This window comes from Peromyscus californicus, unplaced genomic scaffold (assembly GCF_007827085.1).
Source record: "Peromyscus californicus insignis strain IS unplaced genomic scaffold, ASM782708v3 Scaffold_24__1_contigs__length_46423439, whole genome shotgun sequence".
Taxonomy (NCBI): domain Eukaryota; kingdom Metazoa; phylum Chordata; class Mammalia; order Rodentia; family Cricetidae; genus Peromyscus; species Peromyscus californicus.
The window spans coordinates 5,585,255-5,873,612 of record NW_026294535.1 but is presented as its reverse complement, the minus strand read 5'-3'; the positions used below and the strand labels follow the sequence as shown (position 1 = coordinate 5,873,612).

Genomic DNA, 288,358 nt, shown 5'->3' with positions numbered 1-288,358 from the left:
CTGGGGTCTCATCCTGGTAATGCCATGGTTGTTTACTTGAGTGAAGTGTCTGGGTATCTTCTTTTATGAAATGGAGTGATAGTATCCCTGTGAAGTGTTTAAGGAAAATAATAGCAAAGTACACTGAACAGAGTAAGCTCAAATCTAGGGACTCTAGATACTTAAAAGACTGAAATGACTCTTTGTTACTTTAAAGTGTTGACCTGAGTGAGAAGGTGGCTGGTATATGAACACATCAACATCGCTCTGTAGGAGAGGAGGTCCTCCAGGCAACCTACCTACATTAAAATGGGGCATCCCCACTCCTGCCTGATGCAAGAATCAATGGCTATGGTAGAAGGAGACCATGAACACTCCCAAGGGATCAACTGCTAGCTCCTTTGCATGACTCATTTTCATGCCACAACCAGAACCTGAGCCCAGTGCTCTGACTTCTCTATTGTATCTCTCGGACCAAATCTGTCAAGAAAACAGTCTCTCCTCTGCATATGGCTGCACCATGTCTTCCCAGAATTAATCTACCAATCCGCATTCTTCTTAACCAAAACTCTTCCTAAAATACCAAAGGCTTAATTTAATTCAGCAAGATGAGTCTTAATAAGGATTTATTGTGTGGAACAAATAGTACTAACTTTTCCCCAAATGAAAGACAAAATTTCAGTGAAAGGAAATAAATATTTCTTGGGCCCTGATTGTGTCAAAACACTGCTGTAGATTTTTTCCTTTCCACACACTAACACAAATATTGATACTAGCACTAGAATTGACACTTATACAATAACATAGATATCAAGACTATTGCAGACACTCACACTAATATCACAGCTAATGTATGATATTCCAGATGCAAATACATGTATACTGAGGTTGTAACTGTTGCTATAATTTTTTTTCAGAATTTATTCCACTTGGAGAGCCTGCTGATAAACTATCACTATTATATCTTACCCATCCTCTCTGAGTCCATGGAGAACGCACTCTTTTCCATGGAGGATGAATATATAACTTACTGGTGGAAAGGCAATAGCCACTGACCACTTAAAGGATTATTTTACTCAAATATATCCCTCCAGATGTATTTCTCTTCTCAGACACCATGCATGAAAGGCAGTAATCCTGGATAAACATGTCTGTCCTGCAGTATCAGGTACCCTAAAGCTCTGGGTCTGAGGGTTGGTAATACAGACAGCAACCAGCCCATTGTACTAACCAGCTAATTAATACACTTCAAGTGCCTTTCTCCATACATGACACCAATGGTGTTACAATGTTCCTTCTTGGTCAGGGTAAAAATTCCTAACTTCTGGAACACAGAATAGCAAAAGGAAATAGGAGATTCTGAACATTCATTATTTGAAAGAAGGCTTGCTACAAATGTCTACATTGTGTAAGAAGGCAGCGGTGTTGAAATGGCTCCTGCTCACTTCCCCTACCACCTCTCCCACACCTAACGGGAAATGCTGGTGAATTGGCTCCTTGATGGAGAGCTCTCCTACTTCTATTGAAGCCACAGATGGGCCCTGTGTGATAAGCACGGAGTCACCAGATGCTGGCCAAACAACAGTAGTGACAGCAAAGAGAGGCAGTCGGCCTCTTCTTCCCTCTCATAGGAGCCTTTGCTCTGGCTACACTAAAATTCAATTCTGAGAACGTGAATCTGGCTCTCTATTTGATCCTGGCAAGTTCCCCAAAGACCAAATGATTCTTCTTCTACCCTTGTAGCTGGAGAATTTTTCTCCAGCTCCCACCACCAAGTCCCGCCAGACCCGGAGCCCACTTATAAAATAAACACACAGACTCTTACATTATTTAAACTGCTTGGCCACAGCTCAGGCCTATCATTGTCTAGCTCTCACTCTTATATTCAGCCCATTTCTATTAATCTTTACTTTGCCACGTGGCTCATGGCTTACCGGTACTTTACATCTTCCTTGTCTTGGTGGTGGCTCCAGCTGGTCTCCCTTTCCTTCCTCCTTCCTCAATTCTCCTCTCTCCTTGTCCCGCCTATACTTCCTGCCTGGTCACTGGCCAATCAGTGCTTTATTTATATCGAGTGATATCCACAGCACTTCCCCTTTTTTTTCTTTTTCAAAAAGGAAGGTTTTAACTTCAACATAGTAATATTACATATAACAAAATAATTATCGAGTAAGAATTATAGTTACAATATAAAAGAAGATATCTATCTTCTATTTGTGAGTTTAAGGTTTTATATCGAACTTATCTTTTATCATAACTAAGGAAAATTGTAAGTATCTAGTCTTTAACCACATCAAAGACCTCAGAAGGATATAATACTACCTGAGAAATGGGAGAAGGATGGAAGCAACTTTCGGGAGTCTTGTAGGGTAGACAGAGACAGCTGACAGCCTGGCCAGTCATTCAAAGTTCTCTTGTAAAGTTGGGGCATCTGTCTTCAGCCCACAGGCCTAGAGTCTCTTATTCACTTTTCTCTGTGTCCTGCATAATGTCTGGCAGTTTCCTCTGCGAAGCAGGAACCTGAAGGACCATTTTGTCAAGCAAAGTTCAGTGGTCACCTTTCTATGGGTCCTGCATGTCCAGTTGATCAAGCAGTCCAGGCAAGAACAGTTTCTTGCCCAAATGGCTATTTTTGTCAAGGTGAAGATAAACTCCATATGGAGTGTCTTCGATGCCCATACTCCTCTCTGAAGTAAATCGGTGCTGTCAGGAGCAGACATGTCTCACTGTCCAGAAAGTCTAAATTTTTAAAACATTTTAAATGCCATATTCTGTGGGTCTTTGAAGTGTTTGAAGACTACCTATCTATCTGAAATATATCTATGTATACCTAGAAGACTTAACTAACATGGCTACAAATATGATTATCATAGATGACTAACTATTAATCTATTTTTTAATTATCCGTTACAATTTTAAATGAGTTACATAAACATAATACCTCAAACAAGAATAGAAATATGTATACAGTATAACAAAATTAAGTTTAAATTTGTATCAATAAACTAAAATCTATAGCAATGTAAAACATTTTAAACAAGTTGTTACTCTTTAAAAGTAGGTTCCTTAATCTACCCTTTCATCCTATCATATCTAAACTATCCCCTTTTTTTCTTTAGAAAGGGATTGTATTTATAATCAACCTGCTTTAAATAAAAATATTGGTTTTTCTCTGTCCCACATCAGAGGGCTCTTCTGATTTGGGACACAAGAATCTTTTAACCATTTTTTTTTAAGCAATATGTCTGGGTTTAGAGGGGGAGTGAGCCAATTCCATCTCTAAAGCCAGCTTGGTATATTTGGGAATTTGGGCGTAGCTTTTCTTACTACTTCCTGCTGGAGGGGGGCGCTGTATCTTATGGGGACACAAAGAAAATTTTAGGATTATGGAGTAGTCCATGAGGGTGTATCATCTGAGCCAGTTACCTGAAACCATTTTGGATGTTGGATCATCTGGGCCATGGTGTCATTGGAGACCTTTCAGGGGGTCTTGGCTGGTCAAACCTGATGTATCTTAATCTGGAACAAATCCATAGCCTCTGGCTTTCTGTGGAAAGAAAAGCAGAGACTCTTTTCCAAAGCAACATATCCTTATATCCAAATTTTCAAGTCAAGGTACCTTTAAAATTTATATTTTGGCATAACTCAACAGCTTTTACAATCAAATGTTTTTCTTCAGTTACGAATATCAAAGACAACATAATCCAGATTTTCTGTGTGATAGCCATCTTTACGTGGCTTATTACCTTTAATGTTTCTTTAAAGACTTTATTTTTAAAAACTATCTATTTGTTTATATAACTGTATATATTTCTTTTTTTCTCTCTTTTAAGCCTACGTACATTTTACACACATTGCAAACTATTCCATCTGAATCAGTTTTATTGTGAACCTATTGCTTTGAACTGCAGCATTCTAAGACTGAAACAGTGCTGTGGCTGCTGGCTCCGCCCACTTTAGCTTCCCAACATGGTGGTGGTCTGTTTTCCGCCAGCTCTGGGAGCCGTAACTCTCAGAAATAATGGGTCTAAGCTTTTATCAAAGTAGCGTGTAGTCCAGAAACCTCTTTTTATATATATATATATATATATATATATATGTATGTATATATACTAGTAAAGACTACATCTACCACACAGCGTAATGTGCCGCTGGCAGACGCCTTATTTCCGCCATACTGCCGGTCAGGAACCTGCCAGTAGTTCAAACCCGCGTTTTGCGGCATCAAGCTGCCGCATGAGACATGAAGCAGGAACCTGGTTTTGGCTCTGTTTAGAATTGGTTATTAAATATTCTCAGGTTTAAGGTGGAAACTCGAGCCGTTGGGCGCCATTTGTAGCTGGAGAATTTTTCTCCAGCTCCCACCACCAAGTCCTGCCAGACCCGGAGCCCACTTATAAAATAAACACACAGACTCTTACATTATTTAAACTGCTTGGCCATAGCTCAGGCCTATCATTGTCTAGCTCTCACTCTTATATTCAGCCCATTTCTATTAATCTTTACTTTGCCACGTGGCTCATGGCTTACCAGTACTTTACATCTTCCTTGTCTTGGCGGTGGCTCCAGCTGGTCTCCCTTTCCTTCCTCCTTCCTCAATTCTCCTCTCTCCTTGTCCCGCCTATACTTCCTGCCTGGTCACTGGCCAATCAGTGCTTTATTTATATAGAGTGATATCCACAGCATACCCTCACCCCGGACCTTTTCTAAGTTAACAAATTTTAAACCTCTCAACCCAGAGACATACTAAAAGTACTCCGTATTTGATAAACTGCTTTCCCTAAATTGGATATAACTGTCTTTCTGCATCAATGCCCACTCCAGAATATGCCACACATCCCTAGACATCACTTCATGTGTGAACGTGGTCAGCCTTCTTTAGCTGTTCATTGCCTGTGGAACACCAACCAGAGGTACGTATACCGGGAAATTGTTCTCCTCTGTCTCTCTCTGTGCGTCTCTCATGTGTCTCTCTCCTCTCTCTCTCTCTCTCTCTCTCTCTCTCTCTCTCTCTCTCTCTCTCTCTCTCTCTCTCTCTGTGTGTGTGTGTATGCATGCAGGCATCTGTCTGTCTGAATCTCTCTTTCCCTTCTCTCTCCTCTCTTTCTCCTCTCTGTCCCTATGTGTCTGTCTGTCTGTCTGTCTGTCTCTTCCCTTTCTCTCCTCTTTCTCCTCTCTCTCTCTCTCTCTCTCTCTCTCTCTCTCTCTCTCGTCTCTGTCCTGTCTTTTCTGTCTCTCCCTGTCTCTCTCTTCGTCTTTCATCACAGCCTTTACTTTTCCAGGAAGACAGGCTTTTTCTTGTCCTAGATAAGGAGTTCATAGCCCTCATCTTCTATTCTGAAAGCCCCTACAGTCTCCCCTGAAGTTCTGGCACACTTGTCTACCACACCACTCAACATATTGAATTACCTTGAAATGGAGTTTTAAAAATCTTTATTCTCTCCCCTAGAACACACTGTTTCTGAGGCGAGGGAAAATTCTGATCTGCTTTTGGCCACAGAAAGTTAGTGGCCATACAATGCTGGGCACTCAAAAGAACTGTTTGGCCCTGCCAGTGTTGGCTTCTGTGTATGTACATCATGGGTGTTCTTCAGTCGCCAAACGTTGACTACAGGGAGTGGAACTGGAATCCACAAAATTTTAAATTTCAAGGCTTCTGTATTTTACAAAGTGCTTTCATGGACTCCTGAGTCTGTCTTAGCTATTCTGCTGCTACCCAGCAACAGAAGGCTCAGGCAGAGGTGCCCACCTTTCATTCGGGTCAGGCTGTGGATGATGACAGGTGTTTCAGGTGTTTGGCTCAAAGCAGCCAAAGCTGAACTACTTCTGTTATACGTGCAAACGCAGGACTGTCATGGAGGCAGAAAATGAACAAACATTATTTTTATTTTCTGGTCATTTCTACAGCAGTCTGAATGATAATTTACACACACACACACACACACACACACACACACACACACACACACACACACACAATCTTAGAGATCAAGTGGAATATTTGTTTCAGTGTGGTGATGCAGTCTCAGGACTCTGGACAGAGGCAGCTCCTTTTGCTCTTTGAAAGTGCTGGCAGGCAAGGCAAAACTCAGATCCTGTAAGGTTATGAACAAAGGCAACCATCATCAATGCTATGAAAGGTGCCTGCTTTATTGAAGTGATATAATTTCCTCCTACAGGAGTCTCATTACAACTCTAGGAGGTACACTCTATTATCATCAGCAATTTTTAGGTGAAAAAGTTGAGGATGAGGTCAGTTAATATTAAGTGCCTTACTGTGTGCAAATTGTTTGGAAGGGCTCCTGATTCAGCCACTGAGGAGATTTCAATACCATCTGCATTGGTATGGTTTCTACACCAATTACATGACTTGACTGTGATCACGCAAGTAGAGAGTGACGGAGCAGATATTTTAGCACCGGAACTCTGATTCCAGGTAGAAAAATTAACACAGATAACTAAAAGCATTGACTGTGCTGTTGCTGTTGGTTCTCATGGTCTCTAATTATCCTTGGGTATTTAAAAATAATGTTAGGTTTTTACACATGGATTGACTTCTCAATAACAATAGAGCATTCTAAATTTTTTTACCATCCAAGCTTGGTTGTTAAACTATAAGAGTTTTATTACCCACTTTAGCTTCCCCGGAGTTTGTCAAGGTGGCACATCAACTCCCTGTTGCTGTACTTAATACTGAAGGAACATGTCTGTCACGCATACTTCTGAAACTGAAGAATTCAGTAGGAAACCCTATTAACCAGCCAATGATGTTATCACAGATGGATTTTCTTGATGAGACAGACATGGAAACAAATCCCATATTTTGTCAGTACCTACCTCTTGTTCTTACATTGGAGATACTATTTTTCAGCACCCAGTTTTCTCAGATCACATGTCACTTCCTCAGGATGCTGCTCTAACCCCCAACACAGAGTTAGTATTTCTGTTAAATATTCTCATTGGAACATACGTTTTCCTAATGGGCCATATGATAGTAAGAATTAAGTCATTCCCAAGTGTGAATGCATTTTAAGTGTCTCTTTCCTTCTTGCTAGACCATAAAGTACACAAGGACATGGACTTTATGTTACCCAGCTTCCAGAATATGGTTGGCTTCAACACTTATTTCTTTAAATGGGTTTAAATAAACATATTTTCCAAGATCATTTTATGTGCAGAATTTTCTCATGGATTCGATTTTACTCAAGGCTAATAAAACCCTGGCAAGAGCAGAGCTGTCGAACATCTGAAAGAGGAGCTGAAGAGTTTTTAAGAATTGTCAGATAAAGTGCGGAATGCCCAGATTAATAGTAAATAAACATTTACTGTGAATATATCCCAGATACCACACAATCATAATTCATTGTTTTAATTGCATATTTCTTGGGCATTCTGTATTTTTATTTATTAAACCTGGGAACAAAACTTTTCAGAACATTTTACTAAGAGGATATAGGAAAGGACAACATGAAACTCAGGTACTTTGTACGCATTAAATAGAATAGTCCACAAGAAGAGTGGTTCTGTTTTAGCATTCCGTAACTATATTATTTATCCTTTATCTCGAAAACTAAACAGCCTCTGTGCTCTGTTGATTTTATTGGTAGTTTTGAGCAGATCTTTCTCTCTGCTGAAATTGAAAAGCCTGCTATTTTTGGAAACAAAAAATGGGGTTGACATATGCAGATAAAATATATAAAACTCTAGAAGAAGTAAAACAACAGAAGCAAAAGACTGAATTCTCCGAGAATAAGCATCAGGAAGCTTATCTTATATCCCCGTCTCTTCCACCCACATGGTCCCTCATCCCACCTCAGTGTCACCAAGCACTAGCCTGCTGCCAGGGCACAAACAAGCTCTTAGTGAAGTGTCATCATCCACGAAGGTAAAATTCTACTAACAAGAATAGTGTTAAAACAACCCAACAGCTCTAAATTCTGAGGAAGATGATGCATGTTTTCTGTCATGCTTGCCAGAGGGGGAAAATATATACCCTAGGTTTGTGCTGTGACTGTTTCAAGATCCCACAGCTAAGAATGAGGTTTCTGGGCTAGAATTAGGACATAACAAACACCAGGCCAAGGTTCCCTACATATCCCACATGCAAGGTATTCCTAACAATTTTCCTACCTAGAAAATTCCATATTTTCTTCTCTGCCAGCTGCCTCAGCCTCAAAACCATCCAGCAACACCTATCTGCCATCAATACTCTCTAAAGAGATTCACATAAGAGCATTTCCTTTCTTTGGTTAATAAAGATCACTCTTAGATGGATCGGACAAAACAGTAAGTCAAAAATGAATATAATTGATCAAACTATTTTAAGCCTTTTGAATGTAACTGTCTTTCATTTGTAGACAGATCAGATTATAGTAAAGATCTCTCTTTCTACATTTTTAAAAGGATAGCAGCTTTGGCTCAATGGTGCTAGTGGGACAATCCCTTAAGCTGTGTCAAAATGCCACTTATCCAAGATGCCACCCAGATTTGAATAATTTTTAGAGAGACAAAACACAGGCAGAAAGACTGAATCATCTTTTGACTCCCGAGGCTTTTGAGGGGGATGCCTCCCCCAACCCCTCCCTCCGCCCTGAAGCTTCTACCTCTCTGTGGTAGTGACAAGTGCCAATCAAGCCTTTGGTGGTAAAGGGAGGGGGCGGATGGGCAGTGGAGAAGCATGGGTTGGGGAGGGGGGAGAAACATGAACCGCTCAGGAACAATTGCTGAAGGGAGATTCCCTACCAGTGTGTGGTCTTGGGGAAAGGAGTCTTTTCCTTTTTACGGCTTCTAATCTCTAACTGACTATTTACCTCTTTTGATAAACTCCAATCTCTCCGCTGCACCAAAGGCTGCAAAACAAATCGCCAGTCAGCCAGGATTAAGCCGCTTTGTTGGCAATGATGAGCAGGTTTGCTTGTATTTTTTAACATCTTCAGCAACAGCTGAACGTCAAACAACTCGGGAAATGCTAGTCTTACTTGGGCTAAAGCTGAGTGAGTGCTGCGCTAACTCAGGAAAAAGACAGCCCGCGAGGGAGATTAGAGAGCATCGCAGAGAGGCAGAAGTAAGCAGGACAAGTGACTCCGTCAAAATATTTACACTCCGTTGTGTTTTATGCCATCATTTAAAATCATGTACTATCCCAGACAACTGCCCCCAGAAATATCCTGCAAAATGTCCATTTTAAGTCCCAAACTCTAGGGAATGTTTTTGCCAATGGCCCTAAAATTTTAGGGTCTGAAAATTCTCCTAGTGGTCAATTTTTGCCGACCCTGGAGTGGGGACTATGCTAGAATGAAACATCCCAGGCCCAGTTTTCAGTAGTTTTCTGTTGCATTCTCTTATTATGCCAATTTTAGCATTTAATTATAAAGATTGACATGGTGTTATTGCCTAGGAATTCTCTTACACTCCTTGAAGAACCTGATGGGAAGGAGCCTGGCTTCATCCCCTACCATCCCTGGGATCATGAAGGCCCAGAAAAGGTGCACACGATGTATTCTTTCTTCAATATGGTTGGTTCATTGCTTCATATCTTTGTTTTTTCTGTTTAACCTGAAGCATATGTGGAAACCTAGAAATAGAAATGGGCTACTGGGGATGAATGCCTTAAGGAAAAGAGAATAGTAAAATACAGATAAAATGACAACTTTGTGTGTGTGTGTGTGTGTGTGTGTGTGTGTGTGTGTGTGTGTGTGTGTGTGTTACCATAGTAATCAAAGAAAAGAAAGTTATTGATTTGAGAGGAAGTGAAGTGGGGAAATGAGACGGGTTGGAGAGTGGAAAGGGAAAGGGGAAAATAATGTAAATATATTTTAATTAAAATTTTTTCTTTAGAAAAAAGCAGAAGTTACTGGGTATAGAAAAGTTCAAGCATGGGTAGGGAAATGAGGTGTAGGTAAAAGACTTAACCAAAATTAAGTCTGCATGAAAAAGCTTTATGGCATCATACCATTTTCCAACCAAGGGAAAAACTTCTCTTGGAGGAAATGTGTTGGAGGTTAACGGTTTAAGTGATGGTAGTGGGACTGGCTGTGTTACACACACGGTCCTTAGTTCATTAATAGGCTCACTACACTATCCCCTTTATGACTGTTACACATTTAGTTTGTTAACAGCTGATGTGACTTTTGCCAGGTACAAGCTTTCAAGGCTATACATGTCTCCGCATTCATTGCATTCTCATGTTCTTATAAACACTGTGTTTCATTGTTCAGATAGTACCCATAATCACCACTCTAGTTTCTTCTATTGTTCATGAAGTATTTAGATATGTTTTAAATTAGAAACTATATAGGATTTTTAGATTATACTTATTTTTTGTTACCAATCCCTAATTTAATTATGGCCTGGTACATATTATTTTTAATGGTTTTACGTTTCAAAGACATTTTCTTTTGACATCAAAGCTGAGCAGAAAAGACAGCGATCTTACCATGTATCCTCTACCCTGAAACATGCATAATTTTACCAGGGTCTGAACAGCACACAGAGTAGTACATCCACTATAATTGATGAATCTTCACTGATACATCATTATCACTGAAAGTCAAGTTTACAAGAGGGTTCATTTGTGATGTTGTACATTCTGTGAGTTTGTACAACTTTGTGGTACATGTATCCACAATGTAGTAAGAGTGATCCGTAGACTCATCCAATGTAGTAAGAGTGATTCATAGATGCCTCCCCCTAACACAGATAATATATTTTTACTGACTCCAAATCTTTCTGTTCCAAGAATGTGGAATCATTATAGCGATACAGTAATCTGTAGCTGCCCCCTTTGCAGTACAGCCAGAGTGTGCCATCTGTGCCCATTGGCACAATCCTATCAACTTGAGTCTTTCATTCGTCTACATTGTATCACTATCCTGTATGACACTGCTCTACAGAGCTCTGGCATGCTAATGATTGCTGGTTTGTGAGCTGAGGAATCAAGAGGACTGTCAAAAGGATTCATATGTTGGTCACATTTTCTTTGAAAATGGTTAACAATGCCAAATCGCCCAGCACATCGCACCTACTTCTTTGTGGACCCAACGATCACAGGTCACAGGTCTCAGTACAGCTTATCCTTAGTTTAGTTTCTGAAATCTCCTCCACACAACATTCCTCATGCCTTACTTAGACCTGCTTTGCTCTCCTGGCCTTGGCTTGCCTTTGTTTTCTTTGTTTGCCTTCTCTCGGACGTATTTCTACATCCCATAGAGGAAAACTCTGCTCTCCTTTTTAGGCGCTCTCCCAGATTCCTCCTTCCTCTGAACATTGATAGCACTTATTTTATTTCTCAGTTGCAAATGGTCCTGGTTTGCATTTCATGTGATTTTTTGTGAATATACATCTCCTACTGAATCACTAAGTTCCTTGACGTTCAGATGTTAATCTCGGTCATTCTGCAGTGCTGCCATAGGAAGAACTCAATGTACAAATGCTCAAAGAATACTTAAATTCCTGTGTTCAAATGCAGGACCGTTCAGGCTATAACTTCACTAAGAGTCACTTTGAGCATACCTGTCTGTGGGTATATAACGCATGTTCTAGGTTAGAAGAAGCTGATTATGGAGCAAGACGGTATTTCCATAAATACGAAGACATCACTGCACTAACGGTTATTTAACCGAAGACACGGATGTTGTAGGGTTGTTATACTAAATCCACTTGAATCAATTTGATGAGTCAGTTCACTCCCATGGCAGGCTTTGCAACAAGTCACCTCTCATTTCCCATGTTGCTAGTTTTGTCCCCAATACGGTAATTTAAACTGGTTAAAGGTAAAAACATCAAGAGAGGCATCTGAGTCGGGATGACAAGTTACTGATCAGCATGCCAACTCTAGTGCTGCCTTACATTGACAAAATAGTTTAGAAACACCACTGTAAGTTGGATAAAGAACTATTTCCAGTCAAATGCAAAACCACTTTTTTCCTGCCAGCATTGACTTCCTAGGATCAATCATTGAAATGCTCCACACTCCTGTTTCCCAAGCACTTTATCATTTTCCTTTGCTTATAAACAAATGCATTTAACTATTCTAATTAGCTGTCAGTCTTTAGAATCTGTTACGTTGATGGAGGGTCTGGTACATAGTCTAAGTATACAGCTGGTTTTGACTTTACATGTCAAAATATTATTTTATTATCGAGGTTCTAAGCATACATTGAGATAATAAATTCCTGCCTCAGATTTTTTCCAGGTGAATAAATTCTTTCAACTGGAAATCTTTTTCTCCCAATAGCTTAAAAGAAACCAAACACACCCTTAAATACACACATCCTGAACTCAATACATTGTTGATTTGCCCCCAGCGGCTCTATTCCCTTTTATCACCTGCAAATGTCTTCTTTAATGACCGAAATGCAGATTTGCAGTTGGATGGTATTTGTGATTATCTCAGTTCACTAAACTGCAAACCCAATCATTCTCTAAATTAGAGCAGCAGTGGGTGCCTATTTCTCAGCAAGAATCACAGAGGGTCCTGAATGACCAAGATTTCATTTCTTTCTCAGAATATTTTATATGATTCAGTAATCAGTGAAATTGGCTCCTCTACAAAGGACCTCTGTCATTAGTGAGAATTAGTAAAGTCCAATTGTTTTTCTTTTTAAAGAATAAAGTGGTCTATTACTCTGAATGAACCTTCCTTTTTCTTCTTTTTTTCTCTCTTTTTCTTCTCTGTGTGTGAAGACTTAATTTGAAGAGTGCTTTCATGCTGCTTTTGTTTTGTGAATCAAGTCACCATCTCATGAAGTTTGTCCTTGTCCAGGAAGGGAGGAAATCAACCCCTCACTAAATCTGTAAGACCAAAACATATGGTTCAGAAAAAGATTGTAGACCTGCCAGACCCGGGCCATAGGTTGGGAGTCTGGTGAGAAGCGCAGTAGCCCTCTCTAGTGCCTGCCTGCTACAGAGGTCATGCTAGCCTCTCTTTCAAGGAGGTACCAGACTCTCAAAGGTCTAAGCCAGTGGACAGGCAGCACTGCTCCTTAAGGAGCTCCTCAGCTTGTGAATCAGGGTACTGAAGGTTAGATTGTGCATGGTTTAAAATGTCGCCCATGTCATCTGACCCGAGAGAAACACACTTGGGACGTTAGTCTTCACAAAACTCTTTAAGCCACAGTGGTAGTTGTTTTTCTACTCTAGAACTATCTAGAATGGCAACTGTCAAATGCTTAGTGTGTGTGTGTGTGTGTGTGTGTGTGTGTGTGTGTGTGTGTGTGTGTGTTTCTGTGTGTGTGTGTGTGTGTGTGTGTGTGTGTGTGTGTGTGTGTGTGTGTGTGTGTGTAGGTTGAGAACAAGAAAAGAAAAGAAAATCAAACCAGAATGATAACGTCAGAACAGTGGTAAGAGCCCAACCTGCGAAGTGACTTAGACTTCCAGCTGTCCCCTCCCTCCTGTGCTGCTCTGTGGAAGTTTCCAGGCTGCACCTTAGTTGCTTGTCTGTAAATTAGACACAATACGGAATCCCTGGGTTAGTTCGGAGGATGCTTCATAATGATTCTTGATAACAACTAAGAGTAGGTGTATCAGTTAGCTTTTACTGCTTAACAAACCAACCTAAATTCTGCAGCACAAAATAAAAGTCATTCCATCCTCTCATGATCCTGATATTTGGCGGTTGAGATGAGGTCCAGCTTGGCAATGCTGGTCTTGGCTGGACTCCTCTTTGCGCCTGCCAACAGCTCCTCCTACAGTTGCAGGGATATCTTGGTTTCCCTTCATTGCCTTTCTCCTTCCTTCACTGATAAAGGCAGGCTTGTTCCTCTGGAGGAGACAGCTAAGAGAGCAGATGGGAGGAAAGCTTCTTGAAGACTGGGCCTCATAACTGGCATGAGATTACTTCTGCTGTGTTTTAGTAGCCAAATCAATTTAGAAGGAAAGCCCATAGACTGAAGCAAAGCATAAGTCAATGCCGCAATCAAAAGAGAATAATATGCAAACTCACATGCAAAGAAGGTAGACATAGGGAAACTGTTTATTGGGTCTCTCAAAACCATCAATATACTGCAGGAGGCATGCGGTAGACTGTGGCCCTAGCTATAGGAAGAGCAGACAAAGGCATGAGCCAAATGTGACCACTGCTTGTTTTCATAAATAAAATTCTATAGGAACACCCTTGGATCCATTTGTTTTTGTACATCTGCTTGCTTTCCCATCACAACAGTTCAGGTCAGTGGTTAAAACTTGGATGAAATGGCCTTCAAAGCTTCAGATGCCATCTGGTTGTTTTAGATGCAAAGATCTGCTTTAGAGCTTTGCTGTCCCCCATGTTGTCTATGGATCAACAGCTTTGGCATCACCTGCAAGCTTCTGAGAAACGCAGAAGCTAAGAACCGTGCCGTCAGAATCTCCATGGCAACATGATTCCCTCAGGGTAGCTCATGGAGTTTGAGTAATGCTAGACTAGACAGCAGTTAGATGGTTTTCACATGATCTGGAGAGTGTGGGAGCTCAATGATAAGTATTGATGAGCTAGACCCCAGTAAGTGTTATTTATTGTAACAGTCATGGATGCTAGGCTGGTTCAGGTGCTCTGTCCATCCCCAGCAAGGCACATGCCATTGCTCCAGGGCTACAGCATCAGTGAAGGCCCCTAAGTTCAGATTGGTCAGGATGAGGCTAAAGGACATACAATAGCCAGAAGTGTGCTCTGAATTAAGGTTGTAGGAGTCAGTTCTAAAAGCTCACTGGGATCCAAAAATATAAGAGATCCTCACTCAAGGTCACTCCTAATATAACAGATGGCTATGACTGGTAGCCAAGGAGGCTTGTGAGATAATGAGAATAGACCACTAACCTTGTGCCTGAGAATGTAGCTGAGTTGGTCCATATCTTCATTGTCTTCCTGTGAATTTATTTTTTTCCTCAAGTATTTTGGGTGAGAATGGGTGCATATGGTGGAGGATGGGGTCTTTGAAGCTATGAACAGGCTCTCCACAAAACTGGATGAAGGAAAACCATCCTTGTGGATTTCTTGGGAGAACTGATTTAGTCATAAAGAGTTACATTAGTGTCTAGAACACATAACATTGTAACAAAATATTATCCACTGTTATAATCACTGTTTCTAGCATAAACATCACTGGGAATTTTTGCCATTGTCCTTACAGAGAGAATCTAAAGCTATCTTGGAATTAACCATGACTTCTTACCTTTTTCCAATCTCCCTCTTCTCATCTCTCGACATTCTCAAGATGCCTTTCTCTTCCTACTAGTTATCCTTTGCATCTTCTCTATGTGTGTTCCAGCAGCTCAGATTTTGGTTTTCAGATGCCTTGGGCTTGCCTTTCTAAAAGACATCCCGTAGCCTCTGCTCTGTTATTAGCTGACAAATTCCCTTCATGATTCCCACCATAAGAATTTATTTGTCCATATTTATCCTTCCTCATCTCCTCATCTACTTTCTTCTGTTTTTTTCTTTGTTTTTGTTTTGTTTTGTTTTGTTTTTTGTTTGTTTGTTGTTGGTTTTTAGTTTTTTGGTTTTCCTTACTGTTGTTTTGGTTTTTTTTTTTTTTTTGAGACAAGATTTCTCTGTGTAGCCCTGGATATCCTGGAACTCACTCTGTAGACCAGGCTGGCTTTGAACTCACAGGTATCTGGCTGCCTCTGCCTCCCAAGTGCTGGGATTAAAGGAGTGCGCCACCACTGCCCAGTCAAACTTATCCTTTTATGCCAGGCTTTGCTATGCAGTATATGATGGTCTCCTATTTACATTTAGTTCAACTAGCTGTGAATAGGCAAAGCTAGGCAGTCTTCTTGGAAAAGGAAACACAAGGAATACATATTAAAACACAGTCTCCATCTTCTAAGCCATGTTGGCCTAAGGGAAAGGGAGGAGGCATTGGCAACACAGCTGGCTGAGACTTGCTTTATAATCAGGGTTGAGAAAGGAACTGGAGACAGAGTTCCCAAACTTCCAACTGGAGATGAGATGGTCTCCACTTGAGAGAACTGTAGAAATCAGGAAGCAAGAAGGAGGCTCTAATTCTAGTTACTGCAACTCTATTAAGACATTCAACTACAAACCGTTATGGCATTTCCACCATGTGAAAAATACACTTATGGAAATTCTTCATATCCACAGTTACCTAATACCACTGTGTAACACGTTACTTATAATAACAGTACCAACCATTACTGTTGTTTCTGCTACAAAAGTCAACATTTCCTGAGTGTTTTATGTCTTAGGCACAAAGTCCTTAGTATGCAAACCTTCTTTAGAACTGATAGCCACCTGGTGAGTAGGGCAGAAGATGGTTAAAATGTCCACAGACTCCCTGGCTCAGGCACAAAGCAATCTGAACAAACACCACCCAGAAACAATTGAGAAGACCATGCTGGGCACATGAACGCAATATAAGCTCTAAACAAAGCCCATAATAGCACCACTGATATACAAGGAAACCAAGACAAGAAGGGAGATATGTGCTACCAAGTCAGGGTGATGGGAATTAGCATTCAGGTTGTTCAGTTTGAGACTTTACATACCCTTACCTACAAGCTTCTCAGGCTAGAATAGCTACAGTTACTCTAGAGTAACTAGCACCGGAGTAACGATGCACCCACAAGACACAACAGTAATTGGATTGGGTCTGCAGTGGTGTTTATATTTAATGTCATGATCATTGTTTCCCTGCCTCAGGTAAGCAGGAGCACTAATTAGCTGCTACTCCAAGACTCACTGCAGTGCTACACCTTGGCAACATTTACCAAAGTATTCCAGACCCTGTACCATTACCATGCCATTGTTGCATGCCCTTTGATGCAAGAAATGCTTTAAACAAAATGGGAATGCTTTATATCCCCTCCCCTGACTATGAGACTAGGGCTCTACATTCTAAATCATTAATATTTAAAACATTGTAGATGCCATGCACACACTGCTGAGGGGATTTCAGAAGGAATGAATGGCTGACGTAACAAACACCTCCTGGCTATTAGCAATGCTCTTACATCCTTCGATTGTTGTGAAAAGACACTCAGACAAACTGTCAGTAAAAGAAATGCACATATCTAATATATCTTCTGCTAACCTACACTCTCAAAACACAGCATGCTTATCGATACTATAAAAATACTTTGTCTTAAGAGTCACAATGGCATTAGGACCTACAAAATGATAACTGTTGTTTCAGAAAAGCATTTCACTTGGTCACTCTTCAGAGTCCTCCCTGCCTCATCCCTGGCTTCCTCTTCCTCCAGGACAGCACGCAGCATTAAGATACCACTTCACTTATTTAGATTCCACTTTCGTGGGCTAGGCACTCACCTAATGGAGCTGGCCCCTCTTGTTCGGAGAGCAAACAGATTGAAAGGTAAATACAACTGAACTGAGCCAGCATCCATGTCTGATGGCTGCACCTGCCCTTCAGACCACTCTCCATGGGTAATTTGAAAAGTATCTGGCAGGTTTCTCTGTTTACCTTCTGAAGGTAGAATGGAAAAAGCTCTGTATCACGTGTGAGGAAATCTGGGTCAGAGCCAAGGCTTTGATCTTGAGGCTAGAGTGACCATTGACTGGTGTTTTTCTTCTTTGAGGATCTTTTTTTTTCCCTGCCTTTAAAATCATCAGGTAAGACCAAATCACCACTAAAGGCCTTCCCAGCCTTAAAATTATATACTGATTTATTTAATGTGTATTTGCCAAAGACTCCATCGGAGTAAGGCATGGGGCTGCAGACACTGTACTTCTGCCCTCACGAGGTTCAAGGTCAACAGAGCCAACTCAGAATTAAAAACATGGGTGCTGAACTCTTTCATTTTAAGACTATTTAGCTTCCTTTTTAAGTCCTTTTCAGAAAATGTTCCCCATCCTTGTGTCCTACAGGTTGAGTGCATGCACTTTTACTTAACAGAATCCTAAATAATTTAGAAAGCTCTTCAAAGGACAACTGAAAATGAGAGTCGTAAGAGGGCAGACTTTTTCCACACTAGGTGCATCTCTTTTTCTCTTACAGCGTCTTCGTTTGGCTCCAGCTGGTTTGCAGAGCCCACGAATCACAGACTCTCCAGCCTCTAGCTTCAAGCAGCTAACAAAGGAACTAATTGTTGACCTTCTCATGGCGCTACAAATTCAACACTGGAACCAGGCTCTGAGACCCACTTGCTCTACGCACGGAGATGCTGAGGACACACTGGACTGCATTTATGCTTGGCCTGAATCTATTTCCTTTCAGATGTGATACTAAAACGTTATTCCTGACTCCAAGGTAGTCTTAACTTTTAAAACAGAAACTCTTAGAATAATGGCTCACTTGTGGTTTTCACATTGCTAAAACCATGCAATATCTTTAAAAAAAAATTAGTAGTAAAGTACATGGAAAATGTTTAGTCTGTGAAACACTGTTTTTCATAGATTCTGATGCTTCATGCTCTCTAAAAATGTTATTTATTACAATTTCAAGATTATGTCTTTCTTTTTGCTCAAAAAAATGTTTCAGGTTATTAATTACTAAAAGTCTAGTCCTTGAGAAGTCATTTTATCCTATTAATCATCTGAAAAAAATAGGCATCAGCTGTGTGTTCACAAGACATGGTCACCCTAACATTAGCAATAGAAACAGAACTCTGTCAAGTTGAGCTGTATGATTAAATATATGTTTAAAAGAAACAAAATTTCATGCTGTCATTGTTTTTCTCTGCTTAGTAGTACTCCATTGTGTATATGTACCACATTTTCTTAATCCATTCTTCAGTTGACGGGCATCTAGGTTGTTTCCAGGTTCTTCTGGCTATTACGAATACTGCTGCTATGAACATAGTTGAGCATGTATCTTTGTGGTATGATTGAGCATTCCTTGGGTATATGCCCAAGAGTGGTATGGCTGGGTCTTGAGGTAGATCGATTCCCAATTTTCTGAGAAACTGCCATACTTATTTCCACAGTGGTTGTACAAGTTTGCATTCCCACCAAGAGTGGAGGAGTGTTTCCTTTGCTCTGCATCCTCTCCAACATAGACTACTCAGTAAAAAAAAAAAAAAAAAAAAAAATGACAGCATGAAATTTGCAGGCAAATGGATGGAACTAGAAAATATCATCCTTAGTGAGTTAACTCAGACTCAGAAGGACAAACATGGTATGTACTCACTCATAAGTGGACACTAGATATAAAGCAAAGAACAATCAGACTGCAAACCACAGAACCAGGGAGGCTACATAGCAGGGGGGACCCTAGGACGACTGTGGTTTATAATAAGTTTTGGTTTTACTCAATCACAGGGCAAGCCTCAGTGAAACATTTCACTATTAGGATAAGAATTTGTACTGTATCAAGCTGATAATAGAATAAATTAATTAATTAATTTAAAAAAGAAACAAAAATATATTATAATGGCTACTGGTAAAATGTGTAACTATTCAAATTTATATAAATAATATATGCATGGTGGATTTATTTTTCAAAATGACTTACAATGATACTACCTACATTAGGTTTTACTAATATAATGAAAGGAAGTTTATTAATAAAAACTCTATCTAAACCAGTTTGGGTGGCACTTATCTATTACAGAAATCATGATTCCCATCATAGTCACTGTCTTGATGACTCTTACTCTGATTGTCTTGCACAAAATCTCAATTAAACTCTCCGGGCTTCTATGGGAGAGTCATTGAATATTATGGTAAATCATAGTAGTCAGTGTATTTGAAAGTAAGTAAAATTTAGAAAACAAATAATCCGAAAGATAAGAAGCTGACAAATGTCTCTGTGTTGTATACACCCCACTATTCACAAAACATTCACAATATTCCCATTGTAATCACCGATATAATTTATATTAGCTATAAGTGTGTGGGGTTTTACTCACTGCCTTACCATATGAATTGTTCAAATCTTCTCGAAAACATTAAACTGTTTTAATGTTTATTGTATATGGTTAATATTACATCAACAAATTAAATGATTTCACAAGTATAAAATATATCTTTTTGTTAGCAAAATTTATAATCAATTTAACAACATACAAGTAATTATTCTTAGTCACTAGATTTACTTTTATAAAAATGCTTCTGTTCTCTCCTTACAGCTATAGAGGACAAAGTGAGTCACCTGTGTTTTGTTAGAAAAGTGGCTATTACTCATTGTCTGAAAGTGAGGAAAAGAAAATGAATGTGTGTTATATCAGGAAGAAAGAGGTACTTTAGGGCAGTGGCTCTCATCATCAGCTGCCCATTGGAATTACTTGGGGGATATTCTAAAACTCCCATCCCACAGGTAATACCCATTTTCCATTAAATTAGACTCTTGTGAGATATGGCCAGACACTGCTTAAAGCTCCCAGGATCAATTTTAATGTATACACAAGGATAATATCTAGAAAAATAGGATAAGCAAGGTGAAAATAGGAATCAGGACTTCTATCTTTGTATTTCATATCTCCAGTGGATCATATCACCAAGGGAAGCATTCAGCCACCAGGACCGTTTGGACTTGAATTAATATTCTAATCCCAGAACAGGTACAACCCCCAATTCCTGGCCTGCGAGAGAAATTAGCTAAGGTCAACCTAAAAGGACTCTCCATTGAGGACCTGATGCTCCGAGAAGATGAGAGTTACCCACTCCAGGCATCTCTGAGGTCAGCTGCTCAGTAGGCTTCCAATCCGTGTGTCTGTTGTTTCACCAATGAATGCTCAGACAGGAGAAAGGATGCTCCTCACTCCATGCACTCCAGAAAACTTCGACACAGTCCATCTCAACCTCTGAAGACAACCGTCACCTAAGAATGCCCAGAATTGTTTGAAAAAAGAAAATAGAGGCAAAACCCCTCTAATCTGTGTCAAGGTAAAATGCGGATCGGTAATACTACCCAGGTTTATAACAACAGCAGTTAAAACGGTCTGCCTTTGGTGTCTTGGTCTAGAGCCTTGAATATAATGTATCTTTTACTTGGACATGATGTATTTTTAACTTTCTTTCTCAGGTTCACTTTGCACTCTTTCCCTGTCATTAATGTTTTCGCCATTTCCTTCTAGAAATCTACCCAGTATGCCGTAAATGCAACATCTTTAAACAAGTATTTCCACCCAGTAACCAAAGATGATTCCAAAATTTACAAACCCCACCATAGCTCTTTAGTTGAGGTACTTTCAGAAGAAAATATGCCACTTCATTTCTTGGAAGAACGCATAGTATGGGATAAACAGAAAAAAAATGTTTTTTAAGAGATTATATTCTGTTATATTCTATTTTTACCAAGGACTGGGGACAAGTGTAATCAATAAATGCATCAAATGAGCAAACTGTTTATGTAATCCCAGAGCATAGATTGTAACCCAAGCCCTAACCCAAAAGTATAAAATATATTACTGTGACTTTGAGATAAGGTAAATTAATTGGAAACAGGATTTAAAAGTCTCACCTAGCAAGGAAGTGTAAACCTAGGCTTTGGTTGTGTTTGGTTTCATTTTGGTTTGATTTGGTTTGCTTTGATTTGGTTTAAACCATGCAGCTTTAGGCAAAACTGTTAGGTTAGGCTCTCAAGTTTTCTTGCATGTTCCATGAAATATTTCTTGAAGGACATTTTTGTTTCATAGAAACACAAGTTATGTACCCAGAAAGATATGCTGAGTTCTACTAGCTCCGCAATCACAAGCAAGTTATTTCACTGCTCTGAGCACCCCATTTGTGTGTGAAAAGGAGTCAACATCTTACCCAGTTTAAAGAGTTAGTTTTAAAAATTAATGAGATAACAAATACAATGCCTACTATTTAACCAACAGAAGCAGACTAAGTAGTTTATCCTTGATAGTCATTCTCACTTCCCATAAAATTGAGAGGTACTAAAAAGAGTAGCCATTGTAGGAGCCAAATACTGAACTCTTAAATTATAAATGTGTTCCTAAAATATGTATTTAGCCCTGATGAATAGAAACCATTGAAGAAAAATAACAAATTATGTATACATTACTTTTCCCTAAGCCAGTTTATTTAGAGGAGATATGGAATATATATGAATTATGGAATATATATGAATATATATCTATTGAACTATACAGAACTATTGAACTAACACAAAAGTATTAATGACTGAATGACTTATCCCTGCCTGAAGTGAGAAAAAAGACCCACAGGAATTTCCACCCAGAGCAGTACAGAGGCTAGATGAAGAGATACCTGTTGAACAGAACATCGCTGACCAGAGGACTAAAATGTGAATGGAAGACATTCATGTGGCATAAACATAAATTAATCAGTAATGTCCCCAAGGCAGTGGACAAGGTTCACCTAATTGGGCTGTATCTTTGACCAAAGTAAAAGTGATCCTAAAATTGCCAATTTGGCCACAGATTCAGTCAAAACCAACCAAAATAAACTACTATACTAAAAGCCAAAACATGGGAGAAATTCATACAGGAATAGCAAGGTACAAGTGACTTAGAGGGAAAATGGTAAAATGGGGGTGGGGAGGGTCTTTAATTAGGGAGGGGAATAGGTCAATACAGGAAAGGGAAGGAAGAAAGTAAACAACAGTAAAAGTCACAACGAATCATATTATTATTGATTTACTTAAAATTACATATAAATCTGTATGTATAATATACATGTATAGTTTAAATGAAAATTTCCCTCCCAGGCTGACATTTCTTCTCACAAGAGCCATAGGCAATACAACAAAAATCCCAATGCCAGGCATGGGAAGCCTCCTTTTGAGTTGTTGGTCAGGGTTGCTCAAGCGACTCCCAAATCATTATAGGTTGTCATCAATGTCCTTGGTCACCTCTCAGGTGGAAGATAAGTCTCTGTAGCGGAAGACAACATGCCCTTTGTACACAGAGCCCAGGGCATCTGGTATGAAAACCTCCTCCCTGATGACTAACTTTCATGGTACCAGAAATTGCCATTCAATCTTCCAAGGGAAGGAAGCAACCAATAGTCCTGCCCACCTATGAAGCCTATGAACTATAATTACCACCATGGGGTAATTACCCTAAGAGTATGACAGTGGCATGCGTATCTTGGAGGCAACCAACGCTTCTCTGATTGGACTTAATGCTTTCCCAACACGAGGGAAATCAGGCTTGGTACTGAAACTAGCCAACTACCGGGGCTCTAAAAGATCGTGAGTCTTGGGGAACCTACCGCTGCCTCATGACTAAGTCCTCATAATTCCTGACTTAATTCTAAATATTTATTCTTATACTCATAGAGAAGTGCAGCTCTCACCCTCCTCAAAGGAACTTCTCTTTGCAACAGACAGAGACCATTACAAAAAACCACGACTGGTCAAAAATGCAGTTATCAAGCCATCATGTGGTGCTCAAGCCCAAATGATACCTCTCCAACACGACTCCCGAGCAAGCTTTGGAAACACTGTGGAAGAGGAGAGAGAAAAAAGTGACAAGAGTCAGAGAAACAGAAAGTTCTTCATGAGATTGTGTCTCTTAGAAATGGCAAAAAAAGCTATACCCACGAAGTCTCAAAAACATGTCTACTTAAACAAGAACTGAACAAAGAGAAGATCAACAGCCATGCTAACGTGAAAGGGGGAAATCTCCCAGGACCCCACCCCTAGGCAAAGAACTAAGGAATGCTAAGAGCTCTCCAATATGTTATCTAATATCAATAGCTGAAATCCTACATACATACAAGTAACATTATAGGGACTGAGCAGATTGTATTTATAGATTTAAAAATACATGTAATAAACAAATATACCAACAATTTCTATAAAATATATGTATATAAACAATTAAAGAAAAAGAGGCTAAGAATTTGAATAAGAGCAAAGGGTGTACACAGGAGGGGTTAGAGGGAGAAAGGGGAAGGGGGAATTGTATAAATACATTTTAATTAAACAAATAAACACTTAAGCATAAAAATAAACAATAACAAGAAAAATGAGGTAAAGAGAAAAGATGCCACGTGGCTGATTATATCAGCCAGCCCTCCCAACATCAATTAAAATTTACTAGTCCATTTCTTTTAAGACAGCAGCCTGGAAGCCAAGGACATTTTTATGAAGGGAAGTTCTACTGGATAAACATTTACCATACATGAGTATATTTCTTTTGCAATTAATTCTTCGATAAGAGGGATGAATTTAAAGGATTTGGAAGAATACCAAGATGTATTCAAATGATCTTATACCATATGACTCGGTACCATATGTGATTGAACTTAATTAAACAGATTTCTTTTTTAAAGGATGCCACTGTTTGCCTCCAGGGTGGATATAACCCTCAGAGCCTAGACATTCAAATACTGGAAATGAAGTCATAAAAGTAGTTCAGCCATACGCAAATGTAATATCGTTTTAAAGACATAGACCTGAGAGAAGGGATTATCTGTTCATACAGTGAGGGTAAACAGTCCCCTCTGCGCCCAACAGATGGAGGCTTTGAGTCTAGGGGAGAGAAAGCAAAGAAAACTAAAGATGCAGAGCTTAATGTGACCATGTGGACCATGTCTTAAAAGTCTCCCATAGTTATTGTGGGCCTGGAGCTCTTTATTACAGGTATGGGAAAACGCAGAATTGTCTGAGGATACAATTTCTTAGCCCATATTATTTATTAATAAGTGTCTTTTATTTTTAATATGTGGGGCTAACTTTATAAGAAGGGAATTAATAATATTTGTTCTCCCTGTTCTCAATAATTTATTCTTATCCTCTTAATATTTTATCTTTGTAAAGGTATGCTTTATTTTAAAAAGTTTTTTGCTTTAAAAAAACAACTATAAAATCTAGATTTGTTAAGAATTTTCAAGCCTCAAATGAATACTAGATTCTCAGTGGGGGCCAGGCACTGTGCCTCACCTGTTACATGGATTGTCAGTCTGTCTTCCCAACTATCCCTTCACCTGCCACTATATATATATATATATATGTAAAACTTCCGTCTGTACGGAAGAGGATACTGAAGCTTAGAAAGGATTAGCAATGGAAGCAAGCAGGAATGAGCAGAGGAGGAAGCAAGGCTGTCTCGGGTCCTTCTGTCTTTCTTCTGTCCCCTTCGTCACTGTGGTGCACTTCCTTAGCATGTATCCATGCTTCTGACCTAAAATTCTGATGCAATGTAAATTAGGAATGTGTAAGGATTTGGTGCCAGGGAGATGGCTCAGATGGTGAAGGCACTTGCCACCAAGCCTGATGACCTGAGTTAGAACCCAGGGATTCCGTAGTGGAAAAAGAGAACAGACTCCCACAAAAATGCCCTCTGAATTCTACATATGCACCATGACATATGTATGCACACACACACATACACATACACACACACACACACACACACACATTCAACAAAATTTTCTTTAAGAAAGAAGGGTTTATAGGGAAACAGTTTCTCTTCAAAGCAATGAATCATATTTTTCTCCTTAAATGTCTAGCTATCAAGCAAATAAATTGTTAGCATATGTCATCAATATCCACAATATCCGTTTACAACTGTAGGCATCAATATGGTGCTTAATACTCCCGACTCAAACAACATGGTCTGATATTACATCGAGTCAGCAAGGAAGTATTCTGAAGAGTGTGGTTTAACTTCTCCCCAACAGGCTTCAGGGCTAGACTGTAATTCAGACATCCACTCCAGGCAATCACTCACAGAAAGTTTCTATGGGACCAGTGCATTCTCCATTGGAAAACCAGGTTGTCTTTCTTTTGAATGGTGTGTGTGTGTGTGTGTGTGTGTGTGTGTGTGTGTGTGTGTAGTCTGCATGATAGTTGCATATATATAATATATATGTATTATGTATGTATTATGTATATATGGAGAGAGATATATACATATATATGAAAGCAATTTTCTGATCCTTTTGAAAAACACAGATATGGTGGTGATGGAGAAAATTCCAAAGATGGAGGACGCCATCTTTGAGTGAGTTATCAGTTGCTTCGTAGAAGCATCTTTTGAACCCAGCAAAGCTGGAATAGGATCTTGGTCTTTTGTCCCCTAACTGTGGGGTTGTACAAGCCATTTAATCTCTGTTTAGTTTCTCCATTGTTAAAAAGCATATCACAAAAAAGGTATGAGCAAGTATTTCCAATGTGTTTGTGAAATAGTTGTCTTTTCCAAAAAAAAAAAAAGTTAGTGTTTTAGTTTCTTTTAACATTTTCCATACGACTTTTGACAACCTCACTCCAACTAATGCTGTATACATGTTTCATCCCCTTGGAAGACAGAGACTAAAGAAAATTCAACTTCTAATGCAGTCACAGTTGAGTGGATAAAAACAATCAGAAAACTAAGAAACAAGAAATAATGTGCTGGCATCGAGATAAGCAGTGAGTGGAAAGAGGAGTGGGCTAGAGCCAAGACCTCAAGAGAAGCATACAGAGGCAGAAGGTTTATGGTGGGTCCTAGTGGGTCAGAGGACTGGAGTGTACATGCCAGGAGTAAGGATTGAAGTGGGCCTGTGGGTGCTTAGGTAGATAGATAGATAGATAGATAGATAGATAGATAGATAGATAGATAGATCAATAACAAGTTGGGTTTCTTAAAAATACACATTTACAATATTAGGAATCAAACTGCAGTCCACGAGCATGTTAAGCACGGCTCTATTCTTTTCTTACACTTTCTCAGCTACCTCTAACAACCCCATAAGCAAAGTGTAAAAGTCGTTCCTGCTTTTCCAGTCACGGACCAGCAGGAGTAGAGAGTGGTTATCAGTGTTTTATAAGTATAAATATCAAAAAGCAGGGGTGGTGATACGGTAATACCGCGATGAGAGAAGCTGGTGATTGGCTAAGACCCTGTCTGTCAGAGTCTTGTGAGTAGTGGAAAGTGGAGGGGGGCTCATTTAACCGGAAAGTCTTCTGTTCTCGCACTCTTCCCATCTCTTTTTCCTGGTCCAGTGCAATCCAGGAGGGAAGCAGACACTCACAAGAGGCCGCTGGACAAACAGGGCCTGCCCAGTTTCAGTGCAGACCATATTAAATAGGAGAACAAATTCAAACACACGGGGCCGACAATACTAAGGGATGCAAATCAGCCTGCTTTATGTTATCACGCAGAAAGACTAATATGACCTATTCATCAGGAAACAAAAGCTAGGGTGAGTGAGCAAACCAGTCAACCCTTAGAAATTCTAACCTTCCAGGAAAGAGTTACATATGTCAACATTGACTCAGGAGGGCTGCTTGCTAGTCAAAGAAAGACTCACTTTACTCTCACTAACGTAGAACATCAGTTTCTGTATGTTTGGAATCATGATCTTGCTTGATATAAATGAAAATTTTTGCCACTTTTGAAAAATGAAGGGTATCTGTGCATATGTACACTTACAAAAATGAATAAGGAATATTCATATTTTGGCATGCCAGATAAGACTCTTTAGGTTGAGATAAAAATGCAAAGAGGTTTACTAGCTCATATGACTGAGATAGGGCTGGATCCAGCAGTGACCTAATCAGGAGCTCACATTAGGTTACCAGGCCATGCTTTTCTTCCATGCCGCCCATCTCCCACCTTGCGTTGCTCAAAATGACTTTGACAGGACTGGCGAGGTGATCCAAAGTGTTTGTCTGCAAGCATGAGAAACTGAGTTTAGTCAGATCAGTGAGCTCCAGATTCAGTGAATGACACTGTCTCAAAAAGCATATATATATATATATATATATATATATATATATATATATATATATATATATATATATATATGGTGGAGAAGTGAGGAGTGGTTAAGAAGGACATTCATTGTCAGCCTCTGAAAACACACATACACAAACCTGCGTGCATACTCACATGCACACAACACCTCCACCCTCACACACACACACACACACACACACACAAGATGACTTCAGTCCCTTCCACCCTCACATCTCTACCTTTTATGTAATGAAAAGAGTAAGCTTTTCTCCAACTGCATAAACTCGAAGTTCCAATATACAGTTCAAGTGGGACATCTTTGAACTCTGCCTCCCTGTAGAAGCCAGCCATCATGGACAGAAAAGCGCAAGGTGGTGTGCACTCAGGGAAGGGAAAGGCAAACAAAGAGTGTGCAGCATTCTTGCCTATAAACTATTGCTCAAGAGGTCTCCAAACAGCAAAATGAAGTCAGGCTGGTCTCAAAGCAGTATTAGACAAGAGAGACACTGATTTATGGAAACTCCTTACTTTAGCAGAAAGCTGTGTTTTAAAATGTCATTGTTCTTGTTTGGCTCAAATTTCACCTTTTCTTAATTTCCTTCCTCCAATTATATGTTTTAAGAATCTGCTGTGGTTGGGGTATGAAATGACCCAAAGGCTCATACATTGGGGCTTTGGTTCCCAATGTGATGCTCAGGGAGGGAAGCTATTAGAATTGATTGGATTATGAGAGCTCAAAGCTAATCAATGGATTAATTGATGGAGTCGTGATTTGATGGCATGATTAAGAGATGTCGGGAACTAGAAGGTGGGGCCTTGGTGGAGGAAGTTCCTCACTGAGGCTGCGCCCTTATCCCTGGCCGGTCTCTAGTTTTGTTTCTTGTCCACCGTGAAGAAAACCGACTTTCCTGGCACACGCTCCCTATGCCGTGATGTTCTGCTCCACCTTCCAGCTGTCCATGCACTGAAACCTGGGAGCCAGAATAAATCTTACACATTTGAAAAAATACATAAACTTAAGCTGCACACGGGTAGCACATGCACTTAATCCCAGCACTCGGGAGACAGAGGCAGGAGGATCTCTGTGAGTTTGAGGCCAGCCTGGCCTATAGAGCAAGTCCCAGCACAGCTAGGGCTACACAGAGAAACCCTGTCTCAAAAAACAAAACGAAAAAATACATAGACTTTAAAAGCATATATTGTTCACCAGGGGGAACACATTGTTTCTGAGCATTTACCTTGTGCCCGTAGTCTTTTGCAATCTTTGTTGATTGGAACAGCTTGCAGCATTTCTTGGCCCCTCATGTCTTGGACTATCACTTGTATATATGAAGATACAGAGCACTGGTATAACGTTGACTTGATGATGAAGACTCCTTGACTTACTGTGATTTTAAACAGAATGACCACACATACACATTACACAGCTTGCTTCAGATTTGTGATATATGGCATACCTCTTCCAGTTCTGACTGCATTAGAACACCCAGCTTGCAATGTCCCTGCTCAGAGCCATCCTCTGTTACACACTATTGCCCCACCCTACCCATCCTGCCACGGATTTAGTCTTAATCCCTTATTCACTTAGCTTTTCCAGAATGTCCTCTCCCCAGGAGGGGCTCATTGTAACAGTATTGCATGAGTTCTTGATATTGATATTGTTGCAGATGTTCTTGCCATCTGCAAAGTCAGTTTTAGTGGATATGAAAACCTCAGCTCAGACATTCTTCTAAATATCTTCATGATGCTGCTCAATTTTATTCTGGAATAACATGTTGCTGTTGGAGGTTTTGAAGGAATATAATTTTAATTTCCATATGAACCAGATTATTGCTTTTAGATGCCCAAAATGTTTTTTTAAAAATGGTATCAAGATGTAAAGGAAAAAATAGGCAATGGGTGTCAGGCATTGGATGGTATAGAAAATAAGGGACTGCAGAGTGCTCTTCTCCAAATGAGACATTTCTATCACACCCGCTCCTCCCAAGGGTCGTAGGTCATCTCAGGAGAGGGGGGTAGAAAGATTGAAAGAGCCAGAGGCATGGAAGACTACAAAAAACCCATGGTGCTACAGAAAACAAGAAGGCAGTTGCACATACAAACTCCCAGAGGCTATAAAAACATGCACAAGATGTGTACAAGATCAAGCCAGAGAAAATCCAAGCATGGAAAGGGGACACAGACATGACACATTACCACAAGATGAGTTGCTGTTGGTGACTGATGGTTGTTTGGATAAGGAGAGTCTGTTTCTCCAGGGATGTGATCTTTGAGAGGCTACCCATGTTTCAGTAGACAGCCTTATACACAAGCACATACTGACCGCACTAAGTGGACTTGTTATATTTAAAAAAAAAAAAAACATGAAATTGGTAGAGAATAAAAGTTGAAGTTACAGGGGAGGAATTGGAGGGGAGGGAATATGGGTGGCGTTTATTAAATTTCATGTATACTTGAAATTCTTAAATAGTAAATGTTTGAAAATAGAGAGATCAAAGAACCAAGGAAATTTTTAAATAGTGAGAAGCAGAGAAAGGAAATTTATTCAATGTGTCCATATTGGTAAGGGAGACACAGACCACAAGTCTAACCTTTGGGTCCTAACATAATTGTAAGGTTTATGGGGCTGGAGAGATGGCTCAGCGGTGAAGAGCACTGGCTGTTCTCCCAGAGGACCTGGGTTCAATTCCCAGCACCCACATGGCAGCTCACAACTGTCTCGAACTCCAGTTCCAGGGGATCTGACACCTTCATACCAACACGCATGAAATAAAGTTAAATAAATTTTTTTAAAAAGTAAGGTTTACATAGAAGCTAAGACATATGTGCAACTCAGCAGTCCATAAAAGGTGTGGTCCCAGCCCGCCATGAACTGAGCTCCAAGTCTCTTCTTCTGCAAGGTCATCTGACCATTGTTAATCTTTCTCCATGAGACGAGGTCTTCGTCTGGCTGTAGATTCCTCCTCTGGCTGCCCTCGAATCTTAGCTTCTTTCAACCAAAGATTCCCAAGGAAATTCTAGTTTCTTGGGTTCCATTTTTGCCATGATCTGACAGTCAAAGAAAGCAGAACAAGTGTCTCTAGAATATACCCAGTCCTGCCAAGCAAGCCAGTTACCTTTAAGCCTCCGTTTTATGGTATAATATGCCTGTGTCTGAAACCAATAGCATAAACAGAAAACAAGTAGAGTCTAGGGTTACCATGTCCAAGAACATTCTCTCCATAACTTCTTGGCTTAGAGTTACTTTAGGAAGGGCTGTCACAAGCAACTCCATCCTTTTAGTCTGAAATGGTCTCAGAAGCCTAGGCTAACCACAAACTTAGTTCTCCTCAATTCATCTACAAGCTCTACATAATTTCTATTCAAACCCTACCGATAAGCTGATCCCAAAACTTACATAAAAAATCAACAGACCAAGAAATTTTATTTTTAGCTAGGTGGCATCCTCACCATACAAGACTCATTATTGTAATAATTAAGAATGTGGCCTTGATACAGGAGCAGATAAATAGATCAACTGACTAGTTGGTACACACAACCCAGAAACAGTACCACATGCCTGAACGTTTGAACCCTAGGTTATAATTGTTTCCTGGAACTTTGTTTTAGAGTCTGAAATCAGTATTTTTTCAGGGCTCGGGTTTCACTGTTCTTAGACTCTGAGCTGGGACTGGATCATAACAGCTGTTCTCATGGAGTTAGTTTGTGGTCTTGTCTTCATACATATAAAATAACATAAATTTGGGGGGTTCAATTTTTATACAGGCTTTTCTTTAACTATATAGTATGATAGAGTGGGTAATGACAAAGCAGATAGGAAGTGTCAATTGTAGAGTTATCTTTTGCCAACAATGCCTCATTTTGAGAGATGTCTCTGTTGTCACATAAGTACAAAATGTGCATGGAAACAAAAACACGGCAAAAATTCACATATACCCGGCATCTTAAAAATAGATTAATAATAATAATAATAATAATAATAATAGCTGCTGGAATCTGTGCTGTGATTCAGAATCATGTAATTTATAGCAGCTAAATCTAAATACATTTACATAGGCAGGTGCAATTGCCACCCTTGTTTTATGGTCAGGCAGTGAGGTGTAGAGAAGACGAAGATGCGTTGAATGGTAAGACGGAGCTCAGACATGCATCTATGTCTATCAAACAGCAAGACCTGGGGTCAGTTACTTACCGCTCTCACTAGCTCTCTATGAAGTGTTTCTCTTGCCCTGAACTGACACCTTGTCAGCCTTCAGAGTAAAGAGAACATCATGAATTCATGAAAAGCAACCAGTCATGGCTTTTTGAAAACAACTTTTTGGATGAAATCAGCTTTACTTTTAGTGGAAATCAGGAAATCAGTTGATTAGCAAGAAATGTGCAGGGGAGAAGCAGGCACGTTCAGGAAACAAACCGATTTTAAAAGTTTAAAAGCAAACTTGGAGAGCCTTGTCTCCTGAAACAGGAATAACGGCACCCTGTGTATGGACTCGGGCCCTGCATTGTTGACACACGAAGAAGCTCTTTTTAATTAACTGGCTAGGAACTTAATATCTTCACATATGCAAGGCAAGTCGACTAGCCCAGGCAACCAGATACAGCAAGCTTTGTCTATTAGTTCTGCTGCAGGGCTTGCCAGGGAGCCTCCTAAGTCAAGGGCTTTAAGGCTAGGTCTTAAGTAATGGTTTTGTACTCAAGTGTTCCCTGGGAAAATTAGGATATGCTGAGCATTGGCAAAAAGTACAAAGTGACCTGACAAATTAAAGATCCACAATAAGAAGAATAAACCTAAGAAAGACAGATTAAAATATTCAAAAGATTAATTTGTGGAACAGCATGTGACCCTCACTGAATGAGAGATCTTTGGAGCTTTGGCAAAGTATGAAACTAGAATTAAACATACCATCCATAAGCATTATCTGCTTTTGCATAGCTTGTTTCTAAGCAGTGGCTAATAATCAGAAATGTGTTTTTTGTATCTTGGGTCATATTTTAAAGGCATATTTTCCATCTTAAGGTGAGTACCACATTCTGGTTATATATATTGTGAGCTTCTTAATGGTCCCCTGAACAGTCACCTTCACAAAATTAAGAAGAGTTATCCTGAAAATACAATATTATTTCTTCTTTTATCTTTATTTTGATATTTTACATTTCAGATAAGTATAAAACTGCCCTTCTAATATTTTTAGATGTATTATACACATCTTTACATTTTTTTGCCCCTTTATTGTGCCCTTTCATCTGGGTTCACTTATGTCTGCTTATGAGATTATAAGTATCTTAAAGTCAATTACTATAATTCCTATGTATTTAAAAACTCCCACCACCAGAATTCATGTACAGATTTTCATGAAAAAGTTCTGAAGGCAGGCGTTATTCCCTGTTTATATTGCTGTGATCCATTTAACTTGTTCTTTTTATTTTTATTTATTTATTTATTTATTTAGGTTTTTTGAGACAAGATTTCTCTGTGTAGCCTTGGCTGTCCTGGAACTCACTCTGTAGACCAGGCTGGCCTCGAACTCACAGAGATTCACCTGTCTCTGCCTCCCGAGTGCTGGGATTAAAGGCGTGAGCCACCACTGCCTGGCTATTCAACTTGTTATTACCCAAAAAAAGGTGCTCAGTAGATTATCCTTTGAGTGACATATACTTTGTATACGAAATATTATAACATCCATTTCTTGTCACTTAAGAAATATTTATTAAGTCACAATAGGACTAAGTCTCTCAGAGAGACCAGAATGGAGGACAGGGAGGACAATAAAGGCTGTCTACCTGAACCTCAGCTAAGAGTAACCATTGTGGATCCCTGATAGAAAGTGGTTCTTCAGGTCAGTGGGAGTCACAAAGGAATGGGGATAGACTAGAAGGAAAGGCTAAAGGGGGGCAACAGGAAAAATCTAGAAAAAGCCCCGACCAGACATCGGATGCCACCAAGTAAAACCTTCAGTGCCAGGAATAGGTTATAGCTTGTTGACTTGTGACCACAGGGGTCCCTTAGACCATACCCAAACATCACCGGCTATTCTCAAGGCTATTGGCTCTCTACAACCCGTTGCTGAAGACACCACTTACTTATGTCATCAAACAAGGGTAATTTGAGCTGGTGCCTAATTAGAAGCTTCGCCCCTACTGACAAGCATTCACAGGACCAGAAAGCACTCTGCATACTACTAGAGGAAAAGATAACCATCAATATTTCCCACATACAAATACTACTACCTACAATAGTGAACTGGCTGAAAGACACACTAGTTCAACAGTGGCATAAATGTATGGCAACAGCCAAATATTTTCGGTTATTAGATTTAAGGTCCACTCCATGAGATGTAACCCATACCTAATACCAATAAGTGGCCAAGATAGGACATGTTCCCAGGGAAACTTAATACCATTAATCTGCTAAAGGAACATATCAATAAAATGATTCCTAATGACATACTGCTATTCCTGTAGATCAGTGTGTTGCTCTACCCTCATCAAAGAAGCTTCTTGCAGAAGATGAGAATTAACACAGAGTTAATTGGACTATTGGACAAGTGCCGGGAATGAGAGTTTGGAGCACTCTGTATAAATGGGACGTAGTCCTCGAACTCCACCCCTAAAGGCTCAGGGATATATGCAGAAGAAGGGACAGAAAGATTGTAAGAGCCAGAGGTGATGGATGAGTCCAAGGAAACAGTGTCTTCTAGAAACAACAGGACTGATGTACACATGAACTCATACAGACTGTGGCAGCATGCACAGGATGTGTGCAGGGTCAGGCCAGGTGAATCCAAGCACTGAAAAGGGAAGAAGACACAGGGTCCCACCTCTAACCAAGGAGCTATTTGCAATAGATGCCTGCTGAGAAAGGGAAAATCAAGTTTCCCCAGAGCAGTGTCACTGGGTCTACCACACCACCCCAGGGCAGGCCCCACAGCAAGTAGTAATTGGCCAACACAACCTGGACTCCATAGGTTTGGGCTTTTATTTTTGTGAGCTTTTCACTTTGTTTTGTTTTGACTTGGATTTTTTTTCATTTTTTTGTTCATTTTACTTTATTTTTGTTTTTGTTTTGAGAAAGAAGGGGAAATTGGATGGATAAGGAGGTGGGGAGGACCTGGGAGGAGTTGAGGGAGAAGAAAATCTATGATCAAAATATAGTATGAAAAAAAATTAAAAAAGAAATGTTGCCGGGGCAGCAGTGGCGCACGCCTTTAACCCCAGCACTCAGGAGGCAGAGGCAGGTGGATCTCTGTGAGTTCAAGGCCAGCCTGGTCTATAGAGCGAGATCCAGGATAGGCACCAAAGCTACACAAAGAAACTGTCTTGAAAAAAATTATATGAAAAAGAAATATTTGTTAAGCTATACAATTCCAAAGAAATATATTTCTTATGAAACAATTTTTCATAAAATTATGAAGAATAAGAACACAGAATTTTAAAGCAAAAAGGAGATTTGGAGGACTCTAGTTTAACACATCTACTTTAGAGACGAGGAGGTTTTGCAAGGACCTTCCAAAGTGAAAGAAAAGTAGCTAGCTAGTGGTAGAGTTAGAATTAATACCCAGATCTAATGACTTTGCTGCCAAAGCATTCATACTTAGGAGTTCATCGAAAGTGTTTTCAAAATATGTTGATGAATAAGAAAATCTTATGAGTTTGTCATTTACTGTACCAGGGAGCTGTGCTTGGTCACTGTCTGTCACAATAAAGTTACTTTAATAAATGTGCACTTAAAAGGTTTACAACCACAGTCAAGAAACCTAGCATTTGTACCCTTTAATTCAACAACTTTACTGTGGGGGATTTCTAGAAACAGTAAGAGATGCATACCAAGATCTGTGAATGAGACTGCTTATTGAAGGTTTGTTATCCAAATATTCAATCAGAGATTATGATACAGCTACATGATAGAAGACCAGGCCCTTTCAAAGGATGTGTAATCAGACATCAAAATATACATGGCATGATATTAAAGATCACAAGGTATATTTGATGCAATCCAACTCAACTTTTGAAAAGTGAAATTGCAGGAATGTGTTCTTAGGAAAATAAAACTTTAACTCATTCTTTCTGAATAATGCAAATGCTAGATATCATGATTTTTGCTCTTTAATATTTTTATATTTTCTGCTACCCAGTCACAAAAAAGCATGAATGAATATGTAGTAGAAGAACGTTGTCTTGAAACTATACCTTTTGTTTAAAGTACACCTAGCGAATAGCCAAGCTAAACAGCCACCCAGTGGGTTTAATTAACGTTGGTTGTATGAGCATGAGTAGGTTATCTGCTAGAGCCTGGACAACTTGCCAGTGGCTACACCACTAAAGAAAATTATACTCCCTCCACAGTCTGGCACACAGTCGTTCCTCTGTAAACATTCACTAGATAATTGACTAGTGATTTTTATTAATAACTTAATTCTATTATTCATACTGGGACTGCAAAGGCAGTCAAATTTAACATGATTTCCTTTGATAACTTCATTCTTATATATGATCTATGCACATATAGCATAATACATTATATATATGTAAAATGGATTGTGACCATGGTCACCCACCATTACTGTACCTTAGTCCTCTTCCACCCCTGATGACCCCTTTCTACTTTCTAACTGGTTTCCCTCCGACTTTCTTGTCTTTTGTTGTTGTTTCCGACCCACTGAATTTAATTAAATTGCTTGCGTGAGCATGGGTAGGTTATTACTAAAGCAGAGACAACTTACCAAGGGCTACACTGCTGGAGAAAATCACACCTCCCTCCACTGGCAATGATTAAGTGCCAACAGCTCCTCGGGAAGGGTAGAGCCTCTGAGCCCCTCTGTGATCCATGATGGAACAGTAAAGGGCCCAATCATGCACAGCTATCCACAGCTGCTGTGTATCCATGATTTCCACAACCATGCTACATCCAGAAGGCAGAGTGTAGTAGTACTCCTCTGCATTCTCCAGTTCTTACACCCTTTTCTGGCCCCTCTTCCACAATATTCCCTGGGCTTTGGGGTGGGAGGACCATTGGTGTAGATTTCCTATTTAGGGCTGAACACTTAACAGTTATTTTTTTCCTCAGCACTTTGACCAATTACGAATCTCTGCATTCACCACTGCCCATTGTAAAAAGGTGTGTTTCTGCCTAAGGCTAAGAGAAGCACTGGTCTGTGGATATAAACATGAATATTTATTTATAGGTAGTTTAACTATATCTTGCTAATGAATTTTAAATGATATTTTAATTATTTAGTTAATTGAGAATTCATACAGTGTATTTTGATTATATTTCATTCTCTCATCCCCTAACTCCTTCCAGATCTACCCCTACTTCCCCCATCTACCTAACTTCAAGTCCTATTTTTTCTTTTGTTTAATACCCATAAAGTTCAATTTGTGTTAATCACCTACTCCCAAGTGTAGCTCCTTGCCTGTTCTGGAGTGTGATCAGCCTCCCAGGGCCCACACTCAAAGAGAACTGACTACCTCTCCCAGCAGCTAACAAATGCTAATAGCTCCTTAGCTAGGGTGGGATTCATGACCACCTCCTCACCTCCACACTAGGATTTTTTCAGGTCTTTTAGATGTTGTCACAACCACCATGGCTTCATATGTGCAAGTAAGTGCCTTGCTGTGTCCAGAAAACACTGTTTTCTTAAAGTCACCCATCACATCTGGCTCTCACAGTCTTTCTGCCCCCTTCCCACAATGATTCCTGAACCTTGGGAGGAAGGATTTTGGTATAGAAGTTCATTTAAGGATGAGAACTCCCCAGTCTCTTAACCCCTGCACATTCACAAGTTGTGGAACTCTGTGTTAATTGTTATCTTCTTTGATAAGGGTTGGGAAGTACAATGATCTATGGGGATAGTAACAAATCATTAGGAATTTTTAATAGCATGCTACATATTCAAATCAGCTTTGATAATAAATTCCCTCGGCCCATATTTCCCCACCAACAAGCCTCAACTTTTCAGGTTATTTTATCTTTTAGCTTGAGTGATTGATGAAAGACCCAAACTTATAGGTAAGGTTAATATTGTGGGTCAGCACTACTGGGTTAATAGGTAGATAGGCAGCTGGTAAAGCATTGTTTCTGGGTATACCCATGAAGATGTTTCCAAAGAGGGTTAAGTCAGTGGACTGGATGGGAAGATGGCTCTCAGCATGATGGACTCATCCAGTGGCTAGAACCCCAGAGAGGATCAAAAAGACAGAAGGCAAATCTGCATCTCTAACGGAGCTAATCATATTTTTTCTCCTGCCTGTGAAGAGAACTCTGGGCTCTCGGGCTCTTGATTCTAAAACTTACACCAGTGTGCCCTTTTCGGGGAATCTTAGGCCTTTAGCCTTGGACTGAGAGTCACACCACTGGCCTCCATGGTTCTGAGGCTTTAAGACTTGGGCAGGCACTGTGTGGGTTTCTGTGGTTCCCTAACTTGCAGATGACGTATTGTGGTACTTCCAGGGGCTGGCTTCCACAATAAATACACCTTCCTTTCTCATCTATCTATCTATCTATCTATCTGTCTGTCTATCTATCTATCTATCTGTCTGTCTGTCTGTCTGTCTGTCTATCTATCTATCTATCTATCTTGGTAGATAGATAGATAGATAGATAGATAGATAGATAGATAGATAGATAGATAGATATAGATATAGATATATAGGTTCTGTCTTTCTGGAGGACTCAAATAAATAGAAAACTAATAAAAGAAAAAATAAAAATAGTTATGTTGAACTTCAAAATTAGAGTCTAAACCTAAATCATTCCCTTCACATGACACTTGTATTTGGGTGGACAATCTTTTCATCTCTTCTGATTTGCCCTTCTCTGTCTTTATTATCTATGATTCTTAGTTATCTATGCTCTCAGAGTATATGGTCTTCAGTAACATTGTCACTATCATATTTGATGTTACTATAGTAAATCACTATAGACTGATAGCTTATAAGTGATGGGGTTTTCTTCTTACAGTTCTAGAAGCTGGAAGTTCAAGATCATGGTAAGAGTGCATTCACATCCTGATGAGTGCCCCTCTGAGATATAGACCACCACATTCTCACTGTATCCTCCTATGATGGGAAAAGATCAAGGGTGTGTTTGGGGTCTCTTTTATAAAGGCAGGTTTCTCACTAATGAGGGTTACTCCCTCAGACCAAATTACATGAAAAAGTCCACACTTCTTAATACTGTCTTATTATGAATTCAACATATAATTTTCAACACTTCTCACACCATATGCATTCTTTACTAAGTTTGGTTTCTTTCCTCAAGTGCCCTGTATGTGTCCAGCCAAAACACATTAATAACCTTTACTAATCATATTCCTTAGCTGATAACCTTCTGTTGAAATGGTGAGTTGGTAACTTCATGTGTTCAATTCTATTTCATTGTAATAGAATAAGGATTGTATAATAAAAGAAAATATTTCAATAGTGATTTAAAAATAATAAAATAGTTTCACAACCAATATCTTATTTGATGTTCAAAAAAAAAAAGAAAAACCATGGGGTAAGAGGAGTTAGCACTAATGTCATGGTAAAATGACAAAGCCAAGATGAAAACCTCATGACATTATCAGATTTGTTCCAAGGGTATGTAGAAACTGAGACTTGCCAGGGAGTGGACCCAAGAAATAACAAGGAGAGAGAAAACCAGGCACAAGCATGTGGTGCAGGAAAACCTGTCCGCACCCAGAGCCATGCACCTTTGCTGTGGAAAATTCTTCAGTTTGCTTGGTTTTCTTAGGCCTACATAGACTATAAAGAGCTACGACAACCCTGCCTGGACATTTCTCCTTCCCACTCGGTCAGTCAAGATCACCTTTCACATTCGTCTTCAAAACACACCTTTTTTCAAAACATGGCCTGTTGTGGAAAAACAATCCTCACAGTATAACTAACGAGGAGGACTGGACAGTCTTAAAAAGCAAAGACTGTGATCTCTGCTCAAACAGGTTTCTGATGTCATCTGATGTGGGACCTGTACCCCTTCGAAACAGGCAGTATGCCTTCTCTTTATTAACCGTGGCAAATGTTTCCAAAAACATTAAATAAGTGTGTGTACCAATGATCCCTTTAATATCAAATCTTGATAACGTATCAGAAAAAAAAATACATCTTTATTTGTAAATGCCACCAACATTCTGAAAGTTGGTTAACTAAACTGGAAGAGGAAGTCACAAAGAAGCAAACTCTGCAAGATTGGTTGCAGCCATGTGTGTCTTCATACACGTGGCCATTGTGGACTGTCTGGCTAGTGGCTATCACTGTGGGAAAGTGTGCTGAGCACTGTGTTACCAGAGACACCATGACTGGAGACCATCTATGGGGTTACCTGGTCTGATCAGCACATTCTCGGGGTTTTTCTTTTGTTGGTTAAATTAGCAATCTTTGTATCCCCCGTGGCTTTCAAAGTCTGAAGACATGGGATGGGGTGGGAGGTGGGTGGGAAGTAAATCAAAGGAGCGCCAATTTGGTCATCTCCAAAAGCGAGCACTGCTCATCTACGTCCATCCAAGATCTGAAGATGAACAAAAGCTAAAAACCAGGCAGATGGTGACCAGGCTAACCTTGGATGTTTCTTGCTTAATTTGACTATTTAAACTTTTTAATTGGGTTCTTTTCTGTTCTACACCTTTAAAAAAAAAACCATAGATTATTTTTAGACAAAATAAATAACATATTTTGTGAGCAGGTGGAGAGCTAAAAAATTCCAGTCGCCAGGTGTCATTACTATCAAACAGCACACTAGGTGTAAAAGTAGAAAAATAACCTTGGAGGGTACATGGGGAGAATTCCAAGAAAGGTCAGACCGTCGTTGCCCTAACCCTGACAACTATTTTGCTTCACAACTTAACTGCAAAGAAATCATAACTGCTAGAAAGGTGTATGCTAATTATGAACACCTCCAAACGCAGAAGAATACTCAGAAGTGGGAGCCTGGTTTCAGAGACACCTGCTCAGGGCCATTTTACTCCTCAGCCTCAGCGTTAGCCCAGGCTTCACCCACCTGTGGAAGACCTGCCTGCTCTCTAGTCTTGTCTACGAAGCCATCAATCCCAGAAAGCTGTCTCTCCCGCTCAAGTCAATTAGACAAACATTTGTCATTCACTAATGTTGTGCTGGGTTCGAGGTATTAGAGCTATGAAAACAGGCATTGACCTTAAGAGGGCTACTAAAAAGAAACATCCTGCCGGGCGGTGGTGGTGCACACCTTTAATCCCAGCACTCGGGAGGCAGAGCCAGGCGGATCTTTGTGAGTTCAAGGCCAGCCTGGTCTACAGATTGAGATCCAGGAAAGGCCCCAAAGCTACAGAGAAACCCTGTCTCGAAAAGTCCAAAAAAAAAAAAAAGAAAAGAAAAAAAGAAACATCCTAACCCTCAAAAAGTGTCGATGGAGCCAGGCATGGTGATGCATGTATTTAATCCCCAGTACTCAGGAAACAGAGGCAGGCAGAGCTCTGAGAGTTTGAGGCCAGCCTGATCTACATAATGAAACCTTGCCAAAAAAGAAAAAAAAATATGGATTGAACTGATAGAGTACTTAGTGAAGGCCACACTCTTCTATGGACACAAACTATTGTGAATGGATGTCATAGCAAAATACTGAGAAAAAAGTCAGAGGTAGCACATATGTATGAATGCATTCATGTGCACACATACATACATACCTATATACTTACGTACATGTATATGGTCCCCCCTCTGTATTATCAGGAAACATATTCCAGGACCCCCAAGGAGATAATAAAAACCATACATTCTCAAGCCTCTTTTGTGAAATAATGCAATACTTGCACATAACATATGGAGAGCTTACCACATGCTTTACATCATGTCTAATTTTTTTCCGAGGTGAGTAAAAGCTCATTTTTCTGTTGTCTTCATAACAAAGCCAGCTTAAAGCTGAATCATTTGGCCTTTTCTCTTCCTGTCTCCTCCAGTTCAAATGCTCACATCTCTTACTAGCCAGCATTCCCTTAGGGCTGCAGCTGGGTTCAGCACACTCAAGCCTCAGCTTGACCTTCTCTGTAGTTTTAGCCTTTTGGCAGAAAATAAGCATAGTGTGCCCGCCAACTGTAGCCACACTGTTTCCTGTGATAGCCCTTCTTTCCCTGTGCACACAAACTCCTCTCTGCTCTTGTACTTGGTCACTTTGCAGAGCGGCTGCTTGCCACATCTCTTGCACAAAGTCCAGCAAGTCTTAGAAACATTTACCATGTTTTCAGGAACCATATGAGCACAGAAAGAATGAGACAGGGCCACCAATGGAAGTTTATAGGAGGTCACATTTAAATTATGCCTAATGCCCAATGCAAAAGCTATGTAAATAGTTGTTGTATTGTTTAGGGAATAATGACAAGAGAAAGTATGTCTACATGTTTGGCACCAATATTATGTTTTACCAAAATACCGCTTGGTTCAATCCACAGTATGGAGTCCATGCATATAAAAGACTCATTGTGTGTATCTGTGTATAAGTACATCTATCTATCTATCTATCTGTCTATCTATCTATCTATCTACACATAAACTTTGTGTATATGTGTGAATTATGTTTATGTACATGGATCTAGGTAAACCATAAATACATACAAAGTACCATAACTGCTTATAAATATAATCAAAATTATTAATAAAATAATAATAGATAACATCTCCATAGTAATTTACAAGCTGAAAAGATTTTGCCATCAGTATTTTAGTTGATGCTTTGAAAAATCTCATGGAATAGAAAGGATGGCTAATTTTAATGGCAAAATTTTATACTTGATAAAACAAATGAGTAAATTGATGTGTTAAGCTTAAAGACAAATGGGTTAAATCAGTAAGCACATGGTCCAGGACAGAGGTTCCCCCCAGGGAGAGAGAGGGGGGCCAGGGGAGAAGAGAGGATGAAGTGATGCCAAATCTATCCAAGTATCCCCATCCCTTTATTTAAATAACACACAGAGCAGAGAGAACAAAGGCTAAATGTCAATTAATGATAATTGTTAATTATAATAATTAATAATAACATAATAAATACACAGTTGTCCTTCCAGCGGAATCTGCTTTGATGTATTTCAACACATTCTTTTCAAAATAACCAAGAAATCAACATGACAGAGAGGGGAACTGAACCCCTCCTGGACTCACACCTCTTCCCATCCTCTCTTTGTAACAGACATTACCAGGGACCACAGAGGCAAAGGCACTGCTCTGTTTCTAACAGGCATCTGACAAGCTCTTCTCTCGTGCCTCTTCTCTAACACTTTTCTTTCCTTCCTTTTTGCTCTGACTCCTTTGACTTAGAATGAAAGGATCCTGTTTCTATAATTGTTAGAACATGTTACTAGAAGCTGTTCTTCCATCATGGGGTTGTGACCATCCTGAAGTCAGGGACCCTGTCTCAGCCACCCTGCATCTCCACAGACAAGTGCCTGGTTAATAGGTGACAAATTGCTGTGGGATGTCTTTCTGTATGCTGTGAATATGTGTTGCTATGGTTGGTTGATAAACAAAGCAGCACTGGCCTATGGCAAGGCAGCTTAGAGGCAGGTGGAAATCCAAGCAAAAAGGCAGGAAGAGACAGGAGAGGCAGAGAGACATGCCACCCAAGGAGCAACATGCCAGCAGACCGGTAAGCCACGGAACACGTGGCAAAACATAGATTAATAGAAATGCATTAATTTAAGTTATAAGAGCTAGCTAGCAAGAAGCCTGCCACATGCCGTGCAATCGGTAATTAATATAAGCCTCTGAGTAATTATTTTATAAGTGGCCCTGAGAAACCTTCTGACTACAAATGGCACCCAGATGTGGTGGCAAGAATTTCCTCCAAAAACCTAAGAAACCTTTAAAAAAAAAAGACACTAAAATGGAGCTAAAAACATTTTCCTAAATGTGTTTCTCAGGCCAGCCATGAGCTTCACTATGGCAGGTTCACAGAGTGCAGGCTTGAGAATGCACAGCATGGCAGACTCCTACCAAGGTACACAGAGGTTGCTCCAAGCCACACAGCGCTCTGTGGAGTGGATTTAGCTTTTGCTAGTACAGAAAAATAAAAATAAAAAAAGTTTCTGGGCTCCACGCTGCTAGATGGAGGTATAGACCTACTGCCTCCCAGAGTCAGCAGAGAGCATGGCTCCCAGAGCTGGCGTTGAATTACCTCTGCCATGTTGGGAAGCTGAGGTGGGCGGAGCCAGCAGCCAGGCCTGCCGATTGAGTCCTGGCCATGCTGCAGTTTAAAGCAATGATCAGAAAATGATTACAGAAACAGAGTAAGAGCAGATTCAGATGGAATAAAACTCTAAACAGCTTACAGTGTGTGTAAAAATGTAGCTAGGCTTGGAAGAGAGAGGAAAAGGAGTATATGTAGTTATATAAAGAAATAGGTTTTGGTTTTTTTTAAATAAAGTCTTTAAAAAGACAGTAAAAGATAAGCCACATAAAGGTGAAAATCACACAGAGAGTCTGGATTATATTGTCTTTGGGATTTTTAACTACAGAAAGACATTTGATTGTAAATGCTGCTGAGTTAAACCAATATATATATTTTAAAGATATCTTGACTTCAAAATGTGTGTCTAAGGACACATTGCTTTGGAAAAGAGGTTCTGCTTTTGTTTCCACAGATGAGAACCTGTGGATTGCTTCCAGGCTAACATGGTTTGATCAGCCAAGACCCCCTGAAAAGTCTCCAGTGACACCAGATGTTCCAACATCCAGATCAGCTTTAAGACAACTGGCTCAGACAATGCAGCCTCACAGACTCCTCCAGTCAGGACTTGACCATAATTCTTAATTTTCTCGGGATCCCCATAAGATTGCCAGCACCCCCATCCAGCAGGAAGTAGTATGAGAAGCTATGCCCAGATTCCCAAAATATTGTTCATAAATGTTTATTTTTATTTAAAGATTATAATAAATGCAATCTCTTTTAAAAAGAGATTTTTTTCTTCTTTAAAAGAAGAAAAAGGGATATAGTTATGATAGGATAAAAGGGTAGATTATTGAATCTACTTTTAAAGAGCAACAACTTATTTGAAATGTTTTACATTGCTATGGATTTTTAGTTTATTGATACAAATTTAAAGTTAATTTTGTTATACTGTATGTATATTTCTACTCTTGCTTAAAGTATTTTGTTTGTGTAATTCATTTGAAATTGTAGTTTATATTATATTGAGAAATATTGACTAACAATTAGTCATCTATGATAATCAAACTTATATTCATGTTAGTTAAGTTTTCTAGGTATACATAAATATATTTCAATGAGTTAAGTAATCTTCAAACACTTCAAAGACCTACAGAATATGGCATTTAAAATGTTTTAAGAACTTAGACTTTTCTGGACAGTGAGACAGTCTGCTCCTGGCAGTACCAGTTACTTCAAGGAGGATGATGGGCCTTGAAGAAACTCCATATGGAGTTAGCTTTTCTTATGGCAAAACTTAGTCATTTGGGCAAGACACTGTTCTTGCCTGGACTGCTTGACAAAATGTTTTATTGACTGGACATGCAGGACTAGGAAAAATGACCATTGAATTTGCCAAAACAAGGCGAAATGGTCCTTCAGGTTCTTGCCTTGCAGAGGAGACTGCCAGATATTCTACAGGACACAGAGAGAAGTGACTGAGAGACTCTAAGTCTATAGGCTGAAGATGGATGCCCAAATGTTGCAGAGGAACTTTGAGCAAAAGTTGTAGACAAACTTTGAACTTTGTCCAGACAGCCAGCTGTCTCTGTCATTCTAGATTTTTGGAAGTTGCTTACAATGCTCTTCCTGTTTACTTAGATAATATTGTATCCTTCTGGGGTCTTTGATGTAGCTGAAAACTAAATAGTTATATTTCTCCTTGATTATGATAAAATATAAATTAGATATGAAATTTTAGACTCACAAATATTAGATAGGTGATAGAATATTTTTTTAATTTTGCCAAATACAAATAGACTAGATATTGTAACTGTAATTCTTGCTTGATAACTGTTCTATTATATTATATATTTTAATATGTTAAAGTTAAAACCTTCCTTTTTCATTAGATACAAAAGGGGAAGTACTGTGGGGTGTCTTTCTGTATGCTGTGAATATGTGTTGCTATGGTTAGTTGGTAAATAAAGCTGCATGGGTCTATGGCAAGGTAGCTTAGAGGCAGGTGGAAATCCAAGCAAAAAGACAGGAAGAGATAGGAGAGGCAGAGAGACGGCAGCCTGCCACCCAAGGAGCAACATGCCAGCAGACCAGTAAGCCACCATAGAGGCAAAACATAGATTAATAGAAATGGGTTAATTTAAGTTATAAGAGCTAGCTAGCAAGAAGCCTCCCATGTGCCATGCAATTGGTAATTAATATAAGCCTCTGAGTAATTATTTTATAAGTGGCCCTAAGAAACCTTCCGACTACAACAAATGTTTGTGTTGTGAACCCAGAATGAACATCCATCCTGCAAGACTCCCACAACTTGTAGGGATTTAATCCGAAGCAGTGCCAGCAAACTCTGCTTTGTTCTGCCCTGCTTTCTTTGGCAGCCTGCTCTTTTATTTAGCATCAAGGGAAAAGAAGAGAAAGAATAAATTTTTCTTGAAAACTTCAAGATGAAGTTTACAATCTCTTCAAGCATAGCTCCTTGAATTACAAGTTCCCCTAAACTTGTAAGCCATGCTTGGTTGCATTCTGCCTCAAGAAAAATGGGCACAGGTATTGATTTTTCCCTCTGAGTCAAAGAAAGTGCAGGTGTTTAAGCATTTATGAAATTGATTGACTTCCCTCCAGCAACCGATTGATAATACGTTTAAGCTTTGGAGTGAGGCTATAAAGGTTTGATTATATTAACAATACCGATAGTTATAGGTTCATAAATCTTAAGAGAAAGGATGCATATGTCACACGGAAAGCATGAAAACGTTGTTCTTTTAGCACGGATAGCTCTCTATTGTGTGGATACCCGGTTGATCAGCTAGTCCATTATTTGAATAAGTATCTGATGTCTTGTTTTCTTTCAAGGAGGCAGGTGCAGGATGAAACAGGAAGCCTGCCAGGAAAGATGATAAATTACCATTTGGTGCTGGCGACCAGGGGTGTGGAAATGCAGGGCTGCTGGGGATAAAGAGGGAGAATAACCAGAAATAAAGAAGTAAGACTCGTAACTTTAACTTCAGAGGTATTTACTCTGGCTCTTCATTATCCTTGTGGTACTTTAAGGGTCTGAGTTCATTGTGTAACCTGCAAAATAAAGTACTGTTGAAAACAACTACGCACTAACTACAGATCATATTACAGCTGATGAGGTCAGAAGAAGATTCAGAGTTGAGGGAGAGCTTGCCAGAGGAATCAAACTGACCTAAGTAGACAAATGACGCAAAGCCTATCGAAGTGTGGTGCACTGTTCATGATGGAGCCCCTGGGCTGCATTCACAGGAGGCACTTGGTCTGCATCAATTGCATTGAACAGGGGAGCATCTCTACATATTGTGTTTCCTACCCTAAAGCTTTGACGAACAAAATGTACTAGTAATAATCACATTGATGACCATCACAAGTCAATTTTGGAATCTGCCTTTCCTGTTACTATCTCCTGCTTACAGGCCACGTTTTTGCATTACCTTATTACAAGATTAGGAACTACTATTTCATGATCATGCCAAGATGCAATGATGCTGATAGAATCACCATTGGCAACGGCTGCTCTTACCATTAAATTCAACAAGAATTTGCTGAGGACCTAAATTGTACTTCATACTCAGCTAGATGCTGAGGACAAAACCTAGTCTCAAGTTCATGGGCGAATGAAGGAGAGGTGAGGTAGTCTGCTGACCCATGAGAAAGCTCCATCTACAGCATGGAGAGTGTGGAAGGTGCAGCTGAGGTGCCAGCAGCCCAGGCTCCTGGGAGTGGTGACATCTGAGCTGACCAAGGGCAGAGAGCTGACACATTCAAGGAACTCAGAGAAAGAGACCTAGAGATGTGGATACTAAGAGCAGCTCTTCCCAACACCCAGGCTGTGTTTCTGGAACTCAGCACGGACAGGTAAGTGGTAGAATATGAAACTAGGAAAGCTCTTGGGGTTTACAGCATCAAGGATACTGGACTCCAGACTAAAAAGTTTGCAAGTTATTCTATTGTTCATGAGAAGTCCCTGAAGTATTGCGAGCAGGAAAGTCATGCAGGGCATTTGAATCTATCACTAAATATTTATAATACAACATGGTTGGCACTGCGAAGAAATACGAGTCAAGGGACAGGAGAACACTGCAAAGGAAAAGGCTGAGTTTATGCTTTCCAGAAAAGATCACTCTGAGATGGGTTCTGGAGGATTTTTAGGACTTCATCAGTCACAAAGGAAAGGATGGAAGGAATAGAGAAGAGGTTGGGAAGAAAGGAGAGGAAGGAATTGGGGAGACAAAGAGAAAAGATGGGAAGGGAAGAGGCAGAACGGAAGGAACAGGAAGAGAAAGGAGGGCAAAGTTCACCAGGAACGCAGAGGTAAGGGAAACCTTAATTAGATTTTAATGCTGTTTTTAATTTGGTTTTTGACCCTTTAGAAACATCTAGGCATTTAAAATGAGGAGAGAAATAAAAAATGTGTCAGAATGATAAACAAGGAGATGTAATCAGTTCAAAATGGAGTGTGCTCCCTAGCTTTGGCTACAGCATTAGAGTTGCATGGCTTTGGCCATTTCCCAAAGCAAGGTCAGGAAGAATACTGAAACACAGGACACGGAGAAGAGTCCAGAAATTAAATTTGATTAGTTACTTTGCCAGTAACAGCACAGTAATTCTGGAAAGGTTCACGAAGTGTTCCCACAGCTCCAAAATGGGAAGATAGCATCTTGGTATGTTCTGAGACTGCTGTGTGGCTTCTATTCCAGAGAGGCCCCTATTAAAGGTGGGACCCTGGGAGTCATGCAGCTGACCTCTATAGGAACTCCAGCAGGAATCTTTTCTAACCTTAGTTTATTCTGCTGTAAAATGGGACGACAGAGCTCATCTCACAGGAAGCACCTGGTATTGTGATCAGAGCTTAGAAAGTGCTAAGGAAACAGAAGTTCTAGAACAATGACAAGTTTGGAATACTTGAAGAATACATAAGCACGTGCAGACATGGGCACAAACACACACACGCTCACACAGTCACACACCCATATACAACACAAAAGCAGAAGGGAGACTGATTAGAAAGAGAGTGGATCAATGGGAGTGGGGACAAAAGAATGTAATGTGGGGTGAATATGATCAAAATTACATTCTGTACAATGAATGAAATGCCGTGATGAAATCCACTTTCTCTCTCTCTCTCTCTCTCTCTCTCTCTCTCTCTCTCTCTCTCTCTCTCTCTGTGTGTGTGTGTGTGTGTGTGTGTGTATGCTTGTGTGTGCGTGCTAATAAAGTTAACAATACCAAGGACACCTGCTATTGGAGGATTTGGTTGCATGGGGTCTGATGATGGTTGTCACTCAACTGCTAAGACTGGTACTTACTTCCAGGACGTGCACTTCAATAGTCTGTTTTGCTCACCATGCCCATTGCCCTTAATAATAATCTCAAAAGTAAATATGCTATGAAACAGTGGCCATGCTCAACTATGATGGGAAATTTATGCCCTTAGTTGCTAGAGGCCACATCCAGGCCATGTGATTGTATTTCTTCCCCTAACTCTGCCACCTTGGGCACTTTATTTCTTTGTCATATTTTCTCATCTATAATGTGAGAGATAAATACTCTTTCATTTCATGGCTAGACGTCTGCCAAGTGTATTAATATTCAAGATCCTGTATGTGAAGATCTAAGAGGTGAGACTATGGAGGTAGAATGGAAATACGGTGACTAAATTAGTTTTTACAAGTACCACTTGGGCTATGATGACTCAGCAGTTAAGAGCACTGGCTGCTCTTCCAGAGGACCTGGGCTTTTCCCCAGCACCCAAATGGTAGCTCACAACTGTCTGTAACTCCAGTCTTAGGGGATCTCTCTTCCAGCCTCTGTGGGCACTGCATGTGTGTGGTGCAAAGGTACATGCCAGCAGAACATCTATACACATAAATGAAAATAAATGTTGAAATATTTTGTAAAGTACTACTTAGAGGAATATTATTGAATGAATGTATGGTGGGAGAGGAAACAGTATCCGTGGCAACACATTAGACATGGTGATGCTACTTCTAGGTCTTTAGTGTTCTAAGAGTGTGTCATTAAAGGACACATTTAGTCACCTTGCCTAAGTGATGAGGGTTAGAACAATGACAATACTATATGTGGTGATTTGAAAGAAAATGGCTTGAAAAGGCTCAGGGAGTGGCACTATTAGGAGGTGTGGATTGCTGGCATAGGTGTGACTCTGTTGGAGGAAGTGTGTCACTGGGAGTGGGCCTTAATGTCTCAGATACTCAAGCCTGACCAGTGTGACATTCTCTTCCTGCTGCCTGCAGATCTAAATGTAGAGCCCTCAGCTACCTCTCCAGCACTGTGTCTGTCTGCATGCCACCATGCTTCCCACTGTACTGGGTGGTTTTGTGCATCAACTTGACACAAGCTATACAGTCATCAGAGGAAGGAGGCATCCTTCCTAGGCATCCTTGCATGGAAGCCTAGAGAGGCCATTAGTGAAGCTGTGAAGGTGAAGCCTGGATTGCCTTGGAGACCCCAAAATTTTGACGATGCCAGAGCCATGGGATACCTCCCTGCTTTCCTTTCTTTATAAGAGTTACCAGGTCGTGGTGTCTCTTCAAAGCGATAAAACCCTAAGATACTATACTAGCCAGCTTTCTGCAACTACAACAAATATCAACTCTAACCAGCACATAAAGATAAAAGGTTCCTTTTGTTTTGTGGCTTCTAGGGTTTTGGCCCATGGCCAGTTAGCTCATTTGCTTTTGAGCTTGTGGTGAGGCAGTACACTGTGGGAATGGGGCATATGAGGAGGAAAGTCCTTCACTTCAGAACAAGAAACTGAAAGAATCAGGTAATGGGGAAGGACAATACTAGGGCCCCACAATACCTTTTGAAGGCTTCCCTCCCCCCCAAAAAAAATCCTAAAGGCCTAGCACCAGCTTGTGCTTCTTAAATGATCTACCAGCTCCCCCAAACTGTACAAATTAGGGAGGAAGACCTCACGCACACGCCTTTAGAAACACTCCAGATCCAGTGACAGCATTGACTGCTTATAACAAGCCAGGCACTTGCTAAATCTTTTAACTTCTACAGTAGCTCCACCGAGCAAACCATCCCAAAGCAATTTTGCACCCCAATAAAGATCATTTGGCCCATTTGGGAGATAACAGTTATCCATACCCAAAACCCGAGACTATGACAACTATGAGGGCGTTACCCTGATGAGAAGCGGTTTTGAAGACTTATCTTCTGTTAATACATTGCAAGTAAGAATGAGTCTGGTTTCTGATGTACCACCACAGACAAACAGTTATGGTGGCCTTCTGCTTACCATAAAATATGAGCTCACAGAAAACAGTGCAAGATCAAGACCAGGAGGAATGCTAGCTTTGAATCTAAAGAAAGCTTGGAGAGCAGGGAGTTCAACAGCTCTCCCCAATCTAGGAGAAAAGTAGGTCCTAGGAAGGACAGGTGACCCAAGCTCATGGACACACAGCTAGTTAAATGTCAATGTGATCTGGGACACTCAGGCTTCCTGACTAGCATAGAACCTGCATCTCTCCCAGCTTGCCACCCAAGCGTGTGTTCGCAGGATTTGGCCAGGTTCTCTACTTCCCATAAATCACACGCTCCTTTTACTTCACACATCAAGTCAAGCTCCCTCACTTGTTCTAGTCTATTTTTATAGTAGCTGTGTGTTCCCGTCAGACGTAGATAGAGCATTTTCACACAGATTATTTCCTCCTACTTCTTCATGATGATGTGTACCTGTTAGGATATTAGTCATTCCCTCTATGCTGGGATGACTAAGAGTGAGACCATCTGGGACAGCCTCGATCCTCCAGTGACCCATAGGGACATGACTGGGAGCCTGCCCAAGCCCATTTGATAAGGGAAAGAGGGAACACTCTCTTCCACTTGGGGTCAGCACATTTATTTTTTTGGTTTTTTTCTTAATGTCGATAAAACCATGAAGTAATGTAAATAGTAAAAATTGCATACAGTATTGAATATTAGGCATATTCTATCCATTATAACATAAAGTATATTTCCTGACTGCTGGAGGACATGGTCTAAGCAACTCTACCACCAGCTGTCATCTGGAGGCATCACTTCAGTCCCACAGCCTGCTTGCTCATCTATGAAAGGAAAAGTTCTGGCTTCTTGAACTTCCAATTTTGTGACTTAAAGGTTGTCAAGTTATATACACAGCAGGTCACTTGTCACTGGTCATTTCAGCTATAAAAAATCCAAAGCCGAGAAAGGAAGCAGAAAGGACATTTTAGTAGCCCCAAGTCCAAGGTCAAGAAACATCCTCCTAAGAGTGGTCTTCTGGGCTTTCAGTGATGGGATTAGGATGCCAACCCAGCCACAAAACCTTCAACCTACAATTTGTCCTGCCTGCAAGGTGTGCTGGGACAATGGTGGTGCAGAACTTGTGGGAGTGGCCAACCAGTGACTGGTCTAATATAAGGCCCACACCTCGGAGAGGGAGCTCATGCCTGGATGATCAGGAACCAGAGACTGGATAACCCAGAGACCTAGGGTAGAACCAAACACAACTGGTCCAAAACAAACAAACAAGCAAACAAATAGAGATTTCTAATGATTTCTGCTATATTCATAGGTCAGTGCCTAGTCCAGGCATCATCAGAGAGGCTGCCTCAGGCAGCTGCTGAAGCAGATGCAGAGATCCACAGCCAAACATCAGGCAGAGAGAAACCTAGATTTGAGATCTCCCCAGGAAGAGGAGGAGGAGGAATTGTGGGAGCCAGAGGAGTCAAAGACACAGAGAGAACATAGGACTGGAGAATCAATGAAGTGGGGCTCATGAGGGTTCACAGAGCCCACCTGGGTCTGCACTCAGTCCTCTCCATATATGTTATGGTTGTTGGCTTGGTGTTTTATAGGACTCCTGACAGTGGGAGTGGGAGTGGGGGTGTCTCTGATTCTTTCGCCTGCTCTTGGGACCCTTTTCCTCCTACTGGGTTCCCTCGCCGAACCTTGATATGAGGGTTTGTGCCTGGTCTTACTGTATCTTGTAGCACTGTGTTCAGTTGATGTCCCAGAGAGGTCTGCTCTTTTCTGGGGAGAGATGGGGCTGAGGTGTGGACCTGGGGGAGAGGGGGAAACTGGGAGGAGTGAATGGAGGGGAAGCTGTAGTCAGGATGCATTGTATGAGGGAAGAATAATTAAAAACAAAAAAAGTGACCTTTTGGCCTTGGCTGCTTCTACAGCAGTAGTTCTCAACCTGTGGGTCAAGATTCACCAGATATACTGTGTATCAGATATTCATATTACTTTTCGTAACAGTAGCAAAATTGCAGTTGTGAAGTAGCAAAGAAATAAATTTATGGTTGGGGGTCACCACCCCATGAGAAACTGTGTTAAAGGGTTGCAGAAATAGGAAGGTTGAGAACCGCTGGTCTCCTTCTTAGAATGGCAGTATGAGCTTAAGGAGGGCCTACTGGGCCTGAAACCACATGAAGTGTTTTATTGTATACCCATTTATTTAATCCTCACAACAGGCCAAAAGGAGACACTCTCAGTAACATTATTTTTCAGATAGGGGTTTGGAGGTGCTAAATAGTATACCCAAGATCACACAGCAGCCAAGCTGACAGAGTGAGACTACTCAGGTCTGTCTGCAGCTTGTGCTCTTGAACATATGCCCAGCACTCCTGCCCCTCCCAGATGAGATGTGGACCTCTGCTCATCTTAAAAGAAACCTACCTTCCCAGGTTGTAATGAGGATTAAATGCATGTGATACTTGATTTGTTCTGAAGGCTGAATCATCTTTCCTCTATCACTTAGAAGTCTCTCGCCTCAGTTGACACCCCTGTACCTCTTCTCCTGGATAATTTGTCCCTCACTGGTGACCCATTCTCACTGCAGCTCATTTGGGAAGCTGCTTTAGAATTCGCCGGTGTATCTGGAAATAGAAGGTGTTTTGTTTCTCTGGTGGATAGAACACCTATGTGCATGTGTGCATGCACGTGTGCATGCGTGCGTGTACACATGCATATGCATGCAATGCACTTCTTCATTTTAACCTACGTTTTCATAGCTACAGAACAACTAAATCCATCTTAATACTTGGCATTTGTTGCCCTATGGAGAGAAAGAAACTTGGCTTGTCAAATTTGCTGAGTCGACATTTTCAACTATTACTCTTTTAACCTGGCTGGGCATGCATGCTCAGCCTGAAGCTGGTTTCCCTTAGTTTCTAAGCTCCTACATGAGATGCTAGGAGCAAATTCTTTGCCCTCCTGATGTCCTAAACACTCTATTCAAGCACATTTGGCACCTTTGTTTTCTTTTATGATCAAAAAAATTATCTTGGAGGAGAAAAAAAAACCACAACTCTCTCTTCTCACCTCAATTCCATTTAAAAATCTTTCTACTAAATGTGCTGTCTAATTTCCATTGGATTTACCCCTTAAATACTGTTTTGTCTGCTTGCTTGTTTTTTGGTTTGTTTGTTTCTTTGTTTGGTGTGTGTGTGTGTGTGTGTGTCTGTCTGTCTGTCTGTCTGTCTGTCTGTCTGTGTCTGTGTGTGTATATGTGTGTCCTTTGGCCAGTCCTTACAGGCTGTGATTGAAAGGTCTGTACAAAGTGGAAGGAAACAAGTTGATAGCGTCATGTAAAAACAAAAGCTATAACAATGTGAACTTCATCGGTGCCCATGTTTTAAAGCCGTAAGTCGCTGCTGTTGAGAACTGTACACCTTAATTTTGAAGCGTATATTAAATGTGTTTCATCTTGGAGGGAAAACGTGAACAGCCAACCTTGACACAGAAGACATGGGAAGTTGAACTGGCACCAGCTGATGACACTGAATTCGCAAGATCCTTCTCCACTCTCCTTAAAGTAAGCCATAGACCCAGACAACCTTATGGCAGACCTCGGAAGACACAGTAATTCTGATCTTAGTTGCAGTACTCCAGAATCTAGAAAAATAAAGCACCCCAGTCCACCTGATAGGACTATCAATTTATACGCAAGCGAGGTAAAGACATACAAAAAAGAAAGTGTAATTCAGTCTCATTTAACTAAAGAAAAGCAAAAATCTCAAGATATTAGCTAGCTGAATATTTAAATATAATGGTCCAGTAGGAAAACAAGACAGTCAGTTTTTAAATTCCATTTAATTCCTGTTAGTAGACTAAAGAAAAATGACAAGTCACCTAAGCACAGAGTCATCATGTTGCCACACGCAACAGGACTTCCTTCTCTGCAGAGTCGGGATAATATTCCATTATCAAGAGATACCGAATTTCAGTTAGGTGAGATGACCAGGCACTAGGTATCTGCTGCACATGATGATCATAGCTAACAATATTGTACTGTCATTAAATCTTTGTCAAGAGGGGGGATGTCAAGTTAAGGGTTCTTAACACACCCAGACACACAAACAGGAGAAAGCTTTTAGAGGTGATGGATGAAGGTCAATAACATTGATGGTGATGACAGATTCACACACGTTTACTATGTCTAAACCCACCAAATTCTATATATGAAATATGAAGTTTTCTGTATTGTTGGCCTGACCTACAGGTAGGGTTGAGGTAGGATTGGTCCAGCTGGTCTCTCCCTGGGGCTGAGCGGGATGGTGAGTGTCGATGGCCCAGACCTCCCCTGTCCACCGGAGGGAAGCACACTGAGCCAGGAGCCTTGTCAAAGCAGGAGCTCACTTTATTGCATCAGGAGTGGACTTATATAGTTTGGGGTGACAGGGCACGGGGTGAGGATAGCGGGCCAATGAGATGATGCCATCTTAGCAGTTACTAGGCAGAGGCAATTCTAGGTCGAGTTGAGCTGAGTCACTCATATGCAGAAGTCATGTCCAAAGACAGGTCGCCAAACTCGGGAAGGCTTGGGAAGTTACACTGGGCCTCAGGCCCGGGCCTTATGAGGCCCAACACTGTATGAGAACTGTACCTTGATAAGCCTATTAGCTATACACATGTTCTTATTATACTTATTTATTTACATATTTATTATATCACACATAACAAAATATATAAATAATAAATGGTAACCAATGGCTAATAGGCAGGGAAATAGCTAACACACTAATTTCTATCCATGGTGGCTTCTACCTGAAGCCATCAATATAGAAACCCCCTGTCATCAGATGTTGGCACAAGGACAAGTGTTTGGCTGAAGGTGGAGTTATTCTTTTAGAAATGTTAGCTTTGAAGCATCTGAGAGAAGAGGTGCCAGTTTCTTTATGAGCACAGACCCTCGTCTGTTTACCCTGCTCCAGTGGAAGTCTCCACATCCAAGACAATATGGACAGTACAAACTGGACTTGAAAGGTTTGAAAACGAGGACACAAACTGGACAGGTAAGGAAGCAGGGAGGTGGATCTGGGAGGAGTTGGGGTGAGAAATGAGCGTGATCAAAACATTGTAGCTAGAGTTTTCCTGCCTTGTCCACAGTCAGGACAAATCTTTGTCACCCGCCAGTCCCACAGCCGTCAGACCCAACCAAGTAAACAACAGAGACTTATATTGTTTACAAACTGTATGGCTGTAGCAGGCTTCTTGCTAACTGTTCTTACAGCTTAAATTAATCCATTTCCATTAATCTATACCCTGCCACGCGGCTTGTGGCTTCCCGGCATCTTCACATGCTGCTTGTCCTGGTGGCGGCTGGCAGTGACTCCTTCTGCCTTCCTGTTCTTTCTTTTTTCCTCTCTGTTAGTCCCGCCTATACTTCCTGCCTAGCCACTGGCCAATCAGTGTTTTATTTATTGACCAATCAGAGCAACACATTTGCCATACAGAACATCCCACAGCAAAACATATTATATGAAATTCTCACAGAACAAAATTTTAAAATTATTAAGCTTTTTGTGCGTGTGCAGATATGAGCACATGCAGGGGTAGAACAGCACTGTGCCAAAGAAAAGGTAAGCAGGCAGAGGACTAGTCCCAAGAGGACTGGTGAAGACAGTTTAAGCATGATAACTGCCACTCCAAACGGTGTCCCATTGTACCAAATGAGTGCTGACAAGTCCTAGGGACAAGCAACGTTATCCCTGGAGACCAGACTTCCTATTGTCATGGTACCTGTTGAGCTAATGAAAAAGAAGGGAGGCAGAAAACAAAGACAAGAAGAAAAAGTACATTATAGGGAAAGTATAAAAAAGAATTGATTAGAAATTATTCATTGCCCGCCAACTGTTTGCTAGTTGTTGATAAAGGCATTAAACCTTTAACATCAACACCACTAATAAGCATAATAAGCTTTTAATTTTTATATCCCAGATAATGTGCTGATCCCTTGACAAATGCTACCTCACTCGGTCCTTAAATCATCTTTACGAAGCTACTAGGATTCAATGCATTCTCTGGGAAAGGACATGGAGGCTGGAGTGAGTTAGGTCCTTTGATTGAGTCACACAGACAGTCAACCGTAGAGCCGGAATCCACATCCAGCTTGATCAGAGAGTCTGTGCTCTGAGACAATAAGAAGACAAATGCCACTCTCTCATAGGTCAGGGAAAGGCATGCAATGAATTCACATGGCCTCATTAAGGCTACTTGTCATTCAGCCTTTATGCTAAGTCATTAGTGTGGGTCTAAGAGCTTTGCCAATGTTATCATATTTAGTTCATCAAACAAACCGACAGACAGGGATTACTCTCCTCACTTCATGGTGTGAACAAAAATGACACCCAGGAGGGAGAAAAATAACTTGCAGTTCACCTGCAAGTAAGAGGAAAGCCTAGAATTTCACTCTGAATAAATATCCAATCCTCCAAATCACCTTTCTATGCAGGAAGACCATTGACCAGGCCTTGCAGTGGCTCAGGGAGGCATTCTAGGGAAACTGACAATCTGAGACTAGATATCTACATAGTCCAAAATCACTAGCATGTCATACCTGGGGTGGCTCTGTATAGCTCCCCTATCAGGTGTCCTTTTGAAAAATAATTCTGTATTGATGATATCCTTGGCACAGAATTTCAAGATTCTCAATGGCTTAGAGGAGAGTTGAGTTTATATGTAGGTCAAAGGAGGCAAAACAAGGACTGTAGATGACTAGCCCACCCACCTTGCCTTCCTATGGGAAGTGCATTTATATGAGGACGATCATTAATCCTCTTTGCTACTTCTGTAACAATCAAGTGTCTTGTTGTGTCCCACTTCAGTGTAATTAAAAAAACCACATAGATCCTTCACTCCACTGAGGACAGGCAGAATAGAAGGGAGGAGAAGACTGTGAAATCTGAGCTCCCGGACTCAGCCTGAGCCTCTCACAAACCTTCATTTATGTCCATGATCCTCAAACACGTGGGTCGCAACCCCTTTGGCAAACCTCCATCTTCAAAAATATTTACATCATGATCCATAACAGTAGCAAAATTACAGTTATGAAGTAGCAACAAAAAAATTATGGTTGCAGGTCATCACAACATGAGGAACTGTATTATAGGGTCACAGCATTAGGAATGTTGAGAATCACAGACTTATGTGAACCAAAACATAGTCTTTTTTATTATATTAATTCGAAAGCAGTTTCTGGTTGCTGAAAAATCAAGATTCTTAAAAGTTATAATGACCATTAGGAATTCTGCAAATGAGCCAGAGAGGTTAAGAGCACTGGCTGCTCTTCTGTTAGACTGGAATTCAATTCCCAGCACTCAAATGAGAACTTACAGCCATCTGTGATTGTGGTCCCAGGGTACCTGATGCCTTTTTCTGGCCTCCATAGGCACTAGGCACACACATGATGCACAGACATACATGCAGGCAAAACACCCATACACATAAATAAAATAATAAAATTTAAAGAATTATGTGATTCCATAACTTGAATAAACTCACCTGTAACCTACATTAAACATCAGCTTCAAAGCAAATCCTCCAACATGAAATGGCTCAGCAGTTAAGAGCACTGGCTGTTCCTCCAGAGGACCTGGGTTCCATTCCTAACACCCACAACAGTGGCTCAAAACCTTCTGTTACTGCAGCTCCAGGGGATCCAACACGCTCTTCTGGCCTCCTCGAGCACTGCATACGTATTATGAGCAGACATACATACAGGCAGGCAAAACACTCATACACATAAAATCAACTTTAAAAAGAATACATTGAAATATGAGAACAAAATATAAAGATCTTATTGTCTTAAAAGCAGAAAGTGTGGGAGAAGAGGGTGAGAACAGAAACATATGGATGCATTGTTATGCCAATGTCAAGTGCACACAGGCCAGCTTTGTCTTTAGCACAGAAATCAGCCATTGCAAAGTGACCGGAGTGACATCCTCAAGGACCCCGTTCCAGTGTTGGGTACTATCCCATTAAAGGAGTATTTTCAGCTGAGAAAACCTTTGGATCTTCCCAAACTCATTTCTTAAAAGATAGGAACCATGGGGACCAGGTAAGTGAAGGGGACACACATGTTTGCCTGAGGCCACTTGTCCTGGGTGGGTAGAAGAAACTACATCCTGTCCAGCACCTTGCAGGGCCACATGGTCAGGCGCCATTATGGTGAGCAAATATGGTGGGATATGGGAGTGAGCGGGAGGCAGAATGGTTCACGCCATGTGGAGAGAGGCAGTTCGGAAGAGGTAAAGGCAGTGAGGAGCACTTGAGGTGGATGGCCTGCTTGCCACTCGGCGCCACTGTGATGTCCAGACCTGGGCTGCTGCCAGGGGCCATGTCTGGGTCCGTGGCCTTGCCCACAGCCTCGGTCTGTGTTGCTGTCTGTAGGGTCGCACACAGTTGTCGGGCCCCTCGCTAGCTGCAGCACTTGGGAGAACAGGCCCAGAGACTGCACAGTAGAGCTGGCGATGGTAGTGTGGGTGCAGGTGAGCCTGCGGGAGGGGGTGAGAGCAGAACTGGCCCCACCCTTTGCTGCCTGATGCACTAGGGGGAGTTAGCTGGGGCAGTGCTAGAGAGCTCGACCTAGTGATAAGAATGAGGGAGAGCTGGCAGGATGACTAACCCAGCTACCACCTGGGCTCAAACCAGGGCTGTGAGTTGGCCCACCCCAACATCCACCCCATCCGTGGAAAACTGCTGGAGCATGTGAAGGGGCTGATCCTTCAGATCCAACGCTACAGGATGTCCATGACACAGGCAACAACAGGATATCCAGGAGGAGTCCCACTGAGAACTCAGTATTGATGGGGTAGCAGAAGCCAGAGGCCTAGAGCCAGACCAATAACTCATACAATGAACTCTTGCAAGGAAAGATGTGTGGACTAAAGGACATACAGCTTTGTGACTCACTGTGTCACACTACAGCTTCCACGATGAGATTTTTTTATTTAAATTTTATTTTATTTTATTTTATTTAGGAGGCGGTTGCAAGAGCAGAGAGCAAAGGGATGGGACATGAACGCAATCAGGATGCAAGATGTGAAATCCACAAAGAATCAATAAAAAGTTTAAAAAAAAAAAAGGATAGGAACCATTTAGGGTGGGGGCAAGAAATACCTTAACAGTATTTTTGAAACTACTCCACACAAATGCAAGGCAAATGACATGTATATATGCACAAACACACACACACACACACACACACACACACACACACAGAGAGAGAGAGAGAGAGAGAGAGAGAGAGAGAGAGAGAGAGAGAGAGAGAGAGAGAGAGAAATCAAAAGATGTTGTTCAGAGGATTCCAGGCCAAAACGAAATGTCTCTGAAATCTTGTTTGGGCTTTAGAGTGACATATGGTGTTTCATTCTATCCTATATTCTGTTTTAATTGATGTAGAAAGATGCTTCACGCCGCCTTATGGAACTGAAATGGTTCCCTAATATTTTGTCCTGTGTCTTTTCACGCCATGAGCGGACCACACAGACAGCACTCTCAAGCACTACAGAAACACTGCCTACAGTTCTCATAACAGGGCGATGGTGCCTTTGCCCCATCCCACAAATGATGTCCTCCTTCAAGTGGCACGTTACTCCGCTGGGCCACAGCTGACTGGCTTCTGAGGCAGCCAGCCCCCGCTTCTGTCCCAATCTGCCCTGTTTTCTGAAGTCAGGGTACAAGTCCAGTGACTTAAAATCCTTCATGCTTCCCATCACAGTCAGGAGGAAATAAAAATCTTTAGTAAGGTCTCACGGTCCTCACACCTGACCTCCACTAGGTTGTCCAGCTTCATCTCTGCATAGGCTCACACAGCCTGGGCTGGGTCTGAACACATCACCACAGGCATAGCAAATTGCTTCCTCTCCAGTGTCTTGGACTAACCGGGGCTCACACTGACATATTCTTCCTCTTGCCCTTCGTTTTCTTTAGACCCTCTGAATAAGTCTATCTTTCCCTGTTATTCTTTCTGTGTTGTGTGTCTCCCATTCACTAGCACGAATCATAAGGCAATAGGTAATGCCCTGGCTCACCAGCCTGCTCCCTGCTTCCTTGACACATTCCAGCTGCCCCGATTCTACATCACTGCATCAATGGTGGATCTCAGGAGTAGCTCACTTTCTCTCAGATCTAGAGCTCAGAGAGATGGAGTGACTCGAAAGAATGGTCAGAATCCAAATAAAATGTGGTTTTGGGAAAGACCCTTCTAATTACTGAGAGTGAGAAAACAGCATGAATACTTGGTAGCCGCTTGCAGGAAGAATCCATTTTGGTGAGGCTGGGGAGAGAGAGTACTCAGAAGGGCAGGCTCTGGCCAAGGACATGGTGTGATAGAAGTGATCTCCCCTGAATATTGCTCACCTCCCCAGTGCACCCAATAAGCTTCCCAGAAGAATAACAAACAAAAGGGCGGGCCCTCCTGCATTGCTCAACCTGCCAAACAACTGCAGACAGAAACTGTGTGAGTGCATCCTTAAGATTAGGCTTCTGCTTGGAAACAAAGAAACCAGATGCTTCATTAGCAAGCACAGTCCCTTGATGCTAATCTTCATACTGAGGCTGAAGTGGTGGAAAAGGAGCACTGATGGGCAAGCACGCTCACTCACTGATCATCCCACTTTCAGGAGGCTGTTCCTGATGCGAAGAGGCAAAATGAGGTGAACGGCAGGCATCCCCAGCTCTGCCACAGGTACAGTTCTGTTGATATCCCACAGGTACAGCTCTGTTGCTATCCCACAGGCAGAGTTCTGTTGATAACCCACAGGCAGAGTTCTGTTGATATCCCACAGGCAGAGTTCTGTTGATATCCCACAGGTAGAGTTCTGTTGATATCCCACAGGTACAGTTCTGTTGATATCCCACAGGTAATGTAGAGATGAAAGTATTTCTTAGACCCACACACTGCTACTCCAAATAAAACAGGGGTCTCCCCATCACAGAGGACAGCAAACAGCAGAGAGACACCAGACACTGTCACAAACCCAGACATCATGAGATGCTAAACCTCAAAACCTGGTGAGACGTTGGAAAGTCTAAACTTCTCCCTTCCCCCGACACCTCACAGTTGTGGGGGGGGGGGGGTGAGGCAACCTGTCACTCAAGTGTGAGCCTTTGTTAGGTGGCTTCTTCTGGAAACCCAGGCCTAGGTAGGAAGCCTGAGCCACAGCCCAGCTCTTCAATCACCGCTTGCCCCCTCCCCTTTCTCAATGCAGCAAATGACCATCAAACCTTCTGCTCCCTGATGACCAAAGAGCGAAAATAATTTTCTTTGAGAAGACTTTGTTCAACCTAATTTGTGAGTAAAATTTCCTAAGGGCAGCCCTGAAAGGCCCAAGATAATGAGGAAGTCTTCAAACTCAGGGGAGCTGACGGGCTCTGCTCTCCAAGTTACCACACACCATTAATCAATTGTTACTAAGCAAGCTCATGAAGCCCAAATAGAAGTCACCCGATTATGTGACCCATAGTGGCCTCCCCACAGTGTCTCCCAGCTTGCACCACAGTAAATGTGTCTTTGTAACTTAGGAGAAGTCATAATCTACATTGTTTCTTCTTATTAGGGCTTCCCTTAAGCCTATGGAGACTTTCCGAATAAAACAGAGTGGACACCTAAAGGCAGACCAGAGGTCTGCGGAGGGTATGAAGGCTGATACCGGAAAACAGGACACGCTGAGGATGTACCTCTCAGAAAGCATTCTGGACACAAATGGGAATTATTCTCTTGTCTGGTCCCATGTGTCCTCATTTGAGAACTGGATCTTTTTTTTTTTTTTTTTTTTTTTTTTTGGTTTTTCGAGACAGGGTTTCTCTGTGTAGCTTTGCGCCTTTCCTGGAACTCACTTGGTAGCCCAGGCTGGCCTCGAACTCACAGAGATCCGCCGGCCTCTGCCTCCCGAGTGCTGGGATTAAAGGCGTGCGCCACCACCGCCCGGCGAGAACTGGATCTTTTTACCCATAGTTTTCAGGAAGCATTCAAATTTAATCTTCTTTTTCGGTGTGAGTCACAGATAGTTCGTTGTTTCCCACCTCACAGAAATTTGTCTTTTCAGATTCCCTACAAACCAGAGATCAGTGTGTCAGGCTCATAAAAGGTCCTGCCCCACCTTGGTATCGCTTCTCTTTAACACTAAGTCTGAGCAGTGGAGTTACACAGCTCTCAAAGACAGATGTCTTAACATCTCCTCTGCCATTTTCTTCCATCAGCCCCCAATCCCAAATTCCCTATTAGTTCGTTCTTTCGCAGACTCTAGATTTTTCATAGTACTAAGGACAAGCAGAAAGTACAGCCAAAAAGAGGAATAGCTTCACCTGCCAGAAGACCAGAGTTGTTTGTACTTATTTTACTTCATAAACATGACCTTTGTGTTTATTCTAACTAGTCCTTCCAGTGGCTCTTGGAACAACATGTTGGACAATAACCACATTTAGTAGAAATATGCAAACCACTAACCAGAAAAATTAATTAAACAGTATTAAAGTATTATTGCTGTGTCATCTCAGACATGGAACAGTAGAACTATCCTGTTATCCATAGGTACCAGGGTGGCCCCAGTTCTAATTCCTAAAGAGTAGTCCTCTAGTTTTCCACTTGAAAAACTTGCCCACATTTAAACCAATGCAGAAAAAGTCTGTAGATCAAACTCACTGAAATCAAAATGAAGATGATTTAATTTAGAATCTCTGTGTAGACCTGTGGGTTGAACTAAATCTTTTCTAAGTAACATCACCATTTCTTAATTTCTACCAATCAGAAAGCACATTAGATAAAGCACTTAGAAACTGATCCGGACCAGGACAAAAGTTACCAAATGTGTTTTAACCAACCAATTCCATAATTAAGAATTTGCATTGTAAGTGTAAAGAATACAAAACAAAGATAAATAAAGTGTATTTAACACAGTATATTTGATGGAGGGAAATGAGTTCATAGAACAATACTTATAGCAGGAGTTCATTTTTTATAAAACAGTTCTGTGTCTGGATGTGCCAAGGAAAATATCGGAAAGGATATGCTCCAATAGGCAAATAATGGTTGTGACCATCAAGTGACTGGGTCATATACAATTTTTGCCTTTTTCTTACCTTCAGGTAATTTCTCTTTCTTTTATTCCATTTTTAAAAGGGTAATGAGGAAACCATGAAGGAAATGATTTACATTTTCTAAAAGAGGAGATGGGCTGGGCTGTGGGGGGAGTATGCCTTGCACTAACGCTGGCCTTGCCATCTGGGTTAGTGACATGCGTGCAAAGGGCCTAAAGAGAGAGGTGGAGAAAAGACAAGAAGGAAGGCTTCACCACACTAAATGAAAAGCAAACAATATGCATATCAGCATCCTAAGATGTACCATTCTGCTGGGGCAAGCCAAGACAAAAGACTTATCGGACACAACAGTTCAAAGCATACTGCACCTGTCAAAACGTCTGTCATCGTCTATAGAAATGCCCCCATTCTAAGAGAGAAAGGGGGAACTTTAGAAAAGTCACTCAGGAACAACAGCTTACTTTGTCTCCTTCCTCTTGCCAACCCCCTGATCTGAAAGCCATTGAGATCCACGCTAAAGATTGCCTGGAAGGACCAGACAATAGGAAGGTCTCTTTCATTGTCAAGGACAGTTACACTTTGAAGATGACGCTCAAAAGAGGTTAAAATAGGTCAACAAGCAATTGTTGAGTCTATGCATGGACATGTGAAGAGAACATTGTTAAAGTCACACACACACACACACACACACACACACACACACACACACACACACGTCTCGATCTCAAAGAATTCAACTTTAACACAGAGGTGTGGGAAGGAGGCAACTAGCATGCTATGCCAATTTCTGATTTCACCCTGAAGAAGAATTAAGGGGCGGAGGATCAGTTAATTGACAGTTTAGGGATAGCTTTTGCCATTCCAAACACCCAGACGCACTCTGTGTTGAGATAAGCACAAGTTAGGGCAAAATGAGAAAATGCGGATTTTTAAAAACATGTAAGAAATAGTTGCTCCATGTGCATTTTTATTGTCAAGTTTTATATTTTCTGGCCAGACACTGTGGTAATTTCAGCACTTGGGAGGTTGACACAGAGGGATGGCCACAAATTCAAAATCACCATGGGCTACACTGTGAGTTTCAGGCTAGCCTGAGCTACAATGAGACCTTGACTCGAAAAACTATATTTTCTGGATGTGCTTTAGGAAATGTGTATAATATTTAATCAAATCATTTATGAGCAGCTGGAGGAGAGAGTGCACGTGAACAGTAGTTATTATTTTTGTTATTATTATCTAGAAGACGTAGAGAGCCGAGGAAAGCTGGCATGGGGAGAAGCCGCATGGCAGATGTGAGTCAGCCCGAAGGTGTGACCTGGATCTGCCTTGTGCTCACATGTGACTTTGGACAAGTAACCAAACTTCTCTATTTTCAGTTTCTTCCAGTGTGAAAAGGGAGGGGGTGTGTCGGTAACCCTGGCCTTCAAAATGAACTTCCCTCAAACTAAAACCAAAATGATGGAATTTTCGAATTGGTGAAATAATTTATCATGCCTTCATGCTTTCAAATTTTACATTCTCGTACCACCACCTGCCTTCAGAAGTTTCCTTTTAGCCATGAAAATAAGTGGGAAGGGGCTGGGGAGTTGACTCCACAGTTAAGATCACCAGCTGCGCCGGGCAGTGGTGATGCACGCCTTCAATCCCAGCAGAGGTAGGTGGAACTCTATGAGTTGGAGGCCAGCCTGGGCTACAGAGTGAGCTCCAGGACAGGCTTCCAAGATACACAGAGAAACCTTGTCAAAAAAAAAAAAAAAAACAGAAAAAACAGATCACTGGCTGCTCCACACATGTGATGCACAGACATGCAGGCAGGCAAACACCCATACACACAAAAACAATTAAGGATTATAAAAAAATAAAACTGGGAGGGAGTAGTGGTATTACAATAAAAATTAGAAGTCACTGGTACAGCTTTAAGGGCATGATGTATGACTATCAAAATTATTTTCACCAGTTTATAAAATATTTTGAAAAACTTTCTAAAAGAATACTGAAAAATATGCTATTGTAGTCAGACTGAAGTTGATACCTTAATTGCAATGTTTTCACCTTAGTATTTTTAAACTCAAGTTCATCCCTGAACTCTAAAGACAGTGTACCCCTAAGCTATTCAGGTAAAGTTCACAATAAAATGCATTTTTTTCTTCTTCATTGAAGAGTTTTTCATTTAAGCATTTATTACTGCCAAAGCTTTAAGCTTTAGCAATTGACTGTAGAAGCATGAGACGACTAGGTCATTCCTTCCAAAGGACATTCACAGTTGGATGCACTGTTGTTACGTTTTCAGTGATATGGGTTAAACCCACGGCTAGATTCATTCTTTAAAGATATATTTGGACTATATACCAAAGACTATCCATACTGTGCCTACATTTACTTTTAAAGATGGCTTGCTTTGGTTATCAGTTTTCAAATTTACAAACAGTAAAGCACATAAGCATCTCCACAAGACCCCAGATCCTCCCTTCTTTTCCTCTCCCATGTGCCAACGCATTTATTTCTACATCTTTGGGTACATTTCATTTCGTTTTTTAAAAAATTAGCTATACCCTTGTTCTTGCTCAGGAATGGATTTACAAAGCATCCAATGAGATCTAAGCTTCAGGTCCTTTGCAAATGTTCTCCAAACTTTTGCATTCTTTTCCTTAAAGGTGTCTATTCAAAATGTATACACCTCTGTATCCACAAACATCGGTTGGTCCCTGGCTGGTACCTCCTACTCTTTAGAGTTCATGTCCCCCAAATCTTTTACTCTCCAAAATTCAGTTCAAACTCTACCATGGGAAGCCTTGTGTAATTATTCCAACTCAAATGGCCTGAGTCACAACTGCATTTAATTCACCATAAAGCTTCAAAACCCTCCCTCAAAAATCTTCTAGGTAAACTGAGTTTGGAGTTTGGGATTTGGGGTGATACTATGCCCATAAACTATACCTTGTGTCATGGTGACTAATCAGTTTTGTTTAACACTATACAGCAGAGTTCAAGATAATACTACAATAAAATGAATTGAGATATCTTCATCAGTATGTATTACTGAGATAAACAGGCTGTTTGGTTTGGTTCATAATTGACAGCAAGTGAACTTTAAATTTTTGAAAATTAAGATTTCAAAACAATTCCTAAAGGACTATCAACCTGAATGTAATTGAGTCATTCTACATGACTCATTATCAAGGCTTACTTGGCCAAAATGGATTTTCACTGCTATATTAACTAATAAATAAATAAATAAATAGCACATAGTAGGCATTCAATCAATTTTATAGAATGAATGAAAGAACTAATCCTCATACTTGGTCTAGCTTGTCAAGGGAAAGGATTGTTTTTCTTTTAGTCAAAATTGCCAGACCAAGCCCTAGAACATGATGAGAACAATTAATGTTGATTGGGTTGACTCAGCTCTCAAAGCTGTAATCACGACTCCCTAAAATGTGAGTGCCCAACCAGGACTTCACCAACTCTTCAGGGTTGACACCCGACTTACTAAGTTACAAAATCAGACTGATGGCTGAGAGGGAAAATATTGGATGGGGGATTGAGAGAGAAAGGAATGGGGGCCTAGTCACGGGCAAAAAGGAACTTGGAACATGTAAAAGAGTTGAAGATGATCGTATTTCACAAAGACCTGGGACTGTGAAAAAGAGAAGGCACACATCCAAAGAATTCTGAAGTAGTTTTCCTAATGCCATCTTTCCCTGACAACAACCTCATTTTTGGGCCCTTCATTACTTTAGATCTTCAACATACACTTGTAGTTACAAATAACATTGCCCTAGAGCTGAAGAGATGGATTCACCATTAAGAGGACTGACTAACTGTTCTTCCAGAGGACCCAGGTTCAATTCTCAGTGCACCCATGGTAGTTAGCAACTGTGTGTAACTCCAGTTCCCCATGATCCAGTTCTCTCTTCTGGCCTCTGCATGAAGAGCACAGACATGTGTGTAGTTAAAACACCCAAACACATAAAAAAATAAAAATAAAATTGCCTTATTCTTTCTCCTCTGTGTAGATGTAACGGTCTTATTAAATAAGAAACACAGAGCCAATACAGAGATGAAAGCCAAGAGGTCAGAGCAATAGCTAAGAGCTGAGATTAAAAACCTTACCCTTCACTGACGCTGTTGTCCTACCTCTCCAAAAGAGACCTACTTCCTGTGTATTTGTGCTTTTTATTGACTTTCTCTTCTGCCTTCTCATTGGTTGTAAACCCAACCACATGACCGCCTCGTCACTGCCTGTCTATACAGACCTCCGGGTCTTCTATGGTTGGTATTGAGATTAAAGGCGTGTGTCTCCATGCTGGCTGTATCCTTGAACTCACTGAGATCCGCCTAGCTCTGCCTCCCAAGAACTGGGATTAAAGGCGTGCACCACTACCGCCCAGCTTCTTCTATGGCTTGCTATTAGCTCTGACCCCCAGGCAACTTTATTTATTAACATACAAATAAAATCACATTTCAGTACAAATAAAATACCTCCCTACCTCTGTGTGAAATCTCATGATCTTTTATAAAGAGTCAGCTAAGAGATCACACCTGGAGAATGCCAACTGCCATTCTTGAAGCTGACCTTTTCTATACTGAAGGTTCAGCCAAACAGGACTATCTGCAAAGCCAGCAATCAAGAGTTGGACGCAGAAGAACCAGGATTCCGGGTAATTTGGGCTACATAGCAGGACCCCTTCTCAAAAGAAATAAAAATAAATAAATGCATTGAAGAGTCTACATGAACAGTTAACTTCTCAGTTTTATGAAATACAGAACTTACTCTATGTAAGCTATTGTGGTGCAGTGTTTGTGAACTTGGGTGAGGGAAGCAATCAGAGGCCACACATGAGTTTCAGTTCCTGGTTGGTAAATGGTATCAGGGAGCAGTAGGGTGCGCCCCTCCTGGTTCTGTGATGAAGGTGAACAATATCATTTCTAAAAACTTCTGAGAGGAGCATATGGCGGTATGATCACCAGAAGCAATGCACAATATAAAGCAGATGGAACCATAAGCACCATACATTGGTCCAGCACAACCAGTGATAACAGGAATGCTAATTATTATTGACTTTACTCATGTGTCAATACAGAGTAATAACTGACATTTGCACACCACTCTTGCTTTTCAAGATGCGATGGCTTGATATCAAGTTTCATCTTCTTTACAGCAAACCAAATAGGCCAGCCTAGCTTAACAGTGAAGAAACATGGGTCAGAGAAAGCAGTGCCAAGCTCCAGTCACAACCACAGCACACTTTCTTGCCTTCTATAATGTTTCCTTCTGTCACCTTCAAGAGTTTGATGTTGGACAACTCCACTAATCTTGAAATGCTGAATCTCACATAAACTCCAGACTCACCTTCCCTTATCCTCTGAGCCTTCATTCACAGGGTCATCGTCATTTCAAACAAAGAGCTGGGTGCTAAGAACCCCGATCCTGCTTCGCTCTGAAACATACTGTATTGTCAGCCCACAGTTATGATCTCCTTCTCTCCACTATGTTCTCGGGCAAGGACTTAGGTAAAATTCCTATATTTACCTCATCTATAGATAAACAGCATGGTATGCAATTACAATTATAGGTACTAATAGAATTTACACACACACCATATATGCAAATATATTAGCTATATATATACATATATGATAGAATTTTATACTATAGTTTGAGCTTATTTTTGTATGTATATGTAGTTATTATTATTAGAAATAAATCTTTATCTGCAAAATGGAGACAACAGAAACTGCTTCATAAAATCATTGTAAGAAATAAATGAATTATTAGGGAATATCAAGTACTTAGAATAACCACTAGTATGCAATAAACATTGACTCTATGAATAGTTTCCTTTTCAATTATTTATTTTATGTTACAAAAATGTTCCTGATTTATGAACATCCTTCGTCAAAGTCTCTCTCAAATATCCACTTCCTCTAATGTACCAGTATTTTATGTCCACCAATATCATACTTTTTTTAAAGGTTTTATTTTGACCTTTTTAATATGACAGTCATGAATTGGTAACAATAAAAGACAACAAAAAATAATGAAATACAGACATGGAAGTGGGCACAAAGTCCCATCCCCCAACTAAGAAGTTATTTGCAACTGATACCTGCTGGCAAAGGGGAAAATCTCTTTTTCCCCAATGGAGTGCCACCGGCTATACCAACTACACTCCATGGCAGACTTGATGCCCGGGAGTAGTTGGCCAACACAAAATGGATTCCATATTTTTGTTTTGTTTTGTTTGGGTATTTTTTTATAATTCAATTTAATTTTACATATCAGCCATGGATTCCCCTGTCCTCCCTCCTCCCGCCCCCCCTACTTCCCCCCAACCCACCCCCCATTCCCACCTCCTCCAAGGCAAGGACTCACATGGGGATTCAGCTCAGCCTGGTAGATTCAGTTGAGGCAGGTCCGGTTCCCTCCTCCCTTCACCCAGGCTGAGCAAAGTGTCCCTGAATAGGCCCCAGGTTCCAAACAGCCAGCTCATGCACTAAGAACAGGTCCCGGTCCCACTGCCTGGGTGCCTCCCAAGCAGTTCAAACTATCTCATTTATCCAGAGGGCCTGATCCAGTTGGGGGCTCCTCAGCTATTGGTTCATTGTTCATGTGTTTCCACTAGTTTGGCTATTTGTCCCTGTGCTTTTTCCAATCATGGTCTGAACAATTCTCGCTCATATAATCCCTCCTCTTTCTCACCGATTGGACTCCAGAGCTCCACCTGGGTCCTGGCCATGGATCTCTGTATCTGCTTCCATTAGTTATTGGATGAGAGTTCTACCACAACAGTTAGGGTGTTTAGCCATCCAATCACCAGAGTAGGTCAATTAGGGCTTTCTCTCGACCATTGCCAGTAGTCTGTTGTAGAGGTATCGTTGTGGATTTCTGTGGGCCTCTCTAGCACTTTGCTTCTTCCTATTCTCATGTGATCTTCATTTATCATGGTCTCTTTTTCCTTGTTCTCCCTCTCTGTTCTTGATCCAGCTGGGATCTCCCGCTCCCCTAAGCTCTCTTTCCCTCGACCCTTGCTCTTCATTAACCCCCCTCATGTCCAGTTTGCTCATGTAGATCTCATCCCTTTCTCTATCATTGGGCATTCCCTGTGTCTTTCTTAGGGTCCTGTTTTCTAGGTAGCCTCCCTGGAGTTGTGAGTAGCAGTCTAGTCATCTTTGTTTTACATCTAGTGTCCACCTATGAGTGAGTACATACCATGTTTGTCTTTCTGAGTCTGGGTTACCTCACTCAGGATGATTTTTTTCTAGATCCATCCATTTGCCTGCAAACTTCATGATGTCATTGTTTTTCTCTGCTGAGTAGTACTCCATTGTGTATATGTACCACATTTTATTTATCCACACTTCAGTTGAAGGGCATCTAGGTTGTTTCCAGGTTCTGGCTATTACAAATAATGCTACTATGAACAAAGTTGAGCATGTGCCCTTGTGGTATGATTGAGTATTCCTTGGGAATATGCCCAAGAGTGGTATAGCTGGGTCTTGGAGGAGATTGATTCCCAATTTTCTAAGAAAGGGCCATATTGATTTCCAAAGTGGCTATACAAGCTTGCATTCCCATCAACAGTGGAGGAGAGTTCCCCTTGCTCCACATCCTCTCCAGCATAAGCTGTCTTCAGTGTTTTTTATCTTAGCCATTCTGACAGGTGTAAGGTGGTATCTCAGAGTCATTTTGATTTGCATTTCCCTGATGATTAGGGATGTTGAGCAATTCCTTAAATGTCTTTCAGCCATTTGAACTTCCTCTGTTGAGAATTCTCTGTTTAGCTCTATAGCCCATATCTTAATTGGACTGTTGGGCATTTTGATGTCTAATCTCTTGAGTTCTTTGTATATTCTGGATATCAGCCCTCTGTCAGATGTGGGATTGGTAAAGATCTTTTCCTATTCTGTAGGCTGCTTTGTCTTGTCGACTGTGTCCTTTGCTCTACAAAAGCTTCTCAGTTTCAAGAGGTCCCATTGATTGATTGTTTCTCTCAGTGTCTATGCTTCTGGTGTTTTATTTAGGAAGGGATCTCCTGTGCCGATGCATTCAAGACTGCTTCCTACTTTCTCTTCTATCAGGTTCAGAGTAACTGGATTTATGTTGAGGTCTTTGATCCACTTGGACTTAAGTTTTGTCCATGGTGACAGATATGGATCTATTTGGAGCCTTCTACATGTTGACATCCAGTTATGCCAGCACTATTTGTTGAAGATGCTTTCTTTTTTCCATTGTACACTTTTGGCTTCTTTGTCAAAAATTATATGTTTATAGGTGTGCAGATTAATGTCAGGGTCTTCAATTTGATTCCATTGGTCCACATGTCGATTTTTATGCCAGTACCAAGCTGTTTTTATTACTGTAGCTCTATAGTAGAGATTGAGGTCAGGGATCATGATGCCTCCAAAGGTTGTTTTATTGCACAGGAATCTTTTGGCTATCTTTTGTTTTTCCATATGAAGTTGAGTATTATTCTTTCCAGGTCTGTGAAGAATTGTGTTTCTATTTTTATGGAGATTGCATTGAATCTGTATATTGCTTTTGGTAAGATTGCAATTTTTACTATGTTAATCCTGCCTATCCATGAGCATGGGAGATCTTTCCATTTTCTGACATCTTCTTCAATTTCTTTTTTCAGGGACTTAAAGTTCTTGTCATATAGGTCCTTCACTTGCTTAGTTAGGGTTACCCCAAGGTATTTTGTATCATTTGTAGCTATTGTAAAGGGTGATGTGTCTCTGATTTCCTTCTCAGCCTGTTTGTCAATTGTATATAGGAGGGCTACTGATTTTTTTGAGTTAATCTTGTATCCTGCTATGTTTTTGAAGGTGTTTATAAGCTGTATGAGTTCCTTGGTTGAATTTTTGGGGTCACTCATGTATACTATCATGTCATCTGCAAATAGCAAAAGCTTGACTTCTTCCTTTCCAATTTGTATCCCCTTAATCTCCTTATGTTGTCTTATTGCTCTGGCTAGAACTTCAAGTACTATATTGAATAAGTATGGGGAGAGCAGACAGCCTTGCCTTGTTCCTGATTTTAGTGGAATTGCTTTGAGTTTCTCTCCATTTAATTTGATGTTGGTTGTTGGCTTGCTGTAAATTGCCTTTATTATGTTTAGGTATGTTCCCTGTATTCCTGTTCTCTCCAAGACCTTTATCATGAAGGGGTGTTGGATTTTGTCAAATGTCTTTTCTGCATCTAGTGAGATGATCATGTGGTTTTTTTCTTTGAGTTTGTTTATATGGTGTATTACATTGACGGACTTTCATATGTTGAACCACCCTTGCATCCCTGGAATGAAGCTTCCTTGATCATGATGGATAATTGTTTTGACGTTTTCTTGGAGTCTGTTTGCCAGTATTTTATTGAGTATTTTTGCATCAATGTTCATGAGGGAGATAGGTCTGTAGTTCTCTTTCTTTGTTGCATCTTTGTTTGGCTTGGGAATCAGGGTAATTGTAGCCTCATAGAAGGAGTTTGGCAATGTTCCTTCTGTTTCTATTGTGTAGAACAATTTAAAGAGTATTGTTATTAACTCTATTTTGAAGATCTGGTAGAATTCTGCTGAAACCATCTGGTCCTGGTCTTTTTTTTGGTTGGGAGACTTTTAATGACTGTCTCTATTTCCTTAAGGGTTACTGGACTATTTAAATAGTTTATCTGGTCTTGATTTAACTTAGGTATGTGGCACCTATCCAGAAAATTATCCATTTCTTTCAGATTTTCCAGTTTTGTGGAGTAGAGGTTTTTGAAGTATGACCTGATGATTTTCTGGATTTCCTCGGTGTTAGTTGTTATGTCTCCCTTTTCATTTCTGATTTTGTTAATTTGGATGCTCTCTCTCTCTGCCTTTTGGTTAGTTTGGATAAGGGCTTGTCTATCTTGTTGATTTTCTCAAAGAACCAACCCTTTGTTTCATTGATTTTTTGTATTGTTCTCTTTGTTTCTATTTTATTGATTCCTGGCATCCATTTTTCCTGGGTGAGTTTGCTTCTTCTTGTTCTAGAGCTTTCAGGCGTGCTGTTAAGTCACTAGTGTGAGTTTTCTCCAACTTTTTTATGTGGGCATTTAGTGCTATGAATTTCCCTCTTAGCACTGCTTTCATAATGTCCCATAAGTTTGGGTATGTGGTGTCTTCATTTTCATTGATCTCTAGGAAGTCTTTAATTTCTCTCTTTATTTCTTCCTTAATCCATTGGTGATTCAGTTGAGCGTTATTCAGTTTCCATGAGATTTTAGTCTTTCTGTAGTTTTTGTTGTTGTTGCAATCTAACTTTAAACCATGGTGGTCTGATAGAACGCAGGAGGTTAATATCATACTTTCAAATGTGGTTTGCAGACAATTATTTTTCCACAAAGAGGAAATTTTATATTGTTTCTAAGACACCTAGAGTATGTGGTAATAAATGCTGTGAATGAAATCACAGATCCCTGTAGAAAGAATAAGCTGTAATTCTGAACCTATAAAATAATTTTCCATAGTATATGAGATTTTATTCCTCCCTGCCTGGGTAATATGTGAGTGCATGTTATGTATTTTCTAACATTGAATTGTGAATGTATAATCCAGCACTTTTTTCCAAAGTACAAATAGAAATAGAAATAGCTCAGTACACTTATCTTCATATCTAAGTTCTGGAACCAGGTTCAGCATAAAAGCTCATGTCTGTACTAGTCAGGATTAGAAGCACTTTCTCATCCATCACTAAGTATGTTCTGAGTTGGACCAACTAAGTCCCCCCCCCCCAAAATGTATGTACTCAAAGACAGAGGAAATAGCCAGAGGAGACACCTCATTCACTAGTCAAGTTAAAATGGATTCTTGAAGGATTCCTTGGTGGTCTCTGATTCTTACCCCAATTATTTGAAAGGAAACCCTTACCATAAACCTTACCAGTGGATTTGGCATGCTTAGAGAAATATTTTCCAAAATGTCGTTTCATATGTATTCCACAGAACACTAGTGTTAGCAGATATTAATATATACTGTTTTAAAAACACATGTACATGCTAGGCATGATGGTGTATGCCTTTAATACTAGCACTTAGAAGGCAGAGGCAGGGGGATCTTTGTGAGTTCAAGGTCATCCTGGTCTACATAGTTAGTTCCGGACAGTCAAGGCTATGTAGAGAAACCCTGTCTCAAAACAAAAATACATGTACACAATCCAAAGGTCTCTGATAAATAAAGTAAATACAAACTTAGTTAAACAGTTTATTGAATTTTTATTGTGAAATTTATCTAGGGCCTAATATGTTAGTGTGGCCCCCCAGAGAGAGATCACAGTGAGCCACCCTCATAGACTTGGCTACAGATCCCCCATCCCATACCACATCTTTCTAGTTCTAGTATTCCACGGAATGGATTTGGAAAGTTGCCTCTAGCTGTAATATACTCAGATTTGCATCTTTTGCCTGTCTCCCTTCTGTCTCTTCTGGACAGAATTGCCTTTTCTGCACTGAATCTTCAGATAAATTCACTTATTTACACCTCAATAGGTAGGGTGTCCCTCTACCATGTCAAGTCCAGTTTCTAGTTTAGCATCAGCTACTATGATTTCTGGTTCATTGTTTTTTAATCTCCTTGGGCATTGTTCTCCTGCTTTGAAAACACTGTGTGCTAACTCATAATTAAAACACATGTTAAAATATCCCAGAATCTCTATATAAGCCCATCAGTTTATCTATGCACTGCTCTCCAATCAAAGGACATGAGGTTGAACTTGCAGTTGTCACATGAACTTTGGTGACCTGATGCCTGGGATACGATCTGCATGTTCTCTCATAATAAACCACGCTAATAACAAATAATAATAAAAGCATTGCACCTTAAAAACCGCATTAACCAGAAAAGTTTTGGAGTTTGGGTATGTCACTTTTTTCTAAAGATTTTTACTCATAGAAAAATACTATTTTTGTAAATTGAATGATTTTCAGGAGACTAAACGGATTCCTAAATTCAGTGCCCTTTTCCTACAGCAGCATTTCTCACTCCCGATGAAATTCTGAGGCTTACGGTGCTGAAGAGGTGGCTCAGCAGCTAAGAGCATCTGCTGCTCCTGCAGAGGACCTGAGTTCAATTCTCACATAGCAACTCAGAACACCAGCAAGCCCAGTTCCAAGGGATCCCATGCCTTCTTCTGACCTCTTTGGGTAACAGGCCCACATGTGGTGCAGATACATACGTGTAGGCAAGCACTCATACACATGATTTATAAAAATAATAATAAATCTTAAAAAAAGACAATTCTGAGCATTGAATTTGAACATGAGGTATGATGTCTCAAATGTAGGCTTATTTTTACCTGCATATATGCATACATATTTATTGAACTAAAGGGAAAATATTAATACAGTTAATCTTTAAAATCTCCATGCATCTGATTTCCCAAAGCCAAACCTATGGGGAAACTGCAAGACAGTGGATGGATATCGATCACACTGGTTCCTATTTCTCTATGAACATTCATTAAAAGGAACAAATGTCATCCCATTAAATCACTGATAAAGTATCAAACACTATATTGTGATGGAAAGTAGCCATGCAAGTCTGTTAAGTTACTCCAAAACATTTTAAATGTGTTATTTAGAATGGCCAGTTTGATAGTACATTCCCTAAGCTGTCAGACTTTTCTATTACAAATCAGAAACTTTGGAATCTTCTCCTTTAAAAAAAAAATTAAACTTACTTCCAAGTGTTTCAAAGCCTCCAGCTAGGATCTGGCTTCAGGTTTCTGACACAAAATCCTTCATAGAGCCTGAAGAATTTCCCTAGGCCCTTCTGGTGTAATCAAATTTCATGTTAACTATTAAATTACAGGCATTTGATTATGTTTTCCAAATGTCTGTGTAGACAACCTGAAGGCCCTTAGAAACTATCCTTAGCCCTTAAGTGGAGGCTGGCAAATAAAACCTTTTACCTGTATCAGCAAAACAAAAGCCCGACCTTCCGATCCCGGCAGGCCAAGCTGCAAAGTGGCACATGGTGCACCCGATCCTTATTGTACAGCGCAGATTCTTTGTAACAGTGGGAGACAGGGCAGAGCAAAAATACTATGACAAATGCTTCAAAAAGAACATTTTTGGGCTTCGATAGAGACTTTTGACATTATTTATTAGGTTCAAAAATGCTTCACAAAGCTTAACAATGGTTCTATGGAATCCAATCCATCTGAGGCCCTTTCTGTTGTTCTGAGCAGGCATTGATTGGAAGATGGGCCACACTGGCAGAACAATTCTTTCTCAGCAGTCAGTGTAAGTGAGCGTTCACCACCGGCCTCGAAAGAGTCTGCGAACAAGCCGTAAGGGAGCGCCGGGGTGGGCGCGGGGCAGCTGAGGAGCAAACCTTCATCAACTTCCTGGAAAATAAATGGGTAGAAGAGCCCACGAGCATAGGCAGGGGCTCCTTAGCTGCACGGCCACGGAAGGCGAGAGCTGTCTCTGACCTATGTTCTTTGGCGGTATGAGGATGTTTTGGGGTCATCTCTGGTGTTACTGCAGCCAAGCCCCTTCCGATTGCACTTCCGCGTACGCTTAGGGAGTCTGTGTTTGTCCAGGATCTCGAGGCTGCCACTTGATTCTGCTGCTCAGGTTCCACGGAAGTCCTATAGGTGATCTGTGGGGAAAAGGAGTTCTGGCTGGTACTTCTGCAGAGGCCGATGGCGGTGAAAGGTCTCAACACAGGACCTGGAAGTCAAAGCAGAGTGATAATAGAACCCGAGCCTAGACAAGGATCGCGGGACTGCAGCTGGGATGGAGAGAGAAAACAAAATCCCCTAACCACGCTGTCACACAGTCCAAACGCTGACTAGTCCTTTGCTGGCAAGAACAGTTTCAAAGGAACCGGCTCAAACCCTCCGAGAGAAAGAGAAGGGCTTGGTGACTAACACGGCACACGAGCTTCTAACTCAGGGAAGTTGGTAAAGAGAAAGTTATTGAATCACGCTAGATATGCTCGCGAGGATCAGTGGCCCGCTCAGACTGACAGCTGGTGATCTGAAAGAAAACCCCGAAGTTAGCTATGCCATGGATTTTATTAGAAACTTTAAAACCAGCTGAAACGAAACAAAGTACATGGCCCCGAAGCTGAGTCTACCCAACCCCACACCCTCATGCTGACATTAACATCAAGTTTAATTTTTATTCTTTCCCCAATCACACTTCCAGTGTTATATACTCTATCTGCATTTTATGTATCTAGTCTTCCATTTTAGTTTGAGAAATTCTACACATTGACCTACCCACATTAGAAGTCTAGTCCTTCACTAATAAATTAAGATAATTTACACACTTTAAATCATTTCCTGCAGCTCTCTAATGGGCTTTTTAGTAACAGGGAAATTCTTAAAATATTTGACACAACCCACAGAATTATTTTCCAGTTCAAAATTGCATAAAATTAGAATGCACAGCATCACCTAACAGCCAGTATATCGCTAAGGAGTTAAATTGAATTCCCACCACATTGCTTTGTGCCCAGCAGGTACTGATCGTCCACTGTGCCCTCAATGTACCTGTCAAACACACAAAACAAAACAGCAGCTTACTGGATCTGACTGATCCAAAGTAAGAATTCTTCCTGGACATAAAAATGGAACACTTCCAAAGGTCTAAGTAAGTGAAGGCTTTCAAACTCGGTGCTTTGCAAGCTCCTAATAATACCTATTATTATGGACTTCCAGCCCTAGTATATAAATAGTATATATTTAATTATTGTCCATATTCAGCGCATAAAGAATCTACTGAAATTCTGGAATTCGGCATAATAGAACATGACCTAGGCAGAGCATGTTTTCCTATCTCCTAAGCTGAAAAACGGACATCCTTTCCTTTGAAGGACTCCAGTAATCATGATGATGCATTGGACCAGCAGGAGGTTTAGTGTGACAGTGGGGTCTAACAAAATCCAGGCCATCAGAGTCCAATCCTGAAACATCAGCCGCCCTAAATATCTTTGTTTTCATGGGGAACGTGGAGCTTCCGTTATCCATGACACTTGATTGCTGATGAAATTAAATTTGTTCTTTCCTTTCTTCATTGGCTAACATGCGTGCACCTGGTAGGGGCCCAACAGCATTCAAGACATCAGGGACACAGAAGAGAATAAGGTGAACATTATCTCTGCACTTACACAGCCTACAGTCTCTTTGTGGGGAGAGGAGGGAGAAGGAGAAGGAAGCTGACTCATGAATAAGAAATAAGAAAGCTCAGAAGTCTTAGTTTGGTGCTAAATCCTAAGAGAAAAATAAAGCAAGAAGGATTATGAAAGACCAAGCATGTCATACTTCACTAAAGACTTGACTATGGAGAAATAAACTAGTTGAATGTCTGAGGAGAGACCACACAAAGTGTTAAGCACTGAAAACATAGAAAGTGCTTAAGGCTGAAGAACCACCATTTCTCTGTTAACTTGTTAGTACAAGGATGTTCCAACCCAGAGTCAGGGTGGGAGGCTTGAATCCTGACTTCAGCACTACAGAAACAGAACCCCAACAGGCCTCCAAATCTGCTTCTATAGCATGCGAAAGTCACACTTTCTATCTCAGTGGGAGGATCATATAGAGGAGAGCTGAAGGTGCATGTTCACATTGGAACATTGCCTTATCCAGAGCAAGACTCAAAAAGTTAACCAGGCTGGAGAGATGGTTCAGTTGAAAGGCTGCTTGTCTCATAGGCATGAGGACCTGGGTTAGATCCCCAGAGCCCATGGGACAATGCCTGCTGGGGGAACAGGTGTTTGCAGTCCTAGAGTTGGGATGGGTGGAGTTGGGAGGGTCCCCGGAACTCTCTAGCCAGCCAGTCTTAACCTAATTAGAAAGATGCGGACCAATGAACCCTGTCTCAAAAGGAGACAGACTCCTAAGAATGAGATATGAGGTTTTCCTCTGACCTTCACACACATATACACAGACACAGACACAGACACAGACACACACACACACACACACACACACACACACGCACGCGTACACACGCATGCATGCATGCACGCATGCACACGTGCCTGTATGCACACAAACATATACACACATACATTTTTTTTTAAAAGTTTTAGCCAACTCGCATAATCTGCTTCCCATCATTGGGTCCAACATCTCAGAAATAAAAGGTTCTCTGACTCAGTGTCAGCAGACCATCTTACAGAACCTGTGTTAACATTTGGAATGACATCTCTCTCCTCTCCCCAGAAAAAAAAAAATCTCCATTACAAGATGGCTACATAACACCAATCGAATCCTTCTACGTGACAGTTCCTAGATATAAACACCACCAACATCATATAGTCTCTATTGCATTTAGGAAGTTTTTAAAATGAACCCTCCAATTACAAGTAGTCTTCATAGCACTAATTATTCTTAATTTACAGATGAAAAGACCAAGCTCAAAAAACACCCATGGAACTGTATCATGGCTACAGAATTGATGTGGGAGAGAACTGAGACTTGAGTGAAGATCTTCAATTCCAAAACCCTTTTCTTATGTTCCATTTAAAAACATTGTGTGTGTGTGTGTGTGTGTGTGTGCGCCCAGGTATATGCCTGTGTACCTGTGTGCCTACCATGTGTGTGCATGTGTAAACACACGTGGGTGCACACAGATTTATGCATGCAACAGCATGTGTGTGAGGGTCAGAGGACAACCTCATCTGTTGGAGACACCCTCCCCATTTGTCTTTCACCACTGTCCAGGCTGGTTGCTGGACTGTGAGCTTCCAAGGATTCCCGTGTCTCCTCCACCTCTGATTCTCACACTTGAAGCACAGAGATCACAGACAGACATGTGCCCATATGCCCGCCTCACACGGGCTCTAGAGATTCAAACTCAGGTCTTCCAAATACCTTAGCCCCTGAACTATTTCCCCATCTTCTGTTTCTTTACTTTTAATAATCTTTCCTACTATGGTAGCTGAAGTTGAAACATTTAATTATCACACATATTACCCTACCCTATTAATTCACAGCTTCTTTATTTGTAAAGTAGGAAGTCAGCTGCCTAAATGTTGTATGTTGGTTTTATAAATAAAATGCTCATCATAAGAGTCTATACATATACGGGGGCTATAATGATGTCACTGCTACTGTTCGGTGCAACGCCTGACTTATCAATAACTTGTCATCAATACTCACCTGATTGTATCTCCTCAAATGTAATGCTTGTCAACAAGCAGTCTAAGGTCTCACCAATAAAGCTCTTGTCACACTTCTAGAATATGGCTCACCATTGATTCAATAACCAGTGGTTTCGTTTATAGTGTAGTTAAAACCAGAAAGTTGAGACAAGAAACGTTAGAAACCATGATGTGATACGTACCAGAATCTCCCTTGGGTTTGCCCAAGGGATGGTTCTGACACGGTATGTGTCTACCTGCAGCTTCCGAGGAAATGGTATTCACTGAGTGTGGTCTCTCAAGAGGTTTATTTGCAGCTTGCTTTTCCAGAAGGGGGCTGGTCCAGGCCTGCTTGGGTGGCCCTCTAGGTGGCTTCTGCATTCCCTTTTTGGCAGTAAAGACCAAATCACCTTCATCCATTTCCTTGGATGGTGACAGCGAAGAACAGGCTTCTCCATGAATTTCTTCTTTCAAAGAAACTGTGCTCATGGGAGACTTGGGGATTGTGTTCTGGTGAGTGTAAAGTGGTCTTTTACCTGTCATTGGACTATGAGTCCCTTCTACACATCCTGTAAAAGGGAAATACATTAGTTTGAAAGAATCACTTCAAAATCATCTTCTAGCTCTGAGTCAGAGGTATGGAGCAGGTACTGTAGGGTGCCCTGGACATAGCTGCCACTTAACCCTTGCAAAAGCTACAGCTAGCTGAAACTGTTATTATCTCCACTTTATAGTCCAGAAACTGGCTTGAATAAGTTCCTGCCACCAAAAAAAAAAGCTGTATTGAAGTTCTAATTTGCAATACCTGTACACCTGTGCATGTGACCTTCAATATCTGCACATGTGACCTTGTTTGGGAATAAAGTTTCTAAAAATATAATTAAATATGAAGTTCATCTTGTTGTCCTTATTATAAAGGAGAGACACACACAAGCATGCCTCATGGAGACACAGGTACAGGTGAAGCCCAGTGAAGATGGAGACAGGGATTAGGAGTTAAGGAACACGAAGAGCTTCTAGAGTGAAGAATCAAATAACCCTTCTCTAGCGCTTTCAGAGGAAGCGTACCCAGGCAGGCACCTTGATTTGGGACTTCTAGTCTCCAGAATGGAATGAATAAATTTCTGTTATTTTAAGCCACCCATTTTGTGACCATTTCTTACAATACCCCAAGAAGCCAAAATACGCTTAGAACAGGTAACAGGTCCACGGTCACATAAACACTACTTAACAGAGTTAGAACTTTAGCCAGAATCTCAACCCCAAAGCACAAGTCCAGTGGGCCAGACTCTTCTTTAGATGCACTAGCAAGGGGAAAAACATACTGTCGAATGCTGCTTTAGAGGGCTAGGGGGGTGGCTCAGCCAGGAAAGGGTTTGCCTTGCAAGCATGAGGATCTGAGTTGGATATCCCAGAACTCATGTAAAAAAATATGTAGGGGCACATTTGTAATCCTAATGTTATAGAATCAGAGATAGGCAGGTCTCTGGGGCTCAGTAGACAGTCATCCTAAGCAGCTAGGCTAGTCCCAGGCCAAGGAGAGAGTAAATGTGAGAGAGCCTTCAGTAGTCAAGGATAGCCATGGACACAGCCAGGGCAATGCCAATTTTCCCTGCTACAGACAATGGTGGCTTGGGGGAAATAGAGAGAAGAAGGCTTAAAAAGATAGCTAAGAATCAACTCTGACCTCTCAACCAGAAGTAATGGGTGAGTTCCAAAGGGAAGAAACAGGAGAAGAGAAAAATAGGTTTCTGTGGATGGACAATATAGGAGAGAGAGAGAGAGAGAGAGAGAGAGAGAGAGAGAGAGAGAGAGAGAGAGAGAGAGAGAGATTTAGGATTATATTTGAAAGCAATTGAGATCTTTTGGGGGATGAGAAATGTTGGGAGGGGTATGAGAATGGACAAAGCTCATATTTATCTAATTACCAAATTCAGTCTTCCTGCAATTCTGTGTTTTGCATAAATAAAAACATAAATTTTGACTTATTTCTAAGATATGTTATTCTCATCTCAGAACAGTAGTGAAAGTCAGTGGAAGTACTACAACTTGAAGCTGGCTGTGAATCATGGTTTTCTGCAATTCACAGCTCAATAGCCTGGGAAATTTCTCTTTAATTTACACAATCTCAGTTTCTCATTCATAAAATTACAACTACTTGAGAATATTATAAAGAGCAGATTAGATGGTGTGCATAATGTATTTAGAGTATAGTTAGCATATAGAAAATAAATATTAAATATTGACATAATTACATAATAAAGGCAAACATATATGAAAGAATCATTCTTAAACATAAAGATGTAAAGCACACAATGAAGACAGCAAAATTTCAAGAAAATAAACTAAAATTAGCAGTTCAAATGCTGGAATTTCTATGAATCATTAATTAGACAAAAATAAAATTTAGAGAGCTAAAATAGTTTAGCATTCATGGTGCAGATGTATTTAATGACATGTCTTTTCACATAACAGTGACATAAGATGAGATCTTCAATGGGGGAAGTAGTGTAGGGAAAGAGAAATTTCTAGGGCTTAAGAATCTCCCTGGGTTGAGTGTTAAGCAGGCTAGTTTTAAGAACTGAAGGGGAACTTGCAGAAAGATATTGAGTCTGTGACAGTATGACCAAATGAATTATGTAGAAAATAGATTCAAGCCCTGAACTTCAATAGCTATGAATCTGCCTTTAGCTGGAAATTGATTCTTTACACAGAAGAGTCAAGCAGAGCTCACTGGGGTAGTCCTCAATCCAGTAGGACTAGTGTCCTTATAAGAGGAGAACAGAGATACAGGTCTAAAGAATGCCACTGGGTGGTAGAGACGGATTGAAGAGGTGTTTCTAATAGTAAAGGAATGCCAAAAATTGCTACCAAAAGCTAAACATGCATTGAATAAATCCTCCTTCAGAACCTGCAGTTAAAGTTTTGACTCTTGCTCTCCAAACTGAGGAAATAAGGTCTCTTGTTTTAATCTGCCTACTTTGTGGTAATTTGCCACAACAGCCACAGAACTATTACATAAATTATAGCTCTAATTTGTGCACATTATCCTAGAGTAATCACCAATAAAACTCTTTCACCCAAAACATAGGTTTCTTTCTCTTTCTTTCTTTTTGTATTTTGGAGATCAAAAAGAGAAAGACCCCAAATCTGATAGATGTGGGATGAGAAGGGGAAGGGGTGGTTTGGATAACTTGAGTTCTAACATGTAGAAGAATTGGGCTAAAGCACCAGGAAATAGATTGTGCATGTTGAGTCACAGGTAGCCAAGAGGATACTGGCCATGCTAACTACCACAGTCTACCAAAAACCACAACCTTGTACACTGAGGGATAATCATAGAAAATGCTCTGGTATACCAGTAAAGTAGGGGTGATCCTGAAAGTATCTGTCCCATTTGAAGGGATCAGACACATTCTGATCCTTTTATTGCCAAGAAGAAATGGAGATTCCAGGCAAAACAGACATTTTATAGAGAGAACAAGAATGCTTAAGAATGTAAAATCTTCTGATTTGTAAATAGTGTATCTTTTTAGTCTTCTAATTATGTAGTGTATAATACATAACACAACTGCTCTCTGAATAAGCACAAGCTACCAGTTTCTGTTGTTGGGCACATAGTCAGACCTATGAGTGGCACAACCATTTACTTCTTTCTACAACATCTTTACCTTAGAACATAATTTTATATGTATTCATCTTAGATCAATGGGAATGCATTTGTAATCTCTGTTCACAAGCAAATCTTAGATCTAGATATCTGGTCTACCTCCATCATATTAACTTGAATGTCTGATTTCCATTTAATTTAATTCCATCTGATTTGTTATTTCATCTTAAACCCCACAATTTGACATGGTAGACAAAAATTATCAAGCTTTCCAAAATGCAGAGAAACATATAGGATTTTTCAAATTTATAGCTTAGGTTTCTTAGTTCAAAAGGAAAATGAATACCACTATAATCAGTGATACTCAGTCCATTCTTGTTTGGTTGTTCAAATATTGTGGATATGATGTAAGATCTGAAGCACTTATATACATCCAATTTCCCTTCATGTCCAGGAAGTTAGGGATTAAGAGAATTTAAATGTTATCTGAGACTAACTACTTTCAACATCCAACTCTGTGGAAATATTCTGAGGGACTAAATTTTTACACCTTTGTATCAAATATCCCACCCCTTCCCAGAAGGGCAAGTAACATTGCACTTATGACATATTAGGCATTCTGTGTACAGGAAACAATAAAACCACTACATATTACGTATGAAGTATTAAGATGGGTGGTTATTGTGGTTATTTATTTAATTATTCAACCAATATTTTTAAGACTCTGCCACAGGTTAGATACTACTCAATACAAGCAATCATTTTTAAGACAAAATGTATCAGTTGATTTACAGGAAAATGAACTGGATCCTATCAAACCACATTCTGCTGATTTCACAGATTCGTGAATCGGTTTCTGGTGTCTCCTATGATAGGTGACCTAGATGAACAGAACAACCAGTTGGTCTTAAATAGAGAGAGAAAGTGTTCAAAGTCCCTTTGCAGTCTTCAATGGCTTTTTTTTTAATTAATTTTCCTTCCTAGATAGTGACAAAATTTAAGCCAAATTCCACAGCCTGTGGCTTGAAGTCCAGCACTTCTTGGCAGGTTACACACCTAAGTCTAATTCATTGTTTCCTAACCCTGGCTGCACATTAGATAATATATGTTAGACAACAACAGATTGGACATTTTTTTTAAATACAGATCATGTCTCTGGCAAACCCAGTGAGAGAGACCCAAGCATCTGTGCTGTGAGGGCCGTTTGTAATGTAAAGTATATCATCGGTGTAGAGAGTCCTTGACCTGTGTAAATTATATGGGTTTCCAAGGCTCTTGTCAGTTTTATTCACAGAAATAATCATGAACATGAGCTGAAAAATCAATACCGTCTTTCTCTTCAGACATCTTCTGCACCCAGACACTATCTCAGAATCCAGCATACATACTCTGTATACCTTGAGTATTCCTTTACATTTTATTTGTTTTCATATTAATCCTCTCACTTGAGCTCAATAAACCTCTCTGGCTTACAAATTTTACTGAGAAATTGAGGCTGAGAAAAAAAATCATCTTGACTATATCACTAGCTGAGCTGAAAGCAGGGTCCAGGTCTTTGAATTTGGGGTAAGTTTTGTTTTGCTCCTTCATAATACATGCTGGTGGTACCTACCCAAGGATACACATGAGTGCAATATCCTGGGCTTGATGAAGTACCTCTGATGACATCAGCTAACAAATTCTGGGCTACCACAGGTGAGGACTGCTCTACTACCCAGGCCCTAGCTATAAAAAAAAAATGGTGCCAGCAGTATGTCTAACACAGAAAAGTAGATATCCTCATTTTCAAAAGGTGGAATAAAACCAGTGGTGAATAAAACTGGCAGAACCAGGATTTGAACCTATGCATACTTCATATGAGATCCCTCATTCGAACCATGCTTTCAGGCTCCTGGTACAGGGATCTATATTTCATCAATTATAGACAGTTGTGTTTTGGTGGTGGTGGTGGTAGTGGTGATATGCTGAAAATGTACCAGTCATCTTACTCCACAAGTAACTCAGCCTCTTATTTGCATCATAGATCTTCTACCAGCTACTAACTTCATTTTAAATAATATTGTGTCAGACAGGAGATTTAAAGACACAATAAAATAAACCTAAGAGCTGAAAGCATTTTACCAAAGCAACTTCTTATCCTCTTTGAATTGCAGAGTCATTTTGATAAATCATGATAGATGCTGGAGTGGGAACAGGCCTAGAGGGCCTGTAACTCACTATCGAGACCAAGCTTGTATGTTCATTTTCAATTCAATACAAAGGCGAACGTGTTAACTTCCATGTCTTTGGGCCTTCTTAGATACAGAGAGTAAGGTTTCCACCCCTTCACACGGCCGTTCTTCTCAGCTTCCGTGTGTCTTCGCTTCCCAGACTTCAGCTCTTTACTCAACAGTCATTCTAACCCTGTCATGTTTGTGCTATGAAAGACTGACAGAAACACCAACCTAAGACCTAAAGGCAATTAATTCCCCTAAGTCCCTTAGAGCATTCAGGTGTGACTAAAGGCTACACCTACTTGCTTTTGTTTTCTCACATCTAAAATCAAACATTGATCATAAATACACTCTCCATTCTATTAAGACAAACACAAAGCCTCCTGCAGTATACCTCTTAAAGGTATTCCTAGACCATAATAATGTCTGTCGCCTCTCACTCCCCTTTTCTCCCAGTGGAGGACTAAGACTCATGATTGAGCTAATGAGTTTGAGTACAAGAGACATATCAGGATGCATCAGGCCCTGAGAGATAATGGAGGTTTGAGGTCAAGCACACACAAGCCCTGAGTCTAGACTATTGGAGTCAAATCTATACTTTGGCCCTTACGTAAGTGCTCCCATAAACTGGAAATTATGTACCTTGGAATAAGATAAATTACTTAATAAAATAAGGCTTGGAGCAATGCCAGGCAATAGGAAGTACATATCTTAGCTGTTCTTATTGTTGTTGGTTAAAAACAACTGTCCTTTCTCAAAGGCTGTGGAGAGGGCTCAGTCCATTGGTTGCCACGTAAGCATGAGGACCTGAGTTCTCATCCCCTGAAAGCCAGGTATAGCAGTTGTCACCTGTAATCACAGTAGTGAAGAGGCAGAGACAGGAGGATCCCTGGGGCTTGCTGTCCCACCAGCATGCCCAATCTGGTGACATCCAGGTTCAATAGAGACCCTTTCTGAAAAAATAGTGTAAAGCATAGAAGAAGACATCTGATGTCAAGCTATCACTTCCACATGTATGCACACACATGTGTATATGTACACATACATACATGCAAATGAACATGTAGACAGAACACACATATCACACACACACACACACACACACACACACACACACACACACCTCCCTCTCTACACCTCCTGAAAAAATATACATTCAACAGTCCAGAGACTCATCTTATATACTCCTTCATTCAAAAATGTTTGTTGAAAACCTACTATGTGCCTTACCTCATACTTGATCTTGAGATGCAAGAGAATAATATAAATGAGGTCCTTACCCTCATGAAGCACAGTAACTACACTGCCAAATGGTTATAAATAGTGAATAGTATCAAGGAAAAGCCAAAAGGTTGAGACAGAGATTCCTGGATCGTGACATGGGGCAGTGACATTTCGTCTCAGAAGACCTGGAGTCTGAAAGGGTCTGCTCACTTCAGGGATAAAGAAAAATGCCACCCTGACCATTGAAAGCAGCCCCAGTGGCTGAAACAAAGTAAGCCGGAAGGAACTGGGGAGGAATCTAGAGGTCGCATGTGACTCACAAAGGACTGGAAGATGATCAGGATGAGACACCAGTGGCAGACAGGTAGAAGGCTGCTGGCAGCCTTGCAGGTAAGAGGAAATGGGAACCTGGATGGATGTAGTAGTTTGGGCTGGGCAAACTTGGCCAGCTTGGGAAGGTATTGACAGTCTTTCACCTGAAAGGTGGGGGTTATAATAACAAAAGCGTTGGGGAAGGTAAACGACACGGTCTTGTAGTTTCAACTCCATCACATAAACAGCTTAAAAACTAACATGCTGATCCTTACAGTGGCGATGACTTTCTTTAAACCCATCAGAGAACTGAGTTTTCAGGGGAAACTTCCACCCCCAAACTCTGGAGAGACAGCTGAATCCAACAGGTCAATCTTGGATTTGCTTGCCTGGAGAAGTTACCAGTGCAGCCATGCACTGGTGGGAACATTGAAATAGTCAACTTGATCAGTCACTGGCAGCTGGCTACGGATGAACTTGAGAGTTCAGGCCTGGAGATCTGTTTCAGGTGGTTCCTACATTTTAGTGGATTTTACCTCAAAAAAAAACTCTACCACATTCTCAAGGTGAACTTGTGAGGTTGTGACAGGGAGATGGGATGAAGGAGCTTTGCAAAGCATAAGCAGAATGTTCTCCACGATGAAAGCATGGCAACACTTTATTCTAACTGAGGGAGGGAATTTTCCCATGCTACTCCCCTTTCATGCTCCCTGTCTAACCTAAAAAGGAAACAAACAACCTAAGCAGTACTTGCACATCTCAGGGCCTGAGCCTGGGACTTCATCACAAGGTGAGATTACAGAAGCTTCCCACACATCCCAAGCCTTACCATTGGCTCCCTCCAGTACACGGGTTCTCAACCTGTGGGTCGTGACCCTCGCTTTCAAGGGCTTATCTAAGACCATTGGAAAACACAGATGTTTATATTACACTTATTACAGCTGCAAAATTACAGTCACGAAGTAGCAACAAAAATAATTTTATGTTTGAGGGTCATGACAACATGAGGAACTGTATTAAAGTGTCATAGTGTTAGGAAGTTTGAGAACCACTGCCCTAGTAGAATGAAGTTGGATGAGAACTCAGAAATTTCAGGATGTAGGTTCTCTCTGAGGAAGAAGAGTGAGGGTGGCTCAAAGTCCAAACAAGGGGGAAAAAGAACATGAGAAACTTGAAGCCTCTGGGACCACAGCTAAAACACCCAGCTAAGCAGGACACAATACCTAGTTGGGTTAACAGAAAACACACGCTAAAAATGAACTGATTTCACTCCTACTACTCAGTTCCTCTCTCTTGTATTCGCATGAAGGGTTGTGAAACATCAAAAGGCAAATAAAAGCCTAGTCTGAAGAGAGAAAGCAAGTGGAAGAAACGTGTTCGGATACGACACCAACATTGGCATTATCGGATCATTTAAAACAGGCTCATTAGCATAAACTCTGATGCGGAAAGAAAAGAGCATGAAAGAGCAGCTGGGTGAGGTAAAAAGAGAGGTGAGAACTCTAAGAAAAACTGAAAATGAAATGTCTGAAATTTAAAACAAAACACTGTAACAGAAAAGAAAACTGTCTTTGATGGACTCATCCACAGAGTGCATCTGGCCAAGGGAATGAGGGAGAATCGAGAAAAGAGAACGTTTTAAAAAGAGCAGACTGTACAAGAAGTGAGACAACTGAACAACTATACACACATAGCTGGAATACCAGCAGGCGAGAAAAGAGACTGAGGCAGAAAAGCTGTTTGAAGATGTGACTTTCAAAAGTCAACGACAGACAGCAGAGGCCAGCATCCAAAAGAATATCAAGCAAGAGTAATGCAAAACGAAGACTGAAATCCTCCACCCGAGACCATCATTCGTAAACTGCAAAAGTCAAACACAAAGGGAAAAAAAGTGTAAAGGTGTGTGTGTGTGTGTGTGTGCATGTGTGCACGTGTGCATGTGTACGTGTGTGTGTGTCATTCATGCAGGTGCATGTGTGCATGTGTATGTGTTTGTGTGTATGGACAACTTTCAGTGTCATTCCTAAGTTATCATCTACCTTGGTTTTTTTTTTTAGAGTGTCTCTCGCTGGCTTGGAAAGCTTGCTGAATCAGCTCAACTGGCCAGAGAGTCCCAGGGGTCTGTCTGTCTCTACCTTCCCAGGGCTGGAATTACAAGAGCATGGATTCGGAGGATCAAACTCAGGACTTTGGGCTTGTGCTCCGGACAGGTTATGCACAGAGCCATTCTCCCAGCACTGAAGAGAAAGACTCTTGAAATAAGCCAAGGAAGAAAGAACGCTATCTTAAATGAAAGCCAGAAAAAAAATCACAGGGAGGGATCTATGATACACAATAGTGAGAATATTAATAACAATCTGTTTCAAAAGTCACCACAAGAATAGATTTAAGTGTTCACATCACAAAAATACAAAGTAACATATAAGGTGATTAGTATAATTGAGCCAGTTGATAATTATACATATTTCAAAGCATCATTTATATACAATATATATGGTGTTGTCATTTGTTAATTAAAATTATATATTAAATTCACAACAGAAATCAGAAGTCACATAATGGGAAGGTGAAATAAAATATTCAAAGTGTTGAAGTGTTGAAAGACAAAAATAAAAACATAGTCTATATGCCAAAAAATTATCATTTAACATTAAAGGATAAATTTAAAATTTCTGAGAACGGCAATGGCCACAAAGCAATGGAAGGATTCTTTCCTAGTAGCACTGCCCAGCTAGAGATGGTAAAGGAAATTATTTAGAGAGAAGAATTATATATATATAATTCAAATCTCATGAAGAAAGACAGAACTTGAAGAAAAGATGAATACAATAGTCTCTTTTTCCCTAACTGTTAGTTGACCCAACAGTTAACTTCTGAAACAAAATATGGTCTCAACTTCATTCCAAAATGGCCTCCTCTGCCACATGACTCCTTTCTCTGATGTATTCAATAGTATAATATGCAATATACATGGTTGCTCCTCAATTTGATCCCCTCACCAGAATGCAAGTTTGGTGAAGGTAAATGCGAATTCTTAATTCTATCCCTGGTATTTACTAGACACTCAAAAATTTATTGTAGGTAGGACAAGTGAGGGAATGAGTCACTTGCCCTCCCTGATGGATACTCCTCCGTATGAAGGCTACCATCCTCCAGGCTCACCTCATCAGGCTTCTCTTCCTGCGTATCACCTAGGGACTGGCCCACATCTGTCAGCTTACCACACTCACCATCCCAGCTCTAGTAACCATGGTGCCTGTCCCCAAGCCAGGAAGGCAAGCAAGGTTTGTCTCAAACAACAGTTCATAAAAAAAAAAAAAAAAAAAAAAAAAAGTGATACCAGTTTTTTAAAAGAATTTGAGAGCTGTGTTGAGGTTCACTGATGTCTGCCATGAATGTGAGAAAATGAAGTAGTCACAAGGTGGCCATTTGTCATGACTCAGGCCCCCTGCTGTATGCCAGGGAGCCAGTCCCTGCCTTTGAGGGGGAAGGATATACCTTCTCTTAAACGTCATTGGACCACATGGTTCTCCAGCAGAAGGTCATGAAGGCGTGTTCTCTGCTTCTCCAGGAGTAAAGTAGCCAAGCCATAGACAGGCTGACCTTATTACAGACTGCTTACTTCATCCAAAATGTCCCTACCCACTTACACTCCCAGCACAAGTCTACTCAACTTCCTACTGTTCCACACCTTGTCGATGCTTGCAGCTGCTTGTAGTCAACATTTGTTGTTCTTTGTGGCTGTCTTGGTGAACATAAGACAATACTTCCACTGTGCTTTTACTTTGTGTTTTCCTAATAAAGAACAAATTCAACCATCGCTCCTCCTACTAAATCTTTCCCTGGAATGGTCTGCACTTGTATAATTATGGACGGAGTTTCCACCCCTTCTCTCTCTCTCTCTCTCTCTCTCTCTCTCTCTCTCTCTCTCTCTCTCTCTCTCTCTCTCTCTCTCCTGTTCTGTTTTCTAACCAGCGGGAGCATAGGGACAGAGCCCAGCAGAACAAAGTGGGGAAATACGGAATACATAGGTGATCCAAAGCGTTGATAGTCTGCCTTGAAATGAATAACCAGGAGCTGACCTTCACCCAATCCCAGTCTGGTCTAGCACTATTTTGCATGCAAGGATGTACTTGGACGATTCCTTCATCTTAACAATTGACTTAACTTCAGCCACAACTGGCATGACGTACAAAAGGCTTCCTGCTTCCTGCTTGTTACCACCTAGAAGAGTGCTCAGCCTTCTATGAAATTGTTTTCACAGCTCTCATTTTGCCCACTTGAACACATGCACTGTTGCAAATCCATCTTTTAAAACATGAAACTATACAGGAAAACAGGGAGGGACATTTATAAACACTGAAAATCACAGAATTTAATGGTCCAGAAAAACATATTCTTCCTTGCATTTACTGTATAAGAAAAGCCTGGAGTGTCTTTTACTAAAGTCACAGAAACTCATCTGAGATGGTGCATAATTGGCTGCGTGAATAAATGATTCTGGTGAATAAAGGAAAGATGGGAAGGAAAACATTACACATGGAATCTGAAACCATTGAAAAAGGAATTCAGGCTACCTCCAACCCAGCCTTTGTTGATGGCATTACCAGAGATCTGTGTCGATATTATTTTGAAATTTAGAGCTTCAACTTGTATGAACATGAATCTGCATGCTGAGTTCTTGCACGGCTCCATGAAACGGTAAAAAGAACCCAACCGACCCTATTCTTGCATTAAAGCAACACGCCGTGGAAGGCCTGAAAATAAACCATCTATGTTTGATTAATTAGGTTTGTAAGTATTGTTTCAGAACCAAACAATATTTCTAAAGATTTCAATAGTTCAAAGATTGCCCTATGGCCGTCTGGCCAATACATCTTCTAACACATGCAGTTTACAAGCATTTTTCTTCCCAATACGTTGTCTTTGGTTGGTGCGACATTGTTTGAGTGCAGGGCTATTTGGGTCATGGTGGTTTTCTCCTCTGCACAGCAGTGGTGCTGAGCACAGCACTTTGACCATACATCTTCCATGTCATTTCCATCAAAGGCACATGACACTTCCTGGTGACCAATCAGGAGTGGTCCAGCATCCTAACAGAGGGCATATTGGCAAGCCAAGCTTTCTTAATGACAGCCATTGTTCAGGTCCAACAAAAGGGAGGTCCTGAATATTAACATGTGGCCTTGTGTAAAGGTCATCAGTATGGCACATCCATCATATTTCACAGCTGAGAAAGAGAACTTTATGTGTTCTGTCCGAACCTACTGTTGTCTAAATAAATGTAGTGGGCTGACAGCTGAGGCCAATGAGGCAAATGGTCTTGAGTGATGAGCACCACTTTATGTATCTTTTTGCTCCTTTGAAGAAGCAGCAGACATTATGGTGAGAGATAGTATTTGAGGACTATACCTTGGGGACACAGGGGATTTCAATAACCAGGCAATCCAATTAAAATACCAGTTTAAGAACATGTAATCATTAAGCCAAATGGCATCTGCTTCCAACAGGCAGAACTTTCTGCTCTAAAAAGAGAAAGCACATCCCAGCATCTTGAATATTCTTCTTAGTAAATACTATGGGGTCGATGTAAAACCTATCAGGAAGGTTTGGACTATGAATACAATTGGAAGAAGAGACTCAGGGTCTAGCCTCATTGGCAACACTGTATCTTTTAGTTAAAGGTTAAACAAAGTGTAGCCAAAGGCAGAATTGAATGGAGCTCAGTGGTGTCCCGTGCATTTAACAGCACATGAAAGACCACAAGATAAACTCTCTTTCTTGTCAATCTTGGTTGGAGAAAGTTCTCTGTTCAATGGGGGGGAATGAGGCGATGGCTACTGCATATTATTGTTTAAAGATAAAAGTGTATTGTCTCTTAAAAAGTCTGGAGTAAAACATACAAGAAGCAGAAAGATTAGTGAATAAGAATGGACGTCTCCTCTCTCCCTCTGGCTGCACTGTCATGGGCGGGGGCAGGCGGGTAGAGGAAATCAGGAGAGGACAGCGCCCTCAGTTCCATGGGGGATGGATACTGTGCCTTGATTGGCAGGCAGCCCTTTCCAACTGGAATGTTCTCCCTAGTCCCTTCCTACTCGAACCATCCAAGTAGTCTTTGGACTCTTTTTCCATGTGGATCCTTCTGCTGCATGTTCTCACGGTTCCCTGAGTTTGTTTTATTATAACTCTCAACATTTGAAAGTGCTTGTTGATAATCTTGACTTTCACGATCACTCCATCCTCCAAGAGGAGAGAGGCAGAATGTTTATTTTATCACTGTGGATGCTCTAGAAACACGTATGTATAAATAACAAGTTGCAAAATTAAAATAAGATCCAAGTCTGATTTGAGCACTTGTTGACTGAAAATAAGTTTCTTCTTCTCGTCCTTTCCTTGCCTATTTTATTTTTAGGCAGGGTCTCTATATATAGCCTCAAGTTTTCCATTCCCCTGCCTCAACCTCCTGAGTGCTGGGATTACAGGTGTATACCCTCATACTTGGCTCGACATGCAATATGTTTCTGTAAAATGACAGAAATTCTCAGGCACATGAATCACAGCAGTTTGCATTTATTATCCTGCAAAGAAGGAATTAAAGCCTCTCTGATTTGTACTCCACTCTTTCAGAACAAGGCCTTGCGTAGAGGACAGCGATAAGGCAATTTTCTGGCCGGCAAGTTAACACAACAAGTAAAGGCACTGGCTTACACACCTGAGCTCGGTCCCCAGGACCCACGTGGTGGAACGAAAAAACTGACTCTAAAAAAGTTGTCTTCTCACCTATAGAGAGGGAAGAGGGAGGGAGAAAAGGAGAAAGGGAGGGAGGGAAGGAGAAGCAGAAACCATAAGGGACACTTTCTAAGAAAATTAGTCATATATTTTGAGAAGTACTTTGTGAAAGTCTGTCCCTGACATATATGTGTATATATGTGTGTCTACACATATATATGTGTGTCTATGTATATGTGTGTATGTTGATGTGTTTATATGCATGTGTGTGTGTGTGTGTCCAAACACTGATCCACTTGTCACAGCATAGAGCCTTTTCTCCACTCAAAAAATCCCCCACATAAAAAAACTTTGCTCTTCAAGGCCGGAAGTAAGCCCCCAGTCTTTTGTGGGGCTCTAGCCTGCTCACAGGCTCACACCAAACTCCTTGTCTTCCAAACATCTTTTTGGGAAAACTTCATTGGACACACTGTAACCAAAAGTCTCGAACAAATATTCCTTTTGTTCAAAAAAAAAAAAGGCAAGTCTCTAAAGAAAGAATACTCATTTTTATTCTTTTCTGAATCTAACAGGGTGCCTAGTGTGCTCCACTCTGAGTTCTTAATAAACAGTTGCTAAATAAATACATGAATATACAAAACAATCATTCTAAGATTTCAAACAATTATCTTAAATACACACACACACACACACACACACACACACACACACACACATATATAGTGCTGCATTAAACTACACTATGATAATGTTTCACTCTTTCTGCTTCCCCACTCCACCCAAGATTTGTGATTCTACAATTCTAAATGTTTGAAATGGAAGCCTTCATGTTCTTAGATCTTTCTCTTAACTAGATACACAGGGGGAAAGGCTCCAAGATGGTATCCCACTCATGGGCCACAGTTAATAGGTCTAGGTTCATGTAACTGAGCCACACTTGTCCCTCAGATTTCCTCAGTGGGCTTCTGTTCTTAGGGCCACAAAGGCCATAGCTTAGTCCTTTATAAAGTTGGGTGCTGGAAATATACTCAGGGAGCTATTGGAAGCCAGATTTTAGGTCTATATTGAAAAGACTACAATGAGGAAATATGGCATGTAATAAGAACAAGACCAGAAGACTCTGGGTCAGATATTTCCCCGAGGTCCGCTTTCTTCCAAATTCCATGTATTTTAGATACATGCACCACCCTCTCCCTTTCACTAATGCCATTCAGATTGACTCTGTGATGTCAAATCAAAAATAGTTTTAATAAAACCAGTCCTTATTACTACATCTGAGTTGCCATAACTGTGCCTATAAGGTTAATCTCCCTTCTACAAATGTCTGCTCAGGCAGATGCCTTGGGGCCATCTGTGCACTTGCATGAATGGAGTGCTATGAGAAACATACTTGATAAACTGTGAAGACCTCCTCATAAATGTGACTCTGTGTTTCACTGTCTCTTGCTGAATTCAAAAGGCAGCATGGCAATGGCAAGGCCCCAGGTGAAGATAACAGGTAGTTACATATTTGCTATTGATTTGTAAAAATAATGCTCAGTTCAGCTCTATCTGCCCCCTTCTACAGATAGTGAAGAAGTAGGCTTTGAGAAATTCAGTTACTTGTTAAAGGCTGCCCAATGCAATGGTAGGAGGAGTCTTGTAAGATCAGCTTAAAATATACAAAATGTTGCTTCACAGTCCACAGGCACAAATTCATTAATTCCCCAAGCCTCCCCCAAATTCTGACCCTTTTCTGTTCCACCCTTCACCCTGTAGCCGAATCCTGTAATCCCCCCTTCTCATTTAGAGTGGCCCCCATCCTCCCTGCCTCTGTTTCTCATCAAAAAGAAAGACAGAAACAGTTATTCTGTTCATCCAGCAAAAAGGAAATTAATGGTTGATTAGATGCCTGTTCAACACAATGAGAATAAAAACCAGTCTTCATGGTGAATTATTGAATTAGGGGGCAACTTCCAGTGCCACTATGTCTACACAAAGCTGAACACCCCATAGATGCAGCCAAAAAAAGTACAGTTTAGCAACAGAGAAAAATGAAGTCAATTGATCAGACAAGGGATGGAGAAACAGATGTCACGACAGTAGCTCGGTGGCAGCCTGGCAGAGCTTACAGACTTCAAGATGGGAGTAATGAAAAGATGACCCCTGATGCTCACACACAGAAAAACAGAAACCCAACTGAATATGAAAAACAAAAAAAAGAGAGATCCATTGAACTGTTGGTGTCGAGGTGTATGTTCCTTTTTCCACCAATATTTTTATTTCATTTTCAATACCCAAGTTGAAGATCAAAATCAAGAAGAGACGAAGACAGTGACCAACGATATCAAGATACATCCCAGGCCAGGATATTAAAAAGGCACCATTCTTTCGATAAGTCCGGCACATAGCGTATTACGATGTAGTCATTCAACCGGCCTTAGATTCATATTTAGTGAGTTAAATATTACCCTCATTTTCTATGACACACAAAAGTATATTGAGATGCATTTTATCTGTAAAAGTTCTAAATCACAAAACTCATTTGGTGTCTGCACTGATGGCAAAAGTCAGACAGTTTTCTGCTTGACTCTTCAGACATGGCTATTGTGTTTAATTCAAGGCATAAACATGTGAACTGAGCTTTTAGACAATGGCATTTAATATCCGGTATCATTTCTTTGATTTGTGTTTCAGCTATGAGCAATACTGTTAAGCCTAAACACTAAATGAAACTATATCTTCATGTGGACCAAATTGGGTAGGTAAGATGCTGACTTATGAGACTCCATTATGACTTATGCCAACTCCATTAAGAATGAGATATAATTTATGAAAATCATAAGTCTTAATTGGTAACTCATTAATTTAACTCACATACTCCATCCCCACAAATCTAAAAGAACCAGACCCAGGAGGTAGACAAAGGAAATACTCAAGACAAAGTGAAAAGTACCATTTTGTAAACTGAGTCTAAGCTCCAGGAATAAATAGGCAGCTGCCACTGGTTTCTGTTACCTTAAATACTGCTGGGCCATATGGAACAGTGCTGAGGACTGTCTATTTTAAAATGTTCCGTTCATATTTTATTCTTTTCCATATGCCTCATCCTCACTTCAGAGTTACTATTCATTTCCATAAAAATAAGATCTTCTTTGCTTTACAAGTGTTCTTTTCCCAAGTTCCCTCTTTTCTATTACAGCCACAAATTGCCCCAGCCATTCTAAGAGCAAATAATTATAGTAAGAAAAAAATAGAGAATTACATGGAAGAAAAAACAGCCATATAAGATGAGCTGTGGACTACATGGCTCCCATTTATTTGCTTTTTCCAAATGACACAATCAATGTAGGCAAATAACGAACCTGACATTGGTGTCAAACTGTTTCAAAATAAACTAAATGTTTACAGAAATTATCCTGGAAAGTGTGAAGGAAATGCTAGAGAAAACCATAATCTGGTTAACCAAAAATTAACCAAAATGTGTTTTTGGGGAAAAGGGGGCTCCCTGTAGTTCAGGGTTGACTTGGAGCAATTATCCAAACAAAACAGTTGGCGCCTGTATTGGCCACAAAGTAGATTTTGCATAAAGTAGAAGAAGGAGACAAATATGCATGAAAATTAAATTTAGGCTCTGGGACTACCCTTTGGGGGCCATAGAAGAGCTGATTACATGTTCACAGCTGGAACTGGTGTTGGCAGAGAAGGCCTTATTCATTGGCAGAGGGAGGGACTCCCTTTTTGAGTGACATCATGGTGGCAAAGAAGGGTGACAGCATGCAAAGCATCTGATGCTGACCGAGCTGGAGCCCCTGGCCCCACGCTGCTTGGATCTGACAACTAACTGGAATTTTCTCTACTGAGAAATCAGTGCTATTTACAGGGCATGTGTAACTGCTCCGGTACAGGGTCCTTCCCACATTCCTTATTACATGCTCATCACACACAATGCATTAAGCAACTTTTCCCCTTGGAAGGCAACAGGTTTGAGCCAAGAGGTCAGCCAGTATTCTGAACAACAGGAAGAGTGAGCCTTGAAAAACCAAAGTCGAAGGCTGAAGCTGTGGCTCAGTGATATAGCACTGGCCTCACATTCACAAAACTGTGGGTTCAATCCTTAGCACTGGAAACACACACACACACACACACACAGAGAGAGAGGGGGGGTGAAAGGAGCAGTGAGGTCTATGATAAAAGACTGAAACTGTCTTGGAACAAAGTCTTTGTGGACTTCAGTAATAGGAAGTGTGTGCTCTAATGGGCATTTTGACAATTGTGTTCTAGTTTTCTGATGGCAGATTGCAAAATTGGTCCCAATCCTTCACATTACCCCGTTTTCAGGTAAAATGTTTCCCCCTCTTTAACCTGAGTTGGACCTATCATTTGTTTATTCCAATAGAATGACAGAAATGGTAAGTACTTTCTACAGTGATGTAGATGAACAAACACTGGCCCAATGAACAGACAACAGTGTCCCATGGCAGGAAACAACATACGCTGAGTGAAGATAATAACCAAATTCTTCTAGCACTTTGATGTGCTAGGACATAATCAAAGCACTGTACTTGTATTAGCTGGTTTAGGTCTCCAAACAATCTGATGAGGTGGCGCCTCCCCCTCTTCTTCATCTTCCTCTTCCTCTTTGTTCTTTTCTTCTTCCTTCTTTCTCTTCTTCTTCATCTTCTTCCTCTTCTTCATCATTTTCTTTCTTTTCCTCTTCCTCTTCCTCTTTGTTCTTCTCTTCTTCCTCCTTTCTCCCCCTCCTCTTCTACTTTCTCTCTACATCCCTCCCTCCCCACCCCACCTACTCTCTCTCAACAGTTAGGAAATTGGTCCAATGTCCCACAGATTATTATTGACAAAATTCTGATTCAAACCTAAGGCTGCTTGGTTTCAGGGACCACACTCCTTCTCCAGGATACTGTGATGCCTTTAAAAGGACTGGAAGCAGCTTGGCAGGATACACGTGGGGTATTGAGGGATAGCCCAGATGTCTGCAAATGTCTGACTGCTCGGCCTCTTGCCTATTCCTTCACTTCTCTGTCTCTTCTCCATGGCACCACCAGAGTATATGTTTTCAAAAGTTGAATCAAGTCCTGTTATTCCCTCATTCATCTCCTTCACCAGCTTCCCTTTGCCCTTATAGGAAAAACTAATCCAAACCTTCTTTTACATTTATCATGTGTGAGAGTGTGCATGTGTGCTATGGTGTGCACATGCTAATGTCAGAGGACATCTCATAGGAGCTGGCTCTCTCCTTTCATCGGGTGGGTTCCAGATTCAGCGAATTAGGATTTGCAGCAAGCATCCTTACCCACTGAGCCATCTCACCCACACTCAAATTTCTTTTCATGGCCAAAAGGTTGTCTATTTTCTGGTTCCCTCCATTTTATTCCCCTGCCTTACCATTCTCACTTTAACTGTTGCGGCCTTCTTCCTGCCTCTTAACTGCTCCAAACAGCTTGTTCCCTCCCACTCACGTCCCATACCTTCGCTGTTACTTCTGCTTGGAATGTTTCTTCTCCAGACCTTGACATTGATTGGCTCTGCCTCTTTTCTCCCTCAAGATTTGCACACTCATAACCTCCTATAAGAGACCTTTCTTGTCACCTTCTCTAAATTGACACTTCTCAGTCACATTGATCTGTCCTTACCTTAATTTTATTCACATGACCTTCCACTGAATCACATGATTGTGTGTGTGTGTGTGTGTGTGTCTGTGTCTGTGTGTGTGTGTGTGTGTGTCTGTGTCTGTGTGTGTGTGTTTTGTGGGGGAAACTCTGAATATAGTTGGCCCCCATAAGCTAATAGGAAGTGGCACTATTAGGAGGTGTGGCTTTGTTGGAGTAGGTATGACCTTGGAGGAAGTGTGTCACTGTGGGGGTGGGCTTTGAGGTCTCATATGTGCTCAAGCTACACCCAGTGTCTCAGTTCACTTCCTGTTGCCTGCCGATCAAGATGTAGGACTCTCAGCTCCAGCATCATGTCTGCTTGTATGCCACACATCCCTCCATGATGATAATGGACTGAACCTCTAAAACTGTAAGCTGCCACCCCATTAAATGTTTTCTTTTATAAGAGTTGCCATGGTAATGGTGTCTCTTCACAGCAACAGAAATCCTAACTAAGACAATACTTTTTTCATATCCTGCTACCCTAATAGGCAGTGCCTTTGACATGCCTGTTGGACCTTAGAGACATGCCTGACATAGCAAAAACAAGCAAACTAGAATTAAACCAGAATTTCAGATGAACACTGACTATCCTGTGTGGACCATGCTTATACTAAAACATCTGAAAAACAAATTGAGCTTCCTATATTATATCTGAAAGCTTGATGCTTCTCAAAAAGTGAAGGCATCATTTACCTCAAGTCATGCCACAGTGCTCTGAACGTCTCTCTACCAGTGGGTTAAACCATGGGCCACACATAGAGAAGACTTCATTTAAGGAGGTGGTGTCAATCTGGAGAAAGTGACTTTGTTTGAGGAAGGGACATGAGGCCCACCAATATTCAAATACTCAGTTGAAAAAGGACCCCTGACCTCTGTATCCCTAAATAGAAAACTAAGAAGGGATACTGGACCTGTTAGATGCCATGTTCTGATTCTCTTCAGAAAGAGCATTTCCAGTAAGCATGGATGGGCAATGGTGGAATAGGTTACCTCTCACTTACCATTTAGGAGCTGAAAGCAATTATGGATCACCACATTCCAGGCATTATTACAAATGTCAGTGATACAAAAATAACTGTGGTTCTTTTCCTGCACAATATTTTGTCCTGATAAAGGGGGAGATCAGACGCAAGGGACACACTCAGAGCTGTGGTAATGCAGGAAGGTGGCACAGCCCGAGTAAACAGAGCCACTGTTCTCTACAGAACACACAGGCTTCTGCTGTTCTGGTATCTAAAGCCTACATACCCACCGTGCAATATAAGGTAAATAAAGAACAGATGCAAGCATGGCCCCCCGGGGAAGGACAAGGAAGCCATAAGCCTACCGTCACCATTATTCCCAAATCCTTAGGTTTTTCTTCCTAACGGTTCTTGCTTTTTGTTTCTCTTTCTGTCCTAACTCCACACTGGCTTTATCTGTGTCATCGTGAATTACAGTTATCTAGTCTTTACTTGACTTTGGCACCTACGTCTTCCTTATCCCTTTCACTCTGTGTCTAACTGTAGGCACATGTCAAAGTCTCAACTGTCCTAGTCTTTTATCCCCAGCTTTGCTCCTCTTTACAGGCTGGTTGACAGCCAGCCAGTCACCACTACATGGGCAGACAGTCTTTGTGCATGGTGACACTTCTGCTTTCTCACCTGCCTGCACTCCAGACGAACGCTGCACTCTCTCCCTCAGTGTTCCCAGTGGTTGAGAACACTAAGGCTTTGGCCTTGTTCTAGATCCTTGTATCTACTCTCAATCGGATGGATGGCAGATTTAGTGACTCCAGCACCATCACCCTACAGAATGCGCCAAGCACAAACTGCTGAGTGTGCCCAGTGAGATACGGTCAGCTTCCTGTCACCAGTGTGCCCATTCCATCTCAAAAAGGCCTTTGCTCCATGCATCATCCACTCTCAAACAGGACTTGCAACTTACCAAGTTCATGCAACAATTCATTGCAATCGCTGTTCTATGCAAGGCATTATGATGTGGGACTAATGAATTAATGAAACTCAGTCTCTAGAATTGTTAAAAGGCTTCAGTTTAGAGAGATGAGGGTAAGTGGACAGTCACCCACAGTTGTGACAGCCATGTTTATAAGGAGGTAGCACCTCAAAATAGTTTTGTGATATACAGTGACACTAACATTACCACCTTGCAGATGGGAGAACTAAGGCTCAGAAGAGCTCAGGCACTCAGGGGTTCCATGGCTAAAGATAGGTGGGCAGGCATGGAGAAAGCTATGCTAACTTGTATTTCCATGGCAACATGACACCTCATTTGTCCTAGAGGAGAAAGAGTTAGGATAACCGAGGGAGCCATCTATCATTACCTTAAGTTCTTGCCAGACTGCTCTAGCACATATAGATTCAACAGTGTCCCAGTTCATTCCAAAATCTGACTGCAGATAGTAAATGACGTAGCATCTGATTTTAAGCCATCTTCTTCAGTCAGTTTAAGGATGGGCTATGCTGCTATGACAACTGAAATTGTAAGTTAACTGAAGCCTGGAATGACTACTATCATGCTCATCAGTGAGCTGTCCCATATGCTCTTCATTCTGTGGCTCACGTAGAAGAAGCCCCTTTGTGAGACATCACTTGTTTGTAGCAGAAGGGAAAGCAGTGTGCCCCTCACAGTTGCTGCTCAGAAGTGACTCACTTCTGTTCATATTTCAGTAGCCAATGTTTGTCTCATAGACAAGCATAATATCAATGCAATATAGACATATAATTCTCCCACTTGAGAGGAGCACAGTTTTAAAAACAGCTTTCCATCCCATTCATGACCAGACACAGAACTAAAGATGGAAAGAGAAGACCTTTAGATGGACCAAAGCTCCTCCATTGCAGATGAGCTAATATGAAATTCTCTGTGTTCTAGTATTGCCACTTGTAAACAAAACAACTGCCCATCTAGCTTCACTGAGGACACTCAGTGGCCATGTCCAAGAGAGCTTCCTGCAAAAGTGACACATCACTCCCATTCTCATGTTCAAGTAGCTTGTCTCAGCCTGCAGATGAAGAGGAGTGAATTCAAATATCCATGGGCCATGCGTATAAAACAGCACACACATGTTTCAGGATAAACCAGGCATATCTGAGGACTAGATCTGACTGTAGAACCACTAAACCATCACAAAGAGACTAGAACTAAAACACCTAGCTCCACTGACTCTTTTGTTAAACAAGCCAATTCTCTCATGTAGAAGGTAAGAACTTAGGCTTGGAAGATGCTCAGCCCACACAAGTGTTTGCTGCACACACCTAATATGCAATATACTTTGATACCTGAACCCACGTAGTGGAAGGAGAGAACCTCCTCCACAGAGTTGTCTTCTGTCTTCCTCATGTGCCATGGTGCGCGGGTGCGCATGCATACACACACACACACACACATACAAACACACACTTACGCACTATACAAAGACATAATTAAACATTATTGACAGTTAACACTAATCCAGTTGTAACTACTTGAACTGAGCTTATCCATTTGTTCCTACATCAAATGAGTGACTGCTGGGTGGCAAGGCTGAGCCAGGCTATGCTCTCACTGAGCTTACAGTATGGTGGGAAACCAGCCACCCACACATACTGTAGAATGGTGAAAACAAGGCAAGCCTAAGATCCCAAAAAGCGATGCAGGAGAAACAGATAAGGGCATCAGGTGCTGTGGGATGTTCTGTATGGCAAATGTGTTGTTGATTGGTTAATAAATAAAACACTGATTGGCCATTGGCTAGGCAGGAAGTATAGGCGTGACAAGGAAAAGAATTTTGGGAAGTTAAAGGCTGAGTGGGAGACACTGCCAGCCACCACAATGACAAACAGCATATGAAGATGCCAGTAAGCCACGAGCCACATGGCAAGGTATAGATTTATAGAAATGGATTAATTTAAGTTGTAAGAACAGTTAACAAGAAGCCTGTCATGGCCATACAGTTTGTAAGCAATATAAGTCTCTGTGTTTACTTGATTGGGTCTGAGCAGCTGTTGGACTGGCAGGTGAGAGAGATTTGTCCTGACCGTGGGCCAGGCAGGAAAACTTTAGCTACAAATGGCGCCCAACGTGGGGCCAAGAGTTTCCACCTAAAACCTAAAAAAAAATTCTAAAACAGAACTAAAAACAACTTCCTAATTGTCTCTCTCAAATGAGCGACAGCTGCTGGTTTGAACTACTGGCGGGTTCCTAACATGCATGCTCCACCTGCCGTATGACAAAAATGAGGCCTCTACAAATGACACATTAAACTATGTGGTAGATTTAGCCTTTGCTAATACAAAACAAAAAAAAGAGATTTCTGGGCTACATGCTACTTAAATAAAAACATAGACCCACGATAGCTCCCAGAGCCAATAGTAAAGTACTACCGCCATGTTAAAAAGCTAAGATGGGCGGAGCCAACAGCCATAGCACCGTTTCAGTCTTACAAATACTACAATTTAAAACAATAGATTCACAATAAGACAAATTCAGATATAATAGTTTACAATATGTATAAAATATACATAGACTTAAAAAAATCAAAAAAGATAATATATACAGTTATAAAAACAAATACATAGTTTTAAAAAAATAAAGTCTTTAAAAAAACAATGAAATTAATTTAAAAAAAGCCACATAAAGATAAATATTACACAAAAAAATCTAGATTATGTTGTCTTTGAGATTTTTAACTACAAAAAAACATTTGATTATAAAAGCTGTTAAGTTATGCCAAAATATATATTTTAAAGGTACCTTAACTTCAAAATTTAAATATAAAGATATGTTACTTTAAAAAGGAGACTCTGCTTTTGTTCCCACAAAAAGCCAAAGGCTATAGATTTGTTCCAGATTAAGATACATCAGGTTTGACCAGCCAAGACCCCCTAAAAGATCTCTGATAACACCATGGCCCAGATGATCCAACATCCAAAATGGTTTCAAGACAACTGGCTCAGACGATACAGCCTCACACACTACTCCATGATCCTAAAATTTTCTTTATGTCCCCATAAGATACAGTGCCCCCCTCCAACAAAAAATAATAAAAAAGCTACGCCCAAATTCCCGAATTATATGTAATTTTACTTTGTTAAGGTTAAAACCTTCCTTTTTTTAAAAAAAAGGGGGGGAAGTGCTGTGGGATGTTCTGTATGGCAAATGTGTTGCTGATTGGTCAATAAATAAAACACTGATTGGCCATTGGCTAGGCAGGAAGTATAGGCGTGACAAGGAAAAGAATTCTGGGAAGTTAAAGGCTGAGTGGGAGACACTGCCAGCCACCACAATGACAAACAGCATATGAAGATGCCAGTAAGCCACGAGCCACGTGGCAAGGTATAGATTTATAGAAATGGATTAATTTAAGCTGTAAGAACAGTTAACAAGAAGCCTGCCACGGCCATACAGTTTGTAAGCAATATAAGTCTCTGTGTTTACTTGGTCAGGTCTGAGCGGCTGTGGGACTGGCGGGTGTCAGAGATTTGTCCTGACCGTGGGCCTGGCAGGAAAACTTTAGCTACAATCAGGGGTCACAGGACAGCTCCTTCTGAAAACTAGCTATAAGTAGTACAAGATTGAAAACCAATGTAAGAGAACAGCCTGGGATGTCCACCCCATCGGCAATCGTGATACTGTGGGGAGGTCCTCACCAGATGTTGCCACCATGCTCTTGAACTTTCAACTCTCTAGGACCATACCTTAGAATAAGCTCCTATTCTTCATAAATCACCTGGTTTCAATTATTTTATTGTAGCATCTGACAACACACAGAGACAGTTTCAACAGAAATGGGGAGGACAGAAATCCAGGAGTTCCATGAAAGTGAAATTAAGAGCATGACAATTAAACTGTTCACACAAAAAGAAACCAAAGGAAAGTGCTGGAAGGTGCTATGCAAGCTGCCAAGGGGGCAAAGCAGTTTCAGGAATATTGAACCCTACTGGGCTGTGCTGGGTGCCAATCACAACAATGGTCAGCATGGCAGGAGAGTGGCACTTATATCTTGGAGGTAACCGCCGATAGCTGTCTAATTGAACCCAAGGCATGCCAACATGGGTGAGGGAAATCTCCCAGGACCCCAACCCATAGATGAAGACCTACAGTCATTACTGACTGTGAAGAGAGAGGTACTCAGTGTCCCATAGTGATGAGCTCTCTAATTGGGTATCCAATACCAAGAGGTCAGCCCTTAAAAGCATATACATCTGAGCAATATGAAATGGACTCAGCAGGCAGGCTGTATTTATATATTTAAATGCAGGTATACAAGCAACAATAGTAGTGGAAGAAAAGCAATAAAACAACAAAGAGGAAACAATAAAGATAATACACCGAGCAGAGGTGGCCTTGGAGATAAAGGAAGGATGATGATGGGAAGGGATAGCAGGGTATTATAAAGGGGGATTAAAGATGATCTAGGTATATTATACACATACATGAAACGTCATAGAAAACAATCGTTTTATATAATTATTGAGAAAAAGAAATGAGGAATAAAAGAAGACAATGTAAATGTAAGATGTGCCATGTTCCTGCTATAGATTAGTCATTTATGGAAGCTGGAGTACAGGATGCGGGTCTTAGCACTTGACACACCGATGAACTATTCCACTAACAAAAGAGATGCCTTCTTAAAAGCAATTGCTCCAAGGTCTAAATTTTATTTAAATTTAATGCAATTCTCTAAGTCTCTTTAAATTTCCCCAAAGAAAATTTAATCTCAATGTAAACCTAAATATGATCTACAAGGAGAGCCCTTTATACACACAGAGTAAAACATTGTTTTCATGATTGTCTTAAAAATGGCAATCAACTAAGGAAACACTTGAGCCCTATAATTCTAATATCTCAGTCCCAGATGACTTCTGCAAACTCCCATCACTTTATTGGACTGATGCTTTATAAACAGAAGTACCATTAATATGAGAAACCAGAACCCAGTCATCCTTATACAGGTAAGGGGTGGGCTGTCTGGATAACTGGCTATGCCAACTGATTTCTAAAGACATCACAGGGCAGGTCGATAAAATCATTGCTAGGAGACACTCCCTTGACAGTGAAGTTCAGGGTGACTTTGAAATGGGAGTCTGGGAACAATGCAGGGAAACTGCTGATTTAGCATGTTTGAATCCTCAGCAGCAGAATCTTGTGGCAGTTCCACAAACTCCAGCCAGCAGGCATGCTGAAGCAGGCGTTCAAGTCCAGCCAGGGCTACAATTGGGATTAGCCTGCAATCCCAACTCTTTCTCAAATCAAAACATATAGCTCAGTTGGTAAAGTGCATGAGATTCTAGGTTCAGGCTCCAGAACAGACACACACACATACACACACACACACACACACACACACACACACACACACACACACACACACATCCTCAAGAGACCACACAAGTGCCAAAGGCATGTGAGTCTCTATGTTACGACCCTGCATGATTTTTCTACTAGCACTCACCAGCGTTGGAAAACCCGTATCAGACTCTAACAGCACAGTCTACCTACTGTATCTTCAGTAATGCCTGTACCCCTGCAAGGCAGTACTGTGGGTTCAGCTGTGGCGAGCCTCATGAACATGTTAACTTTCAACAGCCTATTCCCGTGAATGTGCACTTACCTGTGAAAGGCCCTTGCAGGTATAATTGACATATAAGTACTATACACTCTACAAACCAAATCTATCCCACTTACATCCTGAAAACCCCAAAATAATTACAGCTACAGTTTTGACTTTGGCTAATCAACTTTGCGGAGCCAGGTTGCTGATGGGACTCCCTCACTGTTCTGAGAGTCAAACAAATGTTCAGAAAAGACATTCGATCCAAAAGCCTGGTGCACAGAGAGGAATTGGGAGGGGGCGAGGAACAGATCAGTACAATGCCAATTATGGCTTAGGATCCCATAGAGTGATCAAGGAAAACCACACAGTGTGAGGCCAGAGTGATAGACAGAGGTGTATAATAATCTGAGCAGGCTCCCCTGCCTCTCCACTACAACCCCTGATGTCACCATGTTTCTTCAGAGAGGAAACCATAGAATACCATGATTTCAATGACAGAGCTGAAATCAAATGAAGTGCTTGCTGAGTACCAAGGTAATATTCATTAGACTCTCACAGAGTGCCCGTCACGTAACAGAGGCCCAGGACCAGTCATCATTATATTCCCAGAAGCCAGGATTCCAAAGTGCTAGTTCACATAAAAAGGAAATATAAACCCATACTGTAAAGAACATAGCTTCATTTTTCAAAACACTAAAGTTACAGCAGATGTCCCAAAAGTCCAAACTCAACTGTGGAAACAGGAAATAAACAAAGAACGCAAATAATCGTCCCTCTTTCAGGCAAAGAACATAAACTTGTTTCAAGATCATCTTATTAACTAAAAGCAAATTCTCAGAGATGGCAGTACAAAATGTAAAAAAGAATAAAATCAAGCATAAAACTCTTCTTCTATTGTGGATGCCAAGCCTCTGAGCTTTTGTGAGCCTACAAATTGTGAGCCACTGTAGCCTGGGTCGGGGAGGCTGTCTGTAAGGTCAGGCCTGGAGACCAATTTAACTGTAAGTCAGGCGGTCGCCAGCAATGTCTGGACCTGTCTGGACTGTGACTTCAGAGCCCTAACGTCAAGTGCCACTTCTTAGTTATAATCCGAGTTGCTGAGTGTGAACAACTTCAGCTTGATGGACAACTTGTACTCTTGATGCCCCAAACTGCCCAGCTCCTCTCTGATTGACAACTGGCCTCCCTCCATCCTGCTTTCTTCCAACAATGTAAAAATCCCCCAAGTCCCAGCCGGTACCTCCGCAATGTTCATATTCCTTTCCGCTCCACTGCCTCAGACCCACTGGTGAAGGGAAAAAAATAAATAAAAGAATTCCCAGGAGCTCTCTGTAGGAGCTTTTAGGATCCTGAATCGAACCCAGCGCTTATCTTAACTTGCCTATGAGAGATTTACAAGCAAGAATAGAACAAACAAGAAGTAATTTAAATTTTAATTTAAAACCCTGTCTATTTTCTTATCCCTTATCAAACTGCCAGCATTTTGCCTCCTGACAATGAGCAAGTGTCACTGGCATAGGCCAGACCCTACCCACAACCCAGGAATCTCTTTCATCTAAACCCCTGATCCCTTTAATAAACAAAATACGAAAAGGCAGTCAAAATTACGCTGTGCCTTTATAAAAGGAGGCAGGGAAATCCTCAGAATACAATCCCCTCCTTGTTATTCTCCAATGCCATGTGACTTGGAGTCATTCTGAAGGATAAAGAGACACGGGCTGCCACTAGGTCCCAGCCATGACTTCCCCAGTGTTCCCAGCCTGGCCCATCTGTTCTCCAAGGGCCACATGAATGGCATATGTCAAGATAGTCAGAGCTGTGCAAACTGCCCAAAGAAATCGCTCAGCCAACTTCCCTTTGCTTCCACAGCTTCAGAGATTGCTGCCGAGCCAACCACCATATGGCGAATAATTAGTTTTTCGACCCCACTCAAGAAAAATGTCCACTTCATTGCCAAGCCTTAGCAATATGTGCGTTAACAAGCAGTGGGTACTGAATGCCTATACATTCACAGAGGTGAGAATGCTCTTCCCTTTTTTTTTTTTTTCTTTTTTTCCTTTTTCGCCTTCAAGCTCTGGCCTCTTTTGCTTTAGTCCCCTTTAACAAGGTGACGATATGCATAGCATTCAGGAGTAAACTGTATTTTCTTTCTTTCTATTTTTCTCTTACTTACTTTTTAAATTCTGCAACCCAACAGGAAATGGATTGTCACAACCAAGTGTCTTCCTTTTATCTGCCTTTCTAAAAATGATCAATTCAACCCATATGAAAAATCAGAATCCTTGAGCTAGGTAATGGGATGCATATACAATATCGAACCGCAATATACTCTGTGACCAAGCAGAATGTATTTATTTGGCCTCCTTAAATAAACTCTTAACCTCCTCTCTATACATTGGAAACATATCAAAGACTTTAAGTGTGAAAATCAGAGAGTGTTCAGTGTCCCACTGCCTTAAGGATAGTGTTCCCAGGAGGTCATCCATAAAATGTGACTATCTTTGAATCATGATCAATTAATGAAAGTTCAACATGTAACTTTAAAAATCATGTATGTCCCTTCCATGATTCAAGATAAACATGTATGTGTTTGTAACCACTTTGGATTTCTCTGTTTATGGAGCGCTGACTGCCCAGGCCCCGCCCCCTCCGTTTGGATGATGACTGTTTTCTGACTTTGGCCTGGACGCTCTTGCATGCAGACCTAGGACTCCTGGGAAAACACAAGACAGAATTCAAATGCTCCCCAGGGCAGGTCTCAGAGAGCCCAGCCATAGATCACTGGTTCTCAAGTACCTTTAGCTTGCAGACCATCATACCTTAGCAGAGGAAGCCTCTAAAGGCCCTCCCCCAACGGTTTGTAGCTGAAAAGGAAATGGTTTTCCAGAATAAATCAAAGGAGAAGTGCTAACTTGATGAGACAGATAAAAATCTTACAAGAAAATGGAAACTGGAGCCAGACACAATAACTCTTTTCTTTCTTCTTTCTTTCTTTCTTCTTTTTTTCTTTCTTTCTTTCTCTCTTTTTCCTTCTCCCTTCCTTCTTTCCTTTCTCCCTCCCTCCCCCTTCCTTCCTTTCTTTTTGTATTTCTGGCAATCAGAGCAACACCCCTAGTACTTAAAGCCCCCAGGAGGGAACAGAGCACATGTGCTCCCAGCACTCTCTTCTCAGTACCTGGAGCTCAGTACCAGCTGCAAGTGTTCACTGAGCAAATACTTCAAACAATATGGAATATTGTAAGCAGCAGCCTGGGAATTAGGGTTTTTTTTTTCTAGATTTGTTTGATAACCTTAGCTGGAAGGAATTATAAGTTGATATTGAACATAGCACTCAACGGCACCTTCAATTCCATCTAATCATTATCATACTCACATCTGTTTATCTTTCTGCTCTAAAATCATGGGGCAAGCATGTTCCATTCATGGTCAAAAAGTACCTGATCAAGTGTTTTCCACATGTTTATATTCAGAACACTTGGAGACATTGCACAATTATGAAATCACACCCCCTTCTGCGTTCTAAAATTCACCATCAACCAAACTCTCTCTCCTTTCCCTCTTCCTCCCCATCTCTCTCTCTATTCCTGACCTTCTGTTACCTCTTGTTCGCCGAGAGCAGGAGAATGGAGAAATACTCCCTCCTTTGCAGCATTTGGTGGGTTAAAATCAAGTTGTACAAACCGCCCAATGAAATGCACAGTAGATTATCCACAAAAGGTGACTGCTTGGAATCATGATCAACTAATGTATTCTCAAATCATCAAATCCGTTTAGTCCCAGGGATGACAGGAGCTTTAGCGTTTAAGAAATTGTTAATAAACACTGATTTGGAACTGGGCATAATGGTTCAGACCTGTAATCTCAGCACTCCAGAGGCTGAGGTAAGAGGGTCACTATGAGCCATCCTGGGCTACAAAGTAAATTTCAGGTCAACATGGGCTGATAAAATTGCTCTTAACAGAAGTCCTTCTGTGGCACAGCTAAAAATAGCATTCTCCACATTAGCCCTAAATTGTGTTAGGCTGGTTGGAAACTGGTCAAAGCTATAGACAAGAAATGTACTCAAGGAGAAGCCCAAGAAAAAGTGTAAAGTCAACTAGAAATTAAAAGTAACCACCTGCAAAAGTGATCTTTCCTCGGTGCTATCTGGGTAGGAGTCCCTTTGCACACAGCGGAAGCTTATCCTTGTCTGACAGCTTAGCAAGCCCATTTGGAGGAATAAGGACAAGAAATAAGGACCCTGGTCAGGAGCACTGTAGAAAGTCTGGTGGACAGAAGATTTGAATATGAGATATGGCTTATCACATATCTCTCTAGCTGGACAAGCTCAGAATCTCCACATACTCTAACATCTTCACACCAGTCACTCCCACAATCTGCACACATCCTTCACACCAGTCACTCTTATGATGTGCACACACTCTAACATCTTCACACCAGTCACTCCCACAATCCACACATACCCTTCACACCAGTCACTCTCATAATATGCACACACTCTAGCACCTTCATGCCATTCTGAATTAATATTCTTCCCTTTCTTCTCCGTGCTCACTAATGGATGGCTAAGTGGCTGCTTGTCTACACCATTCTCTCCACGTTCCTCTGCAAAGCTCTATTCTGTTGAGGGGATAGTCAGGGTCAAGTCTATGGAGGATGGCCAGGGCCCTCCTACCCATGGGAGATAAGCTGGGGTAAGGTCTCCCTCAACAAGTTATATCTTTACTTGGAATTACTGACTTGCCCTGAAATTCTCCTTTATAAAATAGCCATGGTCAGGGTTAAAATATTACCTCCTACAGGTCTCCATTGAGAAGCATACATTTTAGATGGAAGGAGATGTATTTTTATTCCTTAGCCAACACTGCATACCTTCTCTACTCCCAGCCTCATCCTCACACTCATGGAGACCGGGTCTTCCAGAGTGAACCCCTTCACTTCCCAAGTCTCTCTGTACCATCCGTCCACTCCTTTTCTGTCCTCTTACCATTTCTAAGACTCAACTAACCTCACATGACCTCCCTGGACATTTGTCACGGGACAATGTGTGTGTTCATGTCCATCTTTCCTTGGAAATGTTGGCCTCTTTTGCCATACCTATAAATAACTCCTCTTTAAGCTGTAACACGGTTATCTCATCTTTTTCTTTCCCTTTACCATGAAACATGCAGAAGGATGGGACAGTAATCCAATACAGTGGCCGCCAGCTTGTGGTAGGAAATGAACATATGAAATATGTGGCCAGGACAGGGAACTACCGTAGTAACAATTCCACTATGGCCTTTTGTCCTGAAGATGCTCTCTTGCCCGATTTTACTCTCTCTTTCTTTCTGGTATATCTGTCTTTCTGTCATCATAATGACATACAGAAAAGCACATTTTCATGAAAAACAACCTAGAATATTTCTAGGAAATATTATTTCTAGCAAGTAATTGTCTATATTTCATCATTTTACTCATTTTAACACCACAAATAGATTAGACTTGGAAGATTTTCTGTTACTTAACTTTCACAATTGAAACAACTCGAGACAATTATATTTGTATTTTAGTTCTTTAAGGCAGGACAGCACACTAATAAACATACATTATTGAGCAAATTCAAATGTACATTTGAATTTATAATTCAAGAATGTGCCTAAAGTAACTCTAAAAAGATTATAAGATATAAAAGACTATGACTTTAGAGTTTCAAGAGATAAACCAAAAGTGTCTTTTGCATTTAACAAATCAAATCATTGGTGTGCAATAAAATTCACTTGGTGGTGATTCAGAGAAAGCAGGGCAGGTGCCTTAAAAGCTGGTAGGAACTATCTAGCATGCAATGGAGAAAGCAAATGGACCTAGAAAGATGACGGAAGTTGAGATCTTGAAGACTGTCTGACTTACAGCCTTGGGAGAGTTTCCAGCCACAGGACAGCTCAGAAGAACCTTGGCAGACTCTCAAGGCTCCTGGAGTTGAGGAGAAAGCGGGCGTGCCTGTGGAGATTAGCATGTGCATGGTTCTCAGGGAAGGATGCTGGGGACAGACAGCTGAGGAAAACTGCAAAGCCTCCCAGACTAGAAAGCCTCAGAGAAACTAAGACTCAAGTAGGTAAAGACGTAAACAATGATAATGGGAGCCATGCTAGGGAGATGGCTCCTTCGGGGGAAATGCCTGAGGCATGATCATGAGGACCCAAGCTAGAGCCCCACAACCCATGGAGAAAAGGCAGGTGTGGTGGTATCTACTTGTAAATTCAGCACTGAGGAGGTTGAGACAGTCAGATCCCTGGAACTCACTGGCCAATTAGCTTAGCCTCCTTGGTGGTTCCAGACCAATTAGAAACCCTGTCTCAAAAAAATGGATCCTAAGGAATAAACGCTTAGAGTTGTTCCCTGGTCTCCACACACATACTCATGTATCTGTACATATGTGCGCACGCACGCGCATGCGCGCGTGCACACCCACACACCCACACACATACACACACACACACACACACACACACACACACACACACACACACACACAAAGTCATATACATACAAGATAAAAACCAAAATTCTATGAAATATGTAACAGCAAGACAACTCTATCCAGGATTGTCAGGGAAAGTGCAAATGAAGAGAAGACAGGAAAGAGGTGACAATTTAGATATCCTTCAGTCAATGGCTAAGCACAAAATAAAGTGTAACTCAGCAATACAAAGGATGAACTATTAATTTGAGTAAGAAGTTGGATGATTCTCGGCCGGGCGGTGGTGGCGCACGCCTTTAATCCCAGCACTCGGGAGGCAGAGGCAGGCGGATTTCTGTGAGTTCGAGGCCAGCCTGGTCTCCAAAGCGAGTACCAGGAAAGGCGCAAAGCTACACTGAGAAACCCTGTCTCAAAAAACCAAAAAAAAAAAAAAAAAAAAAGAAGTTGGATGATTCTCAATACACAAGATGAAATAAGCCATTCACAGAAGGTCACAGACTGTGTGTTTCTATTTGTTCAACATTCTTTTTTTTTTTTTTTTTTTTTTTGGTTTTTCGAGACAGGGTTTCTCTGTGTAGCTTTGCGCCTTTCCTGGAACTCACTTGGTAGTCCAGGCTGGCCTCGAACTCACAGAGATCCGCCTGGCTCTGCCTCCCGAGTGCTGGGATTAAAGGCGTGCGCCACCACCGCCCGGCTCAACATTCTTAAAAAGATTAAAACCACAATGACAAAAACCTGATCAAAGAGGTGAGTAGAAAATGGAGGACATGTGGGAGGTTTTACCAGGAGCCGCTCTGTACTTTGATTATAGGGATGATTCCACAGATCTGCCTGGGTGTTAAGCTCAGAACTGTATGCCAACAAAGTCTATGTTATTAGTTGACAGTTAAAAACAAAATTAAAAGATGGTGTCAGGAAAAAAAAAATATAAAACAAAATCAAGAGAAGGAGACAGTAATTGCAAATATGCAGTACTTGATAAAGAATTCATTTCCACAATGAAGAACTGTCAAAACTCAACAATAAGAAAAAAAATAAACATTCACGAAAGAAGATATGTGGATATCAAATTAGCATGTGAAAAGATTCTGTACATACTGTCATCAATATGCAAATTAAAACCACCTGCTCTGACTATGGCACTCTTCAATAGAAGGAAAATGAAAACATATATCCACATAAAGACTTGGAAAACAAATGACAACCTCAGCTTCATTTGTCATAGCCCAAATGGAGACATTGCAAGTGCCCCTAAACAAGGGAATTAATAAACACATTGTGGATGCCATTCAGTGGAATGGTGAGTAGTTCAAGAAGTAATGAACTTTGGATACAAAAACCAAAAAAGCAGCAAGTACCTCTCACCCCCTGACAAAGGAGAACATATTATATCATTCTACTGTTCTAAAGTTCTGGAAAATGGGAACTGATCTGTGACATAAAACAGAGTCACCAGTGAATGCTTAGAAAGCTTTTCTAATTGCTGTGATAAAACACCATGACCAAAAGCAACTTGTAGGAAAAAGCATTTGTTTGGTCGTATGGTTCCAGAGGGATAAGTGTCCATCACAGCTTAGAGGCATGACAGCAGGCAGGTAATGGTAACTGATGCAGCAAGCTGGGAGCTCATATTTTTTTTTTTTTTTTTTTTTTTGGTTTTTCGAGACAGGGTTTCTCTGTGTAGCTTTGTGCCTTTCCTGGAACTCACTTGGTAGTCCAGGCTGGCCTCGAACTCACAGAGATCCGCCTGGCTCTGCCTCCCGAGTGCTGGGATTAAAGGCGTGTGCCACCACCGCCCGGCAGCTCATATTTTTAATAACAAACACGAAGCAGAGATAGCATACTGGAGATGGCACAAGCCTTTGAAACCTTAATGCCAACTACGAGTGGCATACTTCCTCTGGCAAGGCCACACATGCTAAACCTACCAAAACAGTGTCACTAACCAAAGACCAAGTATTCAAACATCCAAGCCTATGGGGAAGATTCTAATTCAAGCCACCATGTATTCTGTTCTCTGGTTCTCATAGGCTTGTGACCATATCATAATGCAAAGTACATTTAGTCCAACTCTCAAATTCTCCACAGTCTTCCAGTAGTCGCACTGTTTAAAAGTCCAAAGTCTCGCCGGGCGGTGGTGGCGCACGCCTTTAATCCCAGCACTCGAGAGGCAGAGGCAGGTGGATCTTTGGGAGTTCGGGGCCAGCCTGGTCTACAGAGCGAGATCCAGGAACGGCGCAAAGCTACACAGAGAAACCCTGTCTCGAAAAACAAAAAACAACAACAACAAAAAAAACAAAACAAAACAAAAAGTCCAAAATCTCTTCTGCGATCCAAGACAATCTCTAAATTGTATACATTACTGTTTTAAAAGAGAGGGATAAAAACATAACAAGAAAATACTGCATTAAGGCAAGACATAAATCCAGAAGGGAAAATATCAAATTCTGTGGTGTCAAAGAGCTTAGATAGCTCCACTCTGCCATCTTTGCTGACTGAATCATGCATCTCTTTCTTAGGCTGGTTCATCTTCCTGCATGCAGGTCTCCCTGGCAGATATATCATGACTCTCCAATATCCTGACGTCTCCAACACAACCAGGTTTTACTTTCACAGTTTTCATGCAACTTCCTCTCGAAGCTTCTTGCCCTTCATGTAGGGATTACCCTGCCACACAGTGCATGGCCACAGAGGCTCTCTGAAACGACACAGGAGGATTCTGTAGCCCCTTTATTCTTATACCCTTCAGGAATCTAAAATGAGCACCATGTGGAAAGCACTGCCAAGTTCAGCTACCAGCTTGGGGTGAGCCTTGGCTTCCTTGAATCACATTTACAACAGCTTTTGTTCATTGTTGTGTTATAGGGGCAGAAAAGTCCTTAGGCCTCTTAACATGGAGTGGTTTTTCTCTAAAGGGGATCCTTCTCTTATGCCAGTGCAGATTGGGCCTCACAGGTCTTGGCCACAGTGTTAAGTTCTTGGTGATCTTTTCTCTTTAACCTCTATATTTGTATTTCTTTCTGCTTCACTCATTTTTTCCATTATAAACCTCCACACCAGTCATTAATAATAATCATACCATGGATTTAATATTATGCCTTACTGAAATTACCTCCATCAAAGAAATTAGTTCATTACTTTTCAATTTAACTCAGGCAAGTGCCTAGGACAAGGGCAGAAAGCAGTCAGAGTGTTTGTTGTAGAATATTTTAAAGTGTATCACTTTTGTTTATGCTACATTTGTTTAACTCTGTGAAGCTGTGTTACTGAGCCTGTCTAAAACACCTGATGGTCTAATAAAGAACTGAACAGCCAAAAGCAAGGCAGGAGACAGGATAGGTGGGAATGGCAGGCAGAGAGTATATATAGAAGGAGAAAACTGGGATGAGAGATCTAGGAGCAGCCAGAGAAGGAGGAGGACTTCAGGAGCCAGCCACGCAGACACACAGCAAGCCACAGAGTAAGAGTAAGATACAGAAGTACGAGAAGAGGAAAAGTCCAGAGGTAAAAAGTAGACGGGATAAGTCAAATTAAGGAAAGCTGACTAGAAACAAAGCAAGCTAAGGCTGGGCATTCATAATTAAGAATAAGCTTTCATGGATGATTTATTTGGGAGCTAGGTGGTGGGCCCCCAAAAAAAGCAAAAACAACAAGTGTTTGTCAAAATATCACAGGAATGGCCTCTAGACCAGTTACTAATGTTGTTCCCCTGTAAAATCTCTTAATCTGAGCTTCAACATTACACATGACTTTCAGCACTGTCTTTCTGTCTGCTACTGGAATTGACCAATTAAACTTTATTTATATTGTTCAACCACTTTTCTTGTCCAATGTTTCAAAGTCTCACATTCCTCCAGAAAGCATGGTTAGGCTTGTCACAGCAATATCCCACTCCTTGGTCCCAACTTATATACTACTTTTCTATTGCTACAATAAAATACCATGACCAGAAGCAACTTATAGAAAGAAGAGTTCATTTGGGATTATGGAAACATGAGAGCTGGAAGAGCAAGCTGAGAGCACACATCTTCAACAGCAAGTATGAAGCAAAGAGAGTATACGAGGAATGGCACGAGGCTTTCAAAACCTCAAAGCCTACCTCCAGTGACATACTTCCTCCACCAAGGCCAAGGCCACACCTCCTTAACCTACCCAACTTTCCACCAACTGGGTACCCAATATTCCAACATCTGAGCCCATGGGAGCCATTCTCATTCAAACTACCATAGACATGTAATCAATATTACATATAATAGCATCAACTTTACTTGTCTACTTCCCTGTCTATGGGATGCTCATCTAGTTAACAACATATTGTTCTTGACTGTATTTTGAGAGCATTTACAGAAAATAGTGTTAGCATCAATAGATTAAAGAAACCATAGATGGAATCATCCTATTCCTAATTTGTTGAGGACAAAACAAGAAAAATATGAAAAGGGGGAGGGAAAAGGCCAATTTGCTCTCTCTGCTTAAGCTGGGCCAGTTACCATCTCCTGCCTTAGGACATTGAAGTCCCTGGTTCTTTGGCTGTCTGTGACTTATACCAGTGGCTTCTTCCACTCTGTGGGCTTCAGTCATCAACTGGGAGCTACATCACTGGATTCTTTGGCTCTCATGCTTTCAGACTCTGAAATCACACCATTGGCTTTCCTGCTTCTACAGCTTTAAAGTGGCTTATTTGGGGGGCACCCTGCTCTCTATAACCATGGAAGCCATCCCCATAACAAATCTCCTGGAATTCATTGGTAGGTAGTTAGGTAAATAAATAACAGACAGTGGGGACACGCCTACATCAAGGTGACTGATTTGCAGTCACACCTGTATGTCCAGAGATCTTCCAGGTACTAAGAGTACTAAGTTGGAAACCACCGACACATGAAGAACCAGAAGGACCATCAGACACTCAACATACTTGAAAGACTCCTCAATCTAATATAATTCTCTAACATATAAAGGTTGTTCAGATTTTGAGTGATTTTTCTTTTAGACCTTATCTCTCATCACATTCAATCTGGAATAAGTTATTTCAAGAGACATAGACAGAGATCAATACGTTATTGAATCTCAAGATAGAATATACTCATAGAAATGAATAGATAAGTCAACTATCTGTTGAGTACCTATACTGTGGACCAGGCACTATACTGATTATTCTATTTATAAATTCTCACCCAATCTGCCCTAATGTGATATTATTGCTCCATGATATAAAGGAAGAAGCTTATGCTATGTTAATCAGAAAGATTGTAAATTTTACATACAACAACTCTTTTCCATTTCAAAAAAATCCAGACTGAAAGATTATACGCTTTTTCCATGTCTGTGTAGAAACAAGCCCACACTTAAATTCCATAATGGACACTACAAAATGGAGATATGCCTGGACAGCATTAGATTAGAATGATGACATCAGTTTCTGAGGTTCCACACTGATAGGAAAGCCTCATTGTCTTGTCACCATGGTTTCTGCTCTTCTTCCAGATGTCAAAGAGAAAATAACCAGACAAGAGCTGGGGCAGATTTGAATGAGTTGAGAATTCTGCATCCTCCCACTGTCCGCAACTTATACCATGCAGTTCTAAGGAATTGTCAGGCACATCTCACCATTCAGAACACAAAATTAGAATGTATAAATGAACAAGAATGGTAACCTAAATCCAAATGGAATCATCATTCTCAAAATATCAGTGTGTTATGCTAATGCAATTTCACAAAACGAACTCCAGAGTTCACACACAAAAAAAACAAATCTCTTCTTCACCAAGAACCCTATCAATGACCCCCAAAATGCCGTCTTCCTATAAGAAATGGGGATTTTAATATCTCCTTTTCATTTGTAATACATGCATTTAAATCACAAAATTAATTCCTTTTGATTGACTTCTCTATACTCTGATAAAAATAACTCAGTGTAGCAAAACTAAAACAATGCTGTAAAAGGGAAAACAAGTTAAACGTTTTCCATGTCAAACAGAATATTTATGAAAGTCATCATGTGATCGAGTATTCTGAAAAGATGCCATGCACTTAGCCAAGGTTCACTTTCTGACATGTATTTGAAAGGTATTTCAGAAGCCCAAGTTTTTGGTAATGCTAAAATTGAAATGTGGGGGGAAAGCTCATCCTCCTCCAAGGCTATTAGTTTTAACAACACAAATTTTTTAAATTGACACCATCATAAATGCTAACAATTACTAATATTCATAAACTCTGAATGTCTGCACCCAGAAGGAAAGATTTTTGTTTTTTTGTTGTTTGTTCGTTTGTTTGGTTTTTGGTTTTTCGAGACAGGGTTTCTCTGCATAGTTTTGGTGCCTGTCCTGAATCTTGCTCTGTAGACCAGGCTGGCCTCGAACTCACAGAGATCCTCCTGACTCTTCCTCCCAAGTGCTGGGATTAAAGACATACGCCACCACCACCCTGCCTGGAAGGAAAGATTTTCATCCTTTTCATCTTTAAATAAAATTAAGAAACAGTAGATAATCTCAAGCATGTTATCCAGCATCACTTTATGTGACAACATCAGGGGAAAGCAGAGTGCCCTCCAATATTTGTACAAATTGGGTCATTTCCAGCTGTTTTCATCTTCATTCAAAAGCGAGAGTAAAAGCGGATACTTGGATCAAGACAGAGAATTCCAGACAGGTGTGGCGGCTCACACCTTCTTTGCCAGCAGCACTTGAAAACCCAAGGCAGGGAGAGGTCAAGGTCGAAGCCCGTTTGAGCCTCATAATGAGACCCTAAAAGAACTCAAGGGCTGAGACACAGGTCAGTGGCGCAGCACTTACATAGCATGAATAAGGCCCTGGGCTCAGTCCCCAGCACCATCTCCAGAACCTCAAGCACAGAGGTAAAGAAGAGTGCCGTTCACGCTTCCCAAAGACACATTATAGTACAAAGGTAGCAGATGAGATGGCCGTGGTGGTGGCCAAAGAAAGATGTTTACTGAACTCTGAACATCTTCATGCACAATTAAATATGGAAGTTCTACACAAAGGCTGAGAAGGGAGGGCACAAGTAGCTAAGAAGGCCTATACGGTCCCTTCCCCCGCTTCCGAAGCTTTCATGCTTTAGTCTTCTAATCTGTAACTATATTCTATCACTGCTTTTCTACCTGAACATTCCTCTTAGAGAGTGTAATCCACCTACAACCTGTATGTACTATTCAGCCCACACACCTCCCTGATCCAGATGGTGGAATAAGCCCTCAGCCTCATTGGCTCCATCAAACTGTTGGTTTGCAGGAATCTGAACTGGAGGCATGGGGACTAAATCAACTCTAAAGCTCTGGTAAGCCTCAAGGACACTGCACTTCGTGGGCTGTGCATGGCAGACCATGCAAATGGGAAAGAGGAAGGTCTACAGAAAGCTAAGAGTGAGGTAGGTGTAGAAAGGGGCAGAGAACAACCTTAGACAGAAAGAATGAAAAGGACAATAAAAATCACAACAGCTTATGGGGAAGGAGATGAACCTGGGAGAACAGATTTAGGCTCTACTTTAGGACTGGTAAATCATCTAACTTCACCACACTGAGTTAGTGTGACCTCAATCACTAGCCTTGCTCTCCTTGACCTCCACTTCACATGTACAAGGAGAATTCATGGTGCTCCTCCCAAGGATTTTAGGAGAATTACATAAAACATGCTTGTGAAGCAGTTTAATACAACTATCAATATGAAGGATGTAAGAACTATTAGTGCACAATAGTTAGAAATGTAACACTTCTATAGATGTTCTATGCTATAAAATGGGGATAACTATGGACCTTCCTTCATAGGGACTAAATGAGTTAATACACACAGAGTCTTCAAGGAGTATCTGGCACATAGTGAAATCTCAGTAAACCTTCCAGCAATACCACCACTATTGATGATGTCATCATCACTTACCACTATCTCCATCATCATTAGCCCAGCACCATCCAGGACCCAGCAGCACTTTTAATAATTACCACTTTCAAAGATTAAACCATTATTCATAAAATGATGGAATGATATTTCCCTCTGTGCAGGAGTTTGTGACTTTTGCATTCTATATTAGGGCCATTTTTGCTGATGAACCTATTCATTGTGAAGCAGGGGCAATACTTTATTTCAATATAGCTTTTTGGTTCTATAGAGGCAAATCATCCATGAAAGGAATAAGTAAATGAAAGCAATCTAAATGTTCCCCAAGGGGGAAACACATAATTCAATGATAGTAAAGTCAAGTAGGTATAAAATTGTTGAGCTATTAATATAATGTATATAAAGATTTATTGAACTGCATTGTGAAGCTGTATAGAAAGATAATGTGATGCTAAATCAAAACATTAAGATTGTACACATTGTGGGGCTGGAGAGTTGGCCCAGTTGTTAAGAGCACTTATTGATCTTGCAGAGGACTCAGGTTCAATTCCTAGCAACCACATGATAGCTAACAACTGTCTGTAACACCAGTCACGGGGCAGGGGTGTAGTGGGTAGACATTCCAGCTTTGACCTGGAAGTTCCAATCCCCATTGAGGCTTCGGTAACGGTCACACCTACAAGGCGGGGCCGAGAGAGGACGCTGAAGACCTGAGAACCGGATGCGTGGGCTCTCTTGGTTCCTTGACCCTGGACGCTGGAAGTAGAATGAGCAGAGTTCTCCAGAGAACACCGCTGGACTGCGCCACATCTTTCCCAGACCCTGCAACCTACCTATCCCTTCACTTGTAAGTTACCCCACAAAATAAACTTCCCTTTTAACTACGTGGAGTGGTCGTAATAATTTTACCAATACAGGGGCTGGGAGGGGGTTGTCTAACACCCTCTTCTGGCCTCCATCAGTACTGCATGCATGTGGTTTGCAGACATGCATGCAGGCAAAACAACTATACACACACAACAGTTGAAAATCTTAAGAAATATTGTATATACTTTAGGACTGCGACTCTATAATAGCTGAGTATATATGGAGTCTTAAAAAACATCGATGAGTTCTATTTTGTGTTATATTTATTTGTTCGTGTGTGTGTGTGCGTGCGCGCGTGCACATGTGTATGCATGTATGACAAAGCACGCATGTGGAGGTCAGAGGTCACAACTTTGTGAAGTGGGTTCTCTCTTTCTACCATGTGTGTCCCAGGGACAAAATTCAGGCCACTAGACTCAGTGACGAGTGCCTTCACCTACTAAGCCATCTCCCTGGCTCACAGTGATGAGTTTCATCAAGTTAGGCAGATGGCAGGATCTCTGATTCCATTGACCATGCTTTCTATAGTTAACTGAATAGAAATAACTGCCTGGTGCACTATTAATTTGAATCTCCCAATGTTAAGTACTAGAAAGTACACACACACACACACACACACACACACACACACACACAAAACCACATAATTTTTCTTTCCAGACAGAGTAAACCAATAATAATCCTTTCACAGTTTTAACTATAAATAACCTCCCTTGACTATATGTCATTGAATATTATGTTAGGATTGGTGAAAGCCTAAATCTTCAAATAAAAAATGTCCACATTAGTCTTTTTCTGGCTCATATCTATGCCAGGCTATAGCATCTTGAAATAAAGCAAGTCATAGGCAATTAAGAAGACATTTGGTTCTGCTCTGGAATACTCAGTGTGGCTTCCTGGCACTGCTCCAGAAAGCATATGCTTCCAGTGACCTAGTGATCCCAGGATGAACTCCCCGGTAGGCTCCCTCTCTATGCCCAGGCTCTCAAAGCTAACGGTCTTGTCAAGTCTATTAGAACACTAGATTTTTATCTTAACACAGCTAGAGGTTAAAGCAAAAACTAGTTCGTGTGGCATCGGTAAATAAAGATAAGTTTCAAACAGTAGAAAACAGAAAATGCATTTTGCTAATGTGCACCGTCGTATCCTGTCTTACTGATGCAGAAGGGGGAGAATGAATCATCGTTACAGAATCAACTGATGAGAAACACAGAGCAACTTGATGGGCAGCCCCTCCCAGAGCCGGCCTCACAGCTCCACTAAGGGTCTTTTTAATAGTCCGCAGTAAAGCGTCAATGTGGCAAAAATTCCTGAAATCTGGCAGGATGCAGAGAAAGTTTACTGTTGGAAAAGCGGCATGAATGTCTAGCCGTCATTTCTGGGTTTAACCTCTTCCTTCTTCCTAAAATCAAAGTCTGAGAGAAACCCTAGACCATGCTTGATAAGGCATTTATTAAAAATGAGTTCTGTCTTGGTCTGTTTCCTATTGTTACAACTGACTAGCAGAAATTGGATAATTCATTTAAAATGTTTACTCAAGATTATGACAAATGAGATAGATATATGCAAAAAGTGGAGCAGAGTCAGTGATACTATTTAATTTTCAGTTAATATCATTTAACATTATTATTGCTTTTTCTTAACCTTCAACATTCAAAGAAATTGCAGTCCACCAGATATAGTGTAAAGATACTGCTTTGTGTGAACAGTTTTCAGTAGTGTGCATTGGCCAACCATGTAGTAACAGTGTTTTGCTATTAATATCACATAGAATAACAAATTCATTTCATCCTGAAAAGCATACTCTAGGAGCAGCTGAACCATGGTAAATATTTAAATATCACTTGATTTTTTTTCAAATACTACCTGTTACAATATACATTCTGTTAAGCAAACTAGTTCATCTGACATTGGTAAATATGAGATGATTTTAGTATAATGTGATAGTTTGAAAACTGGTTTTTTCATATGTAATTTTTCTCACTATCTTAATGTCTAAACCACCTCTAAGAGAAGTGTGTCAAGAAACAGGCACAGGCAAGGCTTATTCTGAAGGATTCTGGTGGTTCACGAAGTAATACCAAGAATTCACCAAAACTTCTGCACTACAAAACAAACAAGTTTTTCTCCAGCCTACAGAATAGGAGAAAATACTTTATAGCTATATGCCTCACTGAGGATTAACATCCAGAACATACAAAGAACTCAAAAAAATAAAGAATAAATGGGCTAATGAAACAAATAGAAAATTTTCAGAAGTACAAATGACCAATAAAATTATGAAAATGTCCACCATCCTTAGAAATCAGGGAAACACGAATTAAAACTACATTGAGATTCCACTCTGCCCCTGTGAGAATGGCTATAACTAAGAAAATAAGTGACAATAAATGCAGGTAAGGATGTGGAGAAGAGAGAGATTTGTACAATAATGGTAGGAGTATAAATTGGCCCAGAAAGTATAGAGATCAGTCTGGCAGTCCCTCAAAACAATTTAAAACAGAACTGCCATGTGACCCAACTCTACCACTCCTGGGTATATACTGAAGGACTCGAAGGTAACATATCACAGATACCACCCACCATGCAAAACTATTCACACTAGCCAAGTCATGGGATCAAACTAAAACTCAATCAGAAAGTGAATGGAGAAGGAAAATGCATACATGCCCAATAGAGTTTTATTCAGCCATTAAAAAAAAGAATGAAATTATGTCATTTGCTGGAAAATGGATATAGACATCCCATTAACTGAAATAAGTAAGATACTCGCATTTTATATTATAATACCAAAATTAACATGAGATCTTGGAGGATAAGAAAGAGGAGGTTATGGTTTAACAATAATCTGTTTTTATGCCAAGTTGGACAAAAATCAAAGTGTCTGGGTTAACTACTTGCTAGCTCAACACAACCCTGGATAATTTGAAGGCATCTCAACTAAGGAATGACTCAGATCAGACTGTCTTGTGGCCACGCCTTGAGGAATGATTGATGTGGGAGGGTCCCTCCTACTGTGGGTGGTGCCACCTCTGGAGGGTCTCCTGCTTTGGCTGGTGGACTATAACCTCAAGGATGAAAAAATAATAATAAAATAAAGGAAACCCTTTGCTCCCCAAGCTGGTTTTGGTCAGTGTCCTTTTACAGCAAACTAGAGCAGATACCTTGGAGCCGGAGAGAGAAGCGGTTTTAAGCCACCCAATGTGGGTGATGAGAATTGAACTCTGGTCTTCTGCAAAAGCAGTGAGGGCCCTTGGCCACTGAGCCATTTCTCCAGACCCCTGGATGTTTCTTAAGTCTTAAAACTTGCAATTTCGTACATAGGAGTAGACGTTTAAGAGAAATTACATTAGATATAGAGACTATTATAGTGGATAAATGGATTGATGTTATTCACTGTTCTTAAACAAAGCATGTCAACATATGGGCCGCTCTTTAGATCTACACTGGTAGATACCTAGCAGGGCGTATAAATCCTATACTAGATATCCCTTTGCTGACAAACCATGCACTGTGATTGCTCTATTGCTACGGAAGTTCAAGAGAAGTGTGTCTGCCTGTCTCCACAAGAAGGCAAAAGAATCTTGTGTTTAGATGTCACTGTGGGCCCAAATGTCATGCCCTGGATGAGGCTGCACTATGTCACACAATTGATCCTGGCATGTGTGGCTGTCACATTGTGCTTACGGAACTTGACTCGTCACTATTGTTTTGATCTCTCAGACAGCTCTGAGGAACCACACTTTTAGATAGAGGGCAAGAACAATGTGACGAATGCATGGTATTAACTGTCACTATAATTGATGGGGGAAAGACAATCGAACCTTACAAAAGGCCAAAAAAAAAGGTCAGATGCAAAATAGTGCATATTCTACCTTGCTTGTTGTTCTAGAATCTTATTGATCCACAAGTATACATACATGCATATATGTGTATTCCTATATGTACACTTATTATTTGAAAGTAGACGGGAAAGTGGCGGAAGGGAGGGGACACAGAGCAGGAGGATGAAAGGAAGAGGTATTAATGACAGAAAAGAGGGAGGGCTGATTACGGCCAAAGCACATGCTACATGTTAGGATTCAAACTTGGGACAAATGGCTGAGGTGCCTACTTAACATGTCAACGCAGTCCTGGCCACCAGTTCTTCCTGCACCCCTTAATCCCTACCCTGCTACAGGGTCCTCCTGGCTGGCATACTCCACCTGCTCCCCTAAACTTCTCCAGTCCCGGGGCTCAGCCGCTCTTCTCTATACAATCCAAGCATTCTGGGCACCCGCCCTCTCTGCTCCTTTGGCCTCCTGTCTGCTGCACCTGGTTCCCCTCTCTTCCCTCTCCCTTCTCCCCCTCTTCCACGTGGCCCAGCTCAGTCCACTCATGTCCCCTCTGGACCCTCCCAGACGTCCCTGTCTCTGACTATGCTCTCCCATGTCTATGTACAATAAAGCTCCTCCTCCACCACACCTAGGAGCAGTTTTGTCCTTTCATTTATTTCTTTTTTTTTTTTCATCCAATATACTTGAAAGAACTTTTCTTTCTTTATGTGTATAAAGAGAAAGTAAATAGGACTTATTCAGAAGAACACATCAGCTTACAAGGAACAGAATTGTGGAACATGCCCACTCAACATCATATCCTTTTCTACTCAGGCCCAACTGTATGTCTTCCAAAGATAACTGGAAATCTCCCAGATATTTATGCCTCCAAACTCTGGGTGCCTGAATCCTCCAAGTGTTTCCTTACATTTCACCTCTCTGAGATTTTTTGAGTATGTACTGTACTGATTTTTAATAGCAATTCACCTTCCTTTTTAAGACTATCCGTCCTTTTGTTAAGACTGTCACTATTTTTGTAGTATTTCAGGGTTGCCCGTGTCATGAGTGATCAGCCCCCCCCCAACGTGGTTTTTCTCATGGAGGAATGTGATTTTTTCAAAAAGCCCTGGTTGTATAATCATAGACATATGTGATTACTGAACCTAGCGAGAACCCTGTCCCTGTCATTTCTAATACCTCCTAAAAGCCAATTTACAAACAAGTATAAGGAAACTAATCCTGGAACCCATGAAGTATTAGTCCCTGGAGAATAGAGCAGAGGATGTTCAGTGTTTGAACCGTGACTGAGTAAGTAATATGGCGCAGCAATGCTCATCAGTACCTCTCCAAGCCCAGGACTTTCCTCCCCAGAACTTGGATTTTGCTCCCCTTGGATAGCTGTTGTCTGGTTCTCTAACCATTTCTCTGAACTGGAATAGGAAATCATCATGGTTTCTGTTCTCTGGCCATGGGACCTCATTTCTCTAAAGAAAGGACAATGTATTCGGAAACATTAAAACACAGGCTCGGAGCTTTACACAATTCGCAAGGACACAGTGAGCCAAGCTTAAACAAACGAGCTGTAGGCCAGAAGGATCACCAACTGGCGAAGCACCCATCTACATTGTCTCAACTCTGACCCAGTGAGATACTGACTGCCCCGACTCATTATTTTATCAAAAAAAAAAAAAAAATGGAGGGGATAATAGTACGACTTCCCCATAGGGTTTCTATGACAATTAAAATGATAGTTAGCACCTAATTATGTTCAGTGAGTGTTGCTTGCTGCTTATTGTTTAAACAAACACTGTCTTGGTGATCCTACCCCAGAGAATACAGAGGTGTTGAGTTTATGAAAGTGAAACATTAAACATAGTCAAGGCCAGCACACTAGCCAAGCCCTTCCCTACCTCTCCTCAGGGCAGATGCCTTTCATTAGGCCTGGCCTCGGTTCTTATTTGCAATGTAAAGAGCTACAATGTGCTACTTTTCACTCAGCAAAACGACACAGAACATAAGCCCCCAAAGATATCCTAAATAATCCACAAGTCGTAGCGGTTAGTTACCATGCAGCACAAGCAAAGTTCTGCACTCTAGGAAATGCGGAGTCCATCTTCCGGAGGAGTGGACCACCAGGCCAACTGCCATGTTGCTCACAAAGTACTGTTCTTTTTGTTCCCCCAGCTTCACAGAATTCAAAAACAGAGTTGTGGGGAGGAGTGAGCACAAAGGCCAGGAGGCAGCAGTGAGTGAAGGCGACTGTGTGTTATTAATCCATGTGATTAATCCAGCAGGCTGAGGAAGACCGCAGAATCAAACCCTGCGTGGTTTTGATCCACATGGATTAGAAAACGTTGCTGCTCTCCCCTGCCGGTGCCTCCTTCGCTTTGCGCTTGAGTTTCATTCTTCAGAGTCTGGCAGGCACAAAAAGCAGAGAGCATTCACAAGGGGACCCAGCGGCACAAGCACTTTGACAAATGTCCTTCTCCCCTCCCTTTCTGGGACACACTTCCTGAATTTCCCAAGAACTAAGCCCTGGGTTTGTATTTGCATCATTTCCTCCCCAAAGCTGAGCAACTGGAAGCAGTCCCCCAGATGCAGATGTCTGCCAACCCATGAAAAGTAGTTTTATACCAAGAGGTGAGCTGTCAAAGCCAACCCCAAGCTCTTTAGCAAGAAAGTGGTGAGAAGGATACAGACATATTCCAGATCCTGGTGGGAACCACCCCTTTGGAGTGAGCACTCCCATGAGCCCCCACCAGAATCTGAGCATGTTCTCACAAGCTCGTGGGGGTGGAATGGAAGCTCTCAGTTGTGCCAAAGAAAGAGCAAGAAATCTTCAAGAAAGAGACAAGGGCAGCAAGAGAGGCAGGGCCAGGTGGTAACCTCTTCTGTTGGTTACAAAGTGATTCTGACGTATGTGTCAAGATATGTGACAAGCTAAGATAGGAAGCAAAATGGCAGAACAAAACTGGGCCTTCTCTAGGAAATCAATGTGATCTTAGCAGAGGGATCACCAAGATTTATAAGACTTGTAGAGAATGAATTCCGCTAAGACCGTTCTGAGTGCTATGTCGACAGAATGGCGACTCTGGCAGGAAACACAAAAATCTTCCCCAAACCTGTAGATACATGGGTCATGCCTGGCTATGAGCTCTAGGAAAAATTAGGGTTCCAGGTTAACAAGGTCCCAGCTCTCCTTCTCCCTTTTCTGTCCCTGTCTTCCCATTTTCTCCACACCCTGCTTCCTCACCCTACTGCACAGACAGAGGTCAACAGCTGGGACAGTGCCTCTCAAGTGACATTCTGTGGTCACCAGGTCAACATCCGTTGATAGAGTTCATCAGAAAGCTGCGTGCTTTGGTGATCTCCTTTTGGGATAACTTTATACTTTCCTGAACCTATAAGACTTTATCCATATAGTTTTCTTAGGGCTGCCCCAAGGGTCCTATATGGAGCTTGATATAGAGCAAGCACTTACTGTGTGCTATTGAACTGTGTCATAGGAATTCGTCTCAGCCAGAAACCATGGCCTTTAGATGAATTCCCCATCTCCCTACTGAAGATGTGTTTATCTGTGTAACTCCCACTGGAATTCTGAATGTTGGAGAACACATGGTCTGTGGCAGAGAGAGCTTATCAATGTGACATTGATCTCTACGAGTGTGGTTTGTGCTCATGTCTGTGTATGTCTCTGTGTGCATGTGTGCACACACTTGAGTGTATCATTATCAGCATCTATATCTATTTGTATCTCCTTCTCCACCTCCACCCACTCACATCCTCACAGCCATTGCAACCCTCTGGCTCAGCTCCTGCTCCAGGTAGGTACACAAACCACAAGGTGATGGTCTCTAAAAGTAGATGGGAAGAGGAGCATCTTTGGCTGTGACTTCAGTGCCGCCATGTAATTGAGGACAAAATCCAAAACTCTTCCATGTGACTGACAAAGCTCCCAAACCCTCAGCACCATTTACTTTTCATTTCAATTCACACAACACCTTCCCTTCTCCAGAATGAATATCAATTTTCTTAACCACCATATATTAAGTAGCTCCAAGTCTGCTGTATTCCCTCCAGTGCACTAATTAATCTGTTTTTCATTTTTCTTGAATTTATCTTTCAAGTTTTTGAAAAATTGTATAGAAGTTTCTTTACTATAAGATTTACTGAAATAAAATTTGCATAGTGTAGAATTCACTGATTAGTGTCCCGCTATATGCCTCATCAAACATACAGGTCTATAATCATTTTCACAATTAATATTTAAACTAACATTCCAGTCAACTCAACAAAGCCTCTCATTTAAAAAAAAAAAAAAACATTATTCAACCGATAGCTGGATAAACCGTGGTAAATCCATGCATCACAACTAACACCATAGGTCTGAAATGCATTATACTGAATGAAGGAAGTTAGATTTAGGAAACTGCATGTCAAATAATTCTATTGATATGAAAGTCTAGAAATGAGAGAACTATGAAGATATTAAATAGCCTGTCTGTCATCGGAGTCTGCGGTTGGGCAGGGACTGGTTACAAAGATACATAAGAAAATTCCCTACTATTTTTCTTCATAGCTTTTATTGTTATCTACTGTAACCTTGGTAATTTATTTGTTTACTTATCAATTTTTACCTTACTTAAAAGCACATTTCAAGAGGACGGGGACCGTACCTGTCTTTTTCCTGTATATATTTCCAAAAAGTAGCCTGATGCCAGTTACCTGAAGGGTGTTCAGTCATCCCTTATTGGGTAAATTGATGGTAGTGTAAACGTTCTCCCACATCAGCCTTTGATCTCAGCCCTCATCTTTAATCCATGCTCATGTCCTGTGAACATGTCGCCTCTGGTTGTTCCTTCCCTCTAATTTCATAAACACACCATTTCCTGTCATCTTTTTACCTGGCGACTATAATAGCTTCAAGAGTAGATTTCTTGCCTTCAGACTTGTCTTTAAATCTATCTTTAACTGCTACTACAGACAACTGAATCACATCACATCCCTGTCTTAAAGAAAAAGGCGGTGATTCCCCCTTCCCTATCAGCCAGCCTTACTATGGATCTTCCCTCTTTCAAGTGTCCAGTTCAGATCCCCATCCTGATACAGAACCCAGAACTCAAACGCTGTTCATTTGTCCTAAGGGTTACATAAAACCAAGTATGTGTCTCAGCCCTAGAGAGTCCCTGATGACTAACTATCCCCACCCACTGGTGTCTCTAGTCATAGCTTACATGAAGATGTCAGGTCATCTAATTTAAGAAGAATATTAAAGCACTTAGAGCTATCAGCAGAAGTCACATGACTTTAAAGCAGGGCAATTCTCCAACAGTTACAGTCATAGCCTCAGCTCTAAAGATTCTCATGCACTGGATTTTGAAATCCTACATGTTTCAGACAGATATAGTCGCCATTTCTGATCATCCTTGATATTTTGAAAAGAATAAAGATGTTGGTATTTACTTTTATTGACTTACACCAATTGCCTGAAACTGAGTAAATTCCTTAACAGGGTCTTTGTATAATACTAACAAGAGTGGGATACATCAAAATCCACTTTAATATATGCTACCAAACCCCTGAAATATGAAATCCATACTACCATTGTCTTTTAGTGTCCAAAGGGGACTAGTTCCTGTACTCCTTGTTCATTGACACCAAAACTTGAGGTTGTCCATGTCCCTTATATAGGAAGGCATGGTACTTGTAAATAACCTACAGGGCTTCCCATGCAGTTTAAATCATCTCTGGATTACTACCAATACCTGATAACAATGTATGTGCTATGTAAATACTTGTTATATCATATCATTTAGAATATGTTTAGAATAGAGGTACTTTATCATAGCCATAAATACATTTGGTTCAACCTATAGATACAAAGCCTTGGAAAAAGATCTCATCAAAATTATACAATTCAGGACATTGAAACCATCATAAAACCCTAATATCCAAGCATATGTAAGAAACTAATGAAGAACCAGATTAACCCCATGTTAGGCTTAAAAGTCATCTTATACTAAAGACAAACTAGGTTCATTCCTGTTTATGAAAAACCTCTGTTTTTCAAGGAGTGCCACTCCCCACCTGTAACCTTAACTACAAATGGTTCTGTACTGCCTGTTCTTTGTTTGTACTGTTCAGTGTCTTTGTTGCCATTGTTGACCACCTATGACTAACTTGTTATGACCACCTGTTACTTATATTACCTGTTACTTATGACTACTTTGTCGTGACCACCTACGACTACCTTGTCATGACCACCTATGACTACCTTGTCATGACCACCTATGACTACCTTGTCATGACCACCTGCTGTGATTGCCTTGCTTTGAACCCCTGTTATGTTCTGCTCCTGTTACCCCACCTATTTTCCCCCATTTGGAAACCCTTTACCCCTGAGCTCTATGAAATCCTTGTCTTCCTCGTATCCAGTGCTGACCTCCTGAACCCCATCTTGAGTGGAGGCAGCCCATGTACACAAATTAAAAGGCTTGCTTTAATTAATTGCTGGTTTTAATTAATTTAGCCATCTTTGGGATTAACACTATATGGGTATATTGCATAAGTAAGTATAACTTAACATAACATATGAAATGAAAACATAACAGAACAAATGAAAACTTTCTAACATTCAAATTGATAAAATAGCAGAACACAAATCAAAGCACAACCACCACCTGCTTTATCGATCATTATAAAATTATTGCTTTTTCTTAGATAATAAATTGGTTATATGACTCATTTCCCTTTCAAGTCATGGAAATACTCCTCAAAACGGACTTTATCGATAGTCCCCAGTGGCATAAAAGTCTGCAGTGGAAGAACACAGTAGATGGGAACACAACTACACATCTCATTGGCCTCGTCAAAAAATTATATTCTTGTAAAAAACTGGTCCCCCATAAATTTAGTTTGGAAAACCATCCCCGGCCCTGCCTCTCTTTCTCTCTTTCTCTTTACCTCTCTGTCCCTACTCTAATCACACACATTTGGTACAATTTAGGTACAGTTTCCACTGTGGCCCACCTAACATGCTTCATTTTACCAGGCACTTGAGACCCAAATTTGGCCAAAGTCATCAGACAAAATGTAAAGATTATATATATATATATATATATATATATATATATATATATATATATATATATATATGTAAAGGAAGAAATAGGGTCTTACTTTGGTTTACTTCCTTTTGGATTTTGAAACAGGGTCTCACTATGTAGCCCTGGGTGGTCTAGAACTCACTATATAGAACAGATTGGCCTCAAACTCAAAGAGATCCACCTGCCTGTGCCTCAAGCTTTTCCTTTTGAGATCATCAACTGTAAGAATAATGCATACCTCTGGCTACAATTTTCTAACCTTTCTGAAAATGAAAGCAACAATTAAATAAAGCCAGTAATATCAGTGGGATAAAACCCTAGTAATGTCCGTGGATCCATGGATCCAGCAAAGCCTTGAGCCAACCTCCCCCTGGATTTTCAGACCACAAACCAACGAAGGGCCTCTTTCATCACCAGGTTGGAAGGCACTAAAGGGTGAAAGCTTATGATTTTTGCCTGTATACTCTATAGCTTCTTTGGAAACCATGAATTTCTGTGGGCTCATTTACCTGGAAATGGTAGAAAATTTAATCTATCCGTTTTATGTGATGCAGAAAAATTCTTCATGTGAGTCACAAACCTGGAGCAGGGCAAGGGTGTTTTTTCACCACGAGGGCTAGACTGTGAGGCAAAAGAGAAAAAAAAACCAAACAATGTTAGGTCTGCGACTCCACAGACAGGGCCCCCCACCTACAGCCCTTACCTCACTAAATGAGTGACCTTGGAATAGCACGTTTGTCTCTTTATTCTTGAAAAGTTATAATCCTGAAAACAACTACAATCAACTCCCACTGCCCACAGCACACACACACACACATTGTGTGTTTCATTGAAGGAATTAGTGAACATTTCCTGGGCATGCAGGAATTGTTTTTTTACTCAGTTTCACCATGTGCCACAAACGGTTCATGAAACTGACATTTTAGTGAAGGGTGACATACATTGAACAATAGATATCAAATGGAGATTTTTTTTTTATGTTGACACCAAGATAAAAACTAGGTAAGGTTAAAAGTAATGGGGAAACGTTAAGAGCAATACTCTTAATTTTTAAATATTTTTAATTATCTACATGTTTGGAGGGGTGTGTGTACATCAGTGCAGTGCCTTCAGAGGGCATCAAATCCACCGGAGTTGGAGTTACTGACAGTTGTGAGCCACTCGGTGTGGGTGCTGGGAACCGAACTCCTGTCCTTTGTAACAACGGTAAGTGCTTTTAACTGTTGATCCATCTCCCCATCCCCTCCCCCACTCTAATTTATATACAGAAATAAGATACGGCTTCTCAGATGGGAGTACTTTAGAATTAGACTCACGGGCAAAGGTGGTAGGTAGTATGTGGTGACCTAGAAGAGGGTCACTACAAACACAGGGAGTGTCTAGCAGACCAGAAGGTAGAGCTGTGGAAAGGAGGAAGCAGTCAGGAGACAGGAGAGGGGATGCTCAAGTCAGCTGCTGTGACCTTGAAGTACTCAACAAAATTTGAGAGGGGAAATAGCAACAGATATTGAATAAATAACAATGAATTAAGTAACCAAAAGGACGATTTCACTTGATTATAGTGAGAAGCAGTTTATTAAATGTTTTGTCAGTACCAATTGTCCATCAATGTTTATATGCCATTTTTATTGTTTGGATATGACTGAACATTATATCATTGCTTAGATATTGAATACATGGTACGTATAACACTTTCAATATTGAAGATAGTATCTATTTCAAAGTCGAACTCATAACAGTGGGAGCAAGGGCTGTCCCTAACGCTTTGGCTGGCTTTTGGGAATCTATTCCTCATACTGGTTGTCTTGCCCAGCCTCAATACAAGAGATGGTGCTTAGTCTTACTGCAACTTGATATGCCATGCTTTGCTGATACCCATGGGAGGCCTGCCCCTTTCTGAACAGAAACTGAGGAGGAGTGGATGGCGGCGCTGTGGGGCCATGGGGGTGGAGAGGGGAGATGGGGGAGAAAATAAGAGGAGAGGAGGGAGGGGAAACTATGGTCAGGATGTGAAATAAATAAATAAATTTAATTAATAAAAAAGAAAGGAAAAAATATAAATCTTTTCTTCCCCTTAAGTCATTTTTGACCAGAGTGTTCTGTACCAGCAACAGAAATGAAGCTAGAACAATGTCCAGTTAGATCCCTCCATTCCTCTTTGCAGGAACTCGAACGAGCTGTCGTCTCTGCTCCTCGGTTTCTATTTTTTCCTAGGGCTTCCTTCCCAGCAGTCGTTATCCTTACTTTAAAATGGAATGCTAAGTAACCCTCCAAGGCTGCAGAAGTAGCTGTTGTAAGGCAGTCCCAAATCTATTCTTCCCAAACCCACAGTCTTAACCTCAAATCATATAGCCTCCTTTCCTTAGTGCGGACACATCCAGCCACACAAACGCACAAAGCCGGGCAGGTGACCCTGACCTGTTTCTCTCTTGCTCTCCTGATCTGCTCAACTTTGAATCTCACCTCTCAAGATCCTCAGACCCACTCACTCCCCCACAGTCCTTTGGTACCCATGAGCTTAGCTACGTATAGCCTTGTTTACCTTTCTAGAATTCTCCTTTTCATATTCTTTTTTCTGAAAGAAAAACCCAAATAAGGTACACTCTTCACTGTGTTTTAAACAGCTGTCCATAACTGCCGGGCGGTGGTGGCGCACGCCTTTAATCCCAGCACTCGGGAGGCAGAGCCAGGCGGATCTCTGTGAGTTCGAGGCCAGCCTGGTCTCCAAAGCGAGTTCCAGGAAAGGCGCAAAGCTACACAGAGAAACCCTGTCTCGAAAAAAACCAAAAATAAAAAATAAAAAAATAAAAATAAAAATAAAAATCATCTGGGGAATATGTATTTTACAATACAAATTCTGATGCAAAATGCCTGTGGCAGAGTCCAGGAGTATACAGTGGTTAAAAAAGAAATCTCCCCAAGCAATTGATGCAGATAACAAATAACTTCTATTAGAACACCACACCGGGCTGGTTCAATAGCACCACCCAGAAGCCTATTACACCAGGAGGTTCTCTCACTCCACCTACATCTACTCAATCAGGATCTGCATCATCACAGTATCCAGCTGATTAAAGACCTAGACAACATTTTGATGTAAAGGATTTAATGCTTTCTGTAGGCAAGGAAGCTGGTCATGAACCAGGCTCCCTCCTCTTCCTCTACCTGCAGACCAGAGGACTCACTCCTCTGCAATCTAAATATGACAAACTATGGAAGTCGAGGCATCAAAAGCGAATGCAGTCCATGCCCCTCACCTTATTCACCTGGTGCCTTAGCATAGTTCCTGCTACATGAGACATGAGGCTTTATTGGTCCATGTTGGATTGAACTGAATAGAACTGATGTTTCAGAACATACATTGAAGTGTGTGTTTCATGGAGTTGCGATTGAACTGGAAAGATGGAGAAGAGGCTGCCAGTGTCGGGAGACAAATGAACCTGACTCCTTAAAGAAGAGACAACTCACTGTCGGGAGGGGATGGCGCTCTATGAAGACCTGTTGCAATCACTTGATTCAGTACCTGAACTGGGCACGTGCTCTATATTTTAAAGCCCCCACCTTTTTTTTTTCTTTTTTTTTTTTTTTAGGGAAGCGCAAACTTTCACCACAAAGATACAAGAACAGTCAATATTGATCTTCTTGACAAACGGCGCACCTCATGCCACAGGCCGCCCGGGCGTCTGCTCAGCACAGCAGCCTTCCCCTTTGTCAGGAAATAATGCCAAGTGGCCTCGTGCACTATCAGCTGCAGATCACAAATATTGAAAAGAAATAAATTTCTCTGAATGAAAAGCACCTTCCTTTGTTTTCCAACCCTCTCTCCTCCCAAGTCATGTTGATTTTGGGGCTGCGCACACTCCCAGCACCTGTACTTTTCAATTGTTTGTTTGCCAAGCCTATTGTGGCTTTCTTTCTTGGCTTGAGGATCCATTCTAAGTACAGTAGCCAATGAAATCCTGTTTTCTTTCTCCCTTGGCATTATGTAAGGGACACAGCAGCTTTGGGCCACCTACAGCAACTGTAATTAGAGGACACAGGAGGACAGAATAAGAAATCCGAGCTCCTGTACCTGGACTTCTCCCTTAGGATCATGGGAAATGCATCACCCCTGCAGACCAAAGGCAAAAACAGGGATTTCTGCAACAGCCTTATTGTTTGGTGGAGGTTTTAACATCCTTAAAGGTGATGCTTTTTAACTTGTATTGCGGAAATCTGCAATCATTCTTTAACTGAGAATTGAGACCTAAGCAGTAACAACATAAGAAATAATCTTGCAATGTGTGTGCTACAATCTGAATAACCACAGAGGTCGAGTACTTACTATGGGAGTGGGGAGCGGAGGGAATCTCTAAAGCAAAGGGCAATAGGCTACATAATGCTTTGGGGAGATAAAAGGGAAACTAGGAGGAGTAAATGGGGAGAAGCGGGGAGAGGGGTAAAGGAGGGGACAGGAGCCAACACAACTAGCATGGACGCCTACTACTGCAGAAGTTTCCGAAATATGTATACATATGTAAAGGGAATTTCAATGAAGTCACCATGTAATGGGGGAGAGAATGCTCCAATCAGACATCCCATGCCACCAAGTAAAACCACCAATGCCAGAAATGGGTTACATCACGTTGAGTTGTTGGCCAAAGGGGTCCCCAGCATCACAAACTATTGCTCTGGTTATCGGTTGTCCTCCACGCCCTGATGGTAAAGTCTTCCTGCTGAGGAAAACACTTAGGTCATGAGCACAGAGGCACAGAGTTCATGCTGACTAGACGCTTCACCCCTGTGCTATCTAGTGTTCACTGTGCTGGAAGGCACTCTGGACACTGCCAGAGGAGAACAGGAGTCATTCCTATCACCCGGCGACCTACAACATTGACCCACCTACGAGGCTACTCCGACCACACAGAAGGGCTTCTGTCATTTTTCTTTCCCCTTTTAGTTTACTTTCATGAATTTTCGAGTCCAGATTACAGTTGTGGATCCCCATGGCTTGTGTAAAGCAAATACTTATTTTTGAGCACATCACTGCATACTCCATCCTATTGGTTGTGGAAACTTTAGTTGAGGACCAATGGCAAAAGGATATCCTGACAACGCTCCTTGAGTGGAGGTTTCATGGTGAGAGATGGCAGAGGCCAGGGCTGTGGCAGTTCTCCGACTACAGCAAGGCTTCCTGTCACTCTTTGGCTGAGACGGGCTGAGCTGGGTGGCCTGTATTCCTGTGCTATTCTTCCTGGGACCCGGGGTGCTGTGTTTGTAAGATGCGGAGTCAAAAAGCAAACTGTGTTCCCGGAAGTTAATTCTACTCTAGGTAAAACTGATTGTTTCTGATAAGGGTTAGTACACATGAAGCTGCTACTCACTGACCTACACTCACTCTGCCTTGGGAAGAAATCCCTAGGTAATCTACTTCTCCCCCAAATTAAAGGGATAATACGTACTACCAACCCTTAGGCCTACAATCAAGAGGTATGTTTTATTGTTGTCAATACCTGGAGTAAGCCCTAGAGTAAAAAGCTGAAACTGTACTCCTTAGGTACATGCTGATTGCAGCTGCTTTCGGCTTCTTACAACATTCAAAAGTTACAGGACATTTCAGAGGAAACATGGAAATACCATGGCTCTTGTATAGCAGGAAATCCAGATCCATGCAAAATGGATTTGTAGAAAGAGTCGTTTCTTTCTTTTTTTTTTTTTTTTTAAATAATGGGAAGAAAAATATACCTAAAAGCGAAGCTTCTGGAAAAACCATTTGTTCTTCCCTGTCTTGCATCTTTCCTCAAACTTGACCTTGGCCTCCCGCCTGACCTTGAGTTTCAGGGCTGGCTCTCTAAAGACAGCCTTGTTGACAACTGTTTTGTCCAAGGGGATGTCCACAGAGTACCTTGTGGGCATGAGGTGATTGTAGTTATAAACTTTCACACAGGACTTGATCTTTGACCTCTTGGCGATTTTCTTCTTGCCCATGGCAGCTGTCACCTTTCGGGGATAGCGGTCAATTCCAGCCACCAGGGCATGGCTGTAAGGGCGGTCTGAGGTGCCATCATCAATGTTCTTCACGATGACCGCTTTGCGTCCGGAGTAGCGTCCAGCCAGGACCAGCACCACTTTCCTGGGTTTCATGAACTTGCCCATTTCGACAGCAAGGAGCCGGTACCCAGCAGAAAGGAAAGAAGGCCACTTCCGCCCGAAAGAGTTGTTTCTTAAAAAAAGCTATCCTGTAAGCTAGAGAGGTTGTTCGGTGGTTAAAAGTATTGGATACTCTTCCAGAGGACTCTGATTCTATTCCCATCACCTACATGGCAGCTCACAACCATCTGTAACTCTGGATGGAAAGGATTCAATATCTTCTTAGGATCTCCAAGGAAACTAGGCATGCACAAACATACTACATGCAGGCAAAAAAATCACACAGAAGATAAAAAATAAATAAACTTAACAATTTTAAATTATTGTGTAAGAATAATCACCTCTAGACATACTAAAATTTATATTTCAAAATAATTCCTCATAAATCTAGCCCAATAGGATCTATAAAATACACTAAACAACATCAGTAACGCTGAAAGAGAAGAAGGGTCCTTCTGAAAATAAAATAATTGTCAGAAATTGTTTACAATATTGAAAATGAAATTGCTAAAAGGAAAGGATTTCAATAATGTTCTCATAAGTAGGTTTATAGAAAATAAGCCAGAAAAAATCCTTATGATCACTTAAGACATAACATTAATGAAATATTATTCATCATAGTGCACAAAATTGATGCCAAAATAACATTTTTTTAATTTTGTGGGTCCTGACTAATAATCATATGTTGCTATTATTTACGGCACTCGTATTAATAATAAAGTATTTTAAAACTAAAAGCTTTATTGTTTTATTACCATTAACAGGTGACATTTACATTTTGCTCTGCGACCCAGGTCTTGACAGTATCTGAAGAATTTTTTCAGAAAAAATCTTAAATTCCCACAGGCAATTGGACAAGGGTAAAAATCCTGAGCTGAGTGAACAAATTCTGCATCTCTTCCCTGTGTCATTTAGAGGTGGCCTTTCTGTCTTGGGAGATCACTTCCTACCACAGCTTAAAGCGTCTAAGACCAGTCTCTGGCCACATGACTAGAAAATCTAACATCTGCCATCTACTGGAAGTGCATGTTTTCTGGACTAAAAGACCGCACAGCACAGATGCACTTTGGTGACTTTCTCTGATCTTTGGCATCTCAGGCTGATGCCATTCTGATTTACATTCTTTTGTGATCTGTCCGGGTGATATTTGTTTTATTTATATCCTTTGTCATGCATCTCTGAGAACGTTAAGATCTCTTTGTCACTATTGAAATAAGTTTCACAATAAAGTGCCATAGTATGGGTTTTCTTTCACTGTCTGGGCGTTCCAACCACTCTTCTCGACCTGGAAATTCCTGTTTTGCAGTTTTACAAACCTTTTTCCCTTTTTCTTTTCTTTTCTTTCCTTTTTTTTTTTTTTGTGTGTGTGTGTGTGTGTGTGCGTGTGTGAAAATGATTCATAGACTCTCTTTGTGTGTGTCTGCTCTCTTCCTCTCCTCTCTCCTCTCCTTCCTCCCTCCATCCTACCCCCTTCTCTCTTGTTTTCCATTTTCATTTAAGTTTTCCTTTCTACTTTCTAGGGACTTCCTTTTCTCACATGGCATATCACACAGTTCCTCTCCAGTGACTTTCTTGATCATGCGACCTCTTCTTTTTTAAACGATGGCATCGCAACCACGTGTTTGGGATATTTCTTCTCTTCTCTCATTTGGGTGTGGTGTAAAGATTCGGTCCTTAATTACGTCATCAGCCTGCGATGGCGTCCCAGCCTAAAAAGCAGGTGGGCCCTCTGTGCCCCCCTCTCTTTCTTTTCCGCTCCTTCCTTCCATCTGTCGTCTCTCTCCCTCTCTCTCTCTCCCTCTCTCTCTCCCCTCTCTCTCCCAATAAAGCTCTAAAAAGGTAACCATGGCTGTGATTCTTCCAATCAGCACTCTCCACCGGCATGGCCACTGCGCGGTGGCCAGCCAGGAGCAGAGCGGCCGTTTAACCAACATGTGGGGTCTGCAGGGTCAGGTATGGATGAGTTTTGTCTGTTTGCTTCTCTAAACTCCCCTCCTCTGTGTATTTCAGTCTATCTCATGTTAAAGACTTCCCTCAGGGACCTGAAGAGGTTTGACTACCCATTCACTTTTTCCTTTAACTTTTTCCCTTCTGAAAGTATTTATTTTTTTAGCCAGGTGGCGGTGGCGCACACCTTTAATCCCAGCACTTGGGAGGCAGAGCCAGGCAGATCTCTATGAGGTCGAGGCCAGCCTGGTCTACAGAGCGAGATCCAGGAAAGGCACCAAAACTACACAGAGAAACCCTGTCTCAAAAAACAAAAACAAAAAAAGTATTTATTTTTGAGAAATTGTTTTATGGACACAATGTATTTCCATCATATCTATCCCTCTATTTCCACTCCCACTCTCTACACACTATTTCTCTCTCTCTCTGTCTCTCTCTCCTCTCACAAATTCATGGCCATTTCCTTTATGATTATTGTTGAGATATATTTAGAAAAATAGCTAAATATAAACTACTATTACTAAGCCCAATTCATGTGCCCATATGTATTGGGCACAGACAACCTATCAGGGGACTTGTCCTTGAAGAAAGCTGACCACCCCCCCTCAGCAGCCATCAGCTTCCTGTAGCTCTTCAACCAGAGGTGGAGCGTTGAATGAGTTCTTCCCCATCCATGCTGGAATGTTGATTAGTATGGTCTTGTGCATAGAACCTCACTGTTGGGAATTCGTGGGCACAACATCCCGGTGATGGCCAGGAGACATTACAACAGTCCCTTCACTTTTCATAGTAAAGCACTAAACACTAAAAGTCCAGCTCCAAGCTTTAGACTCAGGTGTGCCGGCCACAGAGTAAGCGTCCAAACACCAAGGGACAGCAAGCCTGTCTTTCCTATGACAGGTTCCTGGGGGTTCAAGGAAAAAACATTTCTTAAGCCTATTTGTTTGTTTTCTCAAATCCAAGGCTGGGATTCATATTCTGGAAGAAGAAATCCAGGGCAACAGAACAGGAGGAAATGGTCTGAAGGTCCTTATAAAAGGCAACTAAATAAAATTGCAAGATATTACTGTGTAATCTCCATGTCATCCTCGAGTTGAGAACTTTTTATCTTTGTTTCCAGGAAGTCAATCCTTGTCTTGACTCTGCGGGGTGAGCCAAGGGTGGTGGAGCTCAGAAGCCAGCCTCTTACCAGCCTCCTTTAGAGCCTTCCCCCGCCCCCCACTAGCTGGTTGGTAAATAAAGGAGCCATTGGGATCCGGGTTTTCTGTGGGTATAGCATGAGACAACGCCTCTCCTTTCAGGCCCCTGGATAGACGTCTGCTGGAAGCCACTGCTTCCCGTGGAAATTGTCATTTTTTTAAGCATCTTTACTTTCAAAGAATTATTGAAGTGACTCGCTTGATAAACAGTCCCCTCTGTGATCTTATGCTTAAACATAGGTACATTCCATCAAAGTGGCACTTGTCAATCATTTCCAGAATCAAATGAGACAAAAATAAAAATATACAGTCTTTATAAAAAACATTGAGCTACCCCAGGGAAGCTCTGAAAGCCAAGAGCTACTGGCCTGACGTGACCAGGCTATGCCAGGTTCCACAGGGCTCTGAGAGAGCTACACATACCAATCCCTTAGCTACCTGCAAGCAATGTGCAATATGCAAATTAGAAGTCTCTGTTCCATCGTGAACTCACTGGCATTTGAGGGGAGGAGATGTGTGAAGTATGGGAAGCGCACAGTGTCTGACAATGCAGCCCTCCCTTGTCTTCGCTAGCTAAGGTAGGCCACTTTTTCCAGAAGACTATCCATACCGTCATTCCCAGCCAACTCCTTCAAAGTCGTCTTCTGACCATAGGCAATTGATCCCTATGGAAGAAGCAAAGGCTGTGCTCCTGACCCAACCAGTCCCACCCAAGGCAAACACCTGGACCCATGAGGAATCCCTCCAATCGCAGGAGTCTGGACCCCAGACACATTCACCCTGGTGACTGGAAAGAGAAAGGCTTCCACCCCCAAGCAGTGAGACAGAGCTGTGGAGACAAAGAGACTAATTTGGAGGAAGCTGCAGCACGGCTTGGCAGAGAACAGCAGTGCTCAGACCCCGGGCCTCGGATTAATCCCTGCTGTTCTCCAACTGCCTCTGATAGTCACCCGGTACACGGTCCTCCCTAAGCTTTGGGTCCTCAGTCAGGTACTGGGCTTTCTCCAGAGTGATTCCTGTCAGTGGGAATGTTTTCTATTGGAACGAAGTGCCAAACACAGAGGTGGTAAGGGACTGGATGAACTGAGCAGAAAATATCAATGAACATTGAAAAGGAGAAGACAAGGATTGCAAAGTCTTTTTTTTTTTTTTGAAGTCTCTTTTAGAGCATTAAAATGGAGAACAAAAGAGATCTAGACCTCAGTTTAGACATACAGAGACACCTGGGTCCTCCTACCCACAGAGAAACTGGAGAAACATCTGTGATACATTTGGTCACATTTCTCAGCAGTGTTTGAGGTCCTTATATGTTCTATTTGTCCTAGGAGTTTGTCCTGGTATCTTCTAGATGATCAAAATTACTACCTGTATTTCATTATTAATTGGCCTGTCAAATGGGGTCAGTTTTCCTTATCTATTATTAGCTTTCTTTTTATTAGACCATAAATAAAATGCAACTGATCTCCTATCTATGCCAGCCCGTCCATCATTATATATTATACACACACATACATACACATACAAGCATGTGCGCGCGCACACACACACATTGTGAATATTTGAGACCCAAACATTGAGGAGGCATATGCATACAGAGACAAACCATCACAAAGGTATAATCATCACCTCAATATTCAGAAGGAACAAAAATGAACAAAGTGAAAAAATGTAAAATAGGTCACTATCTCCTTGATAGCTGTTGAAATGTATATAACTAAACTTAAAGATGGTGCTTTTCAATAACATATAAATTCCATATCCTTCCAGGTCCTCCTGGTGACTTGAACAAAGGAACCATAATTCAATTATCCAATGATTTATTATAAAACACTTTGCCTACACTGGATATTTGGATGTGTAAACATCAGAGTACTACACCCCCACCATCCCAGGCTTCACATTTCAGATTTCATTAGCCAATAAAACCAGGTTTATTTATAATAAAGTTAAGCCTTTCAAACCACTGACCATGGAAACCAGATTTTGAAATAATTCAGATTTGTGTTTCTGTTCTTTCTAATTAAGGGTAATATCGGGAAGCGCAGACAGTGGGTAGTATTGTTCAAGCACCATGGATTTAAGCAAGAAAATCTGATTATCAGCTCATGTCAGAAGCCAAGCGATAATGCAGCTTAGCATTCGTTCGGGCTTTTTCTTTGGCCAAAAGATAATTACCGTTCATGAGGCCTTACGTAAGTGTATCTAATATCTGAGGCCCTAAAACTTTATGAATAGCAAAAGCATACAATGAGCAAAGAAGAATTATCATACTTACTATTTCTATGCCTTGTTCCAGCATGATAATTTCATTACCTAGCAAAGTCGAACCTCTAAAATCAAAGTATCATTTCTTAAAGGACAAGAAGTTGAACACACTGGCAAGGTTTTCTGCCCAATTTCCTCTGGGGAAAGTTATTTCTATCAAATAAGAAGCAGATGAGGCAGAATTTTAATAGGAAATGTACCAAGGGGACTTGGAGTTACCTAACGAGGTCATTGCACAAACAGACATTAAGCTGGAGTAAGACGTTGTTTTCTTCCACATGCGATTATTTCTCAGGCTTATGCCATTGCTGAGTGTGAAGCTTCCTACTGTCAAGGAGATGCACAGCGAGAGCAGAAAAGCTCTGACAGAAATGAGTGTCTGAGGGGACACTGCTGAACACAATCAATGTGGATCCGTGTCTCAAAGAAGAAAGGCCAGAGACCCAGAGCACAAAAATGGTTTGAAAGAGTCGCTTGACATTTGGCACATGAAACCAAATCTAATGGTGAAGATGATGAAATCAGGTTGTGAAAGTTCAAGGTAATATGCAAAGAAGCCTTTTTAGCAACTGCTTTGGTGGGTATACATGTCTTTGGCTATAATTTTTTTATTTTTAGCAATATATTTTGCTTTCTTGTCACTATATAGCAGGAGCACTAATACTTTATTGAGTGCTTGCTATAGATCATTGTTATAAACACTCTGGACCAGTGGTTCTCAACCTGTGGGTCATGACCCCCTCAGGGGTCACGACCCTTTCACAGGGGTCCCATATCAGATATCCATCATCTCAGATATTTGCATTATGATTCATAACAGTATCAAAATTATAGTTATGAAGTAGCAAGGAAAATAATTTTATGGTTGGGAGTGAGCACAACATAAGGAACTGTATTAAAGGGTCACAGCATTAGCAAGGCTGAGAACCACTGCTCTAGACATTTCAACTCCTCATAACAACTTTGCAGAATCAGGATTTTGTTTACCACATTTTACAAACGATGAAAATGATACAGAGAAGCTTCCACCACCCCAGATTTCATAGGGTTCTTTGTTTTATTTACCTTCACAATTAGAGCAAGTTTTATCATTCACATTTCTGATAGGTAGCTGAAATCATTCATAGTTCCCCAGCATTGATGCTGCATGATCTATACTCAGAATGTTTGTGCTACACTGACATTCACCCAAAAGGCATCCTGAAGCAAAGAGAAGGTGCTGGGGCTCAGAAGGAGAATTAGACTGCTGACCCAGGCATGAGCAATCAATCCGAAGAGCTACATCCCAAGCCAGGCCTGAGCAATCAGCAGATCACCACATCCTCCACCAAGCAGAAGCCAAATGGAATCAATGTCCTGAGTTCCCTCCTTCCCGTGGTCCTTGAGGCAGAATGGGGAGAGTGAAAGCACTTTAGGAAGGATCAAGTGTCCTGCTGCATAGGGGCAGACACTCTGCGTTTTAACACCGGAAGCGCATGGCTGACAAAAGTGATGAACACCGACCCTGTATGGATCTGACCTATACATTACGGTTGTGTAGCTTGGTGTTCTTAAGGGACTCCCAACAACAGGAGTGGGTGTGTCTCTGACTCTTCTGCCTAAGACTGGGACCCTTTTCCTCCGACCGCGGTTGCCACATTCAACCATGATATGAGGGTGTGTGCCCGGTCTTATTGTATCTTGTTAGGCCACGTGCTGTGGATATTCCTGGGAGACCTGCTCTTTTTGTCTTTGAAGGCAAACAGAGGAGATGATCCTGGAAGAGAGGGGAAGTGGGGGAGGGACTTGGAGGAAGGGAGGGAGGGGAGACTACAGTCAGGGTGTAATGTAGGAGAGAAGAATAAAGGTTAAAAAAAAAAATGCCCATGGCCCTACTGCAGCCAGGGCCTGTGTTGACGTCTGTTGCTCCTGTTGCCGCTGAAGCCTGTGCAGATGCCCAAGGTCTGGCCCACCACCTGAGGCCATGTTGGTGTCTGAGGGCTATGATGCCGCCGGGGCCATGTTGATCTGAGTAGTCTGCACTGTCACCTGGGGCCATGGCAACGTCTGGGCCCAGGCTGCAGCCGAGGGGCATGTCTGGGTCTGTGATCCTCTTGCAGCTGGGATCTGTGTTGATCTCCATGGTCTGTGTTACCACAGGGGGCCATAGGAACCATGGGTGTTGAAATCTGAGGACTGTGCTGAGCCAGCACCGCCCTTCGCTGACCCTGGGAGAGCTGGCCCTGCCCCTCACAGGAGAGCTGGTCCTACCTCTCATCATGGGCATGGGAGAGCTGGCCCTAATGGCATGGGGAAGAGGAGAGCTGGCTCCGCCCCCTTGCCTGAGGGGGTGGTGCCAGCCGCCTGGACTGACGAAATCACTTACCACCCAGACCCACATCCAGGGCTTTGAGTTGGCCCACCCCAGCATCTACCCCACGAAACAACTAGAATGGGAAATTGTGTTTTAAGCTGTGTGGGGTTATTCCACCTACTTCGGGTTCTGTGCACACCTGGGGATAAACTGCTTCTTTGGAAGAGGAATCTTGTAAGCCAGGCAGGCCCCTGGAGATTCGTGGGATTGAGTTCACCGGGATACTAAAGCAGCAACGGCAGAGGATAAAAGAGTTGATGATAGCGGGCACCATGCTGGAAAAGGGAACAGGAAAACAGTGTTTCCTGTCCCAGAATCCTCAGCCCCAGTCCTCGGCTTTAATAGGACACACTCATGAGGGAGCACAATTACATCCCAAGTCGACAGAAGTCTCGACCACACTGAATTAGGGTCTACATCAATCCACGGGGTGCTTGCTACACATTCTGTGAAATAAAGTACATCATGTCCATTTTATAAATACAGCAATTATACCTAATAGCAGCTATTGAGAAATGAGAAGCCACCAGGGGAAATTACCTGCACTGAAGGGAGAGCCCAGAGTTCCATAGTGCTATGAGGCTGTGTCTCAGGTAGTGGAGAGCCCAGAGGTCCACAGTGTGGTGAGGATATGTCTCAGGTAGTGGAGAGCCCAGAGGTCCACAGTGTGGTGAGGATATGTCTCAGGTAGTGGAGAGCCCGGAGTTCCCCAGTGTGGTGAGGCTGTGTCTCAGGTAGTGGAGAGCCCAGAGGTCCACAGTGTGGTGAGGATATGTCTCAGGTAGTGGAGAGCCCAGAGGTCCACAGTGTGGTGAGGCTATGGCTCAGGTAGTGGAGAGCTTGCCTTACAAGCATGACAACCTTGAGTTCAAACCCAGGAAACCCATGTAAAATTACTGAGCATGCTAAACCCAGAAATTGGGAGACAGAGATACGTGGATTCCTTGGGTGCACTGGCCAGCCCTCTCAGCCTAGTTGGCCAGCTCCAGACTAGTGAGAGACTAAATCCAAAATGAAACAAAAACTAAAAAGTAGATGGTACCTAAGACATGACACCAGTACCTGAGGTTGTCCTCCACATGTAAGCACACACACACACACACACACACACACACACACACACACACACACACACAGTTTCTGATAATAGAATGTCAACTCTGATTAAGACAAGGCGAGTTACCAGCATCACCCTGTTATCAAAGCCAGACTTAGAGGTCACAAGAAAATGACAGACCAATATCCCCAACAAACAGTGGCACAAAAATCCTCAACAAAGATCTGGGAAACAGAATTCAATAGTACATAAAAAGAATCATGTACCAGGACCAAGTGGGTTCTGTTCCTAGAGTGTAAGGATGGTTTAATGTATTGAGTTGAGAGGATCAAAGTAATGTATTAGTCTAGCATGATTATCTCAGTTGATACCGAAATACTGCATCCAAGGGCGGTCAATGAACTTTCATGATAAAGAACACTCAAGGAAACCGAATAGGGAGAAACTGCTTCTACATGATGAAGGTTATTTATGACATGCCCACAACTAACATGATACTCAGTATTAAAAGACTGATGATTCTTCTTCATCATTTTGGAGCAAGACAAGCATGCCTGCTCTCACATCTGTTCAATACAGTATTCGAAGCCCTTCTTGGATAATTGGGTTAAAAAAAGAAAAGTAATAGAAGATGTACAAGGATGAGGTCAAACAATCTCTCTTTACTAGTGATATGAGCTTATATGTAGAAAACCTAGAAGAAGAACCGAGTCGCTGAGATCACAGACCTGTGCCAACCAGGCCGGGGTGCAGTTTTTTAAAATAATCAAGAAAACAAAACCAAAAGAACAAAATGAGTTGTCCAAAATAGATCCTGTGGTTTCACGTGGGATTAAAAGAGTGGGTGAGGGGACCACACAAAGCTCAGTGACGGAAGAAGCCGGGTACCAGGGTTCTGTGCCTGTGAGTGGCTCCCTCACACTCCTGCCTGTGTCTTCACAGATGCATAGGAAGAAGGGGTGGGCAGCAATGCCCTGGGCGACAAGCAGCTCTACCCGGTCCCCTATGGCAGCCTGAGGAGCTCTTCTCACAGGAAAGCTAGGATTTTTGACTGTGTTACAGAAACAAATTTCAGGACACATCAGCATGAAGCAGTGTCAAGTTTGTTGGGGAGATTTTTTTTTTTTTTAAGACAGGATTTCTCTGTGTAGCTTTGCGCCTTTCCTGGAACTCACTCTGTAGCCAGGCTGGCCTCGAACTCACAGACATCCGCCTGACTCTGCCTCCTGAGTGCTGTGATTAAAGGCATGCACCACCATGACCTGGCGCAGGGGAGATGTTTTAAGAGATTCAAACACAGGAGTTAACAGAAAGGAACTCTGGGAAAGGATAATACACGGCAGTGTGGACGTGGCCTTCTCAAGAGAGACTCATACTTAGTTGTCTTTATAATATCCATACATGTGATTTGGGTGGCTTCTGAAGTTGTATCTCAAAGGGTTGCTAAGGGATACAAATGAAACTATGATGCTGTGGGATGGTCTGTATGTCAAATTACTCTGATTGGTCAATAAATAAAACACTGATTGGCCAGTGGATAGGCAGGAAGTATAGGTGAGACTAACAGAGAGGAGAAAAGAAAGAACAGGAAGGCGAAAGGAGTCACTGCCAGCTGCATGACAAGCAGCATGTGAAGATGCCGGTAAGCCACGAGCCACGTGGCAAGGTATAGATTTATGGAAATGGATTAATTTAAGCTATAAGAACAGTTAGCAAGAATCCTGCCACGGCCATACAGTTTGTAAGCAATATAAGTCTCTGTACTTACTTGGTTGGGTCTGAGCAGCTGTGGGACTGGCGGGTGACAGAGATTTTTCCTGACTGTGGGCCAGGCGGGAAAACTCTAGTTACACCATGACATGTTTTCTGAAGAACATTGGTTAGGATTATAGCTGATAAAGTAAAACCCTGCTCCAATAAATAAACACAGAGTTAAAGTGTTTCTACTGAAAACAAAAATTCAGGAAAGCCAGGATTTTTGACTGTGTTACAGAAACAAATTTCAGAAAATTTGAAAACAAAATTTTGAAAACAAAAGTTTATAGTCTCAGTTTATAAGATTTCCAGAAAAAATTAGGTTGACTTCTAAGAAGGGAGTAAGATCATATATGCTTAGGTCTTAAGTATGGTTCATTTTAACTAATATTCTTTTTTAAAAGATTTATTTATTTATTTATTTATTTATTTATTTATTTATTTATTTATTATGTATACAGTGTTCTGCCTACACACATGCTTGCAGGCCAGAAGAGGGCACCAGATCTCACTACAGATGGTTGTGAGCCACCATGTGGTTGCTGGGAATGGAACTCAGGACCTCTGGAAGAACAGCTAGTGCTCTTAACTGCTGAGCCATCTCTCCAGCCCATCTCTCCAGCCCCCTAATAATCTTATTTAAAAGATCTCTGCATAGGGAGCTGGAGAGATGACTCTGTAGTTAAGAGGTTTTGCAATACTGAGGACCAGAGTTTGGGTCCCAGCACCCCCATAACAAGCCAGACTCCCCCACACATGCCTCTATCCCCAGCTCCAAGCTGAGAAGGAACAAGGGGTTTTCTGGCTTCCAGCCTAGCTGGGAAAACATGGAGCGCCAGGTTCAAGGAGAGAACTTGCCTCAAAAAATAGGGAGAGAGTGATAGAAGAGAACTCCCAACTTCCCTTCTGACCTCCATACATGAACACAGATGCTAGCACCTAACACACAAGTGCATTCACATTCCCATAAGCACACACACATATACATTCACACACATGATGCTAGCACCTAACACACATGTGCATTCACATTCCCATAAGCACACACACATATACATTCACACACATGTACATACACATTCCCATAGGCACATACACATATAAAATATACATATATTCGCACAGATACACATTCCCATAGGCGCATACACATATACATTAACACACACACACAAACACATTCCAATAGGCACATACACATATACATTAACACACATGAACAAACATATTCCCATAGGCACATTTACATACACATTAACACACATAGGCAAACACATTCATATAGGCACATATATATACATTCACACAAATAATATGTAAATAAATGAAATAAATCTTAAAAAATTTAAATAAATTAAATAAATGGGGCACTGAGTCTATGAAGGCAAACTTGAGTGCAAATTTTGTCAATCAGGCAAGAATTCTTGACTTTTTGCTGGCAAGAGATGTTAATCAGACTCCAGGGTGAGGCTGTAGGTCCTTTTCCTGTGTCTTCTTAGTTTTCCTGTCTTTCGCTCCTTCCTCAGAGCATCCGCCTTTCAAACCAAACGTGTTCGCTTTCCCACACATCCCACATGACTTTTCTCTTGCATTTTCCATATTTTTGTCATTTTGCTTTACACGTTGGTAGGTTTTTCTGCAATGTCCCTTCAATTGTCTACTAAAACTTTGGCTTCCAACGATCACATACTTGATTCCGTGAACTCCCTCTGTCCGCTGATTGCTGCTTTTTCAAGGACACAGCTGTTCTTAGCATGTGTCGTCACACAACCCACCCCGCCCCCACCCCGGAGTACTAATCAGCCGTCTTTTTAGAGGGAAGTTTTACTTCTGGTTTCTGAATGGTGTCAGGGTTCTCCACCACCACTTCCTCTGTTGGATGTTCTTGGTCTTTCTCTTTGGTGCAATTGGTTTGCCTTGAATTCTGCAAGTCCTTGATATGGGGAGCAAAACTCAAGCTGATGAGTCACTTCTGTCTGTCTGTAGATGTGACGCTCCTTTTAAAGAATTCAAGGTTTCCCACAATGAGAGTGACCTTGGTAGGAGGGGTGAAGTATATAAACTGACCGACTTCATTTCAGATCTGGGCTAACCTGGGCTCTTCTGAATGTTAGAAAGAAAGGGCGTCATGTGAAGGCACCAATTTCCATATCCAATCTCCTGATTCTTCTCTAAAAATGCATTTGCTTTCTTTGGAAAAAGTACTCTTCCCATTTTGTCCTGGGAAGAAGCTTGCCTGCGCACCAGCCTTGCACATCACAGGGCAAACATCTGACTGAAAAGTGTGGGGACCAGGTAACTGAGCATCTTCAGCTCAGAAGTCGTACCACTTTGTCCCTCAGAGTCTACAGACACAAGTGAATCCAATCTGCATTTCGGCCTATGGTTTTCAGGGAACACACCTGCCATCTCCATGCTCCCAGGAGATCTGGATTTCAAAGCATGACCCAGGTTGTCCAGGGGAGGCTGTCATGCTGGAAGTCAGGTCAGAAAGCCCACTTGCCACACGCCTAAGTCAGCATTCCCAGCCAATCTGGTATTTTGATTTCTCTTTAATTGAAACAGATGCAAAGAAAAAAGAAAAGAAAACAAACAAACAAAAAACTGTTACACCATGGCAGCTTAGACCCAAGATGATTTTCCAGTATTGGATTTGGTTTGGTTTTTGTTTTGTTTGTTTGCCTATCTGGTTCAACTTGCCTCCCACCAACTCCTTTCCGTGGGAGGAGGGCATTTCCCACTAGGAAGCGTCCTCCAGAGAAGGGTGATGGTGACCATCTCCCAGACCCAAGGCATCATGTAGGTATCCGCTTCTTAACCCATGGCACTGTCTGAGATGGGGCTCTCCAGGCATGAAAGCAGCCCTGACACCTAGTGTACATGCTGAAGCTCAGGAGGTTCTCTCTGATTCTCTCCCAAGAGCTACTGAAGTGAAATTCGCTGTAGCTGGAGCCGCCTTTAGTCAGCGTACTATTTCCCTGCCAAGACTTTTCAGTGCTGCTATGGTGACTTACATTAGGCATCAGAAACAGGTGTCTCCAGAAGTATTTACATTTAAGCCTTTCCCAGCAAGACCATGGAGCTGCTATTTCAATACAGCTATTCCACCTTAGGAGGAATGTTAATAATTTCCCTTCTTAATTATAAAAGTGGTAACTGTTCACTCTAAAATCCTCAACCATACTAAAGAGGGTGTAGATTTTACCACCCTCAGATAATTAAAAGTGAAAATGTTCTCAAGTGCTTCCATGGGTTTTTAATGTATATGTATTAGAATGGTATGTGCAGTCTTTTCTATATATGTAGGGCCATAGCAGAACCAGATAAAGCCATTTCCTCAACTAAACTAACTTTCAGAAGCCAGATAGAAAGCAATTCAAGGTTTTACTGAAGTTGTGCAAGAAAAGTGTCACCTCACACAGTGTCCACTGGGTTCCCGACACTTCACCTTTCATTTCCTTCCTAGAGTCTGTTCTTGTGGGTCCAGCTCCCCATTTATCCCTACCCCCTCCAAAATATCCGTATCCTCAAGACTCAATGTATTCTTCTAATGCACACACACACACACTTCTTCCCACCTTGCCTGTACATCAGCAGATCTAATCCATTCCAAAATCACTAAGCTTTCTAGAATTCTCTCAGTTCTCCTCTGTGTCCATCACTGGATTAACATAATAAAGAGGCAAGTGTGGCTAGCACATTGAAGCAACAAAGGCATCTCATTTCTTAAAGAGCAGTAGAAAGGTCAACACTGTAGAGATACATCTGCACATCATCGTGGTCACACCATGACACTTGAACACTACAGTTTGCTTCTACCTACAGGTGAGCTTCTCTGGTTACAGCATTCTGACTCATTAAAAGCTAAGAATGCATTGACCCAGATCCTGTTGACAAGTGTGGAGGTTGTTTCTGATTATTTTACCAACAGGAAGACTGCTTAACCAAATAAACCTTGATGCATGTGTCTCTTTACATATGGGAACTACAGATGCTTTCTTGACAAGCATTGATTTGTGTCTTCCTGGATCAACTTTGTATAATTACTAATGTGTTGAATATATATATATGTATATATATATGAGAATTTTAAAATATATAACAATTAATATAATATGTAAATAATTGTATATACATATTTTATATACACACATATTTTTAACTGGGTAGATCACTGAATAAAGGAGCATATAACGGTGTATAGCTGTGAACTACAATCAAGGTAAATGACATATTGATTCACTCTATGAACAGGATCTCTGCTTAACTGCTCTGGAATTCAACTTTCTCCTCCTATAACATGGGGAACATAGTTTTAAGAAACTGTATGGAATAAGATGAATGGCTATTAATAATGAGGCTTAGCCCCAGAGCAATTCAAGATATCGTCACTGAGCTAAAATAAAGTATCTGTGAAATCATTAAATAACTATCTGTTGCCATGAACTTTCACTGACAGGGACAATCACCAGAAGTGTTTGAAAGCCACAGTGCAGAAAGAGCTGGACATGGGTAGTGGAGCTTCGGGTGATACTCACAGTTCCGCATTAAGGCATTCTGGCTGCTTTAAACTTCCAATGACAACTTCAACAATTAATTTTATAAGTACATCATTTCTATTATTAAAAATTAAAAAATAACCTAAGAGGGGCAGGAGAAATGCCTCAACGGTTCAGAACTCTTGCTGCTCTTCCAGAGGACTTGAATTTGGTTCCCAGCACCCACGTTGGGCAGCTCATAATGACCTTCAGTCCTGCTCCAAGGGAATCCACTGCCCTCTCTGGCCTGCACAGTCACCTATATCCACGACTGTCAGGCAGGCAGGCAGACGGACAGACAGACAGACAGACAGACACACACACACACACACACACACACACACACACACACACACACACACATAAAATAAGTAAATAAAACTTGAAAAAACAAGGTAACAGCTATATAAACAAGCTAAACTTTGGGTAATTTACAAATGTACTTGTTAAAACAGTTGGTTACAATACTAAGTGATGGCCAATGGAAGTGATTCCTGATACTAAAAAATACAAAAAACAAACAAAAAAAACTAATAGCAGAACTTTGGGAGCACTTAGATCACTGTTTAAATCCTAGCATTTATTCATTCATTCATTCTTCACTTAATTCAATGTAAGTGGTATGTATGCTAGGCACTATATTAAGCTACGGTAAGCAAATCATCCACATTTTCCTCTTTAAAGACAGTTATTCTTACATGGTGCTGTCCGTCATTGTCTAGAGCATGATATAAGCTCGGTAACTTATATGAGGTGGTACATGTAAAATGCACAGCATATTTAGCAGACATAGACTTCTTCCCCCACTCCTCTATTTCTACTCAAGTATTGGAGGCAAACTGAAGACGTATTAGCTAACCACAGGCATACATTAAAGAAAGCATTAGCCAATCAGAGATGAACGACCGACAGTTACATCCAATTGAGTCGAACAACACAGGACCTGCTTGACGATGCCTGGTAGCTAGGCCTGTGTACTCATAAAGCCCCACATTCAGCAGGACGCAGCTTGGCAAGCAAGATCCTCGTAACAAAACTTAGGGGACACCTCAACTCCACTGTAGAGTCTGCTCCACAGAGTAAATCGCGAAACTATTGCCTCAGTTTCCTCTTCCAGAAATCGAGGGGTCAGGATACATCTTCTCTAAAAATGCCCATCAAAACTGCCAGCCATCACTTGGCAGGCAACTTTCTCAGAACAAAATTTAACATGTAGCATCTTCCAAACCTCAGAGATGGCTTGAAAGCTTCGGAGAGTTAGATTTTAGCCACATAGCCGGTTGATTTTTTTCCCCATCCTAAAATATATAATGTGTAGAAACTAATAAGTTAAGAAACACTTAGTACTGAATATAATAGCCTATTTGAAAAAAAAATTAACCAGTCACTTCATGTTTTAGCAAACACTCTTACCATTGTGTGGCGTTTTATTGTCCCCTCTGGTGAATAGAGCCTTTAAAAATGTGTACGCCTGGAACTGAATGCCGTGTCAAATCTATTGGCTCTGTGTGTTTAAACACCTGCGTCTCATCACCAGCCCTTCATAATATTGTTAAACAATAATTATACTTACGATGAGTAGTCAATCTGAAGACATTCTTCCTTGAGATGTACTCGTTCTTGTATTATAAGTAAGTAACCCATTCGTAGCTTATAAAAGCGACTCAGGTAGAACGGCACTCACCCATCCATCCATCTAATGTGCAACAGAGCTTTGAAATTGTTATAATAAATTGTCCCGTGTCATCTCCTCTATTAGAGACTTCTTGCCCGGTTTTACAAGAATGATCAATGTTTGTTTACTAAAGTTCTAAATTTCACTTGCCTAATAAGATTAAAATCTTTTTTTAAAAAAATGTTACTTTGAAATTTGACTGAGTGTCATTTACCTCTGTTTTTTTTTTTTTTGAAAGAAAGCATGAAAACTTTGAGGCAGACGCGGTGGTGCACATTTAATCCTAGCACGCGGGAGGCAGAAGCAAGAGAATAGCATGGGTTCTAGGCTAACCTAGGCTTCATAGAAAGACCCTGCCCCAATCAATATATAATCAATTTAAGAGAAAAGCTAAGCTTGCCTTGGAGGCCATCTGCACACTACTAAAAACCAGTATTTGATGGTTAATTTACAGAGAATCTCAGAAGAACTAACTCATCTACTTCCCAAACCAACAAACAACAAAAGACAGCAGTCTGCCCATCACTGGGGTCAAAAGGAATGAACTCCACAAAACAGAATCCACATTCTGTTTTGGGTTTCAGTGAAATAAGATAATGAATGACAGCCTCAAATGTACATGGGAGCACATGGCTGGAGTCACATCTAACTCACTGGGGCCCCACACTGCGCCTTATGAAGGTGATGTTTTCATTACAGAGTTTTGCAGACAACCTCACCCAAAGTCACCAGGAAGAAACTGAAGAAGACTTAAACTCAGGCTGTCTAGTCTCTGAGTCTGTCTTCCCAATCAATATTCTCAAATAGTTCTTCAGTTTCCACCCATGAGAGCCAAGGTCACCCGAACACAGGTTCCAGGAACCTCAGTGTACCACTTCTCAGTAACCTGGGATGCAAGAAAGAACTCAGTAACAAACTCTACTATGGTACAGAATTGGCCTTTGGATATCTGTCTGACCTGGACCCCAGACTATCTCTGGCTACTAGTATGAACTCATTCCTCCTCTCCCAAGTCTATAAGCCCTAAAATTGTCTAATCAGCATCATGTCCATGTGGGTAAAGGAAGCTGCTAGATTTGGGTAAGTACTCCAAATTATTTGCCAAGAGTAGTCTTCCTAACGTCGTCTGTAATGTGAGCCTTTGATCTCTAGACAAGATATCATCAGAGAACAGTCTGTGATGGTCGGGGCTAACAGGACCCAAAGGATAGCACCCACAGTGCAGGCTGGGTAGCTGAAAAGACTCACAGCAGACTGAAATATTACTCCATTTGTTGTTTTCACTGTGACATTTTCAAGGTGAACAGTCTCTGAAAGAGGATGCAATACTCACTTGGACCATCAAGCGTTGACTCCAGGTGCCAGACATCAGAACCTCAATTATCTAGAACAGTTCTTCATGGGTTACCTCTACTGCCTCCCAGAAGTCATGCCAAATGGCCCTGTTAAACCACAGTCCCACCCTGCAGTCACAGCCCAGATGTGTTCCCACATCTCAAGCAGACCCAACCCACGCCGTTGACAAGCTGTATGGGAAACTGGGATGCCTGGCAGGTAGGTGTTCTCACACATATGGACTTGCATACATACTCCCTCCTTGAAAATAAGCAAGCTTGGGAATCACTCCTGCCTACTGAGTCTGGGTTCTCCATCCCCAGGGGTAGGTCTAGCCCCTCCCTGGTCCAGAGGAGAGAAGTTGGTGGGTCTAGTGGGTAGCTCAGTCTAGAAACTTCACACCCACCAGAGAGAGGGATTATTTCATCTACTCCAAATCTCTCTTACTGGATCAGGATGTAGGGACTCCTGAGACAGACTGTGGGGAAGGAAGCAGAGCCCAGGGAGGAGTAAGCTGTTCTTTCCACCAATGAGCTGTGCAGCAGAAGATGCGGTTTGGGCTGAAGGTGAGCAAGGCTGTGAAGAACACTGCAAGTCGCTTCTTCTACACCAATGAGTAGAGAGTGAGATTTGACCGTGTGTAAAATATCTTATTGTCAGAACTACCATGACTCTGTTCTCCATTCTAAGATGCAGAATCTTCCCTCCCAGTAGAGAAGCCAAACAGAAGGTAGAAGAAATGGATCTCTCTTCTAAAAGTCAAGGTAAGGAGAACTCATGTACCAGCTTCTCTTCCTACATAACTCTTTGTATGATGTCGTATTTAAGAAATCAACATGAGCTCAAAAAGATTTTCCTCCTTCCTGAAAATTTCATAATTTGAGCTGCTATATTTAAACCTTTTGAGTAGATTTTTGTATATGATGAAAGTAAGTATACGATTTTACTTTATTGTAGATAGATATCCTGTTTACCTAGAACAATTTATTTAAAACACTGTCCTTTCCCGCACTGAATCATCTTGACGCCCTTTTTGAAAATCCACTGGCCACATGTATTTACGTCTGGGCCCTCTAAGCTATTCCCTTGGTCTACGTCTGCTCATACGCCACTTCCACACTATTTTGATTTTCGTGGCTTTGGATTCAGCCTGAAACCAATAAAGCTTCATGAGATGTTTCTCAAGTATCTAAATTTCCCTTTGTGATTTCGAGATTGTTTGGACATGTGGGTACCTCTTGCAATTGGTGTGAATTTTAAGGTTCTGGGGGAAAATCTCAGTTGAGATTTTGATAGATACACGTTGAATTTATAGTCCACTTTAGATAATGTTGTATCAACCATGTGAAATTTTTTGATCCACAAACATTGCAAGTCTCTCATTTGTCTAGGCTATTTCAGTGGTGTCCTTAATAGGTACTTTCCAATGTTCAAATATTTCATTTCTTTAGCTAAATTCATTCATATTTTACTGCTTTCATGTAAAGGGATTAAAATGGATTTTTTTTATTTCTGTTCAGATGTCTCATTGATGGAGAATACAAACACAACTGACCCTTTATGTATTGATTTGTTGCATTTGTGTGCTAGCTTTAACACTGAATCTTTAGTGAGATTTGTACAGTGACCATCTAACAGCCAATGCTCAGACGTCAGCATTAGCAGACTGACTTAGGAACCAGTAACACTCTTAGGAAGTTCAGTGCATGTTTCTGCCAGCAGCGCAGTAGCAGAAAGGGCAAGCCTGAGTACCTGGCAGCAGGCGGCAGGAGTGTAAACCGTGGCATCCCATGGTGGAGGCCACGGCAGGCGTGGGCAGTATCAGATCACTGCTATTGGGGCATTCCTCCCAGAACCCCACCCCAGCTCTGACTCCCTAGCTCTCCTAAAAATACTCTGAACTACTTAATGTATTTTGTTCAATATTTTCTGTGTATGGGCTGTATCTGCATGTGTGTGTGTGTGTGTGTGTGTGTGTGTGTGTGTGTGTGTGTGTGTGTGTGTAAGAATGTCAAGTGTCTTCCTCAATCACTCCCTACCTTATTTTCAGAGATACGGTCTCATCCTGATCCTACAGCTCACTGATTCTGCTAGACTGGATGATCCACAAGCCCAGAGCTCTCCTGCCTCTGCCCGCCCAGTACTGGGATTCAGGTGTGCACCACTGCACCCAGCGCTTTATGTCGGTACTAGAGATCTGAACTCGGGTTTTCAAGCTTGTACGTACCAACTAAGTTGTTTCCATAGCCCCTTGTTCAAAATGGGAGCCCTGTTTAATAAACAGTCAACAGTAATAAATGGCCTTATTCTTTTCTCCAGCTTTTCACCTGTACCACTTACTACAATTTTAATTATCTGTTTATTGTTCAGTTTCGGTGCTGGAATAAAAGCTCCGTGAAGTTAGAATCCTTTGTTGTGTTTATTGCCACACACCTAAAGCAATGTCTGCTATACTGACTACTTAATAAAACCTCACTCACTGTACGAAGGAAACACGTACAAATCTATTTAAGTTTTAACAATACGCATCTGTCAGAAACCAAAAGCAATGATATTTATCCTGAACTCCATGTCAGCGGTTCCTCTTCAGGCAACTAACACCGCTCAGCTCTATACTCTACCGCTCTAGACGGAGATCAGGGAGTCACTAGCAGGACCTCCCTTGGCCCCCACATTGTTTCCACATGACACCGATCTGCCAGCTTTCCCCTGTGCTCATTAGTAATGGGTTTACCGAAGTGAATGAGTATGTCTCCCTTTTTCTATAAGATGTTTGTATTAGGTATTAGAAAAGCCCAACATTTCTAAACACCTTCAGAGACCACTCTTCAGCACCTAAATAGAAAGGTGTCATCCGGCCACCTCAGCCACAGTAGGAATTAATCCAGTCAGAGGAGACATGGAATGAGCTGATGAAGACTGCCCACTTCTCAACATTACTTTCTTATAAAAGATGCTACAATGCCTTGCTGTCCATATCTGACGCTCTCATACATGCTGGGAAAATAGCTCTCCTTTCTAGGCCATGCTCTGCCCTACATTTCCCTGACTCCCTACAGTCCCCAGAACCGCCACAGCACAGCTCATTTTCAAATGTCCATTTGAACAGCAGCTGTGGAGAAGCTCATGTCCCAACAGCATGGAACTGCTGAATGCCACCTGAACCTTCTTCTTGCTAACACACAGCTTCTCTACCGGTCTTGAATGTCACACAATTTTAAACATGCGTTTCATGTTGATCATAGATTGGGCTATCCCGTGACATGTAGAATCATTTGGAAACACACTTCCCAGAAAGCAACATGTTTTTCCATAAATTCTAATATGGCTCCAGCTACGCTGTCAGGAAAGTCAGCATTGAAAAGGAAAGCAAGAACTGAAAAGTGGTGCAGCTCCCTAGGAAGTACAGATAGGGTCCCCCTTCCTATAGCCAGGCCCCAGGAGGGACCAGCAACCAAAGGCTGATTCCAAATTGTGACAGAGCAAGCCCCATCCAGTGTGGGAGCCAAGGCTGGGGAGCAAGAGAAAGCTGAAGCTACAGTGCGGATGTGGGAGCTTCCAGATCAGAGCCAGGTCTTTCCCGGAACAAGGATGCCGGGTGACAGAGCAGTGGCGGGGCTCTTCAGAGCATCTCCATCTTGGGGAAAGTGCCCAGCTCACTCACTCAGTGAGTAAATGCCAAGTGAGCCAGGCTTCCTACTGGAGCCTGGGATACATCAGTAAGTGAGGTGCGCTTGGCCCTGCCCTCAGGGAGTTTATGGCCTGGCACACAGAGACACTGATCAAATACTTGTTAAATTAATCGGTTGAGGATAACTGCTAAGTCAACCCTTTTCTTCTTCTGTTCTTCTGTACAACACGCTTTTCTTCATCGGCCTCTTGGCGGGGTAAAAGGGTGATGACGTCAGGTTGTCGAGAAATTTGCTACTATATTTAGAGTTTACTAAAATAGACCTGTGGAAATATGGCTTCACATTCGCTATTAATGATGACCCTCACATAGAACATTTTTAAAATTTTATTTGTGTGTGTGTGTGTGTATGTTTTGCCCACATGTATGTCTGTGCATTGTGTGCAAGCAGTGCATGTGGAAGCCGGAAGAGGGCATTGAATCCTCTGAAGCTGGAGTTAGAGACAGTATGAGATAAAATGTGGGTGCTGGGAACTGAACCCATGTCCTTGGCAAGAGCAGTGAGTGCTCGCAACAACAGGGCACATCTCTAACTCCGCATCTCCTTTTGCTTAAGATTACAGAACATTTTTCAAATGTATTTATTTTCTATTAGCATATAAAACAGATATACTTACAGCACTTTCATACGTGTTTGGTTTAAGTTGTTCACACACACTCGCTCCTTTCAGTCAAAAATTCTATAAAATCAGTGGTAGAATGCCGGGCCAGTGAGCATGAGGCCCTAGATTTGACCCACAGCACCACCAAAGAAATTATGAAAACATCATGGATAGATATGAAGGAATATGTCCACTTCTCCTTTCATTCATTTATTTACATATTTTAAATTCAGTCAAATATGTAGTTTATGATATATTTATAATTTATAAGCACATTATAATATAGCTAGTAATGTCATACTAAGTGGGATGATACATACATAAACATAGCAGATTGAATATGAACACTCAATTTTTTTTAATCACTGCAAGGTATTTGCAATTAAGATTTAAATACCATTGTTCTAACCCTCTGGTGCACACTGACTGATGAGTCATTTTCAATGGAGTTGCTTAGGAGCATTTTACCCCGGATGTCCCACAGACCAGTCCTCAACAAGTGGGGCTGACACCTAAGAAAACCATCAATCAAACATTTCAGGTATGTTCATTTCAGGTAGGCAGGACAAGTAGGATCCGAGAAGGAAGTGTGCTTGGAAGGCTGAACAGAAAACAGACTGAGAAGGAAAAGATAATCATGGAGGCCAAGAGAAGAGTGAGGACCAGCCTGTGTGTAGACCTTTGGAGCCATGACAAAGTCTTCACAATTAATTGTTAGTGAAACTGAACCCTGTTGGTGCCTATCAGCAGACTATGATGTTTTTATGTTTTTGGAAACATCACTAAGTCCTTCAATCCATCTTTGACCCAGAATGTATTTTTATCACCATCTGTTTGCTTTGCCCATGTCTCAGATAGCTTTAAACTAGGAAGAAAATACCAAAGTGTATAAACGTATCACCTCCATGGACACAGCTATCATATTAAACCACACACACACATGATTCTCCTTGATTCATTCTGCATTAAGTCATTCAGGTTATCTTTGATGTTGCATGTAGTTTCCACTTGACACCAGCTGCAACATTCCACTGTTTAAATATGCCACAATGAATTCAGCCATTCCCTTGTGGATGGGCATGAGTGACATTTTAGTGTCCCATTCATTACAAACCTCAGGCCTCAGAAAGTCAGCTCTTGCATATCTTCACCAACTCTAACTTCATATGCTGGTGAGGGCTATTGAGTTTTACAGCTGTTTGCATCTGCAATTGTGTTCAATTGTTAAATGTCCTCCAAAGTGATTCTGCAGTGTGTGAAGTTCCTGTTTCTCTGCATCTTTGTAAGAGCCAGAGGTGGTGGATGATTCCAAAGAAACAGCATCTTCCAGACACAACAGGGCTCATGCACATATGAACTCAAAGAGACTGTGACATCGTGTTCGAGACCTTGCACAGATTCAACCAGACTAGATCCCAGCTCAGAAGTAGAAGCGGACACAAAGTCCCACCCATAACCAAGAAGCTGTTTGCAACTGAAGACTGCTGGGAAAGGGGTATGCTCTCCAAAGGGATGTCCCTGGGTAGATCAACCACAGTCCAGATCAGGCTTCATGCCCAGGAGTAATAGGCCAACACAAAATGGACTCCGTGGATTTTTTGTGTTGCAATTGTAATAGTAGTAGTAGTAGTAGTAGTTGTTGTTTTTGGTAGTGGTGGTGGTGGTGGTGATGGTTTGTGTGTTGAGGGAGTCTATTTTTTTTAATTTGAGGAGAGTTGTATTGGTTTTTTGTCTTTTTTTTTTCTTTTTTCCTTTTTTTTGGTTTTGTTTTTCTAAGAGAAAGAACATGAAGTTGGGTGGATAGAGAGATAGGGAGGAAGTGGGAGGAGTTGAGGGAGGAGGAAATGACCAAAATATATTGTACAAAAAAATTTTAAATAAAAAGTTCTCATCTATTCCCAATTTTCTAAACAGTTTTCCTCCCATGAATTAGTGTTGAAATAAATGACCATGGTAATGGGAATGTTTTTGTTCATTTGGTTTATTAATATGTATCTTATAAATTTCTTTTTTATATTATACTATGGTGCATCATTAGAATTAATCTTAACTAGTTATGATGCATTTTATTTTATAGACTGCTGAATTTGAAATTGCTAGCACTCCATTTAATATATTTTATAAATTATAATGATCTATAATTTGTTTCCTTTTTAAATATTGATTGCTTCAAAGGTTGAGCTACATATTTCTCTCTTTCTCTCCGTAGTGATTTCTGGCATTTGACATTTTAATAAAAGTCAGTCACAGTGAACTGAGCATGGCACACTCTTGACAGACTCTTTGGGAAGCAACAGGAAAATTTGAATTTTAATTTAAAAAATTTCTAATTTTTTGCTTATCATGTTATATTTTCTGTCCTGACTTTGGACACAGATTTCCTAAAAGGCAAAGTTTTTCTTTTTCTTTACTGTTGCTTTATAACAGCCATTTGACCTTTTTTGGAGGGGGGTACTCAATGAACACAATATATAAAGCATGATACTGAAACACGGATATTCAGATGCTGGCCAGATAGAGGGCATCCAATGCGTAATCTATGATAGTGCCCCACATATGATATATGTTCTTTAATATATGCTATGTGCTATGCAGTATTTGACATACAATACAGAACAGCCTAAATGTGATATATAATAGGAAATGAAGTATACAATACTTAGCATATAGTGTAGCTATAACCTATGACAACATAGAAGTCTTTTAAAGAGAAATATCTTAAAATGTTCACTGCCATCTCTGGGATTCCCCCAAAGGACACAGCCACACAAACAGAGAGAGAAGAAGAAAGAACAAAAGGAAGGAAGTGGCCTGTCCAATTGAGCACCCAGGAGACGCCACGACCCAGGGCTCAGACAGGACTTCACGGCCCTGCACTCCTTGCTGAAATCCAGAGGAAAAGAGGGGTGCCCGGGAATCAGCTGGGAGCAAGCTTCATGTTGCTGTATCAGTGTAGGCAATGCATGACTGCCACGTGGAACACATCTCTCCAAGAGGGACTTGGGACCTTCCTTTAGGAAGTTCTGCTTTCTGAGGGTCTAGGCACACTAATGGAATGGCCTCGATAAGGGGATTCTGTTAATGTCCCTTCCCTTTCCTACAAAACCCTGCTGTGAGTCACAGACTCCATTAGCTGAATGGATTCTCAGGCGGCCAATGACTTCAAGTCCGAATGGAAAAACAACCACTGACACAGAAAGCAGCAGATGCCTTATTTAGACTCAGCCCTCTGCTCCAGTGCAGAAAGAGTCGGCATAAAATCAGGTCATGGTTTTGTTTGTGTGTTTTAAGTAGGCCATGTTTTCATCTTCTCCACGCTGGCCTCGTTTTTCATCTTCGAACGTGAGTTTACACCTCTGATTGTTACTAGAATTCTATTTCTAGTCGCTGCATCCTACTTTTGAGTAAGCACCAACTCAGGGCAAACCCACTCACACACCGTGACGGAGCTTTTGTTGTTGTTGGATTTGGGCTTTCTTCTTTCCAGATTTTTCTTTGTCCCATTGGTTGGTTGTTGTTCTTGGGTGTGTTTGTTTGCTTGTTTGTTTGTTTGTTTGTTTGTTTGAGACAGGGTGTCACCACGTAGCCCTGGTTAGCCTGAAACTACTGAATTTTGGAAAGGGCAAACTAGAAGGTAAAACTATCTTAGAATAATTCCCCAAACCCTCTTCATCTGCCTGGGACCTAGTGAGGGCATCAGTATCTCTGCACTCTGGAGTCCTCTTTAGATGACATTGCAATTGCCCTCCAAGGCAAATAGGACATGGAGCCATACAGAGCTCTTACAATGTGTATTTCTTACAATGTGAAAAGTCTCCTCCTTTTCCCAGTCCCGCTTTTGTAAACAAAGCTCAGGTATGGCTAAATCTGGGATGCTACCAGGGCTCCGCGACAGTGGGACCGGCCTGCTAGCCAAGGCGACCATCTCTGTGTACACACCAGGGTCACTGAGAGAGGCACACATCGTGGAGATAGACGTTCACTTTGGCCTTCCATGAGTGGGCCATTAGCAACCAGGGAGTAAAGGCAGCCTGCTAAGAGGTCACACAGAGTGTTGAAATTTTGCAGTGTTTTAACTTTTTCTGTATCAAACCAGTCATTCCTTGTATTGACTACTGTAAGACAAAATCATCATGCTAGACCCCCTAAATTGTAACACATATAGGCACTGAAAAAAGCATCTAGTCCATGTTTCTAGTCTTGATAATCAGATAAGTCTTTCCTTGGTACACATATATCTATGTGCTCAAAGAAGGAAGAGCTCACACGATTCTCAGACACAGACTCAAGGTTCTGTAGGAAATATCTTTTAGCGTCCTCATTTAGGGATTTAAAACACAAATAATTTACAGTTATAATTTCCGAAATAACTATGAAGGAATAGACGCCGAGTGTCAAGCTACGGAACACCGAGAGAGGACAGTACAGATGTGGTCCTAGGCAACAGGCTTCTGTTTACTCACGTTTGTCTGAGATGCGCCTCTCTCCCACAGGGTCACATTGCTCACAATGGGAAGATAGCAGAGGGACTTCTGGAAGAGAGGGAACAAGGCATCTGGCGTCACTTCAGTCTCATTTCGTCACTGAGAGATGAGTTTTAGGCAGCTCAGAAGCTCATTTGTTCAAAGAATGGCCGTTCATACAGTGAGTACCTGATAATACCCAGAACACTGGCCCAGTTACCATGGGAACCGTGACAAACTCCAAATGCAGTTGCCACCTTTCAGAGTCCAGATGAAGCCACATGTAGGAAGTTTAAAGAAACCTCATGAATGAATTTCAAATGTTGATACTGGTGTATTATAAAGGGAGAAAATGACTCTTGAGGTTTCTTTAAACTTCAATTAAGATGAAACTGGTACACCCTTTGCCATACACTTTTGGTATATGTCACACAATCTTGAGCCATCCTCAACTGATATACGCAAAGCTAACCCACATACCCAAGAACATTAGTAAGAAATGAACACTACTTGGTGGAAGTCATTAATTTGGAACTGTATGTTATGCAGAGTTAACATGGAAAAAACTTGCTTGAAACAAATGTGCAATGCATATAATATGATTGCTTGGGGCAGCCAGAGAAGGTAACCTGAGGACTTCATTATAGGAGAGAACCTTGACATTTTCCAGAAAATGTCAAACTTTAATAAGATGATATCAGGATTGGTTTTCTAACTTCTTGTTTTCAATTTGATGTTTTTCATTTAGTTAGTCACAGTGTTCAGAGCCCTTGACCCAGCATTTGCTAAACTCAATCCTGGTACCTTGAAGAGTACACCCCAACATACCCAAGGCCAGGATACAGGTATGCAACTGAAAATCAGTAGCCCTTCTACATTTCACCAAGGGGGCAAGGATTAAAACATTTTATTGGTTGATTTAATTTTATGTGTAGGTATATGTACCTTAATGTATGTACATTTACCATTTGTATGAAAGTGTCCAAGGCAGCCAGAAGAGGGTGTGTGATTTCCTGGAGCTGGAGACATGGCTGATTTTAAGCTGTCTGATGTGGCTATTAGAAATTGAACCTGGGTCCTCAGCAAGATCAGCAAGTTCTCTTAACTGTGGAGCATCTCTCCAGCCCTGGGTGACCAGGATTTAAAATAGGCATAGTTACAAAGACTCATGCAGGGAAAAGCTGAATGTTGTGGAGGAGAAAGACAGACAGGTGTATGCAGACTCAAAGGTGGTAGATGGTGTGGACTTGGGAAACAGACGTGTTCCTACACAACAAAAATCAAGAAGAAATAATGGTCTTCCTAAAATCCTAAGCAAGACTGAAGGACATGAGAAGTAAAACGTTAGGTTTAAGGGGGCAGGAAAAGAATAAAACTCCTGGAATCTAGAGGAAATATACCAATGAGTAAAAAGATTTCCAAGAGTCCTGAAAGTGATTATAAATATACCATAAATACAGGCACAGGTGTGAGCCGATGAAGTCAAGCAAACACATCTTTTACATAGTAACCCTGGTGTCATTTCCGTACATGACAAACATACAACAAACAGGACTAGAGAACAAGGTGAGAAGCAGGAAGGAATCCTAAACTACCACCATCTGCATGCTAGGTGAAGAAGTAACTTCAGATTGCCCAGCATAGTGAAGAGCCAGTCACCAGCCTGGACCCCTCTGACTACTTAACTCTCTGGTGAAGGGTGCATATGCAGCCTTCAAACCTCAGAAGTCTGTTTGGAAAACCTGGAAACCACCTCATCTGTGCAGGACAGAAGGACCACCAGGGGAAGTCAGGCTCATGCCCAACATGCATCTCAGGCCCCCTCTTCAGTGAAACCTCTGCATTCACTCCAACCATGCATTTTCATGCATCTGGTGTTTCCCAACTACGTAACCTTTACCTGAGATGGACAGGACCCTTTGCACACTGCTCTGACATTGATTTCAATAGAGATTTCTTGGTACCACTGTTCAAGCTATGCTTGTGTCATGGCACAACTGAGCAGCATCATTCAGAGTGCCTGGGATGGGAAAACAGTATCCCCACATATGCATAGCAGTCCTGCAATTTGTACTTTCCAAACAGTAAGGCTCCATGGTGGCCAACAGTACATTCTGTTCCTTTAGAAGAAAAAGTAGAACATTTTGTTAAGGTATAACTAATATACAAATGACTGAATGTATCTGATATCCACAAACTCATGACTTGGGAGGTATTTACCAGAGTAAAGAAGCAACAGAGATTAGGATTATCTATCAGCTCTCTGGGAAAGCCTCTCCTTGAACCTTCAAATGCAGGTAGAATTTATTTTCAAACTAAAAGGCTATCGTAATCAACAAGCCAGTGGGGGAGGGGCTTGAAAAAATAAAATCGCTGGGATAGTCATTGTCGGTCATTAACCTGATTTCCTAATGAATATGGCATTAGGCATTCATTAACAATCATTTGTGTTTATGTTGAGCAGTTGATGAGTGATGAAGGTTGGTAAATGAAAGCAAATGTAACCAGGGAATTCTGGACACTTATAAAGCAATTAACTTGTTTGGCAGTAATTACACATTGAAAGCTAAATCAAGTGCATTTAGAAAGCCACAAGAGTCGCCACATAAAGCAAGGGTGCTTTGCTCCAAAATACTCATTAATAATAATAATAATAATAATAATAATAATAGCCCATGTTTCTCTGAAGATGAAAGAGAAGGCAAAAATATACCATAAGTGACGAGCAGAAGGCTTGGGTCTGATGAGAAGAAATGAAGTCATAGCCCATATCTTAGAGAAAAATCAGGTTACCAAAAATAAGGACAGATCCACCCATTTCATTTAAATTTAAAAAAAAAAAACATTGTGACACAATGTTGTGGAACCAGGTGTCACACACTGCGGGATACAGGTTTTGCTCCATTCACATGCACGCACATATATGATGCATCCCCTGCATGAACGGTGAAAAACAAACCTGCTGGCAGGAAGCTCAGACGACCACTCTACTGAAGTAACAGGTTTTTACCACTGACAGTTGTGACCGTCAGATGACACCTGAATGTGGCCTTTATTCAACATAGTGTGTGGCTCTAAGTTCCAGTCATTAAACACAGTCAACAGCTTTCAAAAGCGAATAGAGCACTGCGGTGGCCTTAAGAAAAGAATCCAGGGAAAGATGGATGGACCGGTTAAAGCAAAGGATACAAGCACAAAATTCCAGGCAAAATTTATCACAAAAAATTGTCATCAAAGTGTCTCTGCAGAGCTACATACAAAGCTTCAGTGATGGCGCTTTCAGATGGGAAATCACTGTTTTCGGAATTTCCAGTCCTCTAAAATTTAGTGGAGAAATAGGAAGAATAGAGATGTGTGTGTGTGTGTGTGTGTGTGTGTGTGTGTGTGTGTGTGTGTGTGTATGTGTGACTGTGTGTAAAAGTTTGTGTGGTTGTGTGTGAGTGTGTTATGTGAATGTGTGTGTGTGAATGTGTGTTGTGTGTGACTGTGTATGTGTATGAGAGTGTGCGAATGTGTGTTTGTGTATGCAAATGTGTATATGAGAGTGTGTGTGTGAGTGTGTGTGTGTGTGTGTGTGTGTGTGTGTGTGTGTGTGTGTGAGTGTGTGTGCATTCCATCCTAGGGCAGCAATAAGATGATTAGGCTGCAGGAGAAAATCTTCAGGGGAGCTCAGAGAGTGGACTAAAAACACAAAGATTTTCAAGCTTGAGTCAATGTCTGGATCGCCCTCCTTTAAAGATGGGAAGTGACAAATACCTTCACAAGTAAAGGTTCGCATGTACTTGAGGGTTAGTAACCAAAAGAAAGTTCCCAGGAGGCTCCACAAAGGGCAGCTGGCCTTGTGGAAACATTTGCGAAGCGCTTGGCTGTCAACAAGGCTAAAAGCAAATACTTGCTTTGCCCCTAGGATTGGAACAGAAAGCGGAAACCAGGAGATGGCTTTTGAAATCCCGGGTTAGGTCGCTGAACTGCACCACATAGGAAGATACATTTGCCACAGTGAGTGCCGTTTCTTCTAAAAGGTGTAGTTTGACTATAAGAGAAAAATCATTTGTTTCTAGGCATAGGATCAAATCTCAAAATGCATTAGTGAACTCACTTAATTGAAGCTCCTTTTATAGATCAGAATGTCTACTTAGTTAACTGAAATAGGGGTGTTTCATTCGAAGTTTCCTTGGTCAGCAAATTGCTTCCTGACGTAAACCACACTCCAGCAGTGTACTAATACATCACTCCATTCCTTTGTAGTTGTCCCAGGGGCTTTTCCTGAGTCTTCACAGTCAAAGACACTCATGTGTCAGAAAATTCAGGGAATCTGCTATTGAAGCAGCTGTTATTACGGACAATTCTTACCTTTTAATGTACAGTCAGGTCACCTGGGGCTCACTGGTTAAGACGTGCCGGCTGGCTGAGGGGGTCTAGTGTGGACTCAAGATCAGGCTTTTATAGTAAGCTTCCTGATGATATGGTTCCCATATAATATATCACTGAACCTCTGAGCCTTACAGTATTTATTGTCTCAAAGAGGATATAAGAGGCTAGGAATGGTAGAACATGCCTTATAAGCCCAACACTTTGGAGGCTGAGGCAGGAGGATTGCTAAGAATAATCTGTTCTGCATAGGTAGCCACGAAGAGGTCAGCCGGGGCTATTTAACAATACTCATTTCAAAAATTATAAATAAAATAAAGAGATTAAGACCAAAGATAACTGAAACCTTGAAAATAGATTCCTCTCCAATGAGAGTCCTCAAAAGTATAATGAACCAGGAATTGAGCAATGTCCATTAATAATGAAAAATGAAGACATGGTCTAGCCACCATGTAGTGGACTTTCCAGTTGTCATAGCTATGCCCAACGCGTGTGTATCCACTTGTCTGGTTAATTGCAACCAGGATAATTATTGATTCACACTGCAGTGTGTTCAGCCCCAAAGGAGTTAAACAAAAATGGTGCACAATCTCTATGGTCCTCCCCAGGAAGCCCAGCAGAACAAAGGCCCTGACAGGATGAAGAGAGTACCCAAGATATGCCTCCATCAGACAAAGCAGAAACATGAAAACGTATCAGGGGCCACTTCTTAAAGGGCGTGTCCTTCAAGAGCCAAATGTCTTTCAGCCAAATTCAGAAGTAGAGACAAAACTAGATTTAGTGGCAATAAAGGAAGTAAAATGGTAATGTCAGAGAAGAGGGACAGAGAAGTCTTGATGGGAGAACATTCTGACCATGAGTTAGCTGCTGATAATGATAATAACAGTTCTTGTCCCTGCAGCAGCTCCCTTAACCAAGGCACTATTGGTTGCCTTCTATTTTTATCAAGATTTATTTCGGAGATAAGAAACCTGAAACTCAAAGAATTTCACTATATCCCAAGGCAATCACATTACTGAGCAGTTGGGATTCCAAGGAGAGTCTGCCTAGTAGCAAGACCTGTGTTCTTCTCGTGGCATCTTGCATAAGTATTTCAGAAGATCTAGACAGTGAAGCATGAGGCAGCCAGTGAGAAGAGAAGAGACCAGTATTGCATTTCTGTACAAACATTCCACTCTATTTTTTTTCCTTTCTTAAACTAGTACTTTGAGTATTTGAATACACAGAAAAGTAATTGACTCCAGTCACATGGCAATCTAATATTTTATCAGCCTTTGGCAAACTCCTGTCAGCAACAAATTTTCAGAACTTTTAAATAACCATAATTTTATTCTCAGTTATTCTTCAAAGTATCTTTACCTTTGAAAGACCTCAACTTTGGAAAGCACAGTCAAACAAGACAGGCAGAAACTGAGCCAAGGGAAGCATCGACAAAGCTACAGTTAGCCTTGTGGAGCTCCACATGAACTCCAAAAATGGAAAAACATGGCGCCCTCTCTTGGCAGACAGGGCCCTCTGGCAATCCTTGGTTTGGTCAGCAAATGTCATTGTGTAGAGCAAAACCTTCCAACGTCACACAGCAGCTGACTGTCACTGACTTTACCTGTGGAATGTGTTACAAGGGTGAGCATCAAAACTACGTAGCAGAATGCTGGGGAAGTGGAAACGTGGGCTGTGTGTAGTCTACACTACTTTTAGGAGTCCCACTGTGAATGGAGAACAAGAGATAAGACGGAAGCCAGGCAGGGCGATGGGGTCAAGTGTTGACTTTCTCTAAATAATTACAGAGGTCTAAGAAAGCTTAAAAACAGAAAGGGGGTGTGGAGGTGAGGAAGGAGGCTTAATACATACAATAGTCAACTTTAAATTCAAAAGTGCCAGTCCCTAGTTCTAATCCTCTCTTCAAGGAAGACAAAACCATCTAGGTTAAAAGATTCTGAGTCTAAGAAGTAAATCTTATTCCCTCTATATAAACACACAGGCTCCCAGTTGAACAAAATCACTTACTCTTTGTGTGCGTCTTAATTATAAATTCATTCCTCACTTGTTAATTGTCAGCCAGTGATTCCAGAAGCTCAAGAAAAACAATAGAAACTCGATTTAAATGATGTTTTTATAACTGTTGCTTTTTTATTGTTATTAAAGCATTAGCAGGAGACAGGATGTTTATTCAACTTTGGATACCCACGGTCAATTAAGCAGAAGCAACAACTGGATATTCTTTGTTAACATCTGTTTAAGTAGTTTTCTATCAAACAACACTAACATGCCTATACAAATATCCCTTCCTTTGGCTGTTAGAAAAATCCAAGAAATGGACAAATATGTTATGTGCAGCCAAACACCAGCAAGTCCATTATAAGTCAGTGATGATCAGTGGCTAGATACAACAAGCTTACAAAAAAAAGAAAAAAAAGAGCCTTAGCAGGACGCTGGGAGACTGGGGGGTTTTGTGGATCACGCATTCTGTCTCATCATGTGGTTACCATTTCAGAAGAATCATTGAATTTCCAGGAACCAGACAGGCTCGTCAAAAGAAATCACAAATCCTTAACTAACATATGCTAACTTTTCTTTGAGGAACAAAAGAAGCATCTTTGTTTGTTCCTCACCAGCAAACACACAGCCATCTCAAAGGCGTCCTTTCACTGGTCATGTTAGCAGGGAAATTCAATTGTATTTAATTAAGTTCACCCCCCCCACACACACACACAAAAAAAAAAACCCTGCACACAGAAGCATCAAAGAGGTTATCAGGGGTCAGATGCCTGTCATGACTTTCTGACCCTCCCAAAATGCAAAATAAAAGATTGTGGTATCCCTGCTGGCAAGATGGGTTTCCACATTTGTGTCTCTCCCTTTCTGCATTAATTTAATAGCAATCAGCACAATATGGCCACTTTTTCTGAACAATAGTATGGGCAGAAGTTAGATTTAGAGCATTGCAAGGGGGAGATGGGACACAAGAGAAGCTCACTGTGGCTTTCAAGGCTCAATGAGAACATCACATCCATACCCATGATGCACACACACATACACACACACACAAATCTATTTAACATTCATTGTGCTCAAAATGGACAGATGTGTGCCTCTGAATCTCATATTCAGGAATTAATTTCAATGTTCAGCTTCTCATAGATGCTTTTAAAGAGAGGTATGCATGAATAAGAGGTTTTTTTTTTTCTTTATCAGAAAGTAATCTTGGGGTCTGGCAATGCATTTATCAGCTCTTTTAACTTAAAAAATCTTAAATATTTATGGTTCCTCTTCTCTAAATTTTATAATTTTCACCTCATATTGAGCACTTAGGAATATAACCAGAGTTCTAAATGTGTTTCATGGAAACCAAATATAAGTTTATTAAACTGAATGTTACTTAAAATCTTAAATGTCCGATTACAAGGGAGTCCCAGGCCTGGCCACTTACTTCCTAAGATATTTCATGTTTAGAAAATGATATTGTTAAGTGATATAATGAAAATGAGCCTAAGGGTCTAGGGCCCAAAATATGTCTTCCAGATCATGTAATTCAGCATCCCAGCTGATGTTTGACCTCCTGATCACATTGCCACCTCACTGTATTCAATCTGTAGTTAGGACTCGCACAAAAACTTCAAACTTGCCATTTCCTAGGGCCATCCATTTCTGAAGACACAATCTTCATAAGCAAACATTGAAAACAGAACTAAAATGATTCAATGTTGAAGTCAAGTGTCTCAAATTTTGACTGTAGCTCTGAAGCCCATTTCATAACTCAAGTAATTTACTCAAGCACCCTATTCATGTGAAAAGAAGATTAGTGTGTGCCATCATCTCTGAAGATTTGTGTGGTTTTATGAAATTGACTTTTCCAGTGTAGGTCAGACGGTTGAGTCATCTTTGGCTTGAACATCTGCTGAAGTCAACAAGGAACCACTGCCTGGAAATCTTTCCAAGTTTCACATGAAAGAGCATCAGGCTGCCTGGCATGACTTTCATTGCCACAAGCGAGTCCCAGAGTGGACGGGGAAGTGATACACCATGTGCCTTCTTTTCTGTAGTCAGTGCTTTGAAAAGAGTTGCAAGAGGGACACTTAAGACTGTAACCTGGTGCCAGCCAGAAGAACATGGTGGGAACAGGAGACAGCTTAGAGAACACTTCTTGTCCAGTATTGAATTCCATGAGCCTCTGCCCTTCCTGATGAGAAAAGCAGGTGCAGAATGGAAGACTGTACATTTATGTACATCCATCCTCTTGAAGGCCAAATAAGAGGGAGGAATAAGCAGGGTCAAGAGTTACTGAGCTCATCTCAACCACCCTATAGAAAAGGAACTGTGGTCTCCAGTCATAAAAGAAAACTGGTGGATGGCTACATGACTAGATGAATTGACAGGTCCAAGAACACTCAGCTACCAAACGGGAAAGATTCAGACCAAGTTCTGTACCCAAAGCACCCAAGCCCAGTCCAATAACTTTGACAATGGAATTTAACTACCTTTAAGACCACAAAGACCATATTTGAGTTGTTTCCCTTCTCCCATCCATATGGAAGCACACAGCACATCTACAGACTCATCTGCCATCTTCATTTTACACAGTTAGCTCATTTGCCACATAGGTAAAACAACCATCTGTGTCTTTTCTTAATAACATTATACTAATAGGGGTATGTTTAATGCTTTCTAAAATATTTTTGCTGTGTGTGTGTGTGTATGTCTGTGTGTGTGTGTGTGTGTGTGTGTGTGTGTGTGTGTGTGTGTCGGTGAGTATGTCTGTGTCTGTGGGAGAGTATGCCCACGTGCCCAGAGTGCAGAGACATCAATCACACTGGAGCTGGAGTTTTAGGCCGTTGTGAACTGCTTAACACGGGTGCTGAGAAACAGACTTAGATCCTCTGCAAGGGTAGTACCTATTCTTAACCACCCAGTCTTCCTTCAGGTCCCTGTTTAATCTTCTTAATGTGCAAAACCTTTAAGATAAGTAATAAACAAAAGGACTCACTACCCTTTTTATTGTGCTAAACTATAGTAATTTATTCTTCTCACAACAGTCCCCTTTGCTCCATATGATATCACTAAATATTAAAAAAAATACAAAATTAGTAACCAAAAGTAAAAATTGGTATGGACAGTAACTGCCAAAATCTGAGTGCTTCTGTCCTTAAATTTGTGCATTGAAATTCATAATACAAAAGTGTTGGTATCAAAAGTTGGGGCCTTCAGAAGATGAACTGACATCACTGTTGGGTAATACTATTTTAAGGTGTGTTACTTTTGCTTATGTTGCATTTGTTTAACTCTGTGAAGCTGTGTTATTGTGCCTGTCTAAAACACCTGATGGTCTAATAAAGAGCTGAACAGCCAATAGCAAGGTAGGAGAAAGGATAGGCATGGCTAACAGGCAAGAGAAGATACAGAAGGAAAAATCTGGGAGGGAGAAGAGTAAGAGAGCAAGGAGGAGAAGATGTCAGGGGCCAGCCAGTCAGCCACATAGCTGGGTGGAGTAAGAATGAAAGTAAGATATACAGAAAAAAAAGGGGAAAGCCCAGAGGCAAAAGGTAGATGGGATAATTTGAAGTTAAGAAAAGCTGGCTAGAAACAAGCCAAGCCAAGACCAGGCATTTATAAGAAATAAGTCTCCATGTGTAATTATTTGGGAGCCCTCAAAGAGTAAAGAGAAAAAACAACACCTCACAAATGTGATTAAAGACCTCATAAAAAATCCTAAACAGGAAATTGTTGCCCCTTTTGTCACAGGACACAGCAATGAAGTATCATATTCAGAGAACATTGAATCACCAAGTGCCTTGACCTTGACCTTCAAAGCATCCAGGACTGTGAGCAATGAATTTCTATTGTTTATACATTACCCAGTCCAGTAATTTTATTATAGCAGCCTAAACAGGCTATGACAAGTACACACATGCCACACGCACACACACACACACACACACACACACACACACACACACACACACACACACAAAGAGAGACTTAGGAACACAATACTGCCATTCTGTATCCCACTTCTGCTCTAAATACAATTCATAAAAACCTGGTACAGTCCCTGCTGTTCACTGACTGGGAGGCCAATGCAACAAACATTAATTACTGTGCTGAGTTTTTTGAGCATAATTAAGCAGACTATACTTACACTCAGGTGTGTGTCACATCTGGACTTGTTACCAAGGCAACAGAACACCATCTGACCCTCCAAGATAAAGCAGACTAACATTCTAACTAAGTCCAAATTTTTAACCTTTGAGTGAGCAGAAGTAAAATCTTATCATTCAGAATCAAAGTGAGAAACACACTTAACACCGAGACCGTTTTGATTTAATTTTACTCATTTGAATGCTAAGTATATTCTAATTCAGCCAAACAATAATGAACAAATAATGGTTCTGTCATGCAAATACAGGGATGTGGTTGTCTGATAAACTGTAATAACTTTTCAGAGAGACAAATCCCTCCCACCAAAGAGTACTTTGGATGAGGACGTAGTTCAGTTGGTAGAGAGAGGGCTTACCTAGCATGTAGCATAAGCATGCAGGAAGATTATATTAGACCCAGCATACGACAGGTGGAAGCCTGTAGTCCCAGCACTTGGGAGGTGGAGACTTGGGAATCAGAAATTCATGAAGATCATCCTTCACTACATTGTTAGTTCAAAACCAGCCCAGACAGCATGAGACCACATCTCAGAGTGAAGGTTTGGAACTAGAGTGGACTTGGCTTTCCTTGACACAGGATACACATGTTGTTTGCGGAGAAAACAGACTAAACTCAAGAGTCTAATATGCTACATTTGTCTCTTCCTCCTCTGCCAGCTCCATGACCTTTAGGATAGACTAACAAAAGCAGCCATTTATAAAATCCCCAAGCTTCAACAAACATTTTATACATGTTAACACATTGGATCACAGTCTTTGAAGTAGGTGTCAGATGATAAACATGGTAAGTAAAACTCGTAGTGGTATGAGTATGTGTAAATATTATCATTAATATCATGTTTTAGAAATAAATTACTTAAACATTAGGGGAGGAAAATGCAATCATGCCCAAAGATTAAAACCAAATATACGAATACTAATGGGAAATAACAATGGTCAACTAATGGTGTCTATAAAATGTAAGAGAATTAAATAATTCTTGCATAATCCGGACTCCACAGCAGCATGAAGAAAGCTGTGAGTACTGAGTCTCTCCAGAAGAGAAGAACATGGCTAGCACCTGGTAGAGCCCGGATGGAGCACCATGACGCTCCCGTCAGAGATGGCGAGGAACAGGTCTGCCTTGCTGAAGGAATTAGACAGCTCATTAAGACTCCTAGAGATAACACAGACTTCAGGAAGAGCAAAAGGGGATGGGCAAAAAATGACTGTGCAAGGGAAAATAATTTGTTCAGACTTTAAGATGAAGTATTCCTGTTCCGAAAAAAATAGGTCCTTTTTTTTTTTTTAACAGATTCTGGTCAAATCTTTGAAATTAGTACACTGTGGCATAACCAAACCTTCACACAGTCTCACCTATTCCACAAATGTACCCCAAATGAGAAAGAGCCACCAGAGAGCCCATTTCACAAATAACTCCCACTTCTGCCAACACCCAGGAGCAAACAGCTTGTACCGTGTGGGGTTAACCAAAGATGATTTTGTCTGATTTTCTAGGCAAGCAAGAAGTCCTCCATCTAGCCAAATCTGGTAAGAGGTGAGGCTATGGGTGATGTCATCATTGTAGTCCCTTAAAACAACACCCATCCTCACATGGCACTTGTATAATGATGGGCCATAAGTCAGTGCAGCCGCTGACACACTATGGGCATATAGACGATTTACTTTGCTCTGGGTTTTTATTTTCCAGATGACCTTCTGCAAAATATCACGGAAGGCTTGTGACTCAAGCTTTACAGTAACATATGCTTTAGGAGTTTAATTTGGTTTTGAACAGGATTAAATGTGCCAAAAATCAGACCACAAGATATTCATAATGAGGGACAGAACACAATAGTCACCTTAAGTGAAGAGTAATTATATAACAAGAATTCGCAAATTGCTTGATGGCGTTTTCTTGTGGAGACAGGCACAGCTGCCACGCTGAGAAAGTGCCAAATTGTATTCTTTTCTCCCCGTTTCCAAGAAGAGAAATCCCCTCTGCCTGGTGCGGCTTCCTGGTTCTTCTCTGATGCATTCACACATCTTAACAGGTGATTGCTGGGGCAACCTGGCCTTTTTCTCAGAGTGTGTCTTGGCTTTTTACAACTGAGTGTGTAAGGCATACAACAAGTGTGTGCTAGGATGTCAGTTTTGTTATAATAAAAATTTGTGTTCAGTAAGAGGCGAGTATGTGCCTAAAAAGTAATACAGGATTTTAGAGAAAAGCAGTGTGGATGTTAAAAAGCATTTCTGATTACAATATATTTTTGGTTGGCCTGTTCAGCCAATAAAACATTCAGAATATATCAGAATCTTACATAAACCAAAAGGTTTAGTGCATCAGGGAATCGGGGAGGGAAGAGTAGCCTGTAACATAGGCAGAGCTTAACACGTGAGGAAATAGACATATTTTTTCCTGGAAGGTGGGGACAGACAGACAAACTGCATTGCTACTAAAAATCATTTTCAGTGGAGCTGTGCAGGATTGATGCTTTCGTGGATCTAAGACACTTTTGAAACTGAGGAAAGCATGCACTTCCCACTGCACCCCACCCACACAACAGGACTGAACTCACTCATCTACGTGCTGTGTTTGCTATTATGTCTAACAGTTAACTTGGAGTTTGCTTTGTACCCACCAAGATGGGTATTTAGTCCTGACCTAACAGCTTTACTGCTCAGTGAAAGGGATCTTTGTTCCCCACTCTGCATTATTGTAATTGATTTTAAGTTGGTGACCTTAAGAACTGAACTCAACTCCTGACCCCTGCTTTAACCTGCTGTACCCTGAGCTCTGGGTTTTACAGCAAGCTCTCTCACTGAGCTAAATACATATTTGCATGCAGTATATAAAAGATATTACAATCACTATGTACAAAGACAACAGGTTTGTTTCAGGTTCCAGTTCTTTTCCTAAGAAAGGTGGCCTATCCTTCCCCACTCTTAAGCTTGAGCACATCTGTATCCCCCCCACTCACTCTGCCACCCGAGTGTTTTCATGTCCCTGTACCAAAGTACCAGCTTAAGAACAATCTGAACATACAAATGAATCTCTGCAACACTTAGGAGAAAGTCAACATTGAATGTGCACTGAAAACCACAGCATTACAAATGCAACTTCTTTTTTCTATCCCTAAAATATGAACAAGACTGAATAGTTTTCACTGGAAAGCCCCCAAGCTTCGCTATGGCAACAGTCTGAGTGTTGGAAGTGACCCAAATCTGAATAACTAGCTTGTAAAGATCTCTGTGTCCATCTACAAGAGAGACCTGGATTGACCTTCTAAAGAGTAGTTGAACCTCATATTACTTGCCTTGCTCAGAAATCACAAAGAGTCTCTGAACGTCTCTCAAGGCATGAGGGTGTCTGCTCCTTATCCAAACCACCCTCTCAACCTTGGCCAGCATTCTCCCCTCTGCTTGCTCTTACCAACCCCACAAGCCCTTCTGCCTGTCCCCTCTACTCTCCTTGCTTTTCCAGGGTGTGACATTCATACTCTGACTTTTCCCTTCAACTATCATCTCGCTTCATCTGCATCTAGATCCTAATCATCATGATTCAAGACATATTTACATTCACAGAGAAGCCCATGGGTTAGTCTACACCTGTAACTCCAGCACTCAGGAGGCCAAGACAAGGGAATGACAGTATCTAGACCAGCCTGCACAGTGCAGTGTGTCCCTGTTTCAAAAGCAAAAATCAAGAGTAACAACAGCAAAAAGGAGCTGGGAAGATGGCTCAGCAGTGAAAAGCACTGATTTTCCAGAGAACTCAGGTTCAATGCCCAGCATCCACATGGCATCACAACCTTCCCATAATTTCAGTTCCAGGAGAGCTGATACCCTCTTCTGGCCTCTGCAGGCAGCAGGTATGCATACAGATGCATAGACATGCAAAGAGACAAAACACCATACATATAAAATAAAAATAAATAAATAAATCTATTGTTAAAAAAAGAACAAAGAGAGGGATGGAGAGATGGCTCAGAGGTTAAGAACACTAGATGCTCTTCCAGAGGTCCTGAGTTCAATTCCCAGCAACCACGTGGTGGCTCACAACCATCTATAACAAGATCTGGTGCCCTCTTCTGGAAATAAAAATTTAAAAAAAAAAAAAGAACAAAGAACAAAATAAAGCAAGCTTTGAGCACTTTGAGAAGAGAGATAACCTCGTGTGTCTTTAGAATCCTCTCAATGAGGAAAAAACTTTGTACTGAAGAGAACTTACATAAGACATATTACGTACAGGATAGGTGTATATTACACTGTGCGATCTAAGTTTCCTTAATACTCCATAATGTTCACACAAGCATAAAATATCCTAATGATTCTTTTCCCACAATACATTTCATATTTAAGTAATGTGTAACTTTACCTAGATTCGGATATTTTTCGGATTTATGTAACTTTTAGTCTAATACAAAAATAAATAAATAATCACTTTGTCGGGAGGCAAAAAAAGATACTGCATAAAGAAATTGTGGGATTGACAGGTTATTGGGCAAGAAGATAACAAGTGACTAGATAAATGGTTGGGTAAGTGAGTAGTTAAACAGTTGGCTGGATGAATGAATCGTGTCATTGCGTAAGATTCAAGTGACAGAAGCCGCATTTCACACAATGAGCAAAATTCTTAAAAAGAACATCAATTAGCTCTGTAATTCTGGACTAATCCAGCTTTGTTCACAAAGATATTTTGAAGTTAACTTTGTTCCTCTACCTGTCTTATAGCCAAAAGCTATTAATACACAGAAACTGCATTTTAATTAATGCCAACCCAGATCTAATTCTTAACTATATAACCATATCTTCCTTTGACTGACTGAGAAAACAGTTTTTCTCAGTAGCTATTTTTTAATACAGTAATCTTTACTGTGTTAATCTTTACTTTAATACAGTAATCTTTATAACTGTAGAAAATACAAGGTTTAGGGCCATCAGTTCCTAAGCCTTCATCTCCTACTGTCCAAAGCCAAGCTGTAAAAGCCAGGCCCCAGCAAGCTTACGCTGTTTCTTCTTAGGTACACACAGCCTACCCTTCTCTACCACTAAACACCTCGACAATCTGATCTCCAGCAAACAACTGATCCTAAGAAGCTACATTGAAACAGAAACGGGATGACTCACTCACAAACAAGGAGAATTCTGGGAAGAGGAAGACTGAGTCAGGAGTTACCAGCCAGATACAGAAGAAGCAAGATGATCAGACAGAACTGGGAAAAGGTACCAAGCCACGAGGTAAGATAGATAAGAAAAACATAGATAAGAATTATGAGTTAATTTAAGTGTAAGAGCTAGTCAGTAATAAGCCTGAGCTAATGGCTGAGCAGTTACAATTAATATAAACTTCTGAGTAACAATTCTATAAGAGGGCCATGGGACTGCAGGGGCATGGTGGGACCCAAGAAACATCCAACTACAACTCATACCCATGTGTTTTCTGTAGTGGGCACTTGTGTATATGATATCAGCTAAGAATGGGCTAGAAACAGTCATTTCAAAGTGACTGGAGTGACAGGGCAATATGGATGTGGGAAGCCCACTAGGCGGCCTTTAGATGAAGAGACACAGACACTAACTACTGAAAGAGGAGAACCAATCTTTTTGGGGGACAAGTCCCCAACAGTCTAGCCAATCCCAAGAGGTCAGCCCTAAACACGTGCACAGGAGCAACACTAAATGGACTCGGCAGATTGTATTTACACATGCATGAGTGTGTGTGGTGTGTATGTGTGTGTGTGTGTGTGTGTGTGTGTGTGTGTGTGTGTGTGTGTGAAAGAGAGAGAGACAGAGACAGACAGAGACAGAGAGAAAGAGAATAATTAAAGAGGTCATGAATTTGAGAGGAACTGAGGATGACACAGAAATTAAAGGGGTAGGGGGTCACAGAAATAATGTGAGCATAATACTCACATATGAAATTCTCAAAATAATTTAATTTTTGAATTAAGAAATAATAAAATAAAATGGCTCTGAAGCTCATTTTCAGTCTAATATTTGGATAGTATTTTGTAAAGCCATATTGCTCATCTTGCTCATATCTATCACTGTCGAAAATTGGGAGCTCTTTCTATACATGCTTCCGTGAGTCTGAGCCCATCATGGAAACAGAATTAAGCAGGTGAGTCACAAACAAGAAGAGATAAACAACCTTATATGACTTCCTAAAAAAAAAAAATCACTGTCCAAACTTGGGTCTGAATGGGAGACAAACGAGAACACAAAGCTATGCAGAGGAGCTATGCATTCAACAAGGAGATGATGGTGCGTTCAGAGACCCACAAGCAGTCTGGAGAGGTGGCGGCATTTGCAGGAAAGAGATGTCGAGGCAGCAAACAGCTGGAGATGATGGAGAAGGCGGCATGCCCAACCCTTGGCCAGTGATCAACACAGTGATCAAACCGTAAACTTACTTCAAACGGAAGTACTTAAGCATGCACAGTTCTCAAGCGTGAGGTTTGTGGATGACATCATTGTGTCACTATGTCAAAGGTGGGACACGTTTGTATGACAATGAACCTGAAAAGATTATAAATTAATGTTAGGATTTGAGCACTGTTTGACAAGATATAGCAAGGTATTCACCAGAGGGGATCCAGAGTGTAAATGACCAGAGGATAATCTTGAGTTTATAGGAGTCTCTAAGAAGGCCAAAGGTCAAGCTAGAATAATCAAGTTAATAAAATGGGCACACATAGATCCACGGGACTGGTATGTATGCTGGGCAGACTGGAGGAGCTGGAAGTGTAGTCTGGAGGATTCTGGGTAGGTGGAATCTGAAGAGTTGGGGTCACTGGAGTCTTTACCACTGTTAATAACATGGTCCGTAGTGGGTTGGAAGATTATCAAAAAGCCTTGGAAGGGTAAGGGTTGTCTTCTCCATACTTCCTATACCACCAGTCACGTCTCCTATGTCCTGATCCTACTTCTAGTTTAAATATCCTGTCTACCTTCTGCAGCGAGGTCAAGATGACTCTTCTCAGTGTTTTTGCTGAAAATTCCCCCACTTTTTTTTTCTTTAAAGCTTAATGATTAGTTGTTGTCTCCCAAGCTAACTCTTAATTTCTTTCAAAAGACAAACAAGGCCAAGTAAGTGTAACTTAAAAACACTTTAGACAACAAAATTGACTCTATCGATATGGTGGAACCAATCAGAAGCAGCAGAGAACCAAGCAAAGTCTGAAAAACTTGGGGAAATACTGTGCCTTCTTTCAAGCCAGTTCCAAAGCCTAGCGTGCGACTAACGGGTGAGCTAGAGAGCGATGCATGCTTCTGCAAGACCCAGGTGAGTGGCTACAACTGTCAGACCACAGATTTCCAGGAGGAATGATTAATCAAGAGAGATTTCAGTCCCGAGCTCCTGTCCTGGGTGTCTGGTACACATTCATTTTCAAAAAAAAAAAAAAGAGGAGGAGGAGGAGGAGTTGGTGGTTAGAAATGATGCTTGTATCTGAAGTATATTCATTGAAACCAGAAGGGCACATTTATGGATAATGAAGTTTTTGAACTTGATTGGATTTGGTACTGAATTATTAAATAACTTCTTAAATAAAGGGAGAGAAAGAGAGGTGTCACGCTGAAGGGCATCAAGGGACTAAACCTGGTGGAAGCTCGATTTTTTTTTTTAAACAAGCCCTTGTTCTATTCAAATCTGCTTAAATTCATTGAAATAAATTTGAGGCCTGTAAAGGTCATGACTCGAAAAAAGAAAAACCCCAAATTGATTTAAAGGGACTAACCAAGAAGATTTGCAGTCCCTTTCAGAAGTGGACTTTCTGAGTTGGAAGGGAATCGGCCAACCATGCTGTGGCTGAGCCACATGATAATGTAACAGCCAATTATCACTTCACAGACGCAATATCCCAGTTCATTCTTGTTTACAAGGTAACAACTCAGGGCTGGGAGTTTAGAAAATAAAATGATGGACTAGACACATGCCGCCAAGGAAAAGCATGGGTAGGATTTGGGGCTTTTTACTGGATGGGGTCCGTTTCATTAGTGGGCCTGCGTTCCCCGCTGGGCTCTTATTTCTAAGCCTTCTGTTTGGGATTTTCCTTTTAAAATGATATCTCCATGCAGACATCCACATTCATGTAAGAAAACACTTTGCGCATGTCTGAGAAACCTGTAGAATGGTCCTGGAAAGCACAGAAATCTTTTACAAAGAAAAAAAAAAATAAAAGGGAGTAAAATAGAATATTTTAGGCTTCCCTAGCAGGTGGGTTTCTGGTGGCTGAAAACCTGCTCAAAAAAGAAATAAGCCTGTAACTGTGGCAAAAGAAAAGACACTTGGGTTCTAATAATCCTGGCAAAACTAAATTGTAGACCTGGGAATATTAAAAAAAAAAAAAAAAAAAAAAAGACACAACACCCTTCAAAAGAAAAATAAAACAATGCTCCCAAAATAGGCCCGATTATGTGGGTCACTGCATACTGTGGGTTCTCCCTGTAGCAATTTATCCTGGTTACTGTTGCCGGGGACACCTGATGCTCTCATTCTATATGTTTGTCTTTCACATCTACATTCGAGCCAGGTTTTTTTTTTTTTTCACCCTTCCATGTTCCCAGAACTGTAACAGAAATAAAAAATAAGGAATGGACCCCATTATTACAGAAATACCTACAAAGCAGAGGGAGTGACCCCTGGGGCTCACCGTGTTGTCCCTGGAAGCATTGATGCCCTCGCCCCCAGGGCCTCTAGCCTTTTGTCACGGGGTCAAAGCCAGGACCTCAGCTGAGTACCCTCTGTGAAGAATTAACAAGTTGACAATTTGGGCGCCCCCCCCTCAGCCCCTGCCCGGCCTGCTTGAATGTTATAAATAGAGACATCTGGATAGGGCCCTTTCACTGCAGTAATTGAAAACGAACACGGATCAAGTTCTGGCCTGTTGTATTCATAAATCTTGAGGCTTAATTACATTAAAGGGAAATCTAGGGCCCAGCACTATGGAAACTGCAGATTCTATCGGCCGCTTGAATCATGAATCTTTAAGATAAGTGTTTTTTTCTTTCCCCATCCCACCCCCCCGCAACTCTTTAGTGGAGTTGAATGGGAAATTTTCAAACCGGCCTTCGAGTATTAATGTGCCAGGGAACTTCTGAGAAGATTCTGGGCTCCTCTGTGTGAGCAGGAGCTTCCCCTGCCGGATGACATGTGCTACCTCCAAGCAGATCCGTGTTCCAGGGCTTAAAACTAGACATATTTTTATGAGTAACAACAACAGACTTGACAGATATTCCAAATATGTCTTTCCCTACAGTTCAACACAGAAAGTGTGCATCTAGTTAAAATTTAATGAGTTTCAGAGGAAAAAAAAACCCAACCTGTGATAACTTAAAATTCCAAATGAAGTCAGAACTCTCAGCATCCTCTTTAATAACAAGTGAGAATTACACCCCCAGAGAGATCTACAGACATTTATAAATAACCTATGGTGGAATTTCTTTGTCTTTCACTGTTAAAAAAAAGTATTCTATTTTAGTTCCTGAAGCTGGATTTCAAAGTGTATAATAAAGGTAGTTTATTATCTTTGCCTTAATTTTCTATGTGGGACAACCTTAAGGCCACTTTGATTGGTGAGTGAAGGAAGAATATCACGATTCCTCATACTGAAATACATACACACCAGTTACCCTGCAGAAAGGAAGCCCTGAGAGAGCATCTCCAACAGGATTAGAGCCTGCCCTGAACATGGTACCTCCTCCTCCTCATGTCTCTCCTACATCATGAGCGCACAAAGTGCTGTGCAGGGGACCTGATGAAGATATTACACACTGGATAGGGTCTGTGGGCTCCGAAGTAATGTCCATCTGTCTTCATACCTTTATGGCTGCCCACATACCCATCTAATGAGAATTACCGCATATGAAAACATGCCTAAGGTAGGAAGAGACGGTAGCCTAGTTAACATCTATCATGAATTTCATGACTCAGACATGGTGGTCAGGTGTCCACCCAAAGCAACCAGCGTGCTCACTGGCAGGGAAATGTTTCTGCCTTCTGAATTGGGACACTGTGGTCCAGGGGCATCGAAAGACCAATACCACAGGACAAAGGGCGATGGAGGAGAATGTTTTTTTTTTTTTTTTTTTTTTTTTTTTTTTTTTTTTTGGTTTTTCGAGACACGGTTTCTCTGTGTAGCTTTGCGCCTTTCCTGGAACTCACTTGGTAGTCCAGGCTGGCCTCGAACTCACAGAGATCCGCCTGGCTCTGCCTCCCGAGTGCTGGGATTAAAGGCGTGCGCCACCACCGCCCAGCGAGGAGAATGTTTTTGTTTTTGTTTTTTTAATCGAGAGCCCATGTTATTTTCACCAAGCTGCATTAGTGGGAAACCATTTATAAAGACCAGTAATAAAACACCAATGTCTTGGGCAGAAAAAATAGTATGACGAGACTGTGAACTCTGGACTTAAATCCTGCACCCGGCTCTAATTTGTTAAGACAACTCAGATCATTTGCCTCTCAAGCCCCTCCCACTTAAAACAGGAAATGGTAATGGCATCGACGATAAGGCCAACACTCTGACTCATTCTGCAGGTGAAGTCATACAGACACACATTACTCAGCCTGACCAACTGAAAGTGCCCAAAGAAGAACAGCTGGATTCCTCACACAAGCTTTTAATGGCCATTGTTCGTCATTTGACTTTCTTTCACTTGAGCTTTCTAATTGGTGGTGTTTTTAAAGCATCTCAAACAGATGGATACTTTCTATAAAGTAGATCGGAACAATAACAATCACCTCAAGCTAGGAGTCAAAGAGAACTCAGGCTTCCTACCTCACACCATGTAGTAATTGTTTATCAACTGTATTCCCCATGCTATAAACTCCTAGCAGAAGAATGTAGATATGCTTGCTTACTAGGTGTCCCTAACACATCATAATTCTTGTGACCCAACAGATACTCATTAAATTAAAAAACTGAGAAACTCTCTGTCCTTTTCCTTATCCTTCTTGTCCCAGGCTATGCAGATAGTTAAAGCCAAAGTTCTTTGTAGAAATACTATCAGTATTGCAGAACTTCTGATAGAGTGTGGTGATTGTTATCTTGTGACCATTAATGCAGAAACTGATGTTAAAAGATCCTGAAGTCGCCGGGTGGTGGTGGCGCACGCCTTTAATCCCAGCACTCGGGAGGCAGAGCCAGGCGGATCTCTGTGAGTTCGAGGTCAGCCTGGACTACCAAGTGAGTTCCAGGACAGGCGCAAAGCTACACAGAGAAACCCTGTCTCGAAAAACCAAAAAAAAAAAAAAAAAAAAAGATCCTGAAGTCACTAATGAAAGGGGGTTTACAATGTGAAGATTGCATTGATTCCATCCAAATACATTACCAGTCTTAAGATACAGAAAGGTGTCTGGATAGATGTTAAGTGTCTCCTGACGTAATGTAACAAGGTCATGACAAACCTTTGAAGATATTCTCTAAGAAAGTGTACTAGTAAAGCTGGGTGGCGATGGTGCACGCCTTTAATCCCAGCACTCGGGAGGCAGAGCCAGGAGAATCTCTGTGAGTTCGAGGCCAGCCTGTTCTACGGAGTGAGATCCAGGACAGGCACCAAAACGACACAGAGAAACCCTGTCTTTAAAAACCAAAAAAAAAAAAAAAAAAGAAAAAAGAAAGAGAGAGAGAAAGAAAGAAAAAAGAAAAGAAAAAGAAAGAAAGTGTACCAGTTTCTTATGGACCGCTACAAGTTTGGAGTTTTTCAATATCTGTTTATAGGGGTAGAGAATGACGTATGTATCAACATGCATATGGAGGTCACAGGACAAACCTAGGGCTTCTCTTCTTCCACTACCCAGGTCCTGATAAAGGAACCGGGTTGTCGAACCTTGTCCGAAAGCGCCTTTACCTGCTGAGCTGTCCACGGCTCCACAATTTAATGTTACTGTTATTTCAGCCAAAAACATAAGCTTTTTAGCCAAATCCTACAGAAATTTGTGACCTTTTTTCTCCATGCCTCAAACATTCAAACTAAAATTTGATCATTAAAAAGGCAAAGTGGGTAATTATCCGTGGAAGGCCTGCCCTTTTCTGAATAGGAACATAGAAATTGGGGGTGGGGGAAACTGTGATCAGGATGTAAAATAAATAAATAATTTTTAAAAAGGAAAAGTGAAACAGCGATTTCAAGGTAAGTTACTTTAAGAAATATTTTTCGTGCATATCAAAGCCTTGTTGCCTCCTCCTGCCCCTCATACACCCATACTTCTCACTCATTTCTACCCCCAAGCACCTCCTCAGAGCTGCCACATAGAAGCAGCAACCTACGAGGCTGTGAGCAGAGACCAAGGGAGCTTCAGTTGGATTTAAATGATTGGACTTCATCACGGCAGAGTCCTCAGAAACTTCGATGATGGACAAGGATCTAGAAACCATGGGATGCAAACCCATCCTCCAATGGGCCCAGCAACACTCCTCTCTTGTCCCCTGTCCTGTTCAAAGGGGCACTTGTGATCCAGGAAATATGCTGTTGAAGGGCAGGAATTTTTGAAGAAAAAGGCAGCAACGTGATTCTGCTGGAAATGAAATTCTCTCTTAAAAATAAAAATGGAATTTTGGCCATTTTAAAAAAAAGTACCTTCACTAAAACTTCCACAAGATGCTTGTTTGCCTTCTGTATTTTCCTAACCTCTTTCAGCATTAATACTTTATATCACTTTTATTATAAACCTCTGTAAATATAAATCTGAAATCCGTGAATGTCTCTAGGTTTCTCCAATAAGATAATGTTAGCCATTAACCATAACAATTGTGTTCACATGGATGCCATTTCCATACAAAAGCAGGGCTGTGACTGATGATGTCTGCCTCACAGGATGGCAGTCTGTGGAAAATGGTACTCTCAAGCATAAGGAAGCAGCTGTGCAGGTGGACAGACTGCAGCTTTGGGCACCCGTGACCTTCAGGGAGCTGAGGACAAGGTGGTTTTCCTGGAAAGTGCTCTCACTAACATTTCAATCTGCCAAATGGGTCCAGATTCTTCTGTCTTTGCTCCTTGTGCTGTGACCCAAGCCAGCCCTGTATCTGCCACTGGATGCCACTGTTCCCTGGATGCCCCAGCATCAACATTTTATTCCCATCCTAATATATACTAAATTATTTTCTAACAAATCAGATCACATGCATTGGGATAAAAGAAAGTGAGTTAAACAATAATAGGCATTTTGAAGAGGGAAAGAAGTGTGGTTTTTCCAAATTGTTTTAAAGGGAAATTGTCTTGGAAATTTCTCTTTTTTAGTCATTCATTCATCCATCCATGAAGAAAATGTTCTCTAAGTGCTTATGAGATGCCAGCCTTTGCCCAGGGTACTAAGAACCAAACAGCAGGCAGGACAGGGGCTAGCAGGAGCTTATAGGCTAACAGTAGAATAGAACTGCAAGTGAAGGTGAGGAGGAAGAAAGAGACGGCTGCGTGCACAGGCTGAGTGTGTGACCAGCAGCTCCTGTGTTTTGGAATAAGCTGATGTCAAACACCATGAGCTTCCTCTTTCAAACACCTAAGCAAGAGAGATTAGCTTTACTAAACACTTGGTCACAGTTTTCTTACTGTTTATATTGCTGCTAAAACTAACTAGCAGCAGGCAGTAGTTTCATACTACAGAGGAGAAGAAAGACCCATGAGGCAGAAGACACTAACGCAGGCAGAGCCCCTAAGCCAGGGTCCTGGTAGAAGTCTTTGCCATTGTGATCTTAGCCAATATCTATCAACCTTCGCAACCACTTCCTAAGACATTTTCCTCCATCTTGCCAACCAGAAAGGCCAACACATACCACATTTTATCCAGAATTACATCCTAAGACTTCACTCTGTGGTCCCCAGTAGAGGACTTGCTCATTTTACTGTTTTGAGCAATGCTTTTGTGTTCTTGAACATTACCTCCTTGTGTATATGTGCAAGGATTTCCAAGGTTGGCATTTGGGGATGAAATTAGTGAACCATAAAAGCTTGCACACGTTTATATGCAGCATATGATACCTACTTGTTCAAAAGTGATACACAAATTTGTACTGATGCTGGTTGTTTCACGCCTGACCAACATCCTACTTAATTTGGCGGAGGAGAACCCTATTTCTATGCCATTTTAAATTTCCCCTGCATCTCTTGACTTCATGACTGTCCTCATATCCTCATTGGCCACCACTAGGACAGGTTGTTTGGTAACAAGTTTCTGCGAGTCCTTTACCCGCCTTCCTATTGAGATGTTTGCTGGGTGCCAGCTCTGCCCAGATTCTTTGTGTCCTCCTCCTCCTCTTATTGATTTTTATTTGGTTGGTTTTTGTTTTGGTGCTTAAATAAACAGAGTGTATTCCTCGTGTACAATCCCTATTTAGGCCTGGGGATCAGACACAGATCACCAGGGCTGGTATCTCTGGGCCTTCATTGGCCAAGCCATCTCATAAGCCCTATACCAGCAGTAGTGTATTACCGTTTTATAGTTAAGTCTTTTGGTGTGAGGTAATTTGGTATTTAAGTCTATGGTATGAGGTAAGGATCAACTTTCTTTGTCCTGTGAGGCAATCAGTCACCCTATCATTATTTATAGATTAGTTCATCACTACACAAAGCAGCCAACTTATGCCCTGGGCTTCCTCACCTCACGTCAGCCACTGCTCTCCATGGCTTACACGTGATGCCCACTCTCTGATGGGTTCTGCTGTATAATGCAAACTCTACCAGTCAGCAGGTTCCATATTTACGGCTTTCTCTTCTATTCCATTGGGCTACTTCGCTATAATGGCCTTTTAATTGCTACCCATTTGTAACAAATCTTGACATCCGACACAGCTCAATCCTCCAGAAATTATTTTCATGTAGGAATAGCTTGTTGTTGATTCCTCAAACTTGGAACACTGATTTAGTTTTATTTTTTAAAACACATTCACATTTGAGTCTAAATGTCTAAAACTGAGGCAAAAAGTGTTCATCAATGAAACAGTGATAATTCTAAATCTTCCATATGAACATGTTTTTTTTTTTTATTTCAGGTTTTGACATACTTCAACGAATTATAATTTTCTCATGAAATCAATTCTTGGACACTTAAAATTAATTACAGTTCTCTCATATATCATCAATGACCACAAAAACTCAAAGTGGCCAAACTAGTGTAGAATATACTATGAAATTAAAAACTATTTAGATTAAAGTGGAAAAAACAGCGGGGGGGTGGGGAAGTCCCTTGTGGTGAAAAGGGTTTTAAAATTAGATAAATATAAGAAGAATACAAAATGAATAAGGAAATTCTTAAATCAGTAAGGTGAAGTGAAAATACTACTAAACGTAGTTTTCTCAGGGGCAAAAAGAAAAAAAAGAAAGCTAAGAAAAAAGGAAAAACATTGCCCAATAATTTTAAAATTGTAAAGAAAATTAGATGGATGTACGATGGGGAGTGATAAGTAAAATATAGTCTTTTAAAATAATAAAGGAAAAAAATGCTGCTGAAACTCCAGTAAAAACTGGCAAAAGGAGAACAAGGGCCGCAAAGAGCAGAGAGCAGCTAAGTTGGAGACTGCGGTTCCACTCTGGGAGGCTGGAACGCTCGGCTGATCTTGTGGGCCCCTGGTCGTCCTGTGGTTTATGACATTCTGGGTCGGACAAGGCTCTCACGTCCCCCAGAGCGGTCTCCCCCTGGGCTCCACTTTGGTAGCTTCTCTTCTTTGCACACCAGAGACCTCTGCTGGTCAACCTTAGCTTTGCAGCCTGGGGGCCGGGGAGAGCAGGGGGACGTTTTAACTGGGTGGGAAAGGACAGTCTCTAACCACAGCAGTAAGGTCAGGGACAGGCAGAAGTCCCGTCCCCGTACTTTCAAGACCGCCTGGGTACTCATCTGAAAAAAGAACGTGGCTGTATCAAAAACGCCACGGAACGGCACGGGTCTTGGGTTCTGCAGCTGTGAACGACAGAAAGGTGGCTCTGGGCTTTTTTTTGTTTTTTTGTTTTTCCTTCTCCTGACCTGAGCTTGCCACTTCGTGTTATTTTCGGTCGATAAGATCTGCTCCTGTGAGCAGTGAGGTGAGGCTATCTGTCCCTATGTGCCATCCCGCCTGCACCAGGTCCCTCGCCCTTCAGCTGGTCCCCCTGCTCTTCACCAGGGGCTCTCTGGGCCTCCCTCACCCTGGGACTGTGGAAGGCCAAACGGAGGCTCCCTGACCTGCTGCTTGTTGTGACCTCTCAGGCTGTTGTGCCGCACTTTCCTGAGATTAAACACCATCCATCTCGGAGGGAAGGGCATTGAGACACAGAATGTTTGCAAGGAGGTGAAACATTGCATCCCGCAGGGAAGCCCTCTAAGCTCAGGAAGTAAACAACTTAAAAGAGCTTCCCCAGAAGTCCCTGAAACTACAGCTCCATTAGGCCCCTCCCTACCCAAGCACTGTGAGTACTGAGGCCTTCTGAAGAGTTACCCTCAGACAAGACAAGCTGCCTGGAAGAAGCAGGGATCATCTGAACTGCCTACAGGAAACAGAGACCAGCGAAGCTGCCAGGAAAAAGGCTCAGACCACCTGAGCCACCTGGAGAGAACAGTTTCCGCCTTCTGAGCTGCCTGCAGATAATGCAGTGAACACCAGCTTTCAGGAGCTGTCACCCATGCGGGGGTAGGCTTTGAGTCCTTTCAGCTCTGTAGGTAACCCTTCACCCATGCTCCTGTGAGTAACCACAATAGGAGTCATCCGCTCGCCAGGCTGACTCTCGTGGTATCTGCGCTTTGGACTGTCGTCACTTCCCTACCTGGGGTAAGTAGACGTTTGCTCATATCGCGGGAACAGTGTCACAAGAGCCCGGGGTAGCTGGGAGGTTGGAGGGGAGGAATTGGTTCTCTCATTGTGTGGCTCTAGGTTTTTAATCACTGGGGGGAGGGGGAGGTACACGTGGAAGGTCGAAGGACAGCCTCACATATTGGTCCTCACCCTCCCTTGGAGACCAGGGCTTTTATTGTTCACCACTACGCAAGGCAGGCTAGCTGGCCTTCAAGCTCTCAGGCTTCTCCCGACTTCGTCTCCGCTCTCGCTGTAGAAGTGCTGAGGCTACAGACGTGCACTACCAGGCCTGGTTTGACATGGATTCTGGGAATCCACTCCAGCGTCCTCGCCATTGCTTAATACTTTCCCCATGGAGCCATTTCCCTACTCTGTCAAGATGGCACCCAGGCACCAACCCCTGGTCATACTGACTGACAAGTGGGACTCTCTCTCTCTCTCTCTCTCTCTCTCTCTCTCTCTCTCTCTCTCTCTCTCTCTCTCTCTCTCTCACACACACACACACACACACACACACACACACACACACACACCTCTCTTTCTCTCCCCCCTTCTTTTCTCCCCTACCCCGTCTCTCTGGCACACTTGTAGGTATCAGTGTCTCACCAACAGCTAGACTGGATTTGAGGCTTGGGAGGGCTGTGGGCTTGTACTGGGGTTTGTCTGCCTGTCTCACACCTGGCTCCCCTTTGGAAGGGACTTATGCTTTCTTCTGACCAGAGAACATGGAAGCACAGGCTGTGTTCATCTTACTTCTCCACCTCATCCATCTTCTCATCTTATCATTTTGGTTTTCTTTCCTCCAGGTTTCCCTTCACTTTCTTCCTGGATTTCCGAGACTCTTCTGCCCTTTTTGCTTTGAAGAGTCTGGTTTTTTTTTTTTCTTATTCTAATACTTTCCTTCACTAGCTCCCAAGGGGCAGTTCTGGTCCACCATGGTTACCCAGAAGCACACTCCCTACATTTCTCGCTTAGTCTTTTAGTATGGTGAGTTCATTGTCTTTCTCATGATAAGTCGACCTCGCTTCCCTGAAATATATTTAACATGGTGGGTTTGGCTTAGTAGATTTGTGTTTAGAATTTTGCACTCATGCTCCGTAGGACAGTGAGATTGCTCTTTAATGTTCCCATCTGTATTATTCTTTTGCTATGAAGTCAGAGCACACAGCTTGGCATTCCAGCATTAAGCCAACGTTGCATTGATGAGTGTTCTCAGGTCAGTTTGCTGATACTTTGGATCAAATTCTCATACTAATATTCTTTAAAATGCTCTGTGATTTTTATCACTGTGTTTTCTTTGACTAATTTCAGTATAAAAATTATATGAACCTCATAACTCAGGATAGGGAGGCCTATCAGTTATCTCTGTCAACTCCCGGTGGTGTTTTACAGCACCTGTGAAACCTCACTGAGGGACGTTGCCAGGGAAACCCCATCCCTTCTGGAAGGGAGACAGCTTGGATTAGGCTTCAGCATTATTCCGGAGCAGTCTCCCCAATATGCTGTTCTTGGTAATTACTTGTTCTGCCCACTGGTTCTGCCACGGTTCCTGTCTTTCCTTTTGGGGTGCACTTACTCTTTCATCAGTAGCATAAAGTGTCTTTGAGGGCGGGGGAAGTGGTTGATGCTGGACACTAAAAACTTCCCCCATCTACTAGAAAGTTAGGGCCAGAAGTCATTTTTAAATTTACCCATCAGTCTATTTTATCTAAGATTGATGGAGCTGATTGGTACAACCCCCTCAAGAGCTCCAACGTACCCAACTCCACTCAAATGTATTTTTCAAAACAAAAAAAAAAAAAAAAAAAATCAACCACTGTTTCTAAGACTTCTCCTTGGGGTATGTGACTCTACTTTGGGACAATGACCTAACAGATCTATGTGGCACCACTTAAAGTTTCTCGGCATAGTCTACATAAACAGGCTGAAGGACTCAACTTGGAGTTTATTCACACCTCAAGGTTCCATTTAAAGTTAAGAAACGTTGGCCAAGCAGAGAGAATAGAATACATTTTATTTCTAGGCTAGCAATTCTGCTTTCTATATGCCCTCTACTTTTGTCTAGAAACCGAACCGTCCTTCCTTAACCGCTTCTTTATCTTGTCAGACTGGATCTTGCACGGCTTGGGGCAACCAGATGCCATTTCCAACATTCTGCCTGAGAACCCACATCACTAAATCCAAGCGTCTATAGGTCATCTTCTCTCTTCTGGTTTATACAAGCAAGTATTACCATATGTCATCAATGGCCACCCTTCAATAACAATATTATCTCCATTTTTCTGGCTTTGCCACAGTTGGCTTACCGTTTCTCCAGCCTCTGAAGCAAGCCCAGCTAGAAAAGCCACATCACATGCTTCTGGCTTTTGTATTACTAGCAACCCACTTGTAGAAACTAGTTTTTCCATCAGTTGAAAAAGCCATCTTGAAACTTAATGACTTCCAACAATAAGCATGAATTCCCTATGAGTCCAAGGATCTGCTGAAAATTCACATAATTTAAACTAGAGGTGGTTGGCCTTTTGGTAAGTCTGTGTGCTGGATACTGGGGATCATCTAAGATGTCCTTATTTATCTGCCTCACAGTTGGTGGCCTATGGGATGACTGGGTTATGTGTTTTTCACATTCAACAAGCCAACCAAGGTATGCATACATGATGGATGGATCAGGAGTCCAAAAGCATGGGATACCTCTCAAGGCACTGGCGATGACCAGCACATCACCATTTCCAGGCCCATCCCTTCCATTACCTTTTATAATCACTACAGTAACTGATGAAACTAATCCTGATGCAAGGATTAAGGAAGTAGACCCCACCTCTTTGGGGACAAGCTGTCCCAAAGTCATATTACAAATGGCATACATTTAGGGAGAGGTTAAAAATTGGAAATGTAGAGTTTTCACAGTCAATGTGATACAAGAAACATCCCAAAGTTTGTGGAGAAGTTTGCTTAAGATTAACCTATTCTTTGAATTTACAGTGTAACTTTTCTGTAAGACTATGCCAAATTCAAATGGTTTCTTTTCCTTCTAAAGTATTTATCAGAGTGTTAGCTAATGTAGCTCATGACCATAAGGTTTTCTGGATTTTCTTAGTATTTTATAAAATATTTATGTAAAATTGCATTTGTGCAAAGGCTTTTACACGTTCTGTTCTTTATAATGTTTTCATTTTAACAGTTGAGTTATTGACATAAACTTGTTTTTATTTTCTCATAGTCATTCTGACTTCTATATGTACAGTTACAGCCTCTTTTTCAATGCAATTTTTTTTTTCAGGGTTTCTCTGTGTAGTTTTGGTGCCTGTCCTGGATCTCGCTCTGTAGACCAGGCTGGCCTCGAACTCACAGAGATCCTCCTGGCTCTGCCTCCCTAGTGCTGGGATTAAAGGTGTGCGCCGCCACCGCCGCCGCCGCCGCCGCCGCCACCACCACCACCACCCGGCTCATTGCTGATTTTATTTGTGCTGTTTTTAATTGCTATCCTTTCAAGCATGGGATAACTGTGAGACAAAGAGAACTTTAAAAACATCTGCTTGTTCTCTACTGGAAAAAAAATCCACTTGCAGAATAGTCTCTTTTTACATCTACTTTGTTTGTTTGTTTGTTTGTTTGTTTGTTTGTTTGTTTGTTTATAGTGAGAGATCCACTGGAGTCTGCTTAAAGGATAGCCTGGCTAGCTCAGTCTGTAGAGCAGGAGACTCTTAATCTCAGAGTCGTGGGTTCATGCCCCACATTGGGCATCAGGTATAGGGAGCAGTCCACTGGAGTCTGCTTAAGGGATAAAGAAATTTATTAAGAAAGAAAACTCACTAAGCAGGATAGGAGAATTGTCACAGGGTCCTGGACGGCCGAGGTACTGTCCTCCACTGTTCTGGCTGCCTGAGTCAGTCTGTACCATCGAAGCCCACAAGGGAGAGAAGAAACTGGCTTACATGCATCTTAGGTCTCAAGGGTAGCCCCCAGGCCACACCCCAGAGGCAGCTACTTCAAGGTCATAGGTAGGCAGAACAGGTACCCACTATGTGGGTTCCAGGGATCGAACTCAGGTTGCCAGGCTTGACAGCAAACACTTAGACCCACTGAGCCCTCTTGTTGAACCGCAGTATTCTTTCCTTACATTTTCCAAGATAAACTTCCACGACTAAGACTCCCAGGGTTCCTGTGGAGCACATTCACCGCACACCGTTGCCCTATCCACGCGAAGGGGTTTGATAATACACAACCAACACACGAGGTAGTGGCGGCAGCTTCGTTTTTCACACGTCAGGGGTGGGGGATAATAGAAACCTGGGATTCATGGCAGTCTGGTCCTCCGAGGTCGAGGAGACATTTCGAGGGTAGGTCTGGTGCTGTGAATGTCCCACACTTCACTGCAGAGGAGACATCTAAAGCATGCTATACCATGGGTTTTCTGCCCAGGAGTAAACGGACTCTCTGACTAAATCCATCCATAGGAGGAGGAAGGAAAGGAACGGGAATAGGAAAGGGATGGCAGCCGGGCTGTTCCCCACAGCTCCTGCTGGTCTCAGGCTGGTGCCTTCCCCACACACTCCACTGTTAGTATTTAGAACTCCAAACAAGAAAGGCAGGAAGAGGATCATCAAGGCCCTGTCTCCTGCTTGTCCAGCACTTCCTTGTTCCCTTGATGGCGTCAAAACAGTGCCTCATAGCTCATAAAGGCTTCTGAAGTTTTGGGGACATTTTCTAGAGGTTAGATAGAATTCCAAAACCTTGTCAAAAGCCAAAGTCAGTATCAGAATCTTTCTATGGGTGATGTGATACACTGATATTTAAATTCAAAAATCCATAGTTTTACAAAATGTCTTGTTCACGACCAGAGGAAGTGGCTAGAGAGGCTTTTAACACAGTATTTGCCATTTTTGTAGTGTGAATTGCCTGTAACACCCATAAGGACAGAACTAGTAGCAAAATATAAGGGAAAGGAACACTAGTTGCCTTGAATGTCTGCCTGCCCATATGGTACAGCCTATATTTCCATGAAAACCAATAATTGCTTCAAGGTTGAGGTGTATCGCCAAGCCTCAGAAATAGGTCCGTTGCCCAATTCCATCTGAATTCATTTGTCTTTTTTCTCTTGAAAATACCTCACAGATTTTAAGGGTGTTTCTTACACATTCCTTTATTAAATAAATGAGCAGTCTAGGAAACCCTTCTGCTCAGTGATTTGTGTTTGGTTTTCTTTCTCTCATTTTTGAAAATGATTGAATTTGCTTTGAAAATTTCCTCAGAAGGAGGAAAATACTTGCCCCCAACCACTATCCTGAGGATGTATTTCCTAGAAGCCTAAAAAGTCCACGTGACACAGAGGGAAGAAACCTCATCTAGCTTCTCCTCTCGTTCCTCTGGACTCTCCTCAAATACTTTGTACCTAAGTATGTGCTAAAGAACTACTGTGTTCATGGAACTTGAGCCATGCTGCTTTAAAAACATGGAAACTGTGCTGGGGGTGGTGAGGATGGCTTGCTGAGGAGCTAAGTTCAAGTCCCAGAATCCATGTTTTTAAAATATGAGGTATGTTGACCTCATTCTCAGCTCTAGGACAGCAGACACAGGCACTTGGAACTCAATGGCTAGCTGGTCTAATATAATTGGTGAGCTCCAGGATAATGAGAGGTCCTGTCTCTGTGATGACACCCGAGGCTGTCCGTCCCCCAGCCTCTACATGCATGCTCAAACATGTGCACACACGAACGTGCATGCACACATAAAATAAACAAAAGCGGTGGAAACTTGCTTGTGTTTATTTGCTTTCTGTTTTCTACCTAACAGTGCCTGATGATAAAAGGGAGAAATCTACAAGTTTATCATTCCAACTGAACGTGCAGATAAGAATAAATTTCTCTATCATTACCCAAAGAAAGGAGGGGAAGTCATTTTTAATAGAGTTGATAAAATAAGCCCCTGGCAGGTACTTGTGCATCTATTAGGAACGGCGCTTCTCCCTTTTCCCGGCTTGTGTCCTCCAACTGTAGCCTGACCCCGTTCTTGGTGGTCTGAAGATGAGGACAAGGGGAGCCTGGGTTCATTCAGCAGGGGTGCTGGGAGCACCTAACCCTAACTGTCTTCCCCACGGCAGGGAGGAGCCGCAGCCTCGGCGCCTGCTCTCCGGGCTGCGACTGTTGATTCTAAACTATATTCTTTGGCGCAAAGCCTCGGGTTGTCACAACAATGCCTCGCCGTTGTGTCGCCCGGGCCACTCAATGGGACCTGCGTGTGTCTGTTTTTAAAATATATTTAGTTCCCATACTGTCAGAAACAGCTAGTTAAGTTGCCTAAACTGCTTGGGTCTTTCCAGCATTTGAATCAGTTGTCATAGTAACCGATGATCCCAGATAGGGAACTACAATTTTATATCAAATTGTGTTTTCCTTCACTTCCTGCAGGCTGCACATTTGTAACTCTGTCTTTTGGGGATGCGGCTTAAGACACAAGTAAAAATTCACTCTTTGTACCTCTTTGTGTCCTATATTTTTAAATTAGAAGTTCCATGTTGTGTTCAAAAACCTCTCATCACGTAATTTCATATCACTCCAACTGTTTAACAAGACGTGAAAATATTGCAACAGCGGTCACAGTGACTGAGCAAGAGACAGAAAAGCAACGGGCTTTGTTCGTTACCTCTTCCCCAACTGCACTTCAGATGAAATTAAAACCACGCAACTCCATTGACCACTCATCTTGAGACAAAGAACAAAAAGCTTAATCACATATCTAGACAGGGCCATTAAAGTCAAGACACAGAAATCTAATTCGTGCAGCACATCCATGCATAATAACCACTTTTGGAGTCCCAGTTTCTACTGAAAAGACTCAGTGTCCATACAGACAGAGTCTGTGCTTTTTAATTATGAGACATTTCACATGAAGACAGGGAGTTGGGGACTCCAAAGAACTGTGGGGGAGCCTTGCCCTCTCGACACCCTCTGAAACTGGTTTGTCTCAAGCTTTCTTTCTTAAGGAAAAAAAAAACAGACAGAATTTTTTGAAGAATTCACTACAAAACTTTTCTCCAAAAAGGCATGTAGCAAAATAGGGTGGGTGTGGGGAGTGGGAAGGCAAGACCATTAACACAGGCTCCGCCTCCTAACAGATGTGTGTGGTCTACACATTGCTTAGTCTTTAACCCTCGCCCCTTAGGAATCAAATCATCTGCCTGAGATGAATTTTCATTTAATAACGTACTGAAAGCACCAGGCTTACCTAATAGTCTCGTCTCTACCAGGAACCTCTGTGTTTAAACACAAGTTCTCAGGCCAGAAAGATGTCTTGCCATGCATGAGAATCTGAGTTTGGACCTTAGCACTCACATAAAAGCCAGGCGTGATTGGCACGCACCTATAATCCTAGTGTGCTAAGAACACAGAGACAGGAGGAGCCTGGAGCTTACTAGCCAGCTAGTCTTGCTAAATCGGTAAGCTCCGGGCTCAGTCAAAGGCCCTGTCTAAAAGAATAAGGTAGAGAGTAAACGAGGACAACCAACATTGATCTCTACCCCGTGTGTGTGTGCGCACGCACACACACACACACACACACACACACACACACACACACACACACGCCACTTTTTTTAAAAGTTCTCTTCTCTAATGGCGGTTGCAAGCTGGCTCCCAGGTCCTTGGATGGGTCAAAGGCTCCGTGCAGTACTGTCTTACCAAGGAAGCTATACACTAGCAACCAGTCCCTGTCACAGAACCCAGAGAACTTGAGCAGGTCACCTTCACACTTGAGAACAAGAGTCCCGTTTTATACTTACACATTGAAAGGTTAAAAAATGACATTTGGCTTCTGGGAAAGTTCAAATCCTCTGAGAAGCAAAAAACAAAGATGGATAAAATGAGCGATTCGCTGTAGGAGCCACCTGCCCGGGAAAACCCTGAGCCTTGGGGGAGGGAGAGGAAAGGAGGGAATGATGGAAAGACTGTCCTCCTCAGGGACCTTCTGCCTCTGACACCAAAGGCCACCCAATGAACCTACTGCACTGGTCACTGACCAAGAATAGCCCTTGGATTGCTTTGCTTAAAGTCTTGGTCAGTCCACAGATTGACTTTCTATATGAAAATATTTCTTTCTGAAATGTCTGCTTTACTTTAAGTTTGTCTTCACAGCTGGAGAAAAAGAGGCGCTGATGGAGGAAGCTATGGAAATTTACTTCCTAGGTCCCCAAGGAGGCCATGTTTCCTAAGGACTGGCAATGACTTTGCCTGCCTGGGCCTCTGTCACACCATCTCTGCTCAGGGCGGAGCTGAAGTCTGAGAATTGGAGTCTCAGGCTAACTCTAAAGCTTTGCACAGAGAGACGGCCCTCTTCGAAAGGCAAGGGACAGCATTACTTTAAAAGGTTCCTTGGGGCCAGGGACAGCTCAGGTGGTTAAGTGTTTATCTTGCACACACAAGGACTTGAAGTCAGAGCTGACATTGAAAAAAAATAGATGTGACAGCAACCGCTGTGATCCCAGTACTGGGGAGACAGAGGCAAGTAGATCCCTACGGCCCACTGGCCAGAGAGCTTCGTCCTTAGAGAACTCAAGACTAGTGTGAGGAACTGTCTAGAAAACAAGGTCTGTGGCTCTTGACAAACAACACTTAGTGTTGACTTTGAGCGTCCACGTGCACTAGTGTCGTACGTGAGCTTGTACACACGCTCACACTTACACTAGGTTTCTGAAGTTATCTTTAGAACCTACATACACAACTGGGCTGCTTAAAAGCTCAGCTTTTGGCATGTGGTAAATATTTGGGGGCAGACATTTTCTATGAGAAAATGTGTCTTGAGTTATAAACAGCCTATTTATAAACAGACTAAGAAGACCCAGCTGTACATTAATCACTAAATATATGTGTATGTGAGCATAAATGTGTATGTCACATCCTGTGAAACCATGAGACGGTGTGACATTGAATGTAAGGTCACTGGCACTTGGCTCCAGTCCTCTGACAAGACTGCATGCTTAGCATCAGAGAGGAGCAGGGCAGAGGCAGGTAAGGGAGTCACTTTCTGAGACCATTTGGAATTTCCTACATATAGTCTGTTGAAGATTTGCTGCAGGCCACCTTAGTATCATTAAGTAAATTCTTTGCTCCTGTGGGTTTTGTGACACCATAAACTGTTTTAAAACACTGCCTACCACTGACCTCCAGTGAAGTGATGCAATGTTTTATGAGAGCAAAGTTTTGTGCCTTGTTGACTGAATTATGGTGAGATTTGATTCTGGACTCTTACCCACACATAAATATGTCATTTCAAGCATACCCTTGAAGAAATGCAAGAGAGAATGCAAAACGGAAAGCAATCTAAGCGCTTTGCTTGCACGAGGAAAACGGGTCTCGTTTCTTCCCAGGCTGCATCGCTGCTTCCTTTTTGTGAATGACAACCTTCACAATTCCCTGACAGCACACTCCTGCTCTGTTTTGTCCACTTCCGAGGATAAGCAATATCCTGGGCTTACAGATGAGAGCCGAGAAATTGTAAGTGCCACTTAGAAGTTGAACAATAGGTTCCTGATTGAAGAAATCCGCAAGGACGGCCTTCCAGACGTACTTTGCATTGCAAAACATTTCCATAACACTCACAGATGTGTGGACACCAATGTTAGACTAGTCCTGGTGTCTGCACTTAGACACATGGAACTGGAGCTACTGGGGTGTGGCAGGAAGAATTCCAATGTGGGATTCTAGGAACCCAAAGGCTTGCCTCAACTCTACATGTATTTTCTGCGTCAGACAAGTGGTCGACCTGCCTGAGCTTTGCTTCCCCCCTACATAAAACTGAGATCTGAGGTGAATGACTTCACCCACATCCAGTCCTCCATATTATACATTTGAACCTTCAGCCTTTCCATTTCCACAAATAGAAAGCTGCATGTAGAACTACCCAGCCTTCTTTCCTCCCAGAGATGTCTTCACATTCAAAAGTAAATGTATGTACATGGCAATGGGTAGAGCTCAGTGGTAGAGCTCTTGCCTAGCATGTGCTAGCTAAGGCCCTGGGTTCAATTCCTACACTGTGTGTGTGTGTCTGTCTGTCTGTTTCTATGTGTGGTTTTTTGTGTGTCTGTGTCTATGTGTGAATATCTGTGTGTCTCTGTGTTTGTCTAAGTGTGTGTTTATGTGTCTCTGTGTATATGTGTCTGTGCATGTATCTGTGTGAGTGTGTCTATGTGAGTGTCTGTGTGTGTGTCTACATGTGTGTATATCTGTGTCTATGTGTCTCCGTGTATGTGTGTCTATGTGTGTGTCTGTGTGGGTATGTCTGTGTGTGTGTCTGTGCATGTGTCTGTGTGCATATAAGATATGAAAACTGCAAAGTGGATCTTCAAAAGAGAAATAATCTCATTCCTAATCTTTTTGCTTTTCTGCTTAATCTAGACCCAAAGTAGTTTCAGTGGAGTTTAAGATTCAGATATGCTAAACCCCCTAAAATCATCTACAAAGCCAAGTTACTTCTGCTCTTGATAAAGTGCAGAACATAGCCTCAGCCCCAATGAAGAAAAGGCAGCTACAGTCAGAAAAAGAAGGTCCTCATAATTCCACAATATTTAATAAATTATCGCTCCTTCTGCCCTTTCTACCGCCCAGACTCACACACAAATCCTGAAAACTCCCACACAGGTTAGAGAATAGAGAGACAGTGCAGAGGTTATGAGTGCTTAACTGCGCTTGTGAGGACCAGAGCTCAGGCCCCAGAACCCACAACTGCCTTTAAGCCCAGCTCCAGGGCATTTAGACACTCTCTTCTGCCTTCTGCGGGCACCTGCACATAACCCCACACAGATGCACGCTCACATATATAAATAAAAATGAATCGGTTTTCACTTTTTTTAATTTAAAGTCTAAGTGTATAGTAATGCAACCTCTCTGGGTTTCTACACACAAGACTGCTTGTACATCTGTAAGGACACTGTTGGTCTGATAGCTACATAACATCGGAGAGATCTTAGAATCAATGCTGTACTCACTAGTGAAAGTCCATCCACAGAGACTGTCCTAAATTTGGTACCTTGACATCTTTGTGTCTTATGTCCTGTGGTCTACGCAGAGTTATGGACTAAGGACTAGGCCTTTGGAGCCTCTGACGGTAAAAGTGTGAGCTCTGATCATATCACTTGCCATCTTGGGGAGATCGGGCGAAAGTGGCTAAGTTCTACGAGCCTGAGTTTCCTCTGCATTAAGGAAATCATTTGCTATCCAGCTGTAAATAAATGGCATGCAATTGTGTCCTTGTGAAAATTAGACAGGTTACAAAATAACAAAGCTTAACATGGTACCTGACACTGGGTGGGTGCTTCAAACTGGAAATCACTGATTCCTGCAATTGGCCTGGATCCTCAAGTCTCTATATTACCAAGACTACATCTTTCTCCCTCTTCATCTAACCCCATGCTCTTCGGATTCTTAATTTCTTTAAATGGAAGTTTTAACTGATAGTCATGACCACAGACTCCATTATGAAATCAGCTAGGTGGAATGGAACTGATTATTTTAATGGAGTGACGTGAAATGGAATGGAGTGAAACAAAGGAGAACGGAATGGAATGGGGAAAATAGGAAGCAAAAGACAGGATACAGTAAGATAAAACAGGAAATATAATGTCCAAGTACACTGTGGTACTCGTGTGTAATGAATGTAATGAGATGTAATGAGATTTAATAGTTATACTCAACCTAGGTATGAGATGGAATGAATAAGTAAATTTCCTAAAATTGGATACAACCTCCCAAGAATTTCAAAGCCAACCCTAAAATATTCCCATGGTAGCCTGTAGTACCTGTAGAGTTCCTTCTGAGCAAAATCCCCTACACCCTGGCTGTTTGCGAAATGTTCCTGTATCTTCTTGCAGAAACTTAGCAGATCTAAAACATTAGCAGGCAAGGTATGGTAGCACAGGCCTCAGATACCAGCCCTAGGGGCAAACGCAGGGAGATCAGGAGTTCAAGGCCAGCCTTAGCTACTGGTAAATTCCAAGGGATATATGAGACAAACAAAAAGCCTTTTAGCAGGCATGAGTGTGTCCTGAGGGCTTGGCAGTGATCAGCCTCTAAGATCCTTCCTGAGGACCCCCTTCTAGAATCCACCCACAATATGGCCCCTGTGTTGCCTCCCCTTGAAGTATAAACTATAAGTAGTGTCTCTCTTTTACAGTGAAATAAGTGAGCAGCCCTGTGCAGGACCCCAAGCCTGGAAGAGGAGCCTTTCGACTCACCTGCTTTGGAGATACCAGTGCTAGCCCCTCAAAAACTGTATGATAATAATTGCTGTCCTCCGAGGCCGAGTTTGAACATAATGCACTACATAGCAATGCACGGCCAATGGGTTTATTAAAACCTAAGCTGCAGGGCTGAGGAGATGGCGAGGCGGCCAAGTGTTTGCTGTGTAAGCGTGAACATAGGAGTTCAAATTACTGATACCCAAATAACAAATAAATAAATGTGCTGTGGGATGGTCTGTATGTCAAATGTGTTGCTGATTGGTCAATAAATAAATCACTGATTGGCCCGTGGCCAGGCAGGAAGTATAGGTGGGACAAGGAGGAGAATAAAACTGGGAAGTGGAAGGCTGAGTCAGAGAGACACTGCCAGCCGCCATCAGGACAAGGAAGATGTAAAGTACCAGTAAGCCACAAGCCACGTGGCAAGGTATAGATTAATAGAAATGGATTAATTTAAGCTGTAAGAACAGTTAACAAGAAGCCTGCCACAGCCATACAGTTTGTAACCAATATAAGTCTCTGTGTTTATTTGGTTGGGTCTGAATGGCTGTGGGACTGGCGGATGTCAGAGATTTGTCCTGACTGTGGGCCAGGCAGGAAAACTCTAGCTACATAAATGTGTTAAAGGTGTGGCGGTATCCCAGCACCAGCGAAGTAGAAATGGACAGATGCCTGGGGCTTGCTGGCCAGCCTGGCCTGCCCAAATCTGTGAGTTCTAGGTTCCGTGAGAGAACCTGTCTCAAAATATAAGGTAAAGTCCAACTGAGAAAGGGACACTCGAGGTTGACCTCTGGCCTCCACACATAGGCACTCACATGCATGTGTCCCTGCATGAATGTGTTCACACATAGAAACATATCACATGAATACACTTAAACACAAATTCAAATAAATTTAAAAACAAATAAACACAACACATCAAATAAGTTGCTGGGCCCATTGACATATCCCTTGTCGATATTTTGGAGCTAAGACAAAAGGTTTTGCATTTCTATCAGGGACCCTGCTTCTTCTTTAGCACTTTTGGGTGCTAGTTCACTTTCGGGTTCACTCTTTGTCCCACAAAGTCCATTACACACAGGGATTCTCTTCTACGTCTCTCCTAACACTCTCGATTGCCCCTGGACCTTGGGCTCAATGCTCCTCCATACTGGACTAGGAGATTTGAAGCTCTAAGCCTCAACAAGCTCACGGTGCCCACTGCCAAAATATTCGCTTTTTAGTGACACAGAACGTCATGCTGAATTCAGGATCTCCTAGTTAGCAGCTGCCTAGCCTATCACTAAAAGCCAATACCCTGCAGCTTTTGGCAGATCCGGGTTTGGATTTGCTTCATATCTTTTGGCAGAGATTTTTCTCTTTCTCTGTGGATAAATATTTAGCCCTCAGCTCGGGCACTCTGCTATATGTGACTCAGAAGAATAATGTAAAGTGAGACGCAGAAGGTCCCATCCAGAGGCTACAGAATTAGCGTACAGAAAAGATGGTTGGCAAAGAAGGGAAGCCGCTACACCTGCTGAGGCCAACTAGAACTGTCTGGAGCCACAGAGCCACTGGTTCAGGCTCAGAGGTCCTCAGAGTGCCTGCAGGTAACCTGGGGCTCCTTATAATAGTAAAATGCACAGCTCTGGATGGGTGTTCAGGATGCAAGGAGACACGCGATGCACGAAGATCCACCACCTGTGCAGATGGAGCATGTCTGGAAAGTCCCTGCTGTGCAAGCATCGAGATGCTATGCAAGGAATCCCTGTCCAATTCCGTGTTCTGGAACCAGAACCTGGGACCCCTCAGAAGGAGTCCGCTTAACTCTGATATCATCGACACATTAGAAAAGACTCCAAGAAAGCTATGTTCTTTTGTTTTTCTACCGGGGATGCTGCCTGACTTCTGAGCAGGTGCATCTGTTTCAAGATATAAATAATCTATACCAACACCAAGTTTAACCAAGACAAAAGAAGTCAAGTTTCATAGCAGATGCCTTGAAAAGTACCTTATTAGTGAGTATGATTGCATTAGGAGAAGGAACCTCAATACAGCGTTCGGTGTACTAAACAGTTATGCTGAATACTGTGATTATTTAATAAAGTTCATTACTTCCTGGCTTTATTGAGCCTTCCTTCAATAATTAGACATAATAAACAGACAATACAAAAAGCTAATGTTTTCAGAGGAGTCAACTGTACCATTTTCATACCCGTAAGTTTTAAAAAGCTATTTATTGTCCAGATTTGCAAGCATTAAGGCATGTGCTTATTATATCCATAGACAGGATGGTAATTGAATGAGGAAACTTCGTAATGCAAATTATCTACAATGTGTAGCCTGCAGTCCCTCCCTGGATCAGAGCTTTAAAGGTAACAAGTTCTCCCTATTTTAAATCCAAATTTATCTTCCTCTTAACGAAAGGGCAATCTCTTCCATTCTTCAGGTTCAAGAGGAGGGAGCTACACTGGAATGCTCTCCCTCTTCGGCCCACACAAACCTGATTGTCTTTTGGGGAATTTTGGACCGGTTTGGACACAGGACTAACTCTCTGGGGAGTAAGGGGGGGGGCCAGATCAACCACCCTAAGGGCAAATTACCTTGCGGTTCCAAATTCAGTTTATGCTTTTGTTAACGCTAACGGGTAAATCTTGAGTTGAGACCAAAGCCCAGTGAAGTGAGTAAGCCTTTGAAAGATGTTTGTGTTCGGGATGACAGAATTTTCCCGGTAATTTATTAACGTTCTCAAAATGCAGGGCGATTTACTCAGGTAAAATCCAGTTAATAGCCTGAGGGCTTGAGGTCTTTAAGCAGGAGGCCACATGGAGGCCTGGGGCTGTCCTGTGGCTACAGGTTCCCACAGCAGCCCAAAGATCAGACGGAGATTCTGGCTGCCTTTGCCCTTCTCAGCCCATCCGTCCTCCTCCATGGCAAAGCCAGTCCTTAGCATGGGAATCCCCACCCCCCACCCCGTGGGAATCAGCGAGATGGGGAGAGGGGAGGGAGGAGGCACCGCTGGACAGCAGCCACTGGTGTTCAGGTGAGTGGATAAGGGAAAGCATTAACCTACTGAGCCGCCTTTTGTACAAGGTATTTACAAGGAAAAAAATGTTATGCCAGACAGCCGCACACACCATTCCTTTTCTTTCCTGACTGCAGCGAGAATACACATTAATACACATTTAGAGTTTGAAAGAACAGAAAGATGGGCTCAGTGATTACAAGAGCACACTGCTCTTCAGAAGACCTCAGAACTCCAGCGGGGTCCAGTGACCTCTTCCTGCCTCCATGGGCACCTGAAACGTGTGTGCACGTGCACACACACAGCCATGCAGACACACACACACAGAGACCACACACAGACACACATGCCCAGACCACACATAGACATACACACAGACATACACACAGACACACAGAGACATACACACATACAGACACATGCACACATACACACAACATACACACAGACACACACACATACAGACATACGCACACATACCGACATACACACAGACACACATACAGAAACATGCACACATACACACACATACACAGACACACATACAGACACATGCACACATACACAGACACACACACAGACACACATACAGACACAGACACACACATACACACACATACACAGACACACACAGAGAGACACATGCACACATTACACACACACACAGACACATGCACACATACACAGACACACACACAGAGACACATGCACACATACACACAGACATACACACATACAGACACATGCACACATACACACAGACACACAGACAGACACACATACAGACATATGCACATATACACACGAACATACACACAGACACACATATACACATATACACACAGATCACACACACATACACCCATTAAAAAATAAAATAAGTATTTTTAATAAAAAAGACACCCCAGAAGGGTACAAGATCACTAATAATTCTATAGCGCTCTCTTCCATCAGTCCCTGCTTATTCTTCCTTTAGGTAGACTTTGATTCTTATTTAAATTAATTTACGCAAAGCCTATACAAGCATGTCTTCAGAAAGCCTTACTTCTTGTTGTCCATAACCTGTAGGTTATAGAATGTTCTGGTATTGGAAAGTCAGGGGGCTCCCGTTATTGAGTAACTATAAACAGCACTGTCATAAAGATCCTTGGACAGAACCCTCGACCTCATGGTCTAATAATGTGCGTAGGATGGATTCTGGAAGTGGGATCAACAGATGCACAAGTTCATCAATATATCTAATGCACAAAGGCAAGGCAAACAGCTGCTCAGGAGGGCCCCGAAATCAGTGTGCTCCACGGCAGCGTGGGATGGCTTCATATTTATTACACACTCCCACCAACACAGAAAGTTCAACCTGAGGTAATTGGCAAGCACAATTACATATCTAAAGTCACTTGTTTTTGTTTATAACTACAAAATGCATTATAAATAGCCTGGTTTGCTCATAAAGTTGATATATTTAGCCCATTTGCACAGCGGTAAAATGGGTCATCGGAAAATGTAAGTGACTTCAAAGAGAACGTGATAGGCCAAGGGAGAAATTCTCTGCCTCGGCCTCTCTTCGGGGATGAACTAAAACCTGAGTCTTCTGTTTCTCACTCACTCCAGGGTCCTCGAGGTTTTCAGTAGGATCAAAGGCTGCTCTAAGATGTGTACCGAACAGATAGGTGGAAGAACATTTTAACTGGCATTTGGTAAGTTTTGCCTCACTGACGTTTCGGAATCTCCACACGTCCCCTGCAGGGTGCTCCTACCACCCAGCAGGTCTCTGATCTTACCTTTTGGAGGGGAAGAAACATGAAAGGTGAACTTGTTTCAGAATAAATTAAAGCAAAGTGGCATTAGGAAGCTTGGTCTGGTGGGAAGCTGTACTAAAAGGTTACCTAAGATCAAGGGCAGGTTACTTCTGGGGGTCAGTGTCTTGCTGATGGCAGGTATCTGCAGGAGATCATGCTCAAGTACTTCCTATGATGTCACCCAGCACATTCCAGTCTCTTCTCTCTCAACCCTATTGGAATTGTAGAACACGTACCCAAATTCTTCTTCACAATGAACCGAAAGATCTCTTCGCTTGAAGCTGGGTGGGCTTCTGATTGCCTCAGCAGATAGAGTTTTAAAGTGATGTGCTCTAACTCTGTGCTAAGTGATTAAAGGCAACAGTGCTTCCTCCTTGTCCTCTGGGAAGAACTATTCTTGGAATCATCAGCCACCACCTAAGAGAGCTGTCTGCCTTGATATCACCAAACTATGGAGAAGTCTGCACCAAAAGAACAGGCTGTGGGTAGAGGCACTGAGTGATAGTTTCAAATGAAGAGAAGCTTTGAATCAACCCAACTCAGACGCCAGGCATGAGTGAGGGCGCCTCCATCAGGCTCAGGCCAGACATTATGAGGCGGCAGAAAACCAGTCTACGCCTTCGCTGAAGTACGGATTCGCACTGCACGTGTTGGTACAAATGCTACAGCGCTGTTGGACAGGTAAAGAAACAGACAGTTCCTGATGGTTTTTCCGTTTGAGAAGCTTATGGGTGCTGAAATGTTTTCCGACACCGCTATAAACAATGCTACCATGCAGCTCCTGACCCTTGAGCGCTAAGAAGAGAAGGAAGGAAACCGTGAGTCCAACAGTGGAGAGAGAAACGGAGCAGAAGCAGACGTCAGAAAGCAACATCTGTTCAGACACAACAAAGCAGAGTGACAGCCAGAGGGAGAGGCTGCAAATGTCGCCCCATTCCCAGCCTGCCTGCCATCTCAAGAAGACTGCCCAGGAGATTAAAAGAAAGATTTATATATCTATGCACACAAATGTATGTGCACACGTACACAATGGGGCAGGGAAAGACAGACCAAGAATGACTAGTCAAACTCTGTGTGGAAGCTCTTGGAGTCTTTTATTAGAAATGAGCTGTAACGTAAAGAACTAGGTTAGTGCTAAAATGTAAAATCACCTGTGCTCAAAGAATTGTCCCCCGGAAACCCAGTTTTGCCTTTGATTGAAGCCAGTTCAGTTTTACCCAAAGGAGATCTTTCCCTTTATTTCAAGACACCTCAGCCACCTAAGTTCAAAGAACAAATCTGAGTCAAAATAGATTTCCCCTAAACCAAGGCTTGCAAATTCAACAGAGCTTGACGTCCAGGGCTCTGCCTTCATGGACCAGGAGAAGGGATGATGGCTGGATCATTCCGAAACCTCATAAAATTCTGAACATCAAATATTGGATGGAGGCACTGAATAGTTGATAAACTTTCTCAGGTTTCTCTCCTTCAACCTAAATCAAAGGATTCTCTGAGGAATTTAGTACATTTGGATTTTTGTGTGGCCTTTTCATTTGTGTGTGATTCAGCCAACACCCTGGAATGGCGAATATCTCCTCCTTGTCAGTGAAGCCATGTAGATTCAGAAAAAGCCATCTTCCATTGAGGAGACAATTGTTTTCTATAGAGATGAGAAACAAATGCCCATGACCCGAGTCACCTCCTCCCAGCAGGCTTTTGCTTCGGCTTCCTCTGAGCAAACACAGCGAAGTCCAGCGCAGTCAATCCTGCTGCCCCACACTGGGCCCGTCCACTGTTGCTATTTACCCTTCCTATTAATCTGTCAATGTTCTAGTCAAACACGCAAAACAATATGGTGGGCGCATAGTTAAGTTGGTCATTGCTAAGTAACTTAGGCCGAAGATGAAGAAATGGAACCCCCAACCCACGAAATGGGAGCCCTAATGCAATTGCTCAGACAGGCTCAACAATGCCGGGGCATGACAGTTTTCTCAGGGTGACTCTGCTTTAACACCCCTCTCTCTGAAAAGAGTGACCCCCCCCCACCAATGATTCAGTTCGGAATCTAAATTCAGATCATGTCACTGTCCCTATCGTTAGAGGGTAAGACTGTCTGGACACGATGTAGAGAAGGGAGGTGTTAGAAGATGCCAATGCCCTGCAGTGAGCAGGCTTATTTAAGAGTTTAGTTTGACACACAGATGAGCTCATCACAACAGAAATATTCTTTGAGCCAAACAAGTTAGAAGTCCTTGGTTCAGCACACTCTGAAAAAAAGAAAAAAATCATATAATTTCCTATGTCCAAAATGTAATCCAAATGCAGTCAAATATTTGAACAACTCATTTCTTCGCTTCACTTTCCCACTAGCCCAGGACAAGTCTTCAGCTGAAAGTGAACGATCCCCTGGGTGCTCATGTGTTTGTGCACCTGATTTCCACCTGGTGGTGCTGTTCTGGAAGGTTGAGCAACCTTTAGGAGCTGAAGCCTCCCTGGAGCGGACCCTAAGCCAGACCCACCTCCTGTCCAGTCTGTGCTTCCTAACTGCAAACGCAATGTGACCAACTTGCCACACAGTACTGCTCTCGAGCCCTTCTCTGTCATGTTGGATTGCATCTTCTCCAACGATAAGCCCAAACCGAGCCTTGCTCCCAGAAATTGCTCCTTTTCTAGCATTTGGTCACAGCGAGATGAAAAGTAACGAATGCCGTCTCAACACAGAGTTCCAAACCACCACCTATATTCTGCTAGAATTAGCACAAAAGATGGAGCCCATCTGACATTCTAACCCTGGTGACACAAGACCAAAATATTAATCGACCAAAAGACAAATGAAAGCAACAACTGTCTGGGCCGCACCCTGATAAAAAATGCAGTGTGTGCATTTCCCCGCTGTGTTTTCAAGACGCCATCTGAGCGGGAAGAGTGGGTGATTGATCGCAGCTATGGGATGTCAGAACACGGCACAGCCAAGTGACAGAAATATGGTTGGAATCAGGCTGAGTAGGTACTAGGGAAATTCCCCCCCGTGTGGCTATTCAGTAGCGATTTGATTCCTGACGTGTAAAGAACTGCTCTGAGATATGTCTGTTCACCTATGTCTAGATCATATGTTCACCTTGACAGCCAAGATACTAAGAGACCATAATTGGGCGGTATCTCCAAAACTAGTGGGAGCAGAGGAAGAGTTTCCTAAAATAAGCTTTGGGTGAAAGGAATGTTCTTGATGGGTAGACAAAACAACAAATGCTCCATGACTTCAAGGGATGAAAAGATTACATAGAAAAAATAATGATATATGTGTATGTTTGTGTACATGAAGGATTTAACAACTGACACACAGTAAATATTCTGTAAGTGGCAGGAAAAATGATGGTCCTTACTTTTGTCCTGATTATTATCGATCTCTGTTCTCAAAAACATCAAGTAACAGGGCTATTTATGAAAGGACACCTGATAGTACATGTGAGTTCATCATCAACTAGTGTCAGCTTAAATCTGGCCACTGGAGTAGCATAATCTCTTTATATATATAGTTTTTCGAGACAGGGTTTCTCTGTGTAGTTTTGGAGCCTGTTCTGGATCTCACTCTGTAGCCCAGGCTGGCCTCGAACTCACAGAGATCCACCTGGCTCTGCCTCCCGAGTGCTGGGATCAAAAGCATGTGCCACCACGGGCCCAGCCTAAGTATATTTTTTGTTGACTGAAACTATTCTATTCTCTTAGTAGAAGGGACACTGGGAAACATAGCATAATCTTCAAAACTTACTTCACAAGTTAAAACAGACATTTCAGTCTTTAAAATAAACGAATTCCTCATAAAACTTGATCTTCCAGCAAGCTTTGGCTTGTATAAGTAGGCAGATGATTACTACAAGCCTGGACTACAACTACTACTGTTGTCTTGGGACAGCTGACCCTCGCCTTGCTACAACCATGGTGGTAGTTCTCGCCACAAACACTTTATACCAGCTCGGCTCATGTTCCCTAAACAGCAGAGGCCAGTGCTGACACAGTTAAAGAAGAAAAGCCCATTCCCCCATAGCTGGAGCTGTCTCCGAGAAGCTACTGACCACAGAATGTGTGTGTGCCCTGGCTTTTAAAGGGCAGAAAGGTAATGTGCTGTTTTACACACGGCATTCTCTGGCATACATTTTCAAAGACCAACCAGCTCATCTTCATAAAATACTTGGTTAGGGTCCAGTTTACTGAAGAACACAGAACATGAAGAGGCAAATTACATTGATATGTTCATGCTGTGTGTTAGGAGCTTGGCTAGTTTCTGGGTGGCCCAAGGAAGCAAATTTGGCCAACTTCTCACCTTCAGCAGGAGACCCCAACAGAAGAGAGAAGTTCTATGAAAAAAAAAAATGAGGAACAGTATGAGGTTAGAGAGCACAGGGCAAGCTTTAGACACATGGTTCCTTGAAGATGCTCTGAGCAGAGATATGAACTAAGAGTGTAAGTCATTCCATGCTGTGGGATGTTCTGTATGGCAAATGTGTTGCTGATTGGTCAATAAATAAAACACTGATTGGCCATTGGCCAGGCAGGAAGTGTAGGCAGGACAAGGAGGAGAATAAAGCTGGGAAGTGGAAGGCTGAGTCAGAGAGACACTGCCAGCCGCCATGATGACAAACAGCATGTGAAGATGCCGGTAAGCCACGAGCCACATGGCAAGGTATAGATTAATGGAAGTGGATTAACTTAAGCTGTAAGAACAGTTAACAAGAAGCCTGCCACGGCCATACAGTTTGTAACCAATATAAGTCTCTGTGTTTACTTGGTCGGGTTTGAGCGGCTGTGGGACTGGCAGGTGATAGAGATTTGTCCTGACTGTGGGCCAGGCAGAAAAACTCTAGCAACAATTCCACACCATGGAGAGCAAGTGAGCACAGAGGCTAGCGTGTGGGAAAATGGCCAGAGCAGAGCAAGCAGAGGAAGTGGGAAGTGATGCCCAATGGCCAGTTTCCCTCCAGGTGCCTGTGCCCTCACACCTGTTGTCTGAACATGGTACCTTCCTGTACCACGGAACTTCGCAACTGTAATTAGTTAAGGACTGTGAAGTAGGATTAGCCTAGGAGAGCTCAAGGGTCCTTAACAGTGGAAGGGTGAGGTAGAGAGGCTAGAGAAAGGCCATTTGAGGGGGACTCAAAATGTGGTAGCTGGCTCTCATGAGGAGGAGAAGCAGCAGGGGCCAAGCCCAGGTAGGGTCAAGAAGCTGGAAATGATAAAGAAATGGAAAGTCTTCAGGTAGTACCAGAGAACTGTCAACATCCAAAGTTTTAACCCCAAAGGTGTGTTAGACTTCGGACCTTCGGGGCTAAAAAGCGTTTAAGCCACTCGGTTTGCAAAGAGTGGTCCAGAGAAGATGGGTGGTGCCATCTCAGAGTTCTCACTTTCTTTACGTGGCAGTAGATTTTTTTGGGGGGGGCTTTCTGTTCAAAACATGAGCTTGTCCAACTCAGGGACCCCAGCGGTAGCTTTAACCCCTTTGACCCCGCCTGTATGGCACGTGTCACCTTAGCAAATACATACAACAATGTCAAAGAAAGTGGGGCCTGAACCTCCAGGTGCTTAACAGAAGTATAATGTTTTGTTCGAGTGGGAAAAAAAATTGCGTGTTCTGAAGGCATGCGCAATTACGCTCTCATCTGCATATTTCACACATCACTGCAGACAGGCGAATACAAACTAACAGGATGTTTCGAACTGTGAGACCAAAGCCGTTGCTTCAAGAATCAAAATGAATGGCTGACCTGGAGCAATCCCACTCAGTGATCAAAAATAAATAAATAAAAAGTTCCTTTCACACACTACCTGCATCCTGTTGCAGAGTCTAGTATCTAGTTAGAATGCTTCTCCCATTCCTCCATACCAGTCACCTTAGGCATCCGTCTGTGAGTTCAGTCTCCTGTGACAACAGATGGAGAAAGAGCCAGTTACAATGATGTAGTGATCTACTAAGACACTGCATCATCCTACCTAAAACATTATTTCTTGACAATGAATTCCGATAACACTTTATACTTTTCCAAAATGTAAGATTATCTGTTTTTAAGACATAGATTCCCTGTTCTAGGAAATGCTTAGGTTTGTTTCAGTTTGTTGATTTTGTTTTATTTTTGCATTGGGATGGTTTTTTGGTTTTGGTTTTGGTTTTGACAAAGGGTATGGCTATGTAGCCCAGATTGGCCTCCAACTCAGAATCCCCAATACCGGAGCTACAGGTGTGTGTATTTTTCAAATCACTTCCAGGGTATAAAAATGCAATTGTGTGGCCAAACATCCTCAGGACCTTTAGGTAAACCCTTTGAAATGTGCTTGTAGACTGAAGGGGTCCACAACCCAAGGGCTGAGAATATCTTCAGACAGCAACTGCACCCTATAGCAGAAATTACCCTGCTTTGATGTTCTCACCAATGTGTTTGGAAAGTATCTCATCTTGGTTCATGCCTTTCTTTATTCTGTACTATAAACTAGTACTAGTACACCTCATTGAAGCATGAAATTTGAAGTAATCTACAGCTATGTTCCCAGACCGTGGTTACTCATATTTGGCTCCAGATTAAACTCTCTCTTTTAAACTTTGGGGAGAATCTTAAACTGCAAGCTGACTAATACCCTCGCATTAATGATGAAATATGTGTTTGTAGATTACCGGAGACCTTTAACGTGAATGGTTGTGTATCTTGCTAATATTGACAGCTCTTCTTCCCTCTTCCTTTCAAATATCTAAGCCCTAAGTTTTTTCTTGCTGCACTAGCGTGAAGCTGTGGTGGTGTACATGGCTGTTTTCCCCCCAAAACAGACTTACTATGAAGGCAATATAGTAAGTCCACATTTGTGTAGCCCTCGCTGTGGGTTCTGGAACATTCTGGGATTTGCAAAGTGCTCTAGGTAGAGAGGAGAGGCCTAAGGAAATTGGGAACACTCTGATCCATTAAAATGACTCAGAAGGACAAGCCCTGTCTATGTCTCCAGTAGTTTCCTGTGCTTTCGACTCTTATGCTAAATAATTTTATATTTGTAGTTCTGAGACTTGAATCTTAAGATATTTCTATTACAGAAAGCAAAATATGAAAGTGGCTATAAAGGGTTCACTAAGTAGGAAAAAAAGAATGGGGTACAAAAAATAACATGAGACAATGCTGAAAGATCCATGGATGCGCACACTCAAGAGATGGAGCCCCCCAAACATTCAGCCTTTCCACGAGTTGGATATTCATTATTGCTTCTGATATTTAAAAGAATTGACATATTTCCATGCTCAGGTACAGAGTGTGCCATATTTTTCTAAGTCTTTTGTAGATGTCTTTACAAGGTTGAGCAGACCCCCTTCCATTCTCAGTTTATAAAGATTCTTGTTTTTTATGTTTAAAGAGGAGCAGATGGTGAATTCTGCTCAGTGTTCTCTGCATGTTTTAGGATGACCATGTTTTCATTGTTAACCTGTTAATGCAATTTCATGCTGATAAAATTCCCAACAGTAAGCCAGTCAAGCATCCACGGTCATAGCATGTTTCTGTTCAGTGCTGGGGTGCATTACTGTCACAATATTAATTCTATTTTTTCTTCAGTGATCATAAGTAAAATCCATCCCACCCTCACCTTTATACCTTCACACTTCCATCACGGTTATTTAGTCCCATAAAAGGACTTAGGATGGTCACTTTTCCAAACCGCTCATAGGAATCTGTGTATGGTTAAAATTACTTGTCTCTTACATACTTGAGTAACTACTGATAAAAACACCTTATTCTCATTGTTGTTTGGTTTTTCTTTGGGTGTTTTGCTTTATTTTGTTTTGTGTGGGAGACATAGTCTTGCTATATAGTCTTGGCTGGACTACAACTCACTCTGTAGACCAGGTTGACCTCGAACTCACAGAGATCCACCTGCATCTGCCTCCCAAGTGCTGGGATTAAAGGTGTGTGCCACCACTGCCTGCCTGGAAAGCACCTTAACCATAAAACCCACTACTTTGTATGCTAACTTAAAGCTCTAACGCTAACAGCAACAGGAAGAGGTGTTCTATTGGTGAAATTATTAAGGCCACTCCAAGTAGTTAAAAGGGAGGTTTATTTTGTGGGGTAACTTACAAGTGAAGGGATAGTTTACAGGGTCTGGGAAAGGTGTAGTGCAATCCTGCAGTGTTCTCTGGAGAACTCTGCTCGGTCTACCTCCAGTGTCTAGGGTCCAGGAACCAAGAGAGCCGGCGCATCCAGATCTCGGGTCTTCAGGGTCCTCTCTTGGCCCCGCCTTGTAGGCATGACAGTTACCGAAGCCTCATTGGGGCTTGGAACTTCCAGATCAAAGCTGGAATGGCTTCCACCCCCAACCCTATAACCATCATCCATAACCCTGAGAAATATGAAACCTTAGGGAGAAGGGGCGTCATTTTCTTAGAATTGTTTCCTGTTGTTTAGGGGGTGATGGTATCTCTCTTGGGTACTGTGAGAAAGCTCAGATAGTTAAATCTCAGTTAGACTAACTGTAGATTCCTCAGTAAGGCTCAGAGTAAGATTGTCTGAAATTCTGGCAAGAAGTGTAGTATGATGATGATTACCATGGCATCATTCTGGATTGGGTAGAGTTGTTGTTTTTGGGGCCCCACATTTCTTTTGGAGACTTCAGAGATTGCTATTGGAAAAACTTATTTTTTTATCAAAATGGAAAGTTGGATTTAAAGATGACACGACATGTAAGAAAGGATTCCGAGAAATCAAGAGTAAGCATGGAGAGAATTAGAATCTGAAGACAATGGTCCCTTTTTATTGGTTTTCTTTTGTCCCACACCAGAGGGCTCTTCTGATATGGGACTGAAGAATCTCTCAACTTTTTTTTTTTTTTTTTAGCAATATGCTTGGGTTTAGAGAAGGAGTGAGCCAATTCCATCTCCAAAGCCAGCTTGGTTTATAATTTAATTGGAACAACAACTTTTTTAGATTGATAGAGGTATAGATGTTAGACAGTGAGATTTTACCCTGTGTAGATTGGTACCAAGAGATTTTTTTCTTTTTGTTGTAAAGATATCCATCCGGATATCCAAGGCTTTATGATTTCTGGAAGATGGGTATTTCCATTATCCTGGAAAGACAAAAACAGAACCCTACCCCAACCTTTGATTGTTAAATTTTTCTTACAACTTGTAGAGATGTCACATTGGTGGATGATCTTTTACTTCTCCTCATCAAGGGGTTTTTCCTGTTTGAATCGAATTTTTATTAATTTTGTTGGTATCCATAGCTTCTCTTCTCCTGCAGAAACAAAGGCAAAACCCCTTCCCCAACGTAGAACATATCCAGGTTTCCATTCTGAGGTCAGCACATCCTTGAAATAAACCGGTTGGTTTAGCTCAGGAGTTTTGTCTGTCGTCCAATGTCTCTCCGCAGCTCTTGTTCCTTTCTCATCAGCATTGAGAAAATTCAAGGTTAATAAAACATTATGTAATCTATTTTTAGGAGTTATTGTTACCTGTTGCTGTTTATTTAGCATATCCTTTAAAGTTTGATTGGACCTTTCTATGACTGCTTGGTCTGTGGGATTGTGTGGTATACCTGTAACATGCTTTATATTGTAATAAGCAAAGAATTATCTCATTTTATTGGAGACATATGCTGGGGCATTGTCTGTCTTAATTTGTACAGGTATTCCCATGATGGCCATAACTTCTAATAGGTGTGTAATCACAGAATCAGTCTTTTTAGAACTCTTAGGAGTTACCCACTGAAATCCTGAATAGGTGCCAATGGTATGGTGTATATACTTTAATCTTCTACAGCTTTGTGTTTCTCCTGAGAACAAAAGGCCCAGTCTCCCTGCTTTCGAATTCAGGGAAGGATAGACGCCAAATATGTCCAAAGACATATTCCTAAAGTCTATTCATCTCGGGCTGCATTTCTGTAGGGTGCATTTTCCTGGAAATCTACTAGTTTTATTATTATTATTTTTTTTTATTGAATGTTAACATTTCTATGTCTCATGTTTTCCTATGTCTCTTGTATGTTTTTCCCAGATTTTATTAATGAGAAGTGTTATTGGCCATTAGTGACCTTGTTCATTTCAACTGGCTCTACCTCTTACGTCTGTTCGTGTCTGATTGAGTTGCTTACAATTTCCAGAACGGTCCCAACCAATACTGACACTGTCTTATTTTGTCACTCTCGTTCATGCATCCCCCACTTTTTGTTGTTGTTAACTATGACGATGAATCTCAATAAAACGGACACTTTATTTTCTCAGTGGCGGATGGTAAGAGAGGATAACAGGGACAAGAGTGACTAAAAATGTGTTCTGTCCATGTGTAAAACTGCCAAAGAATACACTTTAAAATATATTTTAAACTTTTATAAAGAATAACTATTGTAATGATAAATTAACAAGTAAATAATAAAAGGTTTTTTTTAAAGTGGGTATGGTGTCACAGGCCTGGAGACAGAGGCAGGTAGATCTCTGTGAGTTCAAGGCCAGCCTGGTCTACAGAGTGAGTTCCAGGACAGCCAGGACCACACAGAGAAACCCTGTCTCAAAAAAACAAAACTAAGTTTTAAAAAAGAGTAACTATTGTGTAGTGGAGAGATGCTCAGTGGTTAGTGCTCCTCTTGCAGTTGACCAGGGTTCAGTTTCCAGTTCCCACCCACTTGGTGACTAAAGCCGTCTGTAATTCTAGTTCCAGAGTATCCGACGCCCTCTTCTGGCCTCTATGGGCACTGCATGCACATAGTACATGAACTGCATGTAAGCAAAACACACATGCTTGAAATAAAATTTAAAAGAAGAACTATTGTACATTTGTGTCTTAGTTGGGGTTTCTATTGCTGTGTAAAACACTGACCAAAAGCAACTTGGAGAGGCAAGGGTCTGTTTCGGCTTACAACCCTCAAATCACGTCATCACTGAGGAAAGTCAGGGCAGGAACCTGGAGGAAGAAACCTAAGCAAAGGCCACCGAGGCACACTGCTTTCTCCCAGGGCATGCTCAGTCTGCTTCCTTATACTCCCCAGGACCACTTGCCCAGGGGTAGTGTGGCCACATGGACTGGGTTCCCCAATATCAATTGTTAAGCCCCAATCTCATGGAGGCATTTTTTCCGTAAGATTGTGGTCCCCTTCTCAGATAACTCTTAACTTGTGTCAAGTTAACAAAATTAACTAGGACACATCTCATGGTTAGTATTTAATAGGATTTTTTGGATGATCTACTTATTTATCCTACTGTGATGTATTTCTAGAATCCCTAAACTATCATTAAACAATACCCTCTTAATATATCCTGTGTACACTCACAAATTTAATGTGGTAATGAAGTTTTCAAAGCAGTAACATACATACGTATGAGTAAAATAGCTTGTTGGCTTTGTTTTATTATTCTTTTTCTAGCTAAAATGTCATGAATTGGGAAAAATTCATCAGCTCTTACATTCCATAACTTCTATGACTAACTTATGTTTACTTAATACATGAAAAGAATTCACTTTTCGTTTTCTGTTTTTGCAGCACTGTGGATCAAGTACTCATGGATGCTAGGCAAGTGCTCTACCACTGAGCTACTACATCCTCGGCCCCAAAAAACACATGTATGTGTAAGATGATCAAGACTCAAAGCCCTTTTTGGAGCTAATTATCCCAAGGCATTTTTCTTCATCTCTGCCATTACTGTAGCTCTATCCAGGGCTTCCATCTCTCCTTAAGTTAATTCTAATTATCTTTCCCATTAATACGATACTTTGTTGAGGTTCTTGATTGTATTGCCATGAAAGTTTACACAGTGATTTCTTACACTTGAGAGCTCTTTTACACACTTGAGCAAGAGAAAATTAGTTCCTGCATTCTATTTCCTTGGAAGCAGCTGTGCTCCCCAGAGGAAATATTGAAACAAATACCAGGGCTGTAGAGATGGTTCAGCAGTTATAACACAGCTGCTCTTCCAGAGGACCCAGGTTCAAATCCCTGTCCCCACATGGCCACAAACAACTATCTGTAACTCCAGTTCCAGGGGATCCAATGCCCTGTTCTGACTCCATGGACACTGAACATGTGTGCTACATAAGTATACATGCAGGAAAAATACCCAGCACTCAGGAGGCAGAGCCAGGCGGATCTCTGTGAGTTCAACGCCAGCCTGGTCTACAGAGTGAGTTCCAGAACAGCCAGAGCTACACAGAGAAACTCTGTCTCTAAAAAACCCAAAGAATGAATAAATAAATTAACTAATTAATACATCTTTTTAAAAAGCATGTGTATTCTTCCTTTCAGCAGATAATTGGTTAGACAGGAGAAAACCTACACCTATTTGGCTAAATTTACCAGGACCTTTAAAGAAAAACGTTATAAGAGGCCTAGAGAGATGGTTAAGAGCACTGGCTGCTCTTTTAGAGGACCCAGGTTCAAATCCCAGCACCCACATGGTAGCTCACAACTGTCTGTAACTCCAGCTCCAGGGGATCCAACACCCTGTTCTGGCCTCTGCAGATACTTCACATATGTGGCGCACATACATACGTGCAGGCAAAACATTCACACAGAGAAAACAAAAGTAAATCTGTTTTTTAAAAAGAGAGAGAAGTACAGCAAAAGTCTCGCCCAGCCTTTGCTGTTGTCTTGGGTCGTCTTTTACTTCCCTGGGCCCAGATGCTCATATCCAGCATCTCACTTGCTTCTCCATGACAACCAGACTTTGCAGGTGCAGTAGTTCGCCCTGCCACCACCCCTCTACCTACCCCAGCTCCTGTGTGTGTATCTGAGGAGACAGGGAAGGTGTGGTGGTGTCCCTGATAATCCCTGCACCCGGAGACTGAGGCAGGAGAATCGTGATTCCAGGCTTAGCCTGGTCTGCACAGAGCAGAGAGGGTAGGAGGGAAAGACACAATGAGGAAGAATTTATTTAATGAATTCTCAAGATAATACTTAGCCTATTGGAGACGCTAAAACATTCTCAGCTTCAGGGGCGTGTGTGTGTGTGTGTGTGTGTGTGTGTGTGTGTGTGTGTGTGTGTGTGTATGCATGTGTGTATGTATGTGTGTGTATATGTGTGAGTATGTGCATATGTGTGTGTGTGAATGTGTGTATGTATGTATGTATATGTGTGTATGTATGTGTGAGTGTGTATGTGTGAGTATGTGTATATGTGTGAGTATGTGTATATGTGTGTGAATGTGTGTATGTGTGTATGTATATGTGTGTATGTATGTGTGAGTGTGTATATATGTGTGAGTGTGTGTATATGTGTGTGAATGTGTGTGTATGTATATGTGTGAGTGTGTATATGTGTGTATGTGTATATGTGTGTGAGTGTGTGTGAATGTGTGAATGTGTGTATGTATTTGTGTGTGTATGTATGTGTGTATATGCATATGTGTGTGAATGTGTGTATTTATGTGTGTTTTGTGTGTGTGTGTGTGTATGCATATGTGTGTGTGTGAATGTGTGTATTTGTGTGTGTATGTGTGTGTATGCATATGTGTGTGAGTGTGTGTATATGTGTGTGAATGTGTGTGTATGTATATGTGTGTATGTATGTGTGAGTGTGTATGTGTGTATGTGTATATGTGTGTGAGTGTGTGTGAATGTGTGAATGTGTGTATGTATTTGTGTGTGTATGTATGTGTGTGCATGCATATGTGTGTAAATGTGTGAATGTGTGTATTTATGTGTGTTTTGTGTGTGTGTGTGTATGCATATGTGTGTGAGTGTGTGTGAATGTGTGTATTTGTGTGTGTATGTGTGTGTATGCATATGTGTGTGTGTGTGAATGTGTGAATGTGTGTATGTATGTGTGTGTTTGTGTGTGTATGCATATGTGTGTGAGTGTATGTGAATGTGTGTATGTATGTGTATGTATGTGTGTGTGTGTGTGTTCTTAAATAGACTTGCCAGTCATTTGCATGTTGTCTCTCAATTTCAACAATTCAGCACAGTGGAAAGAACTGTAAGACTTCATGCCATTACAACTACTTGCCCCCAAACTCCTTCTTCCTGTCTCTCTGTCAGCCTCTCTTATCTCCCGCGGCGGGTTTCCTCTCTGCTCTTCTGTAGGTTCCTGCGTGCTCATGACATCCGTTCACTGTGATTCTGATGGTTCCTTTCCTGGCCCCTGACTTCTCGAGTCTTCCTCCGGATTAACTATCACACTGAATCAGCGTTTCTGGTTCCCATTCGAAAAGTGAGAAATCTTGTGGCCTCGCTAATCTTTTTATGTCACATCCCATCACAGGTCTCCAGAAAGCTACAGAATGACCCCACACCCTCCCTTCCCACCCACGCACACCAGAGGTCAGCTGTCTGACCCTACACCCAACATCTCCATTTAGCCCCTCAACAATAGCTTAAACTTAACACACTGAAACTGAAGTCTTGATTTTTCACACCACATGCTGGTGCACACCTACCTGCTCCATGTGTGCCCCGCCCCTTGAGCTGTTCACACCTACCCTCTCCATGTGTGCCCCGACCGCCCCTTGAGCTGTTCACACCTACCCTCTCAATGTGTGCCCCGACCGCCCCTTGAACTGTTCACACCTACCCTCTCCATGTGTGCACCGCCCCTTGAGCTGTTCACACCTACCCTCTCCATGTGTGCACCGCCCCTTGAGCTGTTCACACCTACCCTCTCCATGTGTGCCCTGCCCCTTGAGCTGTTCACACCTACCTTCTCCATATGTACCGCACCCCTTGAGCTGTTCACAACTACCCTCTCCATGTGTGCACCACCCCTTGAGCTGTTCACACCTACCCTCTCCATATGTGCCGCACCCCTTGAGCTGTTCACACCTACCCTCTCCATGTGTGCACCGCCCCTTGAGCTGTTCACACCTACCCTCTCCATGTGTGCCCCGACCACCCCTTGAGCTGTTCACTCCTACCCTCTCCATGTGTGCCCCGCCCCTTGAGCTGTTCACACCTACCCTCTCCATGTGTGTACCGCCCCTTGAGCTGTTCACACCTACCCTCTCCATGTGTGCACCGCCCCTTGAGCTGTTCACACCTACCCTCTCCATGTGTGCACCATCCCTTGAGCTGTTCACACCTACCCTCTCCATGTGTGCACCATCCCTTGAGCTGTTCACACCTACCCTCTCCATGTGTGCACCGCCCCTTGAGTTGTTCACACCTACCCTCTCCATGTGTGCCCTGCCCCTTGAGCTGTTCACACCTACCTTCTCCATATGTGCCGCACCCCTTGAGCTGTTCACAACTACCCTCTCCATGTGTGCACCGCCCCTTGAGCTGTTCACACCTACCCTCTCCATGTGTGCCCCGACCACCCCTTGAGCTGTTCACACCTACCCTCTCCATGTGTGCCCCGCCCCTTGAGCTGTTCACACCTACCCTCTCCATGTGTGCACCATCCCTTGAGCTGTTCACACCTACCCTCTCCATGTGTGCACCATCCCTTGAGCTGTTCACACCTACCCTCTCCATGTGTGCCCCGCCCCTTGAGCTGTTCAGCCCCAAGAGCTTGTCCTTGCTGCTTCTCTTCATCCCACCCACACATTTTCATTCATCAGGTCTCACACTTTTCTCTAAAACAATCCGAAGCTATTCATTCTCTCCATTTCTGCTGACACAATTTACTCCAAGACATCATCTATGCTTTGTCTCAGTGACTGAGGTGGTCTTCCAACGGGTCTCTAACCAGCCATTGCCTGTCTAGTTCTGCCCTACAACCTGTACGGACTCTCATCTCATAAACTGGTCAGGGCCCATTATAAAAGGGTTTGAGGCCCCGGGTTCTCTCTTTCTCTTGCTTGTTTTAGCCAACCCTTGCCCATCTGCCTTCCTCCACAGTATAAGAGAGCACAATGCCAAGTGCCACCCAGGCTCTTGAAGCCAACCGTCAGAACTACAAGCCAAATAAGACTTCATTCATTCGTATCTGCAGTATTCTGTTGCAGCATCACAAAGCAAACTAAGAAAATACTCCACATAGCAGTAGTGATTATCTTAAAATGGTAAGTCCAATCGTGAAAATCCCTCAAAATCCTCCCCAGCTCTCTGTTTATTTCAGAATAAAAGCCTTTCCTTCCCTATTCCCACAAAAGACCTTCCTAACTGACCCACGCCAATCTCGTCCAGCTCTGTCTTCTTCCCACTCACACAATGCCCCAGCTTCACAGCCTTCTGACAATGAATTGAGACCCTTGCAGCTCCTCTGCTGGTCACATGGCTGCTGGTCACATGGCTGTTTGCTTCCCTGCTTCTTTACTAGCTTCGGGCTACAGTTGACTCTGGTCTCCTTTAGTTATCCTAAGCAAAGGGAATGTCACCCAATTTAAAATTACTGCCTCATGGTTTTATATGCTTTCCAATCATTCTAACTTATTGGGAAGGAAATGACAAAGAACAGAGGAAAAGTCAAAATGGGAAACAAGAAAAGAAAAATCTTCAAGTGATAAGACTAAATCATAAAATCAAGACAAAATAAGCATCCGGGTGTGATGGTGCACACATTTAATTCCATCACTCAGGAGGTAGAGGCAGAGACCAGCCTGTTCTACAAGGCAAGTTCCAGGACAGCTGGGGTTATATAAAGAGACCTTGTCTCAAAAATAGAAAGAAGAAAAGCGAGAGACAAAGAAGATAAACATAAAATTATTACCATTCCCAGGGAAAGAAACACACTCTCATAATTTTTCAAATGAATGCAAATAGTATGCGTCTTTTAAGTACACATTCTAACCACATATTTCTATGTGTTGGGTAATGATCACTAACTTTCCTTACCTAGGAGGCTTGTATAAATCGACTCTCTGAATTCTAGTGAATTCCACTAGTCTAAGAACTTAGCAAAAACACTGGCTCATATGAGTAAGATGCATTTGAAACAGTCCTAAAGAGCCCTCGGAAGGACTGCTTTGTTTCTGGTTGTAAGTTTGCATAGCAAGGATCCAGGACATGTTTTAAAATAAAACAACCCTCTCGTACAGCCTTGAGTACATGAGGTATCCATTTCGCAACAATAACCTGGCCCTCTGGCCTCTCTTTGTCCTCCAAAATGCCTCTTTGTAACTCACAGGTGTTTGTGGGCAGAAAGACCATCGGAGGGGAGTTTATTGTGAGTCCTTTCTTTCCCACTTGTTCTAAACCTGTTCAGGGAGTGCTTCATGCCACACACCAAATCTCCATAAAAATCAAGAAACAAGAAGTTTTCTGTACGCCCGCCCAACAGCCGCACTATGACATTAGTTTCGACAGCTCTGTGACCCAGTATTGTCCCAACTTTATTCACTAGTCTCTTTTTCTTTTTCTTTTTTCCACTGCTTTTTTTTAAAGCCTTTATTGGCATTTGGCATTTTTTATCTACTGTAAAATAAAAAGGAGAAGGATGGCTTTTTTTAAAGCTCTCTGTGTGACAGTTAAAAAAAAAAGAAAGAGAAAGCTATCTGCAGTTACTGTAGTAATGGTTTAAAGGAGGAGGGGGGGAGCACCTGCAAATCAAAGAATTGCTATGGCGCTGTCATCAGATCTCCCCCCTTCTCTTAAAGTTATTTCGTGGCCATTATAGAGTAGGCCTGGCAATGAATTTATGTGACAGCTATGAAGTTAGTATTAAAATTGTGAATGCTGCCTAGCAGTTTTCATGCCCTTACTATAAGATCGCCTCAATTTGCCACACAGCGGTGAATAGGGTACAGAAGAGGGTGTGTGCGTCCAATGAATGGGAGGAGGGTGTGTGAATGGGAGGGCTTCCCGGGAGGGGCAGCACACTAGTCACCAGCGAGTGATTTATTTCTGAACTTCCAGAAAGGAAAGTCCCGGAAAAGCAGCAGCCTGAAAGGCCATGAAGCATTGGGGATAGGGGGTGGGGGCGGGGAGGGGGCGGAATGGGGGCGGGTGTCTTTACACATTTTGCCATTCCAATGCCAGTTCTAGAAGCAGGGATCAAGGCTGGGCTGTGGTAAAAACCCATTCCTCTAGTCTTCCCAGATCAACCATGAAATGCCAGCCGGGAGTAAATGTGGTTCCTGCAACTGCAGAATGGGAGAAAGGCAAAGTGTGTGTGTGTGTGTGTGTGTGTGTGTGTGTGTGTGTGTGTGTGTGTGTGTGTGTGGAGAGGGGGTGGTTAGCCTGGATCCACTTGGAGAGAGATGAAGCGTGCTGGGTGTGACATAGGAAAACTCTTCAGATGCGGGGGATTTGAGACGGCATTAGGAAAAAAAAAATGAGGCGAAGTGACTGCAAGATCTGGGGGCGTGCCCAGGGCGCACGGCCCCGCCCCAGGCCCCTCCCCCGACCCCTATTAGCATGCGGGCAGCGCGGGCCACGGGACGGGGGCGGCGCAGTGGGATCGCGGCGCTGGGCGCATTGTGGGCCGCGCTCGCCTCCACGGGGGACCATCTGCTCGCTGTCAATGCATCACCTGCTCGTCTGGGCCGTCGCCCGGGCAACCGGGGGCGGGGGGAGATTAAGGAGCGTGTGCGTCTTGGTGTGGGTACGGGCGGGCGGCAGGGGCGGGGGCGGGGCGCAGTTCTGTCGCCTCCACCCTGGGACTGGTCAAGCGGGGTGGAGGGGGATGACGACCACCGGGGACGATCGGACTCCGCTGCTCGCCGCCCCACGGCCCCTCCCGAGAGCCACCCCTACCCGAGGTGGCTGGAGTCTACAGAAGCCAAAAGCACAGGGTCCCTCTCTGAGCAACCCACCTCCTCGGTGTCCAGACCGGACCCACGACTTCCTCTTCTACCTGTCTACCTGCAGCTGCAGAAAGCCCTATCCTGAGCTCGCCGCAGACTCCTCCAAGCGAGCTGGTCCCACACTACCCAACTCTGATGGGCACCTCCGGGCGCGGTCCCGAGAGCCCCTCAGTCTCCGGGCAACCACAATGGGGCCAGCATTGCGAGTAGACTAGACCCTGCCCCGCCCGCCCCTGCCACCAAAGTCACAGGGACAGCGTCCACATCTCTTCTCCCATAGTCTGCTCTACCAAGGCCTGGACAGGCCTTCAGTTTAAGACTACCAAGCGTCACCTGCTGATCTTTTGACAGAGTTGGTTTTCCACGAAGGAGGTAGTTCTAGGAATTAAGAAGAAGAAGAAGAAGAAGAAGAAAAAAAAGTCTCCTAAAGTCCCCTGCCAATCCAAGTAAAAAGGATAATGGCGCTGTAGCCAACAGCAGGGGGCAGGGCGATGCTGTAGTTGGGAACAGGGCCCATTCCCTTTGCCTTTGAGCCACAGACTTACTCTCTGGTTCAGAAACTTTCTAGAAATTCTATTCCAGCTTGTCAAGGATTTAGCTGTTCTCACAAAGGCGGCTCACATCTGCCTGGGGATTGTATGGAGCTGAGCAGAGAAAGACCTACGAACCCCCCCCAACCCCACCCACCACCCACCACCCACCCCCACTCCCCGGCACAAGATTCCACGGTAACCAACCCTAAGCCAGGGCTTGTATAGGTTTGGTTTATTTGGGTTTTGAATCTGGGCTGGGGTGGCAGTGGTTAGGTTAGACAGGGTTTCACTGTTTGGTAACCCATCCTGGCCTCAAACTCACTAGCCCAGTGCAGCACTGAACATACTGTGTATGTAGCCTAGGCTGGTCTGGAACTCGCTAGGATCGTCCTATCTGAACTGCCTCAGTTTGGGGATTACCCACACATGAGCCTACTGCCCCCAGCAAGTTAAGTTTTGTTTGTAGGTAGTGCCTAATGATTAAAAAAAAAAAAAACAATTATATAGAATAAATGGTTTTCGTTTCTGCGGGTTAAAAACAGTCTGAAAAGCTGAAAGCCGCCATAGTGCTCACAACTATAATTCTAACATTGAGAAGGATGAGGCAGAAGAATCTCTGAGTTCCAGGTCAGCCTGGACCAACATACTATCTCAGAAACAAAACAAGACCCCCAGAAGCACTTAAGTAGGCCAATATGCCATATCAAAGCTATGACATGAACGTCAAGATGGCACCACAGGGCTATTTGCCACAGCTCCAACCCAGAATGTGGTTCACAGAAATGGGTGACAGATCGAGACCTGGTGCCAACCATGGGAAATCGATTTCCACGTTAGAATAGCAACACAATTCAGCTACGAAGCCGACATGGCATCCCAGCTAAACCAGGACCCTGAAGCTGCAAAATCTGGGGGTAAAGACAAATCACAATACAAACATTGTTCGGTTTTGCAATTTTTAGCTTTCTTGGGGCATGGTCTCCCTTTGTAGCCCAGGCTGGCCTCAGATTCTCAGGCATCCTCCTACTTCTGCCTGCCAAGTGCTGGAATTACAGGAGTCAGCTACCAGCTACAGGGCAGACCTGGTGGTCCTCAGGGCACAATTTCTCCACAGTAACAACTCCTCAGGTACCAAGACTACATCACTGGGCCTAACTGCCTCTGGACTGGAGGCCACTGCCTGCAACCTAGACTCAGACAGACAGACGGAAGATATGGGGGGTAGTTAAGTTTTGTTCACAACTCCTACTATGTAGAATATTCTCAAGTTGGCCAATTATGGGACATTTGTCTACAAAACAACATCGAAAGAAAATAGACATTCGGCAACTACACCAGAGCTCTAAGCTGAACTCTGTCCCGCCCTTCACCCATATTTCAAACCCACCCTCTTTTTGAAGATCTTTGAGCTGAAAAAAACCGTATCCTTTAGTAGACCTCATTCCAGGGTCTGGCAGCTGTTGAAGAAACAAAGGCTTGTTTGTCGTGCTGGCTGCTTGCTTGGTGGCCTTGCCATGCACACACTGGACAACCACTGAGCTACACACCCCACCCCATCCCCCGCCACAGAGTTCTTTAATTTAGTGACTCAAACCCACTGCCCAGAGTTCAGCTTTCCAAAAAAGAAGAAACTGAGCTCTTTTCAAATCAAGTCTTTGCATTGAGATTATGAAACTGTTTGTTTCAGGTTTCCTCCTGTGCTTCCTTCCATTCTTCTTTGCTGACAGAGCTTCTATTCCTTGCCATAAAGTTTTTTATTGATCTTCTTCATCTTCCCTAACTGAAGTCTGCCAGCAAATACAACTTCTGTCCTCTAAGTTTTAAATACAACACCATGGGTCAGATTGATTTTCATTTTTCTTCATTTGCCGTTACTGCGTAGCAAATGACTGTCGTAAGGATGTGTCATTTTCACTGACCCTCCCAGCAAATGACCCACTAATGTATCACGAATATGCAAGAAAAGGGTGAGCTATCAAAATATCTGTGGCTTTGACAAAAGAGATACACGTGAAAAGGTATAAAAACCTGCTCAAAAGATAAAGAAAATTCTACTTAATCAAAACTGCCTTTAATTGTGACTCATGAGGAGAATTTTGAGAAGCAAGCATTCTCTTTGATTTGCACAATACTTTCAAATATATAGAATCGGGGTTTGTTGTGGAATATTTGTTTGACTATGCAAAGATGTGCTACATTTGTTTAGCTATGCAGAAATGTGTTGCATTTGTTTAATTGTGTAAAGATGTGTTGCTGTTTTACCTTGCCTGCCTAAGGCACCTGATTTGTCCAATAAAAAGTTGAATGTGAGGGAGGAGGTATAGACGGGATTTCTGGGTGGAGAGAGTAAGTAGGAGGAGGAATTTAGGCTCAAAGAAGAAAGACAAAAGAGACGCCAGAGACCAGACAGACAGACACAAAGGAAGGTGAAAAGTCTTGAGGCAAAACATAGATAAATAGTAAGTTAAAAGAGCTAGTGGAACAAGCCAAAGCTAGGGCCGAGCATGCATAATTAATAATAAGTCTCCATGTCTTTATTTGGGTGCTGGTTGGTGGCCCAAAGAAAATTCCAACTACAGTGGTTCTCTAGAGGAACACAACTGATAGGAGAGAGATAGATGGATGGATAGAGATGATAGATAGGTAGGTAGATAGATGGATGGATGGATGGATGGATGGATGGATGGATGGATGGATGGATGGATGGATAGATGGATGGATGGATAGATGGATGGATGGATGGATGGATGGATGGATAGATAGATAGATAGATAGATAGATAGATAGATAGATAGATAGATCTATGTATGGGAGGTTTGTTCAGTTGGCTTATTCCATAGGGGATGTGCAGTCCAAGGGTAGTTTCTTGCACACTAAAGAGGCTGAGTCCCCAGTTCAGTCCACCAAGCTGGATGCCCTGAGGGCTATGATGGTCCTTAGAGAGTCACCAGTATTCAGTCTCCGGTGGAAGGCCAAGGAAGCAGCAGCAGCAACAGCTGCAGGGTAGCCACACCTACCAGCAAGAAGCAAAGCAAAGCAGAGCACTACCCTTTGCTAGAATTCCTTTACAGCTGGGCTGCAGCTGGAAGAGCCTGTTGCCTTGGTCGGGTGTCTCCTCCCTCGACCAATGCTGCCTGGAAATGCTCCCTCACACACATCTAGTCACACCTAGCAGTTTCCTAGTTGATTCTAGATCCGGTCAAGTCCACAGTTAAGATTAATGCCCACATAGGCATCATTGCCACTTAGAAAAGAGAAGAGTCTGAGCCTAATTATTCTATCTGAATGCAAAGGTAACACGTGGCTAAGGTGGACTGGACTCCTTCAGCCTCTCAGAGGAGTCACTTAGCTTTTCGTGCACAAATATCACTCAGCTGCCACTCCTAGAGCATAACAATAAAGAGGGCTTTTCATCAGTAACAAACCTCAAACCCCAAGCTCATGTCTGGCAGGTAAAGCCCCTGCCTCAGGTTCCTGCCCTGCTTGAGTTTCTGTCCTGACTCCCTTCAATGGTCAACAGTGATGTGGAAGCATAAGCCAAATAAACTCTATCCTCCCCACGTTGTTTTAGTCACGGTGTTTCATCACAGCAACAGTAAACCCTAAGATAAGACAATACACTCACCCATTTTAAGTCCCTCGGGCAGGGGAGAAGATTTGTGGTTTAAGGAATCTGTCACATGTCTGGGGTGGGTCTGTTCACACAAATTCACTGATGGAAGAGAGGCAGCAAAGAGAACTATGAGGCCAGAGAAATTCTCGTCAAGATGAAGATCACTGGCATGTAGCCAAAAGCAAAACCTATACATATTAATCAGATAGGAATCAGTGTTACTTCTCTACAAGAACATTCTGTAATTAAAAGGGTGGGTATTGTGCTATATTTATTAGTACAATTGCCGCCCACAATATTGGATGCTAGCAGCTCTCCAGTGCCAGAGAGAACACAGACCCTAGAGATGTCATTTAACAGACTGTTAAACTTAAATTCAAATGATCTTCCAGATAGTAGGGAAAGAAATAGAGTTTTCAATGCATGTCCCCGCCTTTCAACAGAAAGAAAGGTCCGGGAAAGAAACATTTATTGGGTATCCATTCAAGGCAGGCATTCATGGGCACTTTGTCATTTAATCCTAACTTCAAACCTGTAGAGGAAAAAGTCACTATGACATTTTAAAGATGAAGCTATCCCAAAGTTGGGTGTACTGACCACGGTGTGGCTACAATTATGTCTGAAGTCGAATAGAGGTAAAGTATCTTGAAGTTGGAAAATTATAAAAGCATGCATCTGGAATGCGCAGAGAATAAATCCCCCATGAGTGGAGTCTCCCAGGAGAATGAAGGGTTTGAAATGGATGTAAGGGCTAAGGAGGAGCGACCAGAGCTCCTGTTTGGGAAAGTTATTATCACGGTACTTAGTAGCCTAGCAAATGGTTTTAGGACAGGGAGTTGCTGAAGATAAGAACAATGTTAAGAGACACAAAATGAGGACAAAATATGGTGCCTCCTTCCTCTACCCTAAAACAATACAGCGTCCATCTTTCCTCTGCCCCTAGACGTAGTGGAAACAAGTGAGGAGGGACCAATTCCATTCTAAAAGAGTGAAAGAGAAATGATGTCTTAGCGAGGCACAGTGGCTCGTACCTGTAATCCAGCACTCTGGAGGCTGAGTCAGGACTAGAGTGAGCTCAAGATCAGCCTAAGTAACACAGAGAGACCCTGTCTCAAAAAAAAAAAAGGAGGTAGAAGGAGGTGGATCTCTGTGAGTTTGGGTCTGGCCTGGTCTACTAAAGAGTTCCAGGATAGCCAGAGCTACATAGTGAGACCCTGTCTTGGGGGGGAAAAAGATTGTCACCAAAAATTAGTTTCATTTTCTATGGTTCATGAGTCAGGAAGACTCCAGATGAAGAGGTTCAGAGTGTAGAGGAGTTGTGATTGGGATTTGTCTGATCTCAGCCTTGCCACAGTCTACGGTCCAAATTCTTATACAAGGATTAGACAAGGTTTCCCTGATAGGGTCTCATCCAATAGTGTCCTGGTAAATACTGAGCTGGGTAAGGCTCTGGCTTGCAGTGTTTGCCAATTTCCCTAGTGTAAATATTTCCACCGCGGCGGGTCTCAAGCTATCCCCTAAGCCAGGGCAGAGCTAGGGAAAGGTGTGCACAGTCGGCCCTGCTGAGCGCTTTAGCGCATGCTACCCCTGACTCTGCCGTATTTTCCTTTCCCTTCTTCCTGCTCTTCTCTCCCCTAGAGCTGCTGGGTTTGGAGAAGCTGAAAGGATCACTCCAGTCGCCACTTTCCTCAAGTCACTGTCGATACGTGTATTTAATATCACAATTCACCTCTGGGTAGCTTGAAGCGTAGGAGAGGGAGATTTTTTTATCCTAATTTTTATTTGGGCTGGGTTGTTCCACTGTTCAAAAGATCACCACCTGGAAGCTGGAAGCCGAATGTAGACCAGAGACATATCTTTTGAGCTCATGCTTAATTAATTTTTTTTCTAAATAGTTTGCCAACATTTAAAAATCAGGGAAAAAAATCCAAATTTCTAGAGTACCTTAATTTTTTTCCCTTTAAAACATTAACATATGAAAGCCACCTATGCCTAGAACGAGGAAGTCATTCCGAAGGCGTGAGCATCCTTCAGCCCACCATGGCTGCTGTGTTATCATCACTTTATCATGCCGGTCTGGAGGCCATGCCATCTGAATGCCCTCTCCCCCTACAGCTCCTCCCTCTTCTTCCCTCAGTTTCTGTAACAACCTTTTCATCTCTGGGCTCTACACTCGCCGAGCTTCTTTCTGAAACACCGTATCCTCCACCCTCTTCTCTTAGCCAACTCCGTTCTAGCTTTTCCAGTCTGAGCTGGCAGAAAGACTCCCAACAAACAGTCTCCACGGCTCCTCTCCACACAGCCAGTGATCTTTTAAAAACATAGATGACGGACGGGAGTTTGGCTCAGTTGGTAGAGTGCCTGTCTAACACGCACAAAGCCTGGGTTTGACCCCAGGTACAGCATAAAACTGGGTGTGGTGATACACATCTACAATACCAACTCTTGGAGGGTAGAGGCAGGAGGTTAACCTTGACTACACAGTGACTTTGATGCTAGCCTGGTATACATGAAACCCTGCTGCAAAAAATAAAAAATAAAATAATAAAACAGGAACTGGGGAGATGAGTGAGCAAGCAGAGTGCTTACTATCCACGCCTGGGAATCTTGAGTTCAGATACCCAGCACCCACTAAGTCAGGCCTGATGCTGTCCATCTAATCAGTGCTGGTGAGGCTGGAAATGGAAAATCTGGGGAATCAATGGTCAGCTAGTCTAATAGCACAGTAAGCTCCAGAGTCAGTAAGAGACCCTGTCTCAAAGACTTAGTGAGGAGGAATCAAAGAAAATACCTGACATTAACCTCTGTCTTCCACACATGCATGCACAGACACCTGCAACTACACATGCACACACAGATACACACACACATACACACATATACATACACACACATGCATACATACACACACACATGCATACATACATACATACACACACACATACACAAATTATATCATCATTATGTCTCCCTGGGTGCCTTCCTTCATGCAATGTGAATTCCAGAAAAAGCAGACCACAGATATTCATTCCAGAACAGAAAATGTTAACACAAAATCAGTATCAATGTTACCTCTTTAGTGGCTACAGCCAGAGTTTTGCCATCCTTAATCCCAGTTACACTACTGCAACCTTCTTTTACATCCTGCTTATACGTATCAAGTCCAGCTCCCACTCTACTGAAGGGTTGTGTGCTATTGGGTGTCCCCAAGTTATTCAGAAAAACACATTACACCGCCATATTGGGGTACTACAGGAGTTCTCTCATACAGCGTTTTCCCACGAAGCCCAGAGGCAATGGTTGGCCTAACTCTCAAGAGGCTCCCAGGCAAAGCTCTGCCTCCCTGCAATCAAAGAGAATAAATTGGAGGTAAAATGAGAACAGAGTGGCAAAGATTGTTTCATTTATTCAAGAGTTTCCTCCTCCACATTCACCAGGCTGTGTACATGACTGTGCACAACTTTTTATGTGTGATTCAGACCTCAATAAAGCGACTCAAAGAACAAAGAAGTGGGCACTGGGGAGACGGTTCAACCATAAAGCACTTGTATCGTAAGCATGAAGACCTGAGTTCAATACCCAACGCCCACATAAAAATGCAAACACCTAAAATCCCAGCAGGAAGGAGGAGGAAATGGCAGATCCCCTGGGGCTTGCTGGAAAGTCGTTCTCGCTAAAACAGTGAGCTCCAGGGAGATGAGAGAATGTGTCTCAAAAAACTAAGATGAAGAACAGTTGAGGAAGACCCTTGATGTCAGCCTCTGGCCATCACACAGGCACACACACACACATGCATGTGCAAGAACACGCGCACAGACACACACACGCACAGGAAGGTGAACAACACCCAAAGCTGACTTCTGACTTCCACACTCTCATGCGCACACATGTGTGCACATGTACCCACACACGTGTGCACACACACACAAAAAACGGAGTAAAAGGTACTATTATCATGATCTTATTTTGGATTCTGTAATTGTTGAAAAGTCTAAATGAAGCAAAGCATATTATATAAAATTTGTTTTATAATTAAAATTTATATTTTATACAGCACAAAGTTATCTAACTTACAGATATAGTATATATTAATGTCATTTATAATAGCCATGTAAGTATACATTATAAAATCATATGTAATGTGTGTATATGTAACACATGTGTATTCAGATGCATGTGTGTATAAAGCTGATGTATAATAAAATATAGTTGAACTATAAAAAGCAGCCTTTAGCCTTCAATTAAAATTATAAAGTGGGGCTGGAGAGATGGCTCAGAGGTTAAGAGCACTGACTGCTCTTCCAGAGGCCCTGAGTTCAATTCCCAGCAACCACATGGTGGCTCATAACCATCTGTAATGAGATCTGGTGCCCTCTTCTGGCCTGCAGGCATACATGCTGTATACATAATAAATAAATCTTTAAAAAAAAAAAAGCAAACCATAAAGTACTTCATGCTGACACACTCCGTTGCTCAGTCACTTTTCCCTCCCAACTCCACTCGTACACAATCTAGAGCGACAGAAGGTGCGTTCAGTTACTTCAAATGGCCACTGACCTATCGTCACACTTTGAAATCTGTAAGTGGGAATGGGGCCCTGGGGAGACATTTCCTTGGGCCCCACATTGATACAGCATCCTCGGTGGGGATGCATACTTATCCAACAGACATGTTTATTCTTGAAGAGGCCGGGCAGTGTCACAAGGACACAGCTCTAGGGTCACTTCTATTGGAATATTGAACACTTGCCTCCAGTATTCTTAATCAGCTTTGCAAAGCTGAAGCCCTGAAGGTAACCAGATGAGGTGTCTTCAGGCAGCAGTAGAGGAATAAAGAAGTTAATATCTGGAGCTACTCCTGGGGGACCTTGGTCCCTACCTAATAAAGATCCTCCTGAGAGGTTCTAGTAAATTTGATCCTCTCCCTCCCACTGTATTTCCCATGAGGTTTTGGTTTCTTTTAAGCTCAGGGAAAATGGTCCATGTCACACGCCCTTCAGTGAAACCATCGGAATTTACAAGGATGTGGACGCTGGGCTGAGGATGAGCTAGTCTATCATAGGTTAGTGGCCACCACTTCCCCATCTGCCCATCATTCATCCCCCCCACCGTTAGGTGAGGATCTGTTGACATTTTCTTAGGGACATCCTCCACCTTTCTTCCCTCAGCACTGAATTTACTGACAGAATGAACGTTCAGTCCTTCAGCGAATATTTAGTGAGTAACAGATGCATACTGGACATGTCAGTACTCTGGGTGCTGAGACATGTGGTGTGGGTCATGTGATCTGTCATGGTGACTGGTTCAGAGGAAGATCTGTGGCCTCAGACAGGAAGTCGGGTTGTTCTCATGAACCCTAATAGTTGAAGTGTGAAGTTTTCTTTGGCTGTTCTTGTCACCATATGGAAAGAGATCTAAGTCATAGGCAGAGGAGCAGAGAAAGAAAGAGAAGGAGGAAGGGAAGGGGAGGAGAAGGGAACGGAAGGGGGAGGCCATGTCTGACCAGCATGTCCCTGGCTTTCCATTTTATCAACAAATACCCCTTTTTGCCTAGAGTTATCTGAGATTATTTGTCTTACAATGAAAAAAATCTGACTAATCAAACCAGCTCCATGATTATTAACCTCCTCTTCAACCAAAACAAAATAAACATTTCACCATGAGATTAAGGAATAGGATCTTTTTCGGAAGATGGATTATAGCTCACCTCTGGACCCAGAGGACTCTAGGAAGAAAACCAAGACGGAGAATTAACACCCATTTGCACTGAATTTATTGACAGAATACGCAATTCTTCGATGAATGTTTAATGAGTGACAAATGTATTCTGGACTCGGTTGTGTTCTAGGTACTGAGACATTGTCACAAGCGAGGGACAGTGTCCACCTCACGACACTCACGTCCCAGCAGAGAAAACCAGAAGTGCAGCTGGGAAGTGAGGTCATGCCCTCCCTGGTAAAAGCTTTCCTGAAAGGCAAAGGGCTGATGGAGAGGTCCCAGGTGGGAGCACACAAGACAACAGGGGTTGAGACAGGGGACAAGGAGACAAAGTTGAGTCAGGGGAGAGGTCAGATCTCATAGGGTCACACAGTTTTACAGGAAACTTAATGTCCACGCTGAGTGAAGTGAACTCCATTGGAGTTTTTGGGGAACTGGGAATGATACAATTTGACTTGCCTTCTCCACTTAAAGGATTGTTCATTCCGTCATCTGTGGGATGTCAGAGCAGGACACAGATAGACTCTGAAAGGTATTTTCTCCTAGGGAAAACCCTACTCAACCTTTTGGGTGGAAACAGAATAAAACTATCCAAGTCCAAGCAGACTGCCGTAAGTCCATCATACTTTAAAACGAAGAGCCGAACACTGACAAACCATTCCCAAAAACATCTGTAGAGAAGGGATCCAATACCATTGCCTATAAACCCATTTTGGTTTCTCATAGTTCCAGACAAATCCACCAGGCACTGCCTCTACCTCTGCTACCCAAGAGCTACTTGGTAGTGTCTGGAGTGGCTTTCTGTTGTCCTGGCAGGGAGAGTGAGCATGACACTGCCCTCTAGTGTGTGGAGGCCAGAGATGCTGCTTAGCATTCCTCAATGCATAGGACAGACCTCCTTCACCCTCTGCCTCACATGCACAACAAAGAATTATCCAACTCAAATCCCAACAGTGCTGAGACTAAAGAGCTCTGGACTCATGAGAGTCGCTGTTCTCAGTTTTTCCTTCAGTGACTCTTAAACCTACACAGTCCATATGAAATGAGGAAAACACACACGGAGTTCGGTCATCTTTCTCTTTGGCTGGTATTTGTAAAAGCAAACATTGTGCTTGCTGTTTCACATTTAAGAACCAATAGTGGCCTTATGCTCTCAAATTACAGCAGATCATTAGGGGAGAGCGTGTGGAGCAGTGTTTCTGAGTCTGTAACAGGAAAGCTTAAATTTAAATATATATGTGAAAGTGTCATTCCGGAAAGACAAAAGTACCTGGTGTAGACTGTGCTGTAGGGAGGCAAATGCCTTTGAAACCCAACTGGTTGTATAATTAAGTGATAATGAATGCATAGCTGTGCTTTGTACTCCATTCCAGCACATTGGACTTGAATCTGAGCTTGAAATGCTAAATCCTTCAGCGCTCTGGCCCCTCATCAGTGAAGTGCAAATCAAGGCCTTTGCTCCTGAGGACGGTTCAAAAAAAGAAAGCTGTGAACTCCAAACATGATGTTTTCAAACTGCCTACTGTTCGGTGGGGGACTGAGGCGGACACAGGAACTACAGTGGGGGGCTGAGTCCTACGTACAAACTACATTTAGTAATTAAAAAAAAAAAGATTCGCTGGAGTAAGAAAGTGAGGTTAGTGTGTGATGCTTCTTACAAAATAGAATGATTATTTATTTTAAAGGTTATTCATTTTCATTCCATACGGAAAATCGACTCTAGGTTTTCAGTTCACTGGTAGTTTCACTTAGAGAAAAACTAAATAACATTTTGGGTTTTTTTTTTTGTACTATAGCTAACGTTATGCAAAAGATGTAGAAAAGGGTGTGTGTGTGTGTGTGTGTGTGTGTGTGTGTGTGTGTGTGTGTGTGTGTGTTAAACTGAGCTTTTTGCTTGGTTGTGTGGAATAGAGTGCTTGGCAGCTTGTTTTAATAAAGCTTTTTAAAACTCTTCGGACCAAGGGCTCAGTAGTTAAGAGCACTTGTTGCTCTTGCACAGGACCTGAGTTCGGTTCCCATCACCTACATGATCACAACCATCTCTAACTCCAGTTCCAGGTGATCTGACAGTTTCGTCCGATCTCTGTGGGCACCAGGCAACACCTGGTACACACACATTCATGTAAGCAAAACATTCACACATGTAAAATAAACTTAAAATTTTAAACCACAAGATTACTTTAAAACAAAATCATTGCACCAAAGCATAACAGAGGTCTTAAAACACAAGACATCTGTAAGTTGATAAATAAGCTATTTAACATTTTACCATTGCGATTAAGCGTGTAATACAATCCATTTGTGGTTATCCGATTATTCAAAAAGTCACTCTTATGCTTTTAGGTTTATGTTTTTTTTTTTTTTTGGCTGGAGAGATGGCTCAGCCGTTAAAGGCTAGGCTCACAACCAAAAATATAGGTTTATGTTTTAAGAAAAATAATAACATTAAAGAGAAACTTCTTTTTGATTCTATAAAATCTGATTTCTTTTCAAAGGACTGAAATACGAATCCCACCCACACGGCTTAGGAGGAAAGCTCAATAGGAAATGCCACAAACAGTAGAACACAGGTTCAAGTTCATCTAGCACTTTGCAAACAGCCTTGGAGGGCTGGGGCCTGGCGAAGGAAGCAGGGCTCTGGCAAAGGAAGATAAACAACAAACAGGAAGGAAACACATTTGCTGGCTTAGCTAGCCCGGCCCTTGCCAGGTACGCTGGAGGGCACAGGTTCTTGTACAGCGCAGGGCTGTCATCCAACCTGGTTGGTGACATGGTAAGGAAGGACACACAGACACCCAAGCCTGTCTATGGACAGTGCTTCACTGACGAAGGTTCTAGCTTACGTTTCTTTGTGTGTTTGTGGCTTTTTCTTTACTTTCCAATGGAGCAAAGGCAATATGTACTCAGATGAACTCAGAGTTGCTGATTTGAATATTGAGCTTTCCCCACACAAAACGCCGTATGAGACTGTTATGGTTCGTATAAGCAGTGTTTCTCGTGTATTAAGAGCTTTGTGTCCAGATAGGGCGGCTACTGAGAGGGGACTGAATCATGAGAGCACTAACTTCAGCGCCAGCTGGAACTGGAGGTGAGGCCCATCAGGAGAAAGAAGGTAGGTCACTGTCTTTGAAGAGTGTGTCTTATCCCTGTACTCATCTTCTCCCTCCCCCTCTGTTTCCAGTTGTCATAATGTGAGCAGCATCCTCACCTACACACCCTTGCAGCTCAGATGCTCCGCCTCAGCATAGGCCCAGCAACAACAGAGTCAAGTGAAATGTTCATAAGTCTATTGTTTTCATTTTTTAAATCATCACAAATCCAAAAACATAAAAGGAAAACCATAATAATCAAAGGGTATCTGAAGTACTACAATGACATTAAAGGTCAACAGAAATACTTAATTAAAAAAAAAAAAAAAACAGAACATGTTAGTATGGACGCCAAGCCATGCATTAGGCAGAACAGGCTACTGATGCGTCACCAGGAACTTTGGTTACAAACAACAGACCCTCCTCAGGCCAGCCTAAGAAGAAAATAAGTTTGTTAAAAGACACTAGGCAGCTGGGCGGTGGTGGCGCACGCCTTTAATCCCAGCACTCAGGAGGCAGAGCCAGGTGGATCTCTGTGAGTTCGAGGCCAGCCTGGTCTCCAAAGCGAGTTCCAGGAAAGGCGCAAAGCTATACAGAGAAACCCTGTCTTGAAAAACAAAAACAAAAACAAAAAGACACTAGGCGACTCACAGAATCTTCAAGAAGACAAGGAGCTCCATGCAGCCAGGATATCCAACCATTGCTTGTGTTTTCAAATGAAACGTCAATGTCCTGATGCTCAGCAGCCATCTTCTGTAGGGTCACACAACAAACTTTTCCAGAAGAAGTGGACACCGCTGTCCCCACCAGCGCAGGAGACTGACACTGGTCCCCAACCATGCTGCCTCTGCAGCTCCTCACATGTCTGCGTGTTGGGCAGTATCTCGTGGGGGTGTGCTTCCGTAACAGAAGGCAAGCCACACACCCGCACACATCCTTCTTCCCATCTTTACAGTCTGGGGACTATTTAAACAATTGACTCAGAATTGTTCAGCTACTGAAAACGAAAGTCTAGATTAGAACCCAAGTCCCTTCTGAGATCCAAAGTTTGCAGTTCGTCCTTGAGTTAAAAGTAGACTTAAAGTCTACACTTTATACTGTATCTTAAAACACCAGGTTCACTGTACACGATAGTTTATGATAGTACTAAGCAAATGATAGTTTAATTCCACTTCAATAGGTATGCTTTAAATGCCTAGCATGGAATCTTAGCCCCACCACTGAGAATTTATAGAAGGTCAGGCCACTTCCTTAGCCCTGGAAGTCTGTTTCCACATTCACGGGGAAGGAACGGCATCTCATAAAGTTGATGTCACAGTATTTTTAGAAATGGGGTCTGAAACCTGAGCTACAATAGACACACAAAAGATACCAAGCTCACACGGAAGGAAATGTGAGACCCGGATGTGGATTCAACGGAGTTAGAGGCTGTCCATCTGCCGTGTTCAATGTCCTAGGAAGCCCTTTCATCTCTCAGCCAACCCTCAACCCAGCTCCACACAAGCATGCACACACACATAGGCACACATGCCCACTGGTGACTGGAGGGGGTAATCCAGCCAGAAGAAAGAGGCTGAAGAGGCCATAGACTTCTTGAACACCTGTCTTCAGGAAGAACGGAACTAAGAAAAAAGGATATAAGACAAGCACCGTTTGCCAGAGTGAAGGGTGAGAGAAACGGTACCCAGACATTCTGCATCCCTTCAAAGGTAGCAAGCTACCTCCATCTCCCAGGCACAGATATTCCCAGATGGGAAGGTTTGGGTGTGCAGCAGGGGAGAGGTCAGGAGCCAGGAACCTAGTTAATCATACCCCTTACTCTTGAGAGACTTCCTGAGTATTCCCTCTGTTCTGAGTAGACCCTTATTGTGGTAAACATCCCCCACAAAATGTTTCTCTATTTCTTGTGATCAAAAGGTAAACGAACAACTGAAACATCAGACTGAGGCAGGAATCCCTAAGGGAAAGAATGGAAATGTGAAGACTTGGTGGGCATACTCAGAAAAGCTACGCTCCTTTCCTGCCTCTCCCAGTCTTCTGTCAACGCTCTTTCTCTGTCACTACACAGGGCTCCTATTCACCCTTCAAGACCCAGCTTAAGTATTCTGTGGTCCTCTCCTGGGACCATAGAAGGAATACATCATTCCTTTCTAAGTCATGAGAAGATCTGATGCTGATTCCCACCATGGTGCTTGCTGGTTCCTCTCATGGACAGTGAACATCTTTATCTTGATATGTCATAGCTCTACCGGAAGTTGAAGCCTATGACCTGCACTGTGCCCCATCAGCTAGCACGATGCCCAAGTGAGAAATTCTTGGGTCGAGATAGCTCAAGTACCCTGAGTCCCTATTTGAGCCAAACTGAAATGCAACTCAGAACAGAATGTCCACAGTCCAAAAAAAAATGAAACTGAGATGGAATTCATCAGACCCTGTTCGCCCATCTCCAACCAAGGGCTTCCCACCAGTTGTGGTTTGAGTCTTCTATTTAAACCTTGAATCGAAACGTAGTGGATGGTGTGGCAGTAGTGAGAGACAGGAGCTTCAGACATGTGAGCAGGTCATATAATTGCCTTCGGTGGCTTTTTGTGGATGTGGGCTAGTTATTTGGAGAGTGAGCTCCTGAGAAGAGGCTGAGCACACCCCTCAGTTTCCCCTGTCTTATGCATGTTCACTTAGCTGCCTCACAGGGATGACCTCTCTAGGCATCAGCCCCATGGCTTTAGACTTCCCTTCCAACAGAACCATGAGCCAAATCAACTCAGAACCTATGCTGTCTTTCTTATTACTTACAGGATCTGTAGTTGTTTGAATGTGAACCATCTCTTACAGGCTTATGTCTTTGAACATATGGTTCCCTGCTGGTAGCATTGTGGGGGGAGGGATTGCAGAACATTAGGAGGTAGAACCCCACTGGAGGAAGTGGCTCTCTGAGGGTGGGCCTTAAATTTTACACATCAGCCCTACTTCCTATCTGCTCTCCGCCTCCTCGACTGTAGACACAATGTGACCAGGTGCCTCACACTCCCACACCACACCTTCCCTGCCGTGACGGAGTGCACCCTTCTTAAACTGTAAGTCAGAATAAACCCTTCCTCCCTTACATGACCCCTTGTCAAAATTAGGTCACAGGGAAGACATAGGAGAGGGCACTCCTTCTTGGCCCGGCTGTTGATGGGGCGCCCGCTCTGCCCAGGCATTACCTGACAACCTTGAATCACTGCTGTATCTAAGTTGCTTGTAGTTCTTTGTCTCTGTTCCAGCTACTGTGGCACATGTACAAAACTGGGAGGGAAACGGAGCTAACCTCCATGGAGGAAAAGCCTTGAGCACCGGGAGATGGGAGTTGGTGGAAAATGTCCCTTTTTTCATGTCTAAGGAAACAACGGAGGTGCAGTCGTCTACACAGCTTCTCCCGAGTCCACACAGCTGCCTCCCCTTACCTTCAGTATGACCCACTCACAATGACATAGCCTTGGACTGGCTTTTACTCCTCCCATCTTTAAATTATTTCCCAAAATGTGCTGCCCGTTAACAAGCCTTCATCTCAGTCTTTGCAAAGATACAATTTTCTGGTGATTTGGGTAGCGGAGTACAGCACACACGGAACCCAGTTACACAATCAGCATCTGCTTCCCTGAGCAGCGTGAAAACCACACCAACTGTTGTAACAAGGACTGTGAAGGGGAGCATAGCTAGCATACTTGCCTTAGTTAAGGTTTCTATTGCTGTGAAGAGACACCATGACCACAGCAGCTCTTATAAAGGAAAACATTTAATTGAGGTGGCGGCTCACAGTCCAGAGGTTCAGTCCATTATCATCATGGCGGGGAGCATGGTGGCGTGCAGCCAGATGTGGTGCTGGCTACATCTTGCCCAGAAGGCAACGGGAAGTGAAATGAGGCTGGGAGTATCTTGGACATATATGAGACCTCAAAGCCCACCCCCACACTGACACACTTCCTCCAACAAGGCCACGCCTACGCCAACAAAGCCACACCTCCTAATAGTGCCACTCCCTATGAGCTTACAGGGGCCAATTACATTCAAACTACCACAATACTTTTGTGGCTAGATAGGCATCTATCTTCAAGATGGGAAGAATCTCAAGATGGTGAAGTTTAAATAAAACTAAAGAGTTACCTGTGTACAACAGTGTCATCTCCTTTATCTAAACAAGCTTCCTGTCATCAGTTATGACACATGAGACCTATCTTAAAGATGTTCACCTAGAGTTTGGTCCCTTTCAGACCATGGCTTGTAGTCATTGAGAGCGCTGTGGGGCTATTTCAAGAAACTGTGATAACTCATTTGGGCACCTTGCCAGCAGAGAGAATAAATGACTCCTCATTTCCACCAGTCTGCTAATATGTGTAGATGCTGTGGAAGCTAAATAGAAATTCATTCTGAATACCTTCCGATGTTTTGAAGTAGCCTTTGGTCCTTGTGTGTCCTCTGTCAATAAACACAACACGCCCCAGCCTGAAGGCTATCTGCAAATCAGGTTCCTGTCACAAAGAGAAGCTTCTCAGCACTAAGTCACACCCAATAAAACAATGATAAATACTAGATTCTAGGCCTCCAGCACCTGCATATGTGATCTTACACCCCTGGCCTGGCAGCTTAATGAACTGATTGATTGACTTTTTTAACAACCCTGGAAGAACCTTATATTCTTTGGTCCCATTTTCAAAGGGAAGAAAACGGATTTACAATGTGTAAGGAACTTGTCCAAGGCTAGAGGTAAGTGATTTATTTAGCCAAGTCCAGGATTGAGACCTACAGAGCTTCTTCTCACCTTTCTAGTCACATGTTGGGGGCATATTGTGTTGTGTACTCGGTGTGAAGCACGGTTGCTGTGGGATGTTCTGTATGGCAAATGTGTTGCTGATTAGTCAATAAATAAAACACTGATTGGCCATTGGCTAGGCAGGAAGTGTAGGCGGCACAAGGAGGAGAATAGAGCTGGGAAGTGGAAGGCTGAGTCAGGGAGACACTGCCAGCCGCCATGATGAGAAACAGCATGTGAAGATGCCGGTAAGCCACGAGCCACGTGGCAAAGTATAGATTAATAGAAATGGATTAATTTAAGCTGTAAGAACAGTTAGCAAGAAGCCTTCCATGGCCATACAGTTTGTAAGCAATATAAGTCTCTGTGTTTACTTGGTCGGGTTTGAGCAGCTGTGGGACTGGCGGGTGAAAGAGATCTGTCCTGACTGTGAGCCAGGCAGGAAAACTTTAGCTACACACAGTCATTATCCGATCCCACTCTTTGGAAAGTTTTCTTTCTGCTGATCTCACTTAATCATTCTGCCTGTCTGTTCGGTTTAAGCAGGTTTAGGGTGTACTGGACTCTAACTTCTCCTGCCTGTCCTTTTCCAAAGACTTCTTGCTCTTTAACCGGGAGTCATTCTCTGGCCTTTAGCTCACCTACAAAAGAAGGTGCAAGGGGAGGCAAGCTCCATTCACTGAGTCTCCACAGCTGCCCCAATCTATCGCGTGTGCCAGGGAGGGCATCCTGGGTACACATAGAGGAACCAGACAGCAAGAGCAGAATCCCACCGTTTCCAGCTCTCTATCTGGAGCCGCCAAGTGGCTGCAAGAAAGAAATGCATGGTGACATTTTCTGAGTGTGCCCCTTTGTCCCAAAGTCAGGGAGAGCTGCTTTCAGAGTCCCCTCACACCCTCCTCTGCTTGCATAAGCACAGGAGCCCCGAGCAAGCCCTCCTTTGAAATGCCAGCAGTGCACATCCCATCCTACCCCCACAGCCCCAGGCGGCCATCAACCTTGTCACTTGTCAGCATGACTGTGGTGACACAGTGGAGCTGGACCCAATCAACCTTGGCTGATTTGCATGTGTAATTCCCTAAGTGTATCTGTCACAATGCTGTGGGCCACTCCCTGACAGGGTGTGCCATGATGAATGGCCACTAAGGGGCAGAAAGAACAGAAGTAAGGTTCCCAGGTCCATCAACACAGAGGACTGAATGTAAGTGTTGAAGGGGCTGCAGGACATCTCCCCAAGAAAGGTTTCCAGACATGCCTGCGATGTCACATCACAGACCTATGTTTGACATTCATCTCGGTTGTCTCTTCCTGCATCTAAAGTATGCCAGTATGCCACAAAGCACCCCTGTCCCAGCAACTTGGTTAATTATTGCTTATCTAAAATTGTTGAGCCTCAAAGAAGCAGGATGTCAAATGCCCTTTGGCCTAGTAATTCAACTACCCTGGGATTTTATCCTAATACATGCAAATATTTGGCTCATGCTGTTCTTTATAGATGATTGGATGATAATAATGATGATGATGATGATGATGATGAATGAAGTTTGGCACTGGTCTATATGCCTCGTGTATATTGGTTTATTTTCACAGTGATTCTTTGAGGTGAAATATGATTATTATTAAGAGTAATATTATTATCAATATCTTTATTAGTGCATCGCTAACCACCATTTTACAAATGAAGAAAACATTAAACAATATCATCAATATTTAGAGGCAGCCTTCAGAGACTGCAAGAAGTCAGCCACTATTTGATCTTTTGGCGTTCCAGAGTGTTCCATACAACCTTTAGTTTTCAACAAAAATGATAGGAGACCATAATTATAATCATGTTGTTGTAATAGCACCAAGCTGCATTTAAGGTGAAATAATGTCTTAACCCTCAGGCAGAATGGCACACGCCCTGGTTTTTCTGTGTTTATGGTAATGAGGTTGTTAAACCAGTACACACTACCGGAATGTCATCACTGCATGAAGCCTCTGATTTCACAAAAATGGAGTTAGAAGAACAAACAATAACGTAACTCAAGCCTTTGGATGCGTTGGATCATGTATGTTGTTTTAAGGCTAGGATGAACTTATAATGGAGCCTATGTTAAAGGAAATAAAGAGAAACTTAAAGAAGTAATTTTCCCAATACTCTGGGCCAAAGTGTGTCCCCCAAATTCATACATTGAAGCAGCAGCATGGCAGTATTTGGAGTATTAGATAGTGGAGTTAAATTAAGTCACACACACAGAGCCCTAATCCAACACTATTCTCTTCTGGCAAGAAGGGACATGGGAGTTCCCTCCCCCTCTGTCCCTCCTTTCTTCTCTCCCCAACCAAATGACACCTCCATCTGGGACTCTAGCATCCACAAATGCAGGAAAATAAGTTTTTGTTGCTCAACACACACAGTCTATGGTATTTTGTTATGGCAGCTTGAGCAGGCAGGTGCACCCAAGGTCACATGGTCATCAAAGAGTAGAGCAGATTCTGATCCTACCCCCTTCCTGCATCAGGCTGAGTGGAGTTGACACTTGTCCCCCACCCACCCTGCAGCATCCACTTTCCTTCCTCCTTCCCCACAGAGTTCTAGCTGAATTCTAACAGCATGTATGCTGGTCCTATTCTTCTTATTAGAGATTGGTTAAATTTGGTCTGTGTCGCAATCCGAAAACAGAGATGGAATCGCAAGTCCACCAAAGATTTCTTTTCAAAGAGAGATATGTGGGAAGAAATGGGCTCCATTCTACCGCTAGGAGTGAGCATGCCTGCTCTTGAGAGGGTTGATTCTGTGATCAGGAAAGAGTCACCCTGAGGAGGTGATGCTAAGGACCACAGAGTGACAAGATGGAATGAATCTGTGTCGTGTCAACATCACGCAGACCCTCCCTGACATCTCGTTGATGAGCTAATATGTTCTTACTGTTCATGCTGTTGTGAGTGGTGTTGTCTGTTACTTGTTGTAACAGACATGCCAAGTGAAAACATAATCACCATAGGAAGCCCCAAATATAGCTACCTCAAGTCTCAGAGGAGGGAGGTCTGACATGTCCAGGACCTGAAAACCACGACAACAATGGCCTCACAGTCCCAACAAAAACAGTTCTTAGTGTCAGACTCATTTACACTGATAGGAAAAGGCAGCTCGGGGGGCTTCTTACCAAACGTCCCTGTGTCTACTCAGTGGGCTGACGCTGTGTCTAACTTTTTTAAGTTGTTCCTTTAAGGGAGATCTGGACAGAGCTCCAGGTTGGAACATGAGCTGAGTAAGATAACCCTTTGTTGTGTGATATTTTGATGGTATTCTGACACCCCTGAGACTGCCAATGAACTTAGCTTTGAATCAGAGGGTGGATCTAGCTACTAGCTGATCAAAATTAGCCATAGAGGTTTTCGTCCTTGAGAAGCTTCAGCCCTTGGCTGAAGAAATGATACGTCTAGGGTGGCAGATACATCATTGAACTTCATCAAACCATTGTACATTGTGTTCATGTATCAAAACACCACACTGCATCTCATAAGCATGTGCAATTACTAGATGTTCATGTATTGAAAGGCCACACTGTATCTCATAAACACGTACAATTACCAGAAGGAAACGGCTCAGAGTGTAACACGCTTGCCATGCAAGCATAGGAACTGGATCCCAGCACCCAGGTGGGGCTGAGTGCTGTAGCTCACACCCGTAATCTCAACACTCCTCTTGTGAATAGGAGGCAGAAACGGGAGAATTCCCAGAAGCTTGCCTGGCATACGCTTCAGGAAACAAGAAACTGCCTCAGTCAAGGTGGATTGGTGGACTGATGCTCAGAGTTGGCCACTGGCCCATGCACATTTGCACTCACATAAACGTGCACACATGAGCACACACACACATGAGCATACACAAACAAGCATACACATTGTACACGTGTAGACATAATGTTTTAAAATGAAAAATTAATAAATGTTTAGGAAGAAAATGGCTCCATATAGAACTATTAAAGCAAACAAATGAAACTATATAAATAACATAGAATGCTTCAGTGTCATGTAGACAGTAGCAGGTGAGATATTAATTGACATTAAAGACAATATACAGTTGGGAGAAAATTAAACCAATTGACTATTGTGTTAGCTTTTTTTCTATAATAACATGCTTGAGGTAACACTGAGACATAAAGGTTATTTTTGACACATAGTTCTGGAGCTTCCAGTGAGAGATCCTACGGGTCCACCTTGTCAGGAAACTGGAGAGAGTGCTAATGGCCATGGTGAGAAGGAGAAAAGCAGAGAGATAGATAGATGTCCTTGAGGGCCCAAGGATCCCCTATAAGATCCCCAAGACCCCACCTCCTAAAGGCTCACAGCACCTCTGACTTGCACAACCCTGGGGTTGAAGTCATTGACACACGGACCTCCGCAGGAAGCCTTTGTCCCAAACATAGCACTTACTTCGTGCCAAACACAACAAACATTCTTGTATTTAATTCCCCAATAATCTAGACAGGGGTTGTCAGCTCGTATTTGAGACAGGCTCAAAGTCACACAGCCAGTCAGTGGCAGAGCCAAGATTTAAAATTTCTAGTTGCAAATCACATTCTTTGTCCCTACCATTTGGTGTTTACAAAGGAAGGTTAGAGTTGTGCCTTTCAATAAAAACACCGATGCAAATCATATTTGATATTTTATGCTCTGGTCTTATGGAGACCAATGTATGTCTAGGTACTCAAATCAATGGGACAGACATGATTTAAAAACAGATGATTCTCAGCCTGCCCCGTGCATCTCATATCTCCCTGGGTACCGCAGTGGAAGACTCCCATTTTCTCAGCCAATGCCTTGTTTATTTCACTCTTTTCTTTACTGACATGAAAAGCCACAGACACTGGGTTCTAGCAGAGTCCGAAGGATTTCCTTTAACAAATGAGGACTCAACGTGAAGGTACCTTTCCTTTAAACATAATTCCTGAAATATTAGTTTTTCTTTATCTCCACTGGTACCTAGGTGTCAGAGCCTCTCCCAGCTAACAGCTTTTGTGGTTAAAGATCATTTCCATCGTGTCTCAGCTGATCCTGGCTTTTCAGGATAACAGTTGCCAGGTAAACACACAACCTAAACAATGGCATGTTATCAGCAGACAGGCGCTTGAATTAGCCCAGTGAGCCACAGGTCTGGGCTGGCAGCAGGAGACAATCAGGGCTGGGAGATTTGAGAATCGGAGCTCTGCAGATTGCTGGGGTCCTGCTGGAGTGGATTAGTGGGTCTGCCTTCTGCTGACAGGAGCCATAGAGGCTGTAATATATTTCAACCTGCAATTTGCAGACCCAATGCTTTTTTACGATATCCAGCTCTTTGAACAGTGAGGCAAAATCTGCCCCACAAGTGGGCATTGAATTTACATCATTGCTAAATGTGTGTGTGTTCCCTGTGTCCCGCCCCATGAAAAGTAATTCACGAAGTTCCATCTGTGATCAACCTTTTCCTTACTTTCTTAGGTCATATAACCCCTCAAAAACCTCCAGATTCTCCCCCAGAGGACCACAAAAGGGATCTTGGGGGGGTCTCTCTCTTAAGCTAACTCTGGTTGGCTTGATTTCTGTCAATGCATGAGCTTGGGGTACAAGTTATTAAAATGTGTATTCGCAGCTTGATTCGGGCTTTAAAAGTACAAAGACACATCTTTGCACAGTTCATGGGGAAGCTGCAAATGATGAATCCTGGGGTAGGGTATCACCCATCTCATCCTTTTTGGGAAGATCCTCTGCCTCAAGAAGATGAGCCATGCCAGGACCTCAGATTGCCCGGAAGATGTGCGGAGGGAGGCTCATTGGGACAGCTCGTCGGAATCCGACCTGTCAGCAGCACATGGTCCAGCTAACTTATGAAGAGCATCATGTGAGATTGTTTGGTATTCTGTAGAGGCAGTGGCCTATGTTGGGGGCCAAGGAGTGCAGAACACTTTGGGGTCTGCCAGACTTTCATTCCCTCCAGATCGCCCTGCCTCCCAGCAGGAGCTGACCCGGGCTTGGAAAAGGTTAACTAGCACAAACATTCATCGTTTGTGGCGAGTGGGAAAACCCCATGTGCTGCCCCAGCTTCCCTTTATGAGGCATGCGGGGTGGGGCTGCTCTGTTGTTCCACGGTTGGCACTGGGTAAATGCCCAGCGTGCTTCTGCTTGAGGGGCTGGAAGGGCCTGTCTCCAGGACAGAGCCTAGGAAGAAGAAGAAAAAAGCCCACCCCATGCCATCGGTACCCTCCCATGTCTACAACGGGGGGGAAGTGAGGGGTGAAGGAGGGAAGGACAAAAGTTGGGGACAGAAAGACTCCGGAGTACTGAATACAGGCGTTCACCTAGACCTAATCGGTTCAAATGCTCCATTTCAGACCCCATCTGCTTATCTCCAGCGAAGTTTGGAGACCGGCTCCTGTCCTATTGTGAGCCCATCATTTTGCAAATCTATTCCTGTCTGAGCACTCATTATAACAGATGTCAGCGGAGGAATCCGAGCCGTCAGGGATCCGCCAGCCATGAAAAAGAGTAGCAGAGGCAACAGGCCAGGCAAACAAAACAGTCGCCCCCGTCCGTCGTCGCAAACGTAAACAGCAATGTTTGTCACAATATTTTCCCACATGGCCCCACAACTCCGAAGGATGGCGTTTTGAAAAGAAAAGGAGAGCGGGGGAAAAGTCACTGCAGCGATAAAGAAGCAGGATCGGGACATCGGATTCATTTTCTGGGGTGAACCCTCTCTATGTTACCTAGTCCCACAACCATCTTTCTCTGTAACAGAAATTAATATATGTCTAGCCTCACGGGAGAGCTTCTTGGTGGTATTAAGAATTCTATTCCAGTTAACTTTCAGGCTGGGCAGCCATGAAAAGAGTTCGAGGCTCCTGTTGTTTGGTTGTTTAGTTGGGGTCCCCCCTCCCCAAGTCTTCCCCCTTTCCTGTGACATCCTGTGGCATCCTGAGTGGTGATGAAAGGGACTCAACATCTTGGTAGAGTTTCTTGCCAGCCTCGCCCTCCGCTGAGTGTGAGGGTAACCTGCGAGGCTGCCAGCAGTTGGGATGCAGCTAATGGGACTGTTTCCCTCAAGGGGAGCTGGCTCCACTAGGCTTCCCTGTCAACAGAAAGTAAAGAGCTATGTTTGGGAAAGAGACATATTGGATCCCTGGACTGTCTCCCAGCTTCTGAAAGCACTGGTTGGAAGTAGTCCTTTTCACAGCGCTAGGTAAAGGATGTTAAGCAGGGAACTATGAAGAGTTAGTATTCAGCAAGACATAGTCATTTCTGGAACCTGCCCCATCTGAGGACAGTGGACTATTGTCTCATTATCTCTGGAGTGTGGAAACCATCTCTTCCTTCCCAGCCTGAAGTAAAGCCCATTTTCAGCTCTGCTTCAGGAACAAACCCCTCACTGCTTCTGCTTATGGAGCTTCCAAGAGTCACATGGATCCTTGTTGAAAAGCCGAAGAAAAGTCCCCGAATGGGTCTGCTGGCTCTCTAGTTTTAATTGACCCTAAACTCTAAAAGTGGGTTGTAACTTGGTGGTGGAGTACTTGACAAGCAGATGCGAGGCCCTGGTTTCAACAGTGAGTACCACAAAATAAACTGATTTAATAAATAAATGAAACAACTGTGGATTAAAAGCTCTATGTAACTTGGACTGGTGTTTGCTGGGGAAATTTTTGTGTGTGTGAGATTTAGAGATGAAGGCAGACTATGATGTAATGGTCAACCTAAAACTGCACGTCTTTGAACACACCTTTAAAAGAATCCTTTGTCGGCCACACAGAGCCTGGGCTCTGGGCCTCAACCTGAGGCCTTGTTGGTGTCTGGAGGCCACGCTGCTGCCAGAGCCATCCTGATCTGAGTGGCCAGTGCTTCCTTCCACCTAGAGCCAGGATGTTGTCTGGGCCCAAGCTGCTGCTGAGGACCATGTCTGGGTCCATAGTCTAGCTGCAGCTGGATGTCTGTGGCCCATAGGAACCATGGGAGATGAGATCAGAAGGCCGTGCTGAGCCAGGTCCGCCCTTCGCTGGCCCAGGGAAAGCTGGCCCTGCCTCTCATTGGACACTGCAGCAAGAGAGCTGGCCTTGGCCCTCACAGGAGAGCAGACCCCTGCACTTGGGAGAGATGGCCTCACCCCTCACCACAGGCGAAATGAACTGATCCTGAAGGTATGGGCATAAGGGCATAAGGCAGGTGGTCCCTGTGGCCCGGACTGACCAGCTCAACTACCACCCAGGCCCACAGCCCAGCCTTGGGTTGACCCACCATAACAGCTGCCCCATCTAGGACCTCCTGGAGCCTGTGAAGGGACTGGTCCTGTGGAACAATACCCACAGGATCTCCATGACTCAGGGTAACAGCAGGAAATCCCAGAGGGGTTCTGGTGAGGATCCAGTGATGATGGTGTACCAGAAACCAGAGGCCTTGAACCAGACCAGTGACTCATGGCAATCAACATTTGCTACTAAAGCTGATTGGACAAAAGGGTATATTATATGATATGTTGAGGTTCCCAATGCTACCAGGATGAACAAAGAGGTGTTGGAGAAGCAGAGGTTTTTTTGTTTTGTTTGTTTGTTTGTTTTTGGGTTTGTTTTGTTCTTGTTTTTGTTTGCTTGTTTGCTTTGGTTTGATTTTTTTAATATTCCTTTATTGTGGGGGGGCACTGCAGAGGGGAGGGAAGGATATGGGGGACTGAGAGGTGAGTAGAATTGGGGTACATGATGTGAAAGTCCCAAAGAATCAAAAAAGAAGTTAAATTTTCAAAAAAATAAAATAAAAAAGAATCCTTTGTCATCCTGCCCTGCTCTGTGCTTCACAAAATCACACCCCTGTGCTTCACGGAATCACACCCCTGTGCTTCACACCCCTGTGCTTCACACCCCTGTGCGTCACAAAATCACACCTCCCTTTCCAATCCAAGATAGCCAGGCAAATGTCATTACCCCCCATTCTGTGGCTGGGGCGACTGAGACTATCTGAGAGCTAGGGGTGAGAGCTGTGTCTTCATCCCTGCCTCTCCATGCCTTTCCCTACACCTTGTCATGAAAAGTTCCATCAACTTCACTTTTGTTCATGTAGTGGGGAACCATGACATCATAAACAAATACATAAGCAAAGCATGTATATTAAAGCAGGGAAACATTTGTAAGGTATAAAACAGACAAAAAGAAGTGACAGGGTATAAAATATGACCCAAATTCATTTTGCAGTTGGGTTTATTTTTGTGCCTTGATTAGAAATACATACAAAACACTAACCATGGTTGTTGTGGAATGGTGAGAATTTGCTTTCTCTTCTCAATTCTGTCTGTACATAGAACATTTTATACAAGTTGCATGTGAAAACAGTATTTTTACAGAGTAAAACAAATGAGCCTTACAAAATAAAACTAATGCCGTTTGATGGTACAACCAACCAGTTTGTGGAGCACATCACAGATAATGCTCGAAATCAAATGTAGTCAGGAAGGAAGCTGGGCATGACGATGCAGTAGGTTTGGCACATGGCAGGCTGAGGCAGAGGATCAGAAATTCAAAGACATCTTCTATGTACTTAGTAGCTTGGTCAACTTGACACAACCTAGAATCATCTGGGAAGAGAGCCTCATGACTGTCTCTACTGGGCTGACCTGTGAGCATGTCTGTGAGAGCTGATTGATTTGGGAAGGTGCAGCCCACTGTGGACGGCACCATTCCTTAGGCAGCAGATGGTGAATTGTGTAAGAATGTGGAGAAAGGTGCTGAGCAGGAGTCAGTGAGTACCTGTGCATTGAGGTCTGTTTCGGACAGTGGGTATGTTGTGATGAACTGTGGGACTCTAAGTTGAAATAAACCTTTTTCTCCCTAAGTTGTCTTATGTCAGAACATTCTATCACAGCAACAAAAATTGCAACTTACAACAGCTACGAAATGAGCTTGCAGCCAGCCCAGGCTACAGCCAAATAAATTCAGTGTCATGAGAAAGTCGAGTAGCTCTGTTCTGTCTTTAAGGTTTACCATTCTTACTATATTTATTTTGTGTGGATATGTGTCTGGTGCCATCAGAGACCATAAGAGGACATCAGATTCCCTGGAGCTAGAGTTATAGACAATTGTTAACTGTCATGTGGATTCTAGGAGCTGAATCCAGGTCCTCTGGAAGAACAGCAAGTGCTCTTAACTGCTGAGCCATCTCTCCCAGACCCACTCTGTTGTGTCTTTAATCATTCCAATATGATTGATAGGATCCCATGGATCACTTTTGACTCCCAGATCTATGTTCTCCAGGGGGGAAAAAAACATTATCATCTGCCATTTGGGTGATACATTTGTTAAATGTTCATTACTTGTTTGATCTACTATGTGAGAGAATGCAGAAGCATGAAGATGGGACACTTAAGTAGTAGATGAGTGTCTGGCTAGACTCCTCTAACATGGGGGTAACACACAGACACAGGTCTTCAAAGCAGTCATACTAAGCCACCCCTGCCCAGAGCAAGGTGGAATACAGTTTACATGACAAAAGGGAATTGTGTTCCCACTGACGTAACTGGCACCCCTATCTGTCACTGGAAGTTCAATGTACAGTTTGCTCCTTGCAGAACGTGACTCCTGCCCAAGCAGATTTGGCTGACAACGTGAACTCCCAGAAATGTCCTAGCTACATTTCGTAATGCTAATGATGCAAATGACCGTTTAGTCAAGAATGTTAACTTTGTGCAACAATGGTGGTTACATCCTCCAGCTCAGTCATTACTTCACTGTGGCCATCTGTTGTTGTCCCAAACAACTCATTGGTTACAGAGCATGTGAACTTTCTTAAATTATCTCTTCATATTATTTGTGTGATTCTGATGGGAGAAGTTTTAATATTTATTGTGCCTCCAAAACCTTGCAGCTAATCTGATTTTCACTGGGCTCTGCTGCCTTCAGCAGATATTCTGGTCTTCGTTACTGGTCTCATCCATCATATTTTTAGTTCTTGGGGGCCTGAGTTTAGAAACTCTCTCTCTAATATCTGTTTTCCACAAAACATGTCCTCTGTGTAACCCTAGAGCCCCTGGGAACAGTGGATCTGGTACCAGGAGTGCTGAGAACTTTAGCACACACTATACTAGGGACAGTTAATATTTCTAAAGCTGTCTGTTAAAAGCAATATCCCCAAAATGTGTAAAACTGGCGTTCCTATTGATCAGTGGTCCTCAATAATGCTGTGACCCTTTAATACAGCTCCTCATGTTGTGGTGACCCCCAAGCATAACATTATTTTCATTGCTACTTCATAACTATATTTTTGCTACTGTCATAAATTATAATGTAAATATTTCTGGTGATAGAAGTTTGCCAAAAGGGTCTTGAGAACTGCTGCTGTAGATCAAAAGATGCAAATATCAGCAGCTTACTTTTGTTCTACCACACACAGACTTTCAAGTCCTAGGATTAGAGAAGATGTACTAAAAGTGCATTGTGTGGGTGGACAGTCTACCCTGAGAACATTCACGTGAGAGCCAACACTGGTAGTTTTTGAGCAAAGGCCTGCATTATGCTGAATCACTGCCGTGGTTTGAACACCAGCTCAGCGCTTCCTAACAGATAAGTCTTCATGTCTCTCAGGCTTCAGTTCTTCACCTGGAAAATGGGATGACATGGTACCTGCTTCGTAAGGTTTCTATGCAAATTAAATAAAGCATATTAAGTGCTTATATTCATTCCTGGGCATATAATAAATGTGAATAAATTTTTAACTCTTTAATTTGATCAATAAAAATGTATTAAGGACCCATTGTCTCCAAAAGTATTTATCTTCAGTGGGTGTTATTATTACATCAGATTTTTTTAACTGCCATTTACGCATTCCATTCATACATTTTTCCTCTGTCAGTCACCATCTTAGAGATAAAGAGTCACATAAGTAACACAGAAGTCACTCTGAGGCTTTGAACGTCTGGCTTACGTGCTGTTTCTCTTGCTTTTTAGTGTTGTGATTGTCTCTTCCTAATGGGATGAAAATTCCATGCTCTAGAAGAGAGAGAGGAGAGGAGGAATGTTGGGAAAGTTGTAATTGATACTTCTTATTCAAGCAATTATGTCCCCAGTACTTAACAAGCCCTTTAAAAACCCATGACCAGGCGGAGGAAAGACTGTAGCAATCACATGGGCTGGCGGACACCAGGAGAACACGGTCTGCAGAATCAACTAAGCAGGGATCACATGGGCCCACAGAGCCTGGAGCGTCCATGCACAGGGCCTGCAGGGGTCTGCACCGGGTCTCCTGTGTGTGTGTTGTGGCTGTTAGCTTGGAGTTTGTGTGGGACTCCTGACAGTGGGAGCGGGTGTGTCTCTGACACTTTTGCCTCTCTTGGGACTCTTCCTCTTGCTCGGTTGCCTTGTCCAGCTTCAGTGTGAGGGCTTCTGCCTTGTCTTAGTGTGTGTTTTTCTCATGTATGGTTGTTGTTTCTTGGCCCTTTTCTGAAGGGAAACTGGAAGGAGAGTGGATCTGAAGGAGGGGGAGGAGCTGGGCGGAGTGGGATGAGGGGAAACACTGGAGTGTATTGCGTGAGAGAAGAATCTATTTTCAGTAAAAATAAAAAACAAATAGAGTCCGTGACTGGGGGCTGGAGAGATGGCTCAGTGGTTAAGACCATCTGCTGCTCTTGCAGAGGACCCATCACACTCTTCCTTTCAATGTTTAATTTCTTGTTCTCTGTCTCTTCTTGCTCAGATGACAAGTCCACAAGCAGGGCATCTTATCTATTTTACTTATTATTTATTACCCATTATTTATTCATTATTTGCCTCCCCAGAGTCTAGCATAGTGCCCGAAACACAGACTACAAGGGTAAGGGTCCAAGGAAATGCTGAAGGAAGATCCCAGACTCAAGCAGTGTGTAAAAACAAAGAGCGTTTATTAATATTCCAGCGTGTCTGCAGGGTCGACACCTGTACACAATGGTGATGACCCCCAGAGGAGCATGCAAGCTCCTTTTAAGCACAGCTAAGGGGAGTGTCATCAATAGGTCATCTCATGTATGATTCAGTCTTCTCATTTCTGGACACACTTGCACAAGCTTGGGCAAGTCTAGATGTGACTCAGAAGGGGCTGCTGGATTTGTCCTTGAGGCATGGTGACCTGACTTAGACCTGGCATTTGTTTCCTCTAGTCCCTGAGTGCAAGGGTATTGTGGATAAACGGCCCTTCATGGGAGAGACGCCTGTTTTTCCCCTCTCAGAGAACTGAACCCTAAACTCAGCTGTGAGAGTGGGAGAATTTAACCCCTTCAATTGAATGGAAATAAGCAAATCAATCTGAAGAAAACGTATTTCATTTGTAGCAAAGCTTGGCACTTTTGATTTATGCTCTCTTCAGACTCCAGTACTGAACAGGAAGAGCTGGAATATTCCAGAAAAATCCACAGTGTAGCTTTTCAGAGAGATTGATGGATGCCCATTATCTAAGGAGATGATTGACAGTCAGATAGTTGAATTTTCCACGTTAAGAGAAAAATCCAGTGACCGTAAGTGACTCCTTTGGGAGGAAACAAGAAAAGCTGTTTGGCTTCAAAGGCACCTAAGATGCTGGAATCAATCTGACCCAACATTTCTAGAGTTGATGGACATCACATGGTAGCCTGTGGGAGTTACACGCTCCACAAACAAGGAGCCCTGCTTCACCAACACAGAAAACCCCAAACCACTCGCAGATCTCTGCTTTGTCCAGTAGCTGAGGGGTAGACATTCAGGAGCCTGCAGAGGGAGAACATCCACCCAGGGAGCAAGAGCAAAGCATGAGGCACCCTCCCGCTAAGTTCTGACCTCAGCCTGGGCCTGGAGGAGCCTAGTTTCTTCTCTGGTTGCTGGGATAAAATACCCTGACAAAATCAACCTAGGGAGAAAGGTATTTTTTAACTCCCAGTTCCAGGCTACAGTCCATCACAGCAGGGACGTCATGGCGGCAGGAGCTTGAGGGTATCGGCATATCTCATCCACAATCAGGAACAGAGAATAATGAATGCATGCGCCCATACATTCTGCACATTTTCTCCATTCTTTTTTTTTTTTTTTTTTTTGGTTTTTCGAGACAGGGTTTCTCTGTGTAGCTTTGCGCCTGTCCTGGAACTCACTTGGTAGCCCAGGCTGGCCTCGAACTCACAGAGATCCGCCTGGCTCTGCCTCCCGAGTGCTGGGATTAAAGGCGTGCGCCACCACCGCCTGGCCGATTTTCTCCATTCTTATGCAGTCCAGGGCCCAAACCCAGAGATCAGTGCCACCCACAGCAGCCAGGTCATCCCATTTCCATTAACATAATCAAGTCAGTCTCCTACAGACACACCCACAACCAGTGTGATCGAGACAAGCCCTCACTGAAACTCTCTTTCCAGGTGACTCTAGATCAGTAGTTCTCAATGTGTGCCTCGCAGCCCCTTTGAAATCCTGCATATCAGATATTTATATTACGATTCATAACAATAGCAAAATGACAGTTATGAAGCAGCAACAAAATCATTTCACCACAGCATGAGGAACTGTACTGAAGGGTCACAGCATGAGGAAGGTTGAGAACCTCTGCTCTAGATTGTGCCTATTTGACAATCAAACTAACCAGAAAGGAACTAAAGTCGGTTCTTTACAGCGATGATCTCTGGCCAACACGGCTCAGGGCTGCTAGATACAGGAGTAATAGGGACTGCCCAAACACCAGCAATCCTCCAGCCTGAAGGTTTTTCAGCCTTGATCTTAGTTGGATGATGTAAAGCCAACAGGCTCAAGAAAAAACATATAATCAATTTTCTGTTAGTTGGGTGTGAAGGCTATTATTTAGAAAAAGAAACCTCATAACTAATTCTATTGTAAATCTGTAGAACGATCATTATTACTTTTGTGCAGAAGCTAAGAGAATGGACATTTTCATAGAGAGAAAAGTGTTTAGCATTGTCGAATGCTATAGAAAAATGTAGATTGGACAGCAAAGATCACACACAACCTTGGTCCCAGCTTTCAAGACGATTTTGAGCTAGAAGCCAAAATGAGTTAAAGGAAAAATGGGATGTAAGAAAGCACCTATGGATTGTGTGGGTATTCTTTCCAAAAGAAGAAAAGAAATATGAGAACTAATCCAGCCAGCCCAGAGAGAGTGGGACTTGGAATTCTGCTGAAGAAGTGAGAAGCTTGAGCATGCTACAGTACCAGCAGGAAAGCATTGCTGGAATAGAAGGGATGCTTAACACATGACGCTTGTTTCCTTTAGTTCTTTAGCGGCAAGCATCCCCAACTTCTTCGCTGTTATCTTCTGCTTTAGAGGCTGGAAGCCTGGAAACTCTATCTCCCAGAATCCCTTAGAAGGACCTTTAGATTCCACCAATGAGAAGACAGACCTGACAATGGAAGGGCAGGGGCCAAGCAGATGCCACTACTGTTTGTCCACTCCAGAGGACTCCCTGAGAATCATCCCTATGGTGATTCGGCAGCTGAGATCTTTGGTGACAGTTTGCCATGCTCGATGAAGCTTCTGTTTTCCTGAGAACTGGCTGTGGCTCTTTTGACCTTTGCCCACCTTTGCCTCCAGCTCTTCCAGTGGTTTCTGTTTTCCTAGTCAAACCTTTGCTGAAACAAGGAGAATGGGGAAGCATGAGAGAGTGGGATGGTCTATGGAAGGAGGGGTCTGAGGGAGTGGATAACAAGGGCAGTTAGAAACTTGGGTAAAGGTGTGAACACAGGGTAAGGTGTCCACATAATAATCATGGTGTACATTTTTTGATCTCCTAAGAGATGACAGCTAATGACCTAAGGGCTTTCAATTAATTTTCCCATTTAATGCTCTTATGATGTAGTTAATACGTGTATCATCACCACCACATTGTCTTGGAAGAGGGAACTTCAGTTTAGACAGTCTGTCTATTCATCCCTAGACATATGTATAGATGATACAGATACATACAAGTTGTATTCAGATACTCAGTTATACAGACTTTTGTTAATATCGTCCTTCACTCTTATTTATTATTTCAGTAAGGAAACAGCACCCATCTTCCTATCACTCAGCCCTTGAACTTGATATCGACAAGTGCCTGTGTGCTGTCACATTCTGTCTCATTTAAAATAGTCACCACACTGAATCTCACCTTCATCGTATCTTTTTAAAATACAGTCACATGACACACATGTGTAGTCTTAAACCTGTATGGCTGGTTTTAGTTTTTCTTGCCTTTAATAAAAACATGACATGATGAACAGAATCTTCTGAGGCTTAGTCTTATTTCTTATTTTATAAACGTGAGACAATATTTATTACTCGGACTTGTGACTTCTTCCATGCTATCGTCAATACTTTTGTCTGTCTGACCTTCTGATGACCGAGGAAGACGTATCAAATCTCCCTAATACGATGGCAAACTTGTTAGCTTCTCTTGAGTTCATTTTTGCTTTGTGCATTTTGGAGGTACGTTGTTAAGCAAATGCAAAACAAAAGAGTTTTTGTTTCTTTCTCTTACACTAAACTTTTTCTCGTTATATAATTATTTCCATTATGTTTCACACATTCTTTGCCTTAAATGCTCGTCTTATGACCAGCATCTGCCTAATGTGTCATGTTCTGCCCCGCAGTCTCCCTCCCCCTGATGTTTTAAATTTACCCCTTTTAATTGATTTTATTTCTATTTTATGTGTGTGGCTGTTTTGCCTGCATGAATGACTGTGCACCACCACTTTGGGGCCTGATACTACTCATGGAGGCCAGAAGAGGGTGTGGGATCCCCTGGAACTGGAGTTACAGAAGCTTTCAAGCCATCATGTGGGTGCTGGGTATTGAACCCTGGTCCTCTAGAAGGGCAGCTAGTGCTCTTAACCACTGACTCACCTCCCCAGCCTCTATTTTATTTTTAAATGATATTTTTATTATTTTAGAATGTCATGCAATGTATTTTGATCTTCCTCCCCCTCCTCCGACTCCCAGATCCACCCCCACCCACCCACCCACCCACCCAACTTCCAGTCTTCTTTAAAAAAAATCAAGCTCAATTTGTGCTGCCCAAATATTCTTGGGTGTCGAGGCTATCCCTTGGTGTGGTCAATCTCCCAGGGGTCACACCCTTATGGCTTGAGCTTGTGTGGGTCTTGGGCATGTTGTCATGATGACTGTGAATGCCCATGAGGATCTGCCCTGCCATGCCCAAGACAACACTACTTCTCCAAAGCCACACGGCAGCCACGGGGCAGCCTCGGCTCTTGCATTCTTTCTGCCCCCTTTCTACAACGATCTCTGAGACTTGGGGGACGTCTAGATCACACCCTCTCCAAAGTCTCTCTCTGAAAGTTCATCAATTGTGGGTGATAATTTTTTTGCATCCCATAAGCCTCTCTGCCGATGCAGTTATCCAAATCAGACAGAATCAGACCGAATTAGAAAACGTCCCTGTTTAATGGGTAAAGCGTTCCCGGGTGATTCTCCAGCCACCCAAAGAGGAGACAGGGATGAGTGACTGAAAAATCATGTGTCTGTTTTCTGAGGTGCAGCTTAAATACCCTGTGAGAGTGGTCTTGAGCATCTCTGGGGGACGAGCTGTGTTTGGTGGGCTTTGAAGGGGCAGATTTGGGGAAAGAGATGGGGGAGGGGAGTTGAGGTGGATCTTCCACCAGAACAGTAGGTCTGCGTTCATTGCCAGATAGTGCAAAAAAGAAGCTTTGGTATGAGGGCTGAAAGATGCTCTGGTCCATAGGTGTGCTGATAAACCATTAGGAGCCAGTTAACTGTAATACTTCGTCTGTTTAGAAGAAGAATGTTAGTAGGCTTTCCCTAGGGCCTATGACCTATATCTAACCATAGGCTCTTGGTCAGGAAGACAGTCACCTAAACAAAACCAGCCCAATGGAGACACCAGCTGGCATGCCAAGGTGGATGGGGGGACATCTCACCCCTAAACGAATCACTGCAGACAATTAATGGTTGATGAGAGAGGAAGAAACAGTCTTCTCCAAGGAGAAACGGTCAGCCCTAAACACATATACACATGAGCAGCACTAAATAAACTCAGCAGGCTATGTGCTTGTGTGTGTGTGTGTGTGTGTGTGTGTGTGTGTGTGTGTGTGTGTGTGTGTAACAATAATAATTAAAGAAATCATGAACTTTAAGTAGGAGGGACACAAGAGGAGTTGGAGTGGGGAGAGGGAATGGTGAAATTATGTACCCATGTATGAGTTTCTCAAAAACAATTATTTAAGAAAAGTTACATTTGTCTCTAAAGAAGAGCTTGCGCTGGGTGGTGGTGCACACCTTTAACCCCAGCACTCGGGATGCAGAGGCAGGCAGATCTCTGTGAGTTCAAGGCCAGCCTGGTTTACAGAGCGAGATCCAGGACAGGCACCAAAACTACACAGAGAAACCCTGTCTCAAAAAACAAAACAAAAAGAAAGAAAGAAAGAAAGAAAGAAAGAAAGAAAGAAAGAAAGAAAGAAAGAAAGAAAGAAAGAAAGAAAGAAAGAAAGAAAAGAAAGAGAGAAGGAAAGATGTATATTCACTAAGTGTACACATCTCACATCTTTTGGTCAACTGGCTTTCATTACCGGGGGTCCCAGCCAGGAGCCCAGAAGGATGCAAGGAAGGGAGATCTTCCTCCCCAACCTACCCAGCATGCCAACCTCCAGCTGTCTGCAACTGTTTTGATTTCAACTAAGCAAAACTAGAGAAGAAATGAAATGCTGCATCCTCTCTCTCCGTCAACATCTCAAGTGCTCAGAGGACCTTGTGGCTTAGTGGTTAGCGTGGCAGACAACTTGGACGTAGTCTCACTATCTAGAACGTTCTACTGTGCTGAGCTTAGCGCCAGCAGACGCCAGCAGAAAGCCCTCTACCACATCCTGTACGTGTTCAAATGTAATGTTCTGTGAGGGTTGTCTCTTTGTGTCAAATTCCATCTCAGTAAACACTTTATTAAATCATTCTTCGGAGAGCCAGGCATTGAATCAAGCCCCCAAGGATTTTTTTTTAAATCAGATATGGTTGCAAGAAGGTTCTACCGGGGCTGGGGAGAAGGATCTCTGCAGTAGAACTCCTGGTGTGTACCAGACCTTGCTACGATGCTGTGCACTGCCAAAATATCACAAATAAACATGGAAAGCGGCTCTGTGGCTGGAAGGAGATGTGCGACATTTTCTCTATCCTAAATCTGCCGGCTTGAGTGTGACACGGAGAGCAGTCAGGAGTTCCCTGCTGAGAGTTCAAGGTTGGGTGAAGCTCCATTCTCACCTCCCGAGAGGAGGAAGGCCTGCAGGGTCGCCTTGGCCTAGTCATTTGTGGAAATGAACACGCTGACCTGTGAGATAAGAAAACTTACCTCAAAGACCTGTGTAATTTTACCTGAAAATATAAATGAGAAGAAAACAAAGGTTTTACTAATCTGAGTTGGCACCAGGCCTCATCTGGAGCCTGCTTCCAGAGTGTTTATGGAAACACCCTCCAAGAGCAAAGACTGAGTGAGCCGGCGGGGGTTCCACAGCCCTTCCAGTGTTCTGTGACATGCTACAGTTGTAGCTCCCGTTAGCAGGTGTAGGTGGATTTAATTCCATAACCAGTTTTCTACGCCAGACACGCCATTTGAAAAATTCTGCCAATGACAATGTGTACAAAGCAGCTCTAGATTACGCCACACGAAACTGTCGGTATTTGTTGCTTTTACATTTAAAATGAGCAATTGGGAATAATTCAGACTAATACTTGCAAACGAGAAAATGGTATTGATCCAGGTTCGGACCAACCTCATCTTAAGACAAAAAAGCATGGTCATATAGTGAAGAGTGGACACGAAGAAAGCCCGAAGAAGGTAGAATTATCAAAAAGACGGTTGAAGCACATTTATCTATTCGTAGTTTTGAACGTCGCTGCAAATACGTAGGTGATGACCTCTGACAGAATGATGGCATCACTAACGACTAGTTATCTTCCTCTTTATACCGACCTCTGGTGTTGGGGCAGTCTCCTGGGACCGGGTGCCCAGGGGACCCTCCCCAGGGCCTGCGGCAGAGATGGCCTGTGCTCTGCTGCCATCTCGTGGGCACACGCTGTATACACACCTCTGGGACCCGCGTAAAGAAAGGAGCGGGGGAAACAAGGAATGTTTTAGAATCAAAGAACCAAACTATAAAAGAATCTGAGTTCTCGTGACCATCTCCCCTCCTGCCATGTACGTGGAAAGCCTCACAACTCAATCCAGATTCCCTTCAGGCCACGGGAACTCAGAGGATCTGATGGTTCCTCTGTAATCTGTTGATGACCTCCCAGCATTTGCTGAGCTGCACACCCCTCCCCACCCCCAAGGTTCTCAAACATCTAGATTAGTAATCACGAGTCGCTGTGCGTGTTTTCCGAGCCCCCAAACCCTGCTTTTCTTCCGTCATTTATTCCATGCAGAGCTGTAAAGGTCTCACGAGACAGTCATTCCTTGTTTTTTTGTTTTGTTTTGTTTTGTTTGTTTGTTTGTTTTTTATCACAGTGACTCGTTTATCTTTCGTGGTAATTATCAGGCTGCGTGCTTTTCGTTTGGTTTGTTTTTTGTGAGGTGTCTGTTTGTTTGTTTGTTTGGTTAGTTGTTTGGTTGGTTTGGTTTGCTTTCTATCTCTGTATTTACACAAATGTGGGGCATGCACGGGGCGGATCCGTGCGTGCTTCTCAGCGCCCCCTGGTGGCGACATCTTACAAAAGTGGCCGTCCATGCGTGACCCCACCCAAGACACGGCCAGGCGTGCGACCCACAGCATCTATTCAGATATCATCAGTTTCTGTGAACATATTTGTGCGTGTGCAGATTGTTTTTATGTGCTCAGTCGTCTTAGAGTCTTTGGGTTTAGCATCATGCCTAGCAAACCGATTCCTTATGTGTTGGTGAGGGAAGGCAGAGGAGGATGAAGGGAGGAGAGGGAAAGACTTCTGTAAATAAAATAATTTAAACAATCGATGGCTAAGAGCGGTGCTGACCAGGCCGAGCTCCGGGAGTCCAGTCGAAGAGAGGGAAGAGGGATTCTATGAGCAAGGCGGGTCAAGATCATGAGGGGGGAATCTACAATCCAACGGAGTCCAGTCGAAGAGAGGGAAGAGGGATTCTATGAGCAAAGCGGGTCAAGATCATGATGGGGGAATCTACAATCCAACCAAGCCAGTGGGAACTCATGAACGTTAGACCAACAGCTGTGGAGCCCCCATGGGACTGGACTGGGCCCTCTGCATAAGCGAGACAGTTGTGTAGCTTGATCTGCTTAAGGGACCCCCTGGCAGTGGGATCAGAATCCATCCCTGGTGCATGAGCCGGCTTTTTTACCTATGGTGGGACACCTCACACAGCCTTGATGCAGGGGGAGGGCCTTGAACCTGCCTCAAATGAATGTACCAGGCCTTGCTGACTCCCCATGAGAGGCCTTACCCTTTTGGAGGAGGGGATGGGGGATAGGTGGAGGCGGGAAGGCTGGTGGGAAGCGGAAGGAGGGACAAGAGGGGGATCTGTGGTTGGTATGTAAAATGAATAAAAAGATTTATTAATTAAATAAAGGAGTGGTGCTAAATTAGATTTTCTGTGTGTGGTAGATCAATGTTGAAAGCCAGCTTTTCACTCAGAGCTGAAATAATGATTTTTTTCTAAATTATCACCCAATACCTCATTCAATATCCTAATCTCTAATACATAAGTGACTTCCATACAAATGACAAACGCTCTTAAATCTCACAACTGCTTTTTGGGTCCTGATGAGGCCCTGGCAGAGGGCTGGATTTGGGGGGGGGGAGTGTTTTGTTTTTGTTTTCTATTTCCAATTGTACTGAAGGTCTGTTTTTCATTATACACAGACTTTACTCCCATCTCACAGACAGCACTGGCTCTGTAAGACATATTATAGAAGCCAGATGTGGTGATGCTTACCTATAATTCCACCTCTCAGGAAGCTGAAGCAGGAGGATAGTGAGTTCAAGTCCGACCTGGGCTACGCAGAGTAAGTACCTGTCCCCAAAATAAGAAATATCATTCTGATTGATAATTTTTATGGTTCTGGGACAGCAAAACTTTCTTTTTACTATTACCCATTTGTTATATAATATTTACTTGTAACAAACACTAAAGAATATGAAAAGGAAATCAAATCACCTATCATTTCGCCCACTGACAATGCAGCGCTGGTATTTTGAAGCACCCCTTTAATTTTAGTCCTTTCTATGTCTAGTTTTACACATACAGGTAGGTAGCCAAACAGCGAGAGAATATGTTACTCCCTTTGGGATCGAATTATACTCAAAATCTCATAGATCCTCAGCAGTTTCAAGTAGTATATCTTTTTCTTTTAAAATGAATCTTGAAGAATTATCTCAATTATAAAACATGTTTCTAATATCTGTTAAGTATTCCACCACTTTTATATGTTGTTAATATATTAGCCCCCTCCTTTTTTCCTATCATATAAACCTGTAGAAAATATTTTATGAATATTGGATCAAAGTTTCTTCATATAAGCCTATACTGATGAATTCTATTTCAAAAAAATATATTTGGCTCAAATTAAAGATATCCAAAGTGTGTTTAACCTAGCTGCAGTACTGGGGCTATCATGGACACACTCCAGTGAAACACAATTAATGAGGTCCTGTTTCGTGGGCTAACAGACTGGATTAAAGATTTAAGTGGGGCCTGGAGAGATGGCTCAGAGGTTAAGAGCACTGGCTGTTCTTCCAGAGGTCCTGAGTTCAATTCCCAGCAACCATCTATAATGAGATCTGGTGCCCTCTTCTGGCATGCAGGCATACATGCAGGCAGAACATTGCATACGTAATTATTTATTTAATAAATCTTTAAAAAAAGAATGTGGGGAAAAGTCACAGTGGTGCCTTATGGCGATGAATACCTAGGAGGTCTTCGGTATTACAACGCTGTGGGGGGATGGTGACTGCACAGCAGAAAGCCTCTTGAGGTTCACTGTCCACAGACTCCATTTGAGCCCAGACCTATTGGCTGCCATTGGTGTCAACCACTAAACAGGACATTTGTACCACCCTTTGTGGTGGTTTGAAAGAGGATGGGAGGATGGTCCCCACAGGCTCATATGTTTGACTATTTGGTCCCAGATTGGTAGAACTATTTGGGAAGGATCAGGAGGTGTGGCCTTGTTGGAGGAGGTGTGCCACTGGGGGTGGGCTTTGAGGGTTCAGAAGTCCATGCCACTCCCAGTTCTCTCTCTCCACCTCATACTTGTGGATCAAGTAAGCTCTCAGCCCCAGCGCCCAGCCTGCCTGCTGCCATGTCCCCCACTATAATGATATCCAAACTATGAACCCCAATAACCTCTTTCTTCTGATAAGTTGGTTTGGCCGTGGTCTCTTATCACAGCAATGGAAAAGTAACCAAAATAAACTTACTAATCAGAATTGTATTTTAAACAAAAGCTTGTGTTCATAGATGTATGACATTCTAAGAAGCCTTCATACACATGCCTCGGGATGCTGCCTCCAGAGAGACAGACTGGTCATATGCTCACTCTCCAGGAATCAGTTAAGATATGGGAGGGCTGTGGTTGATCTATTCCTGCTTCCTGCTAATCCTAGGCACCACCTCACTTGACCTCTACCCCTCTCATGAGTCCTGTGCGTGGCAGAGTAACCCTCAGCAGCTTTGGAGAAAGCTGCCAAGTAAGGAGACATAGAAGAGGCTTTGGGCATTCCATTCTCACCACCTCATGCCAAGGCTCAGGAACAGGGGTGCGCTGTCAGCAAGCCCTGCTACTATCAGATCCCATCTGCTACTGGATGATGCATACTCACAGGGTACCCTGTACTGCGCTGCACAATGCAGCCTGTAATGGTGGGGTGAGCACAAACTTTGTGGCCACGTGACCCTGGATTCAAACCTGACTCAGGCAGGCATCAACATATCTGAGGTTAGAAGATACATCAGATTTCAAAGTTTGAGTCTCCCTTCCTCTGGAAAAAAAACAAAAAAAAACAAAAAACACTATTTGTGGTGGTATTGTATTCCCCAAAATATTGTGCACTCTAATAAACTTATCTGGGGTCAGAGAACAGAACAGCCACTAGATATAGAGGCCATAAAATGGTGGCACACACGCCTTTAATCCTATCACTTGGGAGACAGAGAGCCATCTGGATCTCTGAGTTTAAAGCCACACTGGAAACAGCCAGGCATGGTGACTCACACCTTTAATCCCAGGAAGTGATGGCAGAAAGGTATATAAGGCGTGAGGAGCAGGAACTAGAGCTGGTTAAGCTTTTAGGCTTTGAGCAGCACAGTTCAGCTGAGATCCATTTGGATAAGGACTCAAAGGCTTCCAGTCTGAGGAAACAGAATCACCTGAGGAAATGGCAAGGTGAGGAAGCTGTGACTTGTTCTGCTTCTCTGATCTTCCAGCATTCACCCCAATACCTGGCTCCGAGTATGATTTTCTTAATAAGACCATCTAAGATTCTTGCTACAACTATTCATATCTTCCTTGATTTCTCATTGTTTGGAACATTACAAGTACTCAAGATTATACCTATTATTCTTTTTGATTATTTCTGCCAAGGTTTGAATTTCTTGTGGCATAATCCCTCAGCAATAAAATCTCACAGACTATCGGGTCTCAGTCATAATGAATATCAGGGTAAGAACATAGGAAATTAGGTCAGCAAAATGTCAGTAGAAACTGCTTGCATCTAGGAGCGCCAGCTGCAGGTGGGAGCATCATTCTGAGGAAGTCCTGGAGGACAGACTGACAAGATTGACCTGGTGATGCAGAAGACACAAGACCAGTCTTGGAAATTTTCCACTTGTTACATTTAAATAAGAACTGTTGGCCTGTGCGTATGTCATAGGATTTAAGAAATCCTATAGGGCCCACAACAGGCTGAATGACAACCCCCAGAAGGACATGTCCTGGCCTCCAGAACCAGCAAATGTGGCCTTAACTTGAATAAAGACTCTTTGGATGTGGCTAAGTCAAGGGCTTTGAGAGATGCAGCCTTGTCCTAGCCTGATGAGCTGTAAACTCCATGACAAATGTCATCATAAAGAGACAGACTGGGAAAGGCAGATGGGGCTAGAGGAATGGATGAAGACGGACACAGATATCACACATCCACAGACAAGGAACATCTTTCAGCAAGGGAGTGGAGCTCCCCAGTGGGGAATCCTAGCCCCAGTAACACTGTGAGTTCAGAGGTTCCTTTAAGCCACCAAATCTGAGGAAAAATCTGTTCAAACAGACTGAGGGAAGTAATCAATATCAAAGAGCAAATGAAATGATATTCAGTTCCAAGACAGCATATGGATTCATCCAGACCCGTGCGATGGAACCAAGAGGGTAGAAGAGCAAACGGGGACATGCTGGAGTGTAGTTCGGGTGAAGCTCCTCCAGGGGGCAGCAGCCATTCTTTTCAGTGTGGAGTCACCAGCATACAACACCATGTGTGGCACATCCTAGATGCCAAAGCGCTGATGCTAAACAAATGAACGCAGAAAACAGAGAGCTGAATAAATGAGTCAGTGGATGAATCTGGAACTTGTGTGTCACCCTGATGGCAAATGTAGCCATTAGTGATCATTTTTACCCGTAAGCATAGCTTAGTACCTCATAAGTGCATGGCAGTCAAAATGCTAGGAGGGAAAAAACAGCCCAAATTTTCAGGTATTTCCGTAAATTTTATCACAGTAATGTGGCAATTATAAAATGTAACTACATGGAAAACAAAGTTCTCAAGTATCCTGGTCTTTAATTGTGTGCATTTTCTAGACAAGAAACTCCAAGTTTGACTGCTTTGTCAAAAGTCACCAGAAAATCGGTGGAAGATTGAAGATTACAGTTTTGAGCTACTAAATGCTCCTTGTATCAGGTCTTTCTTGTTGGACTTTCTTTGAACCGCCAGCCCCCAATAATGACATGGAGACTTATTATTAATCTTGAAAGCTTGGCCTTAGCTTAGGCTTGTTTCTAACTAACACTTAGAACTTAAATTAACCCATTCCTATTCCTCTATATTTTGCCACATGGCTTTTTATCTCTTCTCCATTCTGTACGTCCAACTTGTTTTGCATCTCGATGGTGTCGCTATCTCTCTTCTTCCCAGAGTTCCTCTCTCCACCAGGAAGTCCCGCCTAACCTCTCCTGCCAGCTATTGGCCATTCAGCTCTTTATTAAGCCAATCAAATATCTTAGGCAGGCAACGTAAAACAGCAGCACCTCTTCACACAGTTTGTTCAAATATCCTGCAACAGCTTCTCCTGTATTTTTGATGAAGGAGAGTCCTCAGTTGAGACCCATCTTCCCAGGTGTGTCAAGCTGACAACCAAGATTTGCCATCAGAAGATTCAACGCGAGAATTCCGACAAAGGCACATATGGAGCCATCTTCATGAATGTGAGCTTCCATAGCTCCCACAAGCCAGCCTGAAACACATCTTGACTCAGTTATTTTATTTTCACCTCAACCTTTTCGTTCTATGTTTTAGAAACTGCCCAGGCTTTATTACCCCAAAACCCTCCCTCTCCTGGGTAAATAAACACCAACACTAAGAATACTTAAGACGCTTAGACCTTGATGCTGTAAGATAGGATAGTGAATGAAATGCTCACCACACAAGGCTGAGTTCAGATCCTTGGAACTCACATAAAAAGTCCAGCATGGTAACGTGCTGCTAAAATCCCAGTATGGGATGGACACGGGATAAGCCAGTCTATCTAGCTAACCAGCAAGCTCCAGGTTTAGTGAGGGACCCTGTCCCAAAAAATAAGATGGAGAGAAATAGAGGAAGACACATAGGCCTGACCGCCGACATCCTTACAATACACACATGTGTTCACCCACTTGAGTAACACACACACACACACACACACACACACACACACACACACACACACACACCACACACACACACATTCCCTTTGCCTCTCTTGCTGGGACTGTACTTTTCAAACATTTTGGTCCTGGGAGCCTTTTCACTTTTAAAAATCATTAAACTGTACTTTAACACATTTTTTATCCCAGTCTAATAAACTTGAATTTATGTTTTTAGAGCATTGCACCTTTTACTATGCTTTCCTCTAACAGCTGGAAACAAGGACCACACATGTGTGCCTTACAGAAGCTCATTACTGTGAAGTATTGGCCATCAGAAGGTCAAGAAGGGTCAGCAGGTGCTTCTCTTTGAGGGAACCGCAAACCAGCAGCACCTCTAGCTGAGCTGTGCAATATCCGTTCATCTATTTCACAGCCCTTTCTGTGGAGCTGCACACACATAATTTTAAGTCCCATGCTTGTACCTTCTCCCAATGTCCCACGCTATTGAAACTCATCTGCAGGGCCAGAAATGCAGAGTGGTACGGTCCTGTAATCCCAGCCATTGGGAAGCAGAGGCAGGAGTTTCAGACATTAAAGTTCATCCCTGGCTACATAAGGGGTTTGATGCCAATCTGGGCTATGTGAGAACCTGCCACTGCCCCCTAAAAACCCCTCACTATCTGGTGCAGAGCTCCTGTCTCAGGTTAAGGATACTGAGTTTTCTTTCTGTTCTCATTTCAGCAGTTGGACGAGCCGGAATCTTTCCCCTCTGGGATGTGGTTAGACCATTTGATCGTGTGGCAGCTAGAAGTTGGCAATGCCTCCATTTCCTGGGTGTCTCCTGTCACCTGGCACCATGTTAGCATGTCCAACGCCTTGTCTCCTTCAGTCTTCACAGCAAAACGTTGCCAAAGCAGCTTTCATTGTCTTCCACCTACAGCGACAAGGGAAGCATACAGAGAAGTCACTTGGCTTCCAGTACACGGCGGTAAGAATGCAGTTTTCTGGCCTGGGAAGAGGAATACTTCCTAGCTCCACAGTTCACTTCTCCAGGGACGTGGTTCCATCTCTCCACACTCAACAATGGCATGACTTATTTCAGAAAAATGAAGATGAAATAACTATGCTGCTTGCTTCCAGAATGTTCTAAGACTCCATTCATCTAAATGGTGGGCTCTGACTACTCAAAACAATGAGGGGTCCTCTTCAGAACTCTTGATGGCCATGCTTTCTGTTCAAGACTCACTTCCAAACACTACCTCACTGATACATCAACCCATGTCACTATATCCCAGTGTGTTTAACACGAATCTTAAAAGGTCTTATCAATTAAAAAAAAAAAAAAAACCCGGAGTCAGATATCAGGGTGAAGGCTGAAAGATCAGAGAAACAAAACAAGCCGGCCACGTTCTTACCTCTATGAAACCCTCAGCCTGAAGAGCATGAGTTCCTGTTTCCTCATGTCTTATATACCTTTCTGTGTCCTGTCATATTACTTCCTGGGATTAAAGGCATGTGTTCTTCCCCAGCAAAGACATGAGATCTCAAGTCCTGGGATTAAAGATATATGCCACCACTGCCTGGTTCTGTTTCCAGTGTGGCCTTGAACTCACAGAGATTCAGACAGATCTCTGCCTCCCAAGTGATAGGATTAAGGGTGTGTGCCACCACTGTCTGGCCTCTGTGTCTAATCTAGTGGCTGGCTCTGTCCTCTGATCCCCAGATAAGTTTATTGGGGTACACAATATGTCACCACAAGCGTGTCCATTCTAAGACCCCTAAAACATTACAAATAAGTTGCCTCAGTACAACACCTTCCATTGTATGACAATACTCCCACGGTTTGAATGGGAACATAGAGTCCTATGTTTGAACAGTTGGTCCCCAACTGATGGCATTCTTTGGGGAAGTTGTGGGACCTTTAGAATGTATCACCTCATTAAAGGAAGTAGGTCCCCAGGGCTGGGCCTTGAGATTTTATAGCCCAATTCTGTTTCTATTCACCTTCTACTTTCCGGTTTCAGATGTCATGTGACCAGCAGCCTCATGCTGCTGCCCGTGTGCTCTGCCACCACAATGTGCTGTGCCCCTTGAGACTGTGATCCTAACAAACACTTCTTAAATGGCTTTAATCGGATATTTTTTGTCACAACAATAAAAGTAACCAGTGCCACGCTGACACTCTGTTTATGGGGTGGGGGAGCGATCTTACTCCAGAAAGCAAGGAATACAGATTTGATTGATTGATTGATGACTGATTGATCAGAAGGTATACTTCAACAGTCTCCTCTCTAAAGATTCACAGACATCCTTGGTTTCTCATGTTCAAGGTGTGTTGTCCTGATACATATCCATAATCTCTCCAGATCCCTTGAGCAAGTAAATCTTCATAAGTGCCTGTGGGCCACAAAGCAGTGACTCCTGCCTCAAGTCAGTCTGCTTCTGGTTGAGACCCAGAAGTGACCATCCTGGGCCGGTTCTGATCTCTAGAGACCTTGTCAGGAGCCCTCACACACGTGGACACAGTGGAGGTAAAGAGCAAGAGATAAACAATGGCCGATTCTCTAGATATTCCCATCAGAAGTGTGTGTATCCCAAGTATGTGCTCCTCCAAGTTATGATTTTATGACCAACTTTTCAATCCTCATTATCAACCTGACTGAAATTTAGACTCACCTAGGAATCTCACTTCAGGGTATGTCTATTAGGAAGTTTTCAGAGAGGCTTAACTCTAGGGAGACTCACCCTGAATGTGGCTGACACCATTCCCTGGGCTGGAGTCCCTAACTGAATAAGAAGGAAAAGCAAGGGTAAGGCCAGCATTCATCACTCTGTGTTTCCTGAGTGCGGATACAGTGTGCCAACTGCCTCAAGTCCCTGCCTTCACAGCCAGAGGCCTCTGCTACACTTTTCCTCACAGTAATGAATTATACCCTCAAACAATGAACCACAATAAACTTTTCTTTCTTTAGCTGCTTTCACCTAGTGTTTTGTTATGGCAATGGGAAAAGTAGCCCATACAAACTCCCTCAATGAATCAACACAAAAAAGCAAACCTTACAAAAATCTTAAGATTTCTCTTTTTTAAGCTTTATTATTATTATTTTATGTGCATTAATGTTTTGCCTGTGTTCATGCCTGGTGCCTAGAGAGGCCAGAAGAGAGCCTGGGGCTAGACATGTAGACAGTTGTAAACAGCCCTGTGGGTGCTGAGAATCACACCCGGGTCCTCTGGAAGAGCAGCTACTGTTCTTAACCACTGAGACATCTCTCCAGCCCTCAAAATTCTTATACCTGTCAGATACGTGTCATGTTCTTTTATATCTCTGGCACTTATCTTTGTCATTTCTAAGACCACAAGATAGAAAAACTCAAATTGGGCCATTGCAGAGGACAGACGTGCAGTCTGTTGAAGACTTTCTTTGGTACATTCAATGTCACTTGTCCCATCAAAGTGATTATCTTGGAGAGCATCGTCTCCTGACTCCTCCCCAATTCCTTGGTCTCTCTTATTCAATGTTTCATGTTACAGAAAGGGTACAGATTCTATCCCAAAGGCCTCTGTTGGTCACTCAGCTCACCCAAATAAAACCTATGCTGCCCAGTAGCAAACAACTCCATGTCTCTGAGCCTCAATTTTCCTGCCCGGACAGCTAGAATGTGATTCACTGTTCAGAGAACAACTGCAATGTGGCAGGAAGTTCCCAGCATGCACCACAACATTCGAGCCCACTCCCGTGTCTTCCTTTCTCCATGAGGAGGATCCAGGAAAGAAGGCTTCAGAAGCAGGAGAAGTAGATCAGGAAGAGCGTAGAGGACATTGTTCAGAATAGTCTACAGGGAAATGGATATTGGGCTCAATTAACTGAAAATGGAGGCCTGGACCTTCTAAGGGCCTAGAAAGGCTACCCTCTCCCTCTGTGATGTCCTCACTCATCTCCACGTCATTTCTCTCAAGCCTGAGTGTAGCTGGAGTTTTCTCTCCAGGTCCCGCCAAGTCCCGCCAGTCCAACAGCCCACTTATAAAATAAACACACAGATGCTTATGTTATTTACAAACTGTATGGCTGTGGCAGGCTTCTTGCTAACTGTTCTTATATCTTAAATTAACCCATTTCTATAAATCTATACCTTGCCACGTGGCTCGTGGCTCACCAGCATCTTCACATGCTGCTTGTCATGGTGGCGGCTGGCAGCGTCTGTCTGCCTCAGCCTTCCACTTCCCAGAATTCTCTTCTCTGCTTGTCTCACCTATACTTCCTGCCTGGCCACTGGCCAATCAGCATTTTATTTATACAGTGATATTCACAGCAACTGAGTTCTCATCAGAGTGACTTCTGGGACTCAAAGTCTACCACTCACTGTTCCAAGTACAGTGGGAGTGACCCAAATATTACATGAGAAGTACTTTCAAAAAGTGTGTGCTGTTTTCATAGTTGTTGAAATGGAAAATGTGACTGAGTGTGGCATATGTTTTCTCACTATGTCTACTCTTCCCAGAGCAAACTGATACTACTTTTAATCAAAGGGAGGAGAATGCACACAAGGCTACACACACACACACACACACACACACACACACACACACACACACACACACATATGAAAGGAAGGAAGGAAGGAAACCGCAGGTCTGTGGCAAACACGAACTGGGTTTCTTGCTTTCTCATATCTGTCCTGAGGCTAGCACCAGTGTTAACCTATAGGTCTTGGTAGACCGAGGGAAGATGCTTTCTTTCTTCATGAAAAGGTCATTTACATGCAATCATGAAAGCTTAGAACCAAAATAGCATGTAGAATTCACTGCCATTCTCCCCATTATTGAACGAACAAAGGCTCCAGGACTCCCATAGTTGGAACACCCAATCCAGTGTTACAAGGGACAGAATCATCTCTCAGATTATGAGTTTCTCAAGTGTAATCATAAAAACCCACACTGTTTCTCTGGCAGTCTTCGTTAGAGCATCTAGAAAAGAAGATGCTTGGGGCTGACTTGTGTCTGCAGCACCTTGAGAGCAAAAGCTAAAACGTAGAATACTGTGTGCACATTCTGCATAAGTGTCACCAAAAAGAGCTGTGCTTTGCATGGATACAGAGACTTCTTCAAACTGTGTGCATGACCCAGTACAGCCCACTTACAAAGTCTGGCAGAACACACACACGCGCGCACACACACACACACACACACACACACACACACACACACACACACCCCTCACCTCCCAGGGAACCCTGCCCTGCCTCTGTTCAAAGACAGCTTCCTTTTGTTGACGGCAATTGGGCCAGCTGAGCGACTCTTTTGAGCCACACAACAAAAAGACATGCACAGAGGCAGCTTTCAAGACCTAATCTATGGTTAAGGCCACCCCTTCCCAGACAAGTAGGGTGGCTGTCAGCTGCCGGCCACATTCCAGGCACGGGAGGCAGCGTGTGCCCTCTGCCCAGAGCCACCTCAGCACCGCCCAATAAAGGCCGGGGCCTGCGCCCCACGGGCGGCATTCCTCCGCAGTACAGCTGCACTTAGTGTTTCAACACATCCTATTGTTCGCTGCTTTAATGAGGCCTGTGGGACACTGTGCTTGTGACTGGCAGCCACCGCCACGCCAGCGCTCAGACCCTTGAGCTTCTTGAGTTATGCCATCTAACAGTTCTCAGCCACTAGCGAAAAACATTTATTTTAAAATAAGTACAGTCATAGCAAAGCCCACTTCACTGACAGGCAGACTTTGTTCATTCTCTTCTTGTCCCAACAAAAGGGTATGGCCAATAGAACATCCACGTTGCAGACACAAGCAAGGCTCAACTCCACATGTGCTAGCTGGGGAAAGTTTCTGAACTGCTTTCAACTTCAGTTTCTCAGCAGCAAAATGCCTATAAAACCCACATCTTCCTCAAAGGGCTACCAGGAAGCTGAATAAACAATACATGGCAGAGACTTGGTACTGTACCCAGCTCTTTATATGAGCTCAAGAAACATTGGTGTTATTAGTTTTATCAGAATATGTAGTACTGGAAAACCATCCAAAATAACTTTTTTATCCCTGTTATCTGAACCCCCTCTTTATCATGTTTTCATCCTTTTCCCTGACGCTTCAGAGAAAATGAATTATAACCTGAAAGTGATTTGAACAATGACTAGCAGATGATAGACCACTTCCAGCTATTGTAACAGTCATTGTTGATAACCCTGCTATTATTACTGAGCAATGAATAAACTATAGTACTTGTGGAGACAAAAATCAATTAACTGGGCCTATTTGGTTACCCCCCATGTTTCTGCTCTGAAAGCCTTTTTTGTTGAGATAGGGTCTCATTATGTAGTCCTGGCTGGCCTAGAACTCTTCAAAGCCCGGGCTGGCCTCAAACTCATGGAGACCTGCCTGTCTCTGCCTTGTGAGTTCTGGAATTGACGCTGTGTGGCTCGATGCCTGGCCTCTGCTATGGAACTTTAAGAGGAAAAAGAAAATGAAGCTTATGGGGGAGTGAGGTAAAATATGGTCACAGTTTAGATAAAGCAGGAGAGAACAAATTAACACCCACGTGGGAAAGGCTACCCTCCACCCATTTTGTAAATAGTTTTATTGAAACACACCCCATGTATTTGTTTTCACATTATCTGTAGTTGTTGATCATATTACAAGAAAATAATGTAGCTTCCAGATACACTTATGACCTATAAAGCTCAAATTTTACCCTCTGGCCCTTTACAGAGAAAGTTTGCTGACCTTAAGTCTGAAGAGAAGGCAGTGGGTTAAAGACAACATCTCATACTATGCTACTATGGTGACAGAGTATGTTCACCAGCAAACAGTTGCTTTTTGGTTTTTTGTTTTTTGTTTTTTGCAAAAACGAAGTAACTGAATAAACTGAAGAACCAGGAAAGAGTTGATTGATTGTCATCCCTGACCTCAGGGCTTCATGAAGTCACAACCACCTCAAACTGGTGTGTCAGCTCTGTCATTGTCCTGGAGAACTGTTTTGAACCATTGTTGGGAATGAATGGGATATAAATATTGCTTGGAAATCAGATAATAATCCTGGGTTCCGGCCAGTAGGCTCCAAGTGTTCCATGCCCTATTCAAACAGGGGAGGGACAGGGGAAGCTGGTAACTGCAGAATGTTCGTTGGATTTTACATTGAGGTCACGTGGGGAGTAGAGAGCAAAGGGGAGAGATGATAGTCAAAGTCTAAAGGATGTACTTGTCTCTGGCAGAGCGAAGGAAACAGGTTCACGTGACTCTCCATCCTGCTGAGCTCTTCAGGACAAAAAAGCAGACTTCTGCATTCAGAGATCAATCATAAGCACTTAGAGAGCAAAACCTAGACAAAGCCTGGTTGAGATTTGGTTGAGATTTAAGATGGACTGCACTATTGACTTTTAACACAATTGTGAACTAAAATTTCTATCAGAGTTCCTAGTCCAACAGTATGTGCTCAGTCATCCTCCATGTCATGGGGTGGGCCTAGCTTTATATTTGATCTCTACACCTATCCACAAGAGTTTAGCACATTGCCAAGTGCACAGGGTCCTTGAGCAAGACCAGGCGAATGATTGGGTCTGATGGCACAGGCTGTAATCCCAGCGCTTGAGAGGCTGACACAAGAGGATCACCACAAATCCGAGGCCAGGCTGGGCTCCTTAGTGAATTCCAGGGCTACATAACAAGACCCTATTTAAAAACTAAAAAGACAGTTGAATGAACAGTGGCGTGGTTGACCAGTTGTCAGAAGATTGACTCAGCAATAAGGTCAACACTTGATGATGTCTTTGATTGAGAGATTGGAGTGAGGCTCTTCACTCCAGCATCTGCCCTCATCGTTTACTGTGGACACAGCAACTCCTTGCACTAACCTGACTTTCCTCTGAGAATCTATCCCTGCCCCATTCTTAGCTATGCTGATGATCCCATTCCAAGTCCAGATTGCCTGATACTATATATTCCATCAATATAGATACTTCATCAGGCCACTTATAATAAAAATCATCAAATAAAAATCTGTGGCTTTAATATAATAGGGGCTTATTTCTTGTTCTAATGGGTAGACTTCTAGAATGAACCTGGCCCTTGTTTTTGTTGTTGTTTGTTTGTTTTTGTTTTGTTTTGGTTTTTGGTTTTTAGAGACAAGGTTTCTTTGTGTAGCTTTGGAGCTTGTCCTGGATCTCACTTTGTAGACCAGGCTGGCCTCGAACTCACAGAGATCCGCCTGCCTCTGCCTCCCAAGTGCTGGGATTAAAGGCATGCACCACCACTGCCCAGCTGGTCCTCGGTTATTTAGATACAAGATTCCCTTCTGTTTTACTGATCCACCAGTGTGCGACTGGCCTAGTTGGATATCTCTACTTCCCCCAGCTTTCTGATTTGTAACATAAAGATATAATAGTGTGTTCCCTGGGGGAACTTTAAGGGGATTAAATAATCCAACGTAAAGGGCAGAACACATAACAAATATATGTAAACTTATTCACAATAACGCATCAACTAGCAGGACACTGGAGAGGACATGTAGAAAGGTGTCGCCCTAGACTTGGTACTTGAGTGGGACAGACGGTGGCAACAAAAGACACTAGCTCAGGGAACAAGCTGTGTACTGGGAACTGAAATAGGAGCAGTACAATGGAGTGGCTTCCTGCCCACACCAGCTTCAATGTAAGGTTTTCTATGAAGGGGACAATGAAATGGAAACTAATGACAGAGAAGAGAGAATCCATCAGTCACCAATCAGAGGCAAGAGCGAATATTTCAAGTAGAGGACACAGCTAAGGAAAATGCCGAAGATTGATGGGACTGAACCAGAGTATTGAATACATAGGATGGGGGGGGTGCTGGTACAATAGAGTGAACTCCTGCTGCTTCAGGATGAGACCTGAGAGAAGACCAGGGATAGCTGAGGGAAGACTCAGGCTACAGCCAGCACTTCTCTCCAAACCACTGAAGAGTTTTCACTTGGTTTACTCGTACCTGTAAAAGAGATCTCTGAGTGAGTGCTGTTTGCAGAAGGATTGTGGAGAGTGGAGAGAGAGAACGTAGGATGCTATTACAATAACATAGCAAGCAAACATGACAGTCTCATCCAATGAGAGATGGTGGAGACCGAAAGAAGTGATTGGATTTATGATAGGATTCTACCATCAGGTAGACTCAGTAGCAACTGCTTGTATTTCTGATGAAAAAAAAGAAGACAAATAAAAATGACTTGATTTGTGTATGGTGGTACACACCTGTAATCCCATCCCCAGGACCTGGATGCAAGAGGATGGGTGCAAGACCTTCCTGGGATGTATGAGACTTTGTTTAAAACAAACACTGGAGTAACTGAGTGGTAAGCATTCACTATCCCTCTGTATTAAACAATCTATGTCTGCCATGGGATGACATGCACACAGAAACATGTTGTAGGAATGATCACATACCCACTATCTACTGATTGATTAAATGACTGAATGAACAGGAAGAGGAAAAATACAGAAAGGGACATTGAGTGGTGGAGTTAAAAGAAACTTTGCCTCCTTTACAATTTTACCTACAAGGCCAGCAACTGGCTTCCACAAAAAATAAAAATCACACACACACACACACACACACACACACACACACACACACACACACACACACATCAAGATTTGCTATGTGCAGAGATCTAAACTAACAGAGGAAAAGGAAAGGGCCTTGAGAGCAAGGATGCACATGTTGGGTACATCCCTTGCTTAGGGAAGCTGACTCCTCAAAAACCCAGGATCCGATGAGTGCTCAGGAAATCCTACAGCCATGTCAGCACCTAATAGCAACCTGAAGCATTGATTTACTAGAGCAGAGCACCGTGCTGAGGAACCAGGGGAGCACCATGCTAAGGAACCAGGGGAGCACCATGCTGAGGGAACAGGTGAGCATCTTGCTGAGGGAACAGGTGAGCAAGGGTCAGGCACAGGCAAGGACCTTTGTCCAAGTCTCCTTCATCCTTCTATGCATCATAGGAGGCATCACCCACAGGCAGTGCCTTGGCCCCAGTGTGCATTCTACCCAAGACATGAGCATTCCAGCTGAAACTGGAAGACTATGGAAACTTAGTATGAGATACCTCATAATATCAGTTCTCCTTTAAAAAAAAAAAGCAAAAACAGTCCCCCAAGAAATAGCAATGAACTAAAAAAATGTCTCTCTGTGAAGATGTAAATTTTGGAATAGTTTCTAATAACATTTGGAGCTAAATGAGTCTATGTTCAAATGTTGGCTTTAGCTGACCTTTGACCTTAAAGAATAACTATTTGGTTTGATTCAGCCCACCTCTGTAGGCTGCTGAAATACTGTGAGTAAAATCCCAGCATGACAAGAAATCCTTAGCTTCAGTACCTTCCCAGTACTTTGCCTGTCTTAACGTCCTAGGATACTTTTCCTTCGAAACTGTAATGTTGAGAGGTTGGATCAATCCCACATGACTTGAAGGGGGAACATCAGTAGAATAGGCAGGCAGGGTGGCACACACCTGCAATCCAACCTACTCTGGAGGTGTAGGCAAGAAGATCAGGAATTGCTGGTCACCTTTCGCTATGTAGCGTGTTCGTGTAGGGTTGAATTTATAGCCCTCTTCAGCTACATGCAGGCCATAAGTCACATGATGGATGCACCTCTACAGACTATATCCTTTTACATAAAGCTTGAAGCCTCAGGCGATCCAATTTGCCCATCAGTTATGCTATACCGAAATGACAAAATCAGTAGACTGGCTAAGGGGCGATCAGAACGGGTTAAATCATCACTTTCGGTTCTGACATGCACTGATGAGAACCTTGGCCATAGTTGTTTTGAGGTAGGGTCTCATTGTATAGCCTTGGCTGGCCAGCAGCTCTCTATGTAGACCAAGCTGGCCCGAGATAACAAGTGTGCCTCATATCCAGCATCAACCACAGATCCTCTGTGGTCATGCCTCAGTATAACAATGAAGAGACAGCAGCCAGTTTGGGTAAGCTTTTCAATAACTGGATTAGACAAACCACAGACCATTCTTAACTTAAACATCAGATACTAGAATGGTGGGCCGCCTGAACTGGCAGAGTACTGGTCAAAGCAAGATAACCAGGACATTCATTACTATTGCAACCACACACCACCTTACTGCCCATGAATAAATCACTCAATTTCTTTAGACTTTAATTGTCGTACCTATGAAGATCATACTCCTTGTCCATTCCGTTTTGCAAAATTGTAATAATATTTAAGTGAGAAGGTATATACACAAGTGTACTGGAAGCTATAAAGAACAAATCAGTATGATTTATCCAGTTCTGTGTTCTCAGAAGCCAGCAGAGTGTGTGACATTCTATAAATGTTTGCTGATAAATGGATAAAAAAAAAATCTACCTAATCAGAGTAAATGAAGATACTCAGGTCAGCACCTACATATATCAAACAAATAAAATGTTATTTGGATTTTCACCTGAAGAAATCTTTAAACAGAGATGATTTCAAAACGAGATGGAAACTGTGGTATTCTCAGTTTAGCTGGATATGTCCTTTGATTTATAAAAACACAAGATATTCTCATCCAAAGCTGGGAAAGAGGTGGGCAAGGAGAAAAAGAATGCAATACTAATCAGTAGAGAGATTTTTTTAAAATATAAGCATTTCTTTTTAATAAATTCTATATTTGAAATATAAAAAGCCATCATTTTGTTTCAATGTTACAATCAGATTTGAAGGAGAAGAATACTTTATACTCTGCTGTGGTGCCAAGAATTCTGCATAATGAGCAGACAAAAAGACCGCCCAGCTAAACCTAACACCAAGCTGTTGAACAACACTACATCCCCCTGAAAAATCCTACTCAGCTAGCAGTCATCAAGAGAGAGGGTACTCTTCTCCTGCAGGGAGGGTCTCTTCAGTACTGCCTGAAATCATGAGCTGGGATTCTGAAAACGGTGTGTGGATTCTGAGTATCCGACCCTAGCCAGAATCGACATTGTATCAGGGACCACAGATGTTATAGAAGGGTCCCACTAGGGTAGGCAGCATGTCCAGATAATTCCCGATGTTTTCTCCTGAGGGGAGTTAAGGACTTAGCATTGTTAGCACTTCTGTGACAGCGGTCCTTCCCCAAGCGCTGGTTACTTCTGATGTTCTAGGCACTGGGAGATCTGTTGAAACCACATGGTGAAGTGGTCTTTTCTATTTTCTTTCGTTGAGTGTGTGTGTGTGCACATGCACATTAACTGCTAGTGTGTTGAGTGTGTGTGTGCATGTCCTCCAGTGCCATCCTGGAGTTCACCCATTGGGCCAGGCTGGCTGGCCAGCCAGTCCTGGGAATCCATCAGTCTCTGCCTCCCCAACACTAGGGTAACAAGCACTCACCACTGTCCCCAGCTTTTGTTTTTATAGGTACTGGGCATGAAACTCGGGTCCCCGTGCTTGCAAAGGAAGCATTTAACAATGGAGTTAGCCCAGTTTTTTCAACTTTCTAAAGAGAGGTCCAAGAAGTTTCAGCATCTGGCTGCTATTCTCAGCTGTCTTTATTCCTTGACTTAGCCAAAAACTGCCAGGAGAATTAAAACACAGAGACTCAATTTATGGGGTTTTGTTCCCTGGAAAGCAGAAGATACTTCAGCTCCCTGTGGATAAAACGTCTTGACCTACTTCACAGCTCTGTGGTCATCTCTCAATATCCAGAAGGAACTGGTTCAAATGGATGGACAAAAGCAAACTGGGTGTTTCCTCAGTATAAACCTTGGAGTCCATACTGCCCAGATTCAGAGCCCTAACCACCCGTCACCATAGTGATCCCAAAAAGGTATACAGCCTCGCTCTGTCCCAGTCTCTCATCTGCAAAATGGCACTAATAGGACTACTATACATTAGGCTTACAGTGAATATTCAGTCAGTTAAATTCAGTTGCTTGTGTTTAAGTAAATACCTAAATGTATTAAATTAAAAATTAGATTAAGCTCATTTGGAAGATGAGCTAAGTTAATGAGTTCACAAATAGAACAGTACTAGCACATGATGAAAGCTACGAGTGAGTTTACCATGATGATGGTGGTGATGATGGTGGTGGTGATGATAATGGTACTCATGATGATGGTGGTGAAGGTGATGATCATAGTCATAATTCCTTTTCCTTAATTCATACTCAAAGCACACACAAGCAAAGCACTTCACTGCACAAGATGACTGCATACTAAAACTCAGTAATAAGCATGCTACAAAACAAGGACTCCTAAATGCTAACAACTGAAAATCAACAACCCAGAACCCAACAGCCATATTCCACTCATCATTACCCAGGAAGCTTCCAGGCCAACACCCCATCCCGGTCCCCACCATCACATACTACTCTTTTTCCCTTTCCCAGCATGTCAAGAGGAGATTCCTCCTGTCACCTAAGATAAAACTATGCCCTCTTGCTTTTTTTTTTTTTATCACTGCAATCGACAGGCTGTGGGGGGCAAAGGGGGTAAGTCCCCATCAAGAAAGTCACAAGAA

The 288,358-nt window shown here is 42.3% G+C and overlaps 2 protein-coding genes and 1 long non-coding RNA gene across 3 annotated transcripts; 1 reads left to right on the top strand and 2 right to left on the bottom strand.

Annotated features, from left to right (window-relative positions):
• Nucleotides 1-77,075: 77,075 nt before the first annotated feature.
• Nucleotides 77,076-230,557, bottom strand: CUNH12orf42 (chromosome unknown C12orf42 homolog). Its single transcript, XM_052753022.1, has 6 exons — nt 230,396-230,557; nt 217,573-217,666; nt 167,474-167,542; nt 134,974-135,085; nt 81,291-81,656; nt 77,076-77,666 (listed from the first exon to the last, which is right to left on the bottom strand). Exons 2-6 carry the CDS (start codon nt 217,576-217,578, stop codon nt 77,230-77,232), a joined length of 990 nt encoding a protein of 329 aa, XP_052608982.1. The 5' UTR covers nt 217,579-217,666; nt 230,396-230,557; the 3' UTR covers nt 77,076-77,229.
• On the bottom strand, nt 140,189-140,645 carry LOC128119637 (60S ribosomal protein L27-like). The gene has a single exon (XM_052753021.1). The coding sequence runs from the start codon at nt 140,597-140,599 to the stop codon at nt 140,189-140,191; it is 411 nt and encodes a 136-aa protein (XP_052608981.1). The 5' UTR covers nt 140,600-140,645.
• Nucleotides 193,713-223,933, top strand: LOC128119639 (uncharacterized). Its single transcript, XR_008221591.1, has 3 exons — nt 193,713-194,717; nt 211,586-211,671; nt 223,251-223,933. It is a non-coding gene; the product is annotated as an uncharacterized LOC128119639 (long non-coding RNA).
• Nucleotides 230,558-288,358: the final 57,801 nt, after the last annotated feature.

Excerpts from the sequence above, each read along its gene's own strand:
- LOC128119637 (XM_052753021.1), bottom strand. The coding sequence starts at position 140,599 with ATGGGCAAGTTCATGAAACCCAGGAAAGTGGTGCTGGTCCTGGCTGGA.
- CUNH12orf42 (XM_052753022.1), bottom strand. Across the intron at positions 135,086-167,473 it reads GAGGCGCATCTCAGACAAAC|TCTAGCCCTCGTGGTGAAAA; the intron begins GTGAGTAAACAG and ends TTTGCCTCACAG. Across the intron at positions 77,667-81,290 it reads CAAACCCAAGGGAGATTCTG|GTCCTGTGTTGAGACCTTTC; the intron begins GTACGTATCACA and ends TTTGACTTCCAG.